A 276,852-nucleotide genomic window follows, 5' to 3' on the forward strand; every position below is an offset into this window, starting at 1 on the left:
CTCAATGCGGACCCTGTGTTTGGCGCTTGCGGGAACATCTACATGCACAAAATAAAAATTAACATAGTTTTTTCTTCATACTCAGAACACAGCTAGCTGTTGACACGAGTACCGCATGTTGCGGTTCGTTTCTTGCCTTGGCACGAGCGGTAAACGGCGAACACATAAAACCGCCGCTTTGAAAGCACGCGAGCAAATACCAGAAAATGTTAACCTGTTATCTTAGCGGCGCAACATGTGTGCAAGCACAAGTGTACACGCAAAATAAAAAAAAAATCTTGCTCGGCTTGCAAAGCGCGCTGACCAGCTCGGACCTGCGGAACAGCTGACCAACGTACGGAGCAGTGAAGGCACGAGGTTCTTGAAGCGACTATGAGGTCGCTGAACCCGATGAAGGACTTTACGTGGGGCTGTATTCTAAGTTTTGTGTGTTTCGAAAATGTCCCTTTCGTGTCCGTTTCAGCGAGGAGGTAGTTACGTTTGCGAGGCCCCTGACCAAAGGACTGTGCCACTGTGCTGCGTCACATTCGGTCGTCTGCTTTCAGCCCGATGTGCTCATCAGTTCTGGTTTCGGTTTCGGTTTTTGGATTTTTCAATGCGTTCGGTATTGTTAGCTGAAGTAGTGAAGATGTAAAGATCTAAAGCGCAATTTATTTAGCTAAAAATACATACAAATTTGTTGGAGTTTTGTTGTTGGCAGACTGCACCGTAGACCAATTTATTCGGCGCTGCGAACAATACAGTGAGATGGCGGTATAATGGTGTGAACATGGTGTGAAGTGCAAAAAGGAACAAGCGGCCAGTAGAAGAAAAATTTGCTTAAAAATTGGTAGTACATCTATTGGACATAGTGCTCGAACTCAGCCAATGAGAAAACTAGCTTCTTAAATATAAGAAATTCAGCAGTTCTTTGCAGAATTTTTGCACCCTAGAAGGCCCAAACCTTGCAATTTTGAAAATTTGTATGTTTGTGGGTCAGGAGTGGCTAACAAATAAAAAATAATAAATTAAGACACCGCTTTTCTTGCATTAGGGAAAAAACGAAAACAAGAGCAACGTTCAAATTGTTGGAAAAAAAATTACATAACTGAAAGTTAAACAACCTCACAAAGCAAGAGGGGTTTCTGTTTTATTTGTACAGGGTTACCAATAACTATTTTAGAGTATTTTTGCTTATCAACATTTTTGTACTGCGGCGTTGTCATCGTTTTGCAGTGTCGTCTGATAAATTATTCCTTTTTCGGTAGTTTCGAAACACGGATGTGTGTGTTCAAGTAACGTAAAGGTGATTCAAAGGACGACAGTAGCGATGTTTGCAATGACCATTAAGCAGCTCCGTATTTCCATCAAAGTGGTTGCATTAAAAATGACACCCCGTTAACTTGCATCCACATTTTGGGAGCAACGCTCGGCCAGCTCGGCTAACAACAGAAGCGTAAGGACGTACATAACTACAGAAACACGACGTACACAACTACGGTTTCAAGATGCCACGCACTCTCAATGAACGAACTGACCGTTTATTGTCAATTTTTAGGTTTTTTAGGTTTTCCAGCGTTGTTACTTGTTTTTTTTTTAAAGTTTCTTGCGCGAACACGGACGTAGAAAGCGTTTACAAAGAATAAACGTTTCTCAGTAGTTCGGGTTAAAGTCGCCGATAGCGCTGCGGCTCCCGTCACCGACCACTTTCCTCGGGTCGGGCGTCCGTGGCAGAAAGTAGTGCGTCAACTACGCAACCGTTTCAGGTCGCCCCTGGACTCCGGGAAGCGCCGGCGGCCATCAGGAGCGTAGGACTACGCGACTCGGACACCGTCGACTTCGTCCGAAACCGCCATCGTCGCCGAGGCAGTGTGGGCTTCGGAGGACGGACCCAGGAGAGCGCACGGCGGACCCGAGAGTAGCAGTGCACCGTCGTCGGCTGAGGGAGGGATAAGGGAGAAGGGGGGAGGCAACAGAAGAGAAAGAAGGTTCGTGTGTGCGTGCGTGTGTGTGTGTGTGGTGTGGTGGTGCGCCGTCGACGGAGTGCCCGCGGCGCCCGCCTAGGTGCCCGAAGAGCAGCGCGCGATGGCTCGACATTCAGCGCTGCTGCACGGTGCTCCCTGCGGCGATCGGGACTCGCATCGGTGAACCTACGGCACCGTCGTCGACGCGTGTCTAGGCCTAAAAAAAGGCCGAAGAAAAGTGCCTGTGGTGTCGGCTCCGGCCGCGCACGTTGCACGGCTGTCGCGCAACCAGGAGTCCGGGCTCCTCAGGCCGGGATATGATGGATTCCGTAAGACATCCAGGTAAGCACCGGGCACGCGAGACACGCCCGTCTAGCGTTTTCTGCGCGCGTGTGTGTGTGTGCTGCGAGCAGTGCTGGTGTATTTTGGACGACAGGGAGAGTGGGTGGTGGTGTTTGCACTTGACGTGTGTCTGTGCGGGTGTTTTGTTGCCGTCCCGTCAACCGTCCCTGTCCACCGAGTTGAAACCCCCCCAGTGAGATACCGTCGTCGGCTTCCGCTGCGTCCGCGAAAAAAAAAGCGCGACGACGGGTTGACAACAGCTTCTGCGTCCGTCGTGCATGCCTAGCGCCCGCCAACACCGCGCCCCCAATTCCGCTGCCTTGTAGCTCCAACCACAACCGCCCGCCCCGTGCAACCGTCCGTTGCAAGCGCCGAACGGACTACTTGGAATGCTTAAAAGCTTTCAACTTAACGAAAGCCAACCGTCCTCCACCCGTTAGACCGGCCGAACTCGCGTTTCCTGGTCGCAGTATCGCCGTTAGCGCCAGGCCTCACGTCACGAACGTCCATATCGTCGTATTGTTGTCTTTTTGGCAGCGCCCAGAACGACTTCTCGAGCGTTTCCGTGTTGGCTACGCGCGAAAGCTGTTACCCCTACGTTCTCCGAGTCCCTGAACAGTCTCCCTCAGTGATTGTTGGTTGGCGCCGATGGCGTGTTGCTCCTTCTAAACAACGACGGGGGGTCGTGTTGCAACTTGTGGCTTGCTCGATTTTGTGTTGTTTATGCGCGCTTTCGAGTCCGGTCAGCCCGCGTACTACGTGTCAGGACCCGCGAGATCCCGAGAACGTAGCTGTTGTGGGCTGGAACAACAACGCGGCAACCTCCCCCCTTCCCCCCTTTTTTGAAAGTGAAGACGGGGGTATCGGCCCGTTCTCGGCGCAGATTAGCATAAGGGCGACTTTGGTGCGCGCACCAACCCTCCCCAGTACGGCCTTGTAGACTCGGCGAGAATTCCTCGGCGTACGTGTATGGAGGCCGCGTGACTAAGAGAGGGGCCTCCGTGTAGTGGTGGTGGTATTCCGCAACCGCTCCCTTTGTTAAGGCAGGGGTCGGAAAAAAGAATAAAGATGCCAAAAAGAGGCGCCGCTCTCTGCTTGATTGGCGATGTCGCGCGCCCGTTCGGAAGTTTGTCGGCCTTTCACCCCCGTTTTTGCGAGTGTGACTCATCCGATCCGAGCCCCCAGACGGCGTAACGTGTCCTGTCACTGCGCGCTCTGAACGTCGGCGTGGGCGGAGCGAACTGAACGAAAATTGCGATCTTTGTGACAAGGAGAAAATCCTTGAAAGTCTCCCTTTGGCAAGATCACTGTGATCAAGGCTTATATTGCGGTTGCTGATATGTTTTCAGCGATAATCTCTTCCGAGGAGGAGTACCCTCGGGTCGTTATTTTGCGCTGCATGATAGCGGTGAGGGTTTTCGTCTCTCCGCGGGAGACATCTTTCAGCGAATTCTGAACGTTTCTCTGGCTTGTAAAGATGTGATATCGATATTTCCCCCCTTTTTTTTTGCGACGGGAAAAACAAGGCCTTAGCTTTAGTTGGTTACGCTGCGCCGCGGCCGTCGAGCGTTTAGGTTGCCAGTGTAGGCGAAGGTTTGCCAGTTTTCCGTCAGATTCAGATTCTTCGTATGCGTCGTCTGCAACGCTACTTTCGGTTTCGGCGCTTTCCTCATTTCGTTGTCCGGTTGCTATTTTGTGCGGTGAGTGACATGCGCAACTGGGCTTGCGCTTAATTACACGCGGAAGTCTTTGTGGCATTATCGTTTCGGTGGATTTGCCCGCTTTTTTTTTTTGCACATCGTCTGCGAGTTGGGCGAAGACCGTGATGAGTAGTTGCGGCCCCGAGAGCCCGGTCATCGTCTGCGGCGTAGCAAACGCCCCTCTCCCGAACGTCCGGTAAGAGCAGAAAACAATTCTCGGAATGTCACTTTGCAGGACCAGTTTCCGCCTGAACGTTTGCGTATTGCGCGCCGAAGTTTCGTCCCCATTGGCGCAGCACTCCGACCCGCTGACACGCAAAACGCGTAGCGAATTGCAGCTTGGCCGGCTCCGCATGGTAACTTTGCGTACGCATTAAAAAAAAAAAAAAAAAAAATTAGCAAAGTTCTCCTTTAGCTATTTATGTTGATTTTTTTATACTCGAAGGCGCTGCTAAGCCCGCCAAGCTGTTGATGTCATAGCACGACTTTTTTTTTTGTTGGTTTCAGAATGGTGTGAAAGCAGTAGCTTTTCTTTATTTTTTGTCGGTTTCAAAATGGGGTGAAAACTTTAATTCTTTTTTATTTTTCCCGTTTGGTTTCAGGATGGTGTGAAAGCTTTAGTTAGACGTGCTGCCAAGACCACGGAGCACTGTCATAGCTTGGGTTTCGTATTTTCCGGCGCTGTCGTCGTCTGCTAAGGATGTCTGAATCGTCTGCTGTAGCGGTCGGGCCTTGTGCGCTGCTGTTTTTTTCTTCTCGCCCGAGTCCCAGATATGGATATCCTCGCAATAGCCCCCGGTATTATCATTTATATTTTCTATATTTTTTATTGTTTTCTTCCTCGTTTTCTTTTTAATATATTCTGCGATACATTCTGCACTGCCGGCGCAAGTCGAGGGGCCCGTGCTGAGGCGAGCCTTGACGCCTGGGGAGGTCCATTACAGAGTTTGATGGCGAAAAATTGGCCCGCGGATCGTGGAGGCGAAAAAGGAGGGCAAGCGGGTGAAAAAGAGCTTTGTACCAATTTCGTTCCGAGTGCGGAGGTCCAGTCCAGCAGCCTGGAAGCGCGTGCAGATTCTCGGAGCGGCAAGGCCGTAGTCGTGCGTCACGTTTGCGCCTCGCGCGCTCTCGGTATGCGCCGCCGGTTGACCCGTTTCGGCGGCTACGGTGTAATAAGCTCCGAGGGGCGCCATAATAAGCAAAAGTTACGGGAAGTGCTTGGTCGAGTCTGGTCCAGTCTAGACGGTGAAACGCTTTCCTGGGCTACTCGACCCCCCCTCTCTCACCGTCTGCGCGTTCTTGACAATGACCTGATTCGAAAGACGACGCCCCCCAAGTTGTGGCCCGCCTGCGCCCCGAGCAGCAGACGGTCGTTGCAGACGACCGGCGGGCTGTTTTTGTTTCGGACGTGGTGGCGGCGGTGTTTTGGAGCTCCAGACGTCGCGCGCGCGTCATGGGCGTTCCGCGTTTGCCTGCCTGGCGGTGTACTCGAACCGTTACTCACTGAGCCCGCCGTACTACTACTACGGCCATTCGCCAAATGGTTCCAGCTAGCCCGTGCCTCGATGGCCGATCGTCGAGGGGACGTCATCGCATGGACGTTTAGTGAGTGCCGCGCGGCGGTTTCGGCCGCGCCGTCTGCACTGAGGGAATGTCGTTCATATTCGCGTTACATCGTTCTCCTATTGTTTTTGTATGCTCAGAGCGGAAGACAATGCGAGTTTTCTGTGCCCGGAAAAAAAAAAAATGGAGAAAAAATAATCGAACTTCTTGCATTGAGTTTCGTGATGTTCAGTTTAAGTTGAGGCTACGCGTTAACCGCTTACCAAGTTACAGAGGCTGAGCTAAAGAAACCTACGGCTTACTAAACCTATTTTGTTGAACAAGTGGACGTTAGCGTGATTTTTTCGATATACAATGCCTGTACTATCATCGCTCTGCGACTGCCCTTGGTAACGGGGGTTGATTTCTCCATGTTTGGAAACGGAATGCAAGTTTCAGCCGTAAATCTGTTTCAGTTGGCCTGCTTTTCTTTTTTAACCAGTTTGCAATCGTGTCATGCCATTGCCGTGCTGAACAGGGTTTTTTTACTTGCTTCTGCATGGAGTTGCGCCTGTCAGGCACAGACTTGTTCTGTGCGTGCATGCATGCAGCACCAGCGAGTTGAATTATGGGCTGCAGTTTCAGAGGCACTAGTTAAGGCCATGAGCATAGCCGCACTCACGCAAGGCTTTGCATGCTCTTGTTTTTGTCCCATGTTGTACATAACAAATATGCTTGCAACCGCATTGACGTTGCCGTTTGTTTCCAACTTGTTGTTTTTGGAGAGTGAGTTTGTCTTTGAAGACCGCACCGGTAACCTGCAGATGCACTGTGCCTCGAGATATGTTTGTCATACGTGCGTTGAGAGCAGCTTGTTCTCTTATTTGCAAAGGCGGGAGCCTGATCATTGATTGATTATAAAGTTTTAACGCGCCGACGCTACACAGGCGATGAGGCGCACCATAGTGGAGGAATCTTCCGGATTAGCTAGGACCACCTGGGAATCTTTAACGTGCGCCGAAATCTCGAACACACGGGCGTTTTCACTTAAGATATGAGCCTCACTAGCTTTTTAATGTGAAAGGAGATTCTCTATGGTGGGAATCGTGGTTGTTTGGCATGGATTCCTTCCATCCCGCCATGTACCTTAAATACTGTTTTTTGCCGGTGCTAAACACCGCAAAAGAAAAAAAGGAATTATATGTTTGGTAGTCTCATTTTCTTGTCCTCTGCCCCCTGCCCACTTAGTGTACCTAAGAATTTCTGTTGGCAATGTTTCACCAATTCTGTCTAGGCGAAAAGCAAAAATGCCGGTGTGTACGAGATTTCGGCTCATGTTAAAGATCCCCAGGTGGTCGAAATTAATCCGGAGCCCTCCACTACGGCGCGCCTCATCGCCTGCGTTGCGTCGGCGCGTTAAGTCCTACAATCATCATCAATTGTGTCTAGGCCTGGGGAACCTGAATTTAGCAGCGTGTGTTGTCGGGCCTCTGAGCTACATCTCCTGTGTGTTACGCTCTAGATAATGTGTCTGAATCACATCCATACGGGTTACGTATAGGATCAGCCTAGAAATAGCGGTGGTGGTTCAAGTTGAAATCCACTGCATCTACAAAGGAATTACTCTACCGCAGAAACTGTGCTCTGCATGGTGTGGGGTGAGGACAGATGCACGGATTGAGCATGTAGTTCCTGGGGGCCATGAGGTGCCAGGCAGATGCATTTTGGACATAAAAGACAAATTTTCTGCTACTTGTTTGAAGAGAGGCATTCTGGTTTATAAACTTTTAGAGGTTGGCCAATATTGCTGGCAGCGCTACAGGTTTGCTGGTGCTGGCAAGGCATGCGCTACTGCCAATAAGCACAGATTCAATGTAAATGTGCCGCCAAGAAACAGATCTAATTCGATTGACTTCTTAGAACAGGCTGTAGGTAATGGTGAAAACTCGGGATCTTTTTACCTAAGTGAAAGACAATGTGCAAGTCAGTAGCATGAGCCAAACGGATGGTGCCTTACGAGCATGTTTGCGTACAACAGGCAAAACCGTGAACAAGGATGTGCATGCTATTGTAGCAAATTTGCCTGACGATGTTTAATGTCAAAGTAATGTTAGGCCCAGACACTAATCATATTTAACGCCTCCGTGTTGTTTGGCAGTAGGTCTGGCGATTGCTAACAAAAAAGTATGGGTTTCAAAGAATGACTCAGACCTGGGTGCTAATGCTGTTTTAATGTGGAAGAGTCAACTGGATAAGTTGTAAATCCGGTGTCCCTGGCAGGCATGTGATGAGAAGAGTGGTCAGCGGCTCAATTAAGAACAGGTCAAAGAACGCTACGTTTGATGCCAAATTTCTTAGAGAAGCGCTGTAAAAAATGGGGTGGAATAGAGTTGAAAGGAAAATTGGGCGAGTTTTGGTGTTACTGGTATTCGAACCAGGGCCCTCCTGTATGTGAAGCAAGCATGCATCTCAAACACCACCATTGGCCATCCAGCTGGTTTTCTAACAGTTTTTCTTTGCGAGCCCAGCGATTGTGTTCTTGCCTTTGACATAGAAACGTGTTTTAGAGGCGTGTACTAAGCTCTATGTGGGAATTTGAAGGTGCTAATGAGAAAAAATAGCAATCATGGGAGGGGAAAAGTGTGCTCTACTAAATTGCCTCTTTGCTTGGCGATGCGAACATGGGTATTTGCCTCGTCACGGTCCGAGAAAAGAAATAACTTGAAGGAAAAATGACGATGATGGTAATAATGAAAGGACATATTTGCCAGTTGCGTAGTAATGCTTTCACAATCACTACATCATAAAGAGGGGTTAAGTATCGTAACTTTAGCCTCTTTTTCTTGTGGATATGTCCCAATGGAATGAGGAAATAATTCGGCAACCACCACAGTTGAAATGCGACGGCTGAGGAAACAGCGGAAGGGGTGGTCTTTACTAGCTTTAACTTGGCGCTTATTGGGTTTGCCCCTTTCTTAAAAAAGTGAAGCTTTCTTCATTAAAACTAAGGGTAATGAAAGTCCACAATCCACCCTCCTAAAGTCCAAAATCCAAACTACCAAATTTCGAAGCCAAGGTCCACTTCAACCTACCCAAAATCCAATGCCAACGCTTGCATTATGAACTTAAAGGATATGCTGTGTGCCCCTAATGCAATGATAGCGCAGTTGGGTGGATGCCGGTTTGTTAATGCCAGGAACCCAGGTTCGATTCTGACTGTGGGAAGCGTTTTTTTTCCCCCCCCAATTGGCTGCACAGTTATTGTTCCCCGCCACCGCCGCTAACCCCGTATCCCATGGTTTCTCAAAGTGGGTTCCGCAGAACCTAGGGGTTCCACAGCCCCCTCCTCAGGGTTCGGCGAGCCACTGATAAATTTTCCCTGGTTCCGCACTCAACAAGTAATTTAGGTGGCGAACCCGAGGTGCGATCAAACTAAGGAACCTTCATTACGCATGCCTGAGTGTTAGTAAGCACATCTCAGCGCATAACAGAAAGGCGCGAGCTGCACAATGAATCCCACCAGCATCTTGTAGCCAGCCAGACTCCGAAAACAAGCCGCGGGGTTAAACTATTCCACTTGAATCTTGGCCTTATATTACCCCCATGCGCAATTCTTCTGTTTCGAGATAGGTGCCACTCGTAAAGTCGACATTCACATGCTATAAATTCAAAAGCAAGAAAGCTTGCTTCCTTTTGAATTTATTGCACGTGAATGTAGCGTGAATGGAATGAAAAATGGCCAGGGAGGGGGGGTGAAGGGGGGGGGGGGGTTCCTTGGCACTTCACAGAGATTAGCAGGGTTCCCTGGGACCAACATGCTTGAGAACCCCTGTCGTATCCCTTGGGCCTTTGGGGTGGCCCAGTGATTAGGTTGATGGTTTCACATTTTTTTTCTTGATGCGTGCACTCCCAACACCTGCTCGTGGGCTCCTTGCCACTTCCCTTCACATTTCTTGGCCTAGCATTTTCCCTGTCTCCATTTTGCCCAGTGGAGTTTCCAGTGAACGATCTGCACGTACCGAAGAAAGCTTGGACAGCTATAAGAAGGGAGGTGAGCGCTATGCATTGTGTAGAGCAAGCATGATCGCCTGGATAACTGTTTCATGATCTAGCCATCACCTTGTTGGCCTCATCATCACCAGTACAAATAAGCCCTGAGATGAATAAATGGTGAGAGTGAGAGAGTAAACATTTATTTCTGAAAATTTGGTGAGGGTAAAGAGGGTGTTGCATGTAACACTCAATGATTGTGTGAGCTGCAGGCAGAACTGTTGCAAGTTTCCATTGGTGGGTTCATGCCAGTACAGCACCAAGTGCCTTTGTACCAAAAGTGGCACTGCAGGCAGGTAATGAAAGGGAAGAAAACATAATCCGAAGTCCATGAGGTCTTTTGTTCCCTGCACAGTAAACTTAGTTCAGAGGGAATAACATTTACTAAAGGAAAAACGAGCGCTGCAAACGAGGAGAGAAAAAACGAAGAACGAGACATATGCGCATCTGTCTCGTTGTTCTTCGTTTTTTCCGTCCTTGTTTGTAGCGCTCGTTTTTTCCTTAAGCAATGAACCAACTAGCGTAACAGCATATTTTACTCAAGTAACATTTACTAGTTAAGGGCGAAGTATCTTTAACTCTGGTCAATACCCTTGTCTTGTTCGTCCACATTCTTGCTCAATTGTGCCCGTGGAGATCATCGTATTTGGCACTGCTTCGCAATTTACGGAAAAGGGTGGCCATTTCTTTCTGTTTACTTTAGTACGGTCATCTGAGATCTTCTGTCTCTGCTGCCGCTGACCTCTGTACTGCTTATTGTGAAGCTCAATTAGGCTACGTTCTAATTGGCTACTGCCTGCTCCATGATGTATGAAAGAACATCTGCGCTCCAAACAAGTTGCTGGTGGGTGCATTATGCAAACGGCAAAGTTTGTGTGTGGGTCCACGTACTAAATGGCAATCAGTCCACCCATGAGTTGTTGTGTCGGCTTCGTGTGCTGCTCAAAGCCCGGCGCACATTCATGCAGCGTTCACGCTCTCAAGCGTGGGACGTCACTTGTCAAAAGTGACTGTTGTTGCCACGGGGGTGGCTGGTCTCCGACAAGAATGTGTGTCCAGGGTACGGGCCCTGCCCTGTTTGCCCTTGGGGAGTGGCATGCGACGTGACGTGAGTGTGTTCCTGGCTAGGAAGAGGCCAACATTCTGCCAGCTTCCGCTGCTACCATTGTTTCGAAGAGTCGGTCGCTGACAGCCTTTGTTGAGGGGGCCGTGTTTACTAAAGCGGGAGGGGATGGCAGTTAGTGCTCGTCGAGAGATGCGTCCGTGCGGTTGTGTTCAGTGCCAAGGTCTGGGAGCTTGTGTTCGTCACCAACGCGGCGACGGAACGTCCAAATGTCGGCAGTTGCCCGATCCTTGTGAGTCTGTGCACTTGTGCTGTTCTTGTAGTTCCTGCAAGTAGCACTTCGTTGAGTGGCTTAGCAGAGCTTTTTTCTGTCAGCGGGGGTGGCAGTTAGGCCTAAGTTTTGGGATATTTGTTTGTCAGTGTACCTAGTGCTAGTTAGGCCTACCAAACTGGGAAGATTGCCCTATCCTTGCAAGTCTGCGCACTTGTGGTGTCTTTATATTGTTCCTGCCAGGAGCACGTGGTTGAGTGGCTTGCAAAGACTAGTTTTTGTCAGCCTAGTTAGGCCTACGATTTGAGACGGTTGACAGGTTGACAGCTCAGTGTGTCCATAGCTTAAGTTGACGCAGCAGTGATGCATTGAGTGGGCCCTGAATGGGAACAGGTTGAAAGTGGTTGCAGAGCTTTCTCTTTCTTCTTATGACAAATTGCTACGAGGTCTGTGTCATTGGCTACTGGAATGACCATGCTACGGTACGCGGGAAGTGTTTAATGCAAAGTTTTCTCTGCACTTTTATTGTACTTTTTTTAGAACAGTGTCATGTTTTAGGCTGAAATTGAAAGGAAGGCAGTTAGTAGCAACAACCTGTTTCCTCTGGGGATCATGCAGCCGGATATGAGGCACAAGGCTGCAGATGGCAGGCATTTTTACAGGAAATGGGCAGCAAAGTTTTGAGTTATCCTGGCATCCTCTGCTGCATCTACAGCACTGTTGTTTGGCTCTCACGTTCCTGGTCGCATAATTTATTGACTGGAAACGTAAAATTTGGTTCGCAACGTATCAAGCAGGGTTTGTAAACGCAGATGTTAACGGGAGTATAATGCAAAGACTGTAATCGTTATAATTGGCTGAGTAATATGTTAACGAGATGGGTTTGGAACATGCTTCAGGCATTAAAAAAAGTGGTTCAGGCATTCAAGAACGGGTAACAGAAAACGTTTCACTGGGTATAATACAGTATGCCGGTTCTGTTTATCGCTTCTTTTTCTTAACTTTCCAGGGATGGGGTAAGTTTATTGCAAGGTTCGCACAGGTCCTTGAAAACCCTTGAATCTAGAAGTGTAAATTTCAAGGCCTGGAAAGTCCTGGAATTTTTAAAGGGTCCTTGAAAACCCTCGATTTTTCTGGAGAGAACCAATGGCCCTATCTTTTCACAAGAACTTAAAGTGTTTGTCGTGAATTTTAGGTGTTAAAAATGTAAAGAAACATTGTAACAATCAAGTTTCAGTGTACTGCGTGAAATTACGAGTTGTGGATTCTCATTATTACGAGGCAAACAACATTGGGAGCGGCACTCCTCAATAGAATTCATGTCACCATACAATCCCGTGAAAGCCGGCTTCTGTTATCTATCTTGCATGTTCCATCTAGTCTGTGGACGCCTTTCATTGCATGTTTGCTATGCCTCATACGCTCCATCTGCGTTTGCTTTTACGTGCAAATGGTGGACGTGTACATAGTTCGTCCTGCCTTACAGCAACACTTGCTGATTCAGTTTCAGCTGATACTCTTGCTGACAAAGCAGGAAATGCAGGCAACATTAACTAAGTTTCGAAATCAAACAGCCTCAGCAAAACACCAAGAAAAAAGAAAAACCTCTAAATATAAACTATGAAAAAAAAATAAACCTGGGGGAGCATTCATGAACCCGTAGCGCCTATCTAAATGTGCATTAATGTTCTTAGGTATTAGGCAATATCAAAATTTTGCATTTTGTTGAAAAAGTTATAAATAATCCCAATAAAACATAAGATGGGGACCTTGAAAATGTGTTTTCTGGTCCTTGAAAGTCCTTGAAAACCCTTGAATTTTTGCTTTTGAAGCCAGTACGAACCCTGCTATTCGAATGTGAAATGGTTGGGCACAAATTGGGCGAGGACCGCTGATGGAAAGCATTCGCTCACTGTTCAGGGTTGCATGCGGGAGTGAGTGGCAGGTGCTGTTTTGTGTGTGCGTGCAGCACGACGAAAATGCTTCGATGACAGCTGCGTCAGAGGTCACTGTTGCATTGGCTCGACCAGTAGCATTGTGTCATCGGGGGACAGTAACCCCCGTCATTCGTCTTAGGTTCACGCAGCTGGGCCAGTTCAGCCGACTGTTACCGTAATGTGGGCTGGTGTTTGTATATTCAGCCTATTTATGCTTTAAGCTTTCACTTTCACACAGAAAAATGAAAAGAAAAAATGAATAGCCGAAAAACTTGGTAATAAGCAGAAAAGTAACGGAATGGGCTCTTTCTTCGTTGTGTTCATTCTTTGCTTTGCAATCTTGCACTGTTTTCTGTAATTTTTATTGCGCCTGGTGTGTTGATAGTTGAAAACAAAAATATATCATTTTTTTTAATTTGAAGATTTTGTTAATAGCCTCCTTGCAATAGATTATGCAGTCATCATATGCGTGCATGGCACCTGTATGCTGGCTTTGTTACATGATCAAGGCAAATTGAATCGGAACCTAAATTTATGCATGGGAGATTCTGAAATAAGCGCAGGGTGCCTAGACTTGAGGAAGTCATATTGATATTTTCTTGGAAATTGTTGAAAGGGAGGAAGAAAGGGAAGTGCCTAGTTACAACTGTAGTGGGTTTTTAATCGTAAGCTCCAAAGGGTTCAGATTCAGTTTGTTTTGGAAGTTCCAGTTATGCTGAGTTGGGCTAGCATTTCTGAACGAGTTTCCACTGTGTGTCAGTTCCGCTGATCCTTTTCTGTGCTCCTTTTCTTCTTTACTGCTCGTTTTAAAGAGGGACAGCCTGTTTCCGTGGTGTATATGTTCTATCTCAAATGAAAGGGCATCACTTGAAACTCAACCTTAAAGGGGCCATGAAGACCAGACACAGGTTTGGTTAATTCAAAAGATTACCTCGTTAGAATCGTACCGACATTACTTTTAACAAAAACTTCGCTCAAATAAGCTATTTAATTAGGAAAAAAGGGAATGGCCATGCGATGCACTAGCTCATTTCTCGCAATAGAACCTATGATGTTACACCAGCCAGCTCTGCGATTGGCGGAGGCCGGCAAAAGCAAATGCAAATTAGGCAGAGCTGATAAACTTACCGAACGAGCTAATAGCGCGTAAATTTAGGACACATTATTTTTAAAGCAGTAATAAGCGGCGTTCTCTTCGGTGGCCTACGATATATCACAAGCCGGGGAGTTTTCTCCTTTTCTCCGCAACGTGCAATGTATTTCCGGTTTGCTGCCACAAAAAAGCAGATATGGCTGCCTGCTCGCAAGCGTGCTCTCAGGCTGGTAGAGCGTTTTTGAAGCAATAAACCTTTGTTGTTGAGTGGTCTCGTTGAAAGGGGAGTATTGAGTTCATCACTCAAACTCCGCGCACACTCAAAACACAAGAGAAACGCCAAAACTGTGCATTCAGGAATAGGTTGGTACACAGTGCCGGCGGATCATCACAGGAAGTGCAAGAAATAAGCTGCGAAGTTGACCAGTGACGGCCAATAGACAGTAATGGCCCAAAGGACATCGTTTAGGCCATGCCAGGGGTACATAATGAGGAGAATCAAAGAGAGCGCGGTTTGTTTTTCTGCGCCTTTCACAGCGATTTGCGCGCTTACCGCTTCACGTGCACATGTAATATTTGGCTCAGGTATTCTTGGGAGTGTAATATAAACGTCTTGCATGTTTACGTGCACGACACAGAGTGTCGCAGTGTCCCTTTAAGTTCATTGACTCATAGTACATTATGGTTGCGCTGTTAGTGTGGTCTTGGAAGCGAGGGTGAGCATTGATTGGTGGGTGTTGTATGTGGCAGTATTTTCCATACTCCATGTCGTGCGTCACTTGAAATGCAGTGCCTTGAGTTGGAAGGGGAGCAGTAGTTGAACAACGTTTACGGGATCCGTGAACGTAAAAACAAATCCAGATCCTCCGTGATTGTCTGAAGGCCCGTTGTCATCAATCTTTCTATCGGAGATGATTGATGTCACCCTCTACACAGATCTTCTGACCTTAACTTTGGTAGTTGAGGGAGTTGTAAAGAGGAAATAACTTGGCCCTTGATTAATTTCATCTGCTTGGTAAACCCTTTGAGAACCTAAACTCTAAATTTTTAGCAAGTCGTGGCTTCTAAAATTTACAAGACAAGAAATTTACATTTTTTTCAAATGCTCGTTTACACGTGCATAGTGAGTGACCATTTGGCACCATGGCTGGCTGCCAAACTAGCATTGGTGTCACTCACTGACTGAAAACAAACAAGAGTTGAATGCACTACTTCGAGTTCATTAAATGTTGACCAGGTACAATACGCGTGTGGAAACAGGCGCATGGTGTGTTGATTGCCACTGGCAGTTTTCTTGCCATATAACCACGGTCCAGCTGCGTCAGTTATCTGACAACCATCACTCTGACTTATAGATTGTCTTCACGTGGTTTTCTTGCTAGTGCTCACATTCTTCTGCCAGTTCTCCATAGAGCTTTTTGCATTTCTTGTGCGACAGAGCAAGGCAGCTTGGTCACGAAAAACTATTTTGCGCCAGGCAGGGTTCACACCTGTGGCCGGCCACTAAGGCACCATACATAGCAGGTGCAAAACAGCCTCTCGACCATAGTTGATAAGAGTGCGTGATGCTGGAAGTAGTAGCAAAGAAAGCTAGTTCTTTGAGTCCAGTGCTGGGGTGTAGTTTATTTACTTCTAATATGCCTAGAACTTTAACTGCCAACGTATTGTTGAAGTTGGCAGTCGACTTCATCCAACCACCAGCAAGCATATTCAGCTGACAAAACAGTGTTGCTGGCATTATTTATTGCGAGAAAGCAATGAAACTATGCCAGGCTGAAAATGTTCGCGGCGCACGGAAGTAGTGCTTCTCACTCGTTTTCATGCTTGGGGTGTGAAAGACAGGTTGACTTTAATTTCGTAGTGTGTTGAAGTTACTTTTACAAATGTCTTCTTGCACTGAAGTCCTTTTCTAAGCTATCAGGCTTTGATCTCATTGGGTCAGAGTTTTGGGTCACTTGCATCAAAAGCTTGATCAATCATGATTGGTATATGTTGAGGGGGGCCATGAAGGCTAAACACAAGTTTAATTCATTAATGAAAAGACTGCTCTGTACCAATAACAATGATGCCAACTTTATTGTTAACATCAAATGAAGAACCAAGATATGAAAGGGAAGCTGAAGCGCTTTCCAAAAAATTTGAGTTAGATTAACAGTAATATAGTTTCTTGCGCGCTGATTCCGAATATCACATTGAAATTTATCGTACATGAGTCCAAGTGGCATTTATCTTGCAAAAAGCGCGGCCCCGTTTGAAAGACGCGCGCTTTTCGTCTTTTGACGCCCCTGATTGGTTGCGCCCGTCATGACGTCAGAGGAGGACACCCTTCGGCCGCGCGGGTTGTCGGAAGCATTGCGCACGATCGCACGGTTGCCTTTGCGGCAATTTAGCTTGCAGTTTAATTTTCGCACATGACTGGAAGTTTGTTTTATAATTTCCCGTGCTGTTGGTTCAGTTATCTTGGAGCTTAAATTTGCTTTACACGACAGAGAACCCCAAAGCAGTGACTGTGACGTCGACTAGTGGGTTCCATCAAAATATTTTTGAATTAGGCAACCAGCATAGGGGGATTTATACCTTATGTTAATATTAGGTACTGCCTTAACTGTTTCTTATTATATACACAAAACCATTTATGCCGAAGATTAATGGGCGTTTTATAAACAATCTACCAGCGAAAAGCACGTACGTGCACTGCGCGAAAAAATAGCGTTCATGCGCTGTAAACGTATATGCGAGACACATCTTGCCGGTACACGCATAAAACAACAAGCAGACTCTGCTTCCGCATTTCCTTTGTTCGTTGTCGCCCACCCCAGCCCCATTACTCATCCCCGTACACAGACCCACACGCGCGCGCCATTTCGGCAGCGGCGCTACGGCGCCTCCGAGATTGCTAGCTGCACTTCGATGAGTGGCGTCTTACTGCTTCACATGCATTTATTCTGAAAACACTGCAGCATACTAGTGCCTGCTCAGCATTATTGGCTGTAGTAGGGCTTGATTTTCGCTTGTGCGTTGCGCATTCTGCTACAATATTACGGTCACCTCGTTATAATTAACAGACCAGTCGGACAAGGCAGTTACGTTGTAGTTACGTTACTTTAGGTAACAATCACCAAACGTTTGTGATAATGAATCGTTGGCCTGTTTAAGCATTTCTAGATTTAAGCATTTACCGCGCTAGTCGGACAGAGGCCGTATATTTACTCTTCGCTCCTAATTTTTTTAGTATCATCATTATATATATCACCGACTATCACTGGAGCACACTTGAGGTTCAGTGACAACAAGTGCTTGCCAGGTTATAATATGCAGCCACACGGAATCTTGGGCAAAAAATTAGGCCCCCCCCCAGTCAATACAAATTATGGCACGGTGGTGGTTCGGAGTGGTGTTTTTTTTTTTTAATTCCAGACAAACATCCCCTTATTGTGACATGTATACTTCCAAAATAAGTAATCTGGTTGTATTGGTTCTTTTACTTTGTAGGAATACTGTTTCCTCTTAGCTGGGAGAGAACTTCTATCAGGATTGGCCCCTTGTTTTAGTATCGCCAAAAAATTGTTTTTTTGAACACTATCCTGAGCCCATAGGGAAAGAAAACCGACGCGTTTAACGAAACAAGTATTTCCTGAACAAATGTGACTTGGTTTCTGGAATGGAACGAAACATCCCCGGCCAAAGTACAGCAGTATTCCCCATCCTTCCTAAATCTAGAATCTAATGTGAACATTCACGTCCGTCGCATCAAAAAAAAAAAAAAACGCATTGGAGCGGTTTACAAAGTATTTAACGTAGTGTAGTATATTCTCTGTCATCAAGCACAGCCACCTCGGCTGTCGCTTCCGTATGTTATCAAGTATCCAGGCGTGGCATTATTCTGCTTAGGAATACGGCATGATAACGTATGCCTCGTTTGGCGTTCGTGCACACTTTTTGAACACAAAAATTGTACAAATGAGTGCTATCAACCACAACAACAACAAGCATCATTCACAAGGAAACACGGCGAAAAGAGCATGGCCGAGGCGGCCGATCCGGCCGGAAGTCCAGGTATGACGTTTTTCAGCCGGTTTTCGCCCGCGCTCTTCGGTCTTCCGGCATCCCGCGGCGAGATGGGGGCGGGGCATCGGGCCACTTTTGTTTGCTCATTGCGCCGCTTCTATTGCATGTATTGCGAAAATATTTCGTACACATGAACTATTCAATGTGTACTCGCTGCTAGTCAACTTTTCTTTTAATTCTAAAACCACTTCACCTTCCCTTTAAAGAAAACAGATGCAGTAGTGACGAATGCCCCCCGCATTTTCCAGCGATTTCTTTGCGACGTCACAGAATCTTGTTTCTGCAGCCGCCAACCTAAGCCACCACTAGAGTAAACTAGAATAGATTCTAGTTCACTCTAGCCACCATCAAGAAACGAGATGGAGTGGTTGTAGTTCAGTTTGATTGTGTCACTTGGAGGCTAACGTTCAATTCACACAAACCGCTAAAGATGTTTTGGTGCTGGCTTATGTTACATCACCCGTGGCCATATTACGCCACGGAAGCGCGAAATTTGAAAGTTTTTCAGTGTTTTACTTTTTTTAGGTTAAAAAAAAACGTATTTTGTAGCTTCAGTGAAGCTGAATGGGGTAGGTACCAAAGGCTAGTTTTTTCGGATTGAAGAAAGTTGTATAATTTGCCTTCATGGCTCCAGAGAAACCGTAGCGGCATTTCTTGTAACAATGTGCAAATTTCATGCAATGAAATAGCTAGGAATAGTTTGCATATCTAGTTTTCACAGTTGTAAGTACCCTTTCAGCACAGAACTTGACAAAATTGTTTCACGACACCATTAATTGCTACGAGGACTTCTGCAAAAGTAAAGTCAAGAAACTTGATGTGGGGGATGTAGGATTGGGGTGAATTCCACAAAACTTTCACTGCTTTGTGTACGTGCGGGGGGGTGAGGATATCCTCAAAAATGATTGTAAACTAGCTGCGTCTCTTCCCATGTTGCCGTGCCGCCCTGCCGACGGCCGCCCGTGGCGTCGCCCGCGCTGCGGGTGAAGGCTGCGGCGCAACGCCGCTGGCAGCCGTCGGCAGGACGGCACGGCAAGTTCGACGCTAGTGTACTGAGATTTAATTAGGCTCCAACCAATACAAAGGCAAAAAGGCAAACACCCGACGTTTCGAAGCCGGCGCGGCTTCTTCTTCAGGGGTGACAGTGGCCACGCTGCAGCTGCGTCTTATAGTCTCACATTTGCTGGCCTCGCACAAAGCCCCTCGCTGCGGCACGTAATCCGTGTGTGTACACCGAGGGGAGAGTGCCAAGCGAGCGATTAACATTCCCAGGTGTGCGTTGAATATGCCACGATTCGAGGAAAAGCCGCTTCCTCCAGTTCGTTTCCCTTTCGAGGATGGCCGTTCCGGAGAAGTCAATTTTGTGGTCGGCCACTTCACAGTGTTCGGTGACTGCGCTGCGAACTCTATTCTGTTTCCGGACGTTGTTCTTGTGTTGCCTTATCCTCTCCGGCAGGTTTTTGGTTTCACCAATGTACGAGGCGTTGCACCCAAGGAGGTTGTATGTTCTATACAACCTCCTTGGTTGCACCCCGCGCACGGAATGCGGTAGACGACCCCGGGTGCCTTCTGTATTGTCGGCCGGTCTTTGGGGCGGGGGATTAAGCGGACTATAGTTGTCGAAGGCTTGTGGGCTATGTGTACTCCTACCCCTTTGAAAATGCGGGCCAAGGCCTCGCTTGTTCCGGGAATATACGGCACCGGCACGCGTTTCAGGGGTCCGGCGGTTGAAGTTCTTGGAGAGTTTGTCACCCTCTTCTGCTCTTTGCAGCGGTTTACGGAGTGAACTTTTTCGGGTAGCCGTTTTTCTTGAGGTCCGCAAATACACGGCTTACTTCTTTCTTACGTTCTGATTCGGACGAGCAAATTGCATCAGCTCTGTTAATTAAAGACTACACAACTGAGGCTTTGTGGTTAGCGGGGTGGGCCGAATTAAAATGAAGGTAGCGGCCAGTGTGCGTCGGCTTCCTGTCTGCCTCCTCTTGTCACTTGGGCGTCAATAAAGGGAATGGAGCCGTCTCGTTCACATTCAACCGTGAACTGGATCTCGGTTCAGTAACTTCCCAACCAGACAGAAGTATGTCGAAATGTTCACTTTCACGACGCTAGTGTGGACGTAGTTTAAAGGAGCCAGGAAGACAAAATACAAGTTGGTTTTATTAGAAAGACTGCTTAGTCCCGATAATAATGATGCCAATATCATCGCAAACTTCGAACAAATAACGGAGATATTAAAGAAAATGTGTGAAGCAGTCGCGACCCCCTAGCCAATTTCCCGCAACTTTTCTATGACGTCACAGAACCTTGATTGTGCGATTGGCGGCCGCCTAACTGACCTGTCGCGGCGACACATGACTGGACGTCTGTAATGGGGCCTCTAGTTACATTTGACCGCATCACTTGAATGCTAACGTGCAGTTAACGCACTGAAAATCGTGTTTTATTGTTGGCCCGTATGACGTCATTCTTGCTCATAACACGTCACTGTGGCGCAAAATTTGAAAGTTGTTAAATACTTCTTGCTTTTTTTTTCGTTAAAAAACATCTTTTGTGGCTGTAATGGAGCTGAGTGGGATACTGAAACCTAGTTCTTTCAAATCACACGAAGTTGTATTTTCTCTTCATGGCTCCTTTAAAGGTCGCGCTAGTTGAGTGGCGGGCAAAGCGCTGCGTGTTGGCCGCTGCATGGTATGTTTGCACGGAGAAATATTCTTGCTCCGTGGTATCTTTGCATGTCACTGAAATGCGCTTGTCATTGCATTCTCCTTGCGCACGGACGTTTTATTCTGTGTAGGGTGCGTGTCTGCGTGTGCGTGTTCGTAACATAGCTTGGCGGTGAACTGCATCAGGTTGGGTGCTTGGCAGCGGACTCCGCCGGAGACAGCTCACAGTGTTGTGAAATAGGACAAGCTGCGTTGGTATTTTTTAAAATTTTCTTGCAGTTTAATTAAGAGCTTGTCCGCCCGAAGCAGTTTTAATGAACGCGTTATAAGGTAGCGGCTGTGCGAAGGATCGCAGAATTCGTTGGCTAAGGTGCTTGAACTTTTCCGCGGACCGTATCTCTCTCCTTGTTAATCTGTTCGAGAACGACAGTGCGCGGGACCGGTGTACTCTTCGTGTAGAGCGCGCGCGTGGCTCGATAAACGGTCGCGCGGTCGCGGCGTGTGAAGAGCCAACAGTGAGTGATCTGTCTGCCGACGAGTTTCACGCTCAGCGTGTTTTTAATCGCTTCGCCGACCTCCGACCGCGCAGCGCACGTCAAGAAGCTTTCGCCCCCGGTGCTGCCCCGACTGTGACGAATTCATCGCGGCAGGTAGAGGCTCTGTTGATTGTCACTGAAAAGCAAGTTCGTCGGCACGACGTAATGAAAATTCCTCAGGGTCTCAGGTCCGCTAGTCGAAAGCCTAGCGATTATCGGAGATTCCTTTATCGTTTACGGCTACATCGTGTTTGTCTCCTCATTAGAGAGTTTTAGCAGTCCGTCTGTTCCGTCGTGTACGTAGTTACCGTGTTGACCGGGACCCGTCTGGGCACTTGCGTTTTCGCCGCGGTAGGGCCTTCGCCATGTCCGTGCATTCGCAACGGTGGGATGCGCCTCCTCTCCCTTCCTCCTCGCCCTTCCGCGCGTGCATGCGCAGTCGGGTCCCGGTCATCGCGGTAACTACGTACACAGTGGAACAGACGGGCTGCCAAAACTCTCTATTGTCTTACGTGTCCTCGTCTTTCGACGCCAGTTACACCGACAGGTAGACTGACCGCAATTCACGCGGCAGCGTCCCCCGCCTGTTCTACTCATGAGCCGTCACGTGCACCCGCAGGCTGCTGCCTCGGCCACGCGGGTCCAATACTACGCGAACCCCAATGTGTTTTCTTATCTTGTTTCGGCGCCGGACATTTTCGTACCATTCGTTTTGACGGCGACGGCTGTGGTCTTTCTTTTTTTATTGCGCCATTTTGCCCCAGGGCAGCAAAGAAATTGAAAAAAAAAAAAAAAAACCCCAAGTCCTTTTCGAGTTTCATGAGACACCTGAGGCTTCCACCTTGGATATTCCGGGTGCCCGTGTTGATGATGATGATGATTAGCGGCCCTCCCTTTGAATCGGGGCGTCGGTTGTCAGCAGCCGACTTGCCTGTATTATTACTCTTACTTGCCCTACTCCCAGCTAACCTAATAAGATTTGCTTCCTCCCTCCCATCTCCCCCTCTTCCCTGTTTTAAACTCATCGCTCCCACCCCCCTTTTTCTTCCGTTTCGTATCGGCGTCGCTGTTTTGTTGTTGTAGTTGGGCGCCTTTCGTCTTTATCGAACATGCGGGTTTGGGGGGACGGCCGCACGTCGCAATTTCTAAGGCTGTTTCGCCAAGCCGCAAGGACCTGCGCGTTACAGCTACGGGTCACTGATGACGGTGGTGTGGGCGGGTCTGGTCAGTGACACTCGTAGCGGTGACTCGTGTGGTCTACTTGCTGTCACCAATTGTTACTTGCGCCAACCTCCATTAATTGCGACTCGTATTAGCGCCGAGAAATCATTGAAACGTTTTTATGGTAATTGACTTCCTTTCGTAGATCCCGTGAGCTATCCGAATCTGGAAAGCAACCTTGCGCGCCTAGGAAGTTTCAGTCGTAACTGTTGCAATTAAGTATGTTAGCCGAGATTTGCGGGTGACGCGCACTGTATATATCGAGGAAAATTCTAGCGAGTTGCTCTGGATCATAAAAAGTCGTGTTATTGCCGTTGTAAAACCTGTTTTTCATCGTCCACCTGAACCATCGTTTTCGCGTTGTCAATGTCCGCTTATTTGCAACATGTGTGCTAGACTATTGGAAAGTACGCTGCATTTGTTTTTGTCACTCCTTGGCATCGCTCCTGAGAATCGATCGGGCCGATGTGAATTTGCGTTTTGCTGGCCGAACGGATCAGGCATAAAGCACATTTGTACTGGCTAGTCTATAGCTCAAAGGAAGCAGGTGTACCGGAAGGAATTGCGGGCAACGCAATCCGATTTGTAAACGAAATGTCTTAAAGGAGTAGCCAGCCGATTTTTGTGTAGTCTATCCCGAATGAAAAGGCATCAATTAAAACACCTTGAACGGAAAGGTTTCTCCGCTGGCGCCCCAGAACGTTTGAAAGCGGAATTTTTAGATCTACTAGCCTAAGGGGACACACTGTCTTAGAAACTTTTTTTTTTCTTTCCAACCAGTTTTGACGAAACTTCATAGGCTCTTTCAGTTTTTTAGCTGATTTCAAATATCTAATTAGTTTTGATGTTAGGTAACTGGTTCCTGTGTTTATTAAAAAATTTCCTTGATTGTTTTTGGGAACAATAGGAAAAAAACTATTCAACAAAAGATTACCAGCAAGACATGAATAGATACCAGAAGCTGTGGAGAATGAAACATGGGAAGCAGCTTTTTTTGTTTTGCAATCACATACAAGTTTACATCAATTCTAACTCCTAGGCTTAAACTATTCCTGCTAACCAATTAAAATAATGCTGATTAAACAACTACTGAAACGCAAAATGCAACACCTGCTTCCCATATCGCATGGTTTAAACATTCAGCTTCACAGTGCAAAAGAAATGATGTTCTTAGCTGCACTACATGCTGGGATTTACCTCTCGAGAATTTTGTATCACTGCGATACTACTCGTGGCGAAAAAGTGGGGAATTTTGGGAAAATAATTTTTTATTTGTTGAAATCAGGCCTCTGTGGTTTTTATAAGTACCTGGTACTGTTCCACGTATGGAATTTTCGGAGCAAAAGCTGTGCAAACCTAGAGAAAAGTGGTACCTAAAAAAATGCTTTTTTCTGGGGGGGGCAATTTTTTGGGTCCCAAAGACCCATGTGCCGCCTTAAGTATGCTGGCAAAACGAATGCTTGCAACCATGGCAGTGAGCTGTGCAGCAACATAATTTTAGCTGTAAGAGCTATTTAAAAACTTGCCCCAGCAACAGAGTGGAGTCATACTCCTTGTGCGGCTGATTCGCGCCGAAACTGTAACGTTGCTGTTTGCGTATACGAACGGTAGTGTTACGTTTAGACACCACATGGCGCCACCGGTCCGATTTTATAAAGCTTAGGGCCAAATTAAAATTATCTTCACCAATTTATTTAGGAATCCCTTGTGGTTGCCATACTATATAAATCGCTGGCTTTGACCCGCCGCGGTGGCTAAGGCGTTGTGCTGCTGAGCACGAGGTCGCGGGTTCGATTCCCGGCCGCGGCGGCCGCTTTTCTGGTGGAGGCGAGAAGCAAAAACGCCCGTGTGTACGAGATTTCGGCGCACGTTAAAGATCCCCGGGTGGTCGAATTAATCCGGAGCCCTCCGCAGGCCTCATCGCCTGCGTTGCGTCGGCTCCTTAAACAATCAATCGATAGAACGCTGGCTTTCATACGAGCTAGTGTACATGGGCTCCACAAAAATCGACGGGCAGATCCTTTAATTTCGGCCTCTGGGGAAGCCTGGAGGACTTTGAATTTTCAGTAAATACTTCGTGCGAACCCTGTGCACGCGTTGTGTGGTATTCTTGACGGAAACGGGGGTCATCGACCGATCTCCGTCTTGCCAGGCTCGCTGGCTGTCAATCGCTGCCTCCGAGGTCCCTGATACGTCCCCCTTGCAAGTCTCGTTTGTTGGTTGCGCTCCCCGTGGCAATTCTTGTGTTGCAAGCCCTCCTCGAAACTTGGTTCTCCGCACTGGCGTGCCTCTTTCGCTTTCCGTCTAGTGCAAGAGAAGATATCGCCCTTCGTTGTCCACGACTGACGTTGGGACTTTCTACTCTTCGTGTGCTGGCGCAGTCCATGTCAGCCAGGGACATGGAACGGTAGGAACAGGTGATAGTGGTGTTCAGGTGTTTTTTTTTTTAATTTTGCTTCACCTAAAGTTTTGTTCTTTGTGGCTGCTTCGTAAATTTGGAAGAACCTCGGGGAGCAGTTGAGAAATTCGCAAACAGGGAATTGAAAGCTACTGTAGGCATCGCAAATTTTGAGGTTAAGGTTGAAGATACTGGCAGCTTTCACAGAAGCCACAGAAGCTTACCACAGAAGCCAAAGCTGACGTTATGACTGTCGAAGCACGAATTGCCTGACAAAGCCTAATTGAAAGATCGAGTCCGTACAGTGAGCACTTCGAAAATATAAACAGACCAATCATTTGTTTTTCCATATACCTTACAAGTCGTAGCGGAAAACGGAAAAATACGCAGTTCAGCCAGTTGGGTAGGCCTAACAGCGCGTACAATACATTGACCGAAGCAGGGCTGGAAGTGTAAAGAACACAGATAGGAGTATATGTAATAGGTACAAATATCCAACACTCAATGAAGTTGCGATGGGAAAGCAAAATTGCTCTATACAGTTTGTTGGCCATCAGTTTATCGCTCGTGTGTGGTGGGGGAATGACGTGAAAGAAGTGTGAACCTCTGCTCTTTCTGCGCAAACGCAGTGGGGCCTGTCGACCGGCCGCGGTGAAGCCGGCCCATGCCCGGGGCGCCCGCGTGTCCCTGCGGCCGCCGGACATGCTGAGGGGCTCGTCCAAGCTCAAGGACGCCACCAGTGCAGCCAGCACCGCCGCCCCGCCGCACGACGCCAACCCCGAGTCCGGCGAGCCCACCCCGCCGCCCAGGCGGCCCTTCTTCTCCAAGGCGCCGCACCCCTCCGCGAACGCTGTAGCCGCCGCCCGGCACGCGGCCAGCGGCCGACCGCCACCGGCCTCCCCGACCACCGCCCCACCGGCGGGACGCCACTCGTGCCTCGCCGCGTCGACGGCCGCAGCCGGGGCACCGGCCGGCTCGCCGGCCCACCAGCACGGTAGCAGCCAGCAGGCGGCAGCGGCGGCCCGACGTCGCGCGCCGCCCGATGGCACGTCGTGCGGCACGGCGGTGTCCGGCAGCCGGCGCGCCGGCGGCGGGCCGCCCTCCCGCCCGCGGGCCCCCGAGCCGAGACCGTTCCGCTACGTGCCCCTGACGGTGCACCACCGACACCACAGCTGCAGCAGCAGCAGCAGCGGCGGCAGCAGCAACCACAGCAGGAACACGGCGCCCCGGCGAGTCACTGAGCTGGAGAACGGCGGCTTCCAGCCCTACGCCGCGCCCGCCGAGCCGCCGCCGGCCGCCGCCGCCGAGGCAGTGGACGGGGGGATCCCCGAAGGCCGCGAGGACGAGAGGACAGAGCGGCGCGACGGCGATGGCGCGGCGGCGTCGGCCGGGGAGGACGTGGCCGCTCCGACCGCCGCCGCCGCGCCGTCGTCGCCCGTGTTGGTGATGGTGCGCGATGGTGGTGCGCTGGTGCTGGATAGTAAGGCGGCCGCCGCCGCCGCCGCCGAAGACAGCGTGTCCGCCGCGGCGGCGACTGCAGCCGCCGCTGCCGCCGCGGCAGCCGCCGAGAAAGCCGCGTCGGCCACCTCGGTCACCGCAGAGGAGGACGTCCAGGCGAGGGACACGTCGCCCGACGGCCGCTTCCTCAAGTTTGAGGAGGAGATTGGCCGGGGTTCCTTCAAGACCGTCTACAAGGGACTCGACACCGCCACGGGAGTCGCCGTTGCCTGGTGTGAGCTCCAGGTGAGTGCTACATCTGGCTATGTGACTCGCTTCCTCGTGTGTCCTTTTTCGGATCACCCATAGACCAAGGCCAACCAGTGCGCTCTCCCCTGTTGCAGCGATTATGTACGAGCAGTAGTATAGCGACATTTATGGAAAAAGTTGTGGGCTGGGCCTTGCTCCAGGAGGCTAGGCAATCCTAGCTTGTGCCCACCCGGCACCTTTCATCTGATTTCTGACGCAAGAACTGTTTCAAAAGTAACAAGCCTCGATGTATGTGCGGTCCTCTGCTAAAGGGAACAAGGCGCTCTGTTTCAGAATGTCTGCTATAGCTAATGCGCAGATGTGCAGAAAGCAGAAGGTCGCCGAAACTTTGGACCTCACCTTGACCAGAGGCCCCCAACACACAGGCACATGCGCTTTAGGTTGCATTTTAGGAGCGTTGGTAATGAATTCTTGTGTTCCCTTTAACAGCTAACCACGCTGTATCTACATATGCTTCGTGGATATGCTTTCACCGGGAATTTACCTTGAAAAATCGGCAGAGGCCTTGAAGACTGCTTACGTGTAAGAATGTGAAATCACCATAGTTAAGCGGGTGAAATGCTTTCGAATAATATTTGTACGTGTACTAAAGTCGCTTCTGCCGATATTGTGAGCACCGCCATCCTCTTCGGCGATGAAAAAAGCAGAAGCGGTCGCAGAGCCAGCGGGGAGGTGGCAGACAGGCCTGGCTTGCTGGGGACTGTTGCGTTGCTGGGTGATGTGCGGTGGCGGCACTGTGAGCCTGCACTGTAGGAACCGGCTCGGGGCGATGCTGTGGAGCGCGTTACAGGATGGGGCATACCCCCATCTTGTCGAGTTAGTGTACCTGGCGAATGGCACGCAGGAGAGTTGCCCCTGGTCCGACGACGAAAAGCAAAGTCCGCACTTAACGCAGTTTAATGCATAGCGAGTAAAGAAAGGCGACGATACATTAACATGGCTACCCAAACGGGTAAAGTAGGGTCTTCGAGAGAGAGAGAGAACAAACATCTTCAATTCCGAGTTTAATGGTGCAGGATGGTGAGAGTACCACCGGCGGGGGGCGTCGGCTAGTCCGGGATGCCCTGGTCCTTGCTAGCTTCTCGTCGTGCCCTCTATATCAGCATGCGCTGGATCTAAAGGTCCGAGCTGGACAGCCGGTCCACCCACTGCTCGTACGTGGGAGCTCTGTTCCAAATGCAGTGGCCTGATTTGCCGGGGAGGGGTGGTGGCAAGCTTTTTATATTGTTCCCCAATGCTCAAGCAGGCCTCGATAACTTTCATTTTGAATAGCAACAATGCACAATCAAGCAAAAAAAAAAAAACTTATTAAGAGAGGCAATGAGTCGGACACCACGAACAACCATGTCGAGTCTGCCCGTGCGTGCGCAGGAAGGTTCTTGGGCGGTGCCGCAATCTCGAGGCCTGTTGGTGCGGGGCTCGTTCCGTAATGGTCACACAGATCTCACAGCCTTCATGGGAAAGTCCGACGGCGAGTGTCGCGTTGTGCCCTGTTGAAACGTGGACTCCGTGTCTGCCTACGAACAGTGCAGTGGATTTGAAACGAGTGTTGTTGGAGCGCCACTGCACTCTTCAAGGGTTCGCGTGTTCCGAAACCACGTGTTCTCGCCTCCACTCGTTCTCCCTTGTTTGGCGCTTGCGTCGCGCACTTGGCGACATATTTTGATGGCTTTGGGTCCGTCTCGCCGCCGCTTTTTCTCGCAATGGGAAATATACGGCTTCACCTCTAGAAGTTTTAGCAGGGAGTGGGACACGACGGAAACCTGCAAGAAATATTCTAATGTACGGAGTAACGCATAAGTGTCATTAAATGAGGGTCGCAAGTGTTCGTCATGACCATATCATTCTGGGCGGATGTGTCATCGCCAACCCGGTGATGGTCACCATAGTTTTCGAACAATGCTGATCTCCAGACAGCTGTTGAAATGTACTTACGCCCTCTGGTGTAAACGACGGTTTTGACTTCTCCATCTCTATAACCTTTCGTCATTGTGTAGGGGATTTGCGAGGCCTTGGCGCCCTGGGTGCGATGCGTCGGCCATCACAAAACTTGCTGGTATGCAAACAGGAACTCGATTTTCTATGAAACGAGGCTGTGGGCGGCTACGTTAATGGTTTTGCTTGCTTTGAAATCGTAGGGATTAAGCAGGGTTCCGCTTTACAAAGAGACCTTGACAAAAGAGTGCGATGCATGGCAGTGCAATATGGCCTAACTGGTTTTGTACTAGGTTCGTTGTGTCGTTCATTCGTTCTGTAAAACTTCACGTGTTGCAACGGCATTTAGAAACGCCATCCATTTTACCACGGCCAGACCTGATAACAATTGCGATCCCGCGCTAGACATGAAAGCTGTTTGGAGCGTTCGAGGCAATCTGACCTCCGCTTCTGCTGAAATCCCTCTTACAAGAAAATGAAGGACTAACTAACGAACAGCTACCCGAAGTCCTTCACTTTTTTGGGCGCACTCTGAAACTTCCTATTCTTCAGCAAGTTTGCTCATCTCAAGGGTAATTTTTTGTGCTTGATCCCAACGTTTGCTGAATGCACGTGCCTTGCTGTCAATGCTGAACCCGTAAAAGTTGGAGTACTTATGTCGAGAATAGAGTTGTAACTCCTCTCCGCGCGGAAACCGGTCCCGGTACGGTACCCGGTTGGCGACCGGCGCAGCTGCGCATACACAGAGGCGACGAAACCGGTTGCGCGCATGCGCAACCGGTTTCGTGTCGTGTGTCGTCACTGGAGTCGTTTATAAGCATAGTAAGTCCAAAAAATCACGGGAACAGCTCACGCCATATTCAAAATATTCCCAGTAACGCCCTACTTGCGCCGCGCTGAGAAACATCCGGCTACGGTGATAAGGCACAGCGGCCACTTCCGGTGCCGTTCTTAAGTTGTCACCGAGTATAGTGTCTCATGCCATTTACCAAAAAGTGCCTTTTTAAATTAATGGTGTGTGCTAAGGATGTGGTGAAAATTCGAATACTACAACAGGTGTTTTTAGCTCCGCATCGGCGTGTTTACCGCAACCGGGTATTGTGCTGAGTTGCACCAATGCTATTTTGCGCGCGTTTCGCGGGCGTTGCAAAAGCCGCGTCCAACGTGCACACGTGTCGCGTTCGCACGCAAATTCCCGACGCGAGGCGTCAAGACGTCGGCGCGCGTTCGCCGGGGTGCCGTCGTTATCAGTAGTGTGCCCCCCCCTCTTCCCGCCCTGGCCGTCAGCTGGGCGTTCGCGCTGACGTCCGCGCACGGTTTTCTAAATTGGGTTGCCTGTTTTCTTCTTCTTTGACGCTGTGCATTCCCTGCCGCCTTAATTCCAGTTTCAAAATGCCCGATTGGTTGGCAGGCTTCCTTTTTGACTTCTTATCACAAGTCCTTTCCTAGACATTGAACATCTGCAGTTGGTGTGAAAAATTGCTCGGGCTCTGAAGTCGTCATGTTTACGTGCTGTGAAGGCAAAAACATCACCTCTGGCTGGGGATATAGCTATCGAAGACTTTTTTTTTTACTGCCACATTGTTTGCGGCCCCTTCTTCGGAGTGCTGGCACTCTTTTCTGTCATTGTTGTATGCAGCCTACAGCGGCCATTGGTCGAACCGCGTCGCGTGACATTTGTTTACCCCGGAAGACTACATACGGAAGAACTGCGTAAACGACGGAACAGACGGACTGCTAAAAAACTCCCTACTATCTACTCCTCACCGTGGTGGTCATTCTGTGTGACGGGCAACAGCGCCGGTTTCTTGCACAATGGGACGCACGAACGCGCACCGTGCACAGCGTGTGTTCGACGTGTGGTTCTGCAAGCAGTCGTATACCAAATCAACCGGTGCTTCGTAATTTAGAAACGGTGATTCAGTATCAGTTCTGTTTGAATTTTTCTTTGCCTGTAATGCGGAGCGTGTCTGTGCGCGAAAGATATTTGTTTCTGCGTCATTCCGTGCAAGTTGACCGCTGAAAGCGTCGAAAGTGCATGGCCGATCTCTGTAGTGGGGAAACTCGATGCATTGTAGCCCCGTTTACACGTAAACCCGTTGTCAGGCTTAATAAGCAGTCGTACAGAGTCTTAGCGCCGGCATTTCTCCGTTGTAGGTTTTAACGATTGTAGTGATTTGTATGTAGTAGTTTCTCGTTTGTCTGCCTCGACGGTATGGCTCAAAAGGGAACCGTACAGGTTACTGAGCGGTAATTGATCGGTGCGAAAAAAAAAAAAAAAAAACGGAGTTGCTAAAAACGGAATTGTGCTGTTTACTGAGCGGTAATTGACCGGCGGGGGAAAGAACGGAGTTGAAAAACTCCGCATGGAGAGGAGAGAGAGCAAAAGATGTTGAAACTTGTTTTTCAACCCGGAAAAACAAATGCCTCCTGCGTTACTAGGAGAATAAGAGGTCTTGAGCCTTAGCTGGAGGTCCTTGCGAATGAAGAAAAGCGATTCGACTCGGGGACTAGAATGAAGCACTCCGCGAAGTTCTGTGTGGCCAGCACGCTGCTTCTGCACTGGGCCTACTACTATCCGTTCGTCCTATGGGGTGGTTGACCTCGTCCGGGTAAACATTGCCTGACGCCACGTTCGTTTCTTCTCCCCCTTTCAGCACAGCCCCGCGCCGCCGTTAAAAGCAGGCGTGAGGCCAAATAATCGGCTCACGTACTGCCCCGCGCCGATAGCGGCACGGGTCTCGGAAGCGTTCCGAGTCGTCGTCGTCGTCGTCGTTCCGGAGTGCGCGTTCATTTTTTTTTTTTTTTTCCTACCGCGCCGTGATCACTTACGTTGTTGACTGTGACCGGCGCCGTCCAGAAGAAAAGAAGGGCCCGCTCTCAAGCTGCTTCCGAAAAGGCGATAACGGCTTGTACGGATCCGGCCCAGTTAGTTGCACGCGCCGGCGAAATTGCGCGCGCTCGTGACGCCGGCGCCGCTTACGCCTTAACGGAACGGCGGTGTGTGTTTGGCTGGTTTCTTCAAGTTGTTTTTCTTTTATTGCGTTAGCAGTGGGTGACCCATGCCGACAAAAATCGGCGCCGTCGATCCGTGGGCAGAGATGTACAGAACAACAGTAGGCCGCGTGTGGAAAATTCAGCGTCCAAAGGTCCAACGACGCAAAACTGAGTCCCGCATGCATAAGACTAACAGAATTGTCAAAACGGTCAGTTAATTTTGGTGAGGTGAAATTTTACACAACTGATTCAAACCCATCGCCATCCGATTGAGCACACTAAACCTGTCTTATTGTTAGACCTTTCGTCTCGGTGGACGTTCAGGCTCGATTGGACCTAACGTCTTGGTGGATCTTTCGTCTCGCCGACCACGTGACCGCTTGGACCTTCCGTCTCGGTGGATCTGTCTGTCGTCTCGTTGGACATTCAGGTTACAAGCGGTGCGGAATACATGTGACGTCATGCCCAGCTGGCAGTGGTGGCGGCGCTGCCTTCGCTAAGCTTCCGGCCTGTTGCTCCGAAAGCGGTCGCTCGTCCTCGCCGCTTCCTCCCACCTTTGACGCGCACGTAAGCGTTTTATTATGGGGTGCCAAGCGAGCGCAGCGCCGAGTAGGCTGCAAAATGGGAATGACGGGGACGAAAAGCCGGTACTGGCGGACAACGAAAGGAGACTGCGATAACGCAGTGTACGAGGGAAGTGAGAGAGGCGCCGTGTTGTGGACTTGCGAAGCCAGGGCAAGGAGTGCCCATTGGGCCGAGACCAAAGTTCGTGAGGGAGAGGGTCGAGGTGCTCGAGCATTCTTAAAGGGACCCCGCAACACTCTCAACTTTTTTTTTTTTTCCAAATCTTAAATGTTTCCAGAAAGTAGTCAACCAACATTGTCAATTAACTCAGTTCAATTTTGGTTGACTTCGTCAACCAACATTGGGCTCGGGAACATTGTCACGCTCGGTAGAGCTTTTATTTCCGAGCCCACTGCTCCTTGGAGTGGAAATAAACAAATTGATATTGAACGTATGCAGTGCTTACTTAGATTAGGGGGTCACGAAGTACCTCAGCCCAAAATTACTGCTCCAATGCCCATCAGATAAACTTATAAACTTGCTCAGAAGATTTCTCTTTCTCCCGGCATGGACGTCTTTCGAGCGCTCTAATTACGTCGTTGCAGCGGCGTAGCGGCTATTGGCCGGCTTTCCGTCAGTGTCAGCAATAAACGCATTCCATGGCCACTTAAAAAAAAAAAAAAAACTCCACAGAATCAAAGCAGAAGCGGAAGGCGTACATCTGCGACGGGCAAATCACGCAGTGCCGCTCCGTGCTGGCGATTAACTGTAGCCTTCGCAGTGCTTCCAGACGGGAAGGAAAAGGTGGAAGCGCTTATCGGAAGTTTAGGGATCAACCGGTGGATCTTCTGGCAATCTATTTAGAGGCTGCAAGTAATGTTAAGTAAGTAAAGTAACGTCTGGGCACCAAATCGAGCCTGTTCGAGTTGGGCGTAGAGGGTGGAACGCGGGATTACGCGATCCTGAAAACGCTTTCAGACAAATGGGAGATCGTTCTCTCGAGAACAAGATGCATTTGTCTTGCCTTGCAACGACCGCTCGCGCCGTTGTCGCGGTGCAGTCCCGGTTACCATTTGTCGCGACGTTCCCGTTTCACGCACGCACGGCGGAGTTTATAGCAAAACTGCATGTTTTCACAAATTCGGCCACGCTTGCACCTCACACGCCCGCGGTTTTGGCACGTGCGTGGACTTGGCGGTGACAGGGGACGGCATCGTATATATAAACGATAAGCGGTCGCTGATATCGCAGCTGGTTCTGAAGAAGTGGTGACGAAGTCCCGCTTATCCTGTCTCCGCTTGTGTTTCGGTAGCACCTGCTGTAGCTTTCCACACATATATGAGACTTACCGGCCCGCGCGCCGACAAGAGTATTGGTAGTCGAATTTCGTTATAAAGAATTAGTATCGGGGTAGCAATTGAGTTCGTTATATCCGACATTCGTTGTAAGAGTAAAGCAAGAAATCGGTTCAGACCAATTGGTTATGTGGCTTCCGCAAGAATCCTTGATACCAAAACGCATTATTTTAATCTTCGAACCCACTGCAAACAAGGTAACCCTTATCTTTCTCCTTGGGACATTTCAAGCTATAAATGAACCAAAACATGAAACGAGAAATTGCGACAGAACAAAGTTCATTGGACAAAACCGGTTTGCGTTCCTATTTTTTCGAGGAAGGATCTGATCTTTGTCTGGTGGCTATTCCCTGCACTGAGCAGGATGAAGTTTTCTACAGTGTCCACGATCAAAGGGGCCTTTTCTACTACTTCTGCCGTATATCGGACGCCGGGAGTTTTTCCAAGTAGCTTCTCGGCCTACTGATCAAATATTTCTTCGTTATATCCGACAGTGCGCGCGGCTCTCAGTTTCACGTTGGTTATAAAAGAAGGAACAAGTGTTATTGAAATTACGCGTGACCAACCAAAGTTCGTATTAGTTCGCTGTAGCCGATAATTCGCTTTAACAGTGTTCGTTATGACGAGGTTCAACTGTATTGTAAATTCGTTAGGGCCCATCGCGTATATATCACTACATGTTCCAGGCCCCACCATTAGAGGGGAAGGAAAATAAAGAGAAGGGAGGGGGGGGGGGCGTGTATAAATAAATGATCGTGCCGTACGGGAAAAGGGCATCAAAGCAAAAAAAAAAAAAAAAAAAAAGATATCGATGTCGTTCACATTTCATTTTGGTCAAAGTTGTTCGAGGACGTACTAACGAGGTCGCTCGTTATTACTAGAGTGGCTTCGCTATTGTTGGGGGATCAGTAACGATGCCAGTAGATGGGGTATAATAGCGTGGGTGCGGTTAGCGCGGCCACGTTGGTACGACCCCCGAACGAAGGTACAAAGGAATAGACGTGGCCAGGCCACTGACAGCGCTTGGTTAATTCTTTCATTGAGTTCATCGAATGCCCCCGCGGTTTTTCAATGGAGTAGCTGGCGCGGCGTAGTTCGCTACCCGCTCTCGCTGCGCCGACTCCGAAAATAGCGCTCGCGGCCGTGTGGCGGGAGTTGACTGAAAAGGGGGAGGTTTATAAAATGCGATGGAATCTCGTTAGCAGAATGTCGCCGTAGCAAACCTTTCGGTTGAACGAACTTAGTTTTGCTTTAATTGCCCACCGGAACGCCGTTCGTACCGATTCATATCGAGTTCGAATGAAGGACTTTCTGATACCGGTTTACGAGACCTCACTCAGCTGTACGCTTTCTTTAAAAGGGGACGTCAAGATAAATTACAACCTTGTTTAAACAAACATAAAAATCCTGGGTTTGGAAATCCACTCAGCTGCTTGGTTCCGAGAAAAATGCATGATTGATTGATTGAGGTTTAACGCTCCCGCGCTACACAGGCGATGAGGGGCGTCGTAGTGGAGGGCTCCGATTAATTTTGGCCACCTGGGTATGCAACGGGCTCCAAAACCGCGAACACACGGTCGTTTTCGCCTTTCGCCTCCATCAGAAAAGCGGCCGGGAATCGAACTCGTGTCCTTGGGCTCAGCAGCGCAACGCCTTAGCCACTGAGCCACCGCGATTGGTGAAAAAATGCAAGAAACGTTGAAAAACTTTCAAATTTCGCGCTACGCGGCGACGTCGGCAGTGACGCACAATAGAGGGAACACAAAAGAGAGTTATCAGTGGGCCTGTTCGACCAGCAGTCCCGGACTCACCGCGGGCAGTCCTCGGGTAGTCCGGAGTTTCCCCACGCCGTATGAATATACAGTAGAATTTCGATATACGGATATTGCTTAACCGGAACTGTAGCCTGCAGTTGGTTGGTTTTGTTTTCAGGAACAGTAATCGGAACTAAAATTTCCGCCTCGCCGTGTTAACGGAACCGAAAATGGAACTTCTTATCAAACCCATTGCCAATATCATCAGCTTTTTCCGGTTCCGGCTGTTTATTATTATTATTTTAGCTTCGTAAGCCTCGTCTCGTTAGTAAGCAGCCGTGTTAGCGCGGCGAATGCAACATCGCAGTTCTTGTTCTATGCTTATAAATGCTTATGCTTATGCTTACAAACGACTCCAGTGACGACAAACAAACTGCGTGAGACGAGGCAGACGATATCACGCATTCATAGCAAACCCCTTTCAAAACGCGCGCGCACTGACGTCACGGGTCCGGCGCTTTGGCGGAGTGATACACTACATGAGGTGGTGCCGTTCTTGAGTTGTAACCGAGTATAGTCGTTCGGTCTCGACTCAAGTCACCAGGTTACAGGGCTTAGATCCTGCTGCCTGGTTCGTGCCATCGTGGGGCTATTTGGGCTTCATTGCCGCGTTGCCGTCTTCTAAATTCGCTGGCTCTTAAACACACGCGAAGTCGAGGCCTGAGGCGTGCACACCATGCGCTTACGTTAGAAAAGAAACGGCATCATTCTTGCCTTCGAAAGCGGCCCTTTGGTGCATTTTCATGCATGTTTCAGGGCCCAGTAACTAATTGTTGCCAAATAAACTTTGTGAATGTTGTGCCTAAACCTGTTCTTGCCTTACGAAAAACTATCAGCTACATTGACCTTCCAGTGCTTAGAGTTCCGTGAAATGACCTTAGGAGTGTGTATGCTCATAAATTTGAAGTTTTGCACATCACTGAGTAAACGGAACTCCGGTTATATGGAAGTAATTTTTTCCGGTCCCTTGAATTTCCGTTTATCGACTCTACTGTATGTGAAAAACGAATGTCGCGGGGAGTCGGGGTCTGATGATCGAAAAGCTTCGTGTGTTAACTGCACGCCAATGTTCAATGGATACATGCACAAGGCGGAAGGGGACGCACCGCTATAGTCGGTGTGGTCATGTCTCGCGGCTGGGGCTTTGATCGGCGCTCGCCAATCTAGATCTATATTCCTCGACGTCACACCGGAATCTCCGGGAAGTGGTTGTAGGAGTCGCCACTGCTTCATACATTTCCTTTAATATCTCCGCTATTTGTCTGAAATCCGCTATAAAATTGGCGTCACCCTTATCGGGTCAAACCCGCCGCGGTAGCTCAGTGGCTAAGGCGTTGCGCTGCTGAGCACGAGGTCGCGGGTTCGATTCCCTGCCGCGGCGGCCGCTTTTCTAACGGAGGCGAAAAGCAAAAAACGCCCGTGTGTACGAGATTTCGGCGCATGTTAAAGATCCCCAGGTGGTCAAAGTTAATCCGGAGCCCTCTACTACTGCGCGCCTCAACTCCTGCGTTGCGTCGGCACGTAAAACCCTACAATCAATCAATCAATCAATCAATCAATCTTGTCGGGATAAGCAGTCTTATGAATGAACCAAACCTGTATTTTGTTTTCATGACGCTATTCTAACACGTTGACAACCGATAATGTGTCTCTCAATAGATCGATCGATTAATCCGTCCGAACTCAGTTTGGCGTCTCGGGGATTTTCGGTTCCCCGGTTGGCGGCGTCCGCGCGAGCCTTGCCACTACGGCTACACCGGGCATGTGCAAGGTAGGCGGCGAGCCCGCAGTCCCTCGTCTCCGCACGAATGGAGGAAACGGGCTGTTCTTCAGCTGCGTGCAACGCTGCTTTCGACCTGTTTCTCGCTCATTGTTTCGGCCGCGCCGCGCTCGGGTGTCGGGCCGCTCTTTTTCATACCGGGGCTGTCGCCGCCCGCGCGCCGGCGGCGACGTTTTGCCTTTTCTGCATCTCAGTCGTCGCTGGGCGCGTGCGGCTTCGAAGAAATATCGGCGAAAGTGTGCGTCGCATCCAATCCGCTGGAGAGGAGTTGGGTTTGTTGAAGCGGTGCACCGTTGGGGTTTTCATTGTTTTTATCGTATATCTGAGCCAGTTTGTCGCAACCGGCAAGAGCTCTTTTTGAGTCGCATGTAGATCTCTTGGAAGGTTTCGAGGAAAATGACTGGCCCAGTATCTGCTTGCTTCGGCGGAAATGTCATAAGACGATAGGCATCTGCCTGATGTACCTAACACGTAACTTTCTCCCCACTTGCTGAGCACGAGGACGCGGGTTCGATTCCCGGCCGCGGCGGCCGCTTTTCTGGTGGAGGCGAGGAGCAAAAACGCCCGTGCGTGCGAGATTTCGACGCACGTCAAAGATCCCCAGGAGGTGAAAGTTAATCCGGAGCCCTCCTTTACTGCGCGCCTCATCGCCTGCATTGCGTCGGTGCGTTAAACCCTACAATCGAATTAACTTTCCCCCTCCTCTCGCCCTCCCTCCCACATTCGTCCCGTGCTAAATGCAGTGGAAGTTTGCTCAGTTAAGTTCGACATTCCCGCGTTGGCACTGCTCGTTCGCTATCTGATGGCACATCTTGTCCCTGTTGTGCTTGAAGCAGGCAGCGGAGGTTTGCTCCATTCAAATTTCCCGCGTCCGCGCTGCACGTGCGCCATCTGTCGGGACTTTTTGTTTTTGTTGACCTTGGAGCACCTTGAACCTATAGACATGCTTTGTCTGTGTTTGCGTTTATCTCACCTCCCTTCGAGGCTATTTTTAACCCGTTTTGTTTGTTAATTTGCTGTCGTAGAAACCAGTACCACGTGTATCTGTGGTTAAAAGAACGCTGGTACACAGGGTCGTATACTTATATTTTGCCTTATACTACCTGAGGTTCTTTGCATTGAATAATGGGTCCACGTGTGAGACTTGTGAGTAGTTCATTTGCGGCGAAGCAAACTGATACGGGGACTTTTTCTCTCCATTTCGGCCTGATGGCAAGCAGTTGAATTGAGTGACGGACGGAGGGATGCACGGACCAAAAAGCCCACTAAGAAAGACGATCGTCCTTTAGAAAACTGTGCCTACTTTATTTGTATATTTGTAGCAATTGTAGTGCGTGCCCAAGGGCGTTTCTCACTCGACGCACTTCGGGCTAATTCTGAAAAAGCCGTAATGGTGGAGCTTTATTCTTTGGCAACTTTGCGCACGATGAAAAGAAGCGTTCATTGAGTTGCGCTTCTCTCCTTTCCACGCTGTCGATGCATCTAGCGCTTCTGCTGTACAAGTACGGGCCACACGTTACCAGCTCCGCCCAAACTTCCCCCAGGCCATCTCAAACCTCGTAATGGTGGAGTTTTATTTTTCGAGCAACTCCACGCCTGATGGGGAGAAGGATGAACTGGAGCATGATTTTCTTTTTCCCAACGTTATCGATGCACTCACCGCTGCTGTCTTGCGTACAGTCTTTAAAAAATTTTCTAGGCCAAGCCGGAAACGCGCAGGCCGCAAAAAAATAATGTACAGGCTAACGTCCAGAGCGAGGCTGAAACGCTCTATGCTGGGAAGCTAGAGAAAACGCCTTTCTTCGTTACTGTCGTAAAATATTTTAGGCGAATTTAGAGGTAGAGCTTATCTTTTCAATTCTTTGTGGTCGAAAAGGCTTAGGATTGGCGTAGAAAAATTTTGACAAAGGCTGTACGTGCTACAACACATCACTGAATTCGTCCAGACTTTCCCCAGGCCGGCCGACGTTGTTGCGAGCGGTTTGAGAATTAAGGCGTCACAGTTCGAGCTCTGACACGACTATACATTCGCCGCCGGGGTCCGTTGCGTTGTTGGCCGGGGCGGTTGCTGCCGTAGTGTAGTGGTAGCGGTTTGTCGGTATTACGCAACCTGCCCTCACCAGCCAGGTGGGGGAATGGTTGGCTGGTCACGCCATTACCAACCACTTCCGCGAGCCTCTCTCAACTCGGCTTGGCTAGGTTTGCAAAGAAGGGGTCTTCAATTATTACGTGGCGGCGTCTGGGCGGGCTAAGTGCGTGCACGCGGCGCGGTTTGTGGGGGGCTTGCGCAGCGTGTTTGCCCTTTGCGGACGCAAGGCACGCAAGGGCGCTCATTAGCGCGAACCTTCGTTGTCCTTAGCGTTGTCGCCGCGTCTTCTTTAACTTTGCTTTGGCTTTGCGTCGCTGGTGTTCGTTTTTTTTTTTCATTTGCACCTGTAGTTTTACGGGTTTACTTTTTGTTCCGTTTTATCTTTTCGTCTTCCCTTTCCATTTCATCATCTCTCTCTCTCTCTCTCTCTCTCTCTCTCTCTCTCTCTCTCTCTCTCTCTCTCTCTCTCTCTCTCTCTCTCGTTTTTTCGTGCCCCATCTTTTACTTCGTTCGTTTTTGCTTTGCTTTGTTGCTTGCAAGTGTGTTTTCTATGATGTGTTGTCGTGATTCATTTTTTTAGTCCCGCGTTTCAACTTCATATATTCGTTCCTTCGCTTCATTTTTTTTTTCATCAATCGCCTCTTGGCGTGTTTATTACTTCTCTTCTAATTTCGTTATTTTTTTTTTTTGTACGTGTACTCAGTACCGTTTTGCTCTGAGTGTTTCTACGAGTTCGCTTTCGGGTAGTAACAGGTTGTCGTTCATTTCTCTTGCTTGTCTATTCGGCCCCTCCTCCTATTCTTCGTTCCTTTGTTGTTGTTGTTATTTTCACCTTTCCCCCGTTTTATTTCGCCCTTCTTTTGTTCGCAACCCTTTTCCGTGGCCCCGAACCTCGGGCCGACATGTTGACGAGTTCCGTTACGTTCTTTGTCTTTTGTTGCGTGTATCGCGGCGTGCGAAAGCTCTGTCTGACGTTCGCGCTAACCTCCTAGGACTCAAGCGCGTGCTGTTCGTGTTTTTCTCCTGCGGGACGGACGTACTTTACGCGCCGTCTTGTGCGCAGTAGGGGTACGGTCCCAGCTGCTCAACTGAGCTGGGTAGGCTCATTGCTCAACTGAGCTGGGTAGGCTCATTTCATGCTTGAATTCTGCGCTGTCACACCCTGGCGCGCGCATTAAATTTAGGAAGGCTTATTTGGGGGAACTTGGTGATACGAGTAACTGGAGAATGTTTAAACCACTTGAGATTTGAAGTATGACGTCGCCTCGTCGGGTGACTGTTGAGAGAAGATCTGCAAAGGATACCGGAGAAGTGTTGTAAAGCAAATGCTAGCCGCCGTCATCCCCTGCCGTCACGTGAGCATTTCTCGCCCTCAGTGACGTCAGCTGAGGGAGAACGCGTTTCTTGCGTAGTTCCTGATGATGACAGCGAAGCTACGTCGCCTCTCGAGCGTCTTTTTTTTTTTTTCTCGAGGAATTTGTTTTGTGAAGCGTAGCTCCTAATGTGTAACACCCATCTCTCTCTCTCTCTTTTTTTCGTGCTTGCAGAATTAGCCGGTGCGGTGGCCCTTTAGAGTTCTTATTTCTAGAACTGATCAGCTGAGCTAACCATCTTATCGGGGAGTTTCGTCAGTAAGGCCAAAATTAAGCTTCCCCGTGCGACCTTCAGTGTTCGCAAGATTTATAACAGCAGAGCGTAGATCGGTCTCAAGGAAAGGCAGCTGCATGTAAAGGGCTTCTACATTGGAAGGAGCCGCTACTCCCAAACGAACCCGCTACGTTCACTGAGCATCAACATTCACTGGGCAGCCACATCCAACGAACGGCTACATCCAAACACTTGTCAGCACACCCAGTGATGGATGCACTAGCTGTGTGGATGTGTCGGCACGTGGTCGTCACACAGCGCTGGCTGTGCCGTCCGCGTAGGCCAGGGAGGGTGGAAGCGGCCGCGCGACCTCCATTCAGTACGCGCGATAGACGACCGGACGGATGGGGCCTCGCCGTTCGGTGTAATGCCCCCCCGCACTGTCAGGCCTGGTTACACCGGAGCTGACAACATCCTGCCCTGCTCGAGCGCAGTGTGTGCAGGGCGCCGCCGCCTGATCCAGCCAGGCAGATGATCCCCGGCCTTATTTGTTTTCGTTCGTCCGGACGTGGTGGCAGCGTGCGGGGTGGGCCGGCAACGCCACCTACGTCGAGATGTCCCAGAAACAACATCCCCCAGCTAACGTCCCGTGCGGTTTTTATCGCGCTGTTGAGAATTAGGCGCGCGCGCGTGTTTCGCCGTCATACGTTGGAGTAGCCGGTTCAAACTTTCCTCACGCTGTGTGAAGAGGGAAGATCTGACTGGACCTCATCAGGAGGCGGACAAGTGCTTCCTACACCGGGAATGCATCACTCCTTTACTGAGCCCCCCGGGTAACGTTTTCAGCATTGCGTAGCATCGTTCGTTGCACTGATTCTGAATGCGGTTGCGTTTGGAGAGAGAGAGAGAGAGAGAGAGAGAGAGAGAGAGAGAGAGAGAGAGAGAGAGAGAGAGAGAGAGAGAGAGAGAGAGAGAGAGAGAGAGAGAGAGAGAGAGAGAGAGAGAGAGAGAGAGCATTTATTCAGAAAAAGCTCTAATGAGCTGCTCCTCAAAGTCGAAGGTACTTTGAGGGAGGAACTAGGACGGACGTCCCTGATGAAGGAACCAGGAGGGACAACAAGTCATTCCGCGTGCACTATTCAGTTTCTCTCTCCGCGCGACCAACTGCGATTCTAATTTCTGAGAGTTCGCGCACGCTCCTACGGTGACGCCGGGAAGGAGGCGTGCGCACACGAGAACACGCAGTCACACGGGCGACGCAAAGCACTTCGGGCATTGGCGTTGGTATGGCGCTGTTGGCGTCGTCGTCAGCGCGGGGACGGGCGAAGGCCACGCTCCGTCGGTCGCCGCCGCCCCAATTGTGACGGCGTCTGGATTCCTCCGCTCCCCGCGGCGTTCGTTGTTGTTTGCTGTTGCGCCACGCGCCGCCTACGCGGTCACCACCATCACCGCAGTCTCCCCCTCCTCCCCCCGGCCGCATTTGCGCAGTCAGACGGGACATTTACACCACGGCCGAGACCTCGATGGCCAGAAAGCGGTCGTCACGGCCACGCGTACACAACGGTGCCCTTTGGTGGCTTATTCGAGCCACGATCGCGTCGTCGCCCTCAGGGATAACGAGGAAGCCGAGCCTAGTTGCCAGGACGGACGGCTGTGCTCGGGGCCGTAGAGGTTGCACCAGAGCAAAGTTGCGAACACTGCAGATAAGAGCGTGCTCCCCGCCAAAAGCGGACCAGGAGGTTCGCTTGCCTGTTGGACGAAATGAACGGGTCATGGTCGGCTGAGGGGTGTAACAAAGCTTTGCAGTTGCGTCACTGAGGCGGTCCGTGTAGGCCACCGGAGATCGGGTCGCTTTGAGTGGGCGTCGCGTCGACAAGCATCGGAGGTCGTGGCCGATGGCGCGATTGAGAGGATGGTGGGAACGAGTGGGCGACGGCTCGGTGGTTTGTTGATAAAGCGTGTGTGTGTGTGTGTGTGAAGAGTGCGGGAGCCGGGCGACGTTATCGGATGCGCATCTGCTGTGGGGCTAGATTGATTGTCGCTCGTGTGCCCGGGGGGAGATTGTTTATCGCGCAGGGAGGGGGGATCGCGCGCATTTGTCATCGGGTTTTAGGGGTGATTCGAAGATTTTTACAAAATAAGATTGTGGTAAGCCGAGGGCATCTAATCTTGTGGGGCTTAAAGGGACAGGCAACCGATTTTTATCGAGTATGTCTCCTCTATCCCAAATTAAAAGGCATCACTTAAAACACCACAACGTAAAACGGTTTTGCTAATATCACCCTAAAACTTGCGAAATCGAAATTTTTAGGCCTACCAGCCGTACGTGTTCCGCCCAAAGGGAATGCTGGCAACCATTGACTTTTTATTGACTCTCTATAGAAACGCAATAGAGGTTCTACTAAAACTCAACGTCTATTTTCATTAGGGTATAAACCCACGGAGTTGTTTGGACATGTAATGTAGTGTCACGTTTAGAGACTTTCACCTTTCAGAAATGTTCGTGCAAAATTAGAAATATTTCCGCCTGTGTATTTGGAAGTTCCTTGCGACCACCCCAGTATATAAAACGCTGGCTTTCATTTGAGGTAGAGGACGTGCACTCCGCAAAAAATCGGTTGTCTGTCCCTTTAAAATGTGACCACGTGAAATGTACGGCTGCGGGTTTGGCCGAGTTAGAGCGACAATGCGGCAGTTTCAGTGTTTCAAAGTGTTACGTATTCTATGTACCGCGGCGACCGCGTTTCTGATGGAGGCGAAAAGCAAAAAACGCCCGTGTGTACGAGATTTCGGCGCACGTTAAAGATCCCCAGGTGGTTAAAATTAATCCGGAGCCCTCCACTACGGTGCGCCTCATCGCCTGCGTTGCGTCGGCGCGTTAAACCCCGCAATCATTCAACGTATTTTATGTATTCTATCGGTGTAAGTGTGTTCTATAAGCGTCGTAACGAGGCAGGCGCCTGGCTGCTTAGCGCCGTCTATTGTGTGACAGATAGAGCTGGCAGTGGTGACCGCGCCGCGGGAGATTTCAAAAGTGATCCGCAAATTCCTGAAATTAGGCGATATTTATAATGCGTATAATTTCTAAACACGACACGTTTTATTTCGTTTTTATTGATAATCTAGACTCTCCTGTGGTTTTGTGATAGCCTAGCGTGAAAATTTGGCCACTCCTTGTAGTTGGCGATCGGCATTATGTCCGGTGGCAAGGGGCGTCTTAATGTGATAGCGCCAGTCGCGGGTACTGCTGGCGACCGTGTCGGCCGAACACTAACTTTACTGCGCTGGCACGATGCTTGCTGGAATCGCACATCCTTTTAAAGCAAAGCTTGACTACTTTCGTCGAGCGATTTCGTGGAGGATGCGCAAGTTACCCTTTTGACCTTAGACCCACCCCCGGCGACACACCCCTCGAAGCGCATCGCGTGATTCGCCGGGCCCGCAGTTGGCGCCTGCGGGCGCCGACAGCGGGCGCCACCGCCGCTGCGGCCGAGGCAGCCAACCACCCCCGCAGCCTCCATGCATGCGGCGCTGGGTCGTTTCGGGCAACGTGACTCGTCTCACGCCCGGCGAAGAGGAACTGTGCGTTCGCCATGAATGAACGCCGCGTTCGCCCGGCCTCCTTCTGTGATCGTTGCACGGAACCGAACGGATTTGAGACGTGGTCGGCAATACAGCTGAATCAAAGGTTAACCCAGCGAAACCAAGACACAACCAGACTAAGCCAAGCTTTTGCTTTGCATATTCAAGGTTAGCTGAGCTAAACGGCTGCAGCCATTTTTAAGTCTCCGCCGAAGTGTCATTGTCGGCAAGCCTACGGGCACGTTTAATCCTTTCGAAACTCAGTCCGACTGTGCCCGATTTTAGCTTCAGGCGAGCGCTCGCCTCTGGCTGCCGCCGTCGTAGTTTCCGGTGGGCGGCGATGACGTCCTCCAGCGGACGCCTAATGAGCACGACTGATCATCGTGGCAGCTACGAACGGCTGGTACTCATGGAAAATCGCCCAAGGGTAACGCTCTCGCGTTACAAATCTTCAGTTTGTCGGAATGTGTGGTCGAGCTGTATGCGCCCGGAGAAGACGTACGCGTGCGCTGGAGCGTGGCCTCCCTTTCTGTGACTCACCGTTGTGGTTTTCGCTCTGAGCGCATTGAAAGCTGCACCATGGTCACAAATTCGACTCGAATTTTCTAAGATTTTTATTTAAAGGATGTCCAATCTAAGCAGCATTCCTAGCAACGGTAAACCCCAGCAAATCGTTTGTGTAAAGGACACGAAAGCTGTTCGGAGCTGCACTCTTTGAACATTGCGCTGTCGTGTGTTCTTAAAAAAAAATTGGTATGTGACGCCACCCATTGATCGAAACTGGATTTCCTGTCCGAAACTGTATTTCCAGTCTGCCTAAACAAAACTAAAACTCGAGCGTACCTTGTGTAACGGTCGGTCGCTTCGTCGACGTCAGCCACTGCACACCCTTTTCCGGAACCCTTGTAAAGCAGTGTCTCGGCCATTGCACTCACTGCATGCTTTTGCGCTGCTTCGTTGCAGCGTCGCTGGCGCCATCTCTGGGCCGTTCCGGAGGCAAATGCGAGAGGGATAACGGGTTAAGCTTCCAGCTCGTTTTCTGGGCCGTTTCCGAGGCTCTCGGCTCCATTAGAGTGTCCGTTACTGGGCGATGTTGCCTCCATTAGGAAACGCTACCGCCCTCCATTAGGGCGCCCTGTCGTGCGAACCGTCGAGACGGGCAAGCAGGACGAATACCCCCCGCTTGTAATGTGCGGGGTAAAAAAAAAAAAGGTCGAACGAGTTGACCAGTGGGGGAAAAAGAGAGGCGACAAGACTGTTATCCTTCGAGTCCTGTTAGCCGCGACTGTGTCGTTCGGAGGTCTAAGCTTCTTAATGGCGGTGTCGGCATTATAAACGCTGATCCTGGCCATTATCGGGCTGATTTTCGCCGTGGATAGACGCCCTCGTGTTCGCATTCCTCGGGACACTCCTTCCCAATCTCCGCTTATTAGCATTTTTCTAGGCCAGCACATCGGTATCCTCGTGTGAATGGGACGGTGCTGTCATCGTGCCGCCTTTAGCTGGAGCAGAGGCCTTCGCTGCGCGATCGCCGCGACGTAGATTTAGTGGGGCCTGGTCCGACTGCCTTTGGTGCGGCTGTTGTAGCACCGAAAAGTCAGGCGATTGTGTCGGCTGACTCGTACATTTGCTTCACACCATCCGGCAGTTAAAGGGGCCCTAAACAGGGTTTCAAAGGGTGCGATTTTACGTGCGCAAACGCTGGAGTACTGTCAAAGGAACGTCCTGCCGCAAAAATGATTTCAAAGCGTTGAGTATTAGCGGAGTTATCGTTCAGTAAAAAGGGCCAGCAGTAAGGCGCGGAGCTTTCACCCTCTCATCGCGCCTCCAAAGCGTCGTGGAAGGTATGACGTCACCGACCAGGCGCAAGACCACCTAGAGAAAACAGGGCAAGGTTCGGGATGCGCGCAGCTATTGGCTCTGCTCGGCGGGGCTTCAAGTTTTTTTTTTTTTAAATGCAGAACATTTCAGTAACTCACGATGTCACCCGCGTTGACGTCCGTCGTAGTCCGCACCGTCGTAGTCCGCACCCCTCCCCCTACACTATATAAAAGAAAATACTATCCGGCGCCTGGTTTCGATCCCTCGACCCTGCGGGCGGAACGCAATGTACATGGTGCTCTACCCACTGCGCCACAAAGCCGACACAGAATGGGAGGCTACGAACGCGCCTTATATCCTTGACTCATTCAAACTACGTCAAGAAGCTGCTGATACAACGCATTCACTACCACCAACTCCCCAAACACTAAACGTTAACGCAATACACCCACCCCCTATGCGACGCATTTACTCGAGTCCCCCTCGCGGGGAGATGGGCCCAATTTTTTTTTTAATGCTCCTCCTCCTTCTGGCGAGCAGGGTCGGTCGGTGGTGGGCCCGCTCGAACTGCCTGGCGGCCGTGCTCCTCGCGTCGGCCGCGCTCGCGTCAGTTTCAGAATGGGGGAACGAGCATTTGAAGGCCAGATAGGGGACTCCCGAACACAACGTGCTCGCTCACGACAGTAATTAGATTTCCACCGACGACTGGCGGCGGCCCGCTAGCGTTTCCGCATGCGGCGTTGTCGCGGCGAACAGGTCCCTCTGATGCCCATTCGCTCAGAAAAGGCATAGCATCGCCGCAGATATTGAGTCAGCGCTTTACGAAGCCGCGCCGACGATCACCAGTGCTATCTTTAACCGCCCTATCACCCCCTTTCACGTATTTATGAGCCGATTTTCAGCAATAGTCCCGCTCTGTCGGGCGGTGACAAGTTTTAGCTGCTGCGGTGTTTGCCGTACCGTGCGTACACCGCACAGCGGACGCCTTGTCAAGCGTGCAGGTTGTGCTTGCCGCGGTAGCGTATGTAGTGGCGTTTCCTCCTGCAGAGACGTTCCATGTTTTTGAGCGTCTTGTGAACGACGCGCTATATCTACAAACCCAGCTTAAAGCACGCGTGACTGATGGCGACGACCGACATTCGTCCCTACTAGATACACCGTGCCGCCGTTGCTAATTGGCTGCAGCATTTAAAGGGGCCCACCAAAAGCGGCGCCGTACTGTTCAGTGCTCCGTGCGTCATGGAGGCTGCGTCAGAGCAAAAATTTACGTCAGAGTGCCGCAGAATGGCGACGAGGATCGGTAAGTAAACAAGAAGAGAAAGGCAGAGCTTTTTTGCTTGTTTGTGCGGCTCAGCTGCGTTACGCGGAGGTGTAACATTTGGTAGAGTAAAAAAAAAAAGGTAAAAGAAAATGCCGTGAAGGAATGCCGGAAAAATTATTGAGAACAAATGTTGCGATACAGATTGCCGGCTTTCGTAAATAAATTTCAGGAAATTTCTGATCTGATTGTAGGGTTTCACGCGTCGACGCAACGCAGGCGATGAGGCGCGCCGTAGTGGAGGGCTCCGGGTTAATTTTGACCACCTGGGGATCTATAATGTGCGCCGAAATCTCTTACACACGGGCGTTTTTGCTTTTCGCCTCCATCAGAAAAGCGGCCGCCGCGGCCGGGAATCGAACCCGCGACCTTGTGCTCAGCAGCGCAACGCCTTAGCCACTGAGCCACCGCGGCGGGTCAGGAAATTTCTACCGTTCCTTTTAACCATATACGCAGCATCTTTATACTTCACTCATGATGTTGTTATGAGGATATATTTTCCTTTCTCGCTACTGTATTTGTAAGTTTCTATTTTTCCAAACCTTGTTTAGTATGTATTTTGAGCACTGTTTATAGTCATGCATATATTGCATACATGTTGCGTTTTTGCTTGTGTTGATTTTTGTTAATATTGGCCAATGCCGCTTGCGCCTGTCGCACTGAGGGGCTAGGGCTAGTCAAGCTGTTTTACGGCTTTTTTTCTGGCTCCCTTCGCGCGAGCGTGTTGTTTTTTTGAGCAACAGGAAAATCAATTCAATTCAATTCATATACGTTGTCGAGAAGGGGTACTCAGCGATTGCGCGATTGAAATGGCGACCTTCGGAGGCCTGTTAGGGCCCCTTTAAGGCGAAAGGAGTATGATTCGGCAATATAAGTACGATTGAAATCTGGGGGCGGCCTGACTGATTCTGAAGGCTGGCGGTCTTGTAAGCCACCCGTCGTCACAGTGGGAGAGGGGAGGTTTGGCCTTGCTTGTGGTTCATGTTCGACTAGAATGCACAGGGCAGACGCTGAGACCAGCATGGCGATCGACTTGTGAATTCGCCCCGAGCTGATGTATACCACGCGATCTTGAAGGGGAATTTGTTCATAAGTACCCGTCCATCCTTTCCCGTCTAAACACCGCAGGCTGCGGCCAACGGATTTACGCCTGTATCGCCAATTTACTTAACGGCGCGCTATTCTTAAGGTGGAAGACTTGAAATCTGCGCCAATAACATTAGAGGATTTGGGCACACCTCAAGGGTCAGTCCTCGCTCCCATTCTCTTTAATTTAACTTTTATTGGCATACTAGGCTGCCACGTCAACTCCAAGCCGTTCGCAATGTACATCAGGCTCTATATGCAGACGACATCACCACCTGGACTGACACTGGTTCCGCGGGTTTAATTAAAGATTTCCGACAACAGGCCGATGATACCGTCCATAAATGTTTCCACCGCGGCAAGCACGGCGATTGTGTTGAATTTAAAGATGCAGCCATTGTACAAAGGTCCCACGGAGCGTCCTGGTTCGTGACGTCAACTTTCGAGGAGTGCGCTAGTTTCGGCGCGCGTTAAAGATCTCCAGGTGGTCAAAATTAATCAGGAGCCCTCCATAACGGCCCGTCCCGTCTCCTGCGTTGCGTTGGCACGTTAAACCCTACAATCAATCAGGAATCGAGGAGTGCGCTAGCTAAATATTAAGAGGGTTTTCCTGGAACGGCGGGGATAAAGGCAACGTGTGTGTGCTAAAGAAAGTAGCCGAAAATCGGTTTCGAATGAAAAGTGATCGGACGAAAAAGCAAAGCCAATCAATCGGAGTCGGGCTCTTCAAATTGCGATGAACTGTAACGTATCACTGACTGTTTTTATAGCGAAGCTCTCTGTCTCATTTGGAGTGGTGTTGGAAAAAACGAACTGCTTGAAAGTCAACTTTACACAGTGAGTTTCCACCAAGGCCGCATCAATCACACCGCATAAAAAGATTAGTCTTTACATACATAATGGGTTTCATTGGGGTAGGCGAATGCGGTTTTGCGTAATATTGTTGAGCTATGATGATGGTGAAAGCTCTCTTAACAGGCGCACAGTGGACACGCTGATCACGCCACACACTTAGGAAAAAAAAGTGAAGCCGTTCCGCTTAATGTGAAATCTGTCGGAAGTGCAGAGCAGTGATCCGCCATAATGGGCTGTACCGCCGTCATCTGCTCACTGCTACCACCAAATGCATTTCAAATTTCCCGCCTTCTCAGTGCTCGCGCGCCTCCTGCCTGAAACTGTGCCAGCGGGAGTTCTGTTTCTTTTGTGCTTGCTTTTCCCCCCACATGTAGCGGCGTTGCACCGGCGTTTTTTCGTTTACTATCGTAAAAACCAACCTAACGAACGTTCCGAACTAAATGAACACCGCCGCTACGGTCTAATTACGTATATTTTTCTTCAAATGTACCTGTAGTCTTTTTTGCGCTAAACAACGGAGGGATAGATTTATGACAAGAGCCAGTGGTTCACGAGTTTCGAGCGCTTATGACTATATAAACCGCGTGGCTTTTGAAGCCTGTGTGGAACGCCGCGACGACGCAACGCCGTGTGGCTCTACTTGGGTCTAGCGAGCGAGCTACAACGAAAGGCGAGCCCCTAATGTGCTCTGCACTTAAAAATGGGGAGCCCAAATCAACGGCAAGTCTGAGCTAACTGAATCAACACATTCGGATGACCCAATCTCGAACTTTAACGGGATTCGCGCGTGGGTTCGGGTGACCCGAAAGTTTCTTTCAGGGAGTTCGTGTTACGGTTATTGCCCAATCGTACACACGCGTAGAGCGGGTAGTGTCGGATTGCCCGTTGATTTGTGTTACCAGTCGCGCGCTGCCGTCATTTTGGCCCTGTCGCAACTTCCCGCGCCTTCCTTGGGCGGTGACACAAGTTCCGCACATCTTCGGAGCGAACATTCGGAACAAGCCAGCGGAAAGCGGTGACTCCACCCGAACCGCGAGGATCCCAGGAACCGCTTCATTTTGCGCGGTCGGCACCTTTTAATTCGTCCCGTGTTGAGTGGAACGAACGTGCGTTAGGAAGTCCTCAGGGTTGCACGCTAGGATGCAGAGAACTCGTTTTAGAGATGATAGTCTTTCTTGGGCAACTTAAACGCAGAAATTTTGGTCTGTGTGTATGTCGTCCGTCTGTGACTCGATTCAGCCACCCGGCCAAAGTGAAACTGAATCTGCGCAATAGTCTTGTATACTCACAGCTAAATCTAAGCGTCCAAGTCTGCTTTATATGTTCATACTTGTCAACATTGTTGAACAAGACATTACGCAAACATAAGGCAGAAAATCAACACATGAGTGATATTTGCAGTGTTCCTTTATTAAAAAATTGATGGGTGCTTGGTTTTTGGGATAGCAAATGAAATACTACATCAACTGCACAAAACCGTCGCCTGCTGTTGCTTGCGCTACTATAGCTCCTGGCGGAATTTATGACACCATACGGCAACAGCAACGAACGGTTCCACTGGATAGGTTCCACGTTCCGCTTGGAACGCTGGTGGGGCAGGGCAACGTGGTTTTATAAACATTGTAGTAGGTAGGGTGCTTCGAATCACGCGCGTCTCCGCCGTACGGCAGCGCTGGCATCGAGGCACCCGACTTGGAGCAGTGGAACGCGGTAAATTTAAATTGACTTGAGCGAACCTCTAATGTGTTTATCTTTGGAAGAACGAGACGGGAGAGGAACAGCATGAAAGGTGAGCGGGGAAAGAGAAGGGAGGCATTTACTTGGCAAGGGGCGCCAGTCGACTATCGGCTTTCATCGACATTTGCAACTAAAGGAGCAGATACGCGTCCATTGTTTATTTTAAGCGAAGGTTATATGTCTCTGGCCTATGTATTCTGGATGTACGAGAACAAAGACTCGTAAAAAAAAAAAAAAAAACAGTCCTAGTGTGTTATTACGCGGTCACCACCAAAGGCGCACGCCGATCAAACATTCATTTTGGACTTCAAGCTTGCACGTCTCATCACTTGGCCTTGCACCTTGAGATGATTTGCTATCAGTAGGCACCATTCTCAGGATCAGTAGAGCCAATGTTTTTCTTGGGGATGACCGCCGTTAACGTGCAAAATAAATCATACTTTCGCATACCTTTAGTCTGAATTGTGCGTCAGCTCTGTGTCGTGTGCTAAAAAGCTTGTCCTGTCATCCGACCTGACGGAGTGCAATGGCCGATGACTTTTGTTTTTGCTTGGTGAAAAAAAAAAAAAAAAAAGAGCAAATTGGTTCCTAAAACTTTATCTTCCTTCCCGTTGTTTACGAGCACGTAACGTCGTGTCCAGGTACATAGTTAGATAGGGGCACGCTCTTTACGAATTCCGAGCTCCAACAGGTGTTGTTAGAATGCTTTCATCTTCCCTGCTTCGCTGTCCGCTTTAGCAGTTCGTACCGGGAGATCCGAACAATGGCCCACGGGAACCGGCGTTTTTCTTTTCTTTTTGGCGCGCCTACCTTTGTGTACCAGGCCTGTTGTATTTTCTGGACGAACGCGGTTTTCTCCCGCAGAATGCCCACGTTTCGACACATCTTTTCTGAAGGCCGAACGTTGCTTCGAGTCCCGATAATAATTAAAATACTAAAAAGAAAGAAGTGGAACGGAGAATGCGGTCGGTACAAGTGGCTGGGAATAAATTTACACTTTCAAAAGAGCGACAACGACGCACTAGACCACACGTACGCCCAAGAAGTGAAAAAAAAAAAAAAAAAGGTTGGCGGTAGAAAACTTCAAGGAACACGCGGTTATTTGAAGAAGCGCGGGTAGCGATGACCTTGCGAAGCACTGCGCTACGTGACCGCGGCTCGTCGCCGCGCTGGGCATGACGTCCGGTGCATTGTCGCCGCTTGTTCCTTCTGACGTCACGCTTATTATGGGTGACGTCGAACCCCGTATGCGCTGACGTGTGCTGTTTCTCCACGCTTTGCACGCGGCCGATGCGGGGTTTACGCGTCGGGATTTTCACCCTGACGACCCCCCCCCCCCTCTCTCTTTCTATATATATATATATATATATATATATATATATATATGTGTGTGTATGTATCTCTATCTGGTTTAGAGACTTGGAGTAGTAGTATCGGTCTCTCATCTCCTCGATTGCTTGTAACTACTACCTATTGTTCTTTGTACCCCGCCCTCAGGTTTCCGAATCCATAAGGCAGGAAAGACATATCCCCCAAATAACAATACCAATAATACTACAGTTGAACCTCGTTATAATGAACACTGATATAGCGAATTGTCGGTTATAGCGAACTAAATACAAACATTGTTTGGTCACGCTTCACTTCAGTGCCACTTATTCTTTTATAACGAAAGTGAAACTTTGAGGGCCGCACGCACTACCGGATATAACGAAGAAATATTTGACGAGTTGGCTGAGAAGCTACTTGGAAAAACTCCGGAAAAACTCCCGGCGTCCGAAACTGCAAACCTAGAAAAGGCCCCTTTGTTCGTAGACACTGTGAAAAGCTTCATCCTGCTCAGCGCCTTGAAACGCCACCACGCAAAGATCACACCCTTCCCCGAAGGAATAGGAACGCAGGCCTGTGTTGCCAAGTGCACTTTGTTCCGGCGTAATTTCCCGATTCATGTTCCGGTTCATTGGTATTGAAACGCCACAAGAAGGAATGTAACGGTTACCTTGTTTGTAGTAGGTTCGAAGATTAAAATTATGCGCTTTGTTATTAAGGATTTTTTGCGGGAGCCACATTACCAATTAGTTTCATCCGATTTCTAGCACTACTCTTAAAGCGAATATCGGATATAACGAACTGAATTGCTGCCCCGATACTAATTCGTTATAACGAGGCTCGATTGCACTTGAAAGTAAAAAAAAAATACATGGTTGTGACCTTGACAAAGTACGGCATCGCTCGAGTGTGTTAATCATTTTATAATGTGTGCGGACACTTAATTAAGCTCAGTCACTGTTGAGTTTGGTAAGCGTTCTGTCGGAAGAGTGATCTAACAACTAGATTTGACTAATTCCGGAAGGTTTTTGGGTGGTACGTTCATCGAAGTCCTCCTTAATCTGGTGACACTGATAAACAGGACTAGGCCTAGCGAAGTACGGCCTGACGTGGGCGTTTGGTGGGACCCGTCGGGTTCCTGGCGCTACGTTGCCGTCCCAGTTGATATGGCATATCGCTGCACACAATACCAGCGCTTCCCGCGTCGAAGCGCGCGTGCCCTGCAAAACCTCTCTCGGCGGGTTGTAACATCTGACGCGCCTGTTCAAAAGCCAACCACCCCGTCGTAAACCTGTTCTCGGCTCCTCAGACGCCCGTAATCCCGCAACGCGAGCTTCACGGCCCTCTTTTTTTTTTACGACTAGGTTGACGAGCTGCGAGGCGCTGCTGCTTGCAGGTGCGGTTATGGCCAGGTTAGGCTGCCAACGTTCGTGACACGGCGGCGAATTGTAAGGGGCCTTTTTAAATAGACGCCGGCCTTTCGCGGCGCCCTGCAAACGCCTCCCGCGCGTTAAGCCTTTTCAGATCTAAGCACTTAACGAGCCTGACCATTTTAGCCCGTGCGCGTTGCTGCCTTCGAGTGCCCCGGTCTGCTGTCAGCGCGAGGCGAAAAGAAACATTGTGTTACTCTTTGGAGCGAATTAAATGGGAGCGGCTTGTCTGGTTTGATGCGGGCTTAAGCTGTTTGCGGTTAGGCGGCTGCACTCGTTCTGTGATGTCCCCCTTGGACGCTAGTCTACGCTCTAAAGGGGCCCCCCATGTCAGCGGTATACGTCAGCGCACCCGTCTTCTGGGCGGACGTTCCTGTGGCCCTGGGAAACGGCTCGCGTAGTCGGCGGCGGTTCTAGTTTAGGACGGTTCTGTTTTCTCTCTGATAGCATTGAGGCCATTGAACAGGGTCGCAACGATCTGCAGTGTTGGCGTTCGCTTTGCATTGTACGGAGGCATCCTGTTGCCTAGCGGCAAACGTTGATGCGCGGATAAGGGTGTACGAGGAAAGCCTGGAAGGCAATGTTTCATCTTTTTGCGTCTTTCCGGGTCACACTCAGGCGATTTAGTCATGTTCTATTCTAATTTACGGAAGATCAATTTGTGGATCCGTAGGAATGCGCGTGCAGTTATTACCGCTCCCTCGCGAACTTGAGGATCGGCCCAATGCGCGTGCTACACTCGGTGACAACTTAAGAACGGCACCGGAAGTTGCCGCTGTGCCTTATCACCGTAGCCGGATGTTTCTCCGCACGGCGCAAGTAGGGCGTTACTGGGAATATTTTGAACATGGCGTGAGCCGTTCCCGTGATTTTTCGGACTTAATATGCTTATAAACGACTCCAGTGACGACAAACAAACTGCGTGAGACAAGGCAGACGGTATCACGCATTCATAGCAAACCCCTTTCAAAACGCGCGCGCACTGACGTCACGGGTCCGGCGCTTTGGCGGAGGGATACACTACATGAGGTGGTGCCGTTCTTGAGTTAACTGAGTATAGCGTCACTAAATAAAGACTTTTAGAGTATCGGCACTCTTTTCTCTCGTTGTTATGTGCCGCCAGGATGTTCATTGTTCTGTCGGCACCACGTGATATTTGTTTATACGTGGGCGCAACCATTTTGTTTGTGGGCGTCTCTCCTCTCTCTCCATCTCTGCTGCGCGGACGTTAGAGCAGCCGGTCACGCTGCCCGTCACAAACGGCGGAGGTTTCGTTGGGAGAGATGGCAACACTGCAAGCCAGAAACAAAATGGGCCCCAGACGCTTTCGGGTGCACGAAGTGGCGGTACTCTCAAGCGTAGCTTATTTCGTGACGCTGGCGCACGCCTTGGCCCGGTTTTCAGAAGTCCGCAACGCGGCGTTCGTCGCCCGTATCTCGCACACCGTGGCAACCGTGCTTTGCGTTCGCACGTTTGCTGGCTTTGGCAGACCCGTTGGCTGCCTCTCGCTCGTTTTGTTACCCGCAGGCATTTCAGTTTCGTCGCCGGCATTCCCGTCCCTTCCCCTCTTGCCACTTACTCGGCACTGCACTCGCGCCGCACTCCATTTTACAGCACGTACTACCTCGATCACAGTTAGGGTGAACACGGGAGCGCGTGTCATTCCGCGCGCGGTAGCCGCCTGTCGGCGTTCCGGGTAACTTCGCACGCGTGCGCAGTTCGTTTGCAACGAGGCTATGTGATGCGCGTGCGAAGTTACCCGGAACGCCGAGAGGCGGCTACCGCGCGCGGAATGACACGCGCTCCCGTGTTCACCCTAACTGTGATCAAGGTAGTACGTGCTGTGACGGGAGGCGTCGAGAGGCTGGACGACGAACGTGTCTGGCAAAGGCAGTGGTGAGGGCGTAGCGCCACCGCAGCCAGTGCCGCCGCTGTCTCGGCAGTTATGTTCTCGTTCTGCGTCGATGGATCGATGGCGACAATTTTGGTTGACAAAGGATTTGCTTCACTGTTCCATAAATTAGTTCATTGATCGTTCAGCTGGCCAGTTAGAGTGGTTGCTTGAGTTCACCGCTCTTCATTCCTTTTTTTTTTTCGGTGCGGAGTACCTTAGGACCGCACAATGACCGTCCGCGTCCGCACGCATAGCATTTGTAGTCACAAAAAATCACACAGGCACCGGCAGGATTCGAGCCTGTGCCTGGTAGACCAGAGAGAGTTAGTGTCAGTCGTCTTACCCATTGGGCTACGACCGTGAGCTAGTACCCGAGAGTCAAACGGCTTACTCTCTCGCCTGTAACGGCAATGTCCGTCCGCGTCCATCCGTGCACACACCACCATCTAGCGAAATTCGATTTGAGCCGTGAGTTGCAGTTTCATTTAGTTAATAATCGAGGTGCAACTTACGGCTCAAATCGAATGACGGACGGGGCGCAACTTGGATGTCACTCGGGGCGCAACTTGGATGTCATTTCGAGTCCCCGTACTAAGTTTTCATCTCGGTGGCTTCGCGGCACCGTTGGAAACCTAATCGTGGCGTTCGCAAAACGTTCGATGCGCGCACAGCGCTTCTCCTCCGAAGAAGCGACTGCTCAAGGTATCCGACGTGTGTGTGTGTGTGTACAGGGCGGCGCGCAGTCGTAATTGGATCGCCCTTTCGCTGAAGACCCCAGGAGGTTCAGGCGAGGCCAAGTTCACTCGTCGAGACTGGGGCATCGCCCCGTTTTCCTCTATTCTTTTACCCAGCCAGAAAAAAAAAAAAAAAAGCTGGCAGCACAAGCTCACGGAGGCCCGCGGGACAATTTTCTCTCGGATTTCTCGATATAATGACGGCTGTCCGTGCGTGGGTGTTTGTTTACACATCCTTCCACGGTGGTTTACACCCACCGGCGGCTACCAGTCCCGTGTGACGAAAGAAGGACCGACGACTACCTCTTCGAGGAAACCCCGGTGAGTGTGCAAGGGTAGGTGCTCGTCCTTGCGGTCAACAAACCGTCTTCTTCCCCCCCGGCCTGCTCCTCATCGGCGGTAAACAGCGGTGTGTTTTAGTCTTCGTTATTTGTTTGCTGCGCGCGTATCTTCTCGCACCGTCTGTCCGACCGACCAACCCATTTCCCGGAGCCCTTGACGGGTCGGAGCGGAGGCGAGCCGGTTTTCACACCTATACCCCCTCCTCCCGTCTGGGCCGTCGTACTCGTGTCGTGCGTTAACCTGTAATTTGATTCATCCAGGCGTTTGAAAGCTCCGCTGCTACTGAGCACGAGGTCGCGCGTTCGATTCCCGGCCGCGGCGGCCGCTTTTCTGATGGAGGCGAAAAGCAAAAAAAAAAGCCGGTGTGTGCGAGAGATCGGCGCACGTTAAAGATCCCCAGTAATTTGATTCACCCAGACTAGAAAGCTCCGCTGCTACTGAGCACGAGGTCGCGGGTTGGATGCCTGGCCACGGCGGCCGCTTTTCTGATGGAGGCGAAAAGCGAAAACGCCCGTGTGTGCGAGATTTAGGCGCACGTTAAAGATCCCCAGGTGGTCAAAATTAATCCGGAGCCCTCCACTGTACGGCGCGCCTCATCGCCTGCGTTGCGTCGGCGCGTAAAACCCTATAATCAGAATCAGAAAGCTCCGCTGCCTTTTTTAAAGGCGCATTACGTTATCCTTGGTCTGTTGATGAATAAACTTCTATTGAATAGCAAGCTTGTGCTGGTGTTAAAGGCACCCGTCCGGTGAGAAGAGTCCTCTGCAGTCCAGGACTCATTTTAGTCTTTCGGCCGTGCTCGTCCTCTCCGCGTCGTCTTAAAAAAAACAAAAAAACGCGTTATTTCAGAACGTTACAGATAAGTCCGATGTCTTACCAGAAATTGTATCCGAAGAGCAACGTTATATTGGCAGTAATTTAATGCGCCGCGTCTTCTTGGTGAAGTGATTGCTCTATGAAGCCAGTAGTAGCCATATACTGTAGCCAGTACTGTAGTCAGTGTGTAGCCCTGGCTTCACGGACAGTGGCGCTCATTTCGATTCTTCGAGACAAACGGTAGCTAGGGTAGTCCAAGCGGTGTGATGAACCGAAGACCGCATGAGCCGAAGGCGCATCGTTTCGGAGCATTGATTTACGCAGTAAGACTCTGCTAAAACGAACCTTGCTCAATTAGGCGAAGATTCGTTTGAACGAAATTTTTCGAGGTCTCCCGTCCTAAACGTTCTCGTTGAATGACATCGCTTTTGTTCGGTACATATGAACGAACCGGGTTCTCTTCGCTCGCAGAATGATGTACGCCTCTACGTGCGGACGTGTTTCTTCGGCTCTGCGAGTGTCCATTTGTATTCTGCTTTGTTAGCCGCGCGCGTTGTGTTTGCACATTCTCTGTCACAAACGCGGCTCGGTTGTTCATTTCTGACCTCGAAACTCGCCGCACCTTGAGCACATCCGAAGGCCTCCGCGGACGGCTGATTCAGCTCCAATGGGCCAGAGCACACTGTATGCGCGTGTCCGCAGGCCATGACGGGACGTTCGCGCCGCGCCGTTCGCTACCAACCTGCCGCCGCTTCATCGCGGCCATCGAAACTCGATCGGGTCGTTGTTCGTCCACGCTCGAACTGGTATCTGATCCTCGCACGCGCAAGCAGGCGCGTCGATCCGCGCGCCCACACACGCCAGCGCATTCTCCCACGCGGGTTATCTTGCCTCTTCTGGTGTTGTATTTGAATCCTCATCGTGGCCGCGCAGAGGCATGCACCGCTCGAGTGCTAATTCCGCACGTTGTATGGCGCAGAATTCGATGTGCGCAAACTGGGATGGGTGTGCCCTCCTCCTCCTCCTCACCATCCTCCTCATCATCATCAATTATCATCATCACCATCATCATCCGCCGAAACCATGAAGCCCGCCGTAGTGGAGAGGTCCAGATCAATTTCAACCACCTGAGGTTCTTTAACGCACGCATAAATCTCGACACGAGCGTTTCTCGCCTCCGTATGAACTGTGGGCACCGCGGCCGGGAATCGAACTTGCGCCCTCGGGCTCAGCAGCGCTACCGACGCCTTAACCATCTATAACTTCCGCCAATTTCTTTTGGAAATGTCAGTTAGGTGCAGCCATTGGAAATGTCAGTTAGGTGCAGCCATGGACATCACATTTGAGCCTGTTTGGAAAGCTCTGAGAGTCGCTGCACACTCCCCGTTCCTTCGTCCTATGTGGTATCCCTAATGAAGCTGCAGTCATTTCAGCGGTATCGACGCTCGTTCTGGCGCGTTTGCGTCACCGCGCTGGCGCGGTTTTTCGGCGGTCTCTTGCGCAGTTTTCTCGCCGGCTTTTTCGTGCCCCTCTGTACCGCCCGACGGCGTTGGGACACTAATTATACTTAGCCGCCGACGTTAACCAACCTCTAACGAGTGCCGTTACTATACCTCGCCCCCGCGTCGGATACAAGATCGTGGGGATCGATGTATAGCTTGCGCTGCGCCGTAATTGCCTGCGGTGTTCCGCCAGCCGAGGATTTTTCGCTAGCTCGCCCTTCGTTCTTTGGGGGGGCTCGGGGAAGCCGCGAAAGAAATATAAAGAATAACGGGGCAAGATTGCAGCCTTGGGCAACGCCTAGGCGAATCTTTGGAGAAGCAAATGAAAAAGTGGGGAGGGGGAGATAGCATGGCGGAAATTTGAGCCGAGATTGCCTTGGTAGTGTGTATAAGCTTCTAATGTTGCCTTTTTTTGTTTTGTTTTCCATTTAGTTGCGGTCGCCGTGTGTTCTGATCGATCGTTAGGAAGCGATGCGTGCACGGGAAAGCGGCGGCCGTGGAGAAATCCCGATCCTCCGGAGTTTTTTTTTTTTTTTTGTTTTTATAGATACGCATGATGCCGTTACTCGTCGCGCCATTTTTCTTACTTCTAATTTGATTTTTCCTTTTTAGCCGTGGCGACTTTGCATATCTTTCGCTAAACCGTTCTTTCTCATATATATCCACTCCCACATTTATGCTTCTCCATTGGGGGCTTTTCCGCGTTTCTTATTTTTGTTTGTTTTCACAGTGTCATGGCAGTTGGTGAGGTCATTTGTTTTCATAATCACCGCGCATGGATACTGCGTGTATAATATTGCGTTGCTGCGCATCCACATTTCTCGGAATATTGCGAGTTTCCAATGTACGTATAAAAAACAGTTTTATCATAAATTCTTATTTCCACGCGCGGATCTCGCACCTACCTATGCGGCTTTATTGTTGTCTCTTTTCACCGTCTTTTCTATAAAGGTTTTATTTTTTACGGGCGAAGCCCCCTACGGGCTGGGGCTGTTGGCGTCTCCTGTTGTCGTCGTAATCGCCGGCTCATGTAGTCACGGCACTAAAATCCGGTACTAAAAATCGTTTACGCCTCGCGCTAGAACGTAACGCGTACTTAAAAAAAAATGGCCGTGTACCTGTTCCTTTCGTTGCTACTGGTGACGAAAGACGATAGTCGACTGGCGCCCCTGCCCCGTAATCACCTCCCTTCACTTTCCCGCTCCCGTTCACCTCATGCTGTTCCTCTCCCGTCTCGTTCCTCCAAAGATAAACACGCTAGAGGTTTGCTCAAGTTAATTTAAATTTACCGCGTTCCACTGCTCCAAGTCGGTTGCCTCGGTGCCAGTGCCGCTGCCGTACGGCGGAGACGCGCGTGATTCGAGGCACCCTACTACAATGTTTATAAAACCACGTCGCCCTGCTCCACGTGAATTCCAAGCGGAACGTGGAACCTACCCAGTGGAACCTTTCGTTACTGTTTCCGTTCGATTTCTTATAATTCCGCCAGGAGCTATAGTGGCGCGGGCAACAGCAGGCGGCGATTTTCTGCAGTTAATGTAGTATTTCACTTGCTGTCGCAAAAACCAAGCACACGTGAATTTCTTAGTAAGGGAACACTGCAAATATCACTTATGTATTGATTTCTGCTGCACATTTCCGTTCTTGTTGAACAATGTTGACGAGTATGAAGATTGCCACCAGACTTTCACGTTTAGATTTGGCTGTGGGTATATAAGCCTATTGCGCAGATTCAGTTCCATTTGGTCGGGTGGCTGAATCGAGTCACAGTCAGACAGACAAAATTTCTGCGTTTAAGTAGCCCAAGAAAGACTATCGTCTTTAAAGGAGCCATTAAGAGAAAATACAACTTCGTTTAATTTGAAAGAACTAGGATTCAGTATATATCTCACTCAGCTCCATTACAGCCACAAAAGGTTTTTTTAACGAAACAAAAGCAAGAAATATTTAAAACTTTCAAATTTTGCGCCACAGTGACGTGTTATGAGCAAGAATGACGTCATACGGGCCAACAGTAAAACGTAATTTTCAGTGCGTTAACTGCACGTTAGCATTCAAGTGATGCGGTCAAATGGAACTAGAGGCCCCATTACAGACGTCCAGTCATGTGTCGTCGCGACAGGTCAGTTAGGCAGCCGCCAATCGCACAGGAAACAAGGTTCCGTGACGTCATAGAAAAGTTGCGGGAAATTGGCTAGGGGGTCGCGACTGCTTCACACGTTTTCTTCAATATCTCCGTTACTTGTTCAAAGATTGCGATGATATATGTATCATTGTTATCGGGACTAAGCAGTCTCTCTAATAAACCCAACTTGTATTTTGTCTTCATGGCTCCTTTAAAGAAACACCGGTACACTCGTTTATCGCCTCCCGCTGAAACCCTTCGTAGCTGGTACTAAAAAAACACACACCAGGAAACTCGTTTACGCGTCGCGCTAGAGAGCTCCCTGCTTCAAAGACAAGGGACTTTTACATCAAAGCTGTATGCTTCTATCCCCCAACGGTTTCACACACTGCATGCTTCGCCCCTCCCCAGGTTTCACGTTAGTGGAGATGGCGCGGGATTTTTTCACCCTAAGGTGGGTACGGTATCTCGTGATTTGAACGTGCTGTATACATTCGTTATAACGAAGCCATCGGTTCAGGAAACTCACTTCGTTGGTAGCGGTTCTTCGTTAGGAACGGCGATTTGTTTTGTAGCGGAAGCTACACTGGCCGGGGTTGAGCAGTTTCGCGTGGGCCTTGAAGAGCCGTGCTGCGCAAGCGCGAGGAATATTGGATTGGATTGGAAATCGTTTTAGCAGTAGTAAGCATGATAATCAGCTAATTCTAGACAACCAGGAAAAGTAATTATAACCAGCTGAGCCTTAGCTCACGCTACGTATATCCTGGCATAGCGGAGCTATATATATAGCTCCGCTAGAATTCGAATACAGCGATTTTGATATAGCGATGGTTAACTGTAATGAGCACTGGAGGATCACGGTCGCAATAACATCGCTATGCGAACCGCCCTGAGGGGCTGTTTCTGTATCGTGTTAGTATTGTGCGGCCCAGCTTGTTCTATCGGCTGTTGTTGTTGCTGTTTACGCCGTCGTCGGCCTGCTCGTTCCACTTTCTCTTTGTCGGGGTAACCTCGCCCCCATCACGATCCGTCTGTCTGGCGGCTGCGCCGGCCGACGTAACCTTCGCCGTTTTCCTTGTCTATCACACTCGCCGTTTGTCTGTCTGGCTGGGTTGCGCAGCGCCCTGCTTTCTAGCCCGGAGTGCGTAGCTCCCGTAGCGGAGCGGCTGCCTGTTTCTTCTTACAGCGAAGCTGTGTGTGGGTACGTTCCGACAAAACCAGCGTCCGTCGACGCAGCCACGTAGAAAATTAGTAGTGGCTTAGCTCGGCTAAATATGCCAGGATGTATACGTAGCGTGAGCTAAGGTTTAGCTGGTTATTCTTAGGTTTCCTGGTTGTCTAGGATTAGCTTATTATCGTGCTCACTGCTGCTAAAACGAGTTTCAACCCAATCCAATTTAACCCAATCCAGTAGCGGCGGCGGCGGTTCCGGCGCGCCAGCTGTACGCCGTGAGACGTCACTGCTCCTCGCGCATGCGCAGCACGGTTCTTTAGGAGCCACGCGAAACTGCTCAACCTCGGCCAGTGTAGCTCACACTACAATAAGAATTTTCGTCTCCAGACTAAGCGTAAACTCTCTGTAGCTCGCAATCTAGGGTAGTTATCCTGGTAAGCGAACCATACTAAAATTGGTCGTTAGGACGACCTTGTCATTACACCGAGTTTCATTTAGTTGATGTAATTAATTGCACAATTGCTCGGCAAGACAAAACACAGACGGTTTCTCGGCGCAGTCGTCGCTGTAGGCGAGAACGCGCAGTCAACTAGGATGCAGCCGTGTATCATTTTCTGATTGTAATCTCCCTTACTCTTTCCCCATATCCCTCTTCCTGCACCCGTTCCCCTTGGAACGAACGATCGATAAGACGCTTTCACTGCGCAAGCGCCCGAGGCGCTGGCTTGACCTTGGATGAGTTGAGGGTCAGAAGGACGCTACGAGCCGCGTAAAGCTCTCTCTTTGATATATTCCCCCGCCTTGCTCTGCGCCCTTATGTACAGGTGGCTCGTCAAGTGCGGACGTGGGGAAATCGGGGTGTGTGTTTGGTTTTGAGAACAATCCAGCGTAACTCAAAGATATGCGGAAGCGTTTGTTTCATTTCGTCTTGACACTTCACCGCTCTGTTGTATGTTTAGAGCAGCAGCACCTCTTGGGCGGCACCTGCGTGGTCGCTCGGCATAGTTTTACTGCGTGAGCAAAGTTTGCGCCGCTGATCCGCTGATAGAGCGGTGGAAGATGGGAACACGAAAGAGCGCGCGCGGAAAGAGGTGTGACGTCGAGCCGACGTCTAGGCTGAACGAGGTCTGTCAAGAAAAATATGTGGCGCGAGCGCTGTACGAGAGGGCAGCGCTAGTGAAAGAAATTTACGGCTCTCGAAGAACGTCGGAGATAACTGGAAAAGAAGCGAACCATGACAAGCGGTGGCCGCTGTTCGCAAGCGAGGACATTCACACCGACCGACCTACGCTGCTGCCTTGACGTTCGCTGACCGCATGAAGCTAGCGCCAACAAAAAAGACGAGAGAAGGACGTAAACGGAAGCGGGATCAAATGTTGACGAATGCTGCCGACGTCATTGATCCGAAAAGGAGCGTCCGTCGCCGGAAGATGGAAAGGCGACTGACGGTTCAAGGGACGCTCGTCCACGGCTACTCCGGCTGTGCGGAGTACCTTATTCTTGTGTACTGAGGAGCGAACGAGTTAAGGAAGGGACGCTTAAGTCGGCGGCAAAGAGCTGCTCGTGTCGGCTTTGCGAGGCGATCGACAACCGAACGCAACCTTCAATCTCACTGATGATCGTCATGCGACGCTACACTGTATCCAGAATGGCTGGTTATGCAACGAAGCGCTTATTATCATCTGTCGCGCACATGCTCTGTCGTCCGTTCGCTCCAGGCAATCGAATAATAAGCGCGGCGGTTCCCTTGCTTGTACTGCAATGCCGGTGTTGTTGAGGTCGGACTGTTTTGCCCCGCGCCTCTTGTGTTGGGCCGGTGCCGGGAGGCCTGCCGAGGAAAACCGGAACGGCCGGCTGACTGGAGACGACGCAGCCGTGCGGTTTAGGTTTGCTTCCCTGTTTTGCTTCTGGGCTTTGGTCGGCTGAAGTCTGAGGCAGCGGCCGCCGCGCCTTTGTGGGGCTTGGCGTCTGGGAATGTGCGAGTATGGCGTGCCGTGGATACTGTCGGACGGGCAGCGTACGTAGTGCGGCAAAACTCATTACGACGAAGTCATCGGAATGACAAAAAAAAAAAAAAAAAAAAACTGCGGTTGATTCCTCTGTCATGGGAATCGGTAAAACACGAAAGTGAAATGTGCAGCGAAATCTGCAGCTGAGCCTGATTTTCGGGTCGGCGGCTGTCTTGTGGGTGCGCTTGGCGAGCGACGTCCTGCTGGCGGGTCGCGCTTCGGCAAAGGCCGGGACGGATATGACGTCAGTGAAATCTTGGTATATCCCGGCATAAAACACTTTCGTGTTAAAATATAAAACCCGAAAACGAACAGTATAGCGTACTCTTTAGTACTGAAGGCTGCTTCCCCGCAAGAAGACCCGCTGTGCAGAGGTGCACCCTTTACAGGCCGCTTGGTTCGTTGTACTGGCGTCATTTCCGTGACGGATATGACGTCATGAAATCTTTGCGTATCTTGGAATAAAACACTTTCGTGTTAAAAAAAAGGCTGTAAGTCGTATTTCGGTATAAGCGGCGGCTACTTTAAAAGTCCGAGGGCACCCAAGCACTTTGAGTTGCGAGCGTGTGAATGTCATGCCGGAAGGCTTCATCCTTTTTCTCCTTGAGAAGCGTTGCTTCGTGGTCTGCTTCCGCCTTTACGCTTTCGAATGGCTTCCATCTGTCTCCGTTGCGTTGGATTTCGTTGGCGAATTCCGCTACTTGCCATGTTCGCTTCTTCGGCTGCGTGGACGGCCACCTTTCTCTGCGGCGCTCGCGCCATGGAACGCCTCGGGCTATGGAACGCATACCAAGGAGCCGTTTTGCTGTCCCAGACGCGAGCGTCGTCGTCTTCGCGGAATGGTGGTGCTTTCGCATTAAAAAGCTCAAATGCTCGTGGATCGTTACCGCGGGGAATTTCGAAAGAACCGTGAATTCAATTAAAGCGATTTGGTTATTCCGATTTTTGCTCTACGACGTGCCTTCGCAAGGTGATGCTTCGTCGGCCGCCGCAGCAGTGTACGGCTTTGTAAACGCGCCAGTACTTCGGTGAACGAAGGGGGCTTCCCGGAATGCGTAGCAAAATGCCCGATTCAATCGTTTTTGACGAGGCTCGCGGCCGAGCAAACTGGCACCGCGGGCGGTGGTGAATTTCGACTGCCACGCGGTCAATGTGGTAGGGGTTTACTCTGGAGTGTGGCTTCATTCCCGTGGGTGGTTGCTGTCGTTAAGCGCCCATGCTGTCCCATAGCACTTTTCTTTCTTTCTTTCTTTCTTTCTTTCTTTCTTTCTTTCTTTCTTTTGCCGGCAGTGTCGCATTCCCTAAAGCGGAATATGGCGCCGCCGTGTGGGGAAATAGGGGGTCGCTGCAGTATAGTGCCTAAAGTATGCTGGCACTATATATAGTTGCGGAGTAGTAATCATTGGCCCAAGCCCCCGTGTGCGAACTGCTTGCATCGTATTCCTTCAAGGCCGCGGAGTTCCTTGCCTCCGACGAGTCGGTATACTCTTCGCCGAAGCTTCTCGCGGCAACGTATAGCGGTCACGTTGAGTGAGGCGCTTTCAGCGTCACCTTGATCGGACGCCATCTCTACTGAGCGCGTTTCGTGTATTCTGTTGTTTTCTTTCTACTCCTGTTTTATGTTCATTGTTCGTAATTTCCTTGCTTTTTCTTTCGTTTAGTAGCGACATATTTGTGTACGGCTGGGTCCACGATGTGTGGCCAGCTGCCATGCACGGCTCCACAAGCCTTACCTGGCTTGGGCTGGCCCGCTCGTGTAACCTGTTCGTTGATCGAATAAAGATTACTATACTCGGTTACAACTCAAGAACGGCACCACCTCATGTAGTGTATCACTCCGCCAAAGCGCCGGACCCACGACGTCAGTGCGCGCGCGTTTTGAAAGGGGTTTGCTATGAATGCGTGATATCGTCTGCCTTGTCTCACGCAGTTTGTTTGTCGTCACTGGAGTCGTCTATAAGCATATTAAGTCCAAAAAATCACGGGAATGGCTCACGCCGTGTTCAAAATATTCCCAGTAACGCCCTACTTGCGCCTCGCGGAGAAACATCCGGCTACGGTGATAAGGCACAGCGGCAACTTCCGGTGCCGTTCCTAAGTTGTCACCGAGTATAGTACTACTGCAGTGCGGAACCTCCGTGTCCACCGACTCTGCCCGTATGTGTCTCCTTCAGCGTGCGAATGCCGTGCTGGGGTCTGTCTGCCTGCGGCGTGGACTGTCGAGACGACGGGCCCAAGCTGCATGTACGGCCTTCGCTTCTGGGTGGCGGTGAACAGCGCAGTTACCAAATGCGCGCGTTTCAGGCCACGCGTTACTTTACCGAGCGGAACCGATTCGGCTATGCCGATTGGACGTCCCGATTGTCGTGGGGTGTGGGCCGTATGCACGGCTCCATGTATGCATCCAAGGTCAGTCTGTGCAGGGAACGAGTTGCTCAAAGAATAGTGCACGATGGAGGAGTATTGGCCTTTGCATGCACGCGCGTGCACGCTTGCACACCGCAGCTTTGAGCACAAGGACGCGGGTTCGGTTCCCGGCCGCGGCGGCCGCTTTGCTGATGGAGGCGAGAAGCAAGAACGCCCGCGTGTTCGAGGTTTGGGCGCACGTTAAAGATCTCCAGGTGGTCGAAATGAATCCGGAGCCCTCCACTACGGCGCGCCTCATCGCCTGCCTTGCGTCGGCGCGTTAAACCCTGCAATCAATCAATCAATCAATCAATCAATCAATCAATCAATCAATCAATCAATCAATCAATCAATCAATCAATCAGCACAGCGTAACTTGCTTGCGTGTTGACATTAGGGTGCCGCAACGAATTTGCACCTGCCCAGTCGGGCCCTGCTACCCGCTAATCTTATCGTAGCGAACGGTACACTCTCTATTGTAATTTCGCTAATGGGGTGCGCCAACTTTTAGCGCCGTTTGAACGTCGTTGAGCCAACGCGGTTACTGAAATTGTTTGGATCTTCCAACCGGTCGACGCGAACATGACAGTGACTATAATACTGCTTTTGAACTGCTCGTAAAAAGTGTGTTTTCGACCAAGAGAGAACTGTAAATGACGGTTCCCCGCAGGTCTTTCCGACAGGGAGGTATCGAATCGTGTGTTGAGCGAAGCCTGCACTTTTTTGCACAAACAACGTGGGCGCCGCTGCGCAGCGGTTCACGGGGAGAACGTCAGCTGTTGTACCCCAGTGAAATTGGGACGTCGCAAAGCGAATGTTCTGCGCGATTAATTAACCCGCTCTCTTCGTTTGTATCTGATCGTGTAGCCGGTGCTGATGGCAGCTCGCGCGGTCGGTGGACAAAGGCGGCTCATTGACACATCATTCGCTCGACAGTTAGCGAGGTCCGGACGAGAGTGTTCGAGGGCAGGGGGAACATTGCCCCGGGCAGTGGGAGGCTCTGCGGCTCCCTCTCTCAGATTGGGCGGTATGCGAAGGGGCGAGTGATTAATGAACGTCCCGGACGGTCCCCGTGGCTATGCCGGCATCCGACGTGTCAACGATCGTTGCCGGCGACATTGAATTCCGGCGAAAAGTGGTGCCGCCGTGCAGCGAAGAACGAGGTCGACACCCGGAAAATAGCAGGGCCGCCGTGCTGTGCTGCTGCTTTTGGTGGTGGTCGTTGTCGCTGCCGTCCGTTTTTCTAGTCGCACACTTTCCGGCCGCGGTGACTGGAACGGCGAAGTAGTTTCATGCGCTCAGCGCACAATCGTGGGCCCAATTCCTGGCTGTGGCTACGGTAGGTCTTTCGTCTGCGTGCGTTGAGCGAAGCCTCGGAGCTCATAAGCCGCGGGTGACCCAAGTGGATGCCGTACGAGTATTTTCTGCGCATCTTGAACCGAAAAGCTGGCACTCCTACGCTTGAGCGTCGCCAATCTTGAAGATTCGGTATCGCGGACGTAGGGTAGTCGGCGATGGAAGTTTGCGCCTCGGCTGAGGTCAACGGCGCAGCTGTCACGGCACGCGGTGTTCTGTTATGATGTGGTTTCTTAGAAAAATCGGAGGATTATGAGACAAACAATACAAACAGTGAAACAATACAGGAAAGCAAGTGCGGATTTCTGGGGTCAGGAAACGGATTTCGTTCGTTATAAGCGATGCTTCGTTATAGGCGACGATTTGCTCCCCGTGCACCGCAGCGGTTACTACGGACCACTTCGAATAAAGGGAGATTTGTAGAAACGAGCTAACACGAAATGAGGCCTCGCTTCGTGAAACGACCCTTTTCCAAGCAGCTCCTTGTACGGCGATGCTCTTTACAATACTCATTCTCTTCATACCTGCGCCCGGTCCACAACAGTTAGCCACATGATGGAAGGAAGTGGAGGAGGAGGAGGAGGAGGAGGAGGAGAAGCAGCCGTGCGGCGGTGACTAATTCCTCCTGCTGCTTACTCCTCTCGCGCCTCCATGAGGTCTCTCTCCTGCATCGCCTCCTCTCCCTTGCGCGATGTCGGCGTTGCTGTCCTCGGCGACTCGTGAAAGCTGCAATCAGTTGGATTTCATTCCACAGTTCATTTCTGAAACTGCATGCAGCACTGGAGGAGAGTAATAACTAGTGTGTGGCTGACGGCTACATGCACAGATGTCGTGTCCGTCCGTACGTACGTCGCGATGTCACCATCATCGTGATGATAACATTGCACATCCGCCGTTTATATGAGCGCACTGTTAAATTGCTTTTTTTTTTTTTTCTGTTCGTACCGGCGTGCGGAGGCCTTGTCTCGATTCTCGGTGGTGACGACCGGACGCACCGCGGGGCGACTTTCAGCCGCGCGTGGTCTGCATGCCGATTAAACGAGGCAGCGCCCCGTGCCTATACCCTTCTCTCCTCGTCATTATTCCCGCGTTTCTCGGTATAACGTCGGGCTCCGCGAATTCCCGTCAAGTCGTCGTCGTCGTCGCTGGTGGCCGAAAACTGCGGCGCCTGACAGGGCGGCTCAGGGCGTTGACCCGATGGTGGTGTCACCCTAGATTGACACGAGAGAGAGAGAGAGAGAGAGAGAGAGAGAGAGAGAGAGAGAGAGAGAGAGAGAGCTAGTTCCATGAAACTATCGGCGTACACATTCGTGTTATTTCTGTATGGAATTCCGGATTATAGCAAGTACACGATGTAGCACTATATAGCCATTAGTGTTGCCAAGTTAAGCAGTAATGCTTAGCGCGGAAGGGCCCCGAGGAATTCCAGTGTTAAGCTACGTGCACACTATCGTCGAACTTGCCGTGCCGCCCTGCCGACGGCCGCCAGCGGCATCGCCCGTCGGCAGTGCGGCACGGCAAGTTTGACGCTAGTGTGCACGTAGCTTTATGTAAACGTTTACCTCCGCTTCACGCCGCCGCTTTCACTGACTTTACGCGGCTAAGGTGCGGCTGTTGTCCTTACGTGCCGCCACGTGTTTACCCCACGCGCGGCGCTCCTCCGCCCGTGCTGGGCCCTCCGCTGTGGGCGACACCGGATTTTCGATTCGATTCAGAGTGCGAGTGGAGGTTTGCGTATAAAGCGCGCACCTTTGTGTGGGATCCGCGGTAGGCGGGAAAAATGCCAACGATCTATCTCATCCTCTTTCTTGTATCCCGGGCGTTGCCTTTCGTCTGAAAACAACGCATGTAGAGGTGCTGCTCAGGCTTTTGCTCTTGGCATTGCGTCGACGTCAACGCGAAAGCCCATATCGATAAGCAGTGGATGGCGCAGGCACTTCTGATAGTCTTGTGAACAAAAAAAAATATGTAAAAAAGACCGTGCGCCCTTTACTGTTTCGTTCTTGTTTTTATTTCGCATTTGTCGATTTCGTCGTATACCGTCGGCGCTGCGTTGTCGATAGCCAGTGTTCGCGGCCTTAATGGTGCATCAGTCTGGCGGGACTTGCGAGCAATGTGTATAAAGGGTAGCGGCTTTTGGGGGGCATTGCTCCTTCTCGCCGCGTGTCCGCGCCAAAAAAAAAAAAAAAAATCCGCAACGAAACGCTCATTCACGCAGGCGCACGACTCAATCACAAAAATAGACCTTAAGGGAGAGAAAAAGAATAAATAAAACGTAGCCGGCGACCAGGTAGACAGAGATTGACAGGGTTGTTACGCACCGCGAAGCGGGACTTATAATAGCCGGCCGCATGCCTACCGAAAACTCCGGTTATAGTAGAAAAAAAAAAAAAAAGAGGGCGTCGCTGAACAAATGGGTTCTGCGAATGCGCTGGCTGGTAACGGGGTGCGTAACAGACAGCGGAAGTGGTGTGCGTATATGCGTGCATGTGAGACAAAACGGAGTCCGATCCCCTCCCCTCCTCCTGCACCCCAGACGACGAGGCAAACAGCTCGCACCTATAATATGCAGGCGGCGTTGATGCGGCCAGACAAACAATCTGGGAGCACGTAGGCAGGCGGCGATGGGGGTAGCGAGTGGAGGGGGGGGGAGGTGCGTCTGTCTACTCAGCCGTCTGGTCGGCCGGCTTGCTGCCGCACCCACAATGATGAGAAGAAAAAGGGAGTACGCGCCCGTGTTGTCTTTTTTTTTAAAGCATAGTTTCGTTTTGTCATACAGTCATCTTTTGTCTTTTTTTTTTGTTATGCGTTTTCTGGTCCGGCGACGACGAAGTCGGCGGCGAACAGCAAACGCCGTACACAGGTAACAAGGCCTGCGAGCTTGCTTCTCTGCTTTTCTCGCGGATATACAGTTCACGGATACTATCGATGAGGTTCTTTAACTGGGGTTATTGAACGGCCGCGGTTCAGGCGATCGGTTATTTGGTCCTCATTTTTTTTTTTGTTCTGCGAGCTGCGCACATCGGTCACGGTTCGGTGGCGCCCTCCTGTTCCGCGTTCTGGCAGCCGTTGTGTTACATTTTGTATGTTCTGTGCGTGTGCGTGTATTCGCGCATACGGACGTGTCGATCGGCACGCACGAAATTATGATGGCGATGAAAAAGAGGCGCGCGTTGTTTGTGGAGGTGGTGATTGAGCGAGGTTGCGTTTGGTTGGGTGACTGGTCTGCCGGAAAGTGGTGCGTGCATACATGATGCATGCACGTCGGTGTTTTCACAAAAGATACGAAGTGAATTGCGTGTTCGATTTCGGGGTGGCGGTCTCTGTGACGTAACCGTTGATAGATGATTGGTACGGGAGACGAGGATTTTGGAAGGGGATCCGGGAGTGAGGAGCGCTCCGGCCATTCACACCGGTTGGCCTGCGCTTTGCTTAGTAGAGCGTGTTGCAAGTTGCGAAGCAAAACGTCGCGAATTAGCCTAAATTGGCTGCTCTTGGCTGTATATACAAAAAAAATTAGCAGTGGCTTAGCTCGGCTATGCCAGGATATACGTAGCGTGAGCTAAGGTTCATCAATCCAATCCAATCCAAATTCAATTCTCTCCAATGCTCCTCGCGCTTGCGCAGCACGGCCCTTCAAGGTCCACGCGAAACTGCTCAGCCTCGGCCAGTGTAGCTTACGCCACAAAAGAGGAAGACCCAACACGAAGTAGTGAAATCACAGAGGTCTATGTAATTCAGCACCCTCGCGCGAATAACTCAAGAACAACTAAAAGAAACTGACACACATGATGGCACCGTGTGAACGTAAAGTAGCGAAACGGAAGGGTGGCGTAAGAGCGGGCATTACTGGACTGTTTTTTGCACATTTTTTTTTTTACAAGCATACGCAACGTGCCAGCTCCAAGAAAGGTCAGTGTCGTTATTGCGATGTGTAGTCCCGGTTTTGTACTGGGGCAAATATTTGCCCACGGCGTTTCTAGAGGTAGAGAGTTGGGGTTGGACGGCGCTACGATGACAGGGGGGATAAAAACACACGCCTACGGGTGTACTGCGTGGGAGTCGGGGTTCAACGCCATTGCGTGTAAGTAGGCATCGGGGCGACTCGAGGTAGAAAGGGGGTGCGAGGGAACTTATTTGGAGGGACCCTCGGTTAGCCTGAACTATAGTTCATCTCACAAGCTAGCTGCAGCACTGTGGAGGCTACATTGTTACCAATAGTGTGCCCACTGAGGGCGCCTAATCCGCCGTGAAGGGGGTCCTGAAAGGACACTCCCTTCTCCCCTCTCGGCAAGTGGCACCGCACGGCCCCGGCGCCTTTTGTCGCTTCCTTCGCGGTGAGTTAGGCGCCCTGAGGGGGACAACAAGGTAGCCTCCACAGTGCTGCAGCTAGCTTGTGATATGAACTATAGGCTGCTTGGCGATCAATAACAACGTAGGGGTGTGCAGTGTTTTTCCTTCGATTCTTGTGCAATGATTCCCACGCACTTCATGGTTTTTTTTTTGTTCATCTAAAAAAGAAGAAAAAGAAATACAATTGATAGTTCTCGCTCAGGGTGATTTTTGGCATTGTTAGTAATTAATCTGCGGTTGGGACGATCAGTGATGTGGTGTAATCTGAGAATGACCGCCCAGTAAGGCGTTTAATCTCCGCTTAGTAGGTTTTCCATCGCAGTTGTCAGGGAAATCACTCTGGCCTTGACGAGGAGGTCCGAGTCAGAGGCGCATGGCGACCGGACTTGGCGATAGGCAAGGTTCTCTAGCCATCGATGCTCGCCACACGGAAGTTCTCCCCGGCCGATAAACAGCGGCTGAGGGGCAAAGATAACAACGTGCGAGCTCTGTGGGCACTTTCTTTTGTTTAACCACGATGAGTTTCGGGCCTGCCCGGGGTCGTCGTCTTGCGCATGCGCAGTCGGGTGTTCCTGTCGCCTGCGCCAGTTGTAGCGCCGCTAGCTGTGGTGAGGACATTGAGAAGGCCGAAGACGTTAATATCGACATCAAGATCTGGAGTTGGGCGTGTTCAGTTTATGTCGAGATAATTTTTGTATCTTCGTTTTCATGATGTGCTGATCGTTTCGCAGTTGGTCTGCACATGCGGTCTTAAGGGCAATAGAATCGATCGGCGTTAAACTTTTTCGTCAAGTGGCAATTGGTTTCACCGTGAATAATGTATTTCGGTTAACTATTATTATCGCATAAGAAGGGCAACCATTGATTCGCGCCTTTTGCCAGCAGCACCAACTCCTTACATCGGTTAAAACCCTAGAACAACGGAACGACCCTTCGCCTCGTCACCTCTGCCGGTTTTTCCTCCGCGTGGCGCAAAGAGTGCTTTAATGCGAGTATTTTGGACGTGCCACGAGTCGCTTCGGTATTTTTTTGAACTTAAATCTGTGTATATAAGCTACCGCACCGACGGCAGACAAACTAGGTGAGAAAAAGCAGACGATGTCACTCAAAATGCGGGCGTGTATTGACGTCACGCGTCCGTCGCTACAGCGGAGCGGTGCACTACGTGAGCTACCGTATTTACTCGCATAATGATCGCACCCCTGAAGTTTGTCGTCAAAATTCGATGTTTTTTTTTTTTTAAATTTCCCGCGCAATGAACGCACCCTGAACTTGCCGCAGCAGTATGTCGTATGTGTGCCAAGTCTAGCTGATTATGATCGCGCTTACATATGTTTCCTTTCCTTTCTAAGCGGACATGGCTATAGAAAAAAAGAGCGCTAAAACGGGACAAAAGAACGTGACAAGACTGGGCGCTGGGTTCTTTTGTCCCGTTTTAGCGCTGTTTTTCCATATTCAGTTATGTACCAACAAGCCCGCACCAACACACTTTTTCAGTTCATGGCTATAGGTTATTGGCGCAGACTCGCCGATATTAGCGATATCGGCAAGCATGCGTTCAATATCAATGAGGAAGAAACTCTCACTAAATGCGCATAATGTGCTCACCAGACAAAGAAAAAAAAAATGCGCTCAGCTTGCTGCGTCGGCCCCCATGTCTGTGTTGATGTCCCGCACTGCGGCAGCAGCAGCAACTTATTGGTCACTTTGTTGTCACCTCGTAGCAAACTCGTTCCGGCGCGTTCCGTAATTCATGAGAACACTGCATTTTGCGTCACTTTGCAAAGCGGCTGGCGGCGGTGTGCGAAGGTTTTATTATGTTTTTATTTATTATTTTTATAATATTCATGAGACCTATTGTAAAAATTTTGGCCCGCAACTTGCTTTACCCCGCAATGAACGCACCCCTAAATTTTCATCAAAATTTTGGGGAAAAAAAGGTGCGATCATTACGCGAGTAAATCCGTTATTTAACTTGTCCGCCAGGATAGGCTGAAAATTTCTTCAAAGGTGGTACATTGAATCGATTGGAATGGGATGAGCACGAACGTGCGGTAGCTGGCCGGCGTAGTGTCTACTATAGGGACCATATTGTAATAGAGCCGCGCTCCGTGTGCTCTGCTTTTTTCCCGTCGCCGCCGAGAGCGTTGAACCAGCGGCCGGAGGCCGCGGCGTGTCTGCTTTATTTTCATTATTTTCCTTTGCGCGCGCCCCTGGCGTTTTCCATCCTTTTCGCGTTGCCGGTGTTCGGGCTCCTCCACGTACGGGCTGTCTGTTTTCGCTCGCGCCTGTCTACTATACTTCGCCCGCAGGCCAGGACGATAGTGGAGATTGCCCGGGCTTCTAGAAAGCAATACCGCACACAGGGTTTTGTAGCGTAAGCTACACTGGCCGAGGTTGAGCAGTTTCGCGTGTGCCGTGAAGGGCCGGTCTGCGCAAGCGCGAGGGACATCGGATTAGCTTGGATTGGATTGGATTGTATTGAATTTGGATTTGAATTTGGATTGGATTGGATTAAAGTGGATTGTGTTGCGTCATAGCCGCGGCAGACGCACTGGCGCCGGCGCGTGCCCAGGTGTGCGCCTCAATTGCGCAGAAGAGAAGTCTGACGCCGCACCAGAGCCGCTTAATAGCCGTTTCGCGGGGCTCGTGAATAGCCGTGCTGAGCATGCGCGAGGAGCAGTGACTGGACTGGACTGGATTGCACTGGATTGCTGAACCTTAGCTCACGCTACGTATATCCTGGCATAACAGAGCTAAGCCACTACTATTTTTTTTTTCGCGGATGCGTTACTACCGAGATGGGATGGCGAAAAGGAGAAACCCCACAAGGGAAATGTTTGGTGAGCTGTATTATGGTCGAAAGGTTACGGGCACCTCTAGAAAATGTAACTGAGCTTCGCTTGGCCACTTGTTATCAAGGGGCTATCGAAGGCAAAGTACGTTTTGTTCATTGGCTACAGGTTGACGTCTAGGATAGTTGGTTCCAAATGAATCGAGACAACGTGTGATGTGTTCTCACTGGACGGCAACGGCGGTAAGATTAGGTAGGATTAGACCAGATTTAACACCTGCCCATCACTTGGAGTTGTTGATCAATTCGCTCTCTCGCTACAAACGGCTAGCCTCCTGGTTAGCTCAGTTGGTAGAGCGACTGCTCCGGTCAAGCGGTGGTCCCGGGTTCGAATCCTGGACCAGGTCGAATTTTTCTTCGACTGCGAAGTTTATGAGAAATCTGTATAGCTTTCCTTTGTAGACGCGTGCGGCTTCTTTGAGGTGGATGTGAAACTTTCCTACGCAAGGATTAGGTGTACCGCTGCATCTCAAAAAAAAAAAAAAAAACAAAAACCAAACGTACTTTGACTAAGACAAGCTACGACAGATATGGGCGCATGTATCTGTCCTATCTTGTCTTCGTTCACTACTGTTTAAAGCCACGTTTTCTTTTAAATGCAGGGCATTTCTTTAACTCACTATGTCACTCGTTTTAGTTGTCCATCGTCGTCCGCACCCCTCCCCCTACACTATATATAAAAAAAAATACTTACCGGCGCCTGGTTTCGATCCCACGACCCTGCGGGCGGAACGCAAGGCACATGGTGCTCTACCCACTGCGCCACAAAGCCGACACAGAATGGAGGGCTACGGACGCGCCTTATATCCTTGACTCATTCAAACTACGTCAAGAAGCTGCTGATACAACGCATTCACTACCTGTGGGCGGAACGCGAGGTACATGGTGCTCTTCCCACTGCGCCGCAATAATCATACCCACCTGCTAATAAATGATGTCACGTGACCACGTAATTACGTCTCCTCATTTAATTACAAAACAACAACCAACAGCAACAAGTGCAACAACATTAACGTAACGCAAACTACTTAACGTCGTGCGCCCCCGGAAATGCTCTGCATTTGATCGTGCCCCTCGAGAGGGGGATGTTTAGTTTCCTGCCGCAGCAAGAACCAGGCGGCCTCCTGCGCAGTTTGTGGCGCATAGCCACTTGGGGGATTGGCCAGGATCGTTTCACTTACTACATGCCGGTTACGGCAGGGTTTGACTCGAACAAATTTTTTTCGTTGTTCGTTCGGACTGTGTTTTATTTTCTTCATGTATGATGAACCAACTCGACCAGCAACAAGTTTGTTAAACTGTAGCAGACGGTCGATGCACCGGTTCCCTACGAAGGCGACCTTTTTATGGGCATGCTCGAAAACATTTCCCAACCCTTCAAACAACATATTTTTTGAAATAACGGTAAAAATTAATAAAAGTAGTCTAACGAGTTTTCCCCAAAATATTAACTTGTCGTTAACTACCATATTGCCCTGCAGAAAAGTAAGCACAGGCGTTCCTGCAGAAATTCGCTCTACTTCCTTTTTCTTAGCTTTAAAACAGCCTCTTTTATTTTCCACTTTCTCTGCGTTTTGGTGGCACTGTGTTCGAATATGGGGCCACTAAAACGTTTCAATCCAAGCCAGTGACGACGCTAAGACGAGCGCATGGTATTATGGCGGCCCATGACGACACAGACGACCTTGATGTGCGCCGCCTAGACGCTATAGCGCCAGACTCCTCTCTAGTGTGTATTGTAAGAAACTCTATGGCTGACATTACGCAACGCTGTGACGTCATCGGTAGTAACAAGAGCGACGGTCTGCGGTCGGCTCTTAAACGGGTGACGTGGAATGCAGCGGCGTCGTCTGCGGCCCTTGCAACGACGTAGTAACGCGCGCACTTAGGAGAAATGGGCCGGTGTGCTTCCTGTTATCTTGCGTCTCTTACCGAGATTGGTTTCGGTGAGGCGGAAAAGGGCGGCAGTAATAAAGCGAACCGGACAAAGCATCGTCGTCTTTTTTTTTTTGTCCGTTGTTCGCTTGTGTTATGCTGACGTTTTCATGGAAGCAGTATATTGTCACGCGACCAATGGCGACGGGGGCTTCTCGAAAAAGGAAAGCTTATTGGAGCGAATTTGTGCTCCTCGAAAAAAAAAAAAAAAAAAAAAAAACTCGTACAGTACAGAAACGCCGAGGAGCAGTCAGCGGAGTGACGTGCGCAGATGAGACGGCGAAACGAAAGCCGTGTCGATTGCCTTGCGAGCGCTTATCTCTCCGCGTTAGTCTTTCGGGAACCGCTGGATTAGATCGAGGACACTGACGATTAAAGAACATTCTAGTTAGGAAGCGGAGGTCGAAACACTTTCCCTATGAAATAAAGTAACATGTGCCGCATACAGCAAAAAGACAGGAAGCACGCGCTTCGCTTCAAACGCAGATGATAAGGGAGCCGGTTTCTGCCAGACGATGGAAACAAAACACATTTATTGGCGGTGAGATCTTTGAGTGGCGCCCCCTGGCTCTGACGTCGGCTTAGGGATTCGCGCCGTTGTCGTCTGCTACACTCAGCTTGTGAGGGGCAACAGTGCCTGGGCTAGAAATTGCCCGCTTTGTTGCTGTAGTGCGTTAAAAAGCGTATTGCTAGTGACTCAGTTATTCTGCCAGCTTCTGACGCATCTGGATAATTTGAAGCTGTATCCCCCACAAGTTTGCAACACCGAAAAGATAGAGAACAACTTTCTTCAGAGTATCGGTCAGAAGATCGTGTGTAACTCGTCCTTTCTTGCTTATTCGCGAGGATCAGCGATCAGAGCTTCTCGATAAGTATTCAAAATGCGTAGGCTTCCCTGCAGTATTTTTGAGATGCTCCTATGAAGACTCAATCGTCTAATACTACGTACCAAGCAGCGGCCTCTACACGCTCATCGCACAGCAGGAAATAAAGCGGCTTTCTTCTGTTTCTTTCGTTGTTGTCTTGTATCGGATTTATGTTTCTTGCTTTTTTTTTCTGCCCAACGCATTAATTTTTCTGCGCCGTCACCAACTTCTTATAAGGAGGTTTCGGGATGTTTGGGAGCCTCACAAAGGTCGTGTGGATATTTCCTTCATTTTATATGGCATACATTCCCTTCTTCACAAATTGGCTTTCATTACGGCTGCGTGCAAGAAGGTGCATATCCGCCGCGTGCTTTGTTTATTCGCATGCAAATACAATGAGAAGGTTTGTGCTACGTCACCGCGATCGCGCCCTAAACAACGTGGTCCACAGTACTCGAAGGCGGCTTTTGTGCTCCGAATTTTTGTCGTAATTATATCGTTATCATAACGAACTGACTCTCAACTCAAACAATGATGACATGATTACGGTGTTGAAGGCATGATATACTCACTAACTAACGTAATAAATAGTATGCCTGCATATGTTACAAGACTCCAAACCGAATAAGAATTCCAAGTAGCTCTCTATTGCTTTTCAACCCTTCCAGGCGCGAAGAACAAATCCTATTCTACTCGGAATGGCGTTCTATGATTTGAAGAAAATTACTTTCACTCTCTTGTCCTGGACTGAGGACCCGTCCCACTAACCAGATCGATTTAATTGTTAAACAAAGTTTTCCCCTCCTCCCCTTACTCCTCCTCCTCCTCTCGAGTGCAGTTTTCCTATACTGTGCAAAATGCTCCGAAATATCCCTCCAGGTCTTAACAAACATATATGTGTTACTATAAATTTAACAAAGACGTGACCCGTTTTGCTTAATAAACTCTCCATACTGGTTAGATGTCTGGTATAGAATCAGCACGCGCGTATATACACACTGGGTTATTTGGAACTCAACCTACAGTTTTTGCAGTCTATAGTGCATGTCGGCAAACTTTCATGCCTTGGCAACGTAAAGTGATGTGGCAAAACGCGCTCGAGCGTTCGGCAAGGTTGCAAAAACTGTTTTACCTTACATATGATTACCGGGAATCGTGATGCCTTCTGCCAAAGCCGAGAGCCCTGAAGGCCTAGAATTTGTTTTCGTCTTCCATTTTCGCTGTTGTCGGTTATTAGCAGCTGACTGTTCCTTTTGTTCGAATGCTTACATGAGAAGCTGACGCCTAGCTCCGACTCTTCGCGCTCCGCACAGGACCTGCTTCGCAAGGAATGGGGTGGCGCCGGCAATGTTTCTCCCGTAGCGGTATCCAAAACTATACTTTAATTGACACCATGAACTAGTGTATGCGATTTTAAGCCTTTTATTGTGATAAAAAGTTACCCACACGCCAATTCTGGTGCGGACAAGCATCAGACGTTGACCGAGCGCAAAGAAACAGCAGGGAGAGCGATCCTGAGTGAAGCAGACGACAAATGCGAGAATCCCTAAGCTGACGTCACGGAGGCGCGCTTCGCAGCGCCGCCTGTGTTCGCGCTCACCGCCAATAAACAGAACGCGAACCCATATCCCGCCTACTCCCTTTATTTTTGAGGGTGTGTGCGTTTTGTTCGTTTGTCGTCTGCAAGTTACAGCAGCCCTTCTAACGCTGATCGGCCTTTAAAGAGCAAAAACATTGAAGTTCGGGTGGGAATTGAACGCGGGTCTCCAGAGTAGAAACCGGGTGCTTTATTACCGCTCTACCTCAACACCCCGTTCCTGGTGGAATGGTGGAACGTGATGGCACGTGAGGTGAACAGGTGCACCTCAACCGCGCACAACTCCGACGCTGGGTAAGATAGTTCACGCCAAGCGACAGAGAAACGAAAGCGAAGAAGGGGTCGCAAACACTGCAGCAAGTCCTTGGTAAGTATTGCTAGGCGTTCGCCTCCGAAACACATCAGCAGACTAATAACCCTGTCAAACGTGCCTATTTAAGTGCACTTACGCCGAGTGCATTCGGACGCCCCAAATGACACTTCGGCTGCGCGCTGCTTTTAAACGACGAAACAAATTGCCCTTGGCCATGATGTCAGTGACGATAGCCGGCGTAAATATTCCGCGAAATTGCTTGGAATCCCCTCTATTCATTACGTGAGAAACAATGTAGACAGTTAGTTGTGTTTGCATTGTTCAAAACCGCGATCCGCACCTCGCACAAGTACGCAAAAAACGCGGTCGGGACGGCGACTGAACGCCGGCGGTCATATTTTCGCTGTTATCCGCTGCGCAGCGAATCGCAGCACCATTATCATCGAGTGAAAATGATCAGAGAGCGTAGATTATAAAAGGAAAGGCTGATACGGGAATCCTCCATGAGCCACAACCTACCCAAACGCCGCAGTGAACGGCTGCCACGGAGCAACACCCCACCAGGCGGCGCTGGCCCGTCGTTGGGCGAGAGATTATTGTTTGTTTTTCGCCGCTGTTTTTCTTTTTGTAAAGATACATCAACAATGTACTTGTTGACTCTTCACATAACTTAGTCATCCAAACAGTCGTCGTTTTTTGTTATTTTTCCTGACTTTCAGACCCCCGCTTACGAGACAACTCATCGGCGAGCCGCAGGCCGGGTAGAGTGTCTTTCGGAAACTCACTCAGCTCAAGTGCGTTCCTTGGAAAGTGTCATTCGCGTTTGCCGTTTGGCCGCTCTTGAATGACATTTTAGCCGAGTACACTCCGTGGAAGTGCACTTAAATAGGTACGTTAAGCGCCCTGATTAATTTTATTTGCCCTCTGCTTGTGGTGGTGTTAATTGTCGTCCGACTGCACCTCATTTCCTCATTTTGTTCTTCCTTTTAAATATCAAGCCTTTATGTCTAACGACGCGTTTCGTTTTTGACTGCTGCAAGCGCGTCTACTTCGTCGTATTCTCTTATTTTGACGTCTGCTCGAATTCCGCGTCGTCTGCCGCTCGGTCCGGTTGTTCCTCCCGCAATGGCCGCCGCCGCCTCTGGCTTCTTTCCAGATGAATGAACTTTATAATAGCTGGTTTCACGGACGAGGGCGTCGTCAACGCTAGCGATGCTCGCTCTCCCAAGAGGCTTTCCTTTTGCGGCCGCGTGTTTTTTTGTTCTTATCTCGTGGGGCATTTTTCTCTATCTCGTTATGTGCGCGAACTCGGTGTCTCTCTACCCGCCGGGGCGACATTCTTTGTGGCTTGCGCCGCCGCCGGTTTCATTGGCGCCGCTGCTGTTGATATTCTTGGTTGCGCCTTCCAGAACGAGTTTTATTTCATTCCTTTCTCTTTAAAAAACACCGCAACGACTCGCTTCGCTACGCGCGGCGGCGGCGGCGGCAGCAGACGATATTTTTTGTCCATCGACTTTGGCTCGGCTTGGACTGGACTGGCACCGGATTCCGACCGCGTCCATTCTATCTTGTTATCGTCTGCTCGTGCCGGGCGCACTTGCCCTTTCACGCAACTGCGCTAACTCGGGCCCCGGCAAGCCCCTCCCGTCGCCCCTCAATTACACGTTAGTTCTTTCTTCGTCGTCGCAGCCATCGTCTGCGCGCAGCCGACGCCCTTGCAGCAGCAGTTTCCTGAAACGGTTCGTCTTGGCTTCAGTCGGCTGCGCGCTGGCTTCGTGTACTTTCGTCGTCCATCACGTTAGCTTGGTAATAGTCAGCGCACCGCGGTCAACTTGTTAGAAGGCGGCGCCGCCCTTTGTCACGCGGATGGAAAAGGCAAAAACGCCCTGCGCTTCCCGGGATTTTGTCACGCGCGTAGGTCACGTGGTTAACTTAGTTGAAGATTGAAGAGCTTCTTGTAATCCGGGCACAAAATCCATAACCGAGTAACTACGGGGGCGTGTGGTGTAGGTGTCGTCGTTTTCTCGCGACCATCAAGTCTGTCCTGCCGTGTGTACAATAGGTAGTGTACGAGGACGTTGTAGCCTTGCTGGTTGCCCAGAATTCCCGCACAGAGACAATATGCAAGCTTCGTGCGCCTCCTCCTGCGGCTGAGATACGCAGCACGTTCCATTTAGAAAGACGCTCATTCCGTTTAAATTTAATGGGAAGAGAGAGAGAGAGAGAGAGAGAGAGAGAGAGAGAGAGAGAGAGAGAGAGAGAGAGAGAGAGAGAGAGAGAGAGAGAGAGAGAGAGAGAGAGAGAGAGAGAGAGAGGTGGGGTGGGGGGTTGCGAAGCCCTAGTGCGTGAGCGAGCAACGGCTCTCCAAGGTGAACCGAACATGCGGTGGTAGATGTGTTGTTATCTAGTGCGAGGAATGACGAAACCACGTTTATTCCACATCATAATGTGCGGAAGGCACTGCGCTGGTCAGGGAGACAGTGTTATTGCAGAAGGAAAGGGTAGGGCTGCCTCCGTTTCATTAACGGATGTTCAGGAGGCAGTTAAGTTGGGGCCGCTTGAATCTTGTGGCTGTCGCGGATCCGATCACCAACCGGTGGCGCCGCCGGGTCTTGAAGGAACAAAAGAAGTGCTCGCCAGATCTCGGTGGCTCGATCCCCGGTGGCTTGGGGTCGGACAGGCCCATGTCCGGAGAGGAGGAGGCCAGGGTCCCCGTTTTATGGTGGCCAGGGCACGAAGCCTAGCTGGAATGTAAAGCGGGCACTCCCAACACAGGTGGTCGAGATCAGCACGGCAGGTGCACTTGAAGTGGGTGCCAGTTGCGGGTGGTGGAGTGTCACCCTTGTGAAAACGGTTCAGCATTCTCCGAAGGAGGACAGACTCTCGCCGTGTGAATACCTTCTGAAGGCGTACTGCTGTGAGGTAGGCAGCACGGTGCTGTTTGGTCAAATGCTTGTCTGGCATCGGACACGGAATTGCCGGCCGTTCACATCTGGCGCACTCCTGGTAAGGTCAAGGTCATGGTAAGGTCAAGGGTGGAAGCGCATCTCCTCGAGGTTGCAGTCCGTAAGTCCGGATTGAGGGTCACTCGGATTCGCGTGAATGAGCCCTTTTACGTCGTCGCCGTTATAATCATCATCATCATCATCATCATCAATTACGACAACAACGACAGCAACAACAACCTGCTTCTGTCCACTGCTGGACGAAAGTCTCTCCCACGCCCTCGTCCATTCTCTGCCCCCGATTTCTTCTCAACAACTGTAGCAGTCCTTCTCTCGGTTGTCACTCTGTCATCCAGATGGCCATCCGGTTGTCACCATTCACCGCATTACATGCCCACCCCTGATCCACGTTTTCCTCTCCCTTAGAGGGCCATTTCACGCTCTTCAGTGCCCTCGTGTCGTCCGGCCACCCATCCATCCAAGAAAGGCGTACAGGTGGAGGTAAGCTGGCACGTACAGGGAGTCGCAGAAGCGTCTACTGATGGGCCAGTTGGTACTGGTCGCCCCCAAGGAAAAGATAGCGCCAAGACGGGACAAAGGAAGGCGTTCACAACCGCTGACGAATAAGTGACCGAGGTTTATTACGGCACGAAACATATGCGTGCGAAACAGGCCAACGAAGAATAGACGTCGCGCGACATATTATAAACGCGATGTGGTCAGACCGCAACGACGGTGGCGTTCAAGTTGACGCTGTATCGATACGCGAAAGGTGACACGTTGCAGTCTTCTCATACCAATGTGCTTCTTCGTTATGTCTATTCTTTCTTCGCTTTCTTTGAATATTTTTTCCCCGCCGCAAAAAAAAAAAAAAAAAAAAAAGCGCGCTAAGTTTTTCGTCAGCGCTTGGGTAAGTTCGAGTCCCTTGCTTTGTCCCGTCTTCACGCTGTTTTTCCTTCGACGTTGTTGGTTGAGCCTTGGAGGGCTGTCTGCGCAGACGGTAATGCGGTGTCCCCGGAGATATTGCGTCTCACGGGTAGCGGAGAGTACATGGCAGTGCCTACAGTAAACCCCGGTTATAACGAAATCGCTCTATTATGAGCCTGTATTTATTCGAACTGTTTCGTGGTCTTCACTCCAAAGCACTTATATAGAGCGAAAATCCGCTTTTAACGAATTACCGCAAAAACGGAACCAGTTTCTTGTTCCCGGGGGACTTCGTTACTATTTCAATTATTTTGGTTGGGAGGCGTTGATTGTTTCAATGTAGTCTCTGTATAGCTGACCAGGAACGACGTCTCAGGCCGGCTTTACTATTTACTTGATTGAGCGAACGCTCGGGCCGCGCATTCTTTGTGTTCTTAGACCAAATCTCGGAACGATCTTCTCCACTGTCACGTCCACACGCGTCTAGGAAGAATCGGACCCGCCCCCGCGTTTTGCAACGCAATTACGTATCACCGTTTTAGCACTGCGCAGCCTTGTTATTCAGATCGCCGGAATTGACTTCACTTTTCTTTTTTCGGGTACGTTCTTTCGTGGATCCGCTGCCGCTCATCGGACAATGGTCTTCGATTGACGTCAGTTCCGGGCCGCCGTGATCAGCTGAGTACAGCGCCTATAGACTACAATGCATACCCGTATATAGAAGGCTGCTCTTCTCCTATACCGCGTCTTTCCTGCATATCTCGAGCGAACGTGCGGTGTCCGATTGCCCGCCGACGCATTTAATTCGCAGCGGCTGGATCAGCCCGGCCATTCAGATGTAGATGAACGTTGCGCAAGAGGGCACATTGAAGCGGCGCCTGCAATCAAAGGGTTTCCGAGAGTTATGCGGCCGGCTTCGTGAATAAGGGCACTCGGTTGCTTTCGTAAAAGGTCAAATGGGCTCGGGATCGATGCGGAAGATTTTTGTCTCTTTCGTCTGTGCATGCAAGGTGGGCGTGATCTCGCTTGAAACGAGCGCCGCCTCGTCCGCGCGGGCTTTTAGAGCTGAAACACGATCCCGCGGTGAGATCTTTGCCTGGTTGCGGTCGAGTGTTCTCGGGTGAGAGCTCCAGCGGCAAGAAAAGGCACACCACTTCCGGTTCGATAGGGGCCCGCCGTGCGTGTCTCTTGTCTCACGCTAACCCTAGCTGCTTCCAATAGTTTTGTACGGCCGAGGTGAGTAAGGAGATACGGCTGCCGGTGACGCCGCTTCCCGGAATAGCGGTCGTCGTTGTGGGGGATTTTTTTTATGTTGTACAGCCGGCTAATGCACGTGTTTACCGGCGGGGCGTATCAGGAAAACCCGAACGCTAAACAACGAAATGATGGCTGGCGTTGCGGGGACAATGTGCCCCCCCCCCCCCCCCCCCCCCCCTCCTATTTTCTTTTAGATGCGACGCTGAGAGCTTCTCTTGTCGGCGGCCCTGTCCTTCCTGAGTGCGTCCGTCGTCGTCGTCGGCGTCCGCACTCTCCTCCGCTCACCCCCTCTCCTCTCCTATAGCGAACACTCTCTCGCGAGGGGCATTGGATTGGATTCGATTGGATTGGATTGGATTAAAGTGGATTGTGTTGGATTGTGTTGCGTCATAGTCGCGGCAGACGCGCCGGCACGTGCCCAGGTGAGAGCGAACACTCTCTCTCAACATCTGCGGGTGTGCGGCCCAGCGCTCTCTCACTCCGCCGGTGGGCGGCGCTGCGCGCGGTGCTGCGCATGTGCAGTACTCTCTCCGCGGTCTCCTCTCCTTCGGGCGCGCTGCGCATATAACCGGTGTGCCGTTCTCCAGCGGCCTTTCGGACGACGGTTGCACTCCGTTGCGCTTGATCCCCCCTCAGCGTCGCATCACACCAGGGTTCCCGCGAGGGGAGGTGGGCGTAATTTTTTGTAGCGTGAGCTACATTGGCCGAGGTTGAGCTGTTTCGCGTGGCTCCTGGAGAGCCGTGCTGCGCACGCGCGAGGAGCAGTGACGTCTCACGGAACACAGCTGGCATGCCGGAGCCGCCGCGATTGGACTGGATTGTATTGGAATTGGAAATCGTTTTAGCAGCAGCAAGCATGGTAATCAGCTAATCCTAGACAACCAAGAAACCTAAGAATAACCAGCTGAACCTTAGCTCACGCTACGTATATCATATTTTTTTTCGCTGGTTTTTTTTCTTTCTTTTCCGTTTTTGAAGCAGGATGGGAGGCTGCGTAATGAATTCTGTATCTTCGGAAATGGTACGGGGAAAGGCACCTGCGTGGTTGTTTGAAAAAGAAAATTCGTGTTGTCAGTCAAGCTGTATACTCTACCACGGTGTGCGCTTCATTCGTGCTCTGAACCTCCACATTGCCTGCTTCAGATGGACAGTAGCGTGCAGTGGCAGTATTTGACTGCTCTAGCTGGTACTTCTACTGCCGTATGTTCGTGGAACCCACCGTTCAGTGTTTGAATGGGAGGCATTATGGAGCAGCCTTTCATAAATTCAGCCTGTTCCCTCGTTTGTGTGTGTGCGTACGCACGCGCATTCACAGACACGCGCACGCATACACACGCGCGAGCACACACACACAGAGACAGACAGATACAGACACACACTACATAGACAGGCAGATACAGACGCACACAGGCAGTCCCGCGTGCTGTGCAAGTTCATAAAAGGCGAACTCCAGACCAACCTTTAGATAGGGTAGGGATTGGAGGGGGGTGCGAGGGGGTTGGAAGGCAAATGCAGGAGGAGAACGCATCAATAAGCGATCACGTGATAGCGCAGACAATCGCCGACGAATACTTGGTCGCTCTTTGGTGCACCTCGACGGACGAATGGCATGGCGGGCTGATATACGAGCTCGGCACTTGTTTTGCTCGCCGTATGAGACCGCGGAAGAGGAGCACGTCCTCTTTTGAAGTCTGCGTACTTCGTTGAGTGAGATGTTGGTGGCGTGGTCGTCGTCTCGCATGTTTTTTTTTTTTTTTTTTGCACGTGCCTTGCTGCACCCCGGGTCGGATGTCAGTACGGGAAACGCACGGCGTACCTTCTCACAGCATTCGCGGCTCGTTTACATGTCTGCAAACTCGCGACAGGAAACGGAAGGCTGTTCGAACTGCGGCGCCCTCTCGCGTAGCGCGCTTTCCTTTCTGGGCCCGAAGCGAAAAGGTTCCATTCAGTCACCGGGAATCGCATCCTATGGTGTACGGAAAACTTTCGACGAGGTGGATTTCTCACGCGGTCTCACGTGATTGGCTCTGCGCGCCGTTATCAGCGACGTTTTTTGGGCGCGCAGCCAGTCACGTGAGATCGCTTGAAAAATGAAAAGCGTAATCTTTCCATGGGATTTGGCCCCGGTTAGGCGCGGCAAAGACATTCGCGGTTCCAGCTAACGCAGGGCGAGAAGTAATGCAGCTAGTAGTAACGGATAAACTAGCGTCACTAAATAAAGGCTTTTAGAGTTTCGACACTCTTTTCTCTCATTGTTATGTGCCGCCGGGATTTTCATTGGTCGGTCGGCACCACGTGATATTGCTTTACATATGGGCGCAGCCATTTTGTTTCTGGGCGTCTCTCTCTCTCTCTCTCTCTCTCTCTCTCTCTCTCTCTCTCTCTCTCTCTCTCTCTCTCTCTCTCTCTCTCTCTCTCTCTCTCTCTCTCTCTCTCTCTCTCTCTCTCTCTCTCTCTCTCTCTCTCTCTCTCTCTCTCTCTCTCTCTCTCTCTCTCTCTCTCTCTCTCTCTCTCTCTGCTGCGCGGACGCTAGAGCGGCCTGTCACACTCTGCCCGTCACAACCGGCGGCGGTTTAGTTGGGAGAGATGGCAACACTGCAAACCAGAAACAAAGCGGCCCCCAGACGCTTCTGGGTGCACCAAGTAGGGGTACTCTTTCAAGCGTAGCTTATTTAGTGACGCTAGGATAAACCTGGGATGGAATTATTGTGGTTGGTCGTTTGAAAGTGTCCATCTTGAGCGAGCCTTGATTGGCTGAAAGCAGGCGACCGGATGTGACTTAGAAGGAGCAAGGCAATGTCATTGGTCAGAGGCCTCGCTGGAGCAATGACGTCATTACTGAAACGGACGCGAAGTGGACATTTTCAAAACGGACAGAACTCAGCATTCCGCTCCTGAAGGTCTATCCGCCTGGCCAAAGGTTACGGCGCATTTATCGCGCGATTCTGCCGATAAAATGACACACACGCGTACACCTGGGGTAACCGAGCAGCCGTTGATTAAGGGTGCACTTGTAATGTGCAGTCAGCGGCGAGACCAACCGAGCGTGTACAGAGTGCCTGAAAAATTAAAGCAGTTTCACTCGGCGTGAAAGCTGTCTACTGCGGAGCAGTGAATCGCCAAAGAGGGTGCGCTGCCCCCCTCTCTTGACTAGTTTCAACATCAGCCTGGCGTTGATACCGAAAATAGTCGAGAGAGGGCGCCGCAGCCACTGAAAAGACCTAGAAAGGGACATTATTAGCTCGAGTTTTGATTAATTTTGGATAATTCATTCGTTGACATAATTTTTCCCTTATTTTATATTGCGTACTTATTTGCATCGTAGCAACGGCAGCCGCTGTGGCAGCGGCGCAGCGCATACACCGCCCCAACACTTTGCACATATATATATATATAATATATATACACACACACATACATACAAGGTAAGTAGACAGAGACCCACGAGAAAAACATTAAAAAATATAAATAAAAGTTCACTGACGTTTCAGGAAGAGGACTTCCTTTCTTCAGAGGAAGGTTCTGCTCCGAAGAAAGGAAGTCCTATTCCTGAAACGTCAGTAAACTTTTATTTGTATTTTTTAATGTTTTTCTCGTGGGTCTCTGTCTCTACTTTTATTTTTTTTTGCGCTGTGTGAGTTTTTGTTTCCAGACTAATATATATATATATATATATATATATATATATATATATATATATATATATATATATATATATATATATATATAGTGTGTGTGTTGCGCAATGGGATTGACATCGGCTTCGTAATGCGAGGGAGCCAGTTTCGATCCCGACCAAGGGGAAGCCTCTGTTCGAAACCTCTGTTTGGATGTGTGACGCTGCGGGACTACGGTGGCTAGATAGGGCGATGGCGGACGAGCCACGACGCCAAGTCGCGCCCCTAAAGTGCTTCGCACTTAGAGACCGTACTGATACAGCCAGATGACGTATTTGGCAATCTATACCGTTTGCCATCTGCAGAGGCCACTGATGGGCGACGGCGCTACCGCGTGCGTTGGAACCTGTTTCCTATTTGATTGATTGATTGATTGATTGATTGTAGGGTTTAACGTGCCGACGCAACGCAGACGATGAGGCGCGCCGTGCGGAAGGCTCCGGATTAATTTTGACCACCTGGGGATCTTTAACGTGCGCCGAAATCTCGTACACTTGGGCGTTTTTGCTTTTCGCCTCCATCAGTAAAACGACCGCCGCGGCCGGGAAACGAACCGGCGACCTCGTGCTCACGTTTCCTAGTTTCCTATTTCCGCGGTCGCAAACACCGTAATTGTTCCACGCGGGGTTATAGATGGGGAGTTTAATTGGAGCTCGAAGCTGAGGCGGTGAACTATATTTTCTGGCGGAAACACGGAGGCGGAGGTTTTTATATATATAATTAGAAACGGGAAAGCATTTGTAGCCTTGAGCTTCTGTCCATTCGTTTTTGCAGTGCGCAGTTTACGGAGTACGTTGTTCAAGTTGGTATGCGGAAAGTCCGTCGTGTGCAGGCCCGGTTCTGCTTCGCTGCCTGACTGCCCCGGCGGCGGCGGCGGTCCTGTCGAGTACGCCACATCCCTGGCCGCCCCACGCCAGCAGGCACGCTAATGAATGCAACCTTGTTCCACTCAAGCGACGCGTGACTTTCTTGCCGCCGCATTACGACAGGACACTTGCGTTTGCCTCTTTTCGCCGTTTTAGTTCGCCCGTTTCTATTAATTCTTGCCCCACGAACGCCGCACGAGGAATTTCGGCATAACTATCAACATCTCGCCGGGTTCTACCAGAAGCTGGCAAGCGAGGCAGAGACGAGGCTTCAAGGCTGCTGTTTCTTTTCCGGCGTTGATGCGGCGAAAAAAAAAAAAAAAAAAGACGGGGGGAAGTTTGTCTTCACGCGATCCCTTGTTTGTTTCTTTCTGTCGGCCGCGGAGGAGATGTTCTTCGTATTTCCCGCGAGTAGCGTCACTTTGCGTGCATGTACGGGTGCCTGGTGGGTGACGTGTCGGCGTCGCGGTTTATGTGGCGCTTTGCTGCGTGTCGTCGTCTGCTGCAAAGCCGCGTCGTCGTCTGCTGCTGCGTGCCGTTGCTGCCATTTCGGTGACGCACGCGCTCTTCTGTAGTCGTCTGCTTATTTGGTAGTCTCGTCCGCTATTATTGGCGGGCGGTATTTCCGAGTGCGCCTTTCAAAGCTACGCCGGGGTGAATCCGTTGAACTCTTGATTTCTGTTTGCATTGTGTAGTTCGAATTTTGTAATCAATGTTGGGAGTTTTATGGAAAGATGGAGCTGTTTTCGTTTTGTACTTCCGCTTACTCGGTTTATTTTTTATGCTTTGTTTGTGACCGTTGTTTGAGCAAACTGTGTCATCGGTTATAACCCACCGGTCGCCGCTGGTTTCGTTTCGGAGTCGCCTCCCGTTGTGTCCCAGGTGTTGGATGAGCGCCACGTTGTACAATTTGTGGATGCGAAGTGTACGTGTTGAAGCGCCTAGCACGTCATCAGAGTGGTTTCTTGGGCGAGTTGGTCATTCGTCGTGTAAGTAAGCGCGAAAGGAACAAGGACGAACGAAGTGGACGGGACACGGCGCTACTATCAACTCGCGTTTATTTTCACTGTGATGTCGGATTTTATACGAGGATCGGCTAACAAGAGAAATCATCGAGGCCTACCGGATAGTTTCTTTGAAAGACGAATGCGTTAGCACAGCTTCTGTAACATTGACAAGGAAAGAACTGCAATTTTATCCAATCATTAGATTTTACCTTGCCAAGTGCATTTGTAACGCAGGCATTTGAACTTTCATCCTTAACTTTTCTGGTTCTTTTTTTTGTATTTGCTTGCGCTCCTCCCCCTTTCTTTCATTCGCCTAGCACGTGTTGAGGCCTTGGGTGTGAGGCACTGGGTTTTGCAATAATAAGCAGACATGTCTGAGATGTCTGGCAAAAAGGATTCGCGTCATGAATGCTGCGAACACTCCGGTTTACCCTATTTGTGCTTGTTCCTTCGTAGGGACTGAATACAAGTTCGGTTCATAGCAATGTCTGACATGTCGGAGTAAGAATAATTCCAGTCTTAACGCCAACTCCAATCTTTCATTTCTTCTCGCGATGTACCTATTGCTGAAAATCATACATTTTTTTTTACACATCCGCTGAGGATAACCTCGTCCCTACACTCACAAAATCCCGCATCTGGCAACGTCTCCAAACTGATACATACTGCAGCGGCACAGTCCTGTCTCACATCTCCCCCCAACCGTTTCACCTACAACTACCCCGATCGCCACAACAACCCCCCACCTCGTATTCTCCTGCACACACTCCAGCCCCCGCCCCAGTCCCCTCACCTACTTCCGAGCGTGGGAATGCGCTATATATATATATATATATATATATATATATATATATATATATATATATATATATATATATATATATATATATATATATATATATATAATATTGCGACTTTCTTTTAGCGGGCCTGTATGAGCCGATGACGTTGATGACACCCTTCGATCCGCTATACCGCAGTGATTGTCCTCGTCGTCAAGGTCTCACTACACTGCTGATAACGACCATTCTTATCGCGGCTGTGTAACTGCTTACTATCCGCAATGCGGGGTGCGAACAATGCCCTTACACTTTCGATTTTTCTGCTCGGCCGGGGGTGTGCTATAACGCGCGGCGCGCTTGCATCGATCGGAAACACCTTTACACGACTGCTGGACCCGGCAGGCAGCGGCGACTTATTATTGCGTGCGTTTTTTTTTTCTTCCCCTCCCGTTTGCTTTCTCACGTCCCAGGAAGTGTGGTCGCTGTGTTTCGTGACCGCCAATCCGGAACGGTTTCGGTATTGACGGTTTTTTTTTTCTTCTCTCTCTGTTCCCCTACATGTCTTCTTTCTCCCTCGAATCATCTGCGCGGCCTTGACATTCACACGACAAGGCCGCGGTGTAAACAACAGCCCCCCAGATCCCCCGTTCGCCAATCCGGGGACGTGACCAAACGCGTATTGGTAACTCACTCAGCTCCATTCCGAGCACGCAAGACGTTTTTTTGAACCGGAAAAGGAAAACACAAGCAGCATTACAAATGTTCAAATTTCGCGCTGCACTCTTAAATACTAACAAGTTACTTGCCCCATTATACACTAGGTACTTAGTAACTGGAGGTAGTAAATTTAGCACTAGTCAGGGTTACTAACTGATGGAGGCAGTAAGCACCACTACCTCCCCTAGTAAAGTCCTAGCGATAGCACTTTTCTGAGCTACATGCGTTTACTAACTGGCCACGCACAACCTAGTCATAAGCACGACCTTAATCTAGTGCATACTACTTCCTACACTCAGTTCAGTTAATTTACTAACCATGCAGTTGTTAGTGCCAGAGCCTACGTACAAAACCGCGGGGTAGTAAGGTTCGTAAGGAGTTAGTAAATGCGGCCGTTACTACCTTTTTACGACCTTTTTTGTTAAGATTGTACAGTGACTTAATATGCCAGCAGTGACGTATTGGAACAGGCACGGAAAGCAGTTATGAGCCTTCTTCCGCGATTGTCAGTCCTCGATCGTCCGCGGACTGCCCGAGACGCGATCGGGCGCTCGATATTTCCCATGTGGGACTTCCGGTACGAAGGCACTACTCGGACCGTCCAGGACTGTTAAATCGAGGAGCCCGTGTGCGTTAACTGCATGTTTAGTAGTGCTCGGCTGATGCGATCAAACGTGGCGCAAGACTGTGACCGCGCGGAGACGTCGTCGGAATGTGGCTGGATATTGTCCACTGCTTCATCTGTTTCCTTTAAAATTCCCATCAATTGTTTGAAGTTTGCGATAGAAGAGGCGTCCCTCATAGCGGGACAAACCAGTCATTTGAATGGACCAAGCTTGTATCTTGTTTGTCTTCGTGGCCCCTTTAAAATGCGCCACAACAGTGCGCCCACTATAAGTTGTTGCGCTGTTTCTTTTAGGGGCGAGGCCCCTTAGGGGCTCGGGCTGTCGGCGTCTGATGTCGTCGTATTCTCATGTGGTCACGATATTAGAACACCGACACGTTCGTTTTCCAACGCCTCACGCTCAACGTAACTCGTACTAAAAGTGTGGAAAGGGTAGAGCCGGCTCAAAATAAGCTAACACGATTTAAGGATTTGCGGAAACGCTCCCCGTCCGCTTCAGTAATCGGCAAGCACAAGCAGAAGCTGTTTGTACAACTCAAATACCCACCGGCTCCCGACGCTAGGGCTGATCGGGTGTAGGAACAAATGGTCCCGGAATAAATGGCCCCGGAACTTATGGTTCCGGAACTTATGGTTCCGGAACTTATGGTTCCGGAACTTATGGTCCCGGAACAAATGGTCCCTACTCGAAAGTAGGAACAAATGGTCCCGGAACTTATGGTCCCGGAACAAATGGTCCCAGGTACCTGTTCAGGCAAAATGATTCCATAAAACTCCACGTGGGTTCTGTTTAAATTTGTTTTATTTTTCTGGAGTGCAGTTTCTAATTTCTTAGGTTTGTTTATTTTTTTTAATTTTTTTTTCAGATTTCGTTATACCGGTTAGCTTAATTTGGGCGATTACAACGATTAAGCGCGGTATTTCTGCCAACCACGCATTATTGTGAAAGTGCAGGGAATTTTTTTTTTTTCGCGTATTTTATCCGGCATTTTTATTTTAGTCGTCGCATTTTTTATACGTTCAAGACGAACATTCTTATTTATTACTTCCCTCTCTCTTTCGGTATTTGATTTTTGTAATATTTTCCTTTTTTCGGTTTTCCACGTTTTGATTGTTTGTGGGTCCAGCCGTGTTCCAGGAAGCCGCACGTGTCGCGAGACGCCGCTAGTAAGCAAGGGGGGTGACAGGCACAGTGTCGAGACATGCGGACGTCTGGTCTGATAGCAAACATCAGCTGAGGCGCTGGTCAAGCCAGGCTGTCGCGACGGTCAGCACTGTTAAGTTCGTGCTTCTTATTTAATTAATGAAAGCCGCCGGTGGCTCATGTATTGGCGTCGCCTACGCTTCTAGCTGTAAGCTCGGTTCCTTTCTTGCAGCCGCAAAGACGCGAAGTTGGGGGTCGCGCAGTGCATGCTTTGTGCTCCTTCCTCTTTTGTGTGGCCAAAAGACTGGGGTGCTGAGCCCTGTTCCTCTGTTGGTATGCGGTCGTTCGGTGACGAGCTCACGGGAAGCGAAAGGGTGCCGTCTCTAGTTTTTGACGATTTGCGAAGCCGGCGTCGGCGCTGTTCGTTGACGGTCATTCGCCTTAGGAATTCGCCTCGGGTTGAAGGAGCTCGTCTCGGTAGTCCGGTGGGCGGAGGCGTCCCAAGGGATTAGCCACGACTCCCCCACTGTGTCCGCGCGCGCGGCGACAAAGGCAGGTCGGGAAGGCGACGACACCGTAAGGTGTTAGCCGCGCGAAGACAGCTCTAAACGTTCGGCTTTGGCTTTTGGGGAGATTCCGCCCGCCAGCAAAGTATTGCCTATTTTCGGAGAAAAACCAGTTTCTAAACTGCAAGCTGTAAAATTATCGAGGTGCAAAATATTTATTAGTGTTGCTTCGCTTGATTCGAACTGCAGATATCGAAGCATTTCAGGTGGTGAGCACAGTAACTCAGCTTAGCCAATCCAATAAACCCTCATCGAGTAAAGTTCCCTTTTGAAATAGCGACAAAACGGCGATCGCAATGCACCAGTACAGCTCTATGTTGACTGGCGGTCAACAGTACCGTCCCACTCACATTTTTGATACTTTACATAACCTAAATAATACCGTCACTGTAAATAGGCTCAACGCACTGGATGAAGTCAGACTCACTTCTCAAGCATTAACAAAATTTTGTATTCTTGCGAGTATTGCACGTCAGCCATGTTAATTTAAACAGTTGTGTTGCCCCACTTCATAAGAAAACTGCATTCACGAAGAAAATTACGGTAGCCCGTTATTGTATTCACTTTAAACACCGGCCGAGGGCGGCCCAGTACACGCAGAGTTTTGATTGAAAGGTTCACCACTGGTTTGCCTGGCACTCGGAATAACAAAAAAGTACGAACAAATCAAGCACGGAAGATCGTACACGTGCGACAAAAAAAGGTTTGTATACAGCATTGAGCTCAATCAAATTCAGCATTAGCAAATATACTGTGTACGAACAGACGCAAAATACAGTGTGCACAGATACAAGCATAAATATAAATACATTGACCCCCCTCCTTCCCTCATGCAGGCGCTAAGGTGTAGTAGTGGTGGGACCATTTCTTCCTACTTTGAAGTTGGGACCATTTGTTCCGGGACCATTTATTCCGCGACCGGGGCTGATCGGGTGGGGTGGTCGGTCGCAGCAAGAAACGGCATACCTTACCTGGTGCCGGGGCCTCGTTGATAACCGAGGACGAGCCCCTAGGACAAGGCGCGGGCATTGCTCTGCGCTCGCGTTGACTTCTACCGCTACCACAAACTGGGCCAGATGGGACATGCAAATGGCTTATATCCGGTTCAACACGAGAGGGCGCCGCCGCCCCATCACGCGCGCGATTTGCGCCTCCCACCGGCGCTTCTCCGGGGCCCAATCAGCGCGCGCCGTGGGGCAAGAGACACAATTTTTGAATGCACACTGATACACTGCATGCTTCGCCCCTCCCCAGATTTCACGTTAGTGTTGATGGCCCTGGATTTCTTTTTACTGTGCACGACCTGCAATGGGTGGTTGATAACGGGCATCGCTTTGTAATCTCGCGGCCTTTTTAAACTCAGTGAATAATCGCGAATTGTCACCTATGTTAGGATCGATGCCCCCCCCCCCTTTCCCGAACAAAGAGTCCGTACGCTTGTTCTAACGAAGGCCCCGAGACAGGGAACTGGTTTCGCGAAAACGGTACTTGGTTGAAAGCGCGGATAATTCGCTCTCCCTGCACTGCAGTTATGACCGCGAAAAGCTTCTCCTTAGGTGAACATTCGATTGAAGCGCTTCCAATTACGAGTGTTGACTGTGTGCCACGATTCGAAGCATCATCAGCACCTCTCCCGCTCTTCGTTCCCCTACCCTGTGCCGGTGTTGCCGCGCAAGACCCGCGCGAATCTTGCCTATGCCAGTGGTATGCGAGGCTTTCGGGGGAGTTCGATTGATTGATTGATTGATTGATTGATTGATTGATTGATTGATTGCGGGGATTAACGCGCCGACGCCACAGAGGCCACGAAGCACGCCGTAGTGCAGGGCTTTGGACTCCGGAAGACTCCGCAGAAATCTCGACACACCCGCCGCGGTGGCTCAGTGGCCTAAGGCGTTGTGCTGCTGAGCACGAGGTCGCTGGTTCGATTCCCGCTTTTCTGATGGAGGCGAAAAGCAAAAACGCCCGTGTGTACGATATTTCGGCGCACTTTAAATGTCCCCAGGTGGTCCAAATTAATCCGGAGCCCTCCACTACGGCGCGCCTCATCGCCTGCGTTGCGTCGGCGCGTTAAACCCTACAATCAATCAATCAATCAATCAATAAATCAGAAATCTCGACACACGGAGCGGTGTTTTTGGCGTGTTTGTGAATGCACCTTTCGTCGCATTCCGCGTGCTTAGCAACAACCATCGAGTATTAAAGGAGTGTTTTTTTCACAGGGATTATACGTGAAGGATTAAAGACGCGCTCGTGTTTACTAGCGGAGCCACGGAGGATTAAGAAATAGCACCCCGTGACGACGTTGCAGCGCAGTCATGAAAAGTAAGATTGAAAGCAGGCCCACGCTTTACCACGTGGCTTTTTACCTTAGCGCACAGGCGCAGGCGTGAAGGAACGATAAAAAAAAAAAAAAAGTTGCGAACACGTGTTGAGCTGCGGCGGCTCCGGAAAGGAAAAAAAAAAAGAAACGGGGAGAGTGGCGTCAGCGGAGGTCATGATTGCGAAGGCTGGATGCCCGCGACGTCACGTCATTTCCTAAATTCTTTGCTTCAGCGCTGGGCCGTGCTGGCCACGTGTCTCGTCGACAGGCTGCACGTGTGATGCGACGGGCACTCGATCTGCTCTCGAGACGCGAGCTTGCTAGTTGTTGCAATGTTTTGGGTGGTTGGATTGTGCTGCGGCTGGTTGGTCGCACGTTGTAACACTTCTTCTCGCAATCGTCGTATCCCTCGCGTTATGCGACACTTTTAAGGCGAAATGCGACACTTTTAAGGCGAAGGCACGGTGTGCTGACGTGGATATATATCGCGCTGTGGAACAGCTCGTGCTATGGAGCCATTCCCAAGGAGAATATTTCTCTCAAGGACGTTGAAGGTCGACGGAATGACTAAACATGCAAGACTTTCGCCTTAATAGAGAGTTTTAGCAGTCCGTCCGTTCCGTCGTGTGCGTTGTTACCGGGTTGACCGGGACCCGTTTGGGCACTTAGGCATGCGTCGCGGTAGGGGGATTAGTTCCGCGGGCCTGCCTTCGCCATGTACGCTCCTCCTCGCCCTTCCGCGCGCGCAGGCGCAGTCGCGTCCCGGTAAACCGGGTAACAACGTAACCAACGGAACGGACGGACTGCTAAAACTCTCTAATAACACCGACAATAATAGAACACCGCGGAAGCCCAGCCGACAGTGTTTTTTCCTCGTGCGCGACAGCCCCCCGTGCATAGCGCGCAGGAAGCCGTCTGGCCTTCCGAGCCCGCTGCTTCCGTAACTAGTTCGCCCTTGCGGGACTGATTACGCTCGGCGGCCGTTGAACTGTGTGCGTACACGGGGGAGAGAGGGCGCGTGTTTGTGGTGCTCGGTGTTGCGGCGGTGGTGGTAGTACTGTTTCGTGCCCGCGGCATCGAGGCTTCGGGAAGGAGCTAGAAGAAGGAACAAAAGGCGGAAACTGTGGCGTGGCGTCTCTTGCGACTGCAGCACGATTGTGGTCCTGTGGGGCGCAGTTGCGGAAAGCGGATAGACGAGGAAATGGAGGCGTGACTGGGAGTCCCGTATCGTATGAATGGCGCGCGCGCGCAACCGCCGCCGTTGCCGCGATTTCCGACCCTGGAGGGACCGGGAAGACTGTTCGGATTATGCGAAGCCCGAACAGAACGGCGCTTGGAACGATGCCCGCCCGTTCTTTTATTGGATGAAGTATAGTCAAAGCCGAAATGGTAGAAACAATTTGGCTGCGTTCTCGTGGAAATTAATTCCTCAAAAGCGCCGCATCAGCTGTACCGTATTGAGCTGCACATGGTTTTCAGTGTATGACTTTTCAATCCCAGCCCCCCAAAACTTTGATTTGCGCTTATTTCGCAACTTGATGTTCTCGCACGCTCAGGTTGTGTACGGGCTAAACTTCCTAGCAATCCGTTAACTTAGCCCCGGAGAGTTGCAACTACTGTGTCGACAGTGCTGACGCACGCTGGCAAATCGGCTCTGAGGACGGTGGCAAAGGAGCGGCACTTTTGAAACGCGCTTCAATGCGTGGAAATTGGCGGGAAGTAAAGAAATAAAAATTAAAGCCGTTCCACTCAATGTGAAAGCTGTCCGAAGTGCAGAGCAGTGATTCGCCATAATGGGCTGTACCGCCGTTATCATCTTACTGCTACCACCCCATGCATTTCAAAGTTCCCGCCTTCGCAGTGCTCGCGCGCCGCCTGGCCGAAACTGCGCCAGCGGGAGTTCTGTGTTCTCTTTGTGCTTTTCTCCCCGCGTGTGCCGGTGTTGCACTGCCACATTTTGCGTTTACTATCGTAAAAACCAACCCAACGGGCGTCCTTAACTAAAGGAACACGGGCGCTGCCGGTTAATTGCGTATATTTTTTCCTCAAATGTACCTGTAGTTATCGTTGCCCTAAACAACGGGAATATGTATGACAAGTGCCAGCGTTTCACGAGTTTCGAACGCTTATGGCTACATAAACCGCTTGGCTTTCGAAGCCTCTGGGGTACGCCGCGAACAATAGCGTTGCCCCTTGAACAGCGCCTTTGTGCTCTATATACTTGGGTCGAGCGAGCGAGCTAGGACGACAAGGCGAGCGCCTGAAGTGCTCTGCACTTAATAACGGGGTTTAACGAGTTAGAGCTACGCCGGGACAGCACGTACGCATTCTAGACGTGGATTAATGTGGTAGCCAGTGTGCACCTCACTTTACCCTACATTTGAAGATGACACTTGCGGATTAAGTGTCCGTGCGGCACTGTGTAGTCGTGAGCAGCGTAACGTTCCGGTTTTCACTCTGCTGGTGTGACGCAGTGGTTTGCGTCGAGAAGTTGTGCGACCCGGGACGAGCGGGATGATGACCGCCTTTTGTGAGCCTGATACTCATGTCGCTCACGGTTGCGCGCCGTTACGTCAGTCACGCGCGGGTTACCGCAGAGGCTGTCATAATGGAGAGTTTTAGCAGTCCGTCCGTTCCGTCGTGTACGTTGTTACCGGGTTTACCGGGACCTGACTGCGCCTGCGCACGCGGAAGGACGAGGCGGTACCCCTCCGTGACGAATGCGCGGACATGGCGAAGGCCGGCTCGCGCAGAACAAATCCCCCTACCGCGACGAATGCACAAGTGCCCAGACGGGTCCCTGTTAACACGCTAACTACGTACACGACGGAACAGAGGGACTGATAAAACTCTATAGAGTTTTATCGTGGGAATCTTCGCCTGTATCCCGAGATAAGGCCCTTTCTACCACGGCCACTCGATGAAAGGGCCCTTCTGACCAGAAACGCGCGTACCAGACGCGGAGTCTGTATGCTCGGAAAATCCTGCGCAGCGGTTGTCGACGCTTTTGTGCCTTAGCTGACACGCGGTGGGGGTTTAGTTCTAGGCGTAAGATTCTAGATTAGTTCGAAGATTCTAGGCCAATGGAGGTGACCTTTGAGTGAGGCTGATATTGTTGATGTCTGAAAGTACCTTTATTTCGTACTGTCGCCAAGTATTTTCGTCGCACTTGAACTTTAAAGGGGCATGCAAAGAAAATGCACAAGTTTGTTTCATTCGAAAGATTTGGTGGTGTTTTATAGTGCCCCCAGCGCTTGTCCGGTAGCAAACGATGCCTTATTCACTGAAATTCTTCATCAATGTGGGTTAAAATTTTGATTCTCCCGCCAAATCGTGTGCTTTCGTGACGTCTGCCATGAAGTCACAAGGGCGGGTAATCGAACGATCTTCCAGTGCGTCATTAGGCTAGCTCTGTAGCCTTCCTTACCGTCAGTCTTCCCAGACGGCGCTACCATACTGCGTCGCGGACCGTTGTCCGCCGTTGCTTTGTTTTTGGCCTTATTTGCACCTGACTTCTTATTGTTACAGTAGAAAGTAATCGTTTCGTGAAACATGGGGTACGCTCGACAAACAGGGTCACATAAGCCAACGTCGCTTACGCCAATTGGCCAGTGTCGTGTAAGATGAACTCCAAAGCGGCGGCCTTCTGTGCAGCTAAAACAAGCATAGTGCGCCCAGTACCAAGAGCAGCGCGCATCGGTACTTCTATGTTTACGCGTATTTTCGTAACTTTCATCGTTTACGCCACCATTCTTATGTTGTAATGTGAATACGCAATACATCTAAGCACGAACAGCTCGTTCGGCAAGCTTATAAGCCTTACCTAATTTGCGTCTGCTTTTGCCAGCCTCAGCCGATCGCACAGCTGGGCACATATGGCATCATAGGTTCTGTGTCGCGGGAAATGAGCTAGTGGGTCGCGTGGCCATTCCCTTTTTCCCTAATCATATAGCTTATTTGAGCGAAGTGTGCGTTAAAAAAGCGGTGTCAGCATGATTCTAAAGAGGCAATCTTTCGAATGAACCAAACTTGTGTTTTGTTTGCATGGCTCCTTTAAGCTTTTGCTTTGGCCCAGGATTGATTGATTGATTGATAAATCTTTATTTGCGAGCCTGAGGCGCAGATGTTAGGGCGCCCGCCTGGTGGAGGGCATCCTTAGTCCAGGATACCCTGGCTGCGGCTGGCTGTCCGGGCCCTGGTCACCAGGTCTTGCTGGATCCTGAGGTCCGGGCTAGTCAGGCAAGCCATCCACTGCTCATAGGATGGGGTGGGGTTGGGAGGGAGGGTTGGCCCAGGAACGTTTTGCGTGGCCTAGAAAATTCTGACAAAGGCCGTGCGTACGTAAGGACCCCCCCCCCCCCCCCTTCTTGAGTCAGTCGCAAGTCTCGCTGTGTGACAACACGAGCGTATATTGAAAAGTTGACAATGCGGGAGATAATTAGTGACAGTTTGAGGGCAGTAAAGTGCTGTTGTGTGCACGGTCAGTGCAACGCCTAGCCGGGTATGCTGACAGATATAGCCTGGGCCTTCGTGCGCAGTGCCTCTTCAAATCTTCCTGCGCTACAATCTAGCCGACAAGCCGCTGCTTTCTGCACAAATGCGCGAGAGCAGAACCTTGAGGGCCTTCGGCGCCCGCGGATAGCATCTCCTTAACCGAGAAGGACGGCCTCGATCACACTGCAGGGCATACACAGGCAAGGGGAATGACATACTATACTGTAGATATATGGGCTTAAAGGGCTTGAGCTCACATCCCCCATTGACTGCTATGATTGCGAGTTGATGACCCGCCGCGGTGGTTCAGTGGCTAGGGTGTTGCGCTGCTGAGCACGAGGCCGCGGGTTCGATTCCCGGCCGCGGCGGCCGCTTTTCTGATGGAGGCGAAAAGCAAAAACGCCCGTGTGTGCGAGATTTCGGCGCACGTTAAAGATCCCCAGGTGGTCAAAATTAATCCGGAGCCCTCCACTACGGCGCGCCTCATCGCCTGCGTCGCGTCGGCGCGTTAAAACCCACAATCAATCAATCGATTGCGAGTTGATGACGCGGGGAAGACATCGTATTTCTGATTGCGAGGCGGAGGAGGATCTGGGGAAGGCTGCACGTATAACCGGTGAACCAGATCAGGCTACACACTGTCCTTTTCAACTTCTTCGTCCTGGGAGCTGCCATTTTATCAGTGGGCTGTGCTAGCGGCCCTATAATTGGCGCGGTCGACAGGAAGATGAAACTGCGCATGCGCAACACAGCCCAGGATCTTATGAAACATTAACGCATGAAAAGGTACCCTGATACGGGACTAGAAGAGGCGGGAGGCCGTCAATTTGATGGAGAGAAGAAATAAAATTCGAAGGAGAAATGCACGAGGGGATTGCGATACAGGAATGGTTGGAGAAACATGGGAGAGGTCTTTGGCCTACAGTGGACACTGACGACATGATGGCGGTTATGGAAACTACCGTTACGAGCCCGTGAATGTCTCCCTGTCCTGGTCGAAAGTATGGATTGACGCGAGAGAGGCAACTTGTGCCTTGCGGGCAGACGCAGGAGGCTCGATAGCTGTGGATGTTCAGATTGGGCTGCACATGTCTCGGATATACACAGTTCCCGTCCGCACTTAACGAAAAAAAAAAAAGGGGGGGGGGGTAGCTGTACAGATCTTGTACGAGGACGTACTTGAGTACGCGTCAAACAACTCGCGCCGGGATAACGCTGTCGCTCTTCACCGATAAATTCCCGAATGACTCATCCCTTCGGCTATACTCTTTACTGTGGTTTCCAACTGTGGCAGTTCTTGCTTGTCTCAGTGATTATGCCAACGGACCTTGTTGTACCCCCGACCTGGTATTCCGCAGCCCATCGTGACCTTTTTGTCAGCGCGATTCTGGTGATTTATTATATCCCATGGATAAGTGCCCTCCGATGACTTACTCGAGTACATCCGCACGAAAACAGTTGCTTGCGGGCGACGCGTGACAAACATCCGTGAAGGTCGGCGTTATCTATCGCTTACTTGGTTGACTGTTAGCTGACGCTGTTTGTGTACTCATCGATTGACTCATGAGACTGTCCGCCGACCTGCGGTTTATCGTGCTTGCGCGGCGAGTCCGCGAATCCCGAGCCTCTGAGAGAACCGAACTCGTGACCCTGAAGTCCTTTTTCTGTATACGCTGCCGCGGCATCTGGCGGAATTTCAGGCGGTTTCAATGTCGCCCACAGATAATTAACGAAGAAACCTGCTCTTGATCCCACGCTGGTATGTTCTTCTGGGGCGGCGTCGATGTGCGGAAGACTAGAGGCTCCGCGATAACATTTCGTCGTCCTCTTCGTGGAATGCCGGAGGAGTCCGCGCGTTCGTTATCTGCTCCTCTGAATCACCGTGCTTTGCACGGAGAGGGAGGGAATTCAAATTCCGGGTTCAATGCGCAGTGGCGGCGGCGGGAAAGGTCGATGGTATTGCTGCGATAAGCGCGCGCTTATCGGCGCGCGTTTTTGCGAGGCGGTTTGTAATATATGGAATGTGCGGAAGGTCCCCCTCTGCAGAAATGCCCTATTTGCATGTTGCGAGCCAGAGTTTGTGACCTTCTATGTTTTTTTTTTTTGTAAGACCACGTGTTGAGTGCCGTGGCTTAGGTTAGCGTTTATGCAATCGACAGACGCGTAGCCGTGGAGGTATTCGGTGGCGCAAAAAGCGGCTCACCATCCCCACAATGCTTTCCCTTCCAAATATATGAGAACAAACACCGCTTTCTATGCCCATTTAGAGCGAACTTTACAGACACGTGCCGTTAGTCCGTTATAACCGGCGTTCGTAGTAAGCGATAAGCGCACTTCGCAAAACGCCCGTGTGTGCTATATTTCGGCTTACGTCGAAGAACCGTGCCCCGATAGAAGTAAATTTGCACCCTCTATAATGTGCGCCGCGTGATATATGTACGGTATATGCCTTCCTTGGCGTTCTGGGCAGCTATAGCTTTCTTTTGTTTTGTGCACGTGCGCGCTCACAATACTGTAACCTCTTATTTTGCCCAACGCTTGCCGCTACTGTAGCATGAAGATTGCAGTGAAGAAGTCGAAACGTTGGAGAGGTTTTAAAGGTTAACTTGTTTAATTTACTGATGACATTGGTGACATTTAGCACATACGAACTTGAAACAATTACACTTATTACATAGATGAAAAAGACAGTCAAAAGATTAAGGGTACTTAGCGGGACATAGCTGGCGGGCGAAGGGCTCCCGGCGGGAGGGCACGACGACGAGCGGCAGAGTTTCTGACGTGAGCCCTGGTGCAGGCCGCCGCTCGCCCTCAATCGCCAGAGGGGCCGCGTTATATTTGCTTCAAGCTGTCCGGTGGGGGACGTATTGGGGGAAAAAGCGCACCCTAGCGTGTGCGGACTGCGTGGAAAAAGGCTAAGGCACACCCGCAGCCAATCAGGAAGACGCTTCTTAGCTCCAATCAGACATGTCCCCGCCAAAGTGAAAAGGACCAAAAACACACAGACACAAGGTTTCGACTCGAAAACGCGCACTCGGAGAACCACGCGTGTAAAGAAAGTAGTATAGAAAAAACGCACTAAAGTAAACAGGGGAAAAGGGAAGGTCGTCGGAAGAACACTGAAGACATGGAGCCCGAACGCGACCAGCGCACACGCCACGGGGGGGCATGGAACGCCGCGGCCGCGGTAACAGAAGCCGAGACGATGGTTCGCTTTCCCCAACAGCCGCGACTCTCGGTTTCTCTCTCTCTCTCTCTCTCGGTCGGTCAGCGCGCAGAGACAAACTTCGCATGCGCTTCTTAGAAAAAACGGGGCAGGGCCCAGCCGCGTCCGAAGCGCTTTCACACAAACACTTGGGAGGAAGAGCCCCGGCGGCGGCACAGAACTAAAAAACAACCAAAAACATCAAGAGATCTCCGCTTCGCGACAATACACACGCGCGCGAAAGCGCGCAGTTAGTGTGTACGTATCTACCGGAGAGCCAACGTTCGAGAATGCCGAGCGTGTCACACTGGAGTGGTTTTGGCTTTCGCTTTTTTTTTAAAGCGAAGCTTTCTTGGTCTCACTGATGGAGGCGTCGTAACCAGAACGGGCTGCACGGAAGCCAGCTTTACACGGTGGGAAGACACGTGATGATGATGATGATGATGAAACAAGAAAAAAAAAAAAAACACGCTTCCCGTGGTCGACATCGAACCTGGGACCCTCGCGTTGTGAAGCCAGCCTACGTCGGACCGATTGCGCCATTCTGACATGGTCGACGATTGGTGCAGTGGGGGCTGAGCTTTCTCGTGAGGGATTCGTTTGCTGTCGTCTGAGTCTGGACTTCGACTCGCGGGAGGTTTGCACTTTGATCGTTGACGCTTTGACTTCGCCATATGATTTTCGCACGCTGGAAAGCTTCGCGTTTCAACCATCGTCGTTGTTTTTAATAATCCGGGTCGAGACAAAATTACAAAAAAAAATAGCAGTGGCTTAGCTCGGCTATGCCAGAAATACGTAGCGTGAGCAAAATTTCAGCAATCCAATCCTGTTCAGTCCAGTCCAATTCAATCCAGTTACTGCTCCTCGTGCATGTGCAGCACGGCTCTCCAGAAGCCTCGCGAAACGGCTATCAAGCGGCTCCGGCGCAGCGTCAGACTTGGCTACTGCGCAACGGAGGCGCACAGCTGGGCAGGCGCCGGCGCCAGTGCGCATGCCGCGGCTATGACGTCACTCCTCTGGAATGCGCAGACCGGCGAATGTGCAGACCCAATTTCCTACACACCAGTACTCCAATTGGATTGAATTTCAATGCAATCCAATTTAACCCAATCCAATCCAATCCAGTCCAGTGCTGCTTGCGTTTGTGCAGCGCGGTCCTTGAGTGTCCAGGCGAAACTGCTCAACCAGTGTAGCTTACGATACAAAAAACTCCAACCTCCCCTCGCGGGAACCCCTGTGTAGATGCGACGCATAGGCGGAGCGGCGAAGGGACCGCGTTTTATAGCCCGCATAACGTTGAGGGGACTGCAGCGCGCCCGAAGGAGAGGAAACCGCGGAAGAGAGAGTACTGCACATGCGCCGGCCCCAGCGCGTCTTCCGCGGCTATGACGCAACGTGCCGCGGCGATGACGCAACACAATCCACTTTAATCCAATCCAAATCCAAGCCAAGCCAATCCAATCGAATCCAATCCAATGCCCCTCGCGAGAGAGGTTCGCTATAGGATAGGAGAGGGGGTGAGCGGCGGAGAGCGCAGCTGGCGCGGCGAGGAGAATGGGGGAGGGATGGACAACGCCGACGACGACGACGACGCCGCCGGAGGGACAAGGCGAGTGAATCAGATGCTCTGCATCTAAAAGGTTCGCCTATGAGATAGAGGGAGAGCGAGAGAGAGAAACGGCGGTGCTTGTTTGTCGTCGCCGTCGTCGAGTAACTGCGTAGTGACGCTCGCTAATCGCCGCGAACATTGAGCGGCGTGCCTGATTGACGGCCGCCAGCTGCGCCGCGCGTGCCGCAGTTCCGCTGCGGCGACGACGACGACGTACGCCGATGCCAAATTCACAGGAGGTCACGCCTGCGCTCTGCACGGTATACGTACACGCACTGAACCGTCCGAGGCGAAAGTCTTAAGCCCGTTCTACATGGTGCGAATTTCGCCTGCGAATACGCAGCTGCGGCGCCGCTCGTGCGGCGAAACGAACCTTTCTCGTTGCTCTGACAATTTACAAATGTTTAAGACAGTCAAACGTATCCTGTGAACCCCGATTGGCATGTGGAAATTTGTCGCAGCAGTGAAAATATGAAAAATAGATCGTTTTGCCGCACGAGGGATGCCGTAGCTGCGAATTCGCAGGCGAAATTCGCACCATGTTGAACGGGCTTTAACGGGGCCATGAAAGCAAAGTAAAACTTCGTTTCATCTGGACGAACGAGGCCTCAGTACTTCACTCAGCTTCGTCCCAGCCACGGAAGATGTTATGTTGACCGAAAAAAGCGCAGGAAGTATTGGAAGTACAGTGGGCTGCGGTTAAAACGAACACTATGGCTAAGACGAAGAACATTTTTGTTGCTCTCTTGTAATGTCCACTATGCAATACGCCTCTGCTTAAGATGAATTTCTGGTAACACGAACAAATTTTCACGGGCCCTTTGAGTTCTTCTTAACGGGAGTCTACTGCATTAAAATTTAGCGCTGCGGTGACGTGTTATGGGCAGGTGCGACGCCATATGGGTCAGCACTAAGAACATATGTGGTAGCTGCGGGTTAGCATTCAAGCGATGCGATCAAAGGGGACCAGAGACCCCGCTACAATCGCCCAGTCACGTCTTAGCGGTGTTTCAGGTCCATGGCTACCCATCGCACAAACGAGACTGTGTGACGTCACGGAAAAGTTGCCGGGAAGTGGCTACGGAGTCACCGCTGCTTCCCGTGTTTTCTTTAATATCTCCAATATTTGATTCAAGTTTGCCACAAAATTGCCGTCTTTGTTATAGGAGTAAAGCAGCCTTGAATGAACCGCTGCGAGTCCGAGAGTGATAAGTGAAGAGCCCCAGTGGTGACTCTACGGCGACGTCTGTACGACAGTGCACGATCTTTTAATACGAGAGTGTTTTATTCCCGGATACACAAAGATTTGGCTGACGTCATATCCGTCACGGAAGTGACGCCAGTACAACGAAGCAAGCGGCCTGTAAAGGGTGCACCCCTGCACACAGGCCCTTCTTGCGGGGAAGCAACCTTTAGTACTGAAGAGTACTAAAATAAAAAAATGGAAGCTGAAACGTCATTAGAGATGTACAGGGCGGAGAAATTGAACATCAGAAAGGAAACTTTCTACGATAATTCCCAGGCAGTGCTTTGCTTTTTGATGCTAGAGCAGGTTGCTTGCGAACTAAAAGCTTTGTGGGGAAGTATTCACAAAATGATGGGGTATGTGTGGCCTGCGGAAAAGAAACAGAAACTATGCGGCACATAGTGTTAGAATGCGAGGGTATCCATACAAATCTACACGAGGGAAATATTGGGCTTCCAGAAGCCCTAGCATTTAAGGGTAGCACAAAGGAAGTTAACTTCAAGGCTGTCGAGGCGACGAAAGGAAGATTAGAATGCTGGTGGACGAAAAGCAGAGAGGGGAATGTTGCCAAGGACAGCTACCACCTCTAAAAGAAAAAAAAAGTATTTTGTGCCTAATATGCCTTTTGTGCCTGCCCTAAGCAGAGCTAGTATTAAACCAAGAGTATAAAACAGGTATATTAGTCCTTTTTCGTAAGATGACACGTCATCACCCCGATACAAAGGGGAAACCAGTAGCAATCATCGTCAGTACGTTATACTTAGGGTTGTTTGTTTTCCGGTTTTGTATTTAACACGAAATTGTTTTATGCCGCGATACCCCAAGATTTCACTGACGTCATATCCGTCATGGAAATGACGCCAGTACACATTTGCCGAAGCGACCCGCCAGCAGGACGTCGCTCGCCAAGTACCCCCCACCAGACAGCCGCCGACCCGTAAATCGTGCTCAGCTGCAGATTTCGCTGCACGTTTCACTTTCGTGCTTTACCGATTCCTATGACAGGAATCAATCGCAGTTTTTTTTTTGTGTGACTGGGGCGCGACATTTGAAAGTTCTTTTAATATTCCTGCGTTTTTTTTTTCGGTTAAAGAAACGTCCTTCGGGGCTGGAATTGAGCTAAGTTAGTTACCAAGGGCTAGTTTCAAACCGAACAAACTTGCATTTTGTCTTCGTGGCAGCTTTAATTGTACGAGTGGTCGACCTCGGTTACGCGCAGGAACAACGTTTTGCCGTTACGCGCGGCATCCCCGATGAGTGCACAACTCGCTGTAAAGAAGTAGGCAGGCGTTTTACCCATCGGCGTGATGAAAAATCACATTTCGCGTCGTATTCGCGGGCATCGCAAAGATGCCACGCCGAAGGCGCCGCGCCAGACGGGCTAGGAACGTTTCTGGACCGGAGTTGATAAGCTCGGAACATTCTCGCTCCGCCGTCGACGAGTCGAGTACGTGTTGTCCGAGAGGGCGGTCCGCTCGGAGAGAGGGAACACGCTTCTTTGCTGGCGTTCTATCTTTCCAGCGTCTCTGTCCCCCCCGCATTACGTCGGGGCCGCTTAATCTAAGCGGCACTCAAGAACCCCTCTCCCTTTCTTCCCCGCTATTGTTTTTGTGCTCGCGTAATCTGCCGTGTCGCGCGACGGCAGCGCACGCGACTCTCAGGAGGGGGCGCAAGAGAAGACAAAGCGCAATTAACCTAGCCGCCCGACGTCTGGTTTGTTTTTCGGGCGTCGCCCGACGACGTAATCGGTGCTTGTCTCCCCCCCTTCCCACCCCGGTCTTTCCCCCTCTACGCTGTCCCCTGCACCCCTACATCCCCCGCCGTGCACGCAGCCGCCGGTATCGGGCGCCAGGGGGCCTCTGCTTGGGTGGCGGCGGCGCATAAAAGGAGGAAGAGGGGGAGGAGGAGGGGGAAGGAGGGATTGCTCTCGTTTTGATTCGGGGGCCCGGCCGGTTATTTCCGTCGAGCGCTGGCAGTTGTAGCGGGCTGGTCGCCGCGACGGCGCCCCCGCCATGTGCACCACGGGACGCAAGAGAGGCTTTCGATTTGGGCAACATCGTCGCCTCTGGGGCCGCCAGGCGCGCTGCGTCAGCGTCCGAGGCCTGGCGGACGGACGCCTGGTGTCCCCTCTTTGGAAGACTGAGTGGGCGGCTGTGACGCCGAAATAAGGCTGGGCGGAAGGGGACACCCGGCTGCTGGCCCTTTTTCAATTTTGGTGGTGTTTGTTTGCAGTACGGGAAAGGGGAGTAGACGGCGCGTAATGTTGGAAAATTTGTTTTTTGACGCCCACGTTTTCGAGCGTTTCTTTTTTATTTAATCGTATGTGGGTGGCCGTCGGGAGCGGGCCAACCTTATTTCTCTGCTTCTGCTCTCTCTCTCTCTCTCTCTCTCTCTCTCTCTCTCTCTCTCTCTCTCTCTCTCTCTCTCTCTCTCTCTCTCTCTCTCTCTCTCTCTCTCTCTCTCTCTCTAACTATTGCGGGACCCCACGCACACGAGAACTGAGGGAGTTGTTAATGATTTGTCTGTGTATGATTGTTCGTTTCACATCTGTCAACTGATGGAGGCGAAAAGCAGAAACAGCCGTGTGTTTGAGATTTCGGCGCACGTTAAAGATCCCCTGGTGGTGGTCAAAATTAATGTTAAACTATTAATGTCAAAATTAAGGTTAATGTCAAAATTTAACTACAGTCAGTCACATCTGTCAACTAGGTTCCTCTGGGCATAACGCTTGGCTTGGTTTTTTATTATTTATTTAGTTTTTCCATTTTACCACATTCATTTTACCACATCTGTCTGTCATGAAATTGGCAATCGATCATCCTTCCGTACATTTGTATCTCCATCACTGCTTTACTCCTACACAGTGTGCCGTCTTGTTAAGGTGTTAAGGTCACACACTCGTATCTGCTCACGGGATCTTCAAGACCCCAGTGCAGCAGGAGCGGAGAGGCCCTATCCGTAGTGCACATACTCATTCAATGCAAAGCACTTCGCACAACACAACGCAAACACTTCCCACAACTATACAGACTACACGTCCCACTACACCCAGCGTTTTTCCTGTCTGACGATCCCATGTCTTCTATCAAGTGGGTTTTTAAATATTTAGAAGTTAAATTTTTATACCTCATTTCATACCACGCGTGATCACTCCCTGGCCCTATACACCAGCCATGCTCATTGTCGTTTTCTGATTTTACTTTTGTTTTTGCTGACTTATCTCAGTGTTTACGGTTTCACCTCTCATCTATAATAATTGTTTTGGAGATCTTTGCTCCAGTTGGCCTTGTTCCGTTAACATCCAATCATCATCATCACGTTAAGGTGTAGTGGCTAAGGCCAAAGGCACTGTAGGCTTTTGGTGGACTATGCTGCTGTTGCGCAGGTTTTTTAAAGAGCGGAGCACTTTAGGAGCCTGGCTTGTCATAACTCATTTTGGGGTCGCAGTATCTAGGCACTGCAGTCACGCGGTGTGACGCGCCCAGAGGCTTCGAAGAGATCACCCCTTGCAGGGATCAAACCGGAGACCCTCAAATTACAAAGCCAATGTCAATCCCATTGCGCCACACAGAAAGTGTTTGGGGTGATCGTCGCGCTGCGCCGTTGCCACCGAGGCTGCTGTTGCTAAGCCGCAAATAAGTACACAATAATATAAAATGAGGGAAAAAATAATTGCCCACAAATGAGCCCAAACTGACGAAAACTCAATCCTGTATCTCTTTATAGGCCTCCTCACGGGCTTTGGCACCTTATCTCGGCTACTTTTGGTATCAGCGCCAGGGTGATACCGAAACTAGTCAAGTGAGGTCATAGCAGCCCCTTTGACGAATCTCTGCTCCTCACTTGAGAGCTTTCACGCTGAGTGGGACTGCTTTAATCTTTTACACGGGTCTCACTTATGCGATCACCAAATGCGTTCTTCAGGAAGGAGACTTTCATCTTGGAGCACGACGCGTGCTTGGCTGCAAGTAAAAATTACACCTTACATATGTATGTCACGAGGCATCGTCGCAGCCATCATCGTGACTGCCTCCTCTTCACGAACTGGGGTCGATTTTTTTGCGATGGTGTAGAATGGCCAGCAGGATCAAGATCTCGGTCACGGATTGATAATTGTATATAAGGCATTCACAAGTAGAAGTTGCTATTTTTTATATCTTTAAAAATAGAAAAAAGCTGATATGTTTCTCTTTGAGTGGTAGAGGGTGCCCAGGCTGCCTGGTCATCTTTTGATGCAAGGGTGCGAAACTATGTAGGATGCATGGGAAGGGATGAGGAAGAGAGATGAGAGGATAAAAGTATCTGAACGGCTGCCAGGCAGGCCTGAGAACGCATTAACGTGCTGTCATTTATTTCGAGCTGCGCCTTGCGTGTTTTGCAACGCTGTGTGCTGTGTTTTGTATCGGGGGAGGCAATAAACCGTGGGAGTGGCTTCTATTTGGGGGAACAGGCAGGGGCGAGAAAAGACAACAAGATAACACGCTTGTTTATTACCGATGCAGTGACGTGTGTGAAGCCGTGCATTTGTGTAGTACATCTAGTGGCTACTGTTCCGCTTACAGCAAAGTCTTGCACTTTCACATGCAGTACGCGAGTCATGACGTCTGGAAAACACGTTATTTCCGTAACAATTACAAACGACAAATGTTGGCCCGTAACCTTCTGTCGGTTTTGAGCAAATATCAAAACATAGCCAAATTCGCACGCAAACAAGTTCGACAATATTTTTTGGATTTGTAGTATAATTACTTTTGATTACTTCGGTTTCCTTAATTTGAGATTTGTTGTATACATATTTTGGCGATTATGTTTTGAATGATTTCTAAAAAATGGTATTCTCATCTTGTTGCCGGTGTTTTATGTGCTTTTGTGAATTGTGAATTTTCGAAGGTGTGTTAACCTTTTCTTTGTTTTATTCTTGCAATGCTATTTTGCTGTGTTCAAGTGTAAACTTGTATTTTTGTGATTATGCTTGTCGCCGAGCCTTATTGTGGTTTCTTGAACTCCGTCGAGCGGCTTAGGCAGCTTTTACCCAGGAAACCACCCAGTTTTATCTGGAAATAAAAATTCGTTCGGTTTGATTTGATTTGAAAGGCTTTTGCGTACAGTAGGTTCGCGGTAATGTTGCTTCTAATTCTATATTGGCCCATCAGGTTTAGAGCATTTCATAAGCTGCTGTGAACCAGTTCAGTGGTCTGCATTTCAAAAGGCAGGTTTTGGAGGGAAGCGAAGCTTTGTGTAGGCTTTCTGCACAAAAATTGCACAAGATTTATACGCACCAGGAAGCAAATGTACGCTAGTATTGGATGTTTTTTTCTTAGCTCCTCGTAGCTACCACCGTCTTTCTGTCTTATCATTGTACGTTCTTTTCTACTACATCGGTGATGACTGTAAAAAAGCTTTAGCCACGCATATCCTCCGCGCCACGTAATCCCAGCAGAATTCTATGTTGCTCCCAGGCGTAATCTCTGAGTGAGTGCCAAGCAGGCTGGTTGGCTTCCAGTCAGTGGTAGTCCGTGAGGGGCTTTGCCTGGCGTTTGACGCGGTTGCCAAGTTTCCACCCCGGTGCTCTTGTCTCGGTAATCTCCGGAGGAGTGACAGGCAAAATTAATGACTTCTCTTTCGTAAACGAAAACAACTCGCAAAGAGGAAACACTGATTTCCCTGCTGTTTCGTCGCTGAACTTTAAAATATTTCTAGCTTCTGAGCTCTCCCAACTGGAGTAATACGTGTTGTGTGCCCTAAACTACACTAACAGTGTTTCACTTCAAATCTGTTTACACTCTTTTCTGTGTGTGCATGCGAGAGACAGAAGAATTCGCCAATGTGACTATTTGTGGATGCTTTTGAAAGGTGACCTTCCATGGGGTACAACAAGTTAAAGCCAGTTGTGGCGTCTGTATCAACTAGAATCGAGTTACATGCGCTGTGAACGGGGAAAATAGACAAAGTTGGAAGGGTTGAGGTGATTGTAGCTTCTAATTCGTAAGCGTAGCTTGTTCACCTGAGATGCAGTTAACCAGATTATTCAGTGGGATTCTGATGTTAACTTTGAAGCGTATTACACGTTCCAGCTGTCATTTGTAATTTAGACTAACCTCACAGAAAATTGTTGGCAAGCCTTTCAGCTTTTCATGTCATTTTACACGGACATTTTTGGTGTAAAAAGAAGTTTCTTCTTGAACATACTTTTGTGAAGCTCAGTAGGCCTTCACAAATTACGCGATTGCGTGAGACCCTTGCATATTTTTAAGACATGAACATTTGACTCTTAGTTTTTACTTAATGCAACTTTGTCCGACATATTCTTAAGAAGTCTGTGCACTTGGGAACACCAGTTTGAAGCTGATAGATACTGCCTATGAGCATGGTTTTTTTTTCCCTACATCCCCAAATAATTCCATGAGGGTTTATAGCTTCTTTCAGGACTTCAAAGTTATATCAATGAATTGAGATGCTCATGAACTATGTATTACTGTATGGGAGCATTGAATTAAGTTCTGGGACATATCTTGGCAATCTTCGGCAATCTTGTGCCAAAATAGGTAAAAGAGGATAAGTTTCTTCACTCTCACATTTCTTTGGTGTGGATGTTGTGAGTACACATTGGAAGTTGCCTTAGCAAGGCTACAGATAGGCCACATTCGTTTTACACACGGATGCCTACTCACTGGATCTCCAAGACTGCTATTTAGCAGGTGTGGAGATGGCCTATCAGTAGCCCAAATGCTTATCCAATACAAGGCACTCAACACAACGTGCTACCAACACTTCCCACAATTATACAGACAACACATTCCACCACACCCATCACACTTTCTAGGGGGCAACTTAAGTCTCTATGAGAAGTGAAATTTTTACACCTTATTTTTTATCAGTCACGCATAATCACAAACTAGCCTCCTACACTAGCCGTCTTCATTGTGTTCTATTTCATTTACTCATTCCTTCTGACGGATTTTGGTGTTTACAGTACTCTCATTAAATAACTATCTCTTGGCGCTGTTTGCCCATAGTCGGCTTTGTGCCATAAAAATTCAGATTATCATCATCATTCATTGGTGGATCCAGAGGGGTCCGGATGTCTGACCCCCCCACCCCCACCCCCTCCTTAAATTTTGAATTTATACCCCCAAGATGATGACCCTTCAGAACGTAGAAAAAGTCTAGCTGATGTTGTTTTTGTATTTTTTCCCCGAAATTTCTGTGAATAAAAAAAGCTACTTACCTCCGCCTCATCATCATCATCACTGGTAAAAGCGGACCCCCCCCCCCATCCCCCCCTTTTCAGAAAAAACCTGCAACCGCCCCTGTCATCATTGTCATGGATGTTGTCAGTTGGTTGTGAGGGCAGCAAGTAAATGCATCCACTCTTCTCAAGCTGTTGCCACAGTGAGGCAGTATATCTGATGCGTACTATCAGGGTACAAACACACTTAACTAAAACAGTTGTTGCTGTTCCACTCAGCCGGAAAAAGAATATTTGAGGTTGCTGCACTAAAACATGGAAGCACCGTTAGTCTGCAGCAGTGCAGACACTTTGCATGTGCCATACTGAGGCCTTAATTTCTGGCTAGACTGCCTGTGAGCAGCCACAACCAGTCATCTTTCCATGCTTCATAATGTGCACTTTGGGTGAGAAGCCATCTTTATATAAACACCAGCTCAACTACATGCTGCCAGCTGGTGTCTTGTCCTGACTTCTTCTTGCCATCTCACCATCTGTTGGTTGGTTGTTGTTCAGTTGGCGCATTTTCTTATTACGCAACAAACACTTTTTCCCATGTAGAGATTGTTTCAGTTCTTATTACGCAACAAACACTTTTTCCCATGTAGAGATTGTTTCAGTGAAAGTTGCTGGCACATTTTCTTTTTCTCTGCTCTCCTAACACGCCAGCAATAAAAGTCGGCCCCTTCCACTTCTACCTTGTTGTTCTCGTTTCATGCCGTTTTACTAGTTTCGTTAGCTCCGGTTTCCTGCCCGTCATCGGTACGTGTGCACGCCTTTCGTCGCCCCCGGTGGCTTGTCCCCGTGCCAAGATGAAAGGAAGCGACGGCTGCCGACGTTGGTGGCTTCTTGCCCTTTTCTTTTTTATTCCTTCCCCGGGGGGGCTTTTTTTCAAAGCTCATCTTGCATCGGCTGTCCCAACTAAATAGCATGAACACCGAAGGAGAAGATCTTCGTGAAAGACGGCAGCTGTCACTAAGCTGTCGGCGCAGGTTGGCGCTGAAACCAGGTCACACGTACACACACACTCGGGCCACTGCTCTGCCTAACCCCCCCCTCCCTCCACTTCCATTCAGAGTGAGCCTCCTGCCGTCACGGTAGTTCGAATGAACTGCCGCTGTCGTTGCTTTTTTTTTTTCTTTGCCCCCGACATATTCTTTTCCATCTGGTATAACTGGGCTGGTGCAAGTTGTTTCTCTTTCTGTTCAGTCTCCTGATTGGCTTGGGTTTGGTTTGAGTGGCAGAGGGACGAAGCAGTTGCCTTGATCTAGTTTATAATGGGTTTCTGGGAAGGGCCAGTTGGAGCGAACGGTCGCTGCGTCCCGTTGATGCTCAGTGGAATGTCTTTTCGTTGTTTCCTGAAGTTGTTTGGCACTTGGGAAGGGAAGATAGCGGCTGGTTTAGCCGAGAGAAAAGCGATGTCGGTGCTCGATGCTTCGTTTGATTCGAAGGGAAATATACATTTCTGTTTTTGTGAATGCTCGCATGGGGTTTGCTGCACCTTGGCAACTTTTCTTTTTTGGCACTATGTACGCTTTATGAAAGTTGTTTGTGCAGCACGGCTGGTTGCGGCTACACATCTGGTAACATCAGGCGTCTCATTTTGCACGTTTGTTATCATAGGATGTCTGTTGCTGTGGGCAGTCGTTTTAACTTTCTCGACAATACACTCGCATTTCTTTCTCAGGTTCTGTACCAAAGTGAGGGCTAATTTAATTATGTCAATTGACTCGCCTCAACAGACAAAAATAATTTCCCAGAATTCTATTTACTGGATCAAATCGAAGGAGACTGTCCTGTGTCTGATGTGCAGATCAAATTCAGCATACTAGGTGCCTCTGTGTCAGTGGCATTAAAAACCTTTAAAGTTAGTTTTTCGTGTTTATTTCAAACTGTGGGCAATTTGAGGAGTAGGAAAGGCACTGTTCAAAGGCTGTTGTTTTTTCAGTTGTCCGTTTGGAACGTGGAAGTACTTTGAGGGGTGCTACACACCCACATTGAATCATTAGGGAGATGTCATCCAAAGAAAGCTACTCAGTCAATGCACACTTTTCATTGCTATTCGTATTATCAAGTCTGTTGTTGCAACACATGCAAGCAAGGAAAGGCTTCCTGCTTCTTGATATCGTTCCGATTGAGTGACAGGAGCAGCATCAACAACAAACAAACAACAACTCTCGCCAGGCTCGAGAGAAAATAAATCTCCCACTAGGGGGCATGGCAGGCATACCTAACCAGCCCACGGTAACTGCATCGACCTACGCAAAGGGAAGGCGTGGTCTGGAACTGGTCGGCTCGCCTGTCTGGAGGGGAACAGGTGCCTTTTAAACGTGGAGTAAAGCTTTGAAAAACAGAAAAGAACGACCCAGAGGGGGGCGGGGGTGCTAGGCACTGGTGGTTTCCTCATCACATCCTCTCGTTCTTCTTACGTTATTCCCTCCTGCTGGGTGAATGAAAACGGCGGAGATTGCCCAACTTGCCATTGCCGGATGTGGGCTGTCGCAAGCCTTTGTTTGCCTTGGGTGTTGTGCAGAGCTGAGGGGCTTGCCCTCTGACCTTGCGCCGCGGCTACCTGCTATTGTAGAGATAGAACGGTGCGTTAAAGGGACCCTGCAACACTTTTTTCGACCCTTTTTTTTTGTATCCTAAATGCTCCCAGAGCATAGTCAGCCAACACATCCAGGGCTTAGATTAGGGGCCGCAAAGTACAGCAGTTAGTTAAAAATTACAGCTCAGTGCCCACCAGGTAACTTGGAAACCTGGTCAAAAAATTTTTCTCTCTTTCTCGGTCATGGCGTTCTTCGACCGACCGGCTTTTCTTTAGTTGCAGCATTAGGCGCATTCGATAGCCACTTTAAGAAAGCCGCAAAAGCGAAGCTGGAATGGAAGGCATATCTACTGGGATGAGGATATCGCGCAGTGCCACTCTGTGCTGGCGATAACTATATCTTTCACGGTACTTCCAAATGTGAAAGGAAAGAAGGAAAGCGTTTGTTGAAAGGGTGGAAGAGTCCCTTTAAGTATTGCGCCAAGGTAGAAGATTGAGCATTGGGCAGTTATGGTTGCTGTAATTGGCGGTTGGAAGTATTTTGAATAATTTTTTTGTGATTTCACCACTGGGATAGGACGGTTTTGCTGGTTGGTGCTCGACTTTGTCGCTTGGTTTCGGTGCTGGACTTGTCATGTTTAACCTAGAAAAATGTGCGAGAAACGCTACAGCCAGCCAGGAATAGTTCCAAATTGAGGGAAAATGTCATAGTTCATTCCACAAGCTAGCTGCAGCACTGTGGAGGCTACATTGTTATCAACAGTGCGCCTACTGAGGGCGCCTAACTCGCCGGGAAGGGGGTCCTGAAAGGACATTCCCTTCTGCCCTCTCGGCAAGTGGAACCGCAAGGCCCCGACGACTTTTGTCGCTTTCTTCGCGGTGAGTTAGGTGCCCTGAGGGGGACAACAATGTATCCTCCACACTGCTGCAGCTAGCTTGTGGAATGAACTATAGTTTAGCACTCCTGATGGTCTGTTGCCGATTCGCCTGACTCATTACAGCCGGCAGGGGTGCGCTGGGACACAAGCGAAAAACCGTTTTCTTAATAGCCTGATACCAGCCGCTTTTCTGGTGGAGGCGAAAAGTAAAACCGCCCGTGTGTACGAGATTTCGGCCCACGTTAAAGATCCCCAGGTGGTCAAAATTAATCCGGAGCCCTCCACTATGGCGCGCCTCATCGCCTGCGTTGCGTCGGCACGTTAAACCCTACAATCATTCCAATTAATAGCCTGATACCAGCTTTTTGTTGGTATCAGGCAGAATTGTATTTGGCAGAACTTAATTTGACAATGTTTAAACAGTTGGTGACACGAAGCTCGACAGAGTGCATCTTTATTTGGAGTCAATTGTTTTTTTTTTGTGATTTTGGAATCGTATACTGTTAGATTACAAAGATGTAATTATGGGAGGCTTTGCTATTATGTTATTTATAGTTTGATGGTTTTATTTGGTACTTTCCTTGTTTTTTTTTTTTTTTTCCACAATATACTTTTATTCGCTGGTCTCGAAGTTCCCCTCCTGTTTGCGTGCTCTCTGCAAACTGCTGCATGAGCTATGACCCTTCATTCTAGCTATTTAGCATTCTGGTGCATTCTAAATGCGCGTGTGTTAAATGTTTGCCGTGTTCGCCCGGTGGCATTCGTGTTACAGTCATGCTGGGATTTAGGCGGAAGCTTTCCTTTTATGTGTGCACAATGAAAAAAGTTGACACCGGAAAAAAAAAACGAAAACAGCCCAGTTCAAGAGCGCATGAAAAGATACAGCGAAGCATGGTAAAGCGATAAAACTTCGAAGTACATTAATCTGCACTGGCACTGTTGTGAAAAAAAGAAAAAAAAAAGTTTTATACATTCGTAGTAGCAATCATGCCGTGGAAGGGAGTGTGCTTGCTATCGGGAAACAGCTGCAATACATTTACGGCATTTTTCTCCGTCAATTGAAATATTTTTTTTTGTGTGTATGCATTCTGGGGTGGAAAAACATCCTGCCTTTAGAGTAGTTGAGTGTAAAGGTGCTCTCGATGTCGGCTTGTGCCGTTGAACTTCCCAACCTTCCCTTCGTCTGTAAACTGAGATATAAATAAACGGTCAGCAGAGATACGGGTAACAGTGTTAAAGTGATGATCTATTTGGATGTGCTCTGTAGGTAGCAGTATCGAAGGCTGGAGCAGAGCATGTCCGGTTTGGAAGTGGGAGGGCAATAAAGTACGCTGACCAAAAAAGTGGGAGGAAAAAGTTGTTCCGGGCTCGTTACGGGAGCCCTGTTTTTACTTCCTTCCAGCTTTTTACTTCCAGCTTTTTTGGTCAGCGTACTTCATTCGCCCTGCGATTTCCTGACCAGATGTGCTCTGCTCCAGCCTTCGATACTGCTACCTACAGAGCACATCCAGTTAAACAAAATATTTGAAATATTTTGTTTGGTTTTTAAGAGTTGCGTTGTTTCGTGTTTCACGCTGGGGAATGCTCGAAGGAGTTGTATTTCTGTCTTGATTTGCGCGGTGTCCCCCGTATCACCTTGAGTGGCCGTGAAAACAGAACACAAGTTTCGTACATTACAAAGACCGCTTGGTCCCCGTACCAGTGATAGCAATCTTATCGCACTCTTCAAACAAAGAATGGAGTTATTGGGGAACATAGAGGCAGCAGTGGTGACTCCACAGCCATTTTTCATCAGTTTCTCCGATGTCACAATGTTGGGATATTGGTGGCCACCGACTTGAGCCGCCTCCGAGAATCGGTTTGATTTTACCGTATTTTCGCGCATATAAACCGCCCCTGCATATAATCTGCACCCCCACTTTCAGCCCACTGAAAAAAAAAAAATCCTTGCGTATTGCCTGCACATTTGATACAGAGAAGGCGGCACCAAAGCTACTGCTCAAGAAACACATCGCATGCTATGTAGACAGAAAAAGCTCATACTTAGCGAGTAGAATACACTGACTGCAAGGCGAAAGTGACAATTCACTCAGTACCACTGCTCCCGCTGGAGCTATCATTTGAGCCGCAACCCTCACTGTGTTACACAAGGTCATCTTCACGGCACAACGCGCAATGAAGCTTCATGGCACAACGCGCATTGCCGTCTTAAAAGAAAAACCCCATGTATTATCCTCACCTCTACTGTGCCACTAAAATTTTCGCATTTTTGGTGCGGGTTATACGCGCGAAAATACGGTACGTCTCTCCTGCCCATAATACGTCACTGTAGTGCAAAATTTGAAAGTTCTTCTATATTTTTTTTTCCGGTTAAACGTCTTTTGTGGCTTGAATGAAGCTGAGCGAGTTCCCGTAGGCTAGTTCTCTCAAAAAGAGCGAAGTTGTATCTTGTCTTCACATCTCCTTTAAAGCTTTCTGTCATCGAAACCCTCATTGGAGTCCTTCTAGACTGTTCCTTTAATTGGTTTTGATTCGATCAGTGGCCTGACATGGAAGTATGGCCCTCAGCTGCTGACTTGCTCGCCTGCGCTTTTATCAGCTACATTTACTCTCTTTTTTTGTCGGTTTTGGAACGCTGGTTTCGTCTTTCACCGTGCTTATCTCTCGAGAGCAGCCATTCAAAGCACTTATCTCTTCTGCGGCAGCCATTCATCGCCCGGCCGACTCTTGCAACACTGCGCTATCAGTGTTGGTGACCGCTGATAGTGGAGCATTGATTGATGGGCGCTTTCTGTTTTGCAAGTGGCTCACGTGATGTGTTGCTGTCGGCTTTCCTGGTCGTTTGTTTTTTTAACAACTGGAGTAGTGTACTTGGAGGTGTTTGCCGCTTTGTGTCTGCTTTCGGGCTTGTTTGAACTTTTCCGTCCTTTGTTGTAATAGATCCATGTTTATGCAGCAGCTCTTTGAAGTGGAGGGTCACAAAGGGTTGCGAACGGGTGAACTGCGGACAGCTCTGATGTAAAATGACTTCTTTTTTTGTGGAATACTTCACTTTCTGTTGAATGCATCGTGGTGCGACATAGTTGCCATTGTTTCTGTAGGAAGAAGAGAAAGTGTCTCATGTTAGGAAACTGCCAAAATTCGATGTAGTGGTTGAGACTGAAATGAATAGGGCCGAGAAATGGTTATTTCCTTGAAGGGCGTTTCTGTTTTGCACGTCGGCATGACAACCCAAACACAGCCAGAAGTCGAATGCGGTGAAGCAACTTGAATGCCCCAACAGTGCCAAGACTGTCGTAACTCACATGGCACATTGTAATGAGATTTTAAAAGCACAACTGGGAATGTGTGAAGTGAAAAAGATCATGCAAGTTGGCAAGTCTCGTGCCTCCACGGGTCTAGTACCTTGCGAAGTCGGGTACCTTGCGAAGTCGGGTACCTTGCGAAGTCGGGTACCTTGCGAGTCGGGTACCTTGCGAGTCTGGTTCCCTGCAGGTCTGGTACCTTGCAAGTCTGATTTCTTGGTTCCTCACCAGTCTGGTTCCTCGCTAGTCTGGTTCCTCGCGAGTCTGGTTCCTTGCAGGTCTGACAGTGGTGTATCTCACCTGTTCCAGTTCTAGGTCAAGTCCATGACCAAAGGCTTCCCTCAAAGAAAAATAAATTGCTTCCATCGTTTGATGAACTGTTTCCTTCAACATTGTACTAATATTTTTTGGCAAGAAAGCATTAGTATATTGTATACAATGTACAGAATTGCTTGTGATGGGCGAAAGAAAGCGTAGTCTCGAGTGTGCCGTCTGAGGCCTTTCTTCTCCTTCCTTGACCCTGCTGCAGGAGCGGCTGAACAAGAGCGAGCGTCAGCGCTTCCGCGAGGAGGCCGAGATGCTGAAGGGGCTGCAGCACCCGAACATTGTGCGCTTCTTCGACTACTGGGAGGTGAACACGGCGCGGCGCAAGTTCCTGGTGCTCATCACGGAGCTGATGACCTCGGGCACGCTCAAGACGTACCTGCGCCGCTTCAAGAAGATCAACATGAAGGTCCTCAAGTCGTGGTGCCGCCAGATCCTCAAGGGCCTGCACTTCCTGCACTCACGGCCGCCCCCCATCATCCACCGGGACCTCAAGTGCGACAACATCTTCATCACGGGCACCACGGGCTCCGTCAAGATTGGCGACCTCGGCCTGGCCACGCTCAAGAACCGCTCCTTCGCCAAGAGCGTCATCGGTGAGTGTGTTGCCCGTAGGGTCGCTTTCAAGGGGCCCTGCAACACCCTTATTCAATTTTTGAGTGCAGGGCACTTTAGGGGCTCGCCTTGTCGTCGTAGCTCGCATGCTGGACCCAAGTGGAGCTGCACAGCGTTCTGTCGTCGTGGCGTAACCCAGAGGCTTTGAAAGCCAAGCGGTTTATATAGTCATAAGCGTTTGAAACTTGTGAATTGCTGGCGCTTGTACATCTCCCCGTTGTTTTGCACAAAGAAAACTGAAGGTACATTTGAGGGAAAATATACGCAGTGAACCGGCAGCACCCGTGTTCATTTAGTTAGGAACGCTCGTTGGGTTGGTTTTTGCGAAAAAAAGTGGCAGTGCAATGCCGGCACGTGCAGGAGGAAAAGCAAGCACAAAAAGAACAGAACTCCCGCTGGCGAAGTTTCGGGGAGGGAGCGCGCGAGCACTGCGAAGGCGGGAAATTTGATTTGCATTGGGTGGTAGCAGTGAGTGGATAACGGCGCTACAGCCCATGATGGCGTATCACTGCTCTGCACTTCCGACAGCTTTCAACATTGAGTGGAATGGCTTTAGTCTTTTTCTAAATCTTTGAGAGCGTCATCAACAAACTCATCCAGTACTCAGAACAGGGATTCACAAGCTAGCTCAGCAAAAAATTACTGCTTTGATAACGTAGAAACCTGGTCAAAAGATTTTTCTTCTCTTTCCCTCGTCTTGGCATTCTTTAAGGGCTCGAATTACATCATTACAGCAATAGAGCAGCTATGGGCCACTTCTTGATTTCACATTCTGCAATACTGATTTCTTGTCGGGGGATTTCTTTTGGGGGAAAGTTGTCCAGTACATCTTGGAAGAAAATAACAAACAGGCTAAATTTAGGTGAATGCAGTGTATTATTGTGCAGGAAAATTTGTTGATTCGGCCCATGCCGGATGGGACGGACTGCTTCCGTATCTTATATCTGCAGTCAGAGAGCCTTGACCTAGTCAGAGAGCTTTGACCTTATGGCCTTTAAGCTTCTTACAGCAATGAATAATTATCCCAGTTGCCTTTGCCCCATATTTTACCCCTTTGTAGCTTGTGACTCAGCTGCCGCGTTGAATGTTTTGACAGCGTGTAACAACACTCTGTACTGAAGCTGCTTGCTTGGCGTTTTCCCTCGACATTATGAGGGGCCATTGTGCATTTGACATCACTTCAATAACCATTGTCACCCGGAAGGGAGTGCAGGCACTTCTCCACCGTCAACACAAACTCTGTGACACACAGTGCCTGCTCTGTTTTTAGCGGAGCAGTGTTCCTGTCAAAACAAACAGAATTTTTGGAACAAGTAGGCAACTTAATGGGAATAAGAATCCTGATTCCTGTGAAGGAAGGGAGCAAGAGGAATATTTGTCCCATCTCTCTTTTTTTTTTCTTTTTTTTTTTTCAGTCCTTGCTGTAAATCTATGAAGGCTCATTACGTCCAATAATTTTGAATTCTAATCAGTTAGTACAAAGTGTGCACTGATATTATTACCCATATTTTCCATATCACCCATATTACCCACTGATAATATCATTGAGTGAGACAATTTCTTTTTTGTTGTCCTTTCATCATTCATCACACACTTCATGTAGACCTCTCCACCCCTCCACACACCTGTCCACCCCCTCATGTAAAACCCTTCCCCTTGGGGTGTTTAAGGTATCTGTAAATAGATAAATAAATAAATAAGGGAAAAAAATGTACCAACAAACTTGCATTTACGTACCAGGGTTCTTGCCCTTTTCTCTCTTCTCAATCAGAGCATGCAGCTTGTAGCTTGCGTCATTCTTGTCAAACACTTGTGTTTCAAGGATTTGTACTGCTTGGATAATATTGCAAGGCAGATAGCCAAGGCTCACCCACGTAGATGTTTCAAGGGATTTATTTACAGACCAGAGGTGAGACAAGCGTAGATTTGAATGTCAAAGTGATGACCGATATCACGTGCAGAAGTGCCTTGTACTTCAGTATGTGCACATTATTCTCGCTACAATATGTGTGCATATATATATATATATATCAGCATCCCGTGGATGGTTATGATGATTGTGTGGTGGTGGTGACAGTCGTGACTGCAGCGGGCGGGGTGGCAGTGATGATTCGGGGGATGACAGTGATTCACTGGGTCTTGCCCTGTGCCCCCTCCTGCCCACCCACCAGGCACCCCCGAGTTCATGGCCCCCGAGATGTACGAGGAGCACTATGACGAGTCGGTGGACGTGTACGCCTTCGGCATGTGCATGCTGGAGATGGCCACCTCCGAGTACCCCTACTCCGAGTGCAGCGGCCCCGCTCAGATCTACAAGAAGGTCACCACGGTGGGTACGCCCATAATGCGCCCCGCGTTAATCTGGTTGGGGACGAGGGAGGTAGGATGGTGGAGAAGTGACATGGTGCCACTAAGGGGGGGGGGGGGGGGGGGGGGGGGGGGGGAAGGAGAGCAAGGTTTTGCTTTTTTTCTAGGAGACATTTGTGTCAGCTCAGGTCTTCGTCTTTGCCTTGTTATTATCTCTCCGACAGTATTTTTGTCATTTAATTATGAGGTTTAATTTGCCGACGCTGCACAAGCAATGAAGCGCGGCGTAGTGGAGGGCTCTGAATTAATTTTGACCACCTGGGGTTTTTTAACGTGCACTGAAAAAAAACGCCCGTGTGTTCGAAATTTTGGCGCACATTAAAAAACCTTAGGTGGTTGTCATTTAAGTAGTTTCAAACGATGTTGCGTAAATGATGGATGTGGTAAGCCTGCGGTGCTCAACTGCTACGTGCGGAGCATTTACTTTTCAGGCGGTATTTTGGCTGAATCCATTTGCTTGCCTTGTAGCGAAAGTGGAACAGTTTAAAGCACTGAAAGAGTAAGTAGGTAAGTGAATGAAGGAGTAGGCTTTGCAAAAAGGGTAGGTTCATTAGGTTTGCTTGACATCTCTGTACAAGTTGTCTCAGTGTGCCTTTATTGTTGTTGCCGTGCAGCACGAGTTGAAATCATGCTTATGCTGCCGTTATTCTTAGTGCAGGCTGGGATGTGCCACTTATAGTTACAATAGATGCTGAAAAAAATGTTAAGGCCTAGAAAGGAGTTTTGTCGGCTATTGCTGCGCTTTAGGTTTTAGTGCAGGAAACATCGAGGATAGCGTGGCAAGTTTTACTCGTTTCACCTCCCCCCTCCCTCTTTTTTAGTTCCTATTTCACACCATCCTGAATGAGTTGGAAACACCGGCCCTCTTGATGAGGTTAAATTTGTTGAAGTAATGAACACACATTGCAATATTTCTAGCCCAGAACATTTTCTCGTTCTCATATTCAATAATTAATTTTGGCGGTAAGGGTATGGTCATCAGAGTGGAGCTTTTTGTGCCTTCCTAGCTGATCTCATCGTTGGCGAGTCTAAATCTAAAGGTAAGGCTGAGTTTTATGTCACTAAGGCAGTGAAGTTTGTGGAATTTTCTAATAGCATTATGTTGTGTATGCTCTTTTAGATGGCACCAGAAAAAAAGCTTGCGTATGTAATTTCCCATGGAATGGCTGAGAATAATCAATTAGCTGTTCTGCATCGGCCAGTACCTAGCATGAAGTTTACCGACTTAGCTTAGCCCGTGTTTGTTTCAACTTTGCGCATTCCATTCATAGAGTCTGCTTGCTAGCAATGCTTTGCTCTAGAATTCATGCTCTGGATTGATTGGCACCCTTTTAGCCTGTATGGCTTTGAGGCTCTGCTTATTGAACAAGCTTGCTGAAGCCTCTGCCAACGCACGACTTGTTGGTGGCTCAGCGTCTGCTCTGCTTCCGCGGCCACAACCTTTAGAACCCTTCGTCTGATTTGGGAAACACGGTGCTTGCAACGCTCGTACGTGTTTCAAAGGGTACTGAATGCCAAAATACATGTCAAACACTTAGCTTAGTCTGACCTGAAAGGCCGTAAAGCTCCCTTCATTCAAGAAACATTGCAAGTGTCCCTTCCTCAAAACTGGAGAGTAAGAAAAATGATGTGATGCACTGGGCACTGCTGCCCTTAATTGCGCCTCCCAGATAAAAAATGCAGAGGCCGCTGTGCTCCACGACATGCAGTGTTGTGGCGTTTGAATGACATCAGTGCCACCATGGTCGGGGGCTGCGTTGTTGCTGCTCCTTTTTGCAACAAACAAGCAGCCTTCTACCTCAGTGTGGGGCTTTGGTGGTTTTCGTTCTTGCTTTGTGCCGTTGGTAGAGGAGTACACTGGGTAATTGGCCCCTCCGTTTTTTAAGTGCAGAGCACTTTAGGGGCCCGCCTTGTCATCGTAGCTCACTCGCTGGCCTGAGTAGAGCCACACAACATTCCGTCATGGTGGCTGTCGTCGCGGCGTAACCCAGAGGCTTCGAAAGCCAAGCGGTTTATATAGTCGGAAGCGTTTGAAACTCGTGTACCGCTGGTGCTTGTCATACATCTCCCCGTAAAGAAAACTGTAGGTACCTTCGAGGCAAGATATGCGTAATTAACCGGCAGCACCTGCGTTCATTTAGTTAAATAAGGACGCCAGTTGGGTTGGTTTTTTACGATAGCAAGCGATAAAAAGTGGCAGTGCAATGCTGGCACGTGCGGTAGGAATAGCAGGCACAAAAGGAACAGAACTCCCGCTGGCGCAGTTTCAGGCAGGGGGTTGTGCAAGCACTGTGGTGGTAAATCTGGATTGCATTGGGTGGTAGCACTGAGCGGATAACGGCGCTGCAGCGCATTATGGCGAATCACTGCTCTGCACTTCCGACAGCTTTCACCCTGAGTGGAACGGCTTTAATTTTTTTGTCCTCTCACTCTGCCAGGGAGTTCGTCCCCAATGCTTCGACAAGGTGGAGAGCATGGAGCTGAGAGACATCATTGGCCAGTGCATTCGACTCAAGAAGGAAGAGAGGTGAGAGGACTACCCGCGGGGGGTATTGGGATGCGCTTTCCCCTTCTCCCTCGGGTTACTGCTGTTGTCAGCAAGGACATATAACAATGTCTGGGAGGCAAGAGTTTTCTTGTTTTTCATTCCTAAGTACAGATACAAAGCAGTGGTAACGCAAGAGGCAACCTCTCATTCCTCTAGGAGCTTGTGGTGGAATCTGATTTTGCGCTGCCTACAGTGCGTGCTTATCATTATGAATTTCGGTGGGCTTGTGAAAGAGATGATTTATTACTTCTGTGCATTGGTTTGCACTCTAACCAGCTGGGCAGTTTTCAGATACAATCAGAGGAGGAGGAAAGAATTGAGACAGCGTGAAATAACCTGCAAAACTCCAAAAGAACTCGCATTGGACTCTGCAGCTAACAGATTCTTTTTTAAACGACAGAACTGTCCTGAAAGGTAGTTGTAATTGCGCACGTAAGCCGTGACCTTGTACCGTAACCCTCTGTAAGGGTGTTGCCTGCCTTGAATGCGAAACCATCACGCTAAGACCTTGAGAAAGCATAGCGCCGTTAAACACCGGCTAAATGCCGATTTCTGGATAGGGCATGTTGCCCAAGCACTGGTAAATACAAGGGAAGTGCGTTGTCACCTGCGACGCCTGGTCATGCCCTTGCCGGCAGCACTGCCTCCTTCCTCCCCTGGCCGCGCATGGTTGCACGCTCGCGCTTTTTCAAGGCTGCGCAGTTTTCGCTCTCGAGCTAACAATGCCACGCCCCCCCTCTCTCCAAGAGCCTCGTGTGTCAGTCTGGAATGGCAGAACAAAGGGCACCCGATGATGGAAGGCTCCCGGGAGCATTTTTCCACGCGAATGAGCCGCGGGGACAACGTAGGGCAAAATGTTGCGCCGTTGCACAGACCTTGCCCGCTTTGCATGTGTGCGGGGCAGGTGGTTGCTTGCGGCGATTTTTAGGGCAAACAGGTCGTAAGGTTCAATACTTAGTGCGTGCGGATGACACGTCCGGGCTGGAAATGTCATCCCGCTTTGGCGGAGCGAACCGGCTTACAGTAAAAGAACGTATGAATGAAGGGTTTGTTGCTAAGGGACTGCAAATCCTTGTTGACGGCTCGAGCTTGAGGCCTCGGGTGTGCTCTAGGGCACGCACTTGCTTTGTCTGTGGTTTCTAGCGCAGATTTGATGAAACAGAAGTGGGCGGGTGTGTGGTGTTATGCAAGCTAATCTTGGAAGCTGATTGAGGGTGCACCTGGGTCTTTGGGACAAAAAAAAAAATTGCCCAAAAAAGCATTTTTTTAGGTATCACTTTTCTCTTGATTTGAAGAGTTTTTTCCTCCGAAAATTCCGTACGTGGAACAGTACCAGGTACTTATAAAAGCCACGGACGCCTGATTTCAACAAAGAAATAAATATTTTCCCATAATTCCCCACTTTTCCGCCAAGAGTGGTATGGCAGTGATACAAAATCCTCGAGAGGTACATCCCAGCGTGTAATGCAGCTATGAAGATCATTTCTTTTGCACTGTGAAGCTGAGTGTTTAAACCATGCGATATGGGAAGCAGATTTTGCATTTTGTGTTTCAGTAGTTGTTTTATTAGCATTATTTTTGATTGGTTAGCGAGAGTAGTTCAAACTTTGAAGTTAGAATTTATGTAAACGTGTATGTGATTGCAAAACAAAAAATCTGCTTCCCATATTTCCTTCTACACAGCTTCTGGTATCTCTTCATGTCTTCATGGTAATCTTTTGTTGAATAGTTTTTTTTTTCCCTATTGTTCTCAAGAACAATCAAGGAATGTTATTAATTAACTCGGAAACTAGTTGTCTCACATTAGAACTAATTAGATATTTGAAATCTGCTAAAAAAACTGAACAAGCCCACAAAGTTTCCTCAAAATTAATTAAAAAGCAAAAAAAAAAAAAAAAAAAATCTCAAGACCAGTGTGCCCCCCTTAAACGTAGTTTTGGGTCGACGGCTCACTTCTCGAGGCACAGAAGGGGTCTGGGAAGGGATCCTGAGGGCTAATGAATCTCTGCGGTGGCTAGCTGTCTTGTTTTCTCAACTATATTAACTGGACTTGGGAAGTGAGGCACGAGACGAGACATGAACCACAGCCATTAATCACTTTTTGCGGAGTACTTGATTTGAGTACAGTCGCACCCTCCTACAAGCGATCTCGCTTAAAGCGGTCGCACCTATTACGATGAGAGTTCGGTGGCCATGACAGCATATTATTGCGCAATAAAAACCCACTTATTGTGAATTTGGCCTTTAATGTATTACCTCCGAGTTCGTTTTAAGAAGGCTCGACCATGCTTTATCGACAATATCTTCTTAGTTGCGGCATCTCAATAAGTTGTTTGTTATTAAACACCTCTACGTTTTTCCATTGTTGGGTGTATTGTGAAAGTGAAGGCATTGGGCTGGTTAGTCAGACCTACAGTCTTTGTCGAAATTTTGTAGGCCAAGCCAAAGGTCTCTGGGTCATGAAGAATTCAAACAATAAGCCTAACATTCAGCTATGGCCAGAATATTTTAATTTTAGAGAAATGTGTTTCCTCTAGCTTCCCGGGATAAAATGTTTCAGCCTTGCTTGACAGGTAAGCTTGTACTTTGGATTTATTGTGACCTATGCAGTTTTGGAATGGTCTAGGAAATTTTACAAAGGCTGTGCATCTTTTTCTAGAGCGCTGCTTTACCCGTTATGTTTGTAGGAGCAGAAGTTTTTTTATCTGAACGGAAAGCATCAGCTGCCTTAATGTCCCTTTCATTTGCCAAGTTACAAGATCTCCCGGCTGAGAGTTGTAATCGCCCTGAGCTGATTTTGTCACCAAGTTTAGATGTTTTTGCAGAAGGGCTGTTTTTTTCCCTTCCCCCATCCTCCCTTCACAGTATGGTCGTGTTGATGTGCGGTGAGAGGGTGCACTTGGGAGGTAGCCACCCATGTTGCACCCGAAAGCAAAGGATGAGCACAGTAGGTCAACACCAAAACTGAGTACAACTGGGATAGCTTCAGATACGATCGAAACATCGCTGTAGTAGCTTGCGAAGACCCCCTGGTGTTTGTTCTAGTTCAGCTGTGGGAATGAATGCAGGCTTTGCCACTGGTTACAGAACAAAGTAAACGGTTGTAAACTATGCAGAGCATCTACAAATTAAAGTTTGCTTCATTGTTACTTTTAAGACTAGGATGGATATTGCCACAGGGTGGTTACCAGAAAACTGAGATCAACAGCTCCGATGCAAGGGGTGCAACCCCCCAAAATGTACCATGTTTGTGTGGGCAGCCTAGCCAGCTGCCGAAGAAGACTGCGCCGCTGCGGCGGACTAGCGAGTGCACGAGCAGAATGACCTAGCTGCCTGAACCTGCCTTGTAAATTATTTGTAAATAGATTATTCTCTGTGCATAACTTTTAAGTAGGCCTTTTCCCTGCTCCGCAACAATTATTTAGGCAGGAACAGGATGGCTGCCTTGGTCGCTATTGTCGATTTCGGCGTACGTTAAAGATCCCAAGGGGGTCAAAATTGATCCGGAGCCCTCCACTATGGCACGCCTCATCGCCTCCGTTGCGTCGGTGCGTTAAACCCTACAATCAATCAATGGTCGCTATTGTCCTTTGCGAAAGACGGGTGGGCACCTAATGCCGTTTTCCCCCGGACGTGAATGTGCTCGGAGGACGCAGAGCATCGGGATGACTACATCCTCTTCCTCGTCCCCTCCCCATCTTCCCGCAGGCCAACGGTGAAGGAGCTGCTGCAGCTGGACTTCTTCCAGGAGGACATGGGCCTCAAGGTGGAGTTCGTCAACCGGGAGGAGAGTCTGGCGGGCGGCGGGGAGAAGGTGGAGCTGCGGCTGCGCGTGCTGGACCCCAAGAAGCGCAAGGACAAGCACCGCGAGAACGAGGCCATCCAGTTCGAGTTCCACGTCGAGGGGGACAACCCCGACGAGATCGCCAAGGCCATGGCCCTCACGGGCATCATCATGGACGAGGACGCCCGCATCGTAGCCATGCTCATCCGCAACCAGATCGCCGCCCTCGTCCGCGACCGGCAGCACCTCCAGATGCAGGCCGCCGCAGTCTCGGCCGCCGCCGCCCCCCCGGTGAGGAGGATGCTGATCCTTTTCCTCTCCATCCTCTTCTCCGTCTTGTCTCTCTGTCTTTTTCTTCCTCTCGCTATTCCCCTCAATAATAAAGCCTTCCTATAAGGCTGAGCTGACGCTTAGGAAGAAGGAAGAAAAGTAGAATGATAGCATATTTATCAAAAGATGTGTGCTTACTGCACATGTGTTGGCATGGATTTGTTCACGGGTTGTATCGTTTTGTATCGCCAACTGCGCTCAAAATTTCAACCTCTTGAAAACGTTATCTGCGCGTAGTGTGCATAAAAATACTCCAAGATACAAAATATGACAGCTGAAGCACGCATATCTGCGGTACAAATGTCCATCGGATATTTTGAGGCTGAACTTGAGAAGAGCGTGGCCATTACGGCCGTGCTGAAGGGACGTTCCAGCCGGCGAGCAAGCGGCCACACGCAGCCGCCCGGCCGGCCAGAAAAAGCCTGCGCGCAATGCTTCGCACTTGCCGCAGACCACAAGAAAAGCGCACCGAGCGTAGCCCGATCAGTTCTCCTGATTGGCCGTAGGAAAAAGCCCAGGGCCGGCCGCAATGTCACTTCCGCTTCGTGGCTGTTTGCGCGATCTACTGGCAGGTGCAGCGTCGCCTGCGACGAAGCTCTTTTTAACGTTTCTAACTAATGAAGAATGCATTGCACGGGGCTACCAGTCATGGCCCAGTTGTTAGTTTTGTGGTACGTGCGGTACGTTCAAAGTAAATTTGGCCGGGATAATTTGAGTGCAGTTGGCCGTCAAGCGCCCACTCCTGTGGTTTCACGGCGCTGTCGTTCCTTGTTGCGGCCGAGCAAACGAAGGGGACTCTGAAGACAAATGAGATAAGAATGAGCAGGAAAGCCAAGGAGGAAAGCATGGCAAAAGTGTGAGGGGGAGGGCGGTGTGCCGAGTCAGTGTGAGGCATTCTCTCCGGTGGCGATGCACTATGAGATAACCGAGAGAACGAAGAGGCTAGAAAGATTGAGCCAACAGGAAAGCGGAGGATGAAAGTACGGCGAAAGGCGCGAGACATGGTTCCCCACAGGGACGCGCTATGAGACTTCGCTGATGCAGTGATCACTTTGTGAGACGCAGCAGGTGTGCGCTGTCACCCAGAAGACCCTGCACACAGATTTTGCACTAGGGAGTATCGCAAGAATCGTCAGCCAGACCTTTTTCTCAAGTAAATGTCAGTTGCTAGTAGTCCAGGGTGTGTGTTGTCTCTCCTCCGTTCCGTGCTTGTTGTTGCATCTTTTTTTGCTGGTCTGCACCCACCTTCGCAGTGTAGCAACTGGCCTAGGTAGTTGCCCCACTCCCTCTGTCTTTTTTGGTCCATAGCCAGAGGGGTTTTCTATTCCGTTTTGTTTTCCTCGGGTGTTCACAGGCGCTGCAGCAGCCGACAGCAACGCCGCAGCAACAGCAGCAACAGCAACAGCAGCAGCAGCAGCAGCAGCAGGCACCCGCGCAGGCACCGCAGGCGGTGCCCGTGCAACCGCCAGCTGCAGCGGCGGTGCAGCAGCCGCAGCCGACCGACAGCCACGCCGATCCGCAGCCGATGGCCCACCCGGATGTGGCGGCCGACCAGCAGCAGCACCAGCCAGCGCAGCAGCAGCACCAACCACCGCAGCAGCCCACTGTGACGGCGTACAGCGTTCCGTCAAGCATTGTCGAGGGGGCCCTGTCGGGTAAGTCTGGGCTCGGCCTTTTTTTTTAAAGCGGTAGCTTTCTTATTGAGACCGGTGGCGTCCTGTCCAAGAACTGATGCGTTTCCCCATAGACTGGTTGGTCGACCGAAAAGCTCTGATAAGGTCTCTGGACACACAGTGCGTGCGGGAAACCGGCCTTCCATTGTGTCAAAACGGTTGTTTGAAAATTGCGAAGGAAGAATGGTTCCAGATCAGACAATACGCACATCGATCGTGAAAAAGGAGCACGGTAGTATACGTTTATCTCATAAACCACGCATCGGTATTCGTTTAAATCATTCGTAGATGCGTTTTACTTAGTGTGTGAAAAATTGTCAGACAGGTTTGTTCTTCATTTGCGGTTTGGGACTTCAAAGGTTTGAAGATCAATTCGACGCTCTTTCGGCGAAGGTTGGATGCACTGCTAGCTTCTGCACTCCTTTGAACTTTAGGAAGGGAGGGTGAAGTTTTTGTTGCCGGCCAGCTGGATTGTAAGCAGAGCAGAATAATATTGACGAAGAGCTGAATGCAAGGGAAAGAGAGAGCGTGCGAGAGTGAGATAGCTTTAATGAGTGCTGAAGAGGTTGATGGTTTGCTAACCATCAGCTTTGCAAGAAATACCAGAAGGCAGACAGGTGTGCGAGTATTGCTGGTTGCCAAACAAGCATTTTCTCGGGGCTTAAAAGCTTGTAGGCTGGATAGTGTGCAGGTTTGGGCTGCCTGGCTGCATGGTATGCAGCCAGGCAGCCCAAACCTGGCTGCATGCCAGGTTTGCATACCATACCATACCATACCATGCATACCATACCTGGCTGCATGGTATGCAGCCAGGTATGGTATGTTCTGCATGGTATGTTCTTGCAGCTGGCAAGGTTGCGCTAAAGTCATCATTACATGATCCAGCTCTCGGGCGCCTGCGTTAGATTTGAAGAGTAGTCTTAGACAAATATCGGGACACGTCCCTAAACTGACACTTTTTTTTCAGAATTCCCCTCATCGCTGTGTTTCGTAGCTGCCACATGACCGGTCATAGTAAGGCTGATCAGTCATGGTGGAGTCGCTTGCAACTGTTCTGTGAACGTTTGTCGTGTTTGAATAATGTTGCTTCAGTGAAGTTTTTGTCAGTGTTTTGAGGAAAAAGTGAGCTTCATGCTGAAGCTTTTTGTTCTCCTTTCTCCCGCAGGCTTTATAAATTAGTGGCATTGCTGGTGAAACTGCAGTTGCGCTTTTATTAACTTTGTAATTTTTGTAATAACCGTGGAGCGCTGCTTTTTGGGGCCTGTTGTTTTGACGAGAACTTCATTGTTCGATCGTCCGGCTCGTGGGTATGTTGAAGTTGATGGGTACCGTAAAAACCCGCGTATAATACGAGGTTTTTTTTCCAAATTTTACTATGTAAAATTTGTGCCTCGTATTATATGTGGATCCCAAAGTTTTAAGCCGAAAATTTGCACTTTCGGTTTTGGTTTCAGCGGAGGGTGGGCCTTCTTGCGGTGGCGTTAGCTGGTTGCTGCTTCTCTCAGCCGGCGCCATTTTGATTGTTTTGTCCACACGAAGGATCGGCACATTCACCGCAAGTCTATCACGATGTCGGGTGCACGAAGGCAGTATTCAGCGGCAATTAAAATAAAAATTATTTTATATGCCGAGACCATCAGGAATTGCGCCGCAGGACGTCAGTTCGGCGTCACCGAAGGCAGCATTCGTGGGGGGAGAAAGCAACTGGTGCTTGACTGGATAAAGTCTGTGTGGTGTCGGCGGCCTGGAGCACTGTTGGGGGTTCCCGTCAGTGCTCGTGTTGGACGCCTTTCGCTGCCACCTGGCCGATTCTGTGAAGTTGTTGTTGCGCGAACCCCGCATCGAACTCATTGTCATTCCAGGAGGAATGACATCCCAGCTGCATCCGCTAAACGTTTGCATCAACAAGCCTATCAAAGACTGCATCAGGTCTTGCTACCAAGAGTGGACGAGGTCAAGAGACCCGTAAGTGACAGCTACCGTATGGCTGACGCGGGCTTCTCCAGCGGTGCTTTGTGGCTGGATCGCGGATGCGTGGGCCAGCATCCCAGAGGAGCTCGTCAGTCGCTCTTTTAAGAAATGCGGCATCTCGAACGCCCTTGAAGGCACTGAGGACCACTTTCTGTGGGAAGACATTTCCAACAAGACGACTTCAGGAGACAGTGGCAGCGAACCTGACGATGACTGATCGGACGTTGAAAGACAGTGCCAGCGAAAACTGACAATGACTGAATGGTAACTTCAGTGCAAATAAATATTTTCTGTGCTCTTTACCTCGTGTTATATACGGATGAAAACATTTTTTTCTGATTTTGCTGTCCCCGAATTACACCTCGTATTATACGCGGGTCCGTATTATACGCGGGTTTTTACGGTATCTGGTCAGTGTTCCCTATTTACGACAGGATGAACTCTCGGTCCCGAGCAACGAGGTCACGGGTTTGATTCGCGGCTGCGGCGGCTGCTTTTCTGATGGAGGCGAAAAGCAAAAACGCCCGTGTGTGCGAGATTTCGGCGCACGTTAAAGATCCCCAGGTGTTCAAAATTAATCCGGAGCCCTCCACTATGGCGCGCCTCTTCGCCTGCGTTGCATTGGCGCGTTAAACCCTACAATCAATCAATCAAATCAAACGCTCGGTCCCACGGCAGGCCACCGCCTTTTTTTTCGTAGCAAGGGGGAAGCCGCTCACAAAACGATGTGTGCCTCCTCAAGCACAGTCCGTTGCGCCGTGTGAAGCGTCTTGTCTACCCGTTGCTCACTGTAAAAGCAGTGGAGGTGATTTTGTGCTTCCTGGCTATGGTTTGTGCTTGTGTCCTGATCATTTCATGCGAAACGACGAAACTGTAAAAATAAGGCTTTTGATCAAAGGCCCTTGTGCCCCCTTAACTTAAAATTAAAACCGGCCGTGTCACCGACATCTCGTGTCACCGACATTTCAGCACATCTCCAACTGTAAAGTGTGAGACAAGCAGAAAAGTATGCAACTGGCAATGCTGTCACTGAGTGGGAATGGCTGCCAGAAAGAAAGTAGGGCCGCTCACTAAGCGTCGTTTTGATTGGCTGTTTTATGGCGCCGTGCGGGATTGTTCATTTTTACTCCAAGAGATGGCTCTAGGTTGCATGTGCAATAATCACCAGGGGGGAGCGAGTGAAGCGGGAAAGCTACACTATGGCGGCCATTTGTAGGACCGCAGGATATCAAAGTTGGGGGTGCATTTATTATGCAAGTGGGTTCATTACGCGAGTAAATGCGGTACTTGATTACAAATGGCACACACCAGTGGAAGTTTTCCTCCAATTTATTACCGTCAGCAGATTTTCCTTTAAAATGATTAAAATAGGGAATCGCTGCCGCCAATCACGTGTCCTAAAGCATTTTAAAAGGGACGCTGAAGGGATTTGTAAACATTGTGGGATTGCTAGCGCAAATTGTTGTCTGTGGAGTCTCTGCGCCATGCTTTATCCACTCTCGCCGCATTGACGCGACTTTATTCTGTAGAAAAGTCAACTTGAAGGTGCTGTCCTCCTCTCTGCATCTGTGCATCTTCTCTTGCATGACATCAAAACAGGATGGCTTGGCTTGACTGCGCTACTGCACGGCTCGCGAACACTCCGACAGAATCAGTCGGCTTAGCGTTTAGTCGGCCGGCGGGTCGTCGCAATTCATTCGCTCAGTTGAAACTAAGCCACGGCATGTCAGGAAGAATGTGCACTTAGATGGTTAGTTTTGTACACTGTATCAAGCTCCAAGTCCAGGTCACTCCACACAAGCGCACATGCAATTCTTCGCTGACTGGTACGCTACGAGAAAAATCTAAGGCCAATCGAAGGTGGGAGAAGAGTCAGGTTAGTATAGGTACTGAGGAGTTAAAATCACCAGAAATTTTTATTTACAGCGTAAAACCAGGGTGCGGGAAGCCCTTTTGTCCCTGGGTGAACTAGCACAGCGTTTAGCAGCACGACCGCACATCTGTGAATGCTTTTCCATCTAAGAAATGCAGTTGCTAGACGTAACACATTGTGGGAATTTAAGAGATGCTTACTGCACAAGCGCTATACAAGAAATAGTCATCTAAGCTGCTTGAAATGCTAAAACTAAATAAAAATGTAAACTGGGTATTTATTATATACTTTGTTTCTGCTCCTGGCCTCACTGGCTTACGGCCGAGGGATCTGGAGATCTATGTATATGGTTTTTCAAGTCTCAAGTTCGAATCCCCAAGAGTACAGCCTTTTTTTATTGTAAGTTGATTTTTTTCATTTTCGGCTGATGTTTTCTATACTGAGTTCACCATTTTTGCGTGGTAATGTTTATTGCTCCACGAGTGAGTTTGCTGAACGCGCGCAGATTGACATTGACGCGCTAGCGAGTTCTCGTTGGCGTGCTGTTGCCACAAGCACCGACTGCTTGCGGGCGGTGGGCACAGGCCAGAATCAGCAGATCCTTGGCCTGGTGCTAACACACTTTTTACGATACAGGCATGAGTGAGGCAAGCTCCAAAGATGGGAGAAAGGGCATTGCATTTGAGCGTCTGCGGTGATGTGGAGGGCATTCATCCAGTGCGTAGGCCTCGGCTAGCGATTGCTACGATTCCAAGCCATCCTGGGAGGCTTATCTTAGGCATTTTACAGCCGACAATTGCATGGCAGAAGCGCAGTATGGCAGTTACTGAGATATTGAGAATGCCCAGCCAATGATAACGTCGGATGCTAAGCATGTTGTTTCACAGAACCGAAACCGAAACTTGTTTGAATGCTAATCTTGGACATTGTCCAATCGCGTAGCCCCTTTTCCTAACATCACTGCGGTTAGTTGATGCAGCCACCGCAAACCGTGCATGGTAGTTTGTCTTCTTTGAGGCTTTACAAGATAATTACCAACTTAACGCCCGGGTAAACAATGAAAAGTGTGTTTATATGAGCCAGTCCATGTAGTGCAAGCAAAAATAGGAGCTTGACAAATTCACTTCAGTGTCCCTATAAACAAACTGAGAAACAGAATGTGAATTAATTTATTGTAAATTATGTTGCAGGTGCAATACACAAATTATGCAATACATGTGTTGAAGTGATAGCTGTCGAGGAAGCTGCGTCATCAAAACCATGCTAAAAACAAAGCAAAGCAAAGACTACAGCAAAAAAAAAAAGAAGCTTCTGGAAAATGTTATTATTTGTTGTGCGTATTATTTTGCCTTACCTCAAAGTACAGCAACTGTTTTTTTTTTTTTGTGCTGCAAATAATGCGTACATTTTAATTACTTCTCATTCAGCACCATAGGCGGTGAGGCTTTGCTTCTGGCCCCTGTCGCATCCATCTATTGCATCCATCTGTTCTGTGCATCAGTATTACCAGTCAATTTTATGACCAGAATGCTTTGCAAAAAACAGCACTACAGGCCGAGTAGGGTGAGTAGTGGTGTACTCGGGGACAAGTTAAGAACGGCAGTAGCTCATGTACGCTCGAGTAGCTCAAGTAGCTCGCGTATCACTCCGCCTAAGTGACAGACCCAGATGTCAACGGGTGCACACGTTTTGAAAAGAGACGGCTAAGAATGCGTGATATCGTCTGCCTTTTCTCATGTAGTTTGTTTGTCGTTGCTGCAGTCGTTTATCAGCATATTAAGTCCAAAAGATCACGAAAAAGGCTCTTGTCATGTTCAGAATATTCCCAGTAACGCACTACTTGCCCCACGCGGAGTAACATCCGGCTGCGGTGATGAGGCACAGCGGCAACTTCCGTTGCTGTTCTCAAGTTGTACCTGAGTATAGCAGAAGCAGGCTCTTCAGTTGTAAACGAAGTTTGAACGTGCCTTGTGCTGTGTTCTTTTTTTAATATAAACCCCTATGCTGGACGACACACAGAGCAATGTAACAAAATATGGTTTTAGGCTAGTTGGTTCATGGTTGGTTGCAAGAATGGCACCAATAATAGGGACAAAGGGAAGGAAGCAGCACTTGCGTGGTGTGTTTCCTCTGCTCTGTGACCTCATTATACACCATTATGGAGCGAACCCTTAGTTTTATGTGGCCTACTGAGTCTATAAACAAGTGCAACAATGAAAACCAGACTCGGTATTAAAGCAGCCAATCCTGCAGGGGAAACTTGGCTTTGTTTCAGAAGCGACGCCTGCTGATATTTTTGTTTCAATACACCTCGTCTTTGGTTATTGGCAGGCAGAGCGGTGCGATCCAAACATCTGGTTGTGTCTTTTTTTTTTATTTGCAGTCAACTGTAACAAGTCTTTTTGATAAGTTGATTTTTAAAACTTTTTAATTTTTTTTTACATGACAAGGGTACAGTGGGAGGGCGGAATGAATTCGGTGGTAATGGCGGAAGGGAACATTGCATCGGTAGGCTTTCGTCGTGTCCAACTTTGGCATAGCGGTTATTGTTTCTTCCAATGCTCATTGCTGTTGGTGTACTGTACGTATTTTCCTTTGTCTTCCTTTTTATTTTTGCGTAAGTAACCTTTCAGTTTTGAGTTGTTGCTTCGGTTGTTGTTTGCTTCTCCACTGCCTTTATATCTGCGCGAAGATCTTATTATACGGACGCAGCCCTAAGCCAAAATCACCTTCGTTTTGTCTTTACAACCCTTGTCGATATTGTACTGGTTGCTCGCCCCTCATTGTTCCCTTTGTCACTCTCCCCGACGCATTTACTTTGTCATCCACCTTGTAAAATTTCTGGAAGTGTTGATGATTTTTCATTGAAATCAACGCTTTTTTGTTTCGCTCATGTCTGCATCAAGCTTCTTGTAACTCTTTGAGAGAACTGGAAAGGCTGTCATTGCATGCCTCGTGCAACATGGCTTTGTCCGGAGCAATTTGCGATTTCAATGTTCATAATGCTGTGTCCCTGACTTTGTTAAAGTCTTCTTGGCCTTTCCTTTTTTTTCTTTTTTTTTGTCCATCACACTTCTGACATTACGAATACCCTGTCATGGCTGCAGGTTGGGACATTTAGATTGGTACCCATTCATGTCCCTGCTAGGCGGCACAGCCAAGCAACATTCAAGACGCTGTTTTTTTCTTGCATCAGATTCTTGGCCGTGTTCAGGTAGCTAAATGCACTCTTGAAAAACATATCTAAGGCGGTATTCCTGTGCCTTGGCCTTCTTCCCGCCCCCGAGTGGATGAGCATTGTTTCTGTGAGCTGTCAACTACACAGGCTGCGAGACCTCTTGTGTTCACTACGAGGACCTGTCTCGGGCATCACAACCATTGGATCCTTTCTGGCCCCCCAATGTTTGAGTCCCGGTTGCACATTCTGGGCTGGCGTGTTTGCAGCTCATATCAGCAACAACATATTTTTGCTCATTGATAGCTGAAGTGAGCGTGGCAAGAAAAAGCTCGCAGGTGTTTTGGCGTCGCCTTTTGAGGCTCCAGGGACAATGGTAGTTGCCTTTCTCATGTGTGCGAGGCGTCGCGTGACTCTTGTCTGCACGTGAGATAGGAACATTCCCTTCCAAGCAGGAGTTTTTTTTACCTGGTCATGTGATCAAAGGAAGGACGGCGCTGTGGGACACATCGATATGTGGGATGGCACTTTTGGTTGGAAGTATAGGCCGTCCAAAACACCTGCACTGAGCCTTGAGCCTAAATTGCTGAACTGGTGCTGAAATTGTGGTTTAGATTTAATGAGCTTTTCCACAATCTTATTGTAGGCTCTTTTAAAAAAAATTTGTTCATTCATCGATTAACGGATATCCAGTTTTTCCCAAACGTTGCTTTAGCTGCCTTGAATGATTGAACATCCCGACGAGTCTGGGCTGCGACTAAGATTTCAGGACTTCGGCTTTTCAGCAAGCCTTACTTTTCAAGCGTGTACCCTTTTGATTTCTGGAATGGATCTGCTGTGCCGACTTGAGCTCGAAAAGGACAAAAGTACCAGCATTGTAAAGTTAGCTGTATGCTCTAGAAAATGGCGGTATGTTTTTGGCATAATGTGTGAAGGTTTGTCTGGATGGGTTGGTGGCTGAAGCAACCAGGCCCTACGGCAGAGTACTAATCCACGCGACCTAAACCGCCCTCGTCTCGTGTCAAAACATTTCCGTCACGCTGCTGTCACATTTCCGTCATGTTGTCATCTCGTAACGCGTTCGTGTTACCTTGCCGTCATGTTTTTGTTGCGACGCTGTCACGTTGCTGCCACGCTGCTGATAATGCTGCCGCATTACTCTCACATTGCCGTTACATTTCTGTCACAATGTCATGGCGCCAGGAATTTTTTAAAGCTGCGACGCATTAAGCACTTCTGCTGGTTATGTTTTTAGCTATTTTGATATTGTTACATGGCAGCAGGACAATGATGAGGCGAACCATGGGCGACGATGAAGTGATGTATTTACAAGATGTTGCCGCAGAGCGATGCGATCTATTTACAAGCGGCCATGATCGCTTGGGCCAGCCGCATCCTCTTCGTCATCTTCGGTGACGGGTTATGGCATTATGGGGCATTGATAGGTGTTCCGTGACAATATTATTCCCAGCATCAGTTCCCTAATGTTGATTGTACGGCGAAATATAAACACTTACAAGTAAATTTAAAATCGGTCACGAGGGGTGTTTTTTGTCTGTATGCAGCTAAAAAAAACCTCGTTCCCTAATCGTAAGTGTGCAATAGATAGTTTTTGAATGAGGAAGTTATCTGCACTGTCTTGCTTCTTATCCAACTACAGGTGTAAATTTTGGTAAAGTTTAATAACTAGAGTTTTGTAAGTAAGGCAAATGAAAATAGAGCTACGTACAATTGTCTACTTGACAGAAACAAGTAAGACAGACACGAAGTGAGAAAAAAAGGTGAAAGTGATTACTGGAAACCAACGAGCCAATAATGTTGGCCGTCGTGCTGAAGCAAGTTGTGTGCTATAGCCGATGGTGGCAGGCGAAAGACTGTTTGTAAAGCACGTTACAATGGTACGCCATTTAGGAGTGTAATTCTTAGAAAATCGGGTGATCACTGAGGTTAGAGCGCTCGTTGAAATCACAGGATAGAGGGCGGTCTCTGTTTCGAATCGTGTGTTTCTCTAAGTACTGCGCTATTAAAGGGGCCATGAATACAAATCGCGACATCGTGTAATTAAAGGGGGGGGGGGGGTTGGAAGCTTCATTCCAGCCATGAACAATGCTTTCCTTCTAACAAAAAAAAAGAAACGCGAGAAATATTGGAAAAATTTATGCTACACAATATCACCAGTGATGCAGTATAGGGAACACCAAAAACGTTAATTAGTATTGCATTGACTGTCCATTAGCATTGGAAGTGATGCTATCAAACGAAACTAGAGGCCCCACTGCAATTGACAATGTTAGGTGGCTGCTAATGGTATAAACAAGACCTTTTGACGTCATAAAGACTCAGTAAGAAGGGGGCTGGGGAGTTGCCACTGCTTCAGCTGCTTCCCTTGATATTTAGCTTAATTGTTAGAAGCTTGTGATGGAATTCGTATTATTAGGGCCGAAGCCCCTTAGGGGCTTGCGCTGTCGGCGTCTCATGTCGTCGTCGTAACCGTTGTCTCATGTAGTCACGATACTAAAACACCGGGACACTCGTTTACGCCTCGCGCTGGAACGCTTCGCGATTCAAAGTTGCCAGATTTTTACAGCAAAGCTGTATACCTCTACCCCCCAACGGTTTCGTCTCCGTTGGCAAAAACGCTAAGGTGCCAAGAATACACTCATACCCTGCATGCTTTGCCCCTCCCCAGGTTTCACTTTAGTGGAGATGGCCCGGGATTTTTTGTTGTTTGGACAAAGCAGTGTTTTCTAGGAACCAAACGTCTATTATGTCTTAATGGCCACTGTAATGTGTTGCAAAGGTTTATAGTCCAATGAAATCGCATTTCAGTCCTTTTTGTGCATCCATAAGCCTACCGTCATTTTTCAGTTCTTTCAAACACTGCACCAGCCAGCATATTAGTGGCACATCAGCGGCATAAGTATGTGTCAGCTGATTTTCCATTCTCCGAGTCATTTCACGGATAAGTCTTTCAGCACATTCCACATTTTTAATGGATTCACAGAGCTATTTCTTAGTGGTCACATGAGATTGCATCCTAAGCCAATGCGCTTTGTGCCCCGCATAAGCAACTACGTATGCTACCGTGGCTTGTTGTACAGTCTACGCCCGTTACAACGGACCCTCTGAATCCGGAAAAAAACGTCCGCTGTAGCCGAAGTATGCAGTATCCGACGGGGGGGGGGGGGCTAGGCTATGAGCCCTACAGTGGGTACTTTCACCGATATTGCATGCATAGTACATACACTTTGTTCTTTCTACACGCCTGCAGCACCTCTGCACAGTGTTCGCGCGAGGGCAAAGAATCGCGTAAACACCGTTTCCAAAACTTAGCACCGGCACTTCGAAAAGGCCTAGCGCATGTGGTCAAACGAGTAAAGACGCAAGATGAGCTGAGCAAATAACGCAAGAATATAACTAGGCGCAATTATAAACCAGCTATAAAACATCAGTCGTGCCCATCAGCATTAGCTAGGCTCTTTTAAATCCCCTCACGACGAGGCAGGTTTTCCCGAAACCGTTCGTCAAACAAATCGGATCGCTGCCTGACGTTCCCTCAAGGCAGATTCCACATTTTTAGCGATTTTATTCTGGTCATTGAAACAGATGTAATGAAATAATCTGACGGTCAGCTGTAAAATCGAAAGTTAGACCAGTTGGACTGCGCACGGTTACCGGCAGATTGCACACAATGGATGGGGAACAACCCCTACTTGAGGCATTTCTTACCTTTTTCACCGAACGGAACGGGAACGATGCATGCGTGGGAATAATAAAAGCCGAACTTCACTGAACCCGAGTTTTTTATTACATAAAAAAACTGACGAGGGCAGACTCGCCTCCGAGTGCACCACTTCGAGTATTCGATTGCCCTGTTTTCAATCTCACCGGAGTCGCGTTTATCGGCAGCGGCCTTGTTCTTGACGGTACAGCGGACACTGTGCTTAGACAGGCCTGTACTTCTGGCGATGTCAGCCTGTTTTTCCTCGTGTTCAGCAGCGTTAATTACGCTTAATTTATCCAACAGTGAAATCAGCTACCCTGCCGCTCATGCCGCTGGTCACAAAAAAAAAAAAAGCCACTGGCTTGGCTTGGCTGCGCCAACAACCCGGCTGCCAGCAATGTTGCCAGACATAATAGTTTTCTTGCCAAAATAAACGAAAAAGCACACCGGGCACCGGCCCCGCGGAAGTCCGCTATAAACGTCCAGTCGAAACAATTTTCGCCTAAAATTTAGTCTGTTGTAGCCGATAGTCTGCTCTAGCCGGGTCCGTTGTGAGCGGAGTGGACTCCATTTAAAATGCATGGGTACCAGACAAACCAACAGAAATGGTCTGTTGTAACCGAAAGTCTGTTGTTGCCGGATCCGCTGTAACGAGCGTAGACTGTACCATGTTTGCTTTAATCCAGGCCAGCCCGATTTTAAGTCGACCTTCAAGTTCGCAAGGCAAGGAATTAAAAAAAAATTAGTGCCGTTCCATTCTGTGTAGATGGGTGACCTGCGAAGCTGTACACAGTAGATGAAGTGCAGTGAACAAACCACGTTTGTTTGTAATTTGCGGTTGAGCGCACTTCCTAGATGAATGGAACTTGAAAGGACTTGAGCGTTATTCTGGTGAACAAATATAGGGCGGTCTGTTTCCCTTCTGCGTCGTAGACATCGTGCTGCTTGTGTAACCCACCAACCCAGTGCGCTCTACCACTGAGAGTACACCAGACTGGTTGCATTTGGCTGTTTGACGGCCATGTGTGTTTCCCACCAGGACGACGGATATGTCTTCAGTGAGGGCATGGAATTTATAGCTTTGCATGCACCACCACCACCACCACCACCACCACCACCACCACCACCACCACCACCTCCTCCTCCTCCCCCCCCCCCCCCCCCCCCTGCGCTCCCCGTACGTGCATGCATAAGCCAGCAACCGCTTATGTGTAATCAACCTGTGATCAAGCAAGGGGCAAGATATGCCATTGGTGTTGCGAAGTTGTGGAATAGCCCAATATTTTGTTCAGAGCCAATAACACTTTGCTGCGCGTTGCTTCTTGGAAGTTAGTTAAGACCTTTGGACATGCTTTGCCTAACAGTACACAAGCCATGGAAGCTTATTTGTGTCAGCAGAACTTACAAAGGGTTTTGTTTATTGTCCCAGAGTGCGCAAGTAATCTTTCAAATCTAATCTGTGGCACTTTTTACCCTAGAACTCGTCGAAATTCTCACGGCAGCTCTTGTTTACCACTGTTAGGTTTCTTGTGAAGAATTAGCTGTTCCTAAAGTTTTTCTATTCCATGAAAGTGTTTTTTTTTTAATTTTTGTCAGGTGGTGTGCAGTCATGTTGTTTGAAATACTGTCGCAGTCTGTGTTCTAGTGGCAAATTTTTCTGTTAATTGAAGAACCTCGGGCGCAAAAAAAAGCCCCTGGAACTGCAAGACAAACGCTTTTTTTTTCAGTAGGAAATGAGAAAAAGAACATCAGCGTTTTTCTTGCTCGTTTGATTTGTGGAAGTGTACCACACAAAAAACAAACTAGAAAAGGCGCACTGCTTCTGCTAGTTGTGCAAGGCTGGGGTAACAGCAGAGCTGGCAGCCCCCCCTCCTTTTGTCGGAGACATAGCTGTTACACTTCACATGGACTTACAAACTTGCTGTTGAAAGCTCTCTGTTATTGGCAGGCCCAGATGGTTTTGTCCGCAGGACCACGCTAGCGTGCGCTAAAACTGGCGGCAACTGGCTTCGCAAACTCTGTGTGAACTGGGGAAGAGAAGAGCATGTAAGAGATCACGCTACAAACGCTGGGCAGAGTGTTCTCGAAGGGGAAGTTGGACAATGCTGGGCGCTCGTCACGAGGCGCACGTTCACGTGCGCTCGGTATTTCTGTCCATGGATGGTGCAGTAAAGAGGTTAAACAGCTCTGCTGTTGAAATTTTGTTTGGGGGTAACTTTTTCACCACGTGAAAAGCATGACTTTTTTGCGTAAGAAGGGTCCGACAGCTTCCAAACAACGGGTCTTTCCTCTTCGAAAAGCACACCCTGCTCAGCCCCCCATTATTGCTTTTTAATCTAGGTTGTCGCCACAGTGCCATTATCTGGCCACACTATCCATTGCCTCTAAGCAGCGGGCCGCTTACGGACGCTTACGCGCCCATCAGTAATCTCTGAGACGACAGTGTGCGGTGAGTGCAGGCTGTTGACTTTCTAGGACCGTGCGAGACGGTCGACAAAAGGCACAGGCGCCTCCCGAATCCCTCGAGTGGCTCTCCTCTCGACTGAGTGCTATTGTGCTTGCGAAGCCATGGGAAGAGGCTTCGTGCAGCAGGGCCGTCGTCTGTTTGCCGATTGTGCGCATTGCGCTATTGTGACGGCTTTTCGTCGTCGGCAATCCACCGCGAATTGTGACCGACCAAATTGGCTGAAATTTTTTAAGTTTTTTTTTTTTTTTTTCATCTTTTACGTCTGCATTTTTAAGGTGTTCGTTTTTTTTTTTTTTTTGCGTTCGAGCTTTTAACTGTTGAACTAGAGTGTTTCGCTTAACATCGATAACATTTTGTTGTGCAGAGAAAGCGTTGCTGGCAGCTGTGTAGTTGAGGTACAGCTCATACCTAAATGATAAAGTATTTTTTGTACTTCACGCAACTGTGCGTTTATGTAAGAGGAATGAAACTTGTAACTCCAACCGGGAACAAAAGGTCAAAGGTCGTCCAGTAGGAAGGAGTGACAATGGAGTGGGGCCTACAAGAATGGTAGTTTGTTAAATGAAATGTGAAACAATCTGGGCTATTGGTAAGGACAAAAAGTTTCTTTATTTCGCAGAATGACCTAAATTTTCTTTCATGGCTTCATCTGTGGCCTCTATTGCTTTTAGAAACAAGGCAGCGTTGCTTTTGAAACAAGTGCAGTCACCCTGGATTAAGAAAGGCATTTCGATTCTTGGCAGAGCGCCACATCATTTGATTCTCATGTTTCCTCTGCTGTTGGGAAATATTCTTGAGGTTAATATGTAGAAATTACTTGCACAATTTTGACCCTAGCAAGAAATGGTCACAGGACTTGTCCAAGGGATGGTGTTGCTAATTTCACAAAGCACGTTAGTGGAACTCTCTGTCAGCGCTAGCCCAGTTCTTGTTTACTTTCAGTGTACGTAAAGCAACCGAGAAGCTTTCAGTTCTTCCACCCTGTGGTTTTGCATTAGCTTGGTACGCTGTTTTAAAACATCTTCTTTTAATTTTTAAGTGAACTTTGTGAAACTTGCCAGTCTTGCTGCTTTTTTCCCACTGATTTCGAATATCCCATTATTTTTCAGTTGGTCAGTTAGTTCCCAAGATAATTAGAGATAATTGGCCATTTTTGGTCAAACAATAGACAAAACAGTGTTGGTCGTGAAGATGTAATCTTTATATTTTCCAATACTAGGAACCCTGGGGAGTGCAATAAGAGAATCGGTTTTCTGATGCATCGCTTGGAACTAATTTTACAGCTCATTAAACTTTGGTGGCAGCAGTGGCAAGGAACCATTTTAAGTGCCCATTTCAAACACCAAAGTTTGATGAGCTCTAAAATTAGTTTCAAGCAATGCATCAATAAACCAGTTACAGTGTTCGTAGTATTAGGAAATATGCACTGTTTTGTCTATTTTTTCCCTCCAAAAATGGTTAATTATCTCTAATATCTTGGGAACTAATTGACCAACAGAGAAAGAAATGTTATATTCAAAATCAGTGGGAAAAAAGCAGCAAGACTAAGAAGTTTCACAAAGTTTACTTGGAAAATAAAAGAAGTTGTTTTAAGACCAGTGTCTCCCCTTAACGTTTGCTGACCACACAGCTCATCAATATAACACGTTTTTTGATTAGGCTGACTGTGACAAAGAAGTAAAGATATAAGGAGTCGAGATTACCCTCTTTTTTTTTTTGCCATCTAGTGTCATTTTATTTCTGTAATGTCTACCTACTTGGAGGCTACTTCTTTCTATCTTTGCACCCGAAAATTGGTTGCCGTTACGAAGCATAGATTGGCGCATGAGGAGCAGCAACACACAGTGGTGCTACTTTTTTGCCGACTACCTGAGGAGATAGAAAGACGCAAGCTGTCGAAGCTTATCTATTTGGCTACACAGCTAGCTGGACAAAACAATCTTTCGCGTTTGTTGTCCACTTCAGTGCTATCTGTCTTCAGCGCTCGGGGCTTGAGGACTTGTTTCTTCTTCCAATAACAGCTTTTGGCCTGTCACAATGGCTGTATGTTGGTATCGTTCACTGGGAATCCTCTATATATCCTGGTCAGAGTAGGGTACTTGCATGCATGCAGGAAAAACGTAGATATCTGTGTATGTATATATAATTGAATGAGGGAGCGTATATACAGTCGAGTCCATTTATAGCGATACCGTTTATAACAATATATCGGATATAACGATGAGCAGCTATGGCACCGTCAACCTACGTATTCTTTCTATGGTAAAATAAACCGCTTATTGCAATGCTCCAGTGCCCAGATATTGGATGTAACGTACACCAAAAGGGCAACAGTGACGACTCTAATGACGCGGTTGCGCAGCCTACACAGGCAGTGTCTTCGTAAAAGGCCAAATGGGTGACACAGTCCCTCGGGGACTTTGTTTCCGCCAAGGACATTTACCTGAGCTAGTTGAAGCACCTATAGGTGTTCTTGGAATCACACGCAGAAAACAAAGATGACCGACTGTGGCTTCTTTTCTGCAAATTAGTAATAGTACGACCTTGCTGGCATGCGAATAAGATGTTTTGAGCTCTGTTCCGTCTTTTTATTTCGCAACCCGCTTATAACAATTATCGGTTAGAATAGCTGGAATAGAGCTGTCTGAGTTAGTAAAGGCTAGTTTCTTCCAATCAAACCTTGTTGTCATTTGTCTTCGCGGCCACTTTAATGAGGAATTCGTGGGAGAGCGATTCTCGTCGCATTCAGGTCAAGTAGGGTCGTCGTGCGAGGGCGGGAGGCATGCCGCAATCTATCGCCTGGCCAGTTGATCCGAAGCTCTGCATATCAGCGCTGAAAATTTGCCTCTAATCTGAGCATCGCGTTTTTTCATCTTTGCGTGCCAAGAAAAACTGAGGCGACGCGTATCGTTCGTGATGCGGGCTGCCAAGAAGACATTGGAGAGCGGTTTCGTTCCTGCGAGATAAGAAAGAGGTCACAAAATGGGCAGCACTGCTGCCTCTTCTCTTCTCCTTCTTCTTCTTCCCGGAGCGACGGGGGAGAGGAGAGAGCGTATCGTTTCTCCAACGCGAGCTCTCGTGTTTTGAATGCGCGGCGTTTTTCTCTCCATCGTGTGCGCCGATGGCGGCCCGTGTTTGGGCCTTGAATCCCAGGTGCAACAAGCGACGTCCCCCCCACGGATTTTGTGTTGCCTGGAATTGTGAGTTCTTGGTGTTTTTTTTTTTTTCCTCCTCCATGTTTTATGTATTCCTTTGTTGTTGCCACTGTCGCGAACTTGGGTGCTGATTTGGGTGTTGTAAGGTTGTAAGTAGTTTCCCGTAGTTCGGACTTGCCTTTCTGAGTCCTTGTTCTGTGCACTTTGACACAGCTGTTCACATTCCATTCCTGCGTGTATAAACAGCGGGCAGTTTTTTTTTTTTTTTTTGCACGAGCTTTGTGGTTGTTGCCAAGTTTGAGGCAGTTAGACGTGCATTATGCGTGCACAAACCTGTTATTTGTCTTGACACAGATTATCAAGAGCGCCTTTTCACTTCGTTTTGCTTAAGCTGTAATAACTCGTAATGCAAACCTTCAGTACATTTTTTATCTTTTTTGGGGGGGCTGCGGATCATCTGTTTGAATAGAAAAACACACGGGAACAAACGGGACTGAGGTAGGCTAGACACTACTCAGTCTGCGTTGTTTTTGTTTGTTTTTGCACTGTTTTTCTGCTTTAAGCAACGTGCACCAACTGCACTGTGTTATCCCTATTTTACGGATTATCTGTTTAGGGAACTATTTTCTGGGAAGAATGAGGCTCACAATCGTCATGCGCCCTTTATTATGAGGTCTCCACGAGAAATATTCTTTGAAGGGATGAGATGCTAAGGTGGCCCCAGCAAATAAAATAAAATAAAGGACGGCAAAAGTGGTTGTAAGCCGTCGGTCACTCACAGAGCAAATGATTTCCTGGATAACTGAGCTGAAACTCTCTTGTGCAATTCTTTATAGCAATATTGTCTTTCCTCCATAATGTTGTTGCAGCAAAATACTTAGCTTGTGGGCAAACTGGCTTTAGTGAGATCTAATGAGATCGCAGTTTTTGTGTGTGTGTGTGTGTGTGTGTGTGTGTGTGTGTGTGTGTGTACAATGCAGCAACAGGTCACGGCACTAAGGTCGCAGCTTTTGACCTCTGCCCTTGCAGAGTCGATTGAACAGGTTTTTAGGAGGGGGGATAAGGACCAGTTCCAGTGTATTTAGGTCACTATGCAAAATGTCACAGCTAAATGTTTTCTTGGGCTATGCTAGGCCACCTATCGTGGTATACTTTGTAGACGACGTGGAGATGCACAGGCTGAACCTGAAATTTTTCTTGTTTTTTTTAATTTTTGAGCTGAGAGAACAACAGATGCCAAGGAAGGAAATGATTTCCGTATTTGCGGTGGCCAATCGCTACACTCGCAAAGCTTTACGAGGCTTTGGAAACATGTTCAAATTTTCTACATGCATTCTTCAGAGGCAAAAACTCGAGGTCGGTCAGTGTGCTGTGACAAAACTTTACTGCTGGGTTACGGCAGGGCACGTGACGGTGCTTCGAGGCTGCCGGTATCTCTCGAAACACCCCGCACGCTGCCGTGCTCTGCTCTTTTTACGACATGCAGCAAAGCACTTCCGAGCTTGGTAGAACTCTATGGCCCAAGGAGTTTGTTTTTTATCTCTCGGATAACGTCTCTGCGTGTGGACATGCGAGCCTTGCTTTTCCGGAGGCCTTTTCGCTGGTCTGTGGTCTGAGTAGATGAAACTGGCCAGTAGAACCTGCTGTTAAGCTTCTCGTTCACATAAGTATGTGTGCTTGAAAAATAAATAAATAAAATGAAGCGAGTACGTGAGCAACAATGCGATAATTTGGGGCAGTGGAGAAACAATTCTGGAATATTTGAATGGACTCTGTTCTTTTTGGCGCAGGGATTGTCCATTTCATTTTGTGGGTAAGCGAGGTTAAGGTGTTGGATATCGGCAACGGTGAACTGCAGCTGCTCCCGGCAGGTGGGACAGGGAGCACCTGTTTGCCGCCACCTTTGATAGCGACGTACAGATAACAAACTGTACGATATAGGAAGGGGTTAGGGATGACCACATGTGTAGTTTGCGTGGTCCACCGGAAAAGCTGAAAACGCCATCGATGCCGTGCTGTGTGTGCTTGCATTTTGGTAGTTTATGCCCAATCTTGCCTTTTGTAATGTGCTGGGGCACCACTGGAGGTAGGTTGATGGCGATTTCAGGGAGCTGCTGACTTGGTGTGCGAGTCTAGCACACCATTACAGATTGCGTGTTTTCGTGTTTATTACGTTGTAAGTGGTGCATTGGCTCTAATATTAACGACTAAGTAGCTAATTAGTCTGTTGATAAGCAATCTCAATTGAAAAAGGTGTGGCTGAAACGCAACTGCTGCCACTATGCTCATTGGCTGCATTCTCACGGTGACTTAGGCGTCATATATATACACACCGCATTTACTCGCTTATTAATGATTGCACTCGCGTAATGATCGCACCCCTCAAGTTTGGCGTCAAAGTTTGATTTTTTTTATTTCCTGCGCGACGAACTTACCCTGAACTAGCCGTAGCAGTATGTGGTATGTGTGCCAAGTCTAGCTGATGATGGTCGTGCTTACCTCTGTTGTTCCCTTCCCTTTCAAAAAAGGACATGGCTACGTTATTGCAGCAGACTTGCTGATATTAGCGATATCGTCAAGCATGCGTTCTATATTGATGAGGAAGAAACTCTCACTAAATGCGCATAATGTACTCACAAGAAGAAGAAACAAACGCACTCAGGTTGCTGCGTCGGCAGCCATGTCTGTTTTGAAAACCTGCACTGTGACAGTGGCAGCCACTTGTTGGTTGAAGTGTTGTCACCTCGCAGCAAACTCGTTAGGGCCTGTTCCGTAATTAATGAAAACACTGCAATTTGTGTCGCTTAGCAAGGCGGCTGGTGGCGGTGTGCGGAGTTTCTGTTTTTATTTATTATTTTTGCCATGTTCATGAGGACTGTCGTAAAAATTTTAACCCACAGTTTGCTTGTGTCTTCTGTGCTCAAAATTTTTTCTGCGAAAAATTTACCTCGCGTAATGAACGCACCCCTAAATTTGCATCAAATTTATGAAAAAAAAAAGTGCGATCATTATGCGAGTAAATACAGTATATATAGTCAGTGGAGGTTAACTACAAACAGCTAAATATAAACTTGGGTGGTGAAGTTTTTAAACTTTGGAGGCTTGAAGTTCAGTCCTCCATTCAAAATACACCGAAATGGCAGAGTTACTTCTCTGCCACGTGCCAGCCGTATTGAATTTGTGCATTTAGGTTGACACTTTTTGTGCTTGCATTTGATTCCAGCTTCTCTGTGTGTATTTGTCCTTAGTAAGGGGGGCATACTCTCAACCCACATTTTCTCAGGTTAAAGACTCGAATGCAATCGCAAAGATGTTACGTGAACTTGTTTGGTGATTCTGCTAGTCCGAGAAAAAAAATTAAGGGGACACCTAAGCACTCCTTATGACGTAGGCATCGCAAGAAAAGCATTGGTGTCTAATTTCGGAATGTGTCCTTTCATCATTGTCGTCGCCATCTTTCGTCAGACTGGCACATCATTGCCGGGCAATAAAGACACTCTGCGGGATTGTATTTTGCTGCTCGTCTAATCGCTACTTGTGTAATTAGAATGCTGAAATTGCGTGTGTAGGCACCAGTGCATGTCTCCAACAAGTTTTCAAGTCGAAGGCCGCAGCACAGGCCCTGGTTCCAGCTCTAGTGAGCAAGAGTCATCGAGCTGTGGGGACATTGGATACGCAGGGTAAAGCAAAAACGCCCGTGTGTACGAGATTTCGGCACAGGTTAAAAATCCCCAGGTGGTCAAAATTAATCCGGAGCTGTCCACCACGGTGCGCCGCATCGTGTGCGTTGTGTCAGCGCATTAAACCCTACGATCAATTAATCAATCAAATCAATCAATCACTCACAGTTCAGAGCTTCTGGGTTTGGTTTTTATCTATGCTAAATCTTTACAACTCGGATGCTTTCATTGGCAGTTCCAGAGGGGGGGTCCAGATGTCCTGAGCCCCCTTAATTTTTGCATTTATACCCCCAAGATGATGACCCCTCAGGTAATAGAAAAAGTCTAGTTGATGTAGTTTCTATTTCTTGTATTTTTGGCTTTCCAAAGTTTTAAGTAATAAAAAAGGCCACTATATGCCTCACCATCATCATCATCATCATCACTGATAAGCCCCCCCCCCCCCCCCCCCCCCCCCCTCCTGGAAGAAACCTGGAACCGCCCCTGATTACTTTACTTTTGTTCTATTCACGCCATTGGCCATAATCACGTGGGTTTAGGAGCCGTTTTGGTGCTACAGACGCCGGACGTCAGCTTTTTTGTTTTCAGTGGGCCATGCAATACTTTCACGTTAAAAATGAACTCGTTAGAGTCTTTCTTTCTTCAGCCACGGTTGTTCAGTGGCTTCAATTCCCGACTGCAGCAGCCGCTTTTCTGTCGTAGGCGAATAGCAAAAACACCCGTGGTTGTTTGAGGTTTCGGCACACATTGAAGATCCCTAGGTTGTCAGAGTTAATCCGGAGCCCTCCGCTTCGGCATGCCTCAAAGCCCGGGCGTAACTTTGGCGCATGTAGCACAACGATCATCATCATCGGGGTTTCTCTCTCTCTGTCTCATTTCGTGCAGCCGAAGGTTCTCCAGAGGACACGTTGCACGCGCCTAGCGATGCATCCCACCGGATTGGCAACCTGCAGGGTGCCTTTGCACCCGTCGTCTCTTCTCCAATGCAGGCCGGATGCCGGCAGCTACTTGTGCAGGTAGAGTGGCTATTCCGTTATTTTTATCCTCTCTGTGTGTGCGTGCGTGTGCATGTGTGTGTGTTAAATTTGTGCATGTTTCAGTTCCCTTGCTCCTGTTTCTGCATTTTTATTTCTCAGCCCTGCTGTAGCAGCTTCCCTGGTTGCAGGAAATTGGGATGGGGGAAGGCATTCGGTGCAGGGGGCCTAGGGTTCGGAATGCCTGTAGCTGCACACTTCCCGGTTGTGTGAGGCTTAACTCTTTCGTTACGGCGAAAAAACGGCCGATTTTGAGTGCTTCCACAAAACGTTTTTTTCCTCTTGAGCTACTGGACACACTTAGCCTTGCTATGCATGAAATTGTAGCTTATAGATTGCTCTTCCAAACACAGAGCAATAGTTTTGTCAAAGATACAATTACTTACAGTTTATTCGTCAAGTAATCAGAAAAAAGCCCCCAAGAAAAGTATACGAAAAACACAAATCGGCAATTTTACCAAGAATAAAAATTATTTCAGGATTTTTAAGATATACAAATTGTTCCTACGTTCTTTGGCTATGATTCAATATATAAATCAACAATGTACACCACGTTTTCGATTTTTGAGGGCCCGTCAACCTAGTGGAACTGACGGCTTTCCCACGCTGTGAAGGCACTCAAGGATGAGTGAGTCTCTGTAAAATGCGCATCCAAGTATACTTTTTTGTGTTCTCACACAAAACCCTTATCAGTTCGGTGGAAAAAACAAGAAAAAAATCCAGCGCTCTCGAGAAGCGTCGCACCTGAACCCTGCAGCGCTAATCTGACATGAGCGCCAGGTTATTTTGAAGGTGATAGCGCGATATGGCGCGGTGCATTTGGCAAAATATCCTGGCCGTACGTTGTCGAGACCCTAAACACAAAATCAAAACCGCAGTCGTCAGATAAGAAGCACGTTTTGTTTATAAATACAGCGCAGAGTCGCAACGAAATTACCTGCCAGCGCTTGTTGAAGTGCGAGGCACCTAAACCGGAGCTTCGTCATCCGAACTGAAATCTGATGATCCTACATCATTGCTTGACCCCTCACAGCTGCTGGAATCAGAAAAATCAGCAGCAGGAGCTGCCAAAGTGCTTGCTACAGAAGTCCGACTGTGCGGGAGCGCGGCGCAAACCCGACGCCATTTTTCCTCCTGCTCCCCTCTACCTTCGGTTCAAATTTCTCTTGCTACACCGCCACCACACAAGACACATAAACAAACAAAACCGAAATTGAAAGAAAAGTTGCCAATGAACACACCAGATGGCGATAGTTGTCTGTGGAGCGCGCGTTTCAGATTTTGTGGGAGATTTGAAATCATCGGACACCGGCTTCCAATTGCCTATGGCGCCGTCGTGAAAGAGCTAAAGGGGCCATGAAGAACAATTACAAGTTTGTTTTATTCGAAAGATTTTGTGTTCTGTAGGGCCCCCAGCACATGTCTGGAAGCAAACAATGTTTTATTCACTGTGAAGTTAATCAATTTAAGCTCGCTCGACAGATATGGTCAAGTAAGACACTGTTGCTTGCATCTTTCGGCCAGTGTCGTCTGAGACAACCCCTAAGCCCCACAGTCCTGTGCGGCTAAACCAAGCATAGTGCGCGCAGCACCAACAGCAGTATGCATGAATACTTCAATGTTTATGTGTGCTTTTGTAACTTCCACTGTTTCTCCCATCGTTTTTACTGCTTTAAAAAGAATGTGCCCTAAATTTAAGTGCAAATAGCTCGTTCAGCAAGCTTAGAAGTTCTGCCTAATTTGCGTTTGCGTTTTCCGGCCTCAGCAAATCGCAGAGCTGGCTGGTATGTCATCATAGGTTCTGTTGCAGGAAATGAGCTAGTGGTTCGCATGACCATTCCCTTTTTTCCTAATTATACAGCGTATTTGAGCGAAGTTTACCTTAAAAGTGGTGTCAGTATGATTCTATCGACCCAGTCTTTTGAATGAACCAAACTTGCTTTTTGTCTTCATGTCCCCTTTAAGCGTGGTACACATTAGGCTAACGGTAGGTGGCAGTGGCTGAGGGCTTTTGACTAAGGCACTGTAATGCCACATGTAAAGGTGTATGACTGGTGTGTATCAGCCCTCTTGTTTATAAATTCAAATACAGAATTGCCAGTGTGCACAGTGTTTAGAGTTAAAGAAACCCGGGGCGTTTAAGTTTTCCCAGAGTTAATGCCCCAAAAGCCACGCGTGGCCTCTAAAAATTTATGTTTTGAGGTTCAGTTTAGGAAGAGCAGAAGAGACCAAAGTTGTGAGGGAGGAGATCTTAAGTGCTGAATGTGTGTAGCGTATTCCAAAAGGCTCTGCTCTTTTTAGCACACCCTGACCATGCTTTGTCGAACTGCGCACCAAACACTTTTTTTTGTATTACTAAGTCATTTCTTTAGAAGGCCCCAGTGCAGCGAGCTTTTTTTGTCAGCCTCTGCTTTAGTGCATCGCAGATGGCCCGAGATTTTGTTGGCTTACACTAGTGTAGTGAGGTTCTCTTGGATAAAGCTTAGGTGTAGCCAGGCGAATTCTCATTTTGCTCGCGATGACCCATACTGAGTACATGGCTGGCTTTCATTCCAAAACCATGGACGCTGCATTCATCTAGTGCTCAAATTCAAAAGTTGGGTGTTTAATGCAGCCAAGTTACAACACCTGGGCTGTGAGGTGCGCCGTAGTAGAGGGCTGCCTTGGATTAATTTCAACTAACTGAAGATATTTGACATCCAACACATGGGAGTTTAGGTTAGGTTGAGTTGGGTTGGGTTAGGTTGGGTTAGGTGCTCTGAATTGATCTGCCTTAGCTTTTCACTATGGATTTTTGCACCCCAGATGTAACCTTGTTGGGTGAGTTAATCCTAAACTTGACGGTTTCCCTGCCTTCTCAAACAGCAACTTCCACAGCAGCCGCAGCCCCAGTACGTCAGTGCAGCGGGGGCGGCCGTCCCGAGCACGGTTCCCGTGTCTGCTAGCCGGGCCAGCCCAGCACCTCAAATGGTGAGAGGAGCGCTGTGCTAGCCTCGCATTCACAGTATGGCACGATGCGTGGGCACTGGGCTCTTACACGAAGCACAGCGAGAAGGCGAAAAGCGGACATTTTCATTCACTGCCACCACTGGCAAGCAGTACTAATGTAGAATGGGCGGGCCTTACTCCTTCATGTGCATGTCTGCTTATCTCTCGTGTGGGGCAGTAACGAGGTATGTGTTCGTTGCTTTTGTTTCGAACCTGCTTTTATCACCCCAACCTGCTTTTATCACCCCAATAGGTGACTGGTAAAAAGCGCAAAGGCTCATGGGTACATAGCTCACGCGGAGCCCTGTCCTTCCGTTTCGAGAGGTCTCCTGGCCTCCCGTAGGCTGGTGGCTTTCACACGTGCGTGTGCTTGTTGTTTATCTGTTTCCACCTAAAAAACAAACGCTCATGCATCGCACATTCAATGAATAACAATGATGGTCCCTACTAGGGACTCCTCTGAAAGGTAAGCACTCTGTGACAAATAAACAACACGCGGACGCGCGTGAAAGCCGACGGCGTACGAGAGGCCTGGCGAGATCTCGAACTGGAAGTTGTGGGAGCAGACGACATACCCGTGGGCCTATGTGCTTTTTACCGGTCACCTATTGCGTTGGATGGTTCAAATCATGAGGTTGGCGTTGATGTTGAAGGCTAGTTGCAGGAACAGCACATTGAAGTGGTGGTTAGGGTTGTGCACGCGACGACAGCACTCTGGCAGGCGTGGTTGTGTACAAGTGGGGCCCAAGAAGAAAAATGTGAGCATTAATGAAGACTTTCGACTGTCTACTTCATACAGTGTTATCGCCGGGATTAAACAGGCTGAACAAAGATTGAAAGATGGACACACGAGAGAACACATTTTGCATGTGGTTCCTCTCGCTTGTACCCATTTTGTTCCCTTATTACGTCTCCTTTGGGTTTCGTTTGTGCAGTTTATTCGGGGTAACAGAACATACTCCACACGTTGTGATGAATACCGTTTGTGTGTGGTTTCGGTTTTTCAGGTGCCTGCGCTGCAGCCCACTGCCCCGCCCTCCTCCGCGGCTGCGGGCTCCGCTGCGCCTCCCCTGGCCAGCGTGCTGGAAGGATCCGTCTCGGTCCCGCCCCCCGGCCAGCAGGCCCCGCCCCTGCAGCAGGTAGGCCCCGCCCCCGCCACAGCCCGGGCCCGCCCCCCACCTCTCGAGGAGCTCCCGCGATTGGTCCACCTGGCGCGGGGCAGCCCCCACAGCCCCGTTATCCTCCTGTCTCCCCCGCGCTCGTTCACCCCGGTCCCCGCGTGCGTCGCCGGCGGCGACGTCTTTGCCCCCTCCGCGTTTGAGCTGCTGCCGCCACCCGCGCGCCGCAACTCGCGCCAGCTCTCGGGCTCCGCGCGCTCCCTGTCCACCAACGACCTCCGCAGCGGAGCAGGGGGCGGGGCCTCCTCCGCGTCGGAGGAGGACGCCGGCCGGCCCCGCCGCGAGCTGGGTGCCTCGCTCGACGCGGGCCGCCTCGAGGCGGCGCTGCTCGGCCGCGAGATGGAGCAATCGTTCCGGGCCTCGGGCCGGAGGATCATGGCGCAGGGGGTGACCACCATCGCCAGTGTCCGGGGCGGCAGCCTCGTACGGAGCACCTTTTCGGCCCGGCCCCCTCCCGTGGAGGCTGCGGTGTCGGCAGCGGCGAGTCGGAAGCTGTCGGTGCCGGACCCGCCCCCGCCCTCGGCCGTGCCGGCGGCGATGCCCCTGGTCCGGCCGGCCTCGTGCCACCAGCTGAGTGCCGTCCTGGCGGGAACCGTCCCGGGCGCTCCTGGTCCCGGGGCCGGGGGTGCGCTGGCCAAGGTAGTGCCCCGCCGCGTGGTGCCGCACACACCCCCTGCCGCTTGCTCCTCCCCCACCCCCCACCACCACTGCCCGAAGGCTTGTGGGATGCGGCGCGTCGGTGGCGGCTGCTGTCATCTACCTCCTTCTGCTGCGAGCTTCTTCTCCGGCTTGGTTTTTTTTTTTTCTTCTTGGTTTTAGTTCCCACAACGCTGCGCTCGGACCGCTGCACGGCTTTCTGCACCCTTTCCCCACTTAGCTCCTTGGGGTGCCTACCTCTGTTGCTCTGTCTGGTGGTCGAGGGAACTGTCGCAGCTTTTGGGGGGGGACCTGGTGGTGCGGGGATGCTGCGGACAGCTTGTGGCGAGGGACACTGCGAGTTGGTTTTGTGCTGCCAGGCTGTCACCTTGGTTTCATCTGTCTTTGGCTCGGCTTTTTACATATGCTGCTGCTGTTCACGTAATCAGGCCTGTGCAATGTTAACAATGCGCAGAAACAAACCAGTGCCGTCTTTGCTTCGACAAGTGCTCTTGTTGCTTCATACGTAGAGGCCCCAACAGGGCACATCATAGATGGCAGATATTGCCAGTACCACTTGTTACTGAGGCCTAGTGCTAGGTTTAAAAGTACTCGTTATGTAGCCTGTGTGGCACTTTTGCAAATTTTATGATGTATGCTCTCTTCAACTGTACTCTTTTGTCCTCTGAAGTGGAGGGCATGGATTTAAGAGCAGCTCCACAGTTGAGCTAGAGATGGAGAGCGTAAGACAAGTGCACGCACTTGGTCCGAGCTTTGGAAATAAACCGTGGCCAACACTTAGAATAATGTCTTAGTTTGGCAAAAGGTAGATTTTGATTTATACCAAGCAATGTTCGGACTGTATGTTAGTGTTGCGCTGATTTGTAGCCACAGCAGCTTGCAAGGTGATGGCATATTATTACAGCGCCCGCTTAACCTAGTAAAGTTTCCAATCTGTACTCGTGTCACATAGTGCCACCATGCGCCGATAAGGCGTATCGTCTTACGGTCGACCTTCCTTGGACCGGCTTCGCGTCGTCTTGCCGCAAGACGCGTGTCCGAATCTTATGTGCTGCGACTCTCTCGCCGTCTTTCTTCTTCTTCTTCTTCTCCTCCTGACACTTTTTTTCATCTTCTGCAAGCTCTCTCACGACTATCTTTGCTGCCATATTCTGCCCACTGGCCACCCATAGGCGACGAGATGTTGACATAGTTAGTTGCCTCTGATTAGCCCGTCTGGCACGACCACTCTGTGCATGAAGGACAGGTATTCCTTCGCGTAGACACCGTTGGTGTGGTGTAGACACCCTGTGGCATAGTTAGCCTGACTGTGGGTGCACGCGGGGTGTTTGGCACCACTGCAAAGATGCTCCACTTCGCACGGAGGGTTTGCTTAGTGCACAGTGGTAGCACATTGGTAGTGGCGTGTGCAACGTTATGACTGCTTGGGTACGTTTTGGAAGTGTGTACAGCCAATTTATGTTCTTGTTCTACATGTCTTGGTACCAGTTTTATGGGGGAAGTCTTTGAATTTGATTGCCTAGTTTCCTGTGTGAAAACAAAAAGTTTGCAACGAATTGCAGATAGTGGCACAGCTGTGAGCTTGTCGAACACTGATCACATACAAAAAATAGATAAGACGTTTTGAAACTGCGACTAAGACCTCAGTGAAAAGAACCCGTATGCAGTTCCAAAACGTCAAGTATGTTTTTTTTTACGTGCTCCATGTTCACTTTTCGTTTGTTCATTCTCATGCCTGAAAAGACGGCATTTTGTTGAACCCTCAATAATGTGAGCTTATCATATTGGTTGGAAATAGCGGACGTGCAGTTCATAATGCGAGGCTTATCGTACTTGTTGAAGGCAGCAGCGACAGTTTGTTATGTTAGCGGCACAAATTCAGATTAAATGTTAGCCAGCCTGATTTTTAGTGCTTTGTTTTTACGCCTTCAGAGATATAAATGCTTACACAGTTATGGGCAGCACTCTGTTTTGAGAGCTTGGTGAACCCGTCGTAAACTAGTTGACCAGCACTTGCAGCCTTGAGTCACTTGGAATGCGAGACGAACTTCAAGCAGCTTTGAATGATGCATTGCTGTGTGGACGCATTGAACAAACTTTTAAGTCGAGTGACATTCTGGACTTTGTGGGGGTGCAGAGCTTCAGGGTTCGCTTGCCATGCCTGCAGTTTCCTAACCTCTCCAATACAGCAGCACCTCATTAAGCTGTGCAAGTTGGCCATTCATGCTCACTTTAATTAGTTGACTCTCAATAATTTGAAGTCGCTTAATTGGAATTTTTGAGTAATTGGAAATGATGTTCTTGTCCCGACAATTTTGCATGCAATTCAATGGAAGGAATCGCTCGATAATTCGAAACGAAAGCCCATTACATTGGATAAATTGGAAGTTATTTCGAATAAGCCGCATCGAGGTGGCCGTCATTGGGGACGACAGTTGAGATTCTGAATGAAGCCAAGAAGGCAGACTTGTTGCGGGCCAATGACAATGCCGTTCTTGTGCTTTTTGTTTAACTGGAAATTTGGTTGAGGGGGGACGCGACATTCAACTTCAGAAAAATGACCAGAACATTGTTTTTTTTTTTTAAGCCACATATTCAGCTTCTATGTTTTATATTCTGTGCATTTGCGAAAATTTTCCTCCAAAAACCGCCACAAAGTAGCATAAAAAAATACTTTTGTCAGCCACGGTGATAAAATATCAGCGCAAAAGGGCGAAAAAAAAAACGGCAATTTTCGGAGCGCTGTATCTCTGCAACGGTGCCACTTTGGTATCATTAGATTGGGCGAGCAATCCTATTTCCGGTTCAGGTCGTCTCTTTTATATTCGTTCATACACAAACGCACGAACGGCAGAAAAAGTAGGTCGCGCAAACGAAGCTGAAAATAGAGGCTGAAGTGTGATTGGCCCTCCAGTCGTCGTGCACTGAAACGGCCCTCCTAATTGGGCGTTGCTGCGGCAACACAAGGTGGCGGCTGCCTGAACTTCGTAGTGCGCGTTCATTTTTTCTGCTTCGCTCGGCCAAGTTTCTATTCAGTCATTTTCTCTGCTGTGCAATTCAACACAGACATTATCGCGATGAGAATGCCTGAAATCATGAGCCTTGCGATAGTGGTTTGCGAAGTGAACTTTTCGTCTTATTTGCGATGTTTACACGCTTAGTTAATGCTATGTTTGACAGTGGGCTTGCTAAACCTTGGCAAAGAAACGGTTGACACGTCAAAAGCTGTGGCGTGCACAGCATAGCCTCTGCACATTAGATCATCACCTGGCTGCGCAACCGGTTATGATTGGAGTTGTAATAATGCCTGTGACGTTAGATTTAATCGTAAAAGCGACCTGACAAGCCATGTCAGGGATAATCAAGGTATGATATGATGTTGCAGTAAACATGCGCCACGATGCGCGGAAGCCAAATTGCTTTTCTTGTGCAACATTTCCCATGCACTTCTAGTAATCATGTTAACAAGTCTGAGTTCGGAATAAGTTTGGAACAGGAAAAACCTGTTCACGGCGTAAAAATATACCTTACTTTCGTAGCATTTAATTATTTGAATTTTTTAGGAAAATTATTAATACCATTGCGTACATCTATAGTTTAGTGCATATTGGCTATGCTGCGAGGAATATTGGGTGCCCTAAATGTCAAGAGTACTAAAAAAAAGTGCATGCATTTGAAGCTGGAGTTATGCAGAATATTATACCAACCTTCAAAGTAGCTCATTTGTATTCTCGTGGTGTGTAAACTTTTGGCAATGAACACCTGCACGTGTGAGTGCTAAGTTGCTGCTCCAGGCAAGGTTGTAAAACGTAAAAGAAGCTGAAAGTCAGCTTTCAAATTGAAGTAAAAAAGTTCTTCAATGGTGGCAACACTGCATAGGGAAGTTGTCCACTGCAATACAGGCCACCAGCTAACCTATTTTGCATCGAAAGCCATCACCCCCCATTTGGTCTGGAAACTGCACGAGAAGGCTGCACGATTCCATTTTTTGCATTACATTCCTTGGTGAATAATTCAGGTCGTGACATGCTTGGTTTTTGAGGTTTGCTTTTTGTGAATTTTTTTATTCCAGTAGTCGTTCAGGCTACATGCCTGTGGTACATTTACCCGTAAAAAACTGAAAACTAGAAAAACTGTCCTATATAAAAAATCTTAAGATTGTCACGACTTCGTCTATTGGTTTGGGAATTCAAAGCACCCTGAACAAAGTTTTCTATCATGTTTTATAAGCCGCTCAAGCTCGGTACAAGGTAAACAGGAAGGAAATTTTATAAATAAAAATGTTCTGAAAATATTGCATTGAAAGTTTTATTGGGGTATCACACAAGCATTTCCAGTTACTGTGCCACTTTTCATCAAAATTATTAATGAAAAAGTTGATTTCGAAAGCCACATCCCCCCTTAATTGGAAGTTTTTTTGCGGTCCCCGCGGAGTTCGGTTAACGGGAGTCATCTGTACTAACTATGTCTGAGGCCGGTGCATGCTAGGAAGGTTTTGCTTTATATCAGTTAAGATTGTCGTTTTTCTGTCATTCTGAGTTGGTGGAATTGTGCAAGTGGCTTCATTACTTTCGTTTTTTGCTGTTATCTGATTGCAACACCTCTCCTTAATGATAAGCACATCTTAGCAAAATGAAATTATCAGTGTCGTGCAAATGTTCAGTTTTCGAACATGGAAGCAAATGATGCGAAATTCAATTTGGATTCAAGTCGAATAGCACTGTTAGTAAACTTGAAATCTTTTCAAGGTATGTATTTCAACATTCAAAAATGCGAATAGACACTTGTTTCACCTAATTGGGATGCTGGGAATCCAAAAATGAGAAATGCCCCACCAGCAAAGGATCGGAACTTGGTTGGCTGACAGTTGCTTTGGTGGATGGGACACAAAAGTGGAAAAGGCGCGTGCGAACAGTTTGTGGTCAAAGCATGTGTTGGGTGCTTTACCATTTACGTATTTCGCCCACAGGATGAACTGACCAGCCAGGCTTCGACCCATGACATGGACACTTGCCCACCCCAGGCCCAACACACTGTTGTCTCATCTCAGCTTTACGATGACCTTCGCGGTGACAGGTGAGTTCAAGCTCAGATTGCGTGCTACTCAAGTCTGCTGCGAAAATCCGTTCAGGGTCCAAAACTAAGTTTACAATTGTCTCTCTCTGAACACTTTTGTTCGAGGTACCATGAAAAATTATAAATTTAAGGCATTCTTGCCATTTTCATATTGCTTCTTGATGCCAGTCGACAGTTCACTGCAATAAGTTTGATAAGTATGCAATAAAAATGAAAGCAGCAAGATATGTTTGCACTTGTGTGGTCAACTGTACTTCGGTACCTAAGTTGTAGGTTTGGGTGAACTGGTATTCCATGTTGAATGCTCTACAACTATAACAAAAGGGAACACACAACACAAAGTGCCTTGTGTCGTGTGTTCAGTTCTGTTGTCATTTTTTTGCGCAAGTGAGCATTCAACATGTACTAAGGTACCTTAGCAGGGACAGTAATGCGAGTGTATCTGAGAAGGTTAATCTGTAGCTCTCTGTTTCTGTTGGCTATGCTTGTACCAGCAGTTCGTAGTTGGGTACAGGTGTAGACTCAAGGGGGGTGCCGCTCTTTGCATCGCCATCTGCATCTTAAAAACTCCACCTTTGCAGTAAGTCACTCATCTCTCTGCTGTGGATGTATCAGGCCAAATCGAGCCGGGATTCTTGTATTGTCAAGGTTGTGAATTGCCTTACGTAACGTTGAGAGGAGTGCCCTCCATTTGGTGCGCAAATGCGTCGCCTTAGCTATGGATACGGGCATCCAAACTGATGGGAGAAGGAAAAAAAAAAAAAACAGCACAAGCGTTTGACACTTCTTTCTTGTGTCTCATTTGTCGAGTTATCCACCGTGGTGGCTCAGTGGCTAAGGTGTTGTGCTGCTGAGCACGAGGTCCCGGGTTCGATTCCCGGCCGCGGCGGCCGTTTTTCTGGTGGAGGCGAAAAGCAGAAACGCCCGTGTGTACGAGAATTCGGCGCACATTAAAGATCCCCAGGTGGTCAAAATTAATCCGGAGCCCTCCACTACGGTGCGCCTCATCGCCTGCGTTGCGTCGGCACGTTAAACCCTACAATCAATCAATCAATCAATCAATCAATCAATCAATCGTTCGTCGAGTTGTTTTTATCGCTTCGGTTGTGTACCAGCAACCCGCTGAAGTTTCAACATCGAGGATGTATCAGTCGACGCAAAAACTGATGGGGGGAGGAGGGGCTCAGCCGTGCACAATGTTGCGCTCACTGCCGGTCTCGTGTGCAGTGCCTCGGCACTGGACTCGGCGAGCGAGGCGAGCGACCTGACGGACTCGAGCGCCTCGGCGCGGGAGAAGCTCCGCAAGAAGGCGACCAAGCGGCGGCGGGCGCAGGTGGAGCGGTGGCCGCGGCTGCTGGTGCTGTCGGTGGAGGCCGGCACGGTGGTCGAGTGCCAGCTCGAGTCCTCCAAGGGCAAGACGGTCACATTCAAGTTCGACATCCACGACATGTTTCCCCGCGACATCGCCAACAACCTGGTGCGGCCTCTGTTTGCTGCGCACTCTGCACGGCGTTTGGGCATTTCGACTGTCGTGGGGTATGATCGTAACTATCCCTCCTCTGCCTGCAGGTGGTGACGAACCTTCTGGCCGAGCAGCACGCCGACGTGTTTGTGGAGCAGGTGCAGGACATTGTGCAGCAGCTCAAGGAGCACCCCGACCGTCTTCCCACTGTGTCCAACCAACTGGTGCCCACCGACGCGGTGAGGGAGGCGCTTCTCTCTTTGGTCTCCGCCTGGATGATCGTTGCTCTGTCAGTTGGGCTGGGGACAGCTGAAGGCTTTTCCGACCATTCTCCCTTCCCTGTTTCTTGCTTACATCGTTAGTGGTCTACTGACTCCCATCGTGTGAAAGTAGCACTTCTACATGATGGTTGAAGGAAGTAGAAAGAGGGCGGGGTCTTTGTGTGGCCGCGTTCTCGTTTAGTTGTTTAGCTACGCTGCCAGCTCTGACAGCGCTGTTCGAGTGACGGCAGAAAGGGGGGTTTGGTTGGTTGGCAGGGAATTAACAGGTTGCCAAAAGATAGCTGCAATCAGACAACTCGTGTGTGATGATGTCTCTTGACACTGAAATGCTCACGTTCTAAAGGACTGTCTAGAAAAATCGTGTCCCCGCAGACTACGTTGTTGAGAAGACTGTACTGTTTGAGGGACAGGCGAACATGCAGGCTCCAACGAACAAACTAGACTCCGCAGAACAGTGTGCTCGCAGGTGACACTGTAATACAGTGGAACCCCACTGATGCGTCCCCCGGACTTGCGACGGACCCGCTTCTTATGCCGGATCACCACAGTCTTGCAGACTCCCCATAGAAATGCATCAAAAACCCGGACGATACGACACTACGGTTCACGCAGTCCGCTTCATATGACGGACCCTGGGGGGGATAAATCGGCGTTTTTTTCCATCTTTTACACCCCAACGCCGCCTTGTCCCGACCTCCTCTTACTCTTAATCTTAACCCCTATATTCGAAGCTGCTTGATGTGCAAAGGTCCATGGGCGGGCCAGACCACTTGCTGAACAAACGCATGCAAGCAGGCGGGTACTGGCGGGCGGGAGTGAACCTTCGACGGTCCCCAGCGGCAGCGAAATGCCTACACGCCAGCCGTGAGAAATCCAGATGGTCGGTGGACCGCTAATTCAAAGCTCCCGTCGAGCCGACGAACCCAAAAACTCATGCGATGACAGAACTTATGCGGAGGCGATGACGGAACACCCGCTTCCCTCTCCCGCTCAATCGAAGTTCCTTCCTTTCATGACGCTCTCTCTACTGGGTGCCTTTTTTTTTTTTTTTTCATTGCCACCTCATACTGTCATTTGTTAGCGGTTTCACACTCTTGCCTTTTCCCCTCTCAGTTTGCTTAACCAAGTCTGCCTTATCTCGCGCACGCACAAGGTGCAGGCCTGGCGAGCTATAAATAGCACTGGGCAGCCCGGGGGTCGCGTAGCGCGGAGCGCATGGCTGAAGGGCTAGCGCAGACGCTGTGAAGGGGAGGGGGGGGCACAAAATAGGTGTCTTATGGAAAAACAGCGCTAAAACGGGACAAAGAACGTGACAAGACTGGGCGCAGGTGGAGCGGTGGCCGCGGCTCCTGGTGCTGTCGGTGGAGGCCGGCACGGTGGTCGAGTGCCAGCTGGTCAAGACAGCGCCCAGTCTTGTCACGTTCTTTGTCCCGTTTTAGCGCTGTTTTTCCATATTCAGTTATGTACCAACAAGCCCGCACCAACACACTTTTTCAGGTGTCTTATTTTTAGACAGTTTTGATTTCTGTGAAGGGTTCGCAAATTAGGCAAGAACACGCTAATTATAGTAGCTTAAATAAGTTCTTAGCCCCCCTTGTTGCGTGAGACCGTCTACTAGGCCGGCATTTACCCGTACTCTGGTCATACGACACCCCGGGGTCATACAGTGCTTTGGCGCGGTCTGTTGAAAGTCGCATTATCGGCGTTCAACTGTACATTAGGCGCAGCTTTTTAAGTTCGGAGCACCTGAGGGGCCCAGCGTGTCATAGTAGCTAACACATAATGCGAAACGTGGTGTCACACACCCAAAAAGGCTTCGAAAAGATTGCCGCTTCCCCTGGACGAAATTGAACCTGGGTCCTTCGTATGGCAAAGCTATTGTCAATTCCATTGTGCCACTGAGGCACACGTTACTCATATGCAAAGTGTTAGGGGTGATCTTTGTGCTGTGCCATTGCCACGGACGCTGCCATTGCTAGGCCGCAAATAAGTACACAGTGATGTAAAATAAGGAAACCATCATAAATTCACGCATTAATTGCCCCAAATTAGTGAAAGCTCAATCCAGTGTCTCTTTAGAGGCCTTTTCAGGGGCTGTGGTGCCCTCGCTTGGCTACTTTCGGTATCAACGCCAGGCTGATACTGAAACTAGTCGAGAGGGTGCCACAGCCCCTCTGGAAAATCCCTGCTTCGCAGTTGACAGCTTTTATGTTTAGTGGAACTGCGATATTTTTGCGCTTTTCTTTGGTGGAAAAGTGCAACACGAGGGCGCACCAAGGAGAGAGCGTGCCTACGGAATATGAATAACCCTCCTCCCAACACGTCTTGGGGCTTTCGATTTTTTGGCCAAATCAGTTCGTTGGGCAGACACATGAACATACTCTCACTCATAGGCTTGCCCACACAGACACAACTGGAATTTTTAAGCTCAAGTTTTCCTAGAAAATCTGTCGATGTTTTACTGTAACAAGATGTAACCGCTATATAAAATCGAACTTGGAGCAACATTAGGCACCTTTAAGAGGGCGGTGCAGCCCAGATTCAAGGCTGTATCTTTTTTTAAGTGAAGAGCACTTTAGGGGCTCGCCTTGTTGTCGTAGCTGGCTCGCTGGACCCAAGTAGACCCACACGGCATTCTGTCATCGCGGCGTAACCCAGAGGCTTCGTAAGCCAAGCGGTTTATGTAGTCATAAGCGTTCAAAACTCGTGAACCGCTGGCGCTTATCATACATCGCTCCGTTGTTTAGCGCAAAGAAGACTACAGGTACATTTGAGGCAAAGTGTACCTAATTAACCGCCAGTGCCCGCGTTCATTTAGTTAGGAACGCTCGTTGGGGTATTTTTTACTACAGTAAGTGAAAAAAAGTGTCAGTGCAACGCCGTCACGTGCGGGAGGAAAAGCAAGCACAAAAAGAACAGAACTCCCGCTGGCGCAGTTTCAGGCAGGGGGCGCACGAGCACTGCGAAGGCGGGAAATTCGAATTGCAATGGGTGGTAGCAGTGGGCGAATAACGGCGCTACAGCCCATTATGGCAAATCACTGCTGTTCACTTCTGACAGCTTTAATATTTTTCTTTTTCTCTTTCTCCCATTCCTTCCCCAACGGCCGTGCAGCGCCTGAGCTTTGAGAACATGGAGAACAGCAGCACAGTGGTGGTGCCTGCCGGGAGGCTGGAGAAGGAGTCGAGCGAGCCTCCTGGGTCGTGCCAGGGATCGCCCGTGCGCCAGGTCAAGCCCCTGCCTGCGCAACTTCAGCAGGTGGGAAACGGGGGCTGCCGAGTTGGTAGCACCACCTAGAACTACTGGCATTCGTGTGCACTCTGCATTTCTTGAAATACGGAAAGAGCGGCGGATTACCGTTCTTGAGATACGGAAAGAGTGGCACATCTTCCCGGCGCTGCAGCTGTCGATCAAATTGAGATGAAGTCCTTGGGTGTTTGCAGAATCGGAAGCGTTTGCTCATTATCAGCAGTGGTAGGTTTAAGAGTTCAAAACCTGGCGAGTCATATCTCACTCTGGCTTTATCGTTTAGTTTTTGTTTCTGAAGGAAACTCTTCAGTATTGATTAACAGGTGCTTTCTAGTTCAATTCAAAGTCTGTTGCTTGGGGACAGCTAGCGCAGATAATTCGGCTTATTGCCAAAAGGCCTCGAGACAATTAGCTAAAGTTAGCGATAAACCTGGATGCTCGTGTGGCGTGTCCACGGGAGAAATTCAAAGCCATTCTTTCACTTTCCTCTCGCCTGTTCTGCTCCCATAGCGCATCTGTGATGCAGTTTGTTTCCGCGTGTCTTGTCACTGTCCTGGCTTCGTGTCTGTCCTGTTTGGCTGCCTGCAATCCCTGCCTTCTGTTTGTTTCGTCCTGCCCCGCCCCTCCTCCTAGGTCGCCGGCACCGGTCGTCTTGTGCCAAGCCCAGTCGAAGAACAGGCCCCGCAATTCCCCGCAACGGCGACTGCGCCACCTGCCCACCATCCCGCCCCACCACAACCCGCCACCAGCTCTGCGTCGACCTCCGCTCTGCAAATGCAGCAGCAGCAACAACAACAACAGCCCGTTGTGACCGTCGCTCCCGTTGTCGCCATTCCCGCAAGTCCCGCCATGGTGCCCGGCACTCCCGTCATCATGCCAGGCACGGTGCCAGTCGTGCCGGTCGCCGTTGTCCAGCCACCGGCGCCGATTGTGAAGATCGCCGCGGTTCCCATCCCACTTGCGGCGGCGGCCGCTGCCGTTCCTCAGGTGATTCCCGAAGCAGTGCGAGGAGCAGGAGGGGCTTCGGATTCGGCTTCGACTTCTCGGCTGGCTTCTCCGAGTGCCGCCGCTGTGGAGGAAAAGCAGGCGCTGGTGCCACCGTCTTTGAGCTGCGCTGTGGGACTCGCTTCCTCTTCCGTCGCTAGCTCTCCGCTGCCGGCAGTGCTTGGGGCTGCTCTAGCCGCCGTGCCTTCCTCTGCTGCTGTCGCTAGCGCTCTCCTGCCTGTGAGTAAAGGACGGGGGAGGGGGACACGCCTCGTCTCCTTGGTTGTACTGTGCTCGCTACAATGGCAGGGCTGGCTTTTCTTGTAGTGGGAGCTGCCATTGCCTGCATGCCTTGGAACAGCTGCCATTCAGGCTGGAACCAGTTTTTTTTTAATGTAGCGCCTTAAATGGAATTCAGGCCGGTTCTTGCGTGGCCAAGGTACTAAAAAAAAGAATCTATATTCGAGGAACACAATATCAAAGTAGTGCTGTTTTCTATATCTGCAATTTTCGCCCACTGGCATTGTCTAAATGCTGTAGAGTGATGCGAGTGTAATGTGATTGCAGGAAGTATTGCTTTGACTTTGGATGCTAGGGCCCACTACGATACAGTCACTCCTAAGCACCAGCTGGTGTGTTTTGCAGATATGCGTCAAAAGTGAATGTATGATGTAGCTTGTTGGCCTTATGTATTTCTTTTTTTTTTTGCATTTGAGTGCTGTAGCACCTAACACGTGTTCGTAATCAAGCAAATCGTATGTAATACTCACATTGGCAATTTACACGAATGCATCGAGCACTGATATAGTTACGTGCAGCTGGTGCCATTGTGGCCCTAACCTGGCAGTTTGAGAGTAAATACTGAGAAATAATAATGGGAATGGGCATGGCGCGAGTCTGGTGGATGCACTGAACATACTGGGTGGTGTTTCATGGCTCGCATTGCTGCATGTGTTCTTGCTTGCTTTGTGCCTAGTGTAATTTTTTTTCCCTCGCTCTTTCTTTTTGTCTTGTCTAGCACTGTGTTCTGGCTTCTACGCACTGGTGTTGTTTGGGAGCGAAGAACTTTTGCTTTTTAGTGGGTGCTTGTTAGTCTACTGGGGCATATAGGTCGCAACTGGCTGCTTCATTACTCAACCTTCTATTTTTTTAACCCCCTTCTTACCTTGAGTACCAATGCGGCCAGCGAAAAAAGGGCTTTCTCAGTGATTCCACATTTTCTCGTTCATTGCCCACATCGCTTAATATTTCGCATTTCGGAAATGAAGCGATGTTGTTCTTTTTTAAAGCACTTATTGCCGTTTCTCAAGCTGGAAAGTTTGGTGCGTACCCTTGCAGCTTAAAGTGCGGCCCCCGAGTTGCGTGAAAATGAGGTGTCCTAATTATTTTGTTAACAGTTGTACGTACATTCTACGCCCGGAAAAAAAATGTCCGCTGTATGCGAAGTACGCAGTTTCCGAACGGGGGAGGGGGTAAAGCGTAATGCGGGAACTTTGACCAGTATTGCAGATGCATTGTCTGTTGTTTCTGCAATGTGTTGTTTCTCCACACGGCGTTCATGCAGGGGAAACGAATCGCGTAGCGTTGTTTTCGAAGCTTACCGGCTCTTGGAAAAGGCCTAACACTTGCGGTCGAGTGCGTAGAGACGCACGCTAAGCTGAGCAAAGAAAGCATTAGCGTAACTAGGAGGAATTACGAACCAGCTATTAAAACCAGTCATGGCCAGCAGAATTAGCCAGGCTCTTTTGAAACCATTAGTGAAATTCGGGTCGCTGCCTGACGTTTCCCCAAGGTGGCTTTCGCATTTTGATTGATCTTAGTCTGGTTAGCAAAACAGCTAATAAGAAATAATTTCATTAAGGACAGCTGTGAAATCTAAAGTTAGACTAGTTGGACTCCACATGGCCAGCATAAGATTGCACACAATGGGTGGGAACCATCCCTGAGGAATTTCTTACATTTCCATCGAACTGAGTGGGAATGGTGCACACGTGGGAATAATAAATTCCAAATGTTACTGAACCCGAGTTCTTTATTACATAAAAACTGTGACGAGGGCAGACTCAACCTCCAGGTGCTCCAATTAGTGTATTCAAAAGCGCTGTTCTTCAATCTCACCGGAGTCATGTTTTTTGGCAGCAAGTTGACCGTCTGCTTAGACAGGCCTGTACTTGGGACGATGGCGGCCCATTTTTTGCCACGTTTAACAGCCTTAATTATGGTTAGTTTATCCGGCAGTGAAATCAGCTACACTGCCGCTGGTTGCACACACACAAAAAAAGACAGTCAGCACTGGCTTGGCTTGGCTGTGCCAACGACCCTGCGTCGACAATGCTGCCAGACATAGTTAGTTACCTCACTAAAATAAAGAAAAAGCTCATTGGGTGCCGGAGCCGTGGAAATCCACCATTAACATTCAGTCAAAACAATTTTTTCCCAAAATTTAGTCTGTTGTAGCTGATAGTCTGCTATAGAAGGGTCCGTTATTAGCTTAGTTCCACTTGAAATGCATAGGGTCCATAAACCAACAGAAAAGGTGTGTTGTTACCGGAACTCCGTTGTTGCCGGATCTGCTGTAACGAGCATAGACTGTATTAAGTAGGAGTGGATGGTAAGCATGCCGAAATCGAATGAAGCGACCAGGCAGTGGTTGGTACACGTGACAAAAGCCACCAGAGGAGCTGACGACATCTTGCGCCACACTTGCTCTCACTTGCACATTCGCATAGGCGGCAACGCAGGCAGTTTGCATTTTCGTGCTTTTTTTACATCCCCCACGTTCGCTTGTGCACATATGGGTGCCACTGCATGTCTTTAAATTTCAGTTTACTAAAACTTGGAGCGGGGCAACACCATTATATGTGCTACTGTATTGATGCAGTGACAATGTGTAACTTTTTGAGGATAGATAGGAATATTGCGTGCGAGTTGTAGTATAGTATGAGAGAAAGTAGAAGTGCCCTAGTGGCTGCCTATTACTGTAGGCCACTTATAAGAATATTCTAGTACTGAGAAAATTCCATTGTTATAACCAATAATTGTTATTAAGAGGGTTGCCGAAAAAAAGACAAAACAGAGATCAATACATTAGCTCTTCGATTCAGAGGCATTACACGGCACCAAAGCATAGAACTTTCTGTGGAGCTGGTGCAGTGCACTGGTGGGGTTCCGCGGTGCCGCGCACCATGGCTGCACTGTCAGCAGTACCCTGTGCGTTTACCGTGTAGCGGTTTGCGGTACCCCGCAGTAACACGCGTTTAGCGGTACCCTGCACGTGCAGATAAAGTCGTGTGCTAATCATCCTTGCCTGTTGTCGTGTACAACTCAAAGTTGACGACCGCCTCGTTTGTGCTGAATGCATCAGCGACGACATGAGGTTCGACTCGCGTATCTTAGAGTTTGATGCATACATTTTCATGCGGTCGCCTCAACTGCCGGTAGCCGCCTGCCAACCCGCAACTTCCCGGCTACGGCTCATGTTTATGACACCGACTTGCTGCATCTCCTCCAAAGCAGGTGCAGCAGTGCTCTGCAATGCGGCAGCACCGTGAGCAATCGGGGGACGCGGTGCATGGCACCATTCCTGCAGCGTTGAATCGAGCGCTTTTGTGCAGCGCACCGTGCACCAGTGCAGGCATTGCGGGCAGTCGCGTCTTAATCGCATGGAGCTGTTTTATTTGCACGCAAGCAGGTTTGTACAACTACTTGTTTACAGAAAGGAAGCCATGGTTGGTCAGCTGTGCTTGCTTTATTCGAAGCTGGTACATATCGTTTTCAAGAGCACAGGTGCTCCACGTAGCGTAGTGGAAGGTCCTTGGCAGAAACGAAGTTCCCGGAGGGCTGTATCATGCATTGGACCTTCTGTGAAGACGCTGCCTAAAGCATGGCTGCTCGACCACGTGGTTGGAGTCTGAAACATCGCCCTGATGTCCCTTCCATTGAAAAACTGCGGCAGTTGAAGAGGCACCGTGATAAACTCAAAGCTGTGGGCACACAGCAGGCATGAGCTGTGCGGGTATGACGCCATAGCGGTGCCGTAGCGGTTCGAAAGGAAAACTGCTCTCCTTCCCTTCTCGCTTCCTCGAAACCAGCGCAGTGGACTCATTTTGTGGGGTGTGGAAAGGATGCGAGGCGCAGGGCGGCTTATGTAGCATGTCGTCAGCAGCTCACATTTTCGATGAAATTGGGGCGTCCTTTTTATTTGAAGCTGCTTAAAATCGTCATACCTGATGGTGCAGCACTGGAACATTGGAATAAGCGGTGTATTTTACTATATAATGCATGCGAAAGAGGACGGTGCCATTGCTGTTCATCATTATATTCGATATATTGCTTGTTATAAAACGGTATCTTTTTAAGTGGACTTGACTGTACCTGTAGTAGAGGACAACCCGTAGCTTCAAGTTTGTGGGAGCAGTCTCAAAGATCCTATGGTCTGCCCATGCGCAAACCCGAAAATAGCGGGAAAAAACAATTCCTCGGGAGGCGATCATTTTTTCAGGCAGCTGCTGCGCGGTATTGCTTTAGCCGCTTCGGCATAGTTTCGCTGCTCCGCCTGAGGTAATACCATGCGAATGACCTTCCTTTCCTTAGGTAAATGTTTGTCTTTCCATGGAAACCACTAGCTGAACCTACTTTTTTTTTTTTTTAGTGTATCTGAGGATATTTCAAAATTGGAGAGTGAAGTTGCAAGTAGTGCCTGTCCAGTCCATTTGCCGTCCTTGTAGTAACTAAACTGCACTTAACTTTGTTTTGTAATCCCAAACCAACTTGACCAACAGCATGTTTTATTGGATGCCAAGAGCTGTCCTGCTGTGATGCCCGAAGAGCCTTGAAGAGCTTGTCCCTTGCTGAAAACTCTCGAACTTTCGTTTTCTCCATGTCATGGGAATTGGATGGCATGTTATAATTGATAAATGCTGTACATGCTGCTGCTGATGATGATTATCGCTATTGGTTTCCCCTTTGAAGCGGGGTGATAAGTCATCTTACCAAAAAGGACTAATATACCCATGTTTTACACTCTTGGTTTAATACTAGCGCTGCTCAAGGCAGGCACAAAAAGCTTATTAGGCACAAAATACTTTTTTTTTCCCCCGTTACAGGTGGTAACTGTCCTAGGCAATATTCCCCTCTCTGCTTTTCGTCCCCTCGACAGCCTTGAAGTTAACTTCCTCTGTGATACCCTTAAATCCTAGGGCTTCTGGAAGCCCAATATTTCCTTCATGTAGATTTGGATGGATACCCTCACATTCTAACACTATGTGCCGCATAGTTTCTGTTTCTTTTTCGCAGTTCATACAGTTTTCTTTCTTGTGCATGCTCATACAGTTTTCTTTCTTTTTTTGGCGACTTTGCTGGAAAGCATGGCTGGGTTGGCTGGCAGAAAGGCATGCCAGTCATCGAATCAAATGGTAGTGATTGAAGAACGGTGGTGGCCATTTTGAGTGAGACCTCTGCCTTTGCCGGACGCCTTGTGCGTGACAGGGTGAAGTGAGGACGCCGGTGCAGGTTTTTCCGGACGCCAACCAGGTGCACACGCCGCCCACCTACAGCGCCACGCCCCACGCCCTCAGCAGCGAGAACAGCTTCTCCGAATCGGATCCCGGGTAAGCCTCGAGGGCGAGACCTGTGCCTCACTCTGTTCGCTCAGCGAAGCTCTTGTTTTCAACTGAAGCGTTGCTTATTTGAATTGTGGGGAATGCAACTTTATGTAGGCATGCTCACTGCTTATGTGCTGAGGACAGGATTTGCCTTGCCCGTTCATTTCATGACTGCTTGGGAGCTGTGTCGATGTGATGCTTGCACGGGGGCCTTCAAAAGTAACTGCAGGCGAACCTTGCTTGTTTACTGGTAACTAGTTTGCCTCGTTAGTTTGCCAAACTCGTTGGAGCTGAGCCTGGTTAGGTTGCACAATTCCAATTAGCAAATAATTTGAACTGGCAGGTCTGTCACAACGCAGTGATGTGTGTTCAACGAAAAAAAACTCGCTGATTCGAATTGTGGAAACACATAATGCTTAATCCAGGCACGATTTCTTGTCGGCACAGACTGTCATTCGTGCGAGCCCTGCGTAGTTCGGTGCTTCTAGCTGAAAGAAATGGACTGGGGGTGCTGATTGCAGACAATTTCAAGGATTCGCATGGATTAACAAGCTTCAGGACATGACCTAACCTCTTCGCTTACCCTACCCCTTCTGTTGTGTTCGTTCTCTTCTCCCGCCCTCCCCCTCCTCCAGGAGCAGTGCCCAGCTGCCCACCCAGGCGTATGCGGTGGTGACGGACCTTAGCCACCTGCAGCAGAGGCTGGTGGAGCTGACCACCCCGAGCGGGCCACCCCATGCACCCCCGCAGCAGCAGCAGCAGCAGCAGCAGCCGCAGCAGCAGCCCGCTGCACCGGTGCCGGTGGCCACTCAGGCATCTGACCAGCCCACCATGGCACCGCCCACCGTAGTTGCAGCGGGCGTCCTTTTGGTGAGCCTCAGCTTCCTCGGTGGCTAGGTTGACCACCCACTGTGGTGTCTTACTGTATTTTCGCGCATATAACCCACACCAAAAATGCGAAAATTTCGGTGGCAAAGTAGGGGTACAGATAATGCGCGGGGTTTTTCTTTTGGTGCAGCTTCACAGCAATGCGCATTGGGCCGTGAAGCTCCTATGCAGTAACACTGACTAAGCCTTCCAAGGCAGCGATTGCGCAGAACATACAAGGACAAGGAAGAAAGTGAATTGTGACTTTCACCTTGCAGTCAGTGTATTCTACTTGCTAAATATACGCTGTTTCTGTCTACTTAGTATGTGGTGTGTTGCTTGAGCGGTAGCTTTGGTGCGGCCTTTCGTATATCAAATGTGCAGGTAATGCGCAAGGATTATTTTTTTCTTTTCCGGCGGGCTGAAAGAGGGGGTGCGGATTATATGCAGGGGCGGGTTATACGAGCGAAAATACGGTAATACCTACAGCATGGTGCTTGAAGACCCCGGGTTTGATTCTGGGCCACGGAGGCTGTTTTTGGGATGAAAGTGACAATAAAAAAAACTCGCCGTGCGCGCCATTTGGCCTACGCTAAAGATCTCCAGATGTATTGAATTACCTATTTTCCTCCACTAAGCACGCCTCTCTTAGCCCACGCATAGCTTTGGAGAATGAAATCTCAATTTCATTTTTTCCTTTGTTGGGAAGGTGTTTATACGTGAAAGGCAGTGGTGCCTACCTGGCATCGCAAGGAGAGTTGTAGATCTATCGTAAGGCAGCACAAAGGGAATAAGAAAGGAAAGACACAAAAGCAATAACTGTCAACTGTTGTTCTGATCCAGAATCATGTACAGTGTAGACTGTTTATAGTGTATGTCGCGGGGTCCTCGATCTGCACTGCAAGTGGTGCTGCTTGCAGTGCAGATTTGCAACAAAACATGTGCAAATCTAACCACATTGCAACCTTCCTCTCAGGTAATTCTTTATCATCACCCAAACGCATGGCACAAAAAAAAAACAGAGGCACGGTCTTATTTATTTTTTTAACATCAGCCGCTTCAGAAACCGCAAGTGCAGTCTTACAAACGGCGCACGTGGCTTTAACTTCCTTTGTGTTGGTGTTTTGAGGGAGCACGACTGTGTTTCTTAGCGTCTATGAATGGATGCCACAGGATAACGTAATAATAGAACGCAAGCAGGATTTCTTTTTAGGTGCGGAGTACCTTAGGACCGCACAATGTCTGTCCGCGTCCGTGCGCATAGCATTTACAATCGCAAAAAAATCACACAGGCACCAGCACGATTCGAGCCTGTGCCTGGTTGAACAGACAGAGTTAGTGTCAGTCGTCTTACCCACTGGGCTACGACCGTGAGTTAGCGCCCGAGAGTCAAGCGGCTTACTCCCTCACCTGTAACGGTGCGTAGTACCTCAGGAACTCCCAATGCCCGTCCACGTCCATCCGTGCGCACACCGCCATCAAGCGGAAATCAAGCGAAATTCGATTTCAGCCGTGAGTTGCAGTTTCATTTAGGGAATAATCAAGGTGCAACCCACGACTCAAATCGAATGAGGGTTGGGGAGCAAATCGGATGTCACTCGGGGCGCAACTTGGATGTCATTTCGAGTCCCCGTACTCAGCACCCTCGCCATCATCCACGGAGTGGAGATGCTGCCATTTTTTCTTCACCCCACCTTGCATTCGCGATGCCGAAGGCAGTTGCTTATCAGCACGACCTACAGGTAGTGGAAACACCCAGTGTTGCAGCTCGCAATCTCCAAATGTTCAGGGAATGTGCTGTAGCTTATCTGCACAACGCTCCAATAGAAACAACTTACTTCAGGGCCTTGCTAGGTATCTTCCAATGCGAGTCAAGGAAGAGCAGTTGTGGTCATCACATGAGTGCAAACTTAGCATGCGAACTACAGGGTTCCTATATTTTCTTTTTGTGTGTTGAAAAAAAAAAAAAACCGCACTATTAACAGTATTGTGCTTCAGCCAACCATGTTCTGTGCGGTATGCTGATGCATTGAGTTCTGTGGGAGGCCTACCAGTGGCCAGGAAGGCCCATGTTATATCCGGTCCCCCACTTTATAAATGGTCTACACTGTATATATTGTATGTATAATATTATCAACACCATGTGTCACAGTGGGCGCTGTGAACAAGTAAATGAAGCAGTGGCATGACTATGCTTCACTCAAGAGCCGAATCTTTCGTTCTGAATGGATCTCTAAATAGAGTGTAGTTGTGCTGTTGCTTTGTTTGCTTGTTCACGGTGCACAGTGTGTCATGTGGTGTCGGTGATATAATACGTACGTGATTCTGGATTAAAACAACAGTTGATAGTCATCGCTTGTGTGTCTTTCTTTTGTTCCGTCCGTGTGTGTTTGCGGTGCTTTAAGATATCAGCTAGAACCACTTGTCCAATTTGCTAGTTATTAATTAAAGTGTAGTGATGCGTGAGCAGTATTTTTTATTGCTGGTTACACCAGCATTGCTTGCACTGTGAACTGGCTGCATTTATCCATCACAGCTTGCTGCATCTGTTTCATGCTTTGTGAGCATTTCATTTCTGTAGGCCCAGGCTTATGCACAAGTTCAGGCTCAAATCAGAGGGGAAGCAAACAGTGAATTTTGACAAATTTTCGGTACGAATATTAGTTGTATTCGGTACCAGTAATCCTTAATTGGTCGCTAAGAAAGAAGTGAATACCACAAGGTGTGTCTAAATGAAGTCTGTGTGTGTGTGTGCGCACGTGTGTAATTTTTAATGTGAATGGCACCCTAAAATTTTGCAGGAGTTGAAGATCTGCAATCACCCGTGTATGTAACACTATAATTGAGTTGCTCAGAGGAATTTTTCTACTTGTGGCAAAATTGTGTAGGTTCCATCAATGTTTGCTCGTTGCAATAATTTGTTTGCTGCTAGGCAGGACTCGTAGGAGGTTGCTCACTTAACTGTGGCAAGGATGGATCTGTTGTCAGCTAGGTCCACAAGCACTTTTCGGAGTTTACATTCAGGTAGACGTCTTTCAGCCGCTGTAGATGTCACTTTCTTTCGTGCCTGCTGTGCTGCGTGGGTAAATTAATGAATTGGTTCCCAGTCGCGGCGGCCGCTTTTCTGATAGATGCGAAAAGCAAAAACGCCCGTGTGTATGATATTTCGGCGCACGTTAAAGATCCCCAGGTGGTCAAAATTAATCCGGAGCCCTCCACTACTGCGCGCCTCATCGCCTCTGTTGCGTCGGCACATTAAACCCTACAATCATTCAATCAAATTAATGAATTGGATAAGCCGAATTAAGCGACATGCAATACCCGCCGTGGTGGCTCAGTGGCTAAGGCGTTGCGCTGCTGAGCACGAGGTCACAGGTTCGATTCCCGGCCGCCGTGGCCGCTTTTCTGATGGAGGCGAAAAGCAAAAACGCCCGTGTGTACGAGATTTCGGCACACGTTAAAGATCCCCAGGTGGTCAAAATTAATCCGGAGCCCTCCACTACGGCGCGCCTCATCGCCTGCGTTGCGTCAGCGCGTTAAACCCTACAATCAATCAATAAGCGACATGCAATCCCTTTCTCCTGCAGCAGCAGCCGGCTAGCGACCATGGCGGTGTGACACCGGCTGCCACCCTCGGTGAACCCGTTCCCGCGGCCACCCCGGCCTCACCCAAGCACCCAGCGTTGAGCAGCGCAGCGACGTCTGTGGCGGCGACCGTGACCGTCGTTGCGCCAACGACCGTTCAGGCCGCCGCTGCTGCCCCGCTGCCGCCGATGTCCACCGTGGTGACGGCGACGTCGAGCTCGCGGCCATCGTCGGTGCCTCCCGAGCCGCGCAAGCCGGCCGTGGCCACCAACCTGGAGGACCTGAAGCTGGAGCTGCAGAAGCTCCACGGCAACACCATGAAGAGCAACATTGAGCAGGGGCTGCAGGCCATCTTCTCGCAGAACACCGTGGTGACGCCCACCCCGGTGCTCACGCCGGCCCACTCGCAGCCCCAGGTGGTGGCGCCCCCCGTGGTGGTGAGTGCGGGGGCTACGACGTCCTCTCTTGTCCTGAGATAAGGAGGGGAGGGGGCCTTGAAGGGGCCTAGCAGGCTAAACACAAGTTTGGTTCATTCCAAAGACTGCCTCGTTAGAGTCATACTGACACCACTTTTACGGTAAAATTCGCTCAGATAGGCCATATAAATGTGAAAAAAAAAATTACACCATCTTCCCATAGGGGAACCCTGAGTAGTATGCGAAGCAGCCATGGGGTCGACTGAAGTTCCCATTAGTTTTCAGTTCGTCGTTTCCGTTGACGTTCAGCTTCACGTGCCTAAGTTGTATCAGTAGCTTCTTGACGTAGTTTTAATGAGTGAAGGACATGAGGCACGTTCGTAGCACATGCTCTCGTCTCGGTGTCTAGCGCGGTGGGAAGAGTGCCACGTCCCTCCCGTTGCGGCCAGAGAGTCGTGGGATCGAAACCGGGCGCCGCCTAACTATTTCTTTTTATAGTGGACTGCACTGACGTCAACCCAAACGCTGACGGGGCTAAAGAGACGCGCATGCGCAGTAGAGTGCGGACGGCGGACAACAGCAAGGGAGGGAGGGAGACAGCCCCGAGCATGAGATGCTTCACATCTAAAAAGGAAATGGCCTTGCGACCCACTAGCTCATTTCCTGCAACAGAGCCTATGATGTCATATGCCCGGCTGTGTGATTAGCTGAGGCCGGCAAAAGCAAACGCAAATTAGGTGGGGCTTATAAGCTTACCGAAAGAGCTATTTGCGCTTCAATTAAGGGCACGTTCTTTCTGTAGCACTAAGAATTGCGGGGGTGAACAATTACGGTTACGAACGAACACTTTTAAACAGCGAAGCAGTTAGTGCAGCACTTTACTGGTTGACACTGCCTAACACAGGCTTCGGACGCGTTGGACTTGTCTGACGCAACACTGACCTACTGACATAAGCAGCATGGTCACTTGGGTAGCATTTTGGCTGGCGTACCCACAAATTTTCCCGCCATTTTTTCGCGGGGCTACCATGGTTGCCAGACCAGGACTGCCCTCTGTTGATTAGCTCGCATCATCCGTAAAGGCTGCGGATCTGACAGCCCGGTCTGGGTATACAAACCCCTGCGCGCACGTGCTGCAAGCTCGGGCTTGAGCCCGGGTTTTTTTTTTTTCGCTTCGTCCCCATGGTTGCCAGACCAGGACTGCCCTCCCCTTTACGGACTGCCTTTACGGGCTCCATAAGTTTGTAGTACCTCCCGTGGGGACGAAGCGAAAAAAAAAAAAAAAAAAAAAACGGGCTCGAGCCCCAGCCTGCGCGGCGTGCGCGCAGGTGTTTGTATACCCAGACCGGGCTGTCAGATCCGCAGCCTTTACGGATGATGCGAGCTAATCAACAGAGGGCAGTCCTGGTCTGGCAACCATGGTAGCCCCGCGAAAAAATGGCGGGATAATTTGCGGGTACGCCACCCGAAATGCTATCGTCACTTGCATTACCATGGTTGTCGGATCATAGCTTACATTTTAGGAAACGATTAGCATGAACCCTAATAGAAATATGGCGGGTATAGAAGTCCAGCCAGAAGAAAAGTGCAAGCGCTGGCACTTCAGCGGCATTGCAGCGCCATCTATAAAAGTGGGTGATAAACAAGATAACCAAACTGCTGTCTGGGAGATGGTAGCAGCCCGGGTCAGTAGGCTATCTTTAGTTTCAAGGCCCTGCTCTGGATACGTCATTGTCGACTTCACAAAAACACGATTTCGCGGGAGAATTGAAATTTTGGCTTAAAATGTTTAATTTCTCAGTGAATAAAGCATCGTTTGATGTTAAGACAGGACAGGTTCTGAGGGCACTATAAAACATTAAATTTTTCGAATACAGTAAAACCTCGTTAAAAGACACACCTAAGGGACCCAAGAATCATGTCTCTTGTAACCAAGGTCTCTTGTATGCTATGTTGCTGACATGGCAAACATAGCGAAATCAACCAAATCGTCTTCATTCAAATGTTTCTTATAACCAAGTGTCTCTTGTAACAGTGTCTCTTGGAATGAGGTTTTATTGTAAAACAAAGTTGTGTTTTGGCTGCATGGCCCATTTAAAGTTGCGGGAGTAGCACTGAAGCAAAAATCAATTTTTAGAATACACTTGAAGTCGCAAATCTCTAGCCTGTACTGTGCAAAGTTCACTCGTAAATATTTTCTAAGCGTGCCGTGTTAACATCGCATCATGTTCTGTGATACTATTTTATTGCTGAGTATGATGCATGCATACCTGCATTGCTCAGTGAAACGCTGCATCAAAACTGTGCATTGAAAACAGGACCCTCTTTGTAGCGACGCTCCCTAAAGGCCCAACCACATGCACGCGTAAGACCGACAAGCTCGCGCAACTACGTAAACCGGCATATGCGCATAAGAAACGGACGTACTCCGGCGTACGCCGAATACATTGCTACGCGCCTGTTACGCCCAAGTCGGAGCCAGCCGGATATCGACGTAACCTTTTGGGTGCACGGTGCTGACATCGACCTCAGGCGGTGATGTTATCTGGCAGTCAGTAAAGCTAATTGATAAATAAGCTGACTTTACTATTAAATATGTGATAAAACGAAGTAAGTTGTAAAATACGGAGAGCAGACAATGGGAGAAAACGCACGAAGCAACAAGCAACTATGGGACCAAGGGAGTTAACGCCAAATGTAGCGGACGTGCTGTGCCTGCCAAGTAAGCATATTAATTCTTAATGTTTTTCAATGTCGCAAGTGCTGTTTTAGTTGTTCCTGTATTAGCCCTTTCAGACGCCACTCACTATTTCCCCCTACAAAATATTTTTTGTTGTTTCTATGCTGAGTATCTGACCAAATAAGATGAATTTGCAGGTTACTGACCCCAACACAATCGTAGTTTTTTTTTTTACAGTCATGTACGGAATTGTGTGCATAGTGTCACAGAGGTCAGGAGCGTCAAGTAACGCCGATTATTTCCACACACGTATTTTTTTGTGTGATATGCATTGTTTTGGTATTTTTTGAGAACCGCAGGTCTTTAGAAAAATGAGGAGAAAGAGTTGAAAAAGCTCAGTCGCTGAAGTCGTGCGTGCGTCACCATTTTGTTTGTTTACGGTCGTAGTAATCTTACTAGCTGCTAGAAGGCCCTAAAATCTTTATCGTTAGACGAATTATACAAAATTATGCTAAACTAGTGAAAACGTTCAGTTTCAGTGTTTCTTTGTGCAAAAAAGAAAAAAAAAAACCTCAGGATTGAAATGTACACAGTTGAGTACATAGCATCTAAAAGGGTTAAATATACGTACTTTTGTGAGGATAGGCGTGATTTGTTTCATTTCAGTTAAAATGTAGTTGATGTCTCCGCCACAAAGCTCAGTCCGGCCGGGCCAGTCAAGCCACAGTGCACGGCGCATTGGAGTACATTGAGTTCACGCGTGCATTGTGGCACCTATGTGGTTACTCGCTCTCTCCTGCATCATTGGTCAGCGTAAAGGCAGCGACGCATGTCACCGCTGGCGTACGTCGTTGCACGAGTACGTCAACTTTATGTGTACATGTGGTTGGGCCTTTATGGTGCTTCCATGAAGCTCTCTTCTGCTGCGCCCTAAAGGAATATTCTAGCCTTGCAACAGTTGGCAGTTGTCAGAGGAGGTCTAATTCTTCTAAGGCAGTGGTTGTTTTGCTTTGTTCGCAATACCAGAGTTATTGGGCTGACTCCAGCAACGTGCTATTTCCTCTGCCAGTGCCATTTCTCTGCAGAAACAGAACAGAAGTGTTACTTCGGAAATGAACAAATGCATTGCAAGTTGTTTGCACAGACTAGCCTATTTCGCAGTGGAATAACAACCACTGTTGTATCTTCATGGCCTAAGAGTTCAGACAACGTGCTGTTCCTTCCTTGTTTCTTCTGGCACAGGACCAAAGCCACGGTGGTGCACACTGACGATTCCCCACCCCTTTCACCTCGTGCAGGTGTTTGCCGAACACCCGGCCACCGTCTCCCACTCGCTGGGGACTGTCGTGACGCAACCGCTGATAATGCCCGGCCCGGGCGGTGGCGGTGTGCCTGTGGTGTCGGTGCCCCTGACGGTGCACTCGGCCGGCCAGATATCCGCTGACGGAGCAAGCAGCAACATTCCAGTGCCGCTGGCCGCACACTTGCCGGCCGCCGGCAGCGTCGCGGCCGGCCCGACCCCAGCTGCGGCCCCCGCGCCGGTGTCAACCACCATCACGTCTGCGCCGTGCACGATGCAGGAGCCGGCCCCCGCCCGTCCACAGGCTGTGCCCATTGCGCCGCCAACTTCCGTCGGTAAGTGGGAAACCTGACCGTCCCTTCCTAAAGAAAGTTAGAGAGAAGCGCGAAAGCTTTCTCACATAAAAAGTGCGTCAAAACCTTTTCTGAAAGTGCGTCCAATTCATCGCCAAACCTTCAAAGACCCAAATCGCAAGCGAAGAGCAAACCCATGCGGAGATTTTTTTGTGCACTAAGTAAACACACCTACGAGCGATGTGAATGCATGCTGATGGTTTTTTTATGAGATGAATGTATACTATTGTACTGCTTGATGATCGATGCAGGAACTGTCTCATTAGGAGCGTCCCTTTTCTGCGATTTTTAAGTAACCATTTTGACAAAGGAAGCCCGGTTTTGTGTGCCGACAGATTTGTCTGAGCTTTTTGTTGACCATCCGGTTTGTGGGGAAATGCATTAGTTTTCGGACAGGACCTATCGGTCCCAGTGAGAAAGTTTGGCTTTAGAAGTTATTTCCCGCAGTGGCCTGACAGCTAGGGCACGTCGCTGCTGGGCACGGGGTTGGCGGGGCCATTAAAGCTTGGAGCCCGTGTGTAGGTGGCTTTGGCATGTGTTCGAGAATCCCATGAATTGGGGGATGGGGGGTGGGGGGATGGGATCGTTCGCCTCTGGTAACCTAGTGGCTATCTACGAGTAATGAGCTGGGTAGATGCACATTGTGCTACAGCATGGTGATATGGTCTTTTACTGCATTTATTTCTTGTTGAGGCAGGAGGTAGCGCACTGTTAACCTTAACACTTGGTTAGGAAGATGTTTGATTAACACTGATACACACGATCACTGTCTGACTGAATGCAGCGTAATTGCGCTGTGCTCCTTCCGTGTAAGACAAAGGTTACACCATGTGGCCAATCGGGCTGTTAGTTGATTGATTGATTATTCATTGATCGTGAGGTTTAACGGGAGAGATATATAAAAAAAAAAACAGGTTGTGGCCAGTGGACCGCAGTTGGAGATGGGAACTGAATTGGCGTAGCTGGAAGTATGCACCTGAAGGGTGTTTCTTCATGAGCTTGATGGGTCCTGTTTATCACCAGGTTTTCTTGAATGGTGCCCAACAAGTGACAAAGCAGATATTTGCCTGTCTCACTTTTTCTGAGCCGCTTGAACAGTTGGTCCCAGCTGCGAGCTACGTGAGATGCTAATTTGCCATTTGTCTTAATCGTGCAAAGCTGTGGACGCTACCATCTTGAGGCAGTCAGGGTGCAGATTATGCAGGACCTGCTAATCGATGAGTGGATTTGTGTGGGTTCATGTAAAAACTGAAGTTGCACGGGTTAAGCTTTGTACCAGCATCTAAGGTGAGGGTGTTGGTTCAGTTGATGCCGCACACTCCTTAAATGGGTCCTGGAATGGCGAAAGGTACGGGAAATGGATTTGATTGATTGACTGTAGGGTTTAACGTGCCGACGCAACGGAAGCGATGAGGCGCGCCGTAGTGGAGTGCTCCGAATTAATTTTGACCACCTGGGATCTTTAACGTATACGCCGAAATCGCGTACACTAGGACGTTATTGCTTTTCGCCTCCATCAGAAAAGCGGCCGCTGCGGCCGGGAATCGAACCCGCGACCTCGTGCTCAGCAGCGCAACGCCTTAGCCACTGAGCCACCGCGGCAGTGTACGGGAAACGGAAACGAGGAAGCCCTAACTTTATCCACTCTCAAGTGTGTCACGAAAAAAATGTCCCCCACTAGCCAAGAAAAAGCACCACCGAAAAACTTGCCTGCACTCATTTGGAGGCAGCGCGAACGAGGGATTCTCTCAAAAAAGCGTGTCCTATTTATTTGCGTGTCGCTGTTCATTTTCACTTGTGAACTTCGGGCCTGCCGTTAGCAATGCACTGCAGTCAGGTTCTGGCCGCTGAAGTGTCATTTCACGCCCTTGTTTTGAATTGCCGCCACACGCAGCAGCGGTCCCACCGGCCACGACGACGGGTGCGGGCCGTTTCTCCCGCTTCCACGTGACGCCCGTTCGTGACGACCCGCTCCTCGGAAGCTCGACCAGCTTGCCAGCGACGCCCTCGTCGTCGTTCTCCGGCACCTTGGCCACCACCACGCCCACACTGTCAGCCGCCGCCCTTCCCAGGCCTGCCACTGCTGCCGCGATGGCAGCGACCGTCTTAACAACCATCGCCTCGACTTCATCGGTCACAGTGGAGCCGCCGACCGTCGCCACGACAGCCACGTCGCCCATTCCGCCGACGCCTTCCTCGTCGACGACAACTACAACCACGTCGGCTCCGCACGATGTCGCCAACAACCACGTCGACGCGGACGTGACGCGCGGCGGGTACGTGGTGAGCACGGCGACCCAGACGAGCAGCTCGGAGATGAAGGCACCGCTTCCGACCACCACGACCAACTGTGTGCTCCCGCCGGTATCGACCGCTGGTGCGGTGTCGGCACCGGTGAACCGCGGTCGGTTCCAGGTGACGACGGTGGTTGACGAGGTGGCGGCGTCGACGAACCCGCCGCTCGAACCGAAGCCGTCGGCCCTGGACTTGAACGAGCACATGCAGGTGAGCGTGTTTCTTTTCATTGGCAGGCCTATTTTATATGGGGTTCCTTTTTTAAACGGCCCCAATACAAGTTGGTAGGCTGGTGCAAATATTCCATATTTACGAGCATCGAAATGAGTAAGCCTCATTCAGCTCCCAATTCAGAATGACTACTGAGTTAAAGTGAATATCTTAAAGGTACTTCAAAGTTTGAAAATGTAGATAGAGCATAATTTGGGATTATCTTGCTGAACTTGAATAGTAAAAAGTATGCCTTTTATCAAACAGCTAAAATGGTTCACTAAAAGCCACGTGCGTAACATATCGCTTACAAAAAACTATGAATTGAGTGTATCAAACTCTGAATGCCTACAACTGCTGCCTTGACAGGCAGCTTCCTTTGGCTGTAGTGGGAGGCTTTCTCTTAATGCATCTTTAGTCAGTGCCTATGTCTTGTGACTAGGTATTTGAAAGGTTTTTGGTTTTTACTAGGAGTGTGTTTATACTGAATAGTAACTTTCTAATCGAATATCAAATCAAACTAGGAAAAAAAAAGTGAATATTGAATCAAATATCGAATAACAACTTTTTTAGGTTTTTGTGCAAAAACAAGCTTGTTCGCATGTTCAGGAGTCATGATGTTTTTTCTTTAACCTGAAGAACACACTTTTTCAACTATTTTTCAGTCCTTTTGTTAAATGATAGGCAGCGCTGGTCATCTCTTACTAGTCCCTTTTTTTATGCCTTGTTCGTAAAAAAGATGGCAATTTTTTAAAAATTGCTAAAAAAAAGCAAACCTGCTGGAGTAGGCACATTTATGGCATTTAAAAACGCATTTCTTGATGAGGTGCCAACGCTCAGTACCGGTTGTGGCTGCAAGTTGCATACCAGGCCGGATACCAGGTTGCATACCGGGCCACATGCCAGGCCACATACTGAGTGACATAACAGGCAACATACCAGGTCGCATACTGGGTGGCATACCGGGCCACATAGCAGGTCGCATATACCAGGCCATACACCAGGCCATTTGCCAGGCTGCATACCAGGATGTATGCTGGCCTTTATCATCGTGCAGTGGCACTATGGCAGGTCCTGAACATTCATATTAGGTGTCGAATTGCCCTATAGCCAAACCACTTCTCAGGCTTTTGTGCTTGCGTGCATCTACACTTAGAGTGAAGATGCTTTGCCTGTACAAAGGCCCGGACCCATGTGTGAAGCCTTGGGAAGTGCAAACTGTAGCCTAGCATCGAACTTGCTCTTCATTCTTCAGTGTCCTACACACTGAGCAGCCTTGCTAGAGCCTACATGAAAACAGAACTGCTTAGTGATTGGCCGAGGCTGGGCCACGATTGCGTTCCCAAACAGTTTGTCAGAACTTTGATTGCATTCAGCTCAAATACGAGCAGCAAGTTGCTCACGTGTAAGTCTGCCAATAAACCCAACAGCAAGTTCATCAGTTGCACTGGCGTGAGAAATGTTAAATTTCGCTTTTGACTGTGCCGAGCAAAAAAAATTATTATTCACCGCTAATTCAAAATATATGCGTTGGCTCAAAACTCTCCCACCAAACCCTTTGCTTCGTATTTAATTCGAAATCAAAGATCGCTGTTATGCGGTACTCGCAAATGTTGGAAATGCTGTCGCAGCGAACGGGAATGGCAAAAAATTGGTTTGGGCGTTGGTCACATAGGGTTAACATGTACACTCATCCATCTTGTTAGTTTCTGTTGAGAAATTCTCCCCGAGTGCTTAGACGGTTTCAAATTTAGTTGTGCCAGAGTTCTTGACCACAAGCTGATTTTCTTTAGCACAAGAGGGTTTTCCACGCAATTTTTTTTTTTTGCCCGATTCATTAGGCAGCTTGCTTTAGTTTTTAATGGCAGCCGAATACAGCCTGGCCTTGTTGCGGTAAACCAGACGATTACACGGCAGTTCTTCGTTTAAAAAATTCATAATAGCTGCATTCAAAAGGGAAAGTTGCTAATGCAATCACTGGGAAACCTGATGGTTCGGTGATAGCTGCTTCGTTATACCGAAACTGAAACCATGTTCATAGGCATTCGATATCAACTGAAAATTGTGCAGATGGGCGTGTTATAACAAGAGGCAAATTTGACTGGCTGAAAACCTTTGTGTGTGGGGGTTGTTGGAGCAACTGTTGTCCTTGTTCATTGGGATTGTTATGCTGTAAAAAAAATTCATTTAAAAGCTGGGGCTCTGATTTTCCTGGTGTACTCATGTTGAAAGGTTCATTTTGAGATTCAAGGTTTATCTGTTAGGTATGGTGAAATCCGATAATTTCACATTGATACACCACTAAATAGAGTAAGCTGCAGTTTTGTTGGTGTATTATTTTAGCTGCCGTGGTAGCGTGTGGCGTGCGGCCTGGCTATGGGTTCTCTCTCATTTCGTTGGTTTTGGGTCATTTTCTGCACAGGGAATTTTCAATTAATCTATTTGTTGTGTAGGATTGCGGCATATCCTCTGGTGTTGGAGAAGAATTTCGCGCTAACAATGCTCAACTAGCAAAACTAAGGCAGAGTGGACACTTTTGTCTATTTCTTGGTAAAACTGCAACGCCGTTACGTTGCATCTGGTGGGTGGCCTTACGCAGTTATCCAAAAAGTGCCTCGTGTGATGAACACATCCATCAATTTTTGTGCAACATGGTCATAGAAGGTGCATAGACCCCAGTGGCACGGTAGCATCTCGTCGCAGTGCCGAAGTGAAGGGTACTTGATTGTCGCTGCATAAGTAATCTGTATTGATAAGCAAACATCAGAGCAACGCACTTCACTGGTTAGGGCACTACCGCAAGTGGTACCAACAATTTTTTGCCATAGAGTGTCACCATACGTAGCGGTTAACTTTGCACTGCCCAAATTCGCACTATTATTGAGTGTAAATGTCAGTACATGGACAAGTACATTGCCATTTCGCCTGATCAAAAATTTGTGGGCGATTCGTCGAATAAAAAGTGAGCTCTGAAACAAAAACTGCAAACATCAAGACAGAGCACTAAGTGTCTAGTTAAAGAAGTCTTAAGGGCTCAGAGTTGACTGTTGGCGTTGGCTCAGCGTGTGCCGTGACCGCTGCAACCTACCAGCGCGGTGTCGGCTGATTGAACCGGCCAACTGTTGGCACAGTGTGACTACACCTGTAGGATTGTATTCTGTGCATGTGTCAGTGGGAGGGGGGTCTCAAGTGGTCCTCAGAGATTGGGATGCGGTCCTCCGTCGTGTGCTGCAAAAAAGGCAGATGACCAGAACTTCGGGTGGGAACGTTATGCTGTTTAAGAAGAGGTATGAACTTCAGCGGAAGCTCTGCAAGTGGAAGCCCAGCTAGGATGCTAAACAACATTCGTTTCCCGCCCCCTTCCTTATTTTCAAGGCCTTCGAGAGGAGGCAAACATTAGTGGTCTTGTAAAGTCGCAGGCATTCTCATTGATGGCATGCTGATGTCTTCTTCCTCCTCTCGCCATTTTAGAGAGAGTTGTCTGTTTCTGGCTGTGCGTGCCATTACAGCCACAGATGAGAGCGCGAGTAGTGACCGAATGGGTGCGGTGGTGTTTGGTGTGCACTGTGTTTGGTGGGGGCGTTTGGTGCGCTTTCTATCTGGGCCGTGGTGGGCTCTTTTCGTGGTTTGGGTGCGGGTGTTCCTTTTTGCACAGGTTTTTGCACTGGTTCTTGCTCCCTACCTTCTCCTCTCTCATCACCATCTTTCGTCGCCCTTGTTTAGAACGCGAGCGGTTTTATTTAAATGCACCAGGAAGACAGCCCACTACTTTACTTCAAAACGCCTGGCCTTTCATACCTTGTCGCACTGACTGCCAACGAAACATGACACTGCCATTGCCAAGCAGGTTGAGATTAACAGGCGGATTTCTAATTCCATGCCTCCTTCATTTTGTGGCCTTACTCGGGAGGATCTGGTGACAGGCAGACAGTGTTGTCTTCATGCCGAAAGCCATGGTGCAGCAGGAACCGAAAGTTAGGCTGCCTCTGATGGAATGTAGGCAACCCTAGTAGGTTATTTCTGGTCTCCAACGACACAGCTATGGGTGCTGTTCTCGTGTTGACCTATCAAGCTCTTGCTCAAAAGATCTTTAGTCTACAATTTGACAGCTTTAGGCAAAACAAACACCCAGGGCTTTAAACTGTACATCAATTGAGGATTTCGGTGGTTTTCAATATGGCAAGCTACATGTCCTGAGTGCAGTAACAAAATTGTAATGTGAATAAAAGAGCGGAATTCTCAGATCAGTATGAGAGACGTTGAGAGATAATGCCAAATATCCAGCTAGCCTCTAAATTTTCGAATATATTTTCATAGCACAGCCATTTGTATGTAACCGTACCACTAGGAAAAGTGTTTATTTGGATTCTATTTGCAGTTAGTTAATTTCTCAAGTCCGTGATATTTTTTACCTGGCAGCTGCTGTTGCCCTGTGAGCCATTTGGAAGTTTGTATTTGTGTTTTCACTGCAACAAGTGCAGAAAAGCTGCTGGTGTCCTGCCATTTCATTAAAAAAAAATTTCCTAATCATCTGGACAAAGCCAGTGCCATTTACATTAAAATTGCGTATTTCTTGCTTCAACGTGCAATATTTTTCAATGAAACCTTAAGTTTGTTTGTTTCCATAAACATACACATTATGGCAGGAAATAGGGTGAAAAGTTGCGCTCAGCAACTTGGCCACACCCTACATCCTTCGCATAGGCAACATTGTCAGAATTGGTTGTCACACTTTAAGGCATTGGGCTTGTGGATAATACAGGTAACGGAGTAAATAACAGCACTCAGGAAATAACATCGCAGGTGCAAATTTGGCTCAAAAATTCCCGAAAGCTTCGAAGTCTGTTTGTTCCCGGCAGAAGAGATGGGCCCACACTTAATAACGCTAATTGAGTTCTACTTTTTGTCTAGCTTAAATTCATTTTGTGACGTGAAGCTCAAAGGCAGAAGAAGAAAAAAGGTGCTTTAGGAAGGGCAGAACTGCTCTTCAGATTGTGGACTAGCATTTGAGAGGGTGGTCGTTCGAAAGAAGTCTTGTATCGTGCTGGTCCCTGTGATATCTCCCCGCATGGCACGGTTGCCACTCGGCAAGCTGAGGACAGATTTCAAAGTTGTGTCAGTCTACTCGTCACAATGGCTGAGCTCTGAAACAGAAATGCCAGGTAGTTCCCGCTTCTCCCTTCTTCCCACCCACCCCCACAACAAAAGTCCTCCCCTCTTCTTCTCTTCCCGTGTGTCATGGTCGTGTTGCACGCTGCCCTCTAGTGGGAGCCGTCCTGCTCGCCCCCGCCGCACTCCCGCCACACCCTGCACCCCGAGCCGTCGTCCACGCGGGGCCGCCTCTCGTCCCACCTCTTCAGCCACGACTCGTCCTGCCAGACCCTCGACGACCCCGTGGACCCCTACGCCACGTTCCCGTATGCCGCCGCCGCGGAGCCCCGCCGCCGCCTCGACATGGCGCCCACCTCCCTGGAGCTCGCCCTGGCCAAGATCATGCGCGGCTACTTGCGCTCCTCCGACTCCGGCGGCGACCTCTCCTCGCTGTCCCAGGCCTCCCTGGACTCGCTCGTCGCGCCCCCGCCCCCGGCCGCCGAGCCGTGGAAGGTGCGCGTGCACGTGCGCGACGTCGAGACACAGACGGACCGGCCGCCGCTCAAGAACGCGTGCGTGAACACCGCGACGTCGCCGACCCGGTCGTCGTCGCCGCGCCGCTTCCTGCTGTCCCTGGACCCGCCCACGCTGGCCAAGGCGCGGAGCCTCTCGTCCCTCAGCCCGCGGCCGAAGGAAGGCTGCGAGCGCTGCTGCGCGGGGGGACTCAGCCCCGCCGCGTCACCGCCGTGGAGCGCCTCGCCGTGCGGCTCGCCGCCGCTGCCGCGCCGGAGCGCGCCGCGCACCATTCCGGGCAGCGAGCGGCCGGGCGGTGCACCGAGCCTGGTTGACTATGGCCGCAGCCTCTCCCTCACGCAGTTCTTGGTAAGGGTAGCGTCGAGACGCCCCCCTCACGGCCGGGAACGGGAAAACGGCCGAAACAGCCTCGCTTCACTGCTTGGTCTACGGGTGACGCTTCTCTCTTCTAGCTTGGGTGCCTCTCTTCTTGACGGCGGTAACCCTCCCCCTTTCCCTCCCCACAGTGTCACACCCTTCCCGCCTACAATTTCCTTGAAGTGTCCATCTCTTGCCAAGAGCCTGTCGCTTTGTCCCCTTTTTGCGGCTTCGTTGCGGGTTTCCTCTCTCCTCCTGCGCTGCACTCGCTGCGATGCCTCATCACACTGGTGGTGGTGCGGGGCTTTTGGACATGAGCGCGGCGGCTGCGAATGTGCGAGAGCTTGGCCTTACGTGGGTGTGTGTGACGTTTGTATGCCGCCGGTTACGCCGTCACTTTTTTTCAAACTGCCGTCATTTGTATCCATGCCTCTCAGCCACTGTTCAGGGCTGGCCTTTCAACCTGGCCTTGTTTCGTTTTTCTTTCCACTGCCCCCCCTCCTTACCGACGCTCCGCCCACCCACCAGACTGCTTTAACTTCCGACCAGATGCGGGAGTTGGAGCCGGAAGAACCGGAGGATGTCGAAGAGTTTCTCAAGCAGCTACTAGCACGGTAAGTTTGGCTGTTCTCCCGATTAAAAGAAAAAAAAATGGAATTGCGCAGCACAGGATATTTCGGCCCCGCATGTAGAACAGGCGCTTCGACTTGTGAACAAAAGCAGCTATGAACCATTTGTTCACGAAAGTCTTCTTTTTCTGTTGTCTGCAATCGCTTCGCAGTTCTTGTAGAATGCATTGCATCCAGCCTTGTGGCTAAAATAAAAGCTTGGAGTTAAATTTTCATTTTTTTACGCCGGCTTCTACTCCAAGCAATAGTACATCAATGATCTGAACGCCGGCTTCTCCTCTGAGCAATAGTGCATCAGTGATCTGACTGATAGACCTGTAAGTGAAGGACTCCACAAAGACAAGAAGCCGGACACTTATTTACAATGACAAATCCATCTCCAGCCATCACTTTTATCGCAGGGAATGGTGTAAAGCCGGCGAGGGCTCTGCCCACAGCCCTCCTTTGGCAGTCTCTTCTCCCACATTTTATTCTTTCATCTCATCCATAGGAAAGGGGATGTGAGGTCTCCGTTGAGGTCAAAGGTCACTCCTTGTTCTCCCGCGGTTCTGTGTGCCACCCATTCCTGTCTTCTCCCTGGAACGGCTGGTAGTGGGGTGTTGTTCCGACCGCAAGTTCCCATCACACTATAATGTTCCGCGTGACCAGTGGATGTGGCAGGGTGGTGCACCGACCTTGCATTTGCATTTTCAAGAAAAGGTATAAGCATGGGGAAAATATGAGGACCAAAGGTCACCTTACAGGTTAGAATTTTTTCACTCCATAACGTACGAGATAAACGCTAGGAATGAGTGGTGCGGCCAGCAGGGACATTCAGTAGAAGAACACGGAACATAAGCAGATTGTTGTTTGTGTGGTGTCAAGCTTATTTGAGTGAAACCCAGGTACGTTTCAATTGGGAAACTTGAACACAGTTAGCTCATTCACACCTTTCAACTTCATGCCTGGCGCAGGGAAGTGCAAAAAAAATGGCGTTTTAAGTAGGCTGCAGTGAACGGGCGAGGAAGTTTGCTTTATTTTACACATCTTCATGCACATCTTGGGTATTGATGTTGTTTTACAAGCGTTATTTTATTTCGTTTCTCACGGCTCTGGGCCTTCGGTGTATTTTTTGGGTGAGAGTGAACTATTGCTTAGGTATTTTCATTGTGTACTTCGTGCAGATTACCCACTCCTTTGTGGATGACCGGTCCCTCAGCCCTTTACACTTTGTCGGTTTTGTGACACTGAGGTGTTGACTGTGACAACAGCAGCTCAGTCACTAGTGAAGACTCAAATTAAGAGGCAGGAACTGGCTAGGCTAGGCTTGTGATGTGGAGACTCACAACAGTTGTACTATCTTAGTAACAGATGGGGCAAGGAAGAGCTACTCGAGGGAAGAACAACACGAGAAATTTTGGGGCAACGAGGTGGATTTGGACTGCATAAAGTAGGACTACAGTTGAACCTCGATATAACGAACCTCGATTTAACGAAATTCGCGATATAACGAATTTTTTCAAGTTTTCTATCAAAATTTTGCTAAATCCATGCATTTTTATCTCGATTTTACGAAGTAATTTCGTGCGGAGCTTTCGATTTAACGAAGTCATGGCGAGAAAGGAAGAACGAAATTCCGGTCGAGGCACCTTTTATTTTGCGTCTCATAGCCTACATTGAAAACATTCAGTACTCACATTGACTCTTAAAAGGCTAAAATGAAAGAAAAGCGGTGAACTATGCGGTTGACAACAATTAAAAGCGATGAAAGAAGCTGCTCAAAAACCGCTAGCGGTCATGGACAGTTTAATAGTGCAGCCACCATTTTGACGTCTCCATCGTTGCCTACGCCAGCGCCAAGGTAAATTGCCAGCGCCCTCTATGCTCGAAGCCTACTTCAAGCGCTTCAAGTGTCTTTTTCTACACATCCTTGCTCACGGTGCTGCTGCTCTAGGTTGTGCTCGCTGATAACCACATTAATATTTTGTTCGTCCATCATTAGATGAGTCTTATAAGCAGCATGAGCACTCCAAGGGAAAGAAAAGTGTTCCGAACAAGGGCCTGAGGAAGTGTCGGTGAAACCGAAGGCCATTGAAGTGATGGATGCCATCGACGTTCCATCCATCCAGCCATCGATGCCTCCATCGAGTGATGGAGGCATCGACATCGATGCCTGCGGAGGCACGCAGGCGCACGCGAATGTTGAAGAGCAAGCCTTGCTAGCGCTGTCAGCATACGAGCGTCACGTAAAGCCCACCCTGGTCAAGAAACGCCAAGCACTGCTTACGGACTTGTTCACTACGGCTTGAACATCGAGTGCTGGTGGCAATAAATTGCTCTCCGAACGTGGTCAAAACGTGTTCATTAGACAGCTGCGATGCGGAGAAATCAGTTTCTTTAGGGCTCAGCGGGCATAAAAGTAATTGCTTAAAGGAGTACTGACACCAATTTTCGGTGTTAATATTATTGCACAGTTCGCTTCCTTCACTCAACAGAATACCCTGGCTGAAATATGAGCGGCCTGCGACGCGAAGAACATAGTTCAATTGGATCGCATTTATCGCGCCGACGGAGCAGCGTGCGGAGCGGCACTCAGCAAATGGACATCAGCGTGACATCACTCCAGGAGAGGAAAAAGAAGTGACGCACAGCGCTCACCAAAAACTCGTGACGTCACTTCACGCGCGCGGCCCCATGAGCGGCGAGAGGGCGCAACACCCTCTCAAGCGGGCGCCGGTGACGTCCGCACAAAGCGGTGAGGTCAAACCGGGAGGCTGTCATATGCGCCGTTCGGGATGAAAGCGCGGGAATTTGAAACAGAAACAAACGATTTTCAGGCCGTTCAGTGTAATTAACTATCGCGCGCTGAAGTATTTGAAGTGCTGTTTCAGGTTCGCCAGACCATTAAGCATCGATAAAAGCAATAAAAGTGTAACATAAAATTTTCGTGTCAGTGCTCCTTTAATCAAATTTGGCCAGAAGATATTTAATGTAAGCTTTCCGCTTTAGCGGGAGCACGTAAGCGCTGCTCCACGAAGTGAAGCGGTCCGTGTGTACTCCGCTCAACTCTCAATCATGGCTTTATCTCGAGTGTCGTGGTTGCGTCACGCGCCCATACTGCAAAAAGTCTTTCGAAAGCTTTATATCGCCCTTCTGCTGTTGGCCCGCCACGCCTAAGCCTACCACTGAACGGACGAAAAGAGGCGTAACTTCGAACCAGCACCTCGCCGGGGTGAAGTTCACGGGGCATGGATGCGGGTTCAATTGACTAACAGCGGCGTTTAGTAGTGACCGAAATGAAAAAAAGAAAAAAGTGGAAACCTAGTCTGCTATCATATTTCATGTGGCGTTGCGAAAAAAGCACCGGTTTTACGATGACACGAACCACTGTCGGCTGTCCGAATTCCATTGCCTAAGTGTTGAAACTCTTAAATCACACAATTTTCGCGGCCAGTAGTACAAATTTCGATTTAAGTGGAGAGGTAACTACATATCAGTTGTTTCTGGGCGATGGGCAAGGTTTTGAAACCTCAATAACTGGTTAAATTAACTGTAAAATCGAAACCTCGATTTTACCAAATTCTCGTTGTAACGAAATTTTCGGCCGCAAGTACGACTTCGTTATATCGAGGTTTAACTGTAGTTGGAAGACAGTTGGAGAGGCCTTCGTCCTGCAAAGTGAACGAACTTCCAACTTTATTTCACAGTTCTTTTTCTTACAAACAAAAAGTGGAGAAAAGTGTTTTAACAGGAACAGATAGCTACATCAGAAGTCTCTCAGTGAGGTTTCTTTTTCAAGCTACTTTTTGACGTGGTTTTTCGTCAGGCAGGTTGCTGCTACTGCTGATAATTTTTTTTTCTACGTGCACTGGGTGCCCTCCCTGCAGGCAGCAGCGCGAGCGGGAAGACCTTGAGAACCGGCACCGCCGCGAGTTGGAGTGCCTGCGGCAGCGTCTTCGCAGCGCCACCGCGGGCCCCCCTCTGTTGACCACTGCGTGGCCACTCTCGGAAGGTGCCACGCCCCCGAACGGTGCCGGCCCGCCCCCTCCACCGCCGCCCTCCTCGATCGTGGCCGCCATGCGCCTCCTGCCCCACTCTCAGTCGGTGCCCCACTTTTCGCGCCCGGTGCCGCAGCCGCCGGTGTCGCTGTCGTCGTCGCCCGAGTGGCACTACCACTACCACGGGGCCGGCAGCAGCCCGCCCGTCAGCTTCCCCTCGTCGCTGGACCGGGGTCTGCACCGCTCCAACTCGGAGGGTCTGCCGCCGGAGCCCGTCGGAGCTAGGCCCCTGGGCAGGACTCGGACCCTCACCGACGACTTGCTCAGGTGGGTGCTCGCGCTTGCATTGTCAGGGCACTGGCCCTTCAGGTGCGTCAGCTTACGAGAGAGGTGACTACGGGGCGTCTTTGAACCTGCTACTGAGGTGTGTTCTGTTCTTACAGCCGTCCCCCTGCGCCTTCACTAGTTCTTGGCCAACAAACCTGTGCTTTGGGTGAATGTTAGGTGTGCAACACTGGCGCTCGTACATACTGGCCGGCAGGACAGATGGGACCTGAGGGAAAATGTAGATGGGACGGTGGCGGGTGTTGGCACAGTTGACATCTGGCATTGTCTTCCCTTGGCTGTCCCTGCCTTTTGCACGGCCAGTGTGTCACCAACGAGGTTTAAGGCTCATAGCCACTTTACCAATACCGCAACAGTGCCCCCAGAAGTGATGCACTGCATTTGCTTACGTAATGAACCCACTCACGTAATGAACCCCCTCCTCCCTTTCCTTCTTGAAAAATTACTTTCTTGTTACCTTGCATAAAAAATGCAGCAGGAATAGAAAAGGCACTGTTCAATATGTTTTTCAAATGTTTATATGTACTGCTCAATAAGTACTCCGCGCTCCTTCCCAGCGCTGTGCTGTTCTGGGATTTCGCTATTACATTCCATGGTTTTGTTGTTCAGCTGTGTTCCGACCTTGTTTTGTGCTCCTGGTGCGCGCCGTAGGATGGTCCAGTACATGAGCTACACGGCTGGCTTCAAACTGAACGTGGTGGAACATGCATATGGAAACTGTGCAGCTGGCAGCACTTCACTGTTGACCCAGTGCAAGTACGCTACTAACGAAAAAAAGAGGTTCAGGCAGTGGACAGGGATCGCTGCGTGTTTCGTGGGCCCAAAGAAGGGAAGTTTTCGGTGCGCATAAAGTTTTGGAGGGCCTTGACGGCATGGAAGACAATGCGCTGTGGGCCGATGACGAACGTGAAGCCGCAGGCGACTTCAGTGAGGAGGACAGCTCCGATGGCGAGTAGACGGACAATGGCGAGTAGGGAGCCACTAACATGTTGCGAGTAAAGAAGAAATTTAGTTACATAATTACCTGCATGATTTTACTGGAAAGGTAAGGTTTTGACAGCGCTCCTCTTAGCATTTTTATTGCATAAAATTTCAACTTTTAAACATTTGTTGCGACATTTTTCCACGTAATAAACCCTCCACCCAAATTCATACTTAATTTTCTGGAAAAAGAAAATAGAAAAGTGGATTCATTACATGGGCAAATATGCTATTATGTCTGCCCAGAAAATTTCGAGCATTGCTTGTAGCAGGCCAGTCCTTCTGTGAGTCATTTGGAGCCGGTGCATCGATGCATTTGTGTCGGGACTCGCACACGACCCATGAGCTAATGTCTCCAACTACATGTGTAATAATTCTTCAATACCTGAAAGTAGAAGCCAGTAGAAAGTAGAAACTAGAAGTAGAATTTGACCCATTGAAGGTCGAATTCTTTTGAAAAAATCTCTCCCAGACTCAAATTTTTTCACGGTGATAAACAAGCGAAGAACATGGCCAATATAGATAGAAATCAACTTCCGCCTCCCCTGCAAGGGAGTTCCAATAAAAAAAATGAAGTTTCGCGCGCCTCCGTTCCGATCACACGGCGAAACTGGAACTACGAAAGAGGGTCGACACAGACTGCATGACTCGCTGAAGCTAGAGAGTTCTGTGTGTCTCCGCAAGAAGGTAGCACACTCAAATTTAGAACGCTTTGTGCAAGTCCTAGGAGGTGGCAGCGCCTACCAGTGAACATGCATCGTCCTTATGGCACGAAATGTCAAACGGAGGGTCGAAACCGTACCCGTACAGCAAAGACCTTGCAGGATGGAAAGCTGCCGCCATACACAGATACGGCAAAAACCCTCAAAGGGTGAATTACTTTTCTGCGCGTACGCTTCACTGCTCCTGGTTCCACTCGCTTTCATTAACTTGCCTGTCATGAATAACCCACGAAGCAGAACATGGGACTGTTTTACGTTCAGAGCACCTTGGTGGCCCGGCTTGTCGCTCGTAGGGTCGGCGTCACGGCGTTGCGCACCCGAACAGAGGCTTCGGAAAGATAGCTGCTTACCCTGGTCGGGATCGAATCTGGGTCCCTCATGTTAGGAAGCTGATGTCGATCCCATTGCGCTACAGAGGCACACATTCCTCGTATGCAATATGTTGGGGGGAATCTTTGCGTTGCACCGTTGCCACAGAGGATGCCGTTGCTAGGCCACAAATAAGTGCACAGTGATATAAAATAAGGAAAACATTATGAATTCAGTCATTAATTATCCCAAATTAATGAAAACTCCTTTTAATGTCTCTCCATAGGTGGTATTCGATGAAAAGTTCAGCTGTCAATTTCTTCGCTTGGCAACACTGGAAACGGCCACAGGCATGGCTGATGCGCCACGGACATGGCGCGACTTGGGCCACTGCGCCCGCACGCTGAAGAAAGCAAAAAAAAAAAAAAATATCGGCTTGCGTCATCTGCTCTGTTTCAACCCGATTCTCAATGGTGGTGTCAACAGAGGGGTTTAATAATCGCACTCACATTGGAGTCAAGGCATTACTTCGCGTTCAGCGGTGTAGAGTTTGTTAACGTGCAACACAGTCATGTGCTTAGCACAGACAAGTGCCACCATCCCGCGGAGCCCGACGTAACGAGTGACGGCGCATTCACACGGTTGCCTGCATGCGCGCCTCGCCAGTGAATACAAGCAATAGGCCTTTTCAGGGGCTGCAGCACCCTTTCTTGACTATTTTTGGTATCAACGCCAGGCTGATACTGAAAGCACTCAAGAGAGGGCGCTACAGCCCCTCTTGGTGAATCACTGCTCTGCACTTCAACAGCTTTCATGTTGAGTTGGAATGCTTTTCTTTTTTTGTGTGTGAGAACCTGTATTCACTGCCCTTCAAGTAGTTGCAACACTAACACTGCCCGCTCTGGTTTGTTCCCTTCCAGGTTGGTCCAGCTGAACGGCGCGGCGCGTACCTGCCCGACGTCCCTGAGCCCCGAGCCCAAGCCGACGTTGCACCAACTCATGCAGCAGAGGCACGTCGGGGTGCCGGGCGGGTCCACCACCACCCTGATGGAGGGTCCGCAGTCGCCCGTGACCTCGCCCCCTCCCATGACGCTGTTTCCCTCTCACCACCTCCAGTACGGCCCTGGGGGGCCGCGCGGGGCGCACAGGCACCAGTGACCGGAAGGGCTGGTTTGACAGTGACTTCACGACCGACTAGCAGAAACGAACGAGAGCAGTCGGATCTCCACATCCGAGTGGCCCCGCGCTGTGATGGTCACAGGGGAGGAAGAGAGATTCCGGACTTTACGGACGGAACTGCGATGGTACCATTCCTTGTAGCTGACCGGCGAGAGCCGCTGCAATCCATACCAGAAACTGGACCAGTCTGAAATGTGACGTCTTTGCTGTGCTGCTGCTGCTGCTGCTGCATCTCGGTGAACTCCGTCATGAGCAGCCAAAAATCGATCAACTGAATCGGATCAACACCCGCCGCCGTTTGCGGCTCGAAACGGAAAACAACTCCGAGGGACTACGGAAGTCCGGCGGCTCTGGTGTGTACACTGTGCTGGCAGCAGTTCCCGGAGTTTGCTGCGAAGAATCGACGGCGGAGCTGCGGACTCGTGCGACCGACGTCGGTGGAGTTTGACGGAATGCTCGAGAGTCGTCCTCTCGGCGTTGGGAAGGGGGGGACTCGGGACGACGTATAAACAAACCCCGCCTGTGCAACTGCTGTTCGTGGCGATGATTTTTTTTTTTTCTCTCGTCGCCGATATGTTTTTATTTTTTCGCCATTAGAAGGAATGTCCTCGCTTGCTCACCAAACTTGGCAGCCAGGAAGCAAAAAAATCCTGCTCTTGTTTTTTATGCGCGGCTTTTTTTTGTGCACGAAGGAAGAAACGGCAACTTTTAAGGTTTGCCTCTGTTGTTCCCGTGGCTTGCAAGGAGGGCCAGTTAGTTATCCTCAATGCCACCTCCCTCCCGTCTCAGTTGCCAAACTCGACGGTAGGGTGAAAAAAAAAAAAATACCATTACTGTTTTTAGTTTCCCTGTATCTCATTCTTTCGCTACAGCACGGTTGCTTGCGGTCAAAGTTCTTGCCGTCTCTGTTTGTCAGAGGCTAGAACGGAGGACTGAGCCGTTGCCTTCACACCTAGGCGCTTTCAAGGTGACCCTTCTAAAGCACCGAGTTTGTACCACAACGCCTTAGGCGTTGTCGCGAGAGGCCGCCGGTGCGCCCCTAACTGAAGCATGGAATGCTGCTTGCTTTTGGGGAGACGGTTTTTAGGGATTGTCAGGAAAACTCCCCCCCTCTCTTTTTTTTTTTTTCTTTTATCACTTGCAGTTTTTGATGGGTAGAAAGTATAACGAGAAAACAAGCAAAAAAAAAAGGCATGCCGTTCAATTTTTACTCCTTAACATGTTTGTGTTTACAATTGTGGTGCTACTACTACACTAAAGGGTGGGGCAAACAAAGAAAAAAAAATTTCCAGGCCAACTTATTCCCCCCCCCTTTTTTTTTTCCCCTTTCCTGCGCCCTTTTTTTAGAGGCCTCTCACGTCGTTTCGATTGCATATGGTCCAGGAATAGTCATTTTTCCGCAGTGTGCGGAGAGTCAGTCACCAGTGCGGTGTGCTGTCCACATAGACGTAGCACAAGTCAGGGTGCCGTGTCCCCTTCTTTTTTTTTCGTGAATATTTTCTTGCAACCAAGTTGATGCCTGTTAATTTTCGCTCGCATCTATAGTCCTGCAAGCACAGAGCTTCCCCCCCAAAAGTGTGTAAATGTAAAGGTCCTCCCGCATATATATGGAAAAAGCCAGTCCAAATGCTGCGCTACACGGTCGTTTTGCGAGGAGCCGTTTCCCCACTTAGTTTCGTCGTTTCGGCAACGTTTGATTTGCGTCGTCTATAACGAGTGATACCGTGATGCAATTTTTTCGCTCGGCATCTCGGCGGCAGCCAAGCTGTCGGAGGAGACAAAACTTGAGCACCCGCCGCTGTCTCGGGCCGGGCCGAGTACGAAGCTTGTAAAAACACCTGCCTTAACGCCGCCCAGACTTGAAACCGCCTTTTAGATAACTGCGCCCTCTACGCGTCCCTGTCCTGGTAACCTCGGCGAGACTTGCACAGTGTATACCCGTATTCTGTCGCGGATTCCTCGGAGAAACCAACTCGTTTCGAGTTGTATATGTTTCCGTGCAAGTTTTTTTCTCGTAGATGGGGAGGAAGCGCACCTTATCACTCGCTGTCGCCTGTACAGACCGTTTCGTCGCGGAGGAGGAGCGATTACGGCGCGAGCGAAACGCAGCTCGAGTTTTAGTGAAGGGTTTTTTTTTTCTGCTCTCCGAAGAGAGTGCCGTTCCGCGCATGGAGTAAGAGAAAGGACAAGAACAGAACATAGTCTTCCGCGAAAGCACTTGTCGTAATTGTGCTCAGCCGTGCTTTCTTTTTTTTTTTCTTTCTTTTTTGATCGCTATCTATGTCTCGTCCACAATGCCGCGTGATGATGGCGATGATGGTGATGCTGATGCGAATGTGCGAATGAGACGTCCGCAGCGTGTGTGAATGACGGCGTGCGTGAAGGGACAAAAGTGAACGGCCGAACGAGTGAGTGGTGACCACTGGTGCAAAGGAAAAAGAGAAAGACAGCAGAGCAGCGTGTCCTGCGCTCCCCCCGCCCTTACTCCCCCGATTTGTTTGTCCTTTCTTTTTTTACTATTCCTGCGTGCGAGTATTGTGGTGCGACGGCTGCAGCAACTGGACGTTTAGAGTGCTTGCGTCAAGTCGTAGAAAAGAGAAAAAAAAAGCAAGTTTCTAGGTAATATTCGTACGTATTTAATAATAAAAACGACGACTTGTTGTATACGACACATGTATCCTGTGAGCTCTCTCTCTCTCTCTCTCTCTCTCTCTCTCTCTCTCTCTCTCTCTCTCTCTCTCTCTCTCTCTCTCTCTCTCTCTCTCTCTCTCTCTCGCTCTCGCTCGCTCTGGTTGCGGTGTGGTGAAGTGTGAAACAAGAATTGCAGACAGATGATGGACTACAGCTTCAAGGTTGGTTGCATTCTGGAAAAGAAAGGTAAGGCTTGTTTAATGTGGGAAATTACTTCTAAACAAGAGTGTACACAGTGTGAAAACTGCCATGTACCGAAAAGATGCTCTCGTTTTCTGAGAAACGGCTACGGTGTTGTGATGTTGGGCCGAAGGACGTCAGTTCGGTCCTGTCTGGCGTCTTTGACAAACCTGGCTGCTAGACCTCTTTCAGTGAAGCTAAATAGGTTGCTGCTGATGAGGGTGAGATTAACCTGACAGTAAGATGCCAAACTATCCTTATTTTCAGCAAGAATGCTTAGAATTAGCCTAGGTGAATATGTTGCAGAAGAAAAAAAGTTGTCAGTCTTGCGAAAAAACTTCTAATCATTGGGGCTCAAACCCAGGCTGTTAGTGCGAAAACCCGCAAGTCTACCCTTGAGCCGTTCAGGCTTAACAGCGAAGTCTCTTTAGCAGAGAATGGCCGCGTGTTAAGCTGGCGGGCGTGTGGCCCACGGAGGAGGATCAACGACAAGTGACGCCATGGGTCGAGAACAACTACAAAAACATGTATTCTTCTGAGGACACACAAACACTGGGGGAAAAGAACTGGCGACCTGATCGGCAACAAAAAAGCAGCACATGCGCCACGCGGAGGAATGGCTATAACACTGAAGTCCGAACCAAAGTTCGCGCGGAAGGGAAAAACGAGGGGACACGCTCAGGTTTCAGTCTATTCGACGCTGGGCGGGATGACGTCGATGGAACGCGTGGAACCTCGGTCGAACGTCGCCTGTTGAGACGTGGTGGTCGCAGGTACAGAATGTCGATGCCCGCGCTAGTTCTTGGCCACTCTAGGCCTCGCCCCGAATATTGGCCCGGAACATGCCTCCGGATCTCGCCAGCGGGAACAGGCACCCCGTGTTGCAGCAGAGGGACCCCGGAGCAGCTCTAGGGACGATTCTCGGAGCACGGCGCAAGCACGCTCCTGGCTTGCCCTCCAACCGCCTCCCGAGAGGAATCCTTGCCCCCGTTCCTTTTGTGCTGTCTCGTCGCTGCTCGCTGCCGGCACACTCCCCTCTCATGCTCCGCGTGGCGCATGTGCTGCTTTTTTGTAACGAGCTGGGGCCTCTAATACTACAGCTGAAAGCTGTGCTACTGGCACTATTGTTCTAGTGAAATCAGTGCGGCCAATCAGAAGATCGTTGCCTGCAGAAATGTGTTACCGGTATGCAAACAGTGTCTGCCATATCTGCAGTGAAAGCAATATCTGCAGTACCTGGACTTCCAAGGGCTTGGAATTGAGACGGCTCTTGAAAAGATTGGCCGCCTATATGCTTGCTGTGCTGCGAATTGTGAAGAAATGATATCGTGTCAGCCAACCCCTAGTGCCTTTCCCCTCCTAACTCTCCAGCTCTTCCTTTCTATCCAGTTGCTCACCCAACCTGCGTTTACGGCTGTTGATGATTTTTCATTTAACGTGAAAGGAAAACCAGTATGATGACAGAGGCATGGATGTGGAAGCATGGTTCATGTGCTTTGTGAGCTGGGCAGGCACGCTCACTGGGCACTTGGAACTGTGGCACACAAATTTCTTCTCCAAACGAAGCGGCAGGTGGCCAACAGCAAGTGGCTTTCCTACCACTTTGTATCAATGCCCCCTGGCTCTGCCTCACCCTTCCTGTCCTCTCCTTTTGCGATACTCCCCCTGGCTTTGTGTGTTCCCTTCTCTCCATCGATCCCTCCACATTCCCACCCTTTACTCCACTCCACCTTTTGCCTTCAACGGCGCACTGTATTATATCCGTCTCCCTAACATTCCCTCAACCCTTTCTCATTCCTCTTCCATGCGTCATCTTCAGCCTCTGCCTTTGGAGCCTTCTTCCCAGTCTAATAGGCTCTCCCTCCTCCAGTTCCCTTCACCACCGCCAACTCCACTCCTTCAACCTCCTCCATCGCCTCCTGCCCCCTCATGTTTTTCACTTTAACATTGGCACGCGCGATCGTACACCCTGCTATTCCCTTAATTCCCTCCTCTCGCTTGCCCCACCGCCGTTTTTTTTCGCACTTTCCTCCCTTGCCTTTGTTGCCCTCTTCTCCGCTAAACCTGTGACAATCTAGCTCCAGATCTCCCCATCATTTCCCCACTGCGATCTCATGCACTGCTCCACTTTATTCCCTTTCCGGTTTTTTCCCTCCCGGTCCCTTCCTGATACGCTATTTCGCAATCTCCCCCAACCCCACTCTCTTCGCCTCTTTTACACGTGCCCCATCCCCTTTCTTCCTCAATCTCTCCTTTCGTCCATTTCCCCTCCGCTACACCCCTATTCTGCCCCTCCCCTTATTTCTCCCCATAGTCCGACTCTTCCCCTCCCTTAATACTTATATCTCGTTCATAATAAAGTAAAAAGGAGGGGCACCCCTCCCCTGTTTTTTATTATTCCCTTCTGACATGTCCCCGTCCTCTGCTTTTCATATTGCCCTCCTCTGTTTCGTTCGCTGCCTTTCAGGGGAGTTTGAACTTGGGCGAGTTGGCACATGTCTAGGTGGAACAGCGCTAAAACAGGGCACATGAAGAAAGGACAACGCGCCCGTGTCTGTTTCTGCATGTAGGTGAGAACACGTCGGCAAACTGCTCACCATCAGGGGGGAGGTCGTTTGTTCTCAACCTCCTAGAGCGCGGACCCGGACATAGGTCGTATTTATAAACGTTTACTCTCTCCCCCCTCTCTCTCTCTGCTTTCATAGCTGTCTCTCTCTCTCTCTCTCTCTCTCTCTCTCTCTATCTCTCTCTCTCTCTCTCTCTCTCTTTTCTTCACGTGTCTTAGCACGTGTTCCAGCAAGATCATCACTGTCTTTGGATCACTTTCCCTTTTCTCTCCACTCCTCTTCCTCCCAGTAACCCCCAGTGGGTCTAGTAACTGTTCTGGTTGACTCGAGTGGCCGTTATGTCAGACAAAACGTACTTCCCGTTTAGATAGCCCAAAAAGACAGTCACACATCATCATCATTAGCCTCCCACTGCAGGGCAAAGGCCTCTCCCATAGATCTCCATACCAGACAGACATACGTACCTTTCATCATTCATGGGAGCCATCCATGATGGGAGCATTGACGAGCAATTTTCTTGCTATGTGACTGGATGATGCCCAAGTTTTCAAACTTAGGTGTTTGCACTTCCGTTTGTGTTAAGGTTATTTTTTAAGAAAAAACTATAGTTAAATTTGCATCAAGCTTATGCGCCAGAATCAATTGTGGTTTTTTTAGAGGTATCCGCATCTGTTGTGGTTTCGGATCCCTGCAACATCATTCTTGCGACCGGCGGTCCGTTCGGTCGCACATCCTCGACATCTAAGGTTTCGCCATAGCGCACTTCTGCCACGTTGTCGGGTGAAGAATGGGTTGGAAGTCTGCGGCACCACCAGGGTAACCAAGTATGGCACCAGTTGCGCGAAGGCACTAGCGGTGTCGGACACAGCTCTGAACACCATCCGTACCATAGGAGACGCCCAACTTTGAGGTGCTTCTCCCGCACCTTGAAAGCTCACCTGGCTCCTCATCTCTGTGGCACATAGGTCGGCAGGCCCACTCATGAGTGCACTCACACACTCACCACTCGCGAGTGAGTGGTGAGTGAGCCTTACCATCGTTTTGGCCTGGTGAGTGCGAGCGCCACTCGCAGTGAGCCCCGCTCACCACTCGCGAGTGCGAGTTCCACTCACGGCGGGCCACGCTAGGGTGTAGCCACGGTCAGCACTCGTATAGTTCCTCTATCGGGAGCTATATGCAGAACATGGAGGAAGAAAAAGTTATGCAGAAACTCTAAGCACTCGCGAGTGCAAGCGCCACTCGCGGCGAGCCCTGGGCGCTCGCCATATGCGCGCGGTGAGCCTTGGTCAGCACGCATAAGTGGCAAGTGCACTCGCGTTTTTTAAATGCGAATGCATTTCTTAGTCGGGGTTGTCGTGCGTTGGCCGGCGTGCGCCTAGCAACAGCTGTGGCGCGCCTAGCAACCGGAGCACGTCGTAGCTCGGGCGGGAGTAGCGGAGGGCAAGGGGAGAGGAGGAGCGCGCTCGGCGTGTGAGGGCGCTCGCATCGCGGAGCTCGGGCGGAGTAGCGGAGAGTGAGTGGAGAGGAGGAGCGCGCTCGGGCGTGTGAGGGCGTTCGCATCGCGGAGCTCGGCGGAGAGAGCTCGCGCGCGGGGCGGGCGTGTTGCGCGGGTCTCTCTCTCCTCTCCGCGTACCCTCTCTCCGCTCGCTGCGCTCGGAAAAATATATATAAATGCAGTGGAGCGCACGCCCCTCTCCGTGACTGCTTGCCGCAGCGCACTCATCGGTGCACCCAATGCATTCGCATTTCCGCACGATCCCTTTCGGGGAGGTGGGGGGAGTTTTTTTTGTGAGAGATTGCCCTACCGCACGAGAAAATTTTCATATGTCCAGCACTGCACCAGTAACGCGCGAAAATCCGAAAAGAGACCGGTGCTATGGGGCCACCATTTCCAGCGCTTGAGATCTGGGGCGGTATTCTCGTAACTGTCCCTTTTGAAAACGTCCCTTTTGCGTCCCTTTCATCATGACGTACTTCCGGTTAAGCAATGGGCGTTGGCAGTAGGTTCGCCGCGCTACGTCACTTCCGGTTGTTTGCTTTTAGCCAATCAGGGCTCGCCAAAAGGGACACTTTCGAAAGGGACGCAAAAGGGACAAAACTCGAGAATACCGCCCCTGGGGTCTCCCAGGATGAAGCCCTGTGCGTCTTTAAGACCAGGACAAGTCCACAGCAAGTGTTCAACATTATAGCTTCTGACGCAGGAAGCACACAGAAGGGGCAAGTGTCCGCAAACGGCGCGTACGGGCAGGCCAAGCGTGGGGATTACCGCGGTGAGCATCACTCGCTGTTGGCATTCGTCGCAGGAGCCGCTTGTTGTGGTAATTGCTGCTGGCGATATCCACTCGTACGCACAGCCACTAATTACAGTCAAACCCGTTTACAGCGAACTGCAATATGCACCGCGATTAGTTCGATATATCCAATAGTTCGATATAGCAGAAACCGCCTATAACGAGCTTATTGTTACGAGTTCGCAATCCGCGGGAGCCCCCCCCCCCCTCGCTGCCCCCCCCCCCCCTCACCAACTCCGCCATCCGCGTATGCAGAAACAAACACAGTACAGTAGCCATTACCATACCAAAATAATCCAGTTATTGCAAGTAATAAAGCTACTTTCCGCCTTAAAGGAGCCATGAAGAGAAAACACAAGTTTGGTTCATTCAAAAGATTGTCTCGTTAGAATCATACTGACACCACTTTTAACGTAAACTTCGCTCAAATAAGCTACATAATTAGGAAAAACGGGAATGGTCATGCGACCCACCAGCTCATTTCCCGCAACAGAACCTGTGATGTCACATGGGCTAAGCTCTGCGATTGGCGGAGGCTGGCAGAAGCAGACGCAAATTAGGTAGAGCTTACAAACTAGACGAACGAGCGATTTGCGCTTAAATTTAGGGCACATTCTTTACAAAGCAATAAGAATGATGGGACAAACAGTGGAAGTTACGAAAGCACATGTAAACATAGAAGTACTGATGCGTTCTGCTGTTCGTACTGCGCACAGCATGCTTTGGTTTAGCTGCACAGCACTACGGGGCTTGGGGTTGTCGCAGACCGGAGCGGCTAAAAGGAGGAAAGAAATCCTTGGGTCACGTGATCAAAACGTGACGTCACCGGGCTTGTTTTTGAGCGCCTAGGGACAACGCCGAAGTAGGCGCAGCATTTCCCTGGGTCCCCCGAGTGAACGATTTGAGTACCCAGCGTGTGTTTGTGTTGATTGCTGCCAAGTGAAGCTGCAGATGCGTGAATATACCGTGAATGCTAGTATTGGTGCGATCTCCGTATCCGACATACCTACTACGACATTTCAAGAGAGACTTGCAGCCTGAGCCATCGCCTCCTGTACCTGAGCTCAGCGTAGATCAGCCATGCCGGTCTCCGGCGTTTGCAGTCACAGACATGGAAGAGCGGAAAAGAGGGCATCGATGCGCTCATTTTCCCAGCAAGGTCAGTAACATCGCTATTTTATGTTTGTTGTAGTTTTTGTGTTTATACCACTGTACTGTGTACCCTAAAGCTGCGTGAATTCTTGCTTACGTGGCCGCCTAGCTCGGCCTCCTAGCTGTATTGTGATGTTAACGATTTTTGTATAATCTTGAATCAAATTTAGCGTGCGCTGCATACTTGGGCGAGGAACAGACACAGTGGAAAACGACAAACCAGACGTTGGCGCGCAAACCAACACCTGCTCCGTGTATCCAACGTAGTACGTGTGGATTCTTTTCCCACTCCCTGTTTCTCGCCCAAGTATGCAGCACACGCTCAATTCAAATTACGATGCTATGTCCTTTCACACTCCGGCCGCAGTTTCAAGCGTTTCATTTTTCCTTTTGTGTAGGAGCCCATAACATTGCTCAAGTTTGATCGAACCGGTGGCCTGTACTCCCCGAAGCGCTGTCCTGGATGTTTGAAGTGCAGTGCCTCGATCGTAAGTATGCATGTGTTTGATAGCGTTAATCTCGCGAGTATGCCGTGTGCACGCATCAACGTTCTAGCTCTTCGGGCAGTTCAGTTGCGTTGCGGGAGGTGAATGGAAAACGTCGCTTCTGTACAGAGAACGTAAGGATATCGCGGCCAAAGGGAAAAACAAAAGCGTGAAATCGTGAGCCAAAAAAGACGGAAGAGGGAGAGAGAAAGGATAGACCAAATGACAGCGGCAGAATCAGATCGTCCAAGGGGCTGTGAAGGTTAAGCGGCATTTTGGGCCCTTTATGAGGAGGCACCAGGAGCAACTGTCAGTAAAGTGTACATTGAAGGTGAATGGAAGAAGCTGCATATGGGACAAATAGGATGTGGCAGGGCATAAAGCCACTGAAAATTTGAAAGCACACAAATAACGCGTACAGGCAGGAGGGACACACCACAGCCTCGTCAAACAAAGGGTGGCACCCACACTTTTTATCATGTGCAGGAAGATTTGCACCCGTTGATTTCGTTACCGTAAACAAGTGCTCTCCGAGATGGACGCTTAGACGGCGTCCTGTCTGGCCCACATACACGGACTTACATGACAACAGAATTCTGTAAACCATGCCAATCGTACAATGAACTAAAGGCTGCACAAGGTTAACACTGCACTCGTTCCTCCCTTTACTTCAATAATCCTTGTTATTAACAATGCGGCAGAGATTGCCCACTTCTGCTTTTGCAGAAAACACAAAACAATGTGCTGTATGTGTGTTCTTTTTCTTGTAGTGGGTTGTCCTGTGTGGTCTTATTCCACGTCGCCATCTTTTACGCATTTTGTTTTTCAAAGATGTATTATTAGCCTACCCAACTTTCAGTTGTGCTGACACAGCATTTAATCCTGTTCCTGCAGCATCTGCATAGGAGGGCTTCCAGTGGAAAAAAAGAAGTGCTTGGTCTTGGCCCCTACGATGTTGGTGCAGGGCCTGGAGAGCAAGGCTTGGTCTACATCCTTTCTGGGTACCCATGGAAAGCAGGTGAATGCCTCCACAAGTGGGTCGTTTTGTGGTACACTCGAAATTAGCCGCAGACAGACTGTGTCTGCTCGCAGACCACCCTGGTAGTATGACAACCAAATATGTAGCTGTGTCCTAGTTACTGACGGGAAGACTTAACAAAAAATCAACTGCCCATCTGTTGAAACGACAAAAATGGGGGATGTGAAGCTTTCCGAAACCAAGTCCAACACCAAATTAACCAGCCCAGTACTGAACACCTGTTTCTTATTGGGACGGTCTGATGCGCTGCAGTTGTGCTCTCTAGAGCTTTACTGATGCAGGCAATCCATGACCTTCTGTAGTGTACAACCATTGTCGTTAGATGGAGGTGTACATTTCCTGTGTAATTTTCCACTTCTATGCAAATCCAGATTGCTTCGACTGTGCTGGAATGACGCAATGGGATAGATGTCAGCTTCATAACATGAGGGACCCAGGTTCAATTCAGATCACGGGAAGCGTTCACTTCACCCACGATCGTCATCATTAGAAAAAGTTGGCTTTCTGCAGTGCATTTTGGGTGGACTACAGACACATCAGCGAGAGGCTGGAGGCTTCACTTTAGTAAATGAAACTGTACCAAGTACAGTATGTGCGTGAAGCTTAAGCATTGTACATGAGCCAAGCCAGGGAGGAGTGGTTATAGGTTAAATCCTTGTAAAGAAAGTTCACAAAAAGTTCAATGTGAATCACTGAGCTTGCAAACTTGTCAGATCTCAACTTGACACTTTATTGTACCAGTCTTTCATGCTCAGCTGAGGAATGGTGGACAGATGGGGGCAACAACTGGCAGAAAGGGTCATTAGCTTGCAGTTCATTTGTCTATGTAAATATTCTAAAAAAGTACTGGTATGAAATTCTCGTGTTACATTTTTCCCATTTCTATGGGTGCCTACCAGCCCAGGAATCATAGATTGGAACATTAGATAGTCAACCTCAGTATATATAATTATTTTGAGCCTTGTTTATTCGTGTCAGTTTTGGCTTGGACAGAACGAACTCCAAGGCGGCCGCCATGAGAGAATGGCACTCTTGATGTCGCTGTTCTCATTGCATCATCAGACTAGATGCGTGCCCTAGAGTGGCCCAAGCTGGCCATGGCCGCACACGTCTGGGCCACACGATATCAGTCCCAAAACTGTGACATGATTCACAAGGCAGTGCAGCGTGCACCATCAGCAGCCAGTGTGTTGGCTAAGTCACTGGAGCCCTAATGTCGGCAGTTTGGGGCGAACTGCATGGCGAGGCACTCCACGTATCTTGCTTATGCCAGTGTCGAAAGGGTATTCATTCGGAGCTTTGTTGTGCATGCAAATATTAAAATTGATTTAAAATATGTTATACTGAATGGTTGCTACTAAAATCTGCATCTACAAAGGAAACTTTTTGCATAGTTATCTCAGCTTTGATATTTCAAGTACTCCTTTTAAGTAGAGCCTAATCATGCTATGAACGTTTAATAGTGGTGCTACTCCTTTAAGGTATTTTTTACTTGTTTTAAGCTGACTTGTTTTTAGTTTGGAGTTAAGAGAGACCGTAACATTCTGGCCGCCCAGCCGCCCATTTCTGGCCATTAGTATTTCTGAGTTGTTCTTCAAAACAGTTTTTGCTCGGCACTTCTCTGAAATGTCGAGGACACCTAACTGAACTTAGTCGTGATTAATGCATTATCGTGCAAAGGTGAAGCAATCTCCACCCTTGCGCTCACCTGGTAGAGCATCATCCTTACATCACAAAAAAAGCTTTGTTTTGCCAAATCTTTGCCACTTCATACCACTATATAGAATTTGCTGCCAACATAGGGGTGCTCTCCAGCTGAATCAGCCTTAGGTGTGACAGGAGTGAGAGTAAGAACTTTAAAATAATGTTAGAAATAAGCACAATACAATAGCTTTCTATTTTGTAACTGTTAGCAGGTCGACCAACCTCATTGCGACTGTAGGATGTGACTTGTTCGTAGAAGGGCAAAATCAGAAAAACAGAGACGAGCAAGTAAGTCATTGTTGTACAACAGCTTCTGCGACACCTAAGTTAAAGGAGCCATGAAGAGAAAATGCAAGTTGGTTTTATTCGAAAGATTTCGTGTTTTAGTGCCCCCAGCGCTTGTCCGGATACAAACGGTGCTTTATTCACTGAGAAATTAAACAATTTAGGTTAAAATTTTGATTTTCCCGCTCAATCGTGCGTTTTCGTGGTCCCAAGTGACATCACAGGAACCGACCGCTCTGCAGCCTAGAGTACATTGATTCACGCATCCGCCGCACAGGGTAGAGACACGTATACGCTGGCGCCGCCATTTTCGGTTGCTCGCTCGCCGCCGAAGCAAGTCATTGTGTCAAAACCGCGCTAAAATTATCGCCGCAACGCGGTTTACTGAAGAAGTTTGAATCATATTGTCTGTTTCGCGTTGCTAGGTCTCGTGGGAAACGAAAAGAATAACGCGTTGAGCCCGTTGGCCCAATTGCGGCGGGACGGGACCGTTCAAAGGTTGTCTCCACCCTGTACAGCGGTGTTGGTTTGTTCCCGCGTTTTTTTACGTTCCGTAACCTAGATGGCGTCACCATACCGTGGCAAGCGTTTGGTTTGTGTTTGCCCGCATTTAAACCTGGCTTGTTTTTGTTCTGGGAGAAAATATTCGTTCCCTGAAACAGTGCTCGCTCGACAAATGGGGTCACGTAAAACAAGGTTGCTTGCGTCAATCGGCCAGTGTCGTCTGAGACAGCCCCAAGCCCCGTAGTGCTGTGCTGCTAAACCAAGCATGCTGTGCGCAGTACGAACAGCAGAATGCATCAGTACTTCTATGTTTACATGTGCTTTCATAATTTCCACTGTTTGTCCCATCATTCTTATTGCTTTGTAAAGAATGTGCCCTAAATTTAAGCGCAAATCGCTCGTTCGTCTAGTTTGTAATTACAGCTCTACCTAATTTGTGTCTGCTTCTGCCAGCCTCCGCCAATCGCAGAGCTTAGCTCATGTGACATCATAGGTTCTGTTGCGGGGAATGAGCTGGTGGGTCGCATGACCATTCCCGTTTTTCGTAATTATGTAGCTTATTTGAGCGAAGTTTACGTTAAAAGTGGTGTCAGTATGATTCTAACGAGACAATCTTTTGAATGAACCAAACTTGTGTTTTCTCTTCATGGCTCCTTTAAGCTGTCTGCAATTTACGTGCAAATAAAATTGTTTTCAAGATGCTTACAGTTTTTTTGCCTGGTTCAAAGAGACTGGTATAGTACAAAATTTTGAAGAAAGCTTGAGTTGGCCGTGTTTTTATTTGTATTAGGAAATGTGTGGAAATGTGCCATTTTATTATTTATTTTATAAATTTTTAACTGCTACAGGAACGTTAATTTCTAGATGTAGCACCATGTATTTGGTGTTCTATGTTTATTTATTCAAGATACCCTTATGGCCCCACTGACATTAATGAGGGGTGTGGTACCTGAGCAGATTAAACGAAGAATAATAACATAAGAGAATTCTGCCACGTGCGTACAAGAAAAAAAATAAAGGAAAAAAGATACAGCAGAAACGTCAGTGTCCACACGCATACTAAAAAACATACACGCAAGCAACACAATAATAGTGTACTGTGTTTAAGCTGTTTGTTCATTTGAATTGTGAATGGGAGGCTCCTAAGGAAATATATGTAGTGCTTGACCAGTTTTCAAAATGCTATTTCTTTTTTACTTTTCAGTGACAGGGGTCTCAACAAGCATCTGGATGCACCTACAATGTTTGTGCTGAGCACCTCTGATATGTCGTCTTCTATGGCCGTGAAACTGGGAATAAATAAAACTAAAAACTGTCTCCTTCATTTGGTATATTCCTTTTACATTGTTCAGGAACGTGGAAATAACATGGAGGACAATACCCAAGCACTTGCACGTCATCGTCCCCTGGCACTTATTGGTATTTATGCTGCAGTTTAAACGAACTGCCAGGTAGCCAACATTCACAACCAATTCAAGTAGTAGGAGTGCCCATGCTACATTGGAGGACATTATTTTTTCTAGGGACCACTGGATTGTGCGAAGAGATGTGTCTCATCTCCTACTCGGATTCTTGCAGTCCACAGGACTAAGTGAGGTGTGGTGACATTGCGTGTCTGTTATTTTAGGACTAAGTGAGGTGTTATGACTTTGAGAGATTTGATATGGTATTGGGGACGATTAGGCGGAGCAATTGCTGGCAGCTATGCAAGGCTAAGTCCGCCTTATTCAACAATACATACTACTACTACTACCTCTCAAGCTGAAAAGTTATAAGACATTTGTCCGAGGAACATGTTAAAGGTCTTCACAAGAAGACATTAAGATTGAGATGCTACACTGCAGGTTCTCTTACAACAGCAGGTTCTCAAGATTTTGCATATTTTAATACTGGCCTTCACATCTGCTCTTGAAGCCTGTAAGTTGGAAGCAATCTAATACTTGCTTTACATCGGTTACTACAAAGGGCTAGTGTCAGCAATCAAGCATCCTGCAATAACACAAATTTGTTTAGACTTAGATCCACTAAATAAGCTACGCTACCATCTATTGCCAATAAATATGCATTTTGGAATGACCACATCTGGAAACTGACTAGAGAAGGCAGTATCTTATCCTACGTTTCTTTTAAGTTTAAATGTGGCACACTGCACAAGTAAAACTGCTATTGCGATAACTGTTCTCCCGGGTGCACGCGCGGTTGTAGTAAATCTCGCAGCCGTGAACGGATGATTTTCTCATCGTTCTTGAAAGAAGCAGAAACTTAAACGCAGAGGTAATTAAGTGTCGGAGAAATAATGAAGAAGACGTCCTCCAAATCTGATTATTGGTTGGCGCGGGCCAGCAGTAATATATTAGGGCCACACAGAGGAGAAAGAAATTTTGAAGTTTTTTTAAGAATAAAGGAACCAGCGCAGGACAAACTCGGGGCGACACCATGGACACGGTCAGGCAGGCACGCTCCGCATTAAAAAAATCGTTCAGCAAGACACCCGTAAAAATTGAAGTAATTACAAAAGGAAGCGTCAGTTCCAGCCGTTTCTTGCGTCGTCTGCTGCTAGACACTGGCCATCGCCTCCTCTCAGCTACTTACAGGGAATGCCCTAGGAGGCGACGCCACATCAAGCCTGCTCACTGCAACAACAAATTCCCTAAATGTCCCTAACTTTTGTCCCCAACTGACAGTGGTTTCAGGAGCCAATCAAAACGTGGAATAATTTCCTCCTTTTAGCCGCATGCGTCGCAGACTACACTGGCCGATTGACGCAAGCAACGGTGTCTTACGTGACCCCATTTGTCGAGCGAGCACTGTTTCAGGGAACGAATATTTTCTCCCAGAACAAAAACAAGCCAGGTTTAAATGCGGGCAAAAACAAACCAAACGCTTGCCACAGTATGGTGGCGCCATCTAGGTTACGGAACGTAAAGAAACGCGGGAACAAACCAACACCGCTGTACAGGGTGGAGACAATTTTTGAACGGTCCCGTGCCGCCGCAATTGGGCCAACGGGCTCAACGCGTTATTCTTTTCGTTTCCCACGAGACCTAGCAACGCGAAACAGACAATATGATTCAAACTTCTTCAGTAAACCGCGTTGCGGCGATAATTTTAGCGCGGTTTTGACACAATGACTTGCTTCGGCGGCGAGCGAGCAACCGAACATGGCGGCGCCAGCGTTACGTGTCTCTACCCTAGCGTGAATGAAGGTACTCTAGGCTGCAGAGCGGTCGGTTCCTGTGATGTCACTTGGGGCCACGAAAACGCACGATTGAGCGGGAAAATCAAAATTTTAACCTAAATTATTTAATTTCTCAGTGAATAAAGCGCCGTTTGTATCCGGACAAGCGCTGGGTGCACTATAAAACACGAAATCTTTCAAATAAAACCAATTTGCATTTTCTCTTCATGGCTCCTTTAACTGCCAACAATGCAAAAAAAAAAAAAGCGGTGATTTTTGTTTTCACTTTGGTTTTGGCGGCTTCAACTAGCATAGCATTCTCTACACGAAACATTGTTTGCACCAGCTCGAGTCCGCGTCCTCAAAAATCTAAGAAGCATTGGCGGAGCACATCGACTGCCGAAAGCGCTTCATTATAAGCGTCGGACGGATTTCACTCGCGACATCATCGGGAACGCTGGCGAGCTCTTCCCACAGTTCACCGATGCTGCTGTCTTGGTCTGGACTCGCTGATAGGGAGGGTTCCGTCGCGAGTCCCGCGCGTCGGAAACAGTTACGGAAGGTTTTGGACGTCACGTCGCTCCGTGCGAGGCGCAATGTCTCAGTCGCGGCTCTTGCTTTGTGGTCGCGGCCAATCCACATCTCAATCGCCGCTCCGAGATCATGCATTTTGGCGGCCATTCTAGGCGCCCAGAGTTCGATATATCGGATGTGAACTTCGTTATAAGGAATATGCTTCCCATGTATTTCCGTAACTGAATTATTTTTGTTCGATTTATAGCATAATTCGCTTTATCCGGGTTCGTTATAGCCGGGCTTGACTGTAATGGAGCGATTGCCTTTAGCTTCAGGTATATGTCGCTATACATCCCCTCGTTATGGGGCACCGTGGAATCAACTGTCCGGTGACGTGTTGATTTAGGAATACGATCTGGATGGACGTCTGACGCCATGACGCACTCATACTCTTCATTGCCATGACTCATTGAGGGGCTGTTGCGCGCACTCTCACCGAATGATGTATCTGGCTCGCAGCGTTTTGTGTTGTCATTGGTATCGGCAACGTCGTCGCAACTAATCGAATGCACCTCACTACCGCTGAGCGCTGCGATTGAAGCATTGGGAAGCACCGTGGTGTAGTGCCGTAGTACTTGCTGTACATAGCCGGCTTGCTGCAGCTGTCACTATATTAGGCTGTTCTGAAGCGCCAATTGTGTGTGTGTGTGTGTGTGTGTGTGTGTGAGAGTGTGTGTGTGTGAGTGTGTGAGTGTGTGAGTGTGTGAGTGAGAGTGTGAGTGAGAGTGAGAGTGAGAGTGTGAGTGAGTGTGTGAGTGTGTGAGTGTGAGAGTGTGAGAGTGTGAGAGTGTGAGAGTGTGTGAGAGAGTGTGAGAGAGTGTGAGAGAGTGTGTGAGAGTGTGAGAGTGTGAGAGTGAGAGAGTGAGAGTGAGAGAGTGAGTGAGAGTGAGAGTGAGAGTGAGAGTGAGAGTGTGAGTGTGAGTGTGAGTGTGAGTGTGAGTGAGTGTGAGTGAGAGTGAGAGTGAGAGTGAGAGTGAGAGTGAGAGTGAGAGTGAGAGTGAGAGTGAGAGTGAGAGTGAGAGTGAGAGTGAGAGTGAGAGTGTGAGTGTGAGTGTGAGTGTGAGTGTGAGTGTGAGTGTGAGTGTGAGTGTGAGTGTGAGTGTGAGTGTGAGTGTGAGTGTGAGAGTGAGAGTGAGAGTGAGTGTGAGTGTGAGTGTGAGTGTGAGTGTGAGTGTGAGAGTGAGAGTGAGAGTGAGAGTGAGTGTGAGTGTGAGTGTGAGTGTGAGTGTGAGTGTGAGTGTGAGTGTGAGTTGCGGGAGTGAGAGTTGCGGGAGTGAGAGTTGCGGGAGTGAGAGTGTGAGTGTGAGTTGCGGGAGTGAGAGTGTGAGTGTGAGTTGCGGGAGTGAGAGTGAGAGTGAGAGTGTGTGAGTGTGAGTGTGAGTGTGTGAGTGAGAGTGAGAGTGTGTGAGTGTGAGTGTGAGTGTGTGAGTGTGAGTGTGAGAGAGAGAGAGTAAACATTTATTTCTGGAAATTGGGTGAGGGTAAAGAGGGTGTTAAAGAAGATCTGGCAAGGGCGGCCATCCTAGTCCGGTAGGCCACGGGCGCTGACCTAGCCCGTTCGACCAGTGCAGCCTGGTCTTTGAGCTGGCCGCTGCGCAGCACGCACTCCCACTGCTCGTAGGATGGGTGGGTGGGGGGTGAAGGGTTAGTAGGGCACTGCCATACCAAGTGGAGTGTTGTCAATGGGGAGTTGCAGTGTGTGCAGTTTAGGGAGTAGGTGGTCGGAGATATGCGGTGTAGATGGTAGTTGTAGAAAGTGTTGGTCTGTAGGCGCCGCCAGATCCGAGCGTCCGCGATGGGAAGGGAGGGTTGAGGTGGTGGGTAGTAGCGGCGGGACTGACGGTAGAAGGAGAGTATATCGGCGTAGGTGGGAGGTAAAGGCTGGAGGGTAGGAAGGTCTGGGGGTGGTGGGTGGTTCATCCCCTCCCGCAACGCCCGGTAGCCTTAGGCGCGGGCAGTGGCGTGAGTCACCTCACTCCTGGGAAGAGACGAATGCCCTGGGATCCATACAAGACGGATGTCCGGTAGTGCGGGTCGTTGGGTGCGGATGGAAAGGGAAAGGTTGGTGATAAGACCCATGGTGTAGCGATGGCAACCGGACTGGGAATCAGTCAAACTTGTCTTCTCCATTGTATGCAGGGATTCAGTGCCGATACCGGCAATTGCTACAACAGCAGGGATCTTCCAGTCATATTATACAGGTTTATACCGACCCCTCTCATTTTACTTGCCTTTATGACGTACCGCACTAACGATACGTTCGGGTACAGGAACATGCGAACGAAATTTTACCTCATTCTGTGCGAGGTGTCAAGGAAATAAAAGGAGTAAGTTCTGCGTAGAACCACACCGAGCAAAACTTAATACGCCGTGATTGGAATTAAGAGAAACATTGTTAATTTTTCCGCACGGAGGTTTTGGTGAAAACACACCCAGCCGATGTCAGTGATCAGTACTCGTAAAATTTAAGGCAGGATAGCGGTACAGTGGCGTATGTATCCTCTCTAGTACACGGGTGTCTCGTATTGTTTCTTAGGCGCTAGGACAGGTGGCTTTCGAGGAAAAGTGAGAAAAGCCAAGGAGACGACAGCACGTGCGAATATGGTGGTTTATAAATGCCTCAGGTGGCCCTATAGTTCAAATCCCCTCCGACCGAAGATCCCGTGGCCAAGCTCCTGAAGTCGTGGCAGGCCGTGAAGGTGTCATTGCTTGTCCGCTCGATGGCGACGGTATAATAAGGCCAGACAACCTCCTGCATAACGTGGCCTCGATTCTTCAGACCAGCCACCACGTCCTGGGTAGAATTTACAAGGAAGCAATGTTACATTTTGCGCGCAGAGGTGTACCAGAAAAGCCTTTTTAAGCATCACCAGCCGACAGCACATCCTCTCCATCCGCCCTGGATGTTCCGGCCCATGAAAATAGTGACCGCGGTGCCCGGAATTACACGCCAGCAGCATATTCCACCTGCCGCTCTACGGTTTTTTGCTCTTGAATTTATCTACAACACATACGGAGGTCATACACATCTGTACACTGACGGATCGGTGTCATCGACATCATCCACTGTCGTGGTGTGGATACCTTCATCGCGCACCACCCTGAGTGCCAAGCTCAATCACAAATCATCATGTACGGGTATACCGAAATTGCAGCTCTGCGGCTGGACTTGGTTCACATCATCGAGCAGCCGGAACGCGTGTGGGCCATTTTCACGGACTCTCGGACTGCACTGCAATGTCTGGCGTCTTTCCCCAAAGATCAGCTTGTACTTGATGTACAAGCTTTGCATCTTCACGCTCTGAAAGCTCTCCATCAAATAGCTCTCCAGTGGCTCCCTGACCGTTGCGGGATAGCTGGAAATGTGAAGGCGAACGCTGCAGCGCCCACAACGCATGACCAACGTGGATCCAAAATACCGGCGCCATTTTCTCGAAAACAGGTGCTTTAGCACTTGCATCCAGTGTGCTTGAGTCATGGAGCGATTGATTTGGGCAGACGCATCCCGTCATTACGCGCCCCTCTATTCTATCGACCCACTTTGTAATTTTAAGAGGCCACCTGGACTATCCAAGCATGATGAAGCAGTACTGCACCGTATGCGGTAGAGTGTCGTTTACACGCGATACTTCTGTTGCAAGATCGACGAATCCACCTCGCCTCTGTGCTCACAAAGTGATGTGCGTGAAGATCCGCAAAACCTCCTTTGTTATTGTGCGCGCTTTAGTACACAAAGAGTGTCTTTCGTAGTGTCTGGGCCGGCCGCTCTCCGTAGGACTACAACTGAGGGACGTATTATGTTATTGGAATTCTTCCAAACGTGCCGCTCGTGCTACGAAAGCTTTATTGGCGTACCTAAAAGACACAAGACTTGATCAGACTATGTAAATAGTTAAAATCGTATGCATTCCTTTTCATCATTATAATCATTATCGTCATCGCATTCATCTGGCGTAGCAAGCCAGGCAGCTTAGCTCGGCCGACATCGCCAGTTTCATTAAAGATCGTTCTCTCTCTCTCTCTCTCTCTCTCTCTCTCTCTCTCTCTCTCTCTCTCTCTCTCTCTCTCTCTCTCTCTCTCTCTCTCTCTCTCCAATATTTTGAAGTTCGAGTAGACCAATCAATGGAGATTGCCGGCAGCTTGATGTAGTTTAGCTTATTTGCGCTGTGTTGTGTTCCCTTGTTTTAAGCCCACCGGGTTGTCATAGTACACGAGAGATTCGGGGCGCAGCCGCTCGAACCCTTTTCGCTGTGCATCGTTTCCTAGGAATGTCGGGGTGCCGCGAACTATCCGCGCGACGGGCAGAGATCCGGGAGCAGCCGATTGAGGTAGCCACCGCTGTGGCAATGTTGTCAACTGTGTTACTTTTTTGGAGTCCGAGAGTCACTTTTAAGTGCAGAGCACTATAGGCGCTCGCCTTGTTCTCATAGCCATAGAGTTTCATACAATAATAACTAGAGCTTATTTGAGCGAAGTTTGCGTTATAAGTGGTGTCGTTATGGTTCTAACGAGGCAATCTTTCGAATGAACCAAACTTGTGTTTTCTCTTCATGGCTCCTTTAACGCGAAGAAAACTACAGGTACATTTGAGGAAAGAGGTACATTTGAGGAAAAAATTCCCCCGCATTTCCCCGAAGGGGAGTATGAGGAAGTGCGAAGCACGGGGTGATGCTATGAGGGGGAGTTTGTTGAAGTTTGGTGGCATTTTGCCCGTTAGTTACATTAACACCCCCTCGTGATCACGTTCGGCTTAACACGCCTCGTTTGTCCCTCTGCGGAAATCTTGGTGAATTAACGTGTATGTTCGAGAGATGTTCGAGAGGGAATGTAATCACGCACACACACACACACACACACACGCAAAGTAAAGTGAAACGACAGTATTTATTTCAGCACTTGTTTGTGTTGTCGTTGTATGCGACGGTCATTACGACCGCCTTGTGGTCGCTAAAGTGGACCGTTAAGGGTTTCGATGTCCGCAGCTGCGAAGCGCCGACCGGAGTGAAGGGAGAGGAGGCGCAGTCACGTGAGAGAATGCAGAACTAGCGGGTTTGTAGCATCACGTGTACACCACGCAGTTATCAAGCCGCTATTCGCACTTTCCAGCGAATATAGGTGGCGCGCCGGGGTACCCAAAATGGAGGACGGGACGATGCTCGGACGTCTGGAGAGAAAAGCCGATCCGGGCCAATTAGTGTCTCTTCAGACCCTCTTTTTCCTTGCCGATGAGACACGAAGGTGCTTTGTCGAAGGCGAAGCAGTTTATAACGCCAGTCACATAGTAGGGAGGCCACAGATGACATGCTGAGCGTCGAGGGATTGTGCCTGCAACCGAATTGCGTCACCAGCCAACCGCACTGCGTGAACATTTGTTGGCACTATAGGTTCTATAAAGGATGCTACACTTCCATCCATGCTCGTAAAATTGTTCAAGCACACTTTACGAATATTTATTTGGCGCCAAGCAGAGCTCGGTAGACGCAACCGAGAACAGCATTTTGTTAATGCCACTTGCGCAATTGTGTCTGGTTAAGTGCTAATAATGCGAGTAAATTATAAGTTTGTGAGCTGTTTTTACAAGGAAAGATACAACGGCGTTTATGCAGGTTACAGGTAATAATAAAAATACCGAAACTAAATATCAAACCCTGACGCCTCTGCGGCAGGGCCGTTACATCAGCTGTGCTGTGCTTTCAGCGCGCTGTCGGAAACGGCGATGCCGTAATAACAAGTTTATTTATTTATTACAAATACCTACATCACCCATTCCTGGGGGGGGGGGGGGGGGGGTTAGAAAGAAAAAAAAAGCAGCAAGTTCAAAACAGTAATCACACATAATGCTAGAAAGAGAACGAAGCACAAACAACCCAACAAAGCACAAAATGCATCTGGAATGCAGCATTTATTAAAAGAAACCAGCACGTTAATAAAAGAACGATGACGTTCTCCTGTTGGTTCTTGGCTTCACTTTCTTCTCGTGCGTGCGCATAGGAATGTTATGTGGAGGCACGGTGCCTTTCTTCAACCGCGGTTTCAGTGGCTGCAAACCATCTATTAATAAATGACGCACTCAACTTGCATGAAAAACACACCATCAATAACGAGAGAGCGAACTAAACTTACGGATATTGCTCCAGAAGAAGTCAGCTTTCGTGAAGTGACTACTGCAAACCCCATTGTGTTGCTGACACCTTTTCCAATGCGGAGCATATATAGTTATCCAAACCTTTCGGGCTTTCTAATCTCTAAGAAAGGTATGAACGCTGGCTTTTCCCGGCACTGAGCGATTTCTATACTGCGGTACACAGCACATGCGATTGCTTTTTGGTGTTGCGTTCTCAATCCCCACGTTTCCGAACGCTCCCGCTGCCTTCGGCCGGGACGCCGATCATCTACAAACAGCTTCGGAAAAAAGGCGCGCGGTGGCGCCACCGTTGCTGGAAAGTGCGAATAACGCCGCTGAGTCGCCAACGCACGCCGCTGACGACGTAGTTTGAATGCGTTAAAGATATAAGGCGCGTTACTAACACTGATACCAGCGTCGCGTCCGTGGCTTAGTCGGTAGAGCGTCGCGCTGCGGCCGCAAAGTCCTCGGATCGAAACCGGATGCTGTTTTTTTTTTATATAGGGTAGTGGCCTGGCTGGCGCGCCGAGAGAGGGTGTTGCGAGCTGGAGAGTAGTAAAGGGGCTTTAGGAGAGTAGGCGAGGGGGGAGAGGGGGCGCTATGCGAGCGCCCTCACGCGTCGGAAATCCGGCGCCGTTGCTAGGCACGGTAGCTAGCTCCGTTGCTAGGCTGCGGACAGAGGACGGCGGTGGAAGCAGGAGTAGGCCCGACTAAGAAGTGCGTCGCACTTAAAATATACGTAATTAACCCGCAGCGCCCGCGTTCCTTTAGTTAAGGATGCCCGTTGAGTTGTTTTTTACGATAGTAAACGCAAAATGTGGCAGTGCAATGCCGGCACGTGCGGGCAGAAAAAGCACAAAGAGAACAGAACTCCCGCTGCCGCAGTTTCAGGCAGAAGGCATGCGAGCACTACGAAGGCGTGTAATTGGAATTGCATGGGGTGGTAGCAGTGAGCGGAGAACGGCGCTGCAGCCCGTTATGGGGAATCACTGCTCTGCACTTCCTACAGCTGTCACATTGAATGGAGCGGCTATAATTTTGTTTTTGTTTCGCAGAAGGAAAATGATGATTGGTGCAAGTGCATTGCAAGTGTCGGTGTAGCTAAAAGGCCCTCCTTGGGGAGACAAGCCCTCAATGGGGTAGTCTCCGAAGTCACCCAAGGGAATAGTCCCCGAGAAAGTATTAAAAGGAGGAGGACGACACAGACTCTAAAGAAGTTGCCATTTCCAGAGGGATACGGTAAGCATTCCATTCGTTCCACGTCGAGGTGTGTCGCCTTGAAGGCAGGGCTGCGTCAAGCACGAATGGTCGTTCTTGGCGGAAGCCTGTATCAGTTTCACGGAATGCAGCGACGTGCTAACAAATAACGGCAATCTCCTGCGCGGAATGTGATTATAGTCGCTTGTTTCGCGCACGGTACGTGAGGAGGACCGCTTGGATGGTTTGATGCAAAATGTTGGAACTTGTTCAGTTCTGTTGTCGTGATTCTGTTGCTAACCTTTGAACGCCTTTGGATTCCCGCATAATAGAAAAATATCTGGGTCACACGACTGTTGGTGCACACACCTACGATTCGTTGTAGTTGTGGGGAATGATAAGCATCTGAATTTGGTTAAATTAATAGTTTATCTATTTTAGTTTAGCTATCTGTCTACCTATAATAGTTTTTAAATAATTTATCTATAATAGTTTAGCTCGCTGTCAGTTTTGACGCCCCTCTGGGAGGCGGGACTTTGGGAATGAAACAATGAGGTGTTTTTTGCTTTGAGGGAGAGACAGGCATCCCCGCTGGATGAGAGCTCTGCCCCTTCTCTAATACCCTATTCTGAGTTGTAAACAGTACTTGTAAGCAGACTGTACATTTTTGGACGAGTCCATCGTCTGCCAGGTGCCGTCCCTCCCGATCCTCTCCTTATCATCGTCAGTCACATGTCCATCGACTCCTATCATTGTCATATCACAGTTTATCTGGATATGTGAAATTCATTGTACAGTTATTTCAAGCAATTTTCTTGGAGTCATATTTGTATATACTTGAGTCACAGTAAATAACAGCGCCTCCAGAAAACATGCATTATTTCTTCTAATAGGTACTTATAAAAGTCCATCCGCAATCGCAGAATATCGGCTAACGTCTCTCGCTATGATGTACGAAAGTGCTGTATCGAGCTCCTTGGACGGCAACTTTTTCCCGGGCGAGAATCAAGAAAACTTTCCGAACCAGGGGAAGCGATATAACGCTGAATTACATCAGGTTGCCTGAAGAAGTGGGCAACCGTCAACTACCCTACATGCCGTACCAACAACCTTGATTATGCGCGAATAAACTTATCATAATACATGACATCAGGCTTGATATGCTTGCCTAGTCTGTAAAAGCGTACAGGGAGGATTTTTGCTTGAACTGTAGAAAAAAAAAAAAACACCAAAGCCACAACGTTAATGCATAACGATATAGTGCCTTCCGAACGTCGCGTGTATATTACAGGCGGCGTCAGCCTTTCTTACACGCCGAGGTGGCCAGCGTGGCTACTGAAAATTTGCTCAATTTTAAGCACTCTTATACTCAAAGTCAGCGCCTGTGTTTTATAGAACATACATTAGCATTCTAATCAAAAATACACTCCCTCGCACATTTGCCGGTTAAATTGCCTTGAGGGAAACCGAATCTCACCGCATCTGTAACATTCTCGTACTTCACCACGTCCGAGGGATAAAGTTGGTTGTGCACGCGGCCAGCATCGATGGCTTCTTTTATAGTGTGATTCATCCACTGACTGCGAATCAGAATCTGTAAAACAATAGGGGGGAAAAATGGGCAGGTTATCGAAGTTTAGTGGGCGGCTATTGATGAACTTTTGGCCTACATTTGCGCGCACGAAAACACACGTGCATCTTTTCCTTACCCGCCGCGGTGGCTCAGTGGCTAAGGCGTTGCGCGCTGCTGAGCACTAGGTCGCGGGTTCGATTCCCGGCCGCGGCGGCCGCTTTTCTGATGGAGGCGAAAAGCAAAAACGCCCGTGTGTACGAGATTTCGGCGCACGTTACCCCGGATGGGCGCACCCCGGGTGGTCAAAATTAATCCGGAGACCTCCACTACGGCGCGCCTCATCGCCTGCGTTGCGTCGGCGCGTTAAACCCCACAATCAATGAACGAATCAATCAATCACTGAACCAATCAATCAATGAATCAATCAATGAATAAATGAATCAATCAATCAATCAATCAATCAATCAATCAATCAATCAATCAATCAATCAATCAATCAATCAATCAATCAATCAGCATCTCTTCCTTAAAATAAAATCACTTCAAAACTTCAGAATGAGTTCTGCGTACATCTCTACATTTTTGCAACCACAAAGGCGGCCTGAAAAGTGTAACAGTAGGCGCACGACGATATACTGCGACATAGACCTTTTGCGGCGGTGGATGTGCTGCGTCGTGCCCTCCTTTCTATGACTACGTGAGGACGCCGTTAAGCCCCTATGCTCCGCTCGCCAGTGCGGGTTCTTTTTAAAGCAAAGCTTTACTACTTTCGCCCAGTGGTTTCGTGGATGATGCGCAAGTTAACCTTTTGACCTTAGACACACCCCCGGCGACACTCCCCTCGAAGCGCATCGCGTGATTCGCCCGTCCCGCTTTCGGCGCTGCGCACAAGGCCTCGTTTTCGGTCGTTCTGCTCATATTGCCCCGAACCATGTTTTGGATTTGTTTGTTTGTTTTGTTTTTGCCGACAGGCTGCAATAGGCTGTGTTATCTCTGTTATCCGTGGGGCAAGTGAAGCGCATGTTATATCCTTTATGCCGCATGCGTTATCTCCTTCGATAGAGAGAGTGTCGCGAACTAACGCCACCAGCCTAGAATAATCTTCTATGATCTACAGTGTTCCGGATGCAATTCGACTGTTCCAGAAGCCCTCGCGCCGAGAGATAAATGACCGCAGAGCAGACGCCGCGGCATTCTATTCGTCGACACTCGCTTATAAGCACGTCACTTTGTTGACTGCTGCTTCGCCGCCTGTGTACTTTTTTGAATTGTTAGGGGAGTACAAGACAAGTTCGCTCCAATAAACTTGTTTTTCCTTCAAGACGACTGTGTAATCTTTGGCTTCGTGACATCTGGTAAAGGTGCCGGGTACGCACCCTTTATGCTCTCTGCTCCTTTTGGAAACCGACAAGCCAGCCCAAGCCGAGCAAGCCGCCGACTTCGTGGTTTACCGGCCGAGTTTGGACTTCTACCGGAAAGAACGGAGAGAAAGACAGCCGCACCCGACAAGATGGTGCATGAAGCCACTCCCCCATCGTCTTGCAACAACCCCGGGAACCACCATCGTTCCGCGGATCTCCCAGTGAAGACCCTGAGGACTGGCTGGAGAAAGTGGAGCGCGTCCGGATCTTTAACAGGTGGGATGACGAAGAAACCTTTCGGCATGTGTTCTTCTATTAGGAGGATGCAGCTCGAACTTGGTTCGAGAACAACGAAAGCTCCCTGACTGACTGGACTCTCTTTGAGAGCGAGTTCCTGAAAACATTTGCCCCCGTCATGCGGAAGGAGCGAGCCACACTTTTGCTAGAAACGTGAACGCAACACCCCAACGAAGGGGTCGTGATTTTTGTTGATGAGATGAAGCAACTATTTCGCCGCTGCACCCCGAAATGACTGAAGAAAAGAAGCTCAGGTTTATAATGCGAGGAGTGAGCGCAAGAACTCCTTGCCTGCCTTGTCCGCAACCCCCCTAAAACGGTGGCCGAATTCACGTTTGAGGCTGCCGCATTGGAGAAGACGCTGGAAATTTGTACGAGACGTACGACCGCCCCATCAATGCGCTATAGCTGCGGAGACAATCGGTGCCGGGGCTATTAGCTCCGATACACTACGCGGGACAATCCGCGCGATCGTCAGGGAGGAGCTTCGGAGGAGCAACCTAAAGTCGGTTCCCTGTCTGACGTCATCCTAGAAGAGGTCCAACAGGCACTGGCAGAGGCGTCGGAACTATTTTTCGACTGGGGGAGCCAAAAAAATTGTACTACACATCATCATCATCATCACTTATTTTTCTTGGCGCATGCATGTGCAATATTGCAGGTGAGTAGGCTAAGAAAATAAGCCCAATCACCGACATAAAACCAAATCAAATACAGTCAAACTTTTATCCAACATCACATATTCTGGAGAGCAGTCAAAAATATCCTAACGCTTCTCGTTAGAACCAAATCATAAAAATAAAATTAATTATTCTCTGTAAATCTACAGAATACCCCAGTGGTTCAGTTAACAGACATTATGAGGAGTCCTGTCTACATTAAACAGAAACATGAGCAGTGATCTAATAGCGAGTGAAGGAGACAGACACCCACGCTCGGTGTTCGCAACAGTGTCAAAAAGGCAGGTTGAATTGCAGAATTATTCTATGTTTGCAAGCCACCATTTTCGGAATCGTTGGTCTTTCAGTCAGCGAGCTTCTGTTTAGCGGGGCGTCAGCGGAAGTCTACGGGTGCCCTTTGACTGGGGGAGCCACGCTCCCCCATTTCTACATTAGGGGGAGCCCTCGCTCCCCCTGCACCCCCTGTTCCGACGCCCCTGGGCACTGGGGACTTCAACGCTATCCGAAGCACCCCGCAAGCCACACGCTATGACCTATTCCGCTGCTGTGTTCGTCGACCCCGCCCTGCTCCCACCCGTCGTCAAGAAGCCATGCCGTACCGCCGTCCACTGTCGTCCGCCCGACCCCCTGCCTCCCAAAAGCAGACGCTGAGGAAGACGGACGTATAGCGAACCCCCGATAATCGTCCACTGCGGAGAAGCCGATCACATCTATCGTCGCTGCCCATACAAGAGACTCGGACTGCGTGGTTTCTCCGTCGACGCACCTCGCCCTCTCCCCGGCCAACGACCACGTGAGATCGACGAGTATCTATCTCAAACCAGCCGTGGCCCAGACCGTTCCAACCGTTCGCCGTCGCCCTACCCATACCAGTCGCCGAACCACCGTAGCAATGCTGACTTCTCACGTGGAAGGTCCCCCAGCCCACGCAGGGGAAACTAAAAGCAGCAACTCCGGGAGGTAAAGTTGCACAACGGCGGAAAAATGAAAACCCTCCAACGACGCAGCGACTCGCCGAAGACCGTGATTCACGACATGCCCTCATCCCGACGACCCGACCGAACCCTGACGAGACACCCCAACACGACGACATCTACACGGCACGACGCGTACCCAATAGCAACGACGACAACGACGACGCACACTGCCCGACCATCAAAACGCACAAGCCGTGATGCGACGCCCCGACGCACCCGGAACTCGAGGAAGGCGGCGTCCGACGTCAAGGTGTACATCGATGGCTTTGATGTATAGTCGTCCTTATAGACACTGGAGCCGATTACTCAGTTATGAGCGGATCATCCGCGTCTAAGCTGAAGAAAGTTACGACCAGATGGGACGGTCCGCACATACGCACAGCAGGAGGCCATCTCGTAACACGAAGTGGAAGGTGCACATCACGAGAACCACGAGAACACATGGCTACCGGATCCCTCCTGGGAAATAGTAAAAGTGTTTGCATCATTTCTGAGTAATCGTACTTGCCTGGGCTAACGCAGAAATTGAAGCAGGTCCACCAGTGGCGCTTCCAGCGAACACAACGTCTCCAGAAGAGTTCACCAGAATGACAGGGCACAGCGAAGAACGTGGCCTGCGACCCGGTCTGAGGTAGTTGTTGGAGCTGGGAACCAGATTCCAAATGTCCGAACCGAATGGCGTCGAGAAGTCGTTCATTTCATTGTTGAGCCAGATTCCCGTTTTGGCCGACCGCAAATTGGCCCCGAACCTGTATGAGCGGATTCACGTCACAACAGACACGGGGTTCCGTCGCAATCTTCAGGCGTTCGTGAAACCAAAATTGCCTGCAGTGTGGCCGGATAAGCCACGTAATGCGATTAAGCCAATCCACAGTTTCCAAAGTGGTGGATTTCTACCCCGCGTATACAGGCTCACTTGGATGGCATGCCTTGAGGAACTGCAGTGACTAAGGCAGCAAAGATGGGGAAAATCCGCGCGCATGCACGCAGAAGGGCTAACTGCTCACTCCGTAGTGGGCCGGCTTTAAACTAGCGGAGCCAAATGTTTGGTCCCATCAACGAAACAGCATCACCCAAGAAGGGTCGACCCCGTGCCGTTGGATGCGCGGATAGCGGCAGCATCCAAGGGGTATCGTTACACTCTAAAAGCTCCCATGACTCTTTTTGGGGTGTTTCCGCGCGCCGCAGCAGAGTTAACTTTTCTTGACCCCTCCTTGTAGAGTCAAGTGACTCATTTAAAGAGAGTAATGAATCAAACAGTCATGATTGAGTACCGGTGACAACGTTCACTTAATTAAAGGGATCCCCTAGACCCAATTGTTGGACCTTTGTGTCCTTCAGTTGCGGTGCGATGGTCAGAGAGGGTAGCGATACGTCTAAGAAAGATGAGACTTTAATGGAATGTGCTACAAAACGGGTGCGAGCTGGCACAGCCGCGAGAGTATGCGACCGAGCATGAAGAGCATATTAAAAATGATCATCGTCGTCTACTACAGGTGAGGAAAACCAAGTATCAACACCCATCACCTGCTCCTACCCCTCTTTTGTTAGTCCACTCGTCGAATGAACCGTAACCGGGGCTTGAAGTCACGTCTATGTTAGAAACAGCTTCGTCTTCAAAAAATTTCAAAGTTGCAAGTTTTTGACGGAGAAGGTGTTTAGACGCGTGTTTCCGCGAGCCAAACCGATCTATCAGTTATGTTCGAGCATTCGACATTTCTAACAACTGCACCAACCACCTCGGCCCGGCCATAATCGGACCTTGGTGGTGCAACAGCGGTCTAAAATGAAAATAAATGTATTTTGTGTTATGTGTGATCAATGCACGAAGCCTCTGCGTAGATGAACGTCACTGTTCAAATGTTAAGCCAACCGCAGCGTGCTCAATTTCACCCAGAGCCCGTGCGTCGGCACATGCCAAAGGTCCTTCAGAGGTCCAAATCAATCAGGAGCTCGTCTCATAGCCGAGGTATAGCTCAGGCGATTTTGAGCAGGCGAAGACCTGTGGTGGGCATATTTCTTAGACGCCAGTGAAGAGTGAGCTGGACTCTAACCCACATCATCATCGCGTGGGCTCACAACCCAGCATGGAGGAAGAAAAATGTTAGGAGGGAGCATGACGTCAGGCGGCACAGCTTTGTCAAGCCAACCTCCTCTGACGCCGCATTCTCCTCTCCTCGGGCTCCTCCCGCGCAATGCATTATGGAAGATGCACCACTCTCAGGCCCGCGGTAGCATTTAGTGGCTCCGGCTGGCTGCCGGTGGAGGAGGAGGCGAGTGGCGTTGCCGAAGGCGCCGTACGCGATTTTTCGCCAGCGTTGCGCTCCCACCCTCGTATCCCTCGTATCGTGGAAGTACTGTCGCTGTTCAAAGCGACATGATACGTAGATCCCATGCTCACGGAGCACCTTCACGAGCTGCGAGCCGAATTTGACGCTTACCGCTGGAAGCACGACCGGCTTTGCTCGAACGCGCCGCTGTAAACATTCACAAGCACGGAGCGGCCTACGGGTGCGTGGTGTTTGCCAGGTGTGCTTTGACGATTGCGTTTCCAATTTTGCGGGGAGTTATCGCGCCACCTTTCCTTTACATCATAGCGCTGTAACGAGTGTCCCATCAGCTGAGAGGTTGTGCGAGAAGCTTTGGTTTCGCTCGCGTGTGCATTTGCATACATTCGCCATATCGGAGCTCCGCTGTCTCCTTCACTGCATTAGAAAAGAAAAGGTGCAGAACCACTGACGTTGGGTGCGGGCGCGGGAAGAACAAATCATTTTCCGCCTCGCGTCGTAGGCAGAACGCGGGCTGGTTGTCCGAGTACTGCTCAATCCGTGCGATAGGTATATGGGTAACGAACGCTAAATTACGCCTGGGAAGTGAAAATATAAAATTACCAGAATGAAGGAAGTGAGGTGTGTTTGTGAAATAAAATGAGAGGCACGGATGTCGTACTCTGACATCTCCGCTTTTGCACTGCGGCGGAACACGACACTTCGACTGCGGCGCACTTCGACGGATCCCAGAGCTCAATAAATACAGATGTTTTCTGTCTCTCCCGTCCGAATTCTTTGCCTGCACGATCAGCCCGCTGCGCGTTTAGGGTTGCAGGCAGCGCTGCGCGCAACGCCCGGACGGGGACTCGTCGCCGAAACCCGAATACCCGGACGGGCTTGCCTATCACGTGAGGCAGGGCATCTCCCGTCAGTCTTTCCTTTTTATTTTTTTATGACTAGGCTTCACGATAGTCACGTGACGCTCCCTCCTAAACTTTTCTTTCCTCCATGCAACCCAGCCGTTTACCTTCCCTCTTCGCCTTTCCGAGCTGTGGGTGAACCTGACTATATACCATCCGCACATCGTCACTTGGTTCGCTGGACTGAAGAACCACGCCCATTTCTCTGCGAGACAGTGGTCTTCTTCTACTCCTACAAGCACTACTACTACAACTACAACTAACTACAACAACTACTACAACTACAACTACAACTACAATTACTACAACTACTACAACTACAACAACTACTACTTCTACTTCTCTTCTTCTACTTCTACTTTTACTACTACTAGTACTTCTACAACTACTTCTACTACTACTACTACTTCTACTACATCTACTTCAACTTCTACTACTAGTACTACTACCACCACTACTACCACCACCACTACTACCACCACTACCACTACCACCACGACTACCACCACTACCACTTCCACTACCACTACTACCACCACTACTACCACCGCTACCACTACCTCAAACACCACTACTACCACCACTACTACTGCCACTACCACTACCGCTACTACTACTACTACCACTACCGCTACCGCTACTACTACTACTACTACTACCACTACTACTACAACTACTATTACGACAACAGGCGCATTTCTCTTCGAATTTTCACTAGATTCCGATGAACAGCACCCAACAACGAATCTAGCAAAACCCACCCCGCCTTGTTTCACCGTTCGACTTTTCATGCCCACAAACAAATATGAAAATCGGACGTTCCTGAATCGGGGCACCAGCGCCGCAGCCTAAAGCATGACTATACTCACACTGTGTTTATCGTGCTGGCAATGCAGATCACATCACCATTGGGGGCCACAACAGATATTATTCCCGTTCCGTGGTCATCGTTGTCGCGGTTTTCGGGCCCGTAATAGCTCGTTTCGTGTGACTTGTCCGTAATCTTGTTTCGCGCCACCCTGGCGGCGATCTTTGGATTGACCAGCTCGTCCAGCGCCTTGTTCACTGACTGCAATGTGTGAGCGAACAGAATTATTTCGCTGCGACCCGAATCGCTTTACACGGCGGAATCGAGCGTGAAATGTCCCTTTAAACACCACGAACTAATTGGCCTCTGGCACAGTCACATTGTGAGGTATTTATGCAATCCCGAGGTGTGGAAATACTGACAACTTTGACATTTAGATCCGCAATATCCGCCCGTGTTTGGTAGTGTACGGCGGGCGCAATGTATGTGTCACAAACTCGAGCGTACGAGGTCTAAAAGTACCGTATGGCCGGTATTCAATGGCGTGGAATGCATGCAGGCAACCAAGTGTGCGCCGCCATATCTGTGGCCAAGCGTCTGCTGCAAGGCGACGTTGTGCGCACGGCCCGCAGATCAGGCACCCCTCTTCTCCTCCATGCAACCGTGTGAGTGCGCCGTCACTCGTTACGTCGGGCTCCGCGGGATGGCGGTACTTGTCCATGTCTGTGGCGCATCGGCCATGTCTGTGGCGGTTTCCAGTGTTGCCAAGCGAAGAAATCGACCGCTAAACTTTTCAACAAATACCATCTATAGGTTTTTCATAATATTGTACAGCGCCTAATTCTTGTTACAGTCGCCCGATTCATTCAGTTTCGGTTCTATTCGCCCCGGGAAAACCCTGGAACTCTCTCGAACGAGGCGGCGGTAACTCCGCCCACTCGCCGGCTCGCCGGCAAGAAAATAAAAGAAATAAAACCTCCGCCGCTCAGGTTTCGCCGAAGCTTCGAGCGCTTTCGAGGCTGCGAGCGTAGCTTTGCCAGTGCTAAGGCGCGCCGATGATTCCAGAAGGGAGAAAGAGGGAAGTTGTGCGCTCGACGGCGGCGGGCGCGTTGTGTGTTGTGCCCCCTCTCTCCGCGCCGGCGCAGTTATAAAAAGAGAATCCGCGCCGAAGCAGATTAGTTACGTTTGGACGTCGTGATGTAACAACGACTTCTGCCAGTTTGTGCACCACACCATCGGCGACCCGCGCCCTGGAGGACTCCAACGTACTCCCGGGCCTCGAATCACCGTGATCGTCTCGGACGGCCTGGCCTACGACGAAGCCACGCTTCACAGGTAGCCGAATCGCCTCCGACAGCGGTGCATCGTCCGGCCCGGTCGGTGGATATTGTGGGACTTTGTCTCTCATATGCATCGAACTGTTCGTTTTCTTTTTAGTTAACTGCTCTACTTCGTAATATCTATTTGTTAACGCTCCTGATTGTATCATTTTGTTTAACTTTGAACTGTTTCCCGCAATTGTATTCGTTATAAGTTACCTCTCGTTCACGTTACATGTCCTCGTGCTTGTACAGTGTTTTGCCTGTCCAAATATAAGTATTTCCGTTGTTGCGTTCAAGGCTCTGACTCATTCTTACCGCTCTGTTCGGCGAAAGCCGCTCATCAGACGGCCACCCCCTTCGTCACCTGTGCCCTGTAGATTCGGTGGGGTTGTTTGCTCGCTTGAGTCGACTCCCCATATCTTCTAACAGCGCACCCAATTAAGGAAACGGCGACAATTTCTGGCGTCCGCGACAGGACGTGATGTGAGGATGTGATGTGAGGCAAGATCGGCGGAACAGCGTGGCGGTGGCGGATACATGTATCTCAGGCGGGAACTTTGTTTGTCACGCGCCGTGAGTGCCTGCCTCCCGTTCGCGATCACGACCCGGACGGCGTGATTCGTGAAAGCCGTCGAGCATTGTGCTCGCATGCTTTGGGAGTTCCCAAATAAACGGCTGTGCTTCGGCACCACTGTTTACTGTGTTCTCGTATCGGCGAACCTCGCTGGGCTGCCGTAGGCTCGGGAGCCCGCAAGGTTGACATGCCGGTAGCTAGCGTGGTGGCTTACGCCGGAATACTGGCTCGGTCGCCCCGAAGAATCCCACAATTGGCAGAAGTAATTTTGATTGCGCACTAAACATTTTGGAATCTGAAAGGTGGTTCTGCCCAGTGTCTAAACGTGACACTTCCGCAAATAGCTCCATCCGATTCAATGTATTGTTCAAAAACCACGCAAAGAAAGAAGAAAAGCTGCACTTTAATATTGGTTTAGCTGACGACAAGTTTTTAAATAGCTTTTTTTTCATCCCAGGTAGTATGTTGCCAAATGGTTTACTGTCATGGTTTCAAGCATTCGTTTTGGCAGCATAATTAAGATTGGTAGGTCTAAAAGTCCCGCTTTTGAACGTTCTCATGCCCTGTCGGGAAAACTGTTTGGGTTCAAGGTGCTTTAAGTGATGCCCTTTCATTTGGGATAGAGAGTATATACTCCAAAAACTGGGCTGGCTGTCCTTTAAATATACCGCTCAGCCACGATATAATTCAGATGCGCCCGATTTGTGAATCCTTGTTGCTCACATATTTCGTTTCCGGTTCGTCAGGATCGCCGATGTCAGTGCGCCGGCCGAAGCCGAACTTTATCGCCTCCACGATGCGGTGCAAGTTCTCTTCGCTGTCGTCCAACCGTCCGTCGGAGCGGAATGTGTCCATCACCTTCACCACAAAGGCCAGCACAGCGCCGGAAGCCGGAGGTGGTGTGGTGAAAAGCCGCTCGCCCGTTTTCAGTTCAACAGTCACAGGCTTCGCTGCTTCGGGCTTGAACGATTCAAAGTCTTGCTCGGTGATAATCCCACCTGAAAAAAGTTGGAGGGACATCTACGTGTTTGTATCCTAACATGTAAGACGTGATAGCGATACTTCGACTCCCACACAGCGTATTCTTACGCAGTTGGTGCGTTTACGATCTATGCTTCACGAGTACGAAAGTTCATCGAAAAGAGACAGACTAGCAACAAGGGTTTTGAATCGCCGCGTCCCAGGGGAGGCAAAGGCTCTCTGCGCTTCTGTGGCTTAAAATATGAGCGTGAAAGGTGGCGGATGCGAGCTGCTGGTCAGTTCAAGCGAGGAGGAGTCAGTGTCAGTGTATCAAAGTATTGATTATGTTATGTCTAGGCTGGACTGAACAATGATTTCTTTTTCAAAGAGAGAGAGAAGATCTTTGTTCAGGAAGAAATAGCTGTGGTTTAGGAAAATGGGGCAAAGAGATGACAGATAGCTCAAAGGGGGAAGCTCAGTCTACGGCACCAGATGCAGCAGCGCCTTCCCTTGCCTTCTCAATCAGCTCGCACTGATCATTAGGTAACCAGCCAGTCCAATGCGCCTTCCATGCCTCGAAGAAGTGGAATATGTATGTTGGAACTGTTCTCCCCTGGTCATGCCTTTTGACATGGCTAGGTTGCGTGCAAGAGGGTAGATGTTTCCCCTATTTCAGTAGAGTTTTAAGTTAATGTCCCATGTTGACACCGAACTCCTTAACGCACGTGAATTTTTAGACACTTGTGTTGGTTTTTGGTCCGCAGAGTTTGTGATTCTTCAGCATTGAGAGCTCGTTGTAGCAAAAGGAAAGATTGTGTTTCTAGGCATAGGATGAGGATTCGTTCTAAACGTTCTTCAAAGAGGGCAATGTGGTAGCCGTGGCCACAAGGAGCACGGTATGCGAGCTTGTGTGGCTCTTGCATAGTGCGTCGTTCTGTTTATTCCAGACGATTGGATCGGGGTGTCCACGGGACGTTGTTAACTTTCTGCGTTATGGATAGGAATATCTTACCGAAGCGCTTAGGTATTCCGCCTCCAGAAAACTGCGTCCTTTGAGTCTTTAATGATATTACGCTTCTATTTGATACTTCCGCTATTGGGATTGCCAAGAGGATGGCTCCAACTTCTACTCCTTTTTATTCTTGTATGTTGGAGGGTCATGCAGTCACAAAGATTGCCACAGTATTCATCTACGACAATTGGTGCCTCGTGCTTTCTTACATACCGGCGTCGGTGTATACTGTGGTCGCATGATATCGGGACTTTCCTCGAAAGAACTTGATCCTGCCATATCGCCTCTTCTTGTGTAGGATTGGATCCATATTTAAGATAAAGGAGAGTTTTTTTTGCGGGGTCACTGGATCAGTAGTGCCATGTCTTTCATGGCGAGCAGTAATTTCTTTTCGAGGGGGGGGGGGTGTCTTTTTTTCTTCTGTTTGGAGGCGCCCGTTTGGGTCGCCTGTTTCCTTTAAAAAGGGGGTATAATGGCCCGTCTTGATTTTGTTTTTGCATCCATTTTCTTGGTGACAGGAGAGTGATTTCTCCGATTTCTTCAATGCGTTATGAATACACAAGTTGAGGACATATTCATCGTCATTGTCACCAACATCCTAGTATTTAGGACTACCGCAGGGCGAAGGGCTCTCCTGCTGACCTTCACCCGCTCGTGTCCTGCGCTTCCCGAGTCCATTCTTTCTTCTGGATATTGTTATATCATCCCTCCATCGACGTAATGGCCGTCCCCCCTTCTAGACCCGTCTATGGATGTCCCTTATTGTTACCCCGGTGGTCCACTTTTGTTAGTTCGTCGCACGGTGAAAATTGCGAGGTTGGGACAGGCCTTATATGCTGTCTTAATGATGTTTCTTTGGTGCGGGTAAATTTGTGGAACGGCAGGCTCTGCAATATTTTGGTCATGACCAGTGGTTCCGTGAGTCTTACCGTTTCTTTTATCTTTTTCTTGCTTTCTTTTTGGTTGGACGTTTTGTTTATAGGCAATTGGTTAAAGATTTTCTGTTTTAGATGCAAAGCATCTCTTGCTCCCGGCTCCGTCGTCCATCCATCCGCGTGCCCAGAAAGACACCGGCAAAACTGCCGCTCCAGGAGCCCTTTAAGGGGAAGCGTGCTCGTCTCGTGCCGGCCCAGGAAGACACCGGCAACACTGTCGCTCCAGCATCTCATGGTCGGGGCTATGTCCCTCCCCTGTTGTGGCACCGTCCACACTCCCACTGCGCATGCTCGGCTCATCTCGGGCCGGCCCAGGAAGACACCGGTAACACTGTCGCTCCAGGAGACACCACTGGGCTTTCAGCAAGCCGAGCATGCGCAAGGGGGGTGTGGACGGCGCAACAACGACAAGGGAGGGACATAGCCCCGTCGCATCTAATAAAATTACACCACCTTCCCGTAGGGGAACCCTGAGTAGTATGCGAAACAGCCATGGGCTCAACGACGAACTGAAAGCTAACGGGCACTTGAATCGACCCCATGGCTGCTTTGCCTACTACTCAGGGTTCCCCTAGGGGAAGATGGTGTAATTTTTTGGCCATTCTGAGTTTGGAACTACGGCTCGTGTTTAGAGCCCCGCCGAGCATTTTTACGTGACTGTTATCTGGGAGAATATCCGTACATATCTTCAATTTGGCCGCGTGGCGCCATCTGTCGTTTACCAAACCGAGCTTGCAGCGGAGATAGAACAGTGGAAATATTGGAAAAAATACTTTGAAAACCTATGTGATTACACGTTATACAGTACGCTTTGTTTTAGTTATTTCCTGCTTATAATCTATGCCTTCTTTGATTTCTGAGAGACCGAAGTTAACCCTTTGCCCCCTGTTTTAGTTAGGTCACCCAATGTTGGTGCCGGCATAAGTCCCGGTGGAATACACGCCGCGGTGGCTCCGTGGGTAAGACGCTGCGCTAATTAGCCCGAGTATGCGGGTTCAACTCCCGGCAGTGGCGGCCGTTTTCCAGGTGGAAGCGGGAACAAAAACGTCAGTGTGTCGAGATTTTGGCGCCCGTTAAACATGATACAATGGTCGGAACTCTTCGAGATACTTCCACTACGATGTACCTCGTAGCCCACGTGCACCTTCGGGGCATGAATTATCGTAAATTTATATTTTTTGATCATCTGGTCGAAGCACGCTTTGGTGCGATGGAGTAAGTTGCGGGCACGGCTGGAGACTGTGTCTGCCGGACATGCTACCACCGACTGGGCATAGAACAAACTTCATCGCGCAGGCGCGGCACCTGGTTAAAACGAGTGTCCTTCCTCTCGTATCCAACGTTGTATTAAGAATAAGAACAAGAGAACAAAGTAGTTTATTACATCGAAAAACATCACAAAAACATGTTGATGAGGCACCTACTGTCCCTCCTTTCCAAACTACTGTTGCCGTTGCGCCATATTACAGATTCAGCGGAACCGTCAAATCTTGCTGCCTCAGTCGTAGCAGAGTCCTTCAATGTTTTACGGGTTGTAGCTTCCGGGTGGCAGCGGTGACGTATTTTCGTGGACGCCTGAGGAGCACGGCTTTTAGCGGACGGATAGGAGCCACGCGGGAATCGAAAGATGATCCTAATAACGCTATCGCGTTAACAGCTTTCACGCTGATTCCAAGATGAACTGAATGACATCCGGAGCAACTCAGTGGGGGTTCAAAAAAACGAACGTTCATGAATAGCGTTCATCTTTAAGGATTCCAGATTGTCTGAATGAATTCACTGCCGCCCACTGCAATGCGCCTAGCAGACAGGATGTGGCCTCAGCGCGCAAGACGACATTCACCTTCCAGGCAACTCTAACATTCAAGGCCTCATTTCAAAGAGTGTGGGTACCAGGGAGAGAGATAAACACGAGAACCACGCTCACCTCCAGCTTTGAGTTCTCTGACAATAGCTTCTATATCCTCCCCGGAGTCGAAGTAGCGGCCACGCTGCTCGCTTTGAGCGATTCTGCGCATTGTCTCGGCCAGCTCCTTGTTCGTGTAGATGTCGCCGGTCTCAAAAAATCGTGACGTTTTCCGGTTGGTCAAGTGCTTGCTGCAAATAGATAAATTGATCAGCTTTACGACACACAAGCACAAGAAAACTGCGGGGCCACTTAAGCTTTGTGTTATGACGTTGGTCTGCGGGAGCTTTACCACTCGATAGAACTTGGTTGCTGGCTAGCCGGTTCATGGCACACGAAAGAAGGATACTGCGCGAGAAGACGAAGACGAAACATGACGGCCGCAAAACGACCGTAGTCCTGTCACCTTCGTCCTGTCCTCTCGCGCTCGTCCTGTCACCCTCCTGTTTCGTCTTGGTCTTCTGGCGCAGTATCCTTCCTTCGTAGTCACACTACTCGCTAAGGTATGTCCGCGAGTTATTGTCCTTGGGTCACGTGCTGCTCCATCTGGTGTTGCTGAGCGTGTCATGTCACCGAAAACGGAAGGCGCCGAACCTGTCATTGTATCTTTTAGGTTAGATTTAATTGGCGCATTTATTTTTTTCAAAGTACCGCTGGTGCAGCAGTTCGTAGCGCTTCGCTACACGAGATAACCAGTTTTCCCAACGACGGAACCTCTTTCCTGGACGAAGACAGTGCATTCCGACTGCCATTTCCGACGATGTGAAATGTGGATGCAGGCGGTAGTGTAGACGCTTTGTCTATTGCTGTAAGCGGATCTTGGTACACCGTGTTTTTCACCAACTGAGTCAAGTACGCCATCCGTGAATGTTGCTCACGTATTCCAGTTTGGACAATTAATTCCTTATTTCAAGGATTTCGTAGAGACGACACTATGTCGTGACGTATACTTATGAACACCACAACGCACACTAATGGGGACATAAAGGCAACCTACAACTTTATAACACATCACATTCATTCATTTCATTTTTTCATACTGCCAGCCCTGTTTGGTGTTTTACAGGAGTGGAAATAATAACAAGAAGAAACCATAGATGCAACGGAGTTGCATAGAATCCTTAAATCGCAAAGCCATATGCAACAATGAAATACGACATTGTTGTAATCCATCGGGACGTTTTTCTTACATTTAAGAGCTATTGCAAAACTTTTGAATTCCGCGCCACATTGACCAGAAAATCAATGAGAATTGCACAAAAAGGATGACACACAGAAAGAAGACAACAGGACGAGCGCAATGACGCGTATTGTTGGCAGGGGGGACGCAATAGAGGCCAGCACTAAAACATGCAGAGCTATCAGTGTGTTAAATACGCGTTCTTTTAAGTTTAACGACCAAACAGAACTAGAGGACACACTACAGTTGCCCAGTCATTCTTCTTCGCAGTGGCTTTGGGCGGAGGCGCCGCCATCGCAAAAACAAGATTCTGTGACGTCATATAGACGTCGCCGGACAGTGGCTCGGCCGTCACCACTGCTCAATCTGTTTTCCTTCATATTTTAATTTATTGTTCACGTCTCGCGATCACATCGTAGTCATTGTTGTCGAGGCAGAGCTCTCTTTTTAATGAACCAAACTTGTATTTTGTGTTCCTAGAACCTCGAAACAAACGTACACATTCGTCCTGAATGTGCTCCTCACACTTCAAACACCGATTCTAGCGATCCCTGGGGAGTCGCAAGTGGCCGAATAGCGGTAAATATCCCGAATTTATCCTGATCTCTGGACATGCACATAGAACCGCCGTATTCCCGCCGTATACCCAATGCCACCCCCACTTTATGGTAAAGGAGGCTGGCCGGCTCTACTGCAGAAGTTCAGCGAGGACTGGTTGAATGCATGGATATAACCCTGTCGACTACCCCGGGAGCTTCGGAGACTTCCTTATAAAAATAAAGTCACTTCTTTCTTCGCGTTAGAGACGAAGGGAGTACCGGCCATTGTCCCTGTAGAGGACTTATATCTCTATTCTACTGCAGGACGGGGTGATGTCCGTCTTGAGAAAAGGGATCATTATACCACTGCAAGAAGACAGCGTCGCTTCATTCTACTCTATTACATAAGCATTTACAAATATCTTTCGTGAGGAGAAGTACACTCCCGACTTTTTTCCTACCAAATGGTCAGAGAAGAGGAGGAGGATAACCGCCATGCTCCCTTTGAGATCATGACCATAATTCTGTTCTTGCGTTTCACGCACTCCCGTGTGTGAGGATCACATCATTCCGATAGCTATGACGATGCGGAGTAACCTTAGTAGCTGCAAATTTTTTGTTAAAGAGAGACAAACATGTCATTCTATAAAACCCACCACATCTTCAGGGTGCGTACTACTGCCAGAAAGGAACTCACAAAAAGCGTGCGCTTCGCCGCTACTCTATTGCCCAATGGTATATGAAGGTACAATTGAGGTATACAGAATGTGCAACGAGAGATTTTTTGCGCCAAGCGCACATCATATTCCACAATAAAAAGCAAGGACGCGTTCCTCTAAAAAATGAAAAGACAACTACTTTACACATCGAATGGAATGCCGCTAATAAGCCAACCTGGTTACGTTTTACATTGCAGAGAAAAACGCTGTCTGGCAAGGTATATTCGCGCTTTAATTTGGCACATCGTCGTTTTGTGCTGGTTCAGAAAATAGATCCTCTTTAAACCGTAATTTTGAGTGAGGATTAACCGGAACAACATTAACCGCTTTTGTTTGAGGAAAATGCTGCTTAATCCCGATAGCAATGACGCCAATTTTATCGCAAACTTGAAACAGATAATTGGCATGTTTAAAACACATATGAGGCAGTGGCGACTTCCGACCCCCTCATCGGCGATCTCTCTGTAACTAAGGCACCTTCAAGAAGCATGACTTGGCGATTGTAAATAAGAAGCATGACTTGGCGATTGTAAATGGGCCTCTTGTTCCGTTTCATCGTATCACTTGAATGCTAACGTTCCGTTAAAGCAACGTGTCTTATTCCTGACTCATAACATAACACGCCATTTCTGTCCATTAATGGGCACCTGAGTTTGTTGTCCCCATACGTCAAAAGCGCAGATAACTTCGCCCCCATTATGGCGTTAATCTCGATGCCATTTTCGGCCAAATCGATGGCGTCATCGAAGAGGTCTTTCCATGGCACACGGCTGCCGGTCACGTTGAGTATAAGCTCGTAGCCCTTCAGCTCGCCGAATACGCCCACGGCCAAGGCACCTGCAAATCAAGCAGCTTGTCACCTCGGACACCTCGGATGCTAGGTGTGTAAGTGATTGATTGGAGGGTTTAATGCGCCGAAGTTGCACCTCTGCTGTGAGGCGCGCAGTAATGTAGGGCTCTGGATTAATTTTGGCCGCCTGGGGATCTTTAATGTGCGCCGAAATCTTGACACATGGGTGCTTTCGTTTTTCGTATACATCTGAAAAGTAACCACCGCGGCCTGGAACGAACGCCCGTCCTTGGACGGGCGTTCGTTTCAGGACGGGCGTTCGTTCCTATTCTAATTGAAGTAATTGAGTACTATTAATTAAAGCTTTGCAGACATATTAACGGAGCGAACACTCTTCAACCTTATCATGTTTCAGAAAAGCAACTTCGCATAAACAGTTCACAGCCCGAGCTGGAATGGGGTATTTTGCAGTAGTACTTGATTTCCGCACATTTTACCCGTAACTTCTTCAAGCTCTCACTAACTGGTAGGTTGTAAGAGTACAACAGCAATCATCAATGCTTTTGATTAGACTTTTTACATTTTACGCAACCGCGGCGGCGCTTTCCTGATGGAGACGAGAAGCGAAAACGCCCGTTTGTTCGATGTTTCGCCGCAGGTTATATAGATCAGCAGATGGTCAAAATGATTCCGAAGCCCTACACTACGGCGCGCCTCATCGCCTGCATAGCGTCGCGCGTTAAACCCCACAATCACAATCACGAATTTTGCGCAGTTTAGAATATCCGTCTTGCCTAAACGTTTACAGCCATTCTCGCTGAAATTCGTTGCTCTACTTTTTCTGTGCTAAAATGTACCGATCTCTTGCGGAACAAACACACCTGCTCTTATTGTCCTGAATCCTCAATATTGGTATGGGTGTTCATCAGGTAACTTCCTGGGTATTAAAGGGGCTTAGTGCCCATATTGTTATCCTAAATACTCATTTGTTTGATTGATTGATTGATTATAGGGTTTAACGCGCCGACGCAACGCAGGCGATGAGGCGCGCCGTAGTGGAGGGCTCCGGATTAATTTTGACCACCTGGGGATCTTTAACGTGCGCCGAAATCTCGTACACACGGGCGTTTTTGCTTTTCGCCTCCATCTGAAAAGCGGCCACCGCGGCCGGGAATCGAACCCGCGACCTCGTGCTCAGCAGCGCAACGCCTTACTCATTTGTTTGTTTGAGCAGTTCGTCGAACATTTGGAATGCGAAAATGAACCTCGAGATGAAGCAATTTTCCGCAAACCAGAAAACCTCTCTATTCATAGGCAATCACCTACGTCTTCCTCAGCCACGTGCCAGTCTGAAAAAATAGGCCTGGACCACAACCAACTTTGTAGATATCGACCTGCCCATAGTAGCCGGCGACAGTGGGAGCCAGCGGGCCAAAAAAAAAATGCTATATAGGGACGGCACGCTCCGTCATGTGGCGCTAAATTGCATCCCCAGCTTCGACAGCCTCGCCTCGCTCGCAGTGCGACGTGCGACTGCTCGCATAAAGTGCAGTGGTCGTACCAACCAATATCGATTGTACCGATCCGTACCTATAACACTCACCAGCACCGGGAATTCGCTGTTTAACCTAGTCCGATTCTTAGCTCTGCAAACTTTAACGTGCGCGACTCGACCGTGTGTTCACCAAGCGATTCGCTGACAACCCGTTTGGTTTCGTTCGCACGGACGGTTTGCGAACGCCTGTGGTTTCAATCGGATTTACGCAGTGCTCCGACGCGTGCAATCTGTTGATGCGTCCTCGCATGGCTTTCCGCAACAGTGATATCGATGCCAGGCCAGCGAGGCAGTACTTCTGGGAGAACGTCAGACGGATAGTAGAAGTGTGGAAGGTCCAGCCGTGTGTACCGGACTGGCTTTTGGAAATGGAAAATGTATTGAACATGCCGCGTTTTTAATTTGAGCTACGCTAGCGACCATAGCGTTAGCGGTTTTACCCTTGTTGTTCATGCCTTTTTGTTTTTGTTGATGTACAAACCCAGCAATAAAGAAAAAATCCGTTGATGCGTCCAACGGCTTCATAATAAATAGCGACGTGCAAGTTGACATTGATGCACAGTAAACATTCATTTGAATTGCCTATACCCAGCCCCTCACCCTCCGGATGGGAAGCCGTTCTTTCCAGCTCAGCCTTGGACGACCAGCGTGGACTGATCGACCGGGCAAGACGGATCGCAGCAGCAAATGGGGCCCTGGACTAAGGGCACCACCCTTTGAGGGCTAGATAGACTGCTTTATAATAAAGTTTTCTACTACTACTACTACTGCGGTGAAGGCACATTTCACTTTCGTGTTCTACCGGTTCCTATGGAAGGGGAACAACCACATTTTTTTATTAGTACATGAAACAGTGCGCAAAGCATTTCTTCGTAATTATTTTTTTTCTTATCCATGCAATGGAACAAAACGCGCTCAATCTTCGTGTTTGATTTTTTTTTCTGATGCACGCGTGCTATAAGACGCGTAGAATGCTGCGGAACGTGGGGAGAGTTAGCAACTGTGGGCGCTTTTTACGGAAATAGCCGGGTGAATGCGTGCTGGCTGGGCACCAGCCGTGCGCGTACTTTCCCCAATCTTGCGAAGCAATGATTTGGCGTTTAGAAAAAGTCTGACATTTGCACACAGTTGTGCCCACAGAAGGTGTGCACTTCCCCCAGGGTGAATCGGCAAAGACTGAGCACAATAAACTCAGAAAATGCCGGAATAACAACGACGGCACCCCTACCATACGCGCATACAGCTGCAAAATTGGACTAACTGCAGCGCCAGCCGGTGCCGTGGCCTTTGGTAGAACTAAAAATATGGCCGCGTATCTGCTCTTTTGTTGCAAATGTCGACAAAAGGCGCTGGTCGACTGTAGGTGCTTCCAAGTGTATGACTCCCTTCTCTTTCCCGTTCACCTCTCAAGCTGTTCCTCTCCCGTCTCATTCCTCCCAAGATAACAGGCTAGAGGTTTGCTCAAGTCACTTTAAATTTACCGCTTTTCACTGCTCCAAGTCGGGTGACTCGATGCCTGCGCTACCGTACGGCGGAAACGGGCGTGAATCGAGACTCACTACTACAACGTTTATAGAACAACGTTGCCTTACTCCACGAGTGTTCCAAGCGGAACGTGGGAACTATCTAGTGGAACCTTTCGTTGCTTCTGCCGTATGATTTCTTAAATGTCGCCAGGAGCGCGGGCAACAGCAGGCGACGGTTTTCTGCAGTTGATGTAGTATTTCATTTGTTATCGTAAAAACCAAGCATCCATGATTTTTTTTAATAAACTGCAACTAACAGCTATGTATTGATTTTCTGCATCATGTTTGCGTAATGTCTTGTTCTTGTTCAACAATGTTGACAAGTATGAACAATGACACCAGATTTAGACGTTCGGATTTGGCTGTGGGTATATAAGACTATTGCGCAGCTTCTGTTCCACTTTGGCCGGGTGGCTGAATCGAGTCACAGAGGGACAGATAGACAGACCATAATTTCTGCGTTTCAGTAGCCCAAGAAAGACTATCGTCTTTAAAAACCCACAAGCCATAACAAATTCGGCACGCGAAATCGCCGAGCATGGGCAGATGGCTATCTATAAAGCCGGCCGTGGCCTGGACACAATTGGTTGAAACTCTAAATGAACCTGCATTCCAGCAAAAAAATTGGCATATCCTCTCCTTCGCCTGTTGCCGTACGCGAATATGGAATGTGCAACCGAAGTGTTCGGCCTGGGTGCGGTAGAACTGTCTTTTAACAAAGGAGTAGCATTAGAATAACTTTTAATTGATTTTTCATGTCCGTTGCCCAAAACGTTTAGCGCGAAAAGAAGAGAAAAGTGTTTTAAGTAGCATCTACTTTTCGGTACTAAAATCTACAACACGATAGCGCAACTTCGATGCCCAGAGAGCGTTTCGGAACGGACTTTGTGCATTTACGATCTATGCTTCACGATCACTGAACGACAGCAAAGAAAGAAAGGCTAACAGGAAAAATTTTTAACCGCTGTGGCCCAGGAGAGACAGAGGCCCTCAGCGCTTTCCTGACTTAAGATGTGAGCATGAAAGGTTGCGGTACCTAAGTTGGTATGCTTGGCTTGAGAAACGTGCACATGGGGCGCTGGGCGGTGGCCGTGAAGCAGGCGCACACGAGCGCTCGGCATTTTTTTAAATTTTACTGCACGGCGGTAGCCGCAGTTTCCTTCAAGACAGCTGCATCATCTTTGGCTTCGTGGCAACTTCTTTTTCCTTCAAGACGACTGCCTCATCTTTGGCAGATGACGCAGTTCTCTTGAAGGAAAAACAAGTTTATTGGAGCGAACTTGCGCTACACTAACAATTCAAAAATACACAGGCGGCGATGCAGTAGTCAACAAAGTGACGTGCGTAGGCGAGTGTCGGCGAATCGAATGCCGCGGCGTCTGCTCAGCGGGCATTTATCTTTCGGCGCTGATGTTTCTCGAACCATCCAATTCCATCGAGTACATTGTAGATAAGACTACTCCATGCTAGTGGCATTAGGGTGAAACATTCTCCCCATCAAATGAGATAATCCGTGCGGTGTAAGAAAGAAAGAATGGAACATGCGCCCCACTCGAGACACAGATAACACAGCCCGGCGCAGCCGGGCGGTAAAAGCAAAAGCAAACAAATACAATGCATGGTTCCCGGCAATACGGGTGCCCTAATGCGCGTGTTAGACCCCAGTGTCTAAGCCCACTAGAGACAGAAATTATCAATTTGTTTGGCAAAATACACCCATTCTAAATATGGTTTTTCCACCACGACTCATACGTCCACCCTAGCCTTTGGCTAGGCTAGGCTGTTACAGCAACACTCCGCGGTTTCCTTCTCGCAAGTGGTTTGACGCTTACCCACAAGCGACGCATTAGGGTTCTTTCCGAACATCTCCTTCTTCGCGGCGAGTGGGGCCCTCGTTCTTGCCATCAAAGAAGTGGCACTCTGCGTCTTTCTGCGAGCAGCAGGAAAACCAGCAAATGAGTTGACCACCGCAAAAGTGGCCCAACAGTCCCCACCTATCGTGCTGATTACAAAGGAAATTTCACCGTAAGATATTATTGCGGGAAGGAACAGTGAAGTGACCTATTTTTGACTCACGTATGACTGCATTGTGTAAGTTAAGTCCTGTATTCCTTTATTTCGATATTTAGAGGAAACACAGCCCAATTTAACTGCAGTGCATGGAAGAGGAGGAAACCTCTGCACACTTAACTGCCACCTCACATGGACGTTACAATGGCTTTTTAGAGCAGTTTGTCACCGTCTCCTTTTTTTTTTAGTTTGGTGATCTTCCCGTACAACTTGTGTCCTTGCACTAGTCTTAGGGTAGCGGTACGGCCACGTTTAGTGTAATTTGTGTTCTTCCTTGATTATAAATGTACTGTCTTGCACTTAGCCTATTTCGTTCCTTACAACTTGTAATCGTTGTACGTACTGCTAATGTGCGTGCTTACGGTACTTTGCGCTCTTTTTTCAATTATAAATGTACACTGCCTTGCACTATCTGATTTCTTCAGTTTTTTTCATTTTCCCCTGCAATAGTATTCCTTATATTATACTTTTATTGCAGCCATACATGCAAGTTTAGGATCATCTGTGCGATTATAAACCTACTCTCCCTTGTAATTGTGGTGCTCGTGAACACTGTTCATTCTGTGCTCATTATCTACACTGTTTGCAGTTCAACCAGAGGATCAAGGACTCATCCCTTGCTATGCCGAAGAATTCGTACCTCTTTAGAATAGCCCCTGCCCGCGACAGTCTGGGACGATGACCTCTGGTGTGGTGTGAGTTCAACGTCTGTGCGTAGATGACACATTGCCGCATGATAGCATTGCCACACTAGCAATTCCAACCACGTGGGAGCTGCCATTCAAGAATCCTCCTCCCTCCACATACGCGCAATGGTAACCTTCCTTTCCACTGCACACCGGACGTGACGCACACAGTGGACCACAAAACAGTGCAGTTGAAGAGAGCAGAAGACGTCCATGTTAAATGGTCTGCTTGCATGCCTCGTCGGCGCAGGCACTCAACAGAAAGACCCCAGAATTGTACTGTAAGCATCTTGTTTTTCCAGCACTCTCCCACCAAGTTTAGAGCGCACAATACGATTTAGGCAAGCGGCTGAGAGAAGCAAGCTTCTTGCATCTACCTGAACACGCTCCGGGAGCGTGCGTTTCCTCCCATAGTAAAAGCGGACCAAAAGAAGACCCAGAGCTAAAAGCAATGGAAACCACCTCACATACCAATACCCAAAGAAAACTCCCCAAACTTGCACAGCTATAGCCTGTGGAAAATACTGCTCAGGTTGCGCAACCTGTTGCAGCACTCCCACAATATACCGCTAGTCCTGGGAGTGCAAAATCAATGGGCGTACAGAGACAACACCACAAAAAAAAGTTATGGTAGGCAGCAGAAGACCAGACTACTGGTGTCCTGTACTAGGAACCGGCCCCACCCATCAGCGACACCAGAAGTCCTGTGTTCCAATGCAAGTTTATGCATTCATTCATTCATTCATTCATTCATTCATTCATTCATTCATTCATTCATTCATTCATTCATTCTTGCAATGACACAAAGGGTCACTGAAGCTAACGCTTTCCTTACTCCGCTTTCCCCACATAACAAGACAGGTGTGTACAAAGATTATTCTGTGTGGTTTTGTTTTCAATGCTCCGAATCTACGCTTTGTGTAAATGGCGAGACCTCAGTCAATATTGCTGCAGATGCGATTGTGGAGCTTTGCGAATATTCGCCCTCAGCCATGGTATGTACCACAGGTATCGGCTGCTCTCACACATTGTGTTGCACCGTGAACCATGGCCAGCTACGTAGAGAGTAGGGCTACAGTTCCACCATGCCCTCCTTGCCATCGCCGTCGCCTCTTGCCCGAGTCGTGTATCCTCCTCGCCAAGCGCGGTGTCTTTCTTCCTCTCTGAAATTTCGCAATGCCCCGCGCTATTCGGCGGCCACCTGGGCGGAGCACTGAACCTGCGCCCTGATTAGCGTAGAGGCGGTGTAATAAAACCTCATTTTCACTACCCACCAATAATGTGTGTCCTCAGTCTGTGACGTATAAATTGCGCCACTTCCCTTATAATTCCACACAGCAAATCCCTAATAACATTGCGGCTCCCACCAGAAAGCCAGATTGGCTGTACACAAATGGTCTCAAACAAGACGGGGCGCATGCGCAGAGAGCAGTGGAAGTGCGATCAAGTGCGAAACATCCCCCTTGCGAGGGGCACGATCAAATGCAGAGCATTTCCGGGGGCGCACGACGTTAAGTAGTTTGCGTTACGTTAATGTTGTTGCGCTTGTGGCAACTGCTGACGAGAGAGCCCTCGTCAGCAGTAATTTGAATGAGTCCAGGATATAAGGCGTGTTCGTAGCGTCCCATTTTGTGTCGGCTTTGTGGCGCAGTGGGTAGAGCACCATGTACATTGCGTTCCGCCCGCAGGGTCGAGGGATCGCAACCTGGCGCCGGATACTATTTTCTTTTATATAGTGTAGGGGTGGGGTGCGGACAACGACGGTGCGGACTACAACGGGACAACGCGGGTGACATCGTGAGTTACTGAAATGCTCTGCATTTAAAAGACAGGATGCTCAGCTACCAATGAATAACACAATACTAAAGATTAACAAGGAAGAAATACCCAGACTGCGGATCGGAAACTCGGCACAAAAGGGAAGACGATGTAGCGTAAACTACAGGTTGGAACCTACCCAAATCCGCTAGTAGACCGCTACTACTTAGTAATCTCTACCCAGGTCAATTTGAACCTAAATGCAAAGTATTGTACGAATTTAGGTTCAGATTACCAACTAGCTCGAACCCACACGTTGTTAAATGCAAACATTCGAAAAGCTTGGCAAGCATGGTCATCATAATATTGACGTGCCCACAGATATCACACGGCACACGCAGTAGACACATAGGAGGCTTTGGAGCTCAGCTCAGACCTAGAGCCACCAGATAAGGTTTCAGAGTATCGGCACTGTTTTCTCTCATTGTTCTGGGCCGAAGCCACAATAATTGGTCACTCCATTTCACGCGACATTTGTTTACACTGAGACGATTCACGGGCGCCGCCATTTTGTTGTTTACTTTCGGTGGTCGACTGCTGCAGAAATCCTGCTCTGCGGCTGCACGTGACTTACGTTGCTCAAACACGAATGAAAGATACCGCGCTTCGCAGCATTTAAGCTGCAGTAATGTGTCCGAAGACGCTGTTTTACTGCGTCATCGGCAGTGTTATGTACAAAGGACCCGGTAAAAGTTAGCGGCGAGGCCGCAGAAGCGGCAATCTGGCGACACTGATGAACACCAATATGGCCGCCGCTTTCCCTTGCGTGCCTTTGCGACAGTACTCTAAAATTTAATCTTGTTTAACGGTTTTACTCAGACATAGAAGCTCAACGGAAGATCGTCAATCAAGCTGAGGCAGCCGCCAGGTCCCAAGGGAGCCTGGCCGACTCCTAAACAGGGTTTTTTAAAGAGCTCACTGATTGATACGGAATAGAAGTTCTCCGTCATCATCATTATCATCCCTCTTGACATGGTGGAAGTGCTCTGAGTCTTATCAGCCCCGGAACAGGCGACACTAATAATCTTTATGCTATTCTGCTGCTCACGAGCTGACGAGTGCTCTCGTGGCTGCGCCTGCTCGGCCATTTTATAGCGAAGCTGTTAGCCGTCTGTTGGTAACCATTTTTGTGCTGTCTGCGTGTGAAAACCGACGGAGGGTAGAATGAGGTGGGGTATAAGTTCATTTCATTAGGATGAGGTCTTAAGCATGGCAGCCTAACTCAACGGGCGCATTACGACAGTGCATTACTCCAGCGCTTGCGAAAGCGAATTTAGAGACTCAGTTCATGGTTGATGAAGTTTCAATTTCTATGTACTGTACTTAGGCTGAACCAGGCGTTGCGGTGCATAACCACATGAACGCGCATAGTGCAGAAAAAGTTCTGCACAGCTACCATCTGTGAATTCGAAACTAAAACTGGGGTGAAACCCTCTGCAAAGTGCCAAAAATGAAAATGAAGCTTGAATTACCCCAGTTACTTATCCCAGTGAGCTGCAGAATTTTGATGTGCGCCCATTCGTCCGGAGTAGCACTCTTTTTTCGAGGCTTACCGGTTGTAGTACATGCCCACGAATCCACCTCCGAGGCCGCAGTAGTGAGGCAGTGCGACGCAAACGCACAGCAGGGTTGCCACTGTAGCGTCACCCACCGTCCCGTTCCGGTCGAAAATCTTCCTGCGCGGATGATCGAAAGGTCTCTGTTCATATATACGTGCCGAGCCACTGATGTTCGGCATTTTAAACTGATTTTTAACTCGCTAAAAGTGCTACTTCATCACCCCGCAATTCCACTTTGAATGGTGACAGCCAGAGTGCCAAAATATCGACAGGTGCAACAAAAATTGAACGACTGCAAATATTGAACGACTTCATACAACACAGGATGCATTAAAAAGGTATGATATAATTAAAATAGTGTACATTTATGAATTGCGCCTCGCACAAACGTACTATTTTTATTGACCCAGTATCGGACATTTCCTAACCTCATTGGCCGGCCGACAATACGAGAGTTCAAATATAAACACACGACGCCATCATGTCTGGAAAACGGCTTATTTCCGTACCAGTTGTGAACTACAAATGTTGGCCCATAACCTTCCGTCAGTTTTGAATAAATATCAAAACATAGCCAAATTCTCACCCAAATGAGTTCGACATCTCTCGGATTTGCAGTATAATGCTCGTTTGATTATTTGTGTTTCCGTAATTTGAGATCTGTGGTTTACATATTTCGACAATTATGTTTCGAATGACCTCCAGTAAACGGTATTTTCACCTTGTCTGTTTTTGTGTACTTTTTGTGAAGAATTGTGAAGTTACGAAAATGTGTTAAAATTTGTTTGTTTTATTGTAGCAATGTACTTGGCTATGTTCAAGTTTAAACTCATATGTTTGTGATCCTGCTCGTCGCTGAGCCTTGTAGGGCTTTCTTGGGCCCCTTCAAGCTGCTTACGCAGCTTTTACCCGAAAAAACAACCCAGCCTAACAGGAAATAAAAATTGAATTGAATTGAATTATAGGGGATAGGGCATGCACACGCAGGCAGGCTTCACGCGCTCACCACTGACATTGCCGTTGTGCTAGGGGGGTAAGAGAGATTGCAACGTGGATGGTCTCATGGCCGAATGCGACCTGTCAGCTGTCCTCCGTGGTTGTGCGGTTTGGGTTGGTTTTCTGCACGGACAGTGAGACGGCGACGGTCGAAATAGCGTTGCATCATGGCGACCAAGGGAGCAGTCATAGTTTATTTCGCTCAATCGGCCGAAGAAAAGCGGACAGTCCCACGTTTATCCTCTACAGTTAAACAACCGTCCTTCCAAGTTCCATTCGATCAGCTAAGTGTCTAAGAAGTACGCTCAGTCGCATATCTCAAACAGACCTGTTTTGTTTCATGCACTCCTTGTGCTGCGCCCATCTTAGCTGGTCATCCTTCTTCTAGAGTGAAGAACAGTGAATTTTTTTTTTCTGATTCGTGTTGAGGACACTTCGTACTTACTGTGGATGAACACCGGTCACATCTTTATCCGGGGACGGAGGTTCTACCCATAGTTTCATACGATAAAACGCGCCCCTCGAGAGCGCACCTGGTGACGTTGGTGCACTGCTTAGCCCCGGTGACTGCCGCCCATCCGCGGTAGTGCCCCATGATGGTGGACGAGACGAAGCGAGGTTGGCGAGGTGGCAAGCGGAACCGGTACCGGTCGTACGCGTACGCCATGGTGCCAATCACCATCAGTGCTAAGAGGACGCAGATCGAAAACGTTGCCATCATCTTGGCGCGATGGCTGAAGTGCTGCTCAGGGTGTTGGCGGTGTTGCCTGCAGGATGACACAAGGTTAAACTTGATGCCTGCGCTACATTTGTCGAGCAAACTACGCCGTCGATACGCTGAAACTTGAAATATTCGCGATAGGCACGTACAGAACGCTCGCGGTAGTCGTTAACGATTCTCATTCTTATGTTCTTCCAACTGACTCGCCGCGGTGGCTCAGTGGCTAAAACGCCTAGCTGCTGAGCCCAGTGACGCTGGTTCTATTCGCGACCACGTTGTATACTTTCCAGATTGAGGTTAAAAGCCAAAACGCCCGTGCGTCAAAATTTGCGCGCACTGGAAGGATTCCGAGCTGGTGAAAATTAATCCGGAGCTCTCCACTACGGCTCGGCTCACAGCCCAGGTGCAGCATGGGCGCATGCAGCCTCCAAAACATGAAAATCTACCAACGGCTGCGATTTTACGAAAACTTGAAAATCTACCAACGGCTAATTTTATCAGTTGCTTCAAATTATTCTGATGCGATGTCGCCTTTACAAGCAACTGCCACAAAAGCCATGGATTGGTTTGCGGCTAATGTCATCACGGTTAATACTTCAAAAACTCGGCTTATTTGTTTTCACAGTCCATTGAAGAAAATTCATCTTGCTTACTCTTTCCTTCTACACACATCTGATTATTTCCCTTGCAATTGCACATCAATAAATTGTACAAGTACCGTAAAATATCTTGGCGTACATTTTGAGAGTGATTTATCATGGAAGACGCACCTCGCCTATGTTTGCCGGAAGCTTCGAGCTGTGTCATGCCTGCTGTATAATATCAGATATTTGATGCCGATGTCAGTACGAAAAACTGTTGTTCATGCTTTGGCCTATAGTGTGCTTCGTTATGGTGTCACGGTTTATGGGTTTTGTGCCTTACGATGGAAAAATAGGATTGATTCTATTTTGCGTTCACTACTGCGTAATGTGGCGTACGACCTGGGCCGTGCCAGGGATGTTCACATATTTGCCATGTTATCATGCCAAATTTCGACTCTTTATTGCTACAAACCATTGTATTGAAGCATTACTAAAGTAGTAGTTTTAAGTCTCCGTACATTCCAATGCGCTGTCTCCGCCCTAAAGAACCGTATCTGATACCTAAATGCGCCACGAGATACGGTAAAAGAAGTCGAATTTATTATGTGCCCCATGCCTTCAATCAACTTCCTCCAAACTACCTCTCTTTTCGAACTAAGTATAAACTAAGGAAAGCATTGAGACATTATATTGTATAAGTCCTTTCAGTATACTGGTCATGTTTACCTCATTGACTGCCCAGTAAACAGTGTTATGCTTGTTTGCTAGTTGGCTACAAATTTCTGTTATATTAGTTTTCTTTATGTAGCATGTTTGTCCGCTCTGCCAGGCACTGCCGTTGAAGCCCTATGAGGCTTTGGTAGGCCTGACTTCTGTACAGTTTCTCTTTTTGCTGAAAACAAAGTATTATTATTATTATTATTATTATTATTATTATTATTATTATTATTATGCGGGAGGAGAACCGGCTTCTGCGGCGGGATAATGTGGCTGGGCTTGCCCATCAGGCTGCAATCGTCGCGTCCCTGCGTGAGGAGGTTCGCTGCCTGCGAGGGGAGCTCGCCCGTCCGCCGCCTTCCCCGAAGCCTGCTAGCCGTTCCACGCTACCGGTGACGTCACCCCACTCCGGTCTCCCCATGAGGTCGTCGTTCGCCGCAGCTGCCGGCGGTGCAGCGGGCGAAGGCGGCCCCCTCCTGTCCTCGACGAAAGCTTCGGCATTCTTAGAACGCTCCAGCGGTCAACCAGGTGCGGTGCTGAGTGATTTGAGTTCCGCATCGGACTGCCCCTTGCCTCCGCCTCTACAGTCCGACACTGCGAGTAATGGCCCGCCGGTGAACTTAGTGAAGAAAAGAAGCCCTCCTCGCGTTGGTGCATCGGAAGCTTCTGAGTTGGTTGTGGTGCGCCGACCGCCGAGCTCCAGGGCCATGTTTGTTTCGAAGTTGTCGGCTAACACGACATCTGGGCAACTGTTGGCCCACTTGTCGAATGTGCAAGTAACGCCATTGTCGTGCAAACGCCTTAAAACCAAGCATGACTCCTATTCCTCTTTTTGTGTAACTGTTGACGCAGAGTGTTTCAGGCGCCTGTGCGACCCGTCTATGTGGCCAAAGGGCTGCCTCTTCAAGCCGTTCCAAGGCAAGCTCCACCCTGGCATGGTGCACAGCTGTGAAACTTCTGAGAATGACCAGTAAGAACGACACTCTCGACATCTATTATCAAAATGCTCGGGGTCTACGTACTAAGTCCTCCGAATTTCTTAGAAATGTTGTGTGCTCCAAATTTTCTACTATTGTTATTACTGAAACTTGGCTTTGCGATGATATATCATCTTCCGACTATTTTCCTCCGACCTATGAAATTTTTAGAAGTGACAGAAAGTTAACTGGGCCTAAGCAAAAGGGTGGCGGTGTTCTCATTGCCATCGATCGCTCAGTGCAATGCGTGCGGCGTGCAGACCTCGAGACTGAGGAATCAGTCTGGCTTGAGGTAGGCCTCAAGAGGGGCGAGAAGCTGCTCATCGGTGCATTCTATATAACCCCGGATATCTTACCTGCTGAATATAATCTCAAGCTCACATCTATTGAAAATGTTTCCAATTCACACTCCAACCATAAGCTAATTATACTTGGGGACTTCAACACCCCAGGTATTCACTGGAACAGTCTTTCATTTCAGCATAAAAACCATTATGCAGCGCAGAAATGCACCATGTTATTAGATTTTCAATCATTCACCTCCTTGCAGCAGTTCTGCCACATAGAAAACTTCTGTGGTAATGTCCTAGATGTGTGCTTCTCGAACTTGAAAAACGTACAAGTGTGTGCCTCCGAAATATCTCTTGTACGCCCCGACAAGTTTCACCCCCCTCTTATTGTCTCTATCTCTGTCGCTGCCCAGCATTGCTATGGTGGTGTTGACGATTGTGCAGTCCCGCGATATGCTTTCAAGCGTGGAGATTATGTTGGGCTCTATCACTTTTATTCATCTGCTGAATGGTCTAGTGTTTTTGATGTCAATGATGTTGACGAACAGGTTCGACGTTTTACCGAAATTGTCAGGAGTGGCATGGAAAAGTACATCCCTTTTTATAAGCCTGTTCATTCCAAATTTCCCCACTGGTTCTCTAAAGAACTTCGAAGTTCGCTTAAACTTAAGGACAGTGCCCACAAAAAGGCCAAGCGGTCTGGGCTTGACAAGTGGAAAGCGGATTTTAGTCGGTATCGCTCACTTTGTAAAAGCCTCTACCGGCGTGACCACCAGCTCTATATAGAGTCGTTAGAGGCTTCTGCGTCTCAGAAACCGGCTGACTTCTGGAGGTATGTACGCGGCCGTTCTAAGGCGTCTAAAGAACACATTAGTCTGATTAATTCCGATGGGGAACAGGTTGAGGATGTCGCCACGAGCTTTGCTACGTACTTTCATTCTGTCTTTCAACTGCCAGATGGTCCCGACGAACGCCTATCGTTTAATAATATGTCTAATTTTAGTACACTTATGTTCGATGAAAAACTTGTCAATGATAGCCTTAAACGGATGAAACCGTCATTTTCCTGTGGTGCAGACGGAATTCCAGCAGCCCTCATGAAGGCTTACGGCAACATTTTTGTGCCTGTCTTAACTTCCATTTATAATAACTGTTTGCTTTTCGGCAAATTTCCTCGTGCATGGAAGATTGCTCGAATTTTTCCAATATTTAAGTCTGGTGATAAGTCAGCCGTTACCAACTATCGCCCAATCTCACTCCTTTGTGTCGCCTCAAAACTCTTTGAGTCAGCTCTGCACAACGTTCTTGCTGCCTGCGTCAAGAACGTTCTGATACCAAATCAGCACGGCTTTTTCTCGGGTCGATCGACGGTTACAAATCTTGCAAGCTTCATGACTCAGGCTTCGGCTGCAGTTTGTGAAAACGGCCAGTTGGATGTAATTTATTTTGACCTCAGTAAGGCGTTTGATGTAGTGAACCATAAATTATTAATTAACAAGCTTACTATGTCCGGTGTTGATGCAAGTCTTGTTGCCTTGTTGTCCAACTATCTCCTTGACCGGTCCTTTTACGTAGATGTAAACTTCAAAAGGTCTAGTGTTTACACTGCAACGAGTGGTGTACCTCAGGGTTCTGTGCTGGGTCCACTATTGTTTTCTATCTTTATCAATGATGTGTCAACAGTGTTAACAAAATCTTCATTTCTTCTCTATGCTGATGATGTAAAACTATTTAGGCACATTAGCAGTTTTCAGGACTGCTGTGCCTTGCAGAGGGATGTGTCGGAATTATCGGTCTGGTGCAGCAAAAACTGTCTAATTTTAAATCCAGCTAAAACAAAGGTTGTCACGTACAGCCGGAAAACCCATCGTCTACTGTTTTCCTACAGTATAGCGGGAGCTCCTTTGCAAAGGGTTGAGGAGATTAGGGACCTCGGGGTTCTTTTCGACAGTACCCTCTCTTTTTCTTCTCATATTAGGCTCATCACCCGGCGAGCGCTCCGAAGTCTTGGAAATGTGTGTCGGATTACAAAGGAATTCTCTTCTCCAGATCCATTTCTAATGCTATACAATGCAATATGTATCCCCCAGTTAGAATATGCTTCTGTTGCCTGGAACGGCATCTCCAAATCTAGTAGTGAATTAATAGAACGTGTGCAGAAGAAGTTTTTATCCATATTTAAGCACCGTCATCACAATCACAGTCCGGGTCCTGATTCTGACTTACCCATAGTTCCTTCCATTCCTTCGTTGACCTGCAGACGTATGCGTGCAGACCTTACATTTCTTCACAAAATTGTTCATGGTGACCTTTCTTGCGCAGACCTGCTTAACTGTTTAGAGTTTAGTGTTCCACAGAGGCCCACCAGGTCGCATCGCCCTTTCTTGACCGCTGCGCGCAACTCCAATCATTCTCCTGTGCGCAGAATACAGAATTGCTACAACCGCTTCTCTGAACGCCTTGACATCTTTCAAAGCTCCTTTACAATTTACCGTACTGCTTTGTTGAACACAGTATGTTAAACATCTATGATATCTCTGTCGTTCGTTTTTCTGTTTTTTTATTGCTGAAATTTCGTTTCTCTGTGGTTCTGTTTAACCAATATAGTTGCCTGTTTTTGAAACTGTTTACTTATCATGCTTGTCTTATCATTTGTCTCTATACTTTGTCATTGTTTTTGTCGTCTTACTGTTAAACTTTGTTCTCTGCTTGTTGTGTATTCATTACAATAAGCTGAGCCACAAAGGCATATTCTTTTTCTTTTTTACCTGTACCCAGGCTGCGCCTGTGCTTTATTTCTGCAATTTTCGCTACTTCAATTTGTGTGTGTGTTGTCGCTTGTTTGTTTCTTTCAATATGTTTCTTGTATTTTGTTTTCATGTAACTATCCGTGCGCCAGCACCCAGGCCTCTGGCTGTTCCTGGGCACGTAAATAAACATGATTGATTGATTGATTGATTGATTGATTATTATTATTATTATTATTATTATTATTATTATTATGCTACGTTCACTGTAACGGGCAAAACTCCGGAACGTACTCAGCCACCAGCGGTGTGCCTCAGGGCTCAGTCCTTGGTCCTCTTTTGTTTTCACTGTTTGTCAACGATGTTTCGACAGCAATTCAGTACTCATCGTTCTTGCTATACGCAGACGATATAAAAATATTCAAAGTGATTGGCGACATCTCAGACTGTGCACAACTGCAATGTGATATCGCCGCGTTTTCGGACTGGTGCAACAGAAATAAGTTGATACTCAATAGTGCAAAAACCAAAGTGGTGTCGTATACCCGTAAAACAGATGATATCAATTTCACCTATCGCATAAGTGAAGAAGATCTGAATCGGGTATGCCAAATCAGAGACTTGGGAGTTTTGTTTGACTCTAAGCTCACATTTACAGCCCATACTAATGAGATTACCCGTCGTGCTTTGCGAACACTAGGTGCAACATGTCGTGTCTCCAGAGAATTCAACTATCCAGACACATTTCTTCAGCTCTATACCTCAATGTGTCGCCCTCTATTGGAATACGCATCCGTGGTCTGGAACGCAACGTGTCGGTCCAACGCGGCGGCCATTGAGAGAGTGCAAACTAAATTTCTCTCAATACTAAAGCACAGGTACGCTACTGCGAAGGCTAAAGATAATCCTGGTGTTGATGACGCCAGCTTGCTTGTAATGAACCCATTACACAGTCGGAGGGCCAAGGCTGACCTTTTATTCTTGTACAAACTGGTCCACAGCCTCATTGATTGTACAGAGTTGCTGGGTGCCATAAATTTGAGAACCCCGACAGGCAACACCAGGGCACCTAGACCGTTTCATGTCTCTGCCCGTGTCAAGAGTCCCGTGGGACGCATTCAGCACCTATACAATATGCACGCAGAAAGTTTGGACGTATTCCATCGTCCCTTTCCAGCTTTTTGTAAGAAACTGCGTCGCTTGACAAACCAGGAGTAGTTTGCTTGCCCTAGTATGTAACGTCCATTCACACACTTTATGCTGCCGGGGTCGGTTAACTATGTATGTATGCTAATTGTTTCGATATTCCCTTGTGTATCTAAGTTTTATGCCTTCATTGTGGCGTGATCTTTAGCTAATATCTTTTTCCGGTTTACATGTTTCAGTGTACAGAGTTTTAATCATGCCTTGTTGTATTGCACTTGTAGTCTCCATAGCAGTCAGCAGTGTGTTATTGCTATGCACTAATTGCAATGCCTTGTTTGCATATGTGCTCGGGTCATGTGCGTGTGTCGGCGTGTGTGTATCTCAAAGTGTCTCATTCTCGTTCAGACTATACAATGCTATTTTCTATATTTTTCTGAGATATGCACTTTTCTTTCTTTCCGCACCAGCACATCGTTCCTTGACACACTAATAAACAATTAATTGGTTGTTTCATTCATCATTTTTATTATCTCTGCGATTTGTTGGTCTGATCATTTGTCTATACTCCTGCCATTGTTTTCTTCGCTATTGTTCTGTCAAACTTGTTGCTCTGTTTGCTGTGTGTCTCGACATGATGGGACATCGCAAAGGCATCGCTCGTTTTAGGGTAATACTTTATTGCAGTGTGACTTTTCAAAAATCAAAACTCTTGTTTTATATGTACACTCTGTCTCCATCATGTGCACTGTGTATTTTGTTGTATATTTCCTTTTTTCAAGTGCCTTGAAAGTTTCGCTGGCCGAGTGCCATAGCTTGCAACGCTGTTTTTTTTTTTGCTTTTCTGTCATATCGGGGATTTTGTGTGTTGTGCCGTGCTGTCTTACGTTTCTTTTAATGTGTTGTATATGGTGTGCCAGCACCAAGACCATAGGGTTGTTCCTGGGCACTGAAAATAAAGGTTGATTGATTGATTGATTGATTATTATTATTATTATTATTATTATTATTATTATTATTATTATTATTATTATTATTATTATTATTATTATTATTAATCGTGATGACGGCGATTCCGGTAGGGATTGTACCGGAGGTCCCGCCCTTCTTCCCACATCTATTCACCCCGTCCTGCGAGACTTATCTGCGGGACAAAAGACCCTACACAGCGAACCAACAACTAAAGCCAAAAGAACTCAATGAGCACTTGCATCATCACTAGAATGTACCAAAGGTTGTTTAACACCCGACGTATCAACGGCAACAACCCATTCCCAGAGCTGCTAATTTAATTCTGGTATCTATGAAGGCACGCACCCACTCACTGCTGGAGCTACCCTGTTTCAAACTGATTTTTTTGGGGGCGTTTGGACCTTCCGTCTTTGTTCCGAGTTCCTCAGCTGAACAGAGAAAGCAGTGGTTCGAACCATTTTGAACTACTGCATCGTGGTTCTGCCAGGCATAGATATTAGCATTTTTTACTTTATGACACGCATAGGAACAAGATAGCAAATCAAGCGCAAAATCGCTCTTATACACGTAACATGAATATGGCTCACGAGAGCGCAAGGACATAGAGTTCGATTGCTTGCCGCGGTGGCCGCTTTTCTTATGGAGGAGGAGAGCGAAAACGCCCCCCGTATGTGCTCGAGATCTCGGCGCACGTTACAAGTCCCGTGCAGGCGGGCGAAATTATCCGGAGCCATCCGCCACGGTGCGCGTCATCGCCGGTTAAGCGTCAGCGCGTGAAACCTCATAGTCAATCAATATGGCTTACGAGTGTTGTATGACTACTGCAATTTCGGCGTGTGGCTATGGCCCATGACTGATGACTGCTCTATGACTTGGCATTGCTTTACTATGGACAATGAAATGTACAGCCTTTTTCAAAATTTTGTGAGCCAAGCCGGAAACGCGCAGGCTGCAAAAAAAAAAAAAAATCAACGTACAAGCTTACATCCCGAGCAAGGATGGTCTTTTTATGCAGGAAAGCTACAGAAAACCCCTTTCTTTCTTACTTCCTTAAAATATTCTTGTCACATTTAAAGGTATACAAAGCCGATTCTGTTGAATTCTTTGTGGTCGAGAAGGCTTGGGATTGGCCCACAAAGTTTTGACATAGGGTGCACCTATGTAACATTTGTGCTATGAATACGTAGTTATGATTAGGACTGTGATTATGGCTTCTTAAGTTCACAGAGCTTGCCAGTGGTTCACAACCACTTAAAATGCGCCCAGCTGGATGTGCGGAGATGAGCGACTAGAAACATTGCACTGGCACTATCCGACAATGGGAACGTAGTAGTGTCTGCGATTTTAAAGCGAAGCTCTCTGTGCCTAACTGGTTTCGCTCGATGTCGCCACATGAAGCACTGCAGGAAGGCCAACTTTACACAATGCGATTCACCAAACGATGATGATGACAAGCGAAGGCGCAAGAAGCGTCTCGAAAAAAAAAAACGCTCCTTGAGGTCGAAATCGAACCTGAGCCCTCAACGTTTATCTCATTGCAATATTCCAAGAGTGTGGAAGCGGTTTGGATTTTGGACCTCTACTCCGGTTGCGTGGGCGAAAGCTTCGCGTTTGAGCCATGCATCTTTATCTTGAGAAAGGGGCTTTAATTTTGTAAAACCGTTTTAGATGCGACGCTCAGAGCATCTCTTGCCGGCGGCCCTGTCCTTACTGCGTGCGTCCGTTGTCCGCGGCGTGCGTCCGTTGTCCGCGGCGTGCGTCCGTTGTCCGCAGCCACTCTCCCGCTCTCCTCTCCGATAGCGAACACTCTCTCGCGAGGGGCATTGGATTGGATTCGATTGGCTTGGCTTGGCTTGGCTTGGATTGGATTTGATTAGGATTGGATTGGATTAAAGTGGATTGTCTTGGATTGTGTTGCGTCATAGCCGCGGCAGACGCACTGGCGCCGGCGCGTGCCCAGGTGAGAGCGTGTGCGGCCCAGCGCGCTCTCACTCCGCCGGTGGGCGGCGCTGCGCGCGGTGCTGCGCATGTGCAGTACTCCCTATCTCCGCGGTTTCCTCTCCTTCGGGCGCGCTGCGCATATATAGTGCCTAGAATATAACCGGCGTGCCGCTCTCCGGCGGCCTTTCGGTCGACGGTTGCTCTCCGCTTGCGCTTGAACCCCCCTCAGCGTCGCATCACACCAGGGTTCCCGCGAGGGGAGGTGGGCGTAATTTTTTTAGGATCCATTCTACGCTTTTTTTCCTTCTTCGAAGATCCGCAAAAATAACAGTTGGCAGTTGATGTCGGTAACGGGATGAGGATTGGCTGCGTAGGCATTTAAGTCTGTGTAACATTGCACCGCGAATCGATTCGAAATTTCGCTTATTGTGTTTGCTTACTAAATCATTGTCGAGGTTTCGGCGCTAGTTAAAAATCTCGCGAAGCGATCAGATGAAGCGAAAGTTATCTTCTAGGGTAACTTCACCAGGCGAGCCTCCCCCCTCCCTTTCTTGAGTCGCTTACTCGGGCGTGTTATCGGAGGCTCTAGCGTTATCGGTAAAACCCCGCGGGTCGCACGATGCCAAAAAAAAACAGCAGCTGCAGCCATGAGCGCCGGTAGGAATTTGTCATGAGGGTGGGGAATCCGTTGCATTGGTGGGGAGAGGAGAGGGCGAGCGGGGGGGGGGGGGCAAGGGGGGGGGGCAGGTGCCCCTTTTGCACCCTTTTGCCGACGGCCATGGCAGCAGCCCCCCGCCCCCCCCCCAAACCTGGCTAAAGAGCACCGAGTGCTTCGATTTTATAAAATAAAAAAATCTCCCACCTCCCCTCGCGGGAACCCCTGTGTAGATGCGACGCATAGGGGGTTCACGTTGCAGCGTTGGGCAGCGGAGGAACGGCGCTGGAACGATGGAGCGGAGCGGCACAGGCACAGCGTTTTATAGCGCGGCTATGACGCAACACAATCCAACACAATCCACTTTAATCCAATCCAAGCCAAGCCAAGCCAATCCATTCGAATCCAATCCAATGCCCCTCGCTAAGGTGGCTAGAATGGGGCTAGAATGAAGCTAAGGTGGCTAGAATTCTAGCCACCTTACCCTCGCGAGAGTGTTCGCTATCGGAGAGGCGAGGGGGTGAGCGGCGGAGAGCGCAGCTCAGGCGGCGAGGAGAATGGGGGAGGGTCGGACGCCGACAACAACGCCGACGCCGGATGCCGGGACAAGGCGAGTGAATGAGATGCAGTCGCATCTAAAAGTAAAACGCGCTGGCTGGCGCGGTCGACCTGAGCCAGCGTAGGATCCCGGAGAAGCTGTCGGGGCAACAAGGTGCGTGCACCGTTACTAATTTTGGACATGTACCGCCGCTCGCCTGTCAGGGTAGCTCATTCGCCTCACCAAAGTTGCCGCGGCGTGAGTGGATGCTCATAAAAATCAATTTACGCTGGCTATATCATAAAAGCTGGCCTAACTGGACTAACGATCTCGCACAAATGTTTTTACGCGAATAATTAATTATACGCTTCGCCCACCCTCTCAGCTAGGGTTGTTTTCTAATCCTCTGGCTTTCGCTTTCCATTAAAAAATTACGCCCACCCCCCCTCGCGGGAACCCTGGCGTGATGCGACGCTGAAGGGGGTTCCATTGTGCGTTTCCGTTGAGTCGATTACTCGAATTGCGTGAGCAATCGTCGGGTAATGCGAGAGAGAGAGAGAGAGAGAGAGAGAGAGAGAGAGAGAGAGAGAGAGAGAGAGAGAGAGAGCAAGCATAGCGCGGACGACCGTCGACTGAGAGACAGGCCGGAGCGCGGCACTCCGCTTGTATGCGCAGCGCGCCCGAAGGAGAGGAGACCGCGGAGAGAAAGGGCGCTGCACATGCGCACAGCGCACTTGCACCGCGCGCAGCGCCGCCCACCGGCGGAGTGAGAGAGCACGCCGCACTGCGCGCGCCACAGATGTTGGGGGAGAGGGCGCGCTATCACGGCGAGAGGAGAGGGCGTGAGCGGAGGAGATACGCAGCTGTGCGGACGCAGACAACGACGATGCAAGAAGGACAGGGCCGCCGGCAAGAGATGCTCCTCTCAGCGTCGTATCTAAAATAACCGATCCACGGTGGCTCCATTGTTTCGATCGCGCTAACTCGTGCCCCGAAGCACAGTGCCTCAGTACCTCGGCGGGAACGACTGAATAGATGTGTAATAACAATACTTGAAGTAGCTCGGCCCGCTGGGAGCCCCCGATCCACTGGCGGCGCCGCCCGTGAAAAGTGCCAGGCTCCCTGCCCGGCTGGCCGATTCGCTTCCGAGTGTTGCACGCTGCGGCGTTCCCGGTGCCGACCGCTGCGGGGTAGCGCTCGAACGCGGAGTGGACGCCGCCGAAGGAGCCGGCAATGCCGTCATTGAGGTTCGAGCGGAAGTGGCCGCACCTGGCGACTTGGACTTGCGGCTTCGGTGCTTTCCACCCGCTTTTCTACCCCGCCTAACAGTCGCCGTGCGAAAAACCTTCATGTTGGGCACGGACTTCTCGTCGCGCTGCTTTTACACGTTGTTGGCGATGAGCTCCTGGCTGAGTGTCGTGCGAAGAAGAGACGGTGTGCGTTCTCTCGGCGGCGTCGGAGGCAGGAACGGCGCGTGCTTACGGCTCGCGCTGGTGGCGCGCTTCCATACACTCCGCATACCCGCAGCGGAAGATTTTTTCCGCGGGATTCCGCTGCGAAGCCCGTGATTAAAAGTTCTCCTTGTTAAGGAAAGACCTGCAGAATGAAGAACGAACCGTGGTCTTTCTGTAACGTTCAGGGGGACGAGTTGGGGAGTGCTTCATATGCGTTATCCATTGAGTGACAATTACACCAAAGCTGACCATAATTTGGTGGTCAGTAGTCATCATCATTAACCAGTTCCACGTAGTGGTAATGGTGAATTCGAAAAAAAAATTCGGGAAGGGGGGGGGGGGTAAGGCTGCGAAGCACACGCAGGCCGTAGTAAAGAGCTTCGGATTAATTTTGACCACCTGGGGATTTTTACGTGCACGAAATCTCCCCACACGGGTGTTTTCGCTTTTCGCCCCTATCGGAAACGCAGCAACCGCAGTCGGGAATAGAACCCGTGCCTTTTCCCCGGAGACAATCGGCGCGCCAGCCCAATAAAAATGGTTCCCAATAAATTGGGATTCTGAATAAACCAGATACAGGGAAATTGGAACCGGAATAAAATGGTGCCGCCGACTTCTGTGCCTTCTGTGTTGCTCGAATTCCGCAAAGCGGCGCCGGTCAGTTCGAACGTGCGGCTGGCGAGCCGAACTAGCATTGCCTCCCAGTCCTGAAAACCTAGCTGGATAAACGCAAAAACGTCTCGCTCAACGCCGGCTAAGAAAGTATCTGTTCCGTGGACTGCAACCAACATTAAGTTAGATGCGGGTGAACTGCCTTCGACTGCTTTCAAGGGCCTATTATCTGCTTTTTACTAGCATTTGTTATCGTCATTGGACAATCGCCTCTATAGTGGGTATGTCCGCATTGCGGAGAGGGCGTTTGTTCATGAACGCCGGGGTCATGGAAGATGACGGCAAAAACAACACTAACAGCTTCCCAGTCAACATAGACGACAAGAAAAAATTCTGTAGTTCGCCGTATTTTCGCGTGTCGTACAATCGTCTTTCGTATTCTTGTCATGTCATGGTTCTGATGTTCTCTCGTGTGTCGTATTCCTGCCCTGATTTTGATGTTCCGTCGCGCCGAATTCCTGTCTTGTGATCCTGATCTTCCATCATACCCGCCGCGGTGGCTCAGTGGCTAAGGCGTTCCACTGCTGAGCACGAGGTCACGAGTTCGATTCCCGGCTGCGGCGGCCGCTTTTCTGGTGAAGGCGAAAAGCAAAAACGCCCGCATGTACGAGATTTCGGCGCACGTTAAAGATCCCCAGGTGGTGAAAATTAATCCGGAGCCCTCCACTACGGCGCGCCTCATCGCCTGCGTTCAGTCGGCGCGTTAAACCCTACAATCAATCAATGTTCCATCAGTGGTTGCACATGGTTTGACTGTCATTGCCAATTGTGAAGGGTAGCATAAATGGCAGTTCGTATGTGACTACGGGAATATTTGTCGTTGAGAAAATTGACATTGTCGTTACGACAGAAATGTGTGTCGTAACAATGGACGGGTTTGTCGCAACAACAGGACTTCTGTTGTCACAACAAAGTTTTTTTCTCGTACGACAGGAATTCTTGTTAGGTTTTGCGGTATTCCAGTTGGGATTTTAGACTGGGAATTCGCGGCAAAAATTGCAACGTGGAGAAGAAATTGGCGCAAAGGCGATATGTGAAAATACGAGCGATGGTAGAAAAAAAAATTCATGAGCACCTAGGCGCTTCTTAAGATGCCTCGAGTGCGAACGTTTTGGCGCCCAATTTCCTAACGTGTCCTCGCAATATTATCATCGTCTTTTTCTTCTTCGCTCTGCTACTATGGCTTGACACATACCGGCGTTAGCATCGCCAAGCAAGCAGGACGTTTCGCGGAAACGTATTTTGCTGTTCTCTTATTCGTTGGCTTTCTATGAAGCACGCTCAAATTGCTTATGTAGATGTCATAGCATGATTCTAAAATGCGTTCCAAAGTCGATGGCTACAAAGCATTTATTAGGTCTACCTTTATTCAGCAGGGGACGTCGATCTGTTGTGCTTTTTCACCACGTTCAGGGTGCGTGCTCGTACGCAATCCGGAGGCCATCCGGAGGCCCTAAGTTCACATCCAGACCAAAATGTACCCAATTTTTGTTAAAACGTAATTACGTTGCTTTAATTATAAGAGCTTCCTTGAGAAACTGATACCCCTGTCACACTGCAAATCTAATGTCACCCAAAGTGAATGACATTAGCTGTTAATGACAATCTGTTTGAGAGAGAGAGAGAGATGGAACTTTATTCAGGCATCCGGCGTGCAAAGGACACGATTCCCGGCCACGCAGGGCTCGGTCGCGTCCCCTCTATCTAACCACCCTAAGTCGCAAAAGTCCTAGGGCGTCGGGCTTAGACCCCGAGGCGGTTGGTCTCGGCGTCCGCTCGAGCTACTCGGAGCGCTCCCGGCCGCCACCGTCGGCCCCCGACCCCCACCTCCCGCATGGGAGGGCGGAGTGCCGGGAGGGACGGGCGGGCGCGGGGCCCCCTTTCGCCTTTGCAGAGCCAGAGCCGCCTCGAGCCGCTGGATGGCCCTCCTCTGTTGTTGGGGCTCCGCAGAGCCCACGCATTCGCGCACGTCCGGTGGGTACGGGTCCTGTGGGTCCTGTCTATCCCCCCCACCGTCGCGCACTGCACAGTCACAGCCCCACATGATATGGGTCAGGGTCGCAGTTTCGCGTTCACACACACTGCACCGAGCACTCTCGTAGAGGTCCGGACACACGTGCCGCGCGAGCGCCGGCGTCAGAACAGTCTCTGTCTGTAATTGCCTGAGCTTCACCGCCTCCGCCCGAGACAGGTCCCGGTGCGGGAGCGGAAAAGCACGCCTCTGGTCCCGATGCCAACGAAGCACCCCGCCGTAGACGGGGTGCTGTTTGACCGTGCGTGCCTGTTTGACACGGCCAAACAAATGCCATTTGAGAGTGATAGCGGTGACGATTAGCGAGATCGCAAAGCGGCAAAATTATATTTTAAGTGCATCAACAATGTTTTCATGCATAATGTCTTTCTAAACATAACAAAGAATTATTTTTTTAAATAGAAATAAGACAATCACCGGTTTAGGTGACATCAGTAGACATCACAAGCCGAGACAAGTCCGCAAAAAATCCGTATTAGGGTGGCGCGCGCATTGGGGACGAGATTTTCTTCTTTGTTAGTGCCTTTATTGACAAACAACATGAAGGGGAAAATATGTTTACTAACAGTGTTTAGGAACATATTCTTCTTTGGTTTATTACTGAACTTTCTTTACTACTGACGCGCCACTGCTGTCGAGGCTACTTTGGCTGCTGAATGAGCTCCGGAACCTCAGTTAGACACTAAATGACATTCGCCTCAAATATCTTTCGGCACTCTGGTGTAGCGTCAAATGAATGACATTTAGAGCGAGTGACATTTGCTCTAAATGTAATTAGATCTGCCGTGTGACATGGGTATGGTAAATTCGCGTCGTTCTGAGAATTCTTTTTTTGACTTTAGAGCGAAAGATCTGCTACGCCGCTTATTTTAATATCAATCATCGCGTCGCCAGTGTCCTTCGGCCGCCGGTGCGTGAGGTGTGCCTTTCTGTTGTATCACTCCGCTTGCTCAGAGCTTCGGCGCTGCCGTACCACGTGACTAGGCGAGGGTGAAACGACTGCTTCGCCTGCGCCTTGCCGCCCAGTGGTGGCTGGGCCGTCTGTGCGAACGGTTCAGCGCAAGGAAATTACGTCTATAGGATAGGGTTGAATGACTGATATATGATGTACGTAATAAAAGTGCGCATGTCAATGCACCAACAAGCTCCTCAGATCGCCTTGATGGACTGATATTTGAAAGCAGTGCGGTGACTGAGTTTACAGAGGACACCTAAGACTAGAGAAACACACGATGTACGCACACGCAGGCGCTGCTTTGCTGGCGGCTTTGGCGGAGCTTGGTTCGGCTGATTCGCTTTCTATGGTGCGCCGGATAAGCTGTGTGTGCATCCTTTTTAGCGCAAGCTCAAAGGGCTAATGTGACCATCCAGTAGACATAACTAGACGGCAGGATGCGAAATCTCAACCAAAGGCAAGCTTCACCAAACCCTGAGGGCATTGCCTTCGGAGTCGCTCGGGATAACGAGGTGTAGAAGTGTTAAGCCCGAGTCATTTTTTTTTGTTTTTGGATCCATGTGCAATTTGGCGAGCCATCTATTGGACAAGACGCTGAATGTCCGACTAAATAAATTATCCAATGCATTGAACACACGGGACAATTAAACACAGTACACTGCAGGGAAGAAACATTCCGGGCGACGACAGGCACCATAGAGCGGTCACTTCTGCACTATGCGGAATGTCAATAAAACGTTCCTAAGGAAACTGTGCCTTGTGTACATGATGCGCGACATACCGAAGACTATGTTAGCTTTTTGAGTATCCAGAAACACATGGTAGCTATCCCCCTCCCTTCACTCTATGCACATTGCTTTTGTACGAAAAGTAGCTATGAGCCCATTTTAAAACATGTCCGTGCTACGAGGCGCGGGAGTGCAGTTCATACTCGTACGTAAACGAATTCGCATAATCACGTCCGTCTGCGACTCGATGAGGGCTTGAGCCCCGTTACACCCCTTTCTACACGTTCGTTTCCTGAGCTGTACGAGACAATGTTCACCTGCTGTCAACCGGAGGATCAGGCTCTCGTAATGACACGGGTCAAGACTGCTAGGTCAGATAATGGATTCCCGGACAAGGGCTCAACTCTCACTTTTGAACTTGAAGTGAGAACTTGAACTCTCTCTATCTCTTGCTTAAAAGCAGTCAACTATTTCTGTTGGCATGGGACTGTCACCTGGCTGTTCACTGCATGGCGCTTGTGCACGTTAGACCATGCTGCTATTTGCAGCACTCCCGCGTTACAATGCAACGCCGCTCTGACCGTGGCCTCTCAAATTCCGTACTGCCTTTTGAGCAGAGGAAACAGGCCACCCCACCGAATTTAGTTTCTCTACCGTCTTAACAATGTGTACAGGGCACTCGCTTCTACTACGCAGACGCAGTACCACTGTAGCTACGTTACCCCGATTTGTCACCCCAAAAGCTGGGTATTCACCATTTTAAGTAAGTCACCATGTAAGTCTGCTGTAGGTCATACGTCACGCTGGCGCCGGAGCGGGCTTACAGACCCGCCGGTGACGACGCCACTGCTCCTTCTATTGGTGGGTCTGGGAAGCTGTTTCTGCGGGGCTGCTGTGGATTCCCAGATCCACCGATAGATGGTCCAGTGGTCTCGATGGGGGCGATTTCTTTTCCCTTTCGCTAAGGGGGGAGGAGGGAGGGAGGGGGACTTCCGCCGCTAATGTTTAGCTGCGTATTTCCTTGCATGAACCGTAGAATTTGCGCGGCAGCAGTGCTGCCTTTCTCGGGCGAGCGCCTCGAGCTGACACAAGAGCCAGAGCCATAAATTCATTGTGCTGACTACCGCATACAATTTTGCATTATCCATCGTACTTATTGCGTAGAATGCCCATGAAATTTATGCCACATTGGCATGTTCAGGGTAGTGATTAATACCTTAGATATGAAGCGTAACTGGCGTGCGGTCAGGTATGAGTGCTCCGCTAGATTATGTAAGCACACAAAACCAATTTACATCGTAGTGTATAGCCGTAGCATGAGCATCTGAAGGAATGCTGCTTACGGGAGTACTGTTAATAAATTTGAGGGCAGTGGAATTACAATCAGCTCCATGCAAATGCCGGTTTCGCGACGCCGGCCTGTGACACACATCTGGCGCTTATGCGGGCCGGATGTAGCACACTAAGGTCGTGTCAGAAGCATTTACACTCTAGTTAATACACCACATTTGCGAACAGAGTGACTGCTCCACATAAAAATGTACTTCGAACGCATACAAACGGAAAATACCAGTCGCGAAAGTGCCGCAAAAGCAACGGCGAGAGTGGTGAGCGGGCCGGAGACTCCCGTGACTGCTTTCGAAACGAGCCGCTAGGGGGATTTCAGTGGCGCCCCTATAGGCAGCGCTCGAGGCGTATTGCCTCACCCACTCGCACCCTGTCGTTCGTAAACCATGTAGCGCAAAATGTTATGCAGGAATCATTGGTTTGCGGAAATGCATAACAAATTTTGCACTCGTTTTCAAGGCGTTGCCAGGCCAGCAGCGTCCGCTGAATCGGCTGCGCTCCTCGCGTCCGCTGGCGTGCTCCCGATGAAGCAACCATTTACAGTTACCTCAGGCTCAGTAACGTTGTGGTTATGCCACTTGTGAACTTTCCTTTGTCGTTCGCACGCAAAAAGAACGAACGATAATTACTATCAGGAAGGTTGACCACCCGACCTGGCGATACCGCCCGCAGGCCGCGACGATCACGACAGCTCACTAAAAAAAAAAAAAACCGCCGATAAATTGGCTTGTTATGGCGGATATTATTTTGTGTAGCATCTGCAACTAAATTAAGCGCTATTTCATTCAGTGCGCGGTCATTTAAACGCGCCGCCAGGTGATTAAAATAATTACAAACAACTTTCGCTCTGGCTTGTAATTGAAAACACACGGGGGGCGACGAGGGTCGTCTGTTATTGTACTACCCAGACGCGTTGGACACGAGAGGGCGCTGCATGTCGCCAAACTCCAGCGCAGGTGCCCTATACCAGATATTGGTGGTTCCAGGAAGTGTTAAAAATCATTACACCCCTCCGCCCATAGAGTTAATACTACTCCTACGCATAACGACGACGATGGTTGAACGCGAAGCTATCTCGCGACGGATTCTTTGGTAGTCGTCTGAGTTTTACAAACCAGGTTCGACCACGTCGAAATGGAGCAATCAGATAGACGGCGGCTTCATAACGCGAGGGAATCAGGTTGGTTGGTTGGTTCCGTTCCAGCCACGGGACGCGTTTTCCTTGTTCACTTCTCCCACGATCGATCATTCATTCATTCATTATCATCATCAGAAAAAAATTGGTTTCCTGCAGGGCGTTTTTGCATTACAGACGCCATTAGTGAGAAACTGATTACAAGAACGGTATAGTTATGACTAAGTGCAATTGTGGCCGAAGTTTGGCTCCATTCTTGGCATAAACGCGGTTATATGCCGTTGGTATCCGTAGTGCTGAATCCCACCTCCTCTTACACATTAAGATTTTTTTGTACTAGCTCGGCGGCGCCCACACGCCGGCGCCAGCTGTCTCCCCAGCCTTTACTTTTTGTGTTTTCCTTTTCTCGCCGTCGGCGACACGGACGCACATTCGAGACAGCGCTTGTGTTCGCGCGCATACGGGCTGGCGCGCCGTATGTCCCTGCCTCCTCCCCCACCCCCTTATCCCTTAGCAATACTGTCCCCCTGTCTAGACACACGGACGCCTTTGGCAAGGGCTCCGTCGACTGTCGACTGAGGTCTGCAGGTCACCGCAGCACGCAATCGTACACGACAAACTGTGCGCCCCCTCCCTCCATACACGGAGAGAGAGAACGAACTTCAGAAAGCATTGGCGGCGTTAGTTCGGGGAGCCAGCCAAAGCAGGAGAGCCCACGTAAACGTAACTGCGATTCACCACCGTAGCCGCATCGCCGCCTCTCCAAACTCCGAAGCGAGGCGCCTGGCGCCTCTGGTGGTTGAAAGGTGGCGGAGGCGACGCCGCCCCGCTGGCGCCTGTTGGCGTCTGCAGGGAAGCACAACGGTTCATGTAGGAGCTGGCTCATAGTGTAAATGCTAGACAAAGCTTCTCCCTCGGCTTTGTCTGCGACCACATCCTCCCTCTTTTCTAGCCGTCTATCGGAAATTAAAAAATTTGCTCCAATCTATGCTGTAAAGGGGGTTGGAAAGCAAAGCTTTAAACGACACCCACAACAATTGCGCATGCGACATCACTTGAATTCACACTCGTGGCTCTACGAAGAGGGAAACCAGAGATTCTGCTAGCCGTTACCTGGAATTCGCGGGGGCGGAGTCCCTATCACGGGAGCGTCGGCCACAGCCGGGTTAGAGCGGCTGACGCCGCCGCCGCTGTAGCCCAGCTGTGAGTTGGAAGCGAGAGAAAACGGCGAGGAGCGTCTTTCGAAGGGTGAGACAGCGGATCCTAGCCATCCTGATTTGCCAGCCTGGGGCTACAACACCGCGCGACACAAGCGCAGACACGGAAACCATTCGGCATGTGAACCTAATGATTCCCATTTATACCGATTTAAACGAATTAGTTCAGTAAGGTTGAGAATCGCGAGAAAGCTGAGGGAACTTTTATAATCGCTGTTGATCAGAACCAGTTGCTCATTTCGCCTTTTGTAATACAAACACAACCGAACTGTTATTTTCCAATTCAGAAAACAGAGTCCGATTCGTGGCAAGCAGTGCGCAAAAGGTTGCGTTTCTATAGCGGCCAGATGTCTGCATGTGATCTCCAGATTTTGTTTTCCCGACCTGCAAAGCAATCCGTAACGTATCTTTGCCGCACGACCATTTAATTCCGTCGGGTCCGGGTTACCCAGGAGGTGCCGTCGAACAAGCTAATCAAGCCGTGCGAAGTATAAAGCGTGCAATGGACGCGAAGTACGCCAGAAAAGGCCAGGGAGGCCATGGTTCCTGCTCACCTGACTGTTCTGTGCTTTGGCTTGATCCTGGTCTTGAAGAGACTGCTGTTTGCGCAATCACGTCTGTTTTTTTTTCGTGTGCTGCTGCTGTACTTGAGTGTTGGCGGCAGGGAGCTTACCCAGGCCCTGTCCCAGGTTATCGCTTCGGTCACTGCAATCGCCCGCTCGTGGGTGCTGCCACATAACGTCGCCATTTGTTATCTTCACCGCTGGTGGTACCCGTTCCCGCTGCTGGAGGTGTATTCTTCTTTTCCCGCGCCAGTTGTTGCTGGGATCCCGGTTATCGAACGCTAAATGATCCAGATTTTAGATGCGAACGCATCTCATTCACTCGCCTTGTCCCTGCATCCATCCGGCGTTGTCGGCGTCCACCCCTCCCCCATTCTCCTCGCCGCGCCAGCTGCGCTCTCCGCCGCTCACCCGCTCTCCTCTCCGATAGCGAACACTCTCTCGCGAGGGGCATAGGATTGGATTCGATTGAATTGGCTTGGCTTGGCTTGGATTGGATTTGGATTGGATTGGATTAAAGTGGAGTGTGTTGGATTGTGTTGCTTCATAGTTGTGGCAGACGCACTGGCGCCGGCGCGTCCCCTCACCGTTATGCGCGCTATAAACGCGGTGCCTGCGCCGCTCCGCTCCATCGTTCCAGCGCTGTTCCTCCGCTGTCCAACGGTGCAACGTGAACCCCTTATGCGTCACATCTACACAGGGGTTCCCGCGAGGGGAGGTGGGAGTTTCTTTTGCATTTCGCTTTTGTTTTTCCCTGGTTTTACGGGTCGGAAGAATTTCTCCTCGCATTCACTGGTGTATGTCTTGTGCGGTACCCTTCATAGTGCGCACGTGAGACGCCACAAATTGTCTTGCATGGCGTTGCGTTGTCCGCAGACTTCGGAGGCAAAGACCTTGGGTTTCGGGCATACGCCCGTTCTGTGTCCCCCCTC

At 49.2% G+C, this 276,852-nt stretch overlaps 2 protein-coding genes and 1 long non-coding RNA gene across 12 annotated transcripts; 2 read left to right on the forward strand and 1 right to left on the reverse strand.

Annotated features, from left to right (window-relative positions):
• Nucleotides 1-1,700: 1,700 nt before the first annotated feature.
• Nucleotides 1,701-204,195, forward strand: Wnk (Wnk kinase). 10 transcript variants are annotated; one of them, XM_077690157.1, is made up of 24 exons: nt 1,701-2,285; nt 25,457-26,570; nt 122,028-122,418; nt 124,609-124,766; nt 127,243-127,331; nt 131,061-131,427; nt 132,821-133,121; nt 154,070-154,200; nt 157,084-157,188; nt 158,214-158,345; nt 164,011-164,117; nt 165,345-165,594; nt 165,687-165,818; nt 168,975-169,118; nt 169,743-170,333; nt 175,581-175,702; nt 176,332-176,564; nt 180,146-180,585; nt 184,543-184,879; nt 186,792-187,402; nt 192,668-193,375; nt 193,913-193,998; nt 197,880-198,317; nt 201,268-204,195. In XM_077690157.1, exons 2-24 carry the CDS (start codon nt 25,530-25,532, stop codon nt 201,503-201,505), a joined length of 7,152 nt encoding a protein of 2,383 aa, XP_077546283.1. In that variant the 5' UTR covers nt 1,701-2,285; nt 25,457-25,529; the 3' UTR covers nt 201,506-204,195. The 10 variants fall into 10 exon arrangements, with proteins under 10 accessions (XP_077546283.1, XP_077546278.1, XP_077546280.1 ...); XM_077690152.1 differs by lacking the exon at nt 1,701-2,285 and adding an exon at nt 10,895-10,932 and having other exon boundaries at nt 176,332-176,566; nt 180,151-180,585; XM_077690154.1 differs by lacking the exon at nt 1,701-2,285 and adding an exon at nt 10,895-10,932 and having other exon boundaries at nt 176,332-176,566; nt 180,154-180,585.
• Nucleotides 204,196-210,103: 5,908 nt separating this feature from the next.
• On the forward strand, nt 210,104-215,748 carry LOC144158949 (uncharacterized). Its single transcript, XR_013320203.1, has 4 exons — nt 210,104-210,414; nt 210,806-210,895; nt 211,787-211,910; nt 215,629-215,748. It is a non-coding gene; the product is annotated as an uncharacterized LOC144158949 (long non-coding RNA).
• An 18,694-nt stretch (nt 215,749-234,442) lies between these two features.
• LOC144159975 (scoloptoxin SSD14-like) lies at nt 234,443-255,199 on the reverse strand. Its single transcript, XM_077691606.1, has 7 exons — nt 255,066-255,199; nt 253,531-253,653; nt 249,236-249,333; nt 244,180-244,369; nt 241,116-241,285; nt 237,005-237,279; nt 234,443-234,646 (listed from the first exon to the last, which is right to left on the reverse strand). Exons 1-7 carry the CDS (start codon nt 255,197-255,199, stop codon nt 234,443-234,445), a joined length of 1,194 nt encoding a protein of 397 aa, XP_077547732.1.
• Between the last annotated feature and the right edge of the window lie 21,653 nt (nt 255,200-276,852).

The sequence above is a fragment of the Haemaphysalis longicornis genome, unplaced genomic scaffold, assembly GCF_048455015.1.
Source record: "Haemaphysalis longicornis isolate Haplotype H1 unplaced genomic scaffold, Haemaphysalis longicornis Haplotype H1 scaffold_10, whole genome shotgun sequence".
NCBI lineage: Eukaryota > Metazoa > Arthropoda > Arachnida > Ixodida > Ixodidae > Haemaphysalis > Haemaphysalis longicornis.

Excerpts from the sequence above, each read along its gene's own strand:
- Wnk (XM_077690151.1), top strand. The coding sequence starts at position 10,910 with ATGTCGGCAGTTGCCCGATCCTT. Across the intron at positions 127,332-131,060 it reads CGACTCAAGAAGGAAGAGAG|GCCAACGGTGAAGGAGCTGC; the intron begins GTGAGAGGACTA and ends ATCTTCCCGCAG. Across the intron at positions 175,703-176,331 it reads TTCTCCGAATCGGATCCCGG|GAGCAGTGCCCAGCTGCCCA; the intron begins GTAAGCCTCGAG and ends CCCCTCCTCCAG.
- LOC144159975 (XM_077691606.1), bottom strand. The coding sequence starts at position 255,199 with ATGGCGTACGCGTACGACCGGTACCGGTTCCGCTTGCCACCTCGCCAA. Across the intron at positions 253,654-255,065 it reads CAGTGCACCAACGTCACCAG|GAAGATTTTCGACCGGAACG; the intron begins GTGCGCTCTCGA and ends TCATCCGCGCAG. Across the intron at positions 241,286-244,179 it reads TATGGGGACAACAAACTCAG|CAAGCACTTGACCAACCGGA; the intron begins GTGCCCATTAAT and ends ATCTATTTGCAG.